Here is a 288,358-nt window from a genome sequence, read left to right as displayed (position 1 = left end):
TTATATACATTTGTTTCATAAAGTTGGTTAAGGAAAAGGTTAATTAAAGTATTAACTTTGCTTATAACATCAATGTGGGATAATGTGTTATTTTTTCTTATATTATTTAATATCTTATACATTTTAATAAATATGTACTATTTCCATTATCATTTGGAAAGAAAATATTATATATAATAGTTGCTAACTATGTGAATAGTCTTCCCTAGGTGCTCATTTTACTGCCTTGGTCAATATAGGATATTTGGAAGTTAAATATTTCATACTTTGGTGACTTTTTTCAATTCTTTTTAATTTTTATGAAAGTAAATATTGCTGATGTAAGAAATCAATTGTCTGTATACAACAATAAGCCCATGAGGAACAAGGTCTATGTCTCATTTATGTGTGTATTCTATGTTCTTAATTCTTTTTTTTGTCAGCTGTGGGGCTTGACTCAGGGCCTGGGCACTGTCCCTGAAATTCTTTGCACTCAAGGCTAGTGCTCTACCACTTGAGCCACAGCACCACTTCTGGTTTGTGAGTGGTTAGTTGGAGATAAGAGTCTCACGGGGACTTTTCTCCCCAGGATGGCTTTGAACCACGATTCTCAGATCTCAGCCACCTGAATAGAGACATGAGTCACTGGTACTGTTTGTTCTGAATTCATTGTGAGCACTCAGTAATTTAGTATCCTTTGTCAAGAAAAGTTAGAAATTCTGCCATTAAGATAATAACGACTCCTAAATTTTAGTGTTACCTCTTCAGCAGTATTTGCAGCTAAATGCATCAATCCCTGCCCCAACCTCCTCACAAGAGTTTCTTCTAGTTGTAGTGCACAAAATGCATTATTATAAGTACTATTGGGGGGGGGGGCTATATAGAAGAGGTTCCTGACTTTAAAATGATGATAAACTAATCTCTTTGTATAGTGGCTCAGAAAGGTGGAAGAAGTGAGAATTAAATCCATTGATTTATATGCATTATATTAGATGATGTTATATATTAGAATGTATGTACACATTATATATTTATTATATACTTTTATACCTTATATGTATACATATTATATATGTCAATATAATATATTATTTATTTTAGATTCTACACTAGGCAATGTGCATACTTGAATTCTAACAACCTTGAGGTAAGAATGTTCAACTATATTTTATAAATGTGGAAATGGAGGCTCAGGTAAGTTGAGTGATTTATCCAAGTTTACATAGCAGCAGGTCTGGGATTCAAAGTCTGAACCTTCTGGCATTGACAACACTTTCTCTGCTCTCTGCTCTCTGTCTCTGTCTCTGTCTTTCTCTCCCTCTCTTTCTGTTAGATAGTACTAAGCAATAACTAGTATATGATAAGGCCAAAATATTATGAGAGGCAGGAAGCAGAGCAATAATTACAAGCCTGGGCACTAGAAATAACTGCCTGGGTCTAGAAGCATTGCTCAAGTGATAAGAGCCCTTGCCTAGCAAGTACAAGATCCTATGTTCAAACCCCAGTATTGCCAAGGAAAAAAATAAAGAAATCTATTTTAGTCTACGTAGCTGTTAGATTAAATGAATTAAAGGGTACCTACTGAACAGTCAAAATATTGCTTTTATGTTATAGAAAATTTGAGGAAGAGAACATCAGATCTATCTGGGAATCAATCAGGATAGTACTTATGGGAGAGATCAAATTATCAAAAGCAAGGATAGTAGGTTTTTGTTTGTTTTTTCATCAATCTACCACTTGAGCCACAGCACCACTTCCGGCTTTTTCTGCTTATGTGGTGCTGAGGAATCGAACCCAGGGCTTCATGCATGCAAGGCAAGCGCTCTACCACTGTGCCACCTTCCCAGCCCCAATGTGAAGGTTTTTGAATGCCAAATTCAAAATGTTTTAGTTAACCACTAAGCTAAAGCAAGCATTAAAGGTTTTTTAGGCGAGGAAATTAAATCTTCCTTGGCTGTAATGGGGCCTGACAAATTTGAGCTTTTATTTTTTATTGTTATTATACTATATGAATTTTATTTATTTTTTATAGTTAAAGTGATATACAGAGGAGTTACAATTACATAGGTCAAGTAACCAGTACATTTCTTTTTGAACAGTGTCACCTCTTCCCTAGTTTTGTTCCTGACCCCTCCTCCCCCACAAGTTATATAGTTCATTTTCAACGTGTCTAGTGAGTGTTGCCAGTGGCAGGAGTTAAGGACTGATTGAGAACTGATGGTTTGACTGAGGGGAAAGAAGAGAGACGGGGAAAATAAGATAGGTGGGAAGGGGGAGATGAAACCTGCCTAATAAAGTGGTTAAAAAAAAAAAGGAGGGGGTGGCGTTTTCCTTAATTCCTCTTTCCAGAGGTCATTCAGTGACTGAACTCTAGGAATAAGTTGCCTTCTCTCCGTTTAAGACTTGAAGTTCCCGCTTCGGTTTAGAGCTACATTTAACTTCCAGATGGTCCCCTTGGCCTGGGAGGCACAAGCGTAGGGCATTAGGACCCAGCGATTATTGTAGTGAGAGTGGTTGAATCTCGTTCTCTCAATTTTTCTCTTCTGCTCCCTCCTCTCCCTTTGTCATTCTAGCTGCCTGCTGCCTCCGCAGCGTCCCTCCAGCTCCGCCTGTGCGAACTGCTTGCGCCCTAGACAGCTGGGTGCGCGAAGCAGAAGGATTAGTTGGGACCTGCCTTGGTGACTCCATGGCATCCCCCAGAACCATAACTATCGTGGCCCTCTCTGTGGCCCTGGGACTCTTCTTTGTTTTTATGGGGACTATCAAATTGACCCCCAGGCTCAGCAAGGATGCTTACAGTGAGATGGTAAGTGATGTAAACGGGTGATGAGGGTCGCACCCCCATGGGATTACTGAATACCTCTCTCCTTCTTCCTTCTCGTCTATGGTCCCATTCCCTTAACCTCTACCCTGACGCCCAGGCCCTCCCTTCTCCCTACAACTTTGCGGCTCAGAAGGGGCAGCTGGACAAACGTGATTTCATTTGTGGGCTATGCCGGGAGCAACTGTTTTGGAGCTACTGAATGCCAGTTGGGGGAGGGGCTGCCAAGCGAGAGCCCCTCCAACAAAACCTGCAGGCTGAGACCTGCAGAGCACCTGTCATTGGCCTGAGCCCTTTCCTCTTTCTAGCATACATCCAAAGTCCTAGCCACCAGTCTGCGAGTGTGAGTCCTTCCCCTAGAGCTAAGAGTTTAGCAAGCTAGAGAGTTTATTTCTTTCAGGGAGGAACAAAGGAAGAAGATGAGAAGAGCTGGGGAGAATGGGCTATTAAAACAAGCAATTTGTAGGGCTGATTAGATAGTCCTCATTCCAGGTGCAGAGCTGACTGTATTCTTATAGCCAAATGAGTATGATCTGGACCTAAAACACAAAGAAGTCTTCGCCCAAATCAAGGTCACCGAGTTCCTACTTTTGTCCCTTCCCTCTTGGGAAAGTGGGATGCTGTGTTTTATTTTGTTTTATATGTAGGCTAGCCTAGAAAAATCTGTAAAGTCTGCCCTTCTTTCCTACAAAACATTCCATAATCCTTTCCTTGTCTCCCTCCGGAGAATGTCCAGGGCGCTGCCCTCTGCAGGTTTCCCCCTCTGCAGAGTTGGAATCACCGAAGGTGACTGGCCAAAACAGCTCTGCAACCTGGGGGCTGGGCTGCTCTCTTCAGTTGGGCGTGATGAGCACTTGCTCTTCGCTTGTGGAGTACTAGGAGATGATGGCAAGGGATGTTTCCAGCACTTTCTGTGTCTCACCAATCCCCCTGTCACATTGCCTCTTCTCTTTCTCCGCCCCAGCAGAAGGGGACCTGCTTCTGGAAGCCTTTGCCTGATTGCTAGTAAAGGAAAGGGAGCACATTACTGGGCTCTCAAGGTCAAGAAATAAGCTTATGGGGAAAATGGAAGGGAAAGAGAAAGGGAGGGGGGCTTCCTGTAGGGCAGAGACCAGGAAGAATAGCCTCAGTCATTGAGAGGAATTAATTGCTCTCCTGGAACCCACTGCAGACCTTTCCAGAGCCCCTCAACGTGAGCTGCAAATGGATGGGGACTCACAAATTGAAGATGTTGAGAAAATATTTGCAGGCAGTTCAGGCTTGAGCTTTCCAATTCTTTCCTTTTCTTTTTCTTTCTTTCTTTCTTTCTTTAAATTACAGCATCACCTTGGGGTGTGTTGCAGGGTGGCTGGGACACTAGGGCTTTGGTCTAGCTCCAGTAACAAATCCTAATATGCTTTTTCTCCTCTCTTCCCCCTCCTCCCAGCATGTTTGACCAGATGGAATTGAAATCAGGTCAGAATAAGTATCAAAGGCAGCCTGCACTGAGGAAGGGGGGTAGGGAGAGATGGCAGAAGCCACCAAAGGGCTTGAAGACATTGGTTTAGAGGGACTTGATGGACAGAGAAATGCCGCTATATTTTTGTCTTTGGCTGTGGTAGTTTAGTGTTGGATTACAAACAAATAAATGTGTTCTTGCTTTATTTTTCATATGTATATAGATTTATATATTATTAGTATTTTTAAGCTTTTCCTTTCATTAGGGTCATAGTACCCTTCTTCAGTAAACTCTCTGCTCTCCAGCTGCATTAGAGCCCCCCCAAGCTGCACCTCAAGAGCAGTGTTAGGCTCTGTGGGCAATCCAGCTAAGATGGAGTCACTGAGAAGCTTCCCACCAGCTTTGGCAGCAGCACACGAAGAGTACCAGCCACAAATGGGTTTTAGAGCAGGTTTATCCTAGGGAATGGAGCTTATTACAGCCTAATGAAAGAAAGCAGAAACAAATGTGAAGATTTCATAGAAGACAGAGGAATATATTCAAATAGTATAATCCAATAGGCAAGAGTGGAAGCATTGTATGTGTGTGTGTACTAAGGGGAATCTGGAAGAAATGGAAAAACTGTACCTGGTAGGTAGGTATATGTGACCATGATGTAAAGCATGAAGAGGATTTTCTAACTGCCTTTTTGCATTGAACCATCAGCCCATAGGCTGGAGATGATTTTCTGGCATAGTCAGCCTAAGCTGTGTCCAGGTTTATTCTTGACTCCATAGGGAAGGAAGGGATGTAATTCTAATACAAAGTGCTCAATTAGATATTTGTGGAATGGATGGGTGAATGTATGAGTCATTGTAGCATGGCTTTGGCAAGTCATAACCCTCAGATATCTCTGATTTGCTCTGACTATGCACTCAAGAGCTATTTTCTTGTTTCATAGAAGAGTCCAACAGAACTCCCAAACCCTAAGGATTTGTAAGATGGGATAATTATCTTGGATTTTGTGTTTTCCATTTAGGATGCATGGATGGAGTTAGCCACATATTTACTGCAGTGGCATTCTTTCGAGATCTCAAAGTGTTATTGCTGTCGTTAAGAGTATTTGTTCTTTAAAATATCTCTGTGACATAGATTCACTTTATTACCTCTTATTTTAATGATGGTTATGCTGAAGCACAACAAGTTTGATGACTTGGGCAAGCTGTTGTTGGAGCAAAGAGTAAAAACCAAGCCCATGATTCATCAGTTCTGTTAGAGAGGTCAATAATAGTTAAAATTGTCGAGTTTTCTTGGATGCCAGAACCACAACTGATTCTTAAAAATACTTGGCACAGTCTTTTCTACCAATCCAACTCTCCAATCTATATTTAGGGATTTTGTTTTACTTCAAAATCAAATTTTCAAATTTGGATTTTTTTTGCTTTTCTAGCTATTTTTTTCATTGGTATTAATGCCAGGCACCAGTGGTTTATGCCTGTAATTCTAGATATTCTGGAGTCTGAGATCTGAGGATAAGAGTTCGAAGCCAGGCTGTATAGGAAAGACCAGGAGACTCTAAACTCCAGTTAAAGCTAGTTAGTTAGAAGTGCTGGTATATCTTAAGTGGGAGTGTTCCACTCTTGGGGAAGGGGTGCACATTAAAAAAAACACATTATTGTTATGCTTAGGTGTTATCCCCTTCAGTCTAAAAGCTAAATAATTACTATGAACTTTTCTCCTGACTCAATTGAGGAAGCCAGGAAATGTTAGTGAAAAGAGTACAGGCTTTGAACTCATACAAGCTGGGATTTGAGTACTTCCATTCTTGGTGTCTCGGTTTTTTTCTTTATAATATGGGGCTCATAATTCCTACCTCAAATAATTACTGAGATTGCATGTGAAAGTGTCAGGCACAGTGCTCCTCATACTAGTTTCTAGGGGTTTCTAGACACTCTTTGGGTGAGGTGATGACGCTAATTGATTCTATTTCATAGTGATTTTTCTACCTAATTTGAATGGTTAGTTTAAGTGATTGGAATCCAGCATTTAGAAAAACTAGAGGTTATTTTTGTTTGAGCTCATGAACAAATCTTTATACAATCAGACCCCATGCACAATTTGCAGATAGATCTTTCAAAGTGCATTTCATATGGCTGTCTCTTCTCAGGATCATGAAATAATTATTTTCAAATATTTGCTATCTGAGTGATCTCAACATAACTGGCCACTACCTTGACTAAATGCCTGAATTCAGCCACTTGCATTGGGAGACAGCACTTACATGTGCTGCTGCATAGTTTCCTATGCGATGACTATGAGCCTATGAATGCCTAACTTGCATCAAATTTGTATTCAGGTTACAGTAGCCCAGGTTCCATCTGTAAGAACTGGAGGTTGCAGATCGAATGTTAAGACAGCACCAAAATCATGGCGCTGAGGAGCCACAGGATTTTGGCCCTGAGGATGATATTAGTCTCTGATTCTTTTTCTAACCACCCTCCCAATAGTAAAAGTTTGTTGATTTAACTAATTTGATTATTTGAAACTAAATATCCTCCTGTTTGTGTAACCCTGGGCTTATAAGACCAAGTAGTTTTGTTTTGGTGGGTCCTGGGGCTTGAACTTAGGGCTTGGGCACTGTCCTTGAGCTCTTTGCTCAAGGCTAGCACTCTAAAACTTTGAGCCACAGCATCACTTCTGGTTTTTGAGTGGTTAAATGGAGTTAAGGGTCTCAGATACTTTTTCTGCCCAGGCTGGCTTCAAACCAGGATATTCACACCTCAGCCTCCTAAGTAGCTAAGATTATAGGCGTGAGCCACCAGTGCCCAGCCACAGGCAATCTTTTATGCTTCCAATTGCTACCATTAATTGTTTCCCAACTATGTAATATGATAGTAATTCACTGATGCTTAGACTTCTTGGAGGGGGTACAGTACACTTATTCCCTTCGCAAGGAAACAGACTTTGTTTCATTTCCACAGCTAGCCATCAAAAGCTAAACTTCCATGCTAGGTCAGAAAGCTGGTATACTCTGTATGGCCAAGGTCCGAATTTGTGTGGAAGCAGGTTTGCCTAGTCAGACTCATTTATCATAAGATGCAAAGTGGAAAGGATGTATCTGGGTTTGTATCTACCACTTCTTTACATGAACATTAAATGATAATGCTTGCTTTCATGCATCCAGCTCCACTTTTTGCTGGCTGTTTTGGAAAGGGAATCTAATGGACTTTTCTGTTTAGACTGCCCTTGAGCCTTGATCCTCTGGATCTTAGTAGTACCTAAGGTTATAGGCCATGTCTGTCTTTGTTTTTTTTTTAACTGTAGCCCAGGCTGATGTCAAACTCATGATCCTCCTGCCTCATCCACTTCTTCATGTAAGTTACCAGCATCTACCATCAAACCTGAGAGTTTTCTTCTTTTGAATTACATTTAGACCATGGTATATGCTTCACAGGTGGCTTTTTCCATACAGAGATTCAGTAAATCCACACATGAGTCAGCAAATTCTGCAGCACTTATGTGGTCTTTATCGTTTAAGATAGCAACAAGGCTGAGGTTTTTAGCCAAAAAAAATATTTTATCAGTTCCCTTCTTCTGGAGAGTGGTGCAGGGATTGACACAGGCCTCAAGCTTGGACTCTAACACTTGAGCCACACTCCCAGTCCTTGTCAGTGCTCTGTTCAGCTTTTATGTAATTCTATTCTTTCTCTGTGAAATGAACTGCAGTATAACACACATAGTGAAACTCTCTCTCTGTTTCTCTCTCTCTCTCTCTCTCTCTCTCTCTCTCTCTCTCTCTCTCTCTCTCTCTCTCTCTCTCTCTCTCTCTCTCTCTCTCTCTCTCTCACACACACACACACACACACACAAATTTTATAGACCAAAGAATTTCAGGGTACTCCTGGGCACCTAGGACATCTACATGACCAGCACCCCAAGAGCCCCCTCACGCCTGTTTTAGTTGCTACCATCCTAGTAGTAATTACCACCATGACTTGTAACAACAAAAGCTAGTTTTAACTTTAAATAAGTATATATAATATATATATTATATTAGCCCAATTATTCTTTTCTTTCATCTAATAGGCACAAGAGAATTAAGGGGAATCAAACCATTTACCTTTCCCATTTTTTCTTGTTAGTTGATTTAGTTTGGTTATTAATTTAAATCAAAGATGAATATTATTTGACAGTTTAAGGGGATCAAGTTTAATGTCATTAATATGAGACCATGATCCCTGGGGTGTTATGAAGAATAAGTAACAGAAAGGAGAAAGGTATGACTAAAGAAGAGCTCTATATGCATTTGACTCATGTCTGAATAATGTGTCCTCATACCACAAAAGAGACCATCTTGATTCATCAATATTGTTAAAGTAATTATTGTGCCTTACAAAAGTATGGATTTCTAAGTGTTTTGGTTGTTTCACTGATGAAAAATGCACATGTGACAACCAGTTGTTGCTATGGCATTATACTTCTTTAACTAAATCTCCAAAATCCTCATTTGATTTACAAAAGATGAAACTGAGGCAATAAAATATCTAGTAATTTTCTTTAAGTCATTTAGGGGTAAAACTAAAAGTACCAGGCCAGATGTGGTAATTCACACCTGTAATCATACCCTGGGGATGTTGGAGCTGAAGGATCAAAGTTGAAGCCAGTCTAGGCTACAAAGGAAGACTCTGTCTCAAAACAAAGCAAAACAAAATATACCAGTCTAGTATTACTGGACAATTGCCTTTGATTGAAGGGATTTGAAATACATAAAAAAACACCCTTCTCTTTCCTGCTTCATTCCCCTATAAAGAAACAATAGTTTTAGGGTCTTTTCATTTCAGTGGAAAGAACACAAAACCAATGAAGTGAATACTAAGAGCTATCACCTCTATTCGTACTATCAATGCAACTAAAACCTTAAGAGATTTAGACTCAAGATACATGCCGCTCCTATTGTTACAACTGAGGTAGCCTGGACCAAGCTTTAATAATGGAATTGACAGTAATAGAATACTTTTCATGTCCTTCTCCAGTTCCACAAAGAGAAAGAAAAAGGGGCTCCCTATAATGTCAAGACCCATCTAAGGTTAGTTCTATCTCTAACAAAGTACATAATCTCTCTTTGGAGTCCCGGAGAACAGATGTTTTCTCAGCTTTGAACTAAAGATGTGATGAAATGGCTTATCCACATTCAATATCCTCTTGGGAAAAGAGGAAGGAAAGAGGCAACAGCTGCATCCATCACAGCTGCAGTTTAAGAGATTACCCAAACAACTGAAAAAATGGAACATGGAGTGAAACCAAATTGAGAGAGAGAGAAAAAAAACATCATGGAAGTCATAGAAACTTGATCTAACCCCTGGAATTTGATCCCAGGCTATATATTCCACTGTAGTATAGACAAGAATCTATTCATGAATGACATATGATTAGTGCTTGGCAAAAAACAGAAACCCACACAACAAACATCTGGAAGTCTTGGCTCCAATGAAGTGACTGTAAGAAACGCATCCTGCCCCCTGTATGCAACCCTGAGACACACTTAGGATTTCGGAATTGTCTCTTGAGAAACTTTGTGTTGCTAATTAGAAATGATCCTTGTTTACAAATGCTAAGGAAGCCTCTTGGGATTAGATTTTTTCCCTAATGGTCCCCTGCTCCCATCAGCAGAGTGCAGAGGTGAATATAGGTAAGAGTTACATATCGAAGTTAGTAGGGAAAGGAAAGAAACAGACCTCTTACCACCACCTGTAACTGTCAGTTTAGCTCTGCTGTATATGGGTTTAGCTCAGTTCATCCTAGGCTTTACTCTTAATTTCCGCCTGAAAAATTCCTGACTTGATCTAAGATAAGAAAACAAAGGAAGAATAAATAATGCTTTATACTTTTTTTATATGTTCAGTAATAGGGTAAGAACCAGGATGGAGTAAACTTTCAAATAAAGACTGTCTCTGGGCCAGCCTGGTGGCAAGTGCCTGTAATTTTCCCATTGAGGAGACTAAAGGAGGAAGATTATGGCTAACTTGGACTATAGTGAAACTATCTCAAACACAAAATAAAACAGCCAAGTACTATAGTTCACATGTATAATCTTAGCAATTTTGAAATTGAGGATGGTTCAAGACCAGCTGTGGCAAAAAGTTTGCAAGATCACATCTAACAAAATGGGTGTGGCAGTGCACACCCATCATCCTAGCTACATGGGAAGCATAAATAGTGGATTGAAATCTAGGCCATAAATGTCAGAGTCTATTTGAAAAATAAAGCAAAAGTGTTTGAGGTGTGGCTCAAGTGGTAGAGTGCCTTCCTGGTAAGCACAAGACTATGAGATAAAAACCCAGTACACAACACACACACACACACACACACACACACACACACACACACACACACACACACACACACACACACACACACACACACACACAAATACAGTCCCTGAGAAGGATGGGATTAGGAAGAGTAAACCGAGGCAAGATCATGCAGATGAAGTCAAAGCCTGCTTTTATTTGAAATTCTTATGTTTTATTCATCACAGATATTATATATATATTTTTTTTTCAATAATGGCTTTGGTGCCCTCTTAAAGTTTCCATCCAAGGAAAAGTAGCCTCATTTACTTTAACTTAGCCATCACCCTGTTCAGGAAACTGAGATTTAGAGAGGTCAAATTTGTTCATGAATATCCAACTAGAGTAAATGGCAGAGCTGGCATTTAAAGCCAAGTCTGTCTGTTTCTAAACCCATGGCTTTTGTCATTAAACCTTCAATTGTTCAATAGTCCACTTAGAGGATTATCTTGGGCTACTGGTGATAATTAATACATGAAAATAAAAATGTATTCACTTGTTCAGAATTCAGAGAAATCTCAATTCGTTCCAAACCTAGAATGTGTGAAAAATGTTGTAAGAACCAGACATTTCTGAGAGGTCAAGTTGGCCTTTTGCCTGATTCTTCTAATATAGGCCCTCAGTGCCCATGAGGGGGATTGAATTCAGGACAATCTTGTTGCCAAGGATACACAAATCCTTGGCTACTAAGGTCTGTTATATAAAATCACATAGTATTTACATATCATTTATGTGTGTACCCTCCAGGATACTTGAAATCATCTCTCCTGATGATCTATAATACTTAAAACAATGTAAATAGTATGAAAATAGTTGTTAGGTGCATTGTTTAGGGAGTAACAAGACAAAAATCTGCATGTATTTGGTGCAGATGGAATTTTAAAAAATATTTTTGAGCAAGGAGTGGGTGGCTCACACCTGTAACCCTAGTTACTCAAGAGATTGAGATCTGAGGATTATGATTCAAGGCTAGCTCAAGAAGAAAAGTTTATGAGATGTTTTAATTAATCAGCAAAAGTCAAGAAGTGGAGGTGTGTTTCAAGTGGTAGCTACCAGCCTTAAGCAAAAAGCCAAGCAAAACTAGGCACTGGTGGCTCACGTCTGTAATCCTAGTTACTCAGGAGGCTGAGATTTGAAGATTGTGGTATGAAGCCTACCTGTCAGGAAATTCCATGAAACACTTTATCTCCAATAAACTACTCAGAAAAAGCCAGAAGTGGCACTGTGGCTCAAGTGGTAGAGTGCCAGCCTTGAGCAAAAGAAGCTCAAGGACAGAACCCAGGCTTAGAGTTCAAGTCCCAGGACTGGAAAAAAAAACACAAAAAGCAATGGGCCAATACAGTAAAACATTTTAAATATCATCAATTAATTCCCAAATAAGGATCAGGACAATCTCAATAGTGGATCTGATAAATAATCTATTACTCTAAGGACAATATAATTAATTTGATTAGTTTGTAATATAATTTGTCACTCCCTTATTGGTCATATGATGTTTCCCTTGGGGCTACTGTTACATCACATATAATCAAATACTATTAACCACGTTGAGTTATGGTATTTACCCCAGTAGACTCAGAGTTTCTTGACTTAGTCACCTCTATCTCCAATGTATAACATATAGGTGCTCAATAAATATTATTGAATTAAAATTAATGAGCCTGAAGTAGGCTAACCAAAGTATTGTTTCATAAGGTCTGAAGTTTATCTCAATGAACATCAGAATGGATTCACCCTGCTGTACTTTAGGGATATATAATGGACTAACGTTTGCATGCAGTTCTATTTTTCTATTTGTTCAGCATTTCTTTGGTGCCAGTCCTTGGTCTCCAAATCAGGACCTGGGTCCCGTTCCTGAGCTTTTTTTCCCCCACAGAGCTAGTTAGTGCTTTACCATTTGAGCCATAGCTCCACTTCTGGCTTTTTGGTGGTTAATTGGAGATAAGTGTCTCATGGAGATTCCTGCTTGGGCTGGTTTTGAATCTAGATCCTCTCAGTAGCAAAGATTACAGGCATGAGCCACTGGCACCCAACTGGTTTTAAATTTTTTATGTTTATGATTTATAGCCAGCAGCTAAAAACAAAAAAAATGAAACCAAATTAAGGAGCTTCTCACTTTATCCTCATAGGGTAGATGGAACAAGACTTCCCTGGGACTTCTTTTATAAAGTGCATGAGCACTCATCCTATGGCCTAATCAGTTCCCAAAGATGTACCTACTAATTGCATCTCTTTTGGGGTTAGGATTTCAATATATAATTGGGGGGGGGGCTGGGAAGGTGGCTCAGTGGTAGAGCATTTGCCTTGCATGCTCGAGGCCCTGGGTTTGATTCCTCAGCACCACATAAGAAAAAAAGCCGGATGTGTAGGGGCTGGGAAGGTGGCTCAGTGGTAGAGCGCTTGCCTTGCATGCATGAGGCCCTGGGTTCGATTCCTCAGCACCACATAAGCAAAAAAAAAAAAAAAAAAAAAAAGCCGGATGTGGTGCTGTGGCTCAAGTGGCAGAGTGCTAGCCTTGAGGGATAGTGCCCAGGCCCAGAGTTCAGGCCCCACGACCGGACCCCCCCCCCCCAAAAAAATGGGAGGGGCCCACAAACATTCAACTGATAGTAGCCATAACTCTAGTCCCTGCTACTAAGTTTTAAATCAACAGATTATTTTCTTTATTTTTTGTCTTAATTACAACACTTTTATTTAGGGGTCAAAGGGGAAAATGAGATACTTTTGGCTAGTGTGGAAAGACAAGTATATGGAAGGAGGACCATCTGTGTGTGTGTGTGTGTGTGTGTGTGTGTGTGTGTGTGTGTGTGTGTGTGTGTGTGTGTGTGTGTGTGTTCTCATTCTAAAGTTGCGTCATGGTTAATGCAATGATTTCCCTATGATATTCCCACTTTAGAAACGTGCTTACAAGAGCTATGTCCGAGCCCTCCCTCTGCTGAAGAAAATGGGCATCAATTCCATCCTTCTCCGAAAAAGCATTGGTGCCCTTGAAGTAGCCTGCGGCATAGTCATGACCCTTGTGCCTGGGCGTCCCAAAGATGTGGCCAACTTCTTCCTCCTCTTGCTGGTGCTGGCTGTGCTCTTCTTCCACCAGCTGGTTGGTGATCCTCTCAAACGCTATGCCCATGCCCTGGTGTTTGGAATCCTGCTCACTTGCCGCCTGCTGATTTCTCGCAAGCCTGAAGACCGATCTTCTGAGAAGAAGCCCTTGCCAGGAAATACCGAAGAGCAACCATCCTTATATGAGAAGGCCCCACAGGGCAAAGTGAAGGTGTCTTAGGAACAGAAGTGCACAGTGGGGACATTCCAGGCAGTTGCCTCCGTGAAATCCAGGAAGATGTCAGTGTGTATTTTTTATTTGATTTATTTCTTTTGGAGGAAAGGGAAATTTATCATCTGCAAGTTAATTGGCTGTGTACAACTATACCGTAAAATGAACCCCTATTGACATTTGTGCTCCACCTTTAATCACTCTGAGGCAATGCTCACATCTTGCTGCATGTACATGTATACGGCTACTATTGAAGTGTATTTGTGAGATGGACTCCAGCAAGCATGTGACTGTGAGATTCTGTGTGGGAAAATGTATTTAATTACTGTGTGTGTGCACTCATGTACATACGTGTATGGAGAAGGCTTTGATCTTGAACTAATCCTGCACAGGTATCCTTCCTTCCCTTATAAAATGATTCCAGCAAAGGTAGAATAAACCTCCTATAGAGTCCTACATTTCCTATAAAGCAAGTGATCTAGTCCCTTATGAGAAGATCCTTCTCTAAATTAAGCTGAAAACTTAATCTCGCCACTATAGAAAAAAATGTTATTTTAATGAAAAAACAGTTATATATAAAACTACTCTTTACACTGAAGTTAAGTTTTAAACACTCCATATTTAGTTTAATTACCAAAGGATACGTGCTGTCAATAGTCTCATTCTTCAAGTGAAAAAATAGAAAGTTTCACCTTGCCCTAAGCTCTTTGGCTAACAATTTGAAACTACAGTAGTACATTTATTACCAGATATCATCTTCAGATTTTCTTAAGCCCAAAGCTGCCTCTCTTCTCAGTGGCAGCTGAGGGATTGGCCCTGTTCCAACCTCCAACAGTGTTCTCTGGAACCTGAAATTTAACAGAGGAGCTATATCCAGTGTTACCCTGCCAAACAGACTTGTGCTCCAACTGATTCTTTTACTGAAATTTGCTAGTGTATTTGGAGTCTAAACGACCCTGGAGTTGTCTCCTCTATACCTCTTTATCATTCTGTGGGAGAGTTTAGCTGGAGGAAGGACAGTTAACATGGGTTAGTTGGATTGAGCAGTATGGAAATTTGCTTTCTTCATTACATACTGCTGTTTCTCCTTGTTAAATGTGCTTTGATGATTTTAATATTATTGTGCCAGGGATTGGGGTGGGGGGAGTTGTGTGTGGGAGAGTAGGTATTGTATTTTCTTCAGTGTCATTGTTCTTGGTAATTGATACTTCTTTGTCTTATTTCTCTCATTCTTTCAAAATAAAGATTTTTGAAATTTGGAGGAAACTGGATAATATTGAAAATCTGGAAGCAAAGGGTCATAATAAAAGGACTATGATGTGTGTGTGTGTGTGTGTGTGTGTGTGTGTGTGTGTGTGTGTGTTGGTACTGGGGATTTAACTCAGGGCCTCATGCTCTCACTTGGCTTTTTCACTCTACCCCTTGAGCCATGTGTCTTTACTTCTCAATCATTTTGCTGGTTAATTGGAGATAAGGATCTCATGAACTTTTCTGCCCAGGCTGGCTTCAAACTTCATCTCAGCTTCCTGTGTAGCTAGGATAACAAGTGTGAGCTGAGCCCTCATCCTTGTTTCATTGTTTTTTGAAGACAGGAATTTGCTATGTAGCCAAAGCTGGCATGGAACTCATTATCCTCCTGAGTGTTGAGATGATAGGCATAAACTATCAAATTCAGATCAGGCTTTTAAAAATCTAGTAGAGAAGCAAAGGAGGACTATACTACAATTCCTTAATATACTAAGTTCCCACCTTGCGAATTGTTTAAGTTAGCTCTCTCACACCTTTATCAGTGGTGAGGTTTGAACTCAGCACCTTGTGCTTGCTAAGCAGACTGTCTACTGCTGAACCACACCTCCAGTCCCCTTTTATACACTGGTTATTTGGGGATAAGGTCTCTCTTTTTTGCCCAATCCTGTCCCTGGATTGTGATCCTTCTAGTTTAGGCTTTTTGTAGTAGGTGGGATGACAGGTGAGTGACACCATACCCAACTATTAGTAAAGAAGGGGGTCTCAAAGTTTTTGTCTAATTTTCATTCTCTGGATTTCAGCACCCTGAGTAGATGGGCTGACAGGCATGAGCCACAGTGCTCACCTCCATCATACTTGATGTTAGTATGTAAGACAGAGACAGAGAGCTATGCTATTATGAATCCAACATCATCTCCAGGTTTAGGAAGTTCTTTTTTTTTTGTCTGTTGTGGGGCTCGAACTCAGGGCCTGGGCACTGTCCTGAGCCTCTTTGTGCTTTAGCACTTGAGCCACAGAACCACTTCCAGTTTTCTGGGTGTTAATTGGAGGTAAGAGTCTCATGGACTTTCCTGCCTGGGCTGACTTGGAACCCGATCCTCAGATCTCAGCCTCCTGAGCTCACTAGTGTGAGCCTCCAGTGCCTGGCAGGAAGTTCTTTGTTAGGTGATACCAAGGGAAAGTAGAAAGCTGCAGGTTTATTAAATAAATGTGAAGCACTGTCTCTCATTACGATGTGTCCACAAAGTGGTACGAGTTGAACTGCTACAACCTTGTTACTCTTGGTACATAATTTAATCATTCAGTGTGTTATTTCATCAACAAAAAGTAGTGTCTTGAAACCTTGAAATCTTTTCCAATTTAATTTCTTTGAGACTATGAAACAAGTAAATGCAAGAGAAAATTTCAATTTTACTAAAGGGCAGCTATTAGAAAAAATGGAATAGTGTCAATTTTCATGCCTGATTAAATAAGAGTTTGTCAAACAACTCTGAAAACTACAAAAATATGATGTAATAGTAATTTCTGCTGTAGTCTTTCTGAAATATATTAGCTTAATGTCATGTCTCTGTAAGATTGCAAATTTTATCTGTACAGTTTTCCTTTTTTATAAATATGTTTTGCCTTAAGTCAGTGAGAGTTCTCTTAGTCCTAGTTGAATGCAAGATTAGAGACCAAGATAACATTTCAGGCTAAATAAACCCTTGTTGTTGTCTTAAACAGTTTAAGGTTGTTTCTTGAAGATTAGGAATACTTCCAGGTTGACAGCAGGTCAATATCAGAACATCTAACTGGCTCAATATAAATTTGTAGACAACCTTACAGGTTATCCACACCCATCCTCTGTAAAGGAAGGGCAGATCCAGTTTTTCTTTACTTCCACTCTCTAGCTTCCCTCGGGGTGGGGAGCTGACTAATTTATTCTGCAATGAAAGAGGCCACCTTTATTGCGAAGTTTGTGGTTTCTATTTTTTCCTATAATGTCCCCACATTTGAAGATCAATCTGGGAAAAATGATCATTATAATTGAACATGTTATATTCAAGAATGAAACGCTAGTTACCTGGTTTTATGCAAAACGACGGATTAGAATAGTGACAACGCCAATCACCTGATTCCAGCAGCAGCGGCTCTTTGGCAGCTTGCCCCAGACCTAAAAGGGTGGGGTAAACTGCCCTTGTGAGTCATCACCAGCGCGCGAACCACCACCCGCCACTGAGCTGTACTCCAACCAATCAGCTTTTAGTGGAGGGCGTTGCTCTGGTCCACCGCCTCCGCGGAGGCGCATGCGCGAGGCGGGGGCTGCGACTTTGAATTCGGGAGGCGCCTTCTAGAGCCCAGGCCGCGGAAATTGTGTGGCGGAAGAGGTTGCCAGGTGAGGCACTTTTAAACACTGGGAGGTTTTGAGATCTTTTAGGGCGTTGGGAATATCTCGAACTCTTGGGATAGGACTACACTTAATGGCTGTTGGGTTTTTCATTAGGCCTAGAATATGCCGAAAGGGTGAGTAGATTTTTACTAATTTTGCTTTTGGCTGGGGCCAGCTATGAAAGTGATCCTTGGAAAGTTCTGTTCACCTCATAGGATCAAAAGTTCCGCCCTCGTTCTTTCTTTGACTCTAGGAAGCCGCTCAGGACTGGAACCTTATGCTGGGTTTGACGGAGCTATTACCAGCTTTGGCCTATCCTAAGGCGAGGGGATGGAATGTCATTACGAGCATTCTGTAACTTTTTCCCATGTGAAGCTAAAAACCTGTAGTCATTCTTGGCTCCCCTCTTTCTTTGTCCTTAACCAGCTTGCCCATTCTGCCTCCAATACATAGCGCGAATCCAGTCATTTCCCACCTCTATCCTGTTGTGCCTTGGGCCTAGTACAGACTTGCCTTATGTACTTGAGCTTTCAGCCCTAGTTTGGCATTTTAGCTATGCATTTTCAAAGTGCACTGACAAAGTAAAGGGCATAAAGATAAAAAGCAAAATCAAGGAAGGGTGGAAAAAACAGGAGTAGACAAAGATTAAGTTTGTGAAATGGATTGGTTTTAGACTTACTTATGTGATGTAGCCATTCTAAGAAGAAAGTTCCATTTTAAGGATTCAGCAGTTAAATGGTACTGTAGTGGTTGTTATTTTGTGTCTATTAAGATGAAGGACTTTCTGAAATATTTGATTTATAGGTTTGTTTCCTGTATCGTTGTCAACTTATTTATTGCATACTTGTTGTATGCTATGTATTATGCACCAAGCGTGGAAATATAGGCAAATATGTTTTTTTTTTGTCTTGGTGTGAAGTAAAATGGAATATTGGGATGATAAATGATAACTTGACACTTCTTTCTATATAGAATACCACAGAGTTTGGTGTTACCTCAAAAAAGAGCAGAATATACAGCACTCCAAGTTAGTAATAGTTGTCAGACCAGTTTCACAGTCTGGAAAGTAAAAGAGATACCAAGAAACTCAAGGTTCATTATGAAAACGAGTAATCCAGTAGATGATGCTAATGATCAAGCTGAAGATGCTCTGCAAAGAGCAATGGGATACTTTGAGAAAGGTAAAATAAAATTTTCTTCTTCTTATGAATGTCCTGTCCTATAAAAACACCCTAGTCTTGAAAGCTGAGTATGGTGGCACAGACCTGTAATCCAGTACTTGAGAGGCTGACATAAGGACATCATGAATTCAAGGTCAGCCAGGCATAGTAAGACCGTCTCAAAAAAAAAAAAAAAAAAAGGAATTAAAATTTTTTTTTTTGTCAGTCATGGACCTTGAACTCAGGGCCTGGGAACTGTCCCTGAGCTATTTTGCTCAAGTCTAGCACTCTAGCACTTTGAGCCACAGTGCCATTTCTGGTTTCCTGGTGGTTAATTGGAGGTAAGAGTCTCCACTGATGGTCCTACCTGAATCATGATCCACAGATCTCAGCCTCATTGGTAGTTAGGATTACAGGCATGAGGCACAAGAGCCCCAGTCATCAGTTTTTTTTCTTGAGTTTGTTTTGTTTTGTTTTTGGTGCTGGTTCTGGTGCTTGACTTGAGGGGCTAGACACTGTCCCTAACCTTCTTTTGCTCAAATCTAGCAATCTACCACTTGAGCCACAGCTCTACTTCCAGCTTTTTGGTAGTCCATTGGAGCCAAGAGTATCTTGGACTTTGCTTTGTGGGCTGTCTTTGATCCATGATCCTCAGATCTCAGCCTCCTGAGTGTCTAGGATTAAGGGCATGAGCCACTGGTGTCCAGCTTTTCTTTTTGGGGGTGGGGGTCTGGTCGTGGGGCCTGAACTCTGGGCCTGGGCCCTGTCCCTCAGCTCTTCAGCTCAAGACTAGCGCTCTACAGCTTGAGCCACAGTGCCACTTCCACCTTTTTTCTTTTTGCTTATGTGGTGCTGAGGAATTAAACCCAGGGCCTCAGGCATGCAAGGTAAGCACTCTACCACTGAGCCCCATCCAGCTTTTCTTAAGACATTGTTTTGGGGTCGGTCATGGGGCTTGAACTCTGAGCCTGGGTACTGTCCCTCAGCTCTTCAGCTCAAGGCTAGTGCTCAACCACTTGAGCCACAGCACCACTTCCGGTTTTCTGCTGGTTTATTGGAGATGAGTCCGAGGAGGGTATGTGTGGCTGGGAATGTGGCTTAATGGTAGAGTGCTTGGCTAGCATGTATGAAGCCCTGGTTTCGATTCCTCAGAAAAAGCCAGAAGTAGCACAGTGGCTCAAGTGGTAGAGTGCTAGTCTTAGCAAAAGAAGCTTAGGGACAGTGCGCAGGCCCTGAGTTCAAGCCCCAAGACTGGCAAAAAAAAGAGTCCCATGGACTTTCCTGCCCTGGTTGGCTTTAAACCATTATCTTCAGACCTCAGCTTCCTGGGTAGGTAGGATTACAGACATGAGCCACTGGCACCCGGCTTCCTAAGACTTTTCAAGGAAAAACATATTTTTGTTATTCTTGTTTTTATTTAATAGACATTTATTGAGACCTTAACTACTACATAACAATATATGGTACTAAGGACACAACAAAAAAACATTTTTCCAGGGGAGTGGTTCCCAGAATACCATACATTGTGATCACTCAAGCATCTTTTCTTTGGTCAGTTGTAGGGCTTGAACTCAGGGCCTGGGCACTGTCCTTGAGCTCTTTTGCTCAAGGCTAGCATTCTACCACTATGAGCCACAGCACCACTTCTGGTTTTCTGGTGGTTATTTGGAGATAAGAGTCTTATGGACTTTCCTGCCCTGGCTGGCTTGGAACTATGATCCTCAGATTTCAGACTCCTGAGTAGCTAGGATTATATGCATTAGCCACTGGCACTTGGCCCAAGAATCATTTAAAACATATTGATATTCTCTTATTTAGATATTCTGATTTTATCTGTATGGGATGCAACCTGGCATTAGACATTTTTAAACACTTCCAGATGGACAGCAGAGTTTGGAACTTTTGCTCCAGTATGGAGAGAGATTATAAAGTTGAATGTTTATAGTATACAGCAAGGATGCTTTAAGATATTATTGTTAAATATTTTAAAGCTTTCAAAGTTGTTTTTTTGGTGGTACTGGAACTTGAATCTTGCACTTGCTAGGCTGGTGTTTTACTACTTGAGCCATGTCTACAGCACTGATTTTTGCTGGTTATTTTTTGTATAGTTTCTAGCTTCCTGCCCAGGTATTTTCCTGAGTTATACTCTGCCAACTTTTTTCAGGTGCAAGCCACTGTGTTCAGCTTCTTTTCCTGCAGATAGCATTTCATGGGCATTTCTCCCTGGGCTGGGCTTGAACTATGGACCTCTTATTCTCAGCCTCCAAAGTAGCTAGAAACAGAGGCATGAGCCACTACCATCTGGCTTCTTTCAAGAGTGTTTTAGGAAGATATTTTTACTAGAATTTATTCTTTATAGAGTTTCAAGTTGTAATCATCAAGATTGAGAACTGAGAAAAATTTAAAGGCCTCAGTATTAATAATCTTCCTTTCTCTAGGTCCCAAGAAATCTTCACAGAGTAAAGATGAGAACTTGGAAACACACTTGAAAGCTGTGGAAAATGTGGCATGGAAGAATGGGCTACCTCCAGAAGCAATTGACGTTCTATTAAATATAGCACTTAGTGGCACATTTGGTATGTTGAGGGGGTACATGTTTTTATTAGGTTGGCATTAGATTTGGGTCTCAGACTTTGAATTCAAGTAGTCATTGGGATCAGTTGCTACTTATTTTTGCTCTTTTCTTCATAAAACCAATCTGGTAAGATTATAAAATGGGCCTTTGCTGGGATTAGAGTACTTTATGAATCAAAAGTTTCTGTCTGAGCTGGGTGCTTGTGGCTCACGCCTGTAATCCTGGCTACTCAGGAGGCTGAGATCTGAGGATCATGGTTCAAAGCCAGCCCAGGCAGGAAAGTCCTTGAAACTCTTATCTCTAGTAAACCACCAGAAAACCAGAAGTGGCTTTGTGGCTCAAGTGGTAGAGCACTTGCCTTGAGCTGAAGAGCTGAAGGACAACATCCAGGCCTAGAGTTCAAGCCCCTTAACTGATCCCCCCCAAAAAAGTTTCTGTCTGAAGATTGCTGAAAATAATCAGTTGCCATATACCATATACCTTTACAAATAAAATGTACAATTTTATTTTGGTCAGTCATGGGCCCTGAGTTCAAGCCACAGGACCAGCAAAAAAAAGCTGAATGACATCATGAAGTCCCGAGTTCAAACCAAAATAAAGCAACTACAAAAAGAATTAACACCTGATCAATAGTCATTTTTTTTTTTTGTCTGTCGTGGGGCCTGAACTGGGCCTGGGCGCTGTCCCTCAGCGCTTCAGCTCAAGGCTAGCACTCTAGCACTTGAGCCACAGCACCACTTCAGCTTATTTCTGCTTATGTGGTGCTTAGGAATTGAACCCAGGGCCTCATGCATGCAAGGCAAGCACTCTTACTACCCAGCCACCTTCCCAGCCCCATCAATAGTCATTTTACTTTTGGAAGGTATTATAGACTCACATATCCTCGTTTGCTTTTTTTTTCAAATTTATTTGATCAATTAATGGTATTAGAGTTTAAATTTAAGTCCTTGTTCTTGCAAAGTGAGCACTCATCAATTGAGCCAAGCTCACCAGCTCAAATATCTCATCTTAAAAATGAGGAAACATCTAGAAGCCACCAGCTCACACCTGTAATTCTAGGTACTCAGGATGCTAAGATCTGGAGGATCTTGGTTTGAAACCAAGCTGGGCAGAAAAGTCTATGAGAATCCATCTCCAAAATAACCAACAAAAGGTCAGACTGGAGAACTGGCTCAAGTGTTTACACCCTCCCATCCTATTTACAGATGTATATTTGTGTGTGTGTGTGTGTGTGTGTGTGTGTGTGTGTGTGTGTGTGTGTGTGTATCTATTTTAAAGTAAAACATATACTAAGTGAATTAATTGTGACTCTATTATCTAATTTTCTGTTGTAAGTTCTATATATTTTTCAAAGAGTTATAGTTGAGCAAGCAAGCCAGTGAGTAGAAAGCCATGGATTCAAACCTTAGTACCATTGGGCGGGGGTGAGGAAAGTAAGTAAAGAATATTCTTACTTTTGCTCTTTTTTGAGAGTCTCACTTTGTAGTCCAGGTTGACCTTAAACTCTAGATTCTCTTACTTCCTCTTTGCCCAGCTTTTAAGAGATTTTTTTTTAAAACTTCGGAATTAGAGCTGGAGAACCAGATCCATTCTAGTATTCATGTAAAAGACTGATAGTATTTTCTCTAATTAAAAATACTAATAATTGGAAGTGGCGCTGTAGCTCAAGTGGTAGAGCGCTCACCTTGAGCTGAGGGACAGCGTCCAGGCCCAGAGTTCAAGCCCCACGACCGACAAAAAAAAAAAAAATACTAATAATTGGGTGCTGGTGGATCACACCTGTAATGTTAACTATTCAGAAGACTTCGTATCTTAGTTTGAAGCTAGCCCAGGCAGGACAGTCTGTGAGACTATCATCTCCAATAATCTACTCAGAAAAAGCTGGAAGTGGCACTGTGGCTCAATTGGTAAAGCATTAGCCTTGAGCACAGAGAGGCTCAGGGACAGAGCCTAGGCCCTGAGTTCAAGCCTAAGACCAGCAAAATACTAATACACCATCAAGATGGATTCTTGTTTTGTTTTGTTTTGTTTTTTTGTCGGTCGTGGGGCTTGAACTCTGGGCCTGGGCGCTGTCCCTCAGCTCTTCAGCGCTCTACCACTTGAGCTACAGCGCTACTTCCCAAAATGGATTCTTTAAAAAAAAATTTTATTGTCAAGGTGATGTACAGTGGGGCCACAGTTACATATGTAAGGTAGTGAGTACATTTCTTGTCGAACTTGTTACCTCCCTCCATAATTTTTCTCCCACTTTCCGTCCTTCCTAGCCCCCCGCCCAAGTTATACAGTTTATTTCCAACATATTGTCTTGTGAGTATCTCTGTTGCATGGTTCACCCTTTGTCCTTTGTCTCACCATTTTGTTGTTCCCCTTCCCTTCCCTAATTCAGATAAACATATATACAATAAGCAGGGTACCAAAATCAAATACAGTAAAACAAGGGATAAACCATAGGATTAAAAAACACAAAAAGGAAATCACATAGTACATTAAAAACAACAAGGAAAAACCTCTTGTGTCCATGTCTTAGTGTTCATTTCACTTAACATCAACTTACATGGTCATATGTACATAGCTTTTGAGCTATTCTGCTTATCTGCTAGGATTATCCTAGATATATACTAATTATTACTAGTGAGGGAAACCATGGGATCTATGTTTCTTTAGGTCTGGCTTCATTAATATGATTTTTTTTCTAAGACTTTCCATTTCTTCACAAATAGGGCAGTGTCATTTTTTTCTGATGGAAGCATAGAATTCCATTGTGCATAAATAGATTTTCTTGACCCATTCATCTGCTGAGCATCTGGGTTGGTTCAATATCTTAGCTATGGTAAGTAATGCTGCTGGTTGTAGTTGTGCTGGTAGCTCTAGTATTGCCTTGTTTGTAGTCATTTGGGTCATAGAGGACCTCTATGTGTAGTCTTTTGAGGAACCTTCATAATGCTTTCCAGAGTGGTTGAACAAGTTTACACTCCCACTAACTGTGCGGGGTTCCCTTTTTGCCACATCCCCTCCAGCATCTGTTAGTTGATTTCTTGATTATAGCCATCCTAACTGGGGTGATGTGGAATTTCAATGTTGTTTTGATTTCCTTTTTTTTTTTTTTTTTTTTGTCGGTCATGGAGCTTGAATTCTGGGCCTGAGAGCTTTCCCTCAGCTCTTCAGCTCAAGGCTAGCGCTTTACCACTTGACCCACAGCACCCACTTCCAGCTTTTTCTGTTTATGTGGTGCTGAGGAATCTTTCTTTTATGGACAGAGATGTTGACCATTTTTTCATGTGTCTATTTCCTCTTCAGAGAAATCTCTCAAGTCTTTAGCTCACTTACTGGGACTGTTGTTTCTTTGAGGATTTGTTGTCTTTTGTTTGGGGGGGGCCTGATCCTGGGGCCTGAACTCTGGGCCTGGGCGCTGTCCCTCAGCTCTTCAGCTCAAGGCTAGTGCTCTACCACTTGAGCCACAGCGCCACTTCCGGCTTTTTTTCTTTTTGCTTATGTGGTGCTGAGGAATCGAACCCAGGACCTCATGCATGCAAGGCAAGTGCTCTACCACTGATCCACCTTCCCAGCTCCGAGGATTTGTTTTTGGGGAATTTAATTTTTTGAGTTCTAAGCATATTTTAGATATGAGGCCCTTCTCTGTTGTATGGCTAGTGAACATCTCCAAATCTGTGGGCTTTCTATTTATATTGCTAGCTATGCCCTTTGCCATGCAGAAACACTGCAATTTAATGCAATCCCATTTGTCCAACCTTTCTTTGATTTGTTGTGTTTCTGGATCTTATTAAGAAAATTTCAACCTGTGCCAAGGAGTTCTAGAGTTCTCCTAATCCTTCCTGTAATGTTTTCAGGGTATCTGCTTTTACCTCAAGGTCTTTGGTCCATTTGGAATTGATTCTGAGGCAGGGTGATATATAAGGATCTAACTTTAGTTTTCTATAGTGTTGAACCAGTTCTGCAGCATTTACTGAAGAGGCTGTCTTTCTTCCATCCTATTGTTTTGGCCCCCTTACTGAAGGCTATAGGTCTGCAGGTTTCATTTCTGGGTCTTCAGTTCTATTCCATTGGTCCTTAGGTCTGTTCTTGTGTGAGTACCAAGCTGTTTTGATTACTATGGCTTTGTAATAGAGTTTGAAGTTTGGTATTGATATTTCTCCAGCACTATGCTTTCTGCTAAGGATTGTTTTTACTATTCATGGTCTTATTATTCCATATGAATTTTTGGATTGCTTCCTCTCATTAAAGAATGATGTAGAGATAGTTATGGGCATTGTATTGAATTTGTAGATAGGCTTTGGCAGTATTGTCATTTTCATGCTGCTAATCCTTCCAATCTAGGAGCATAGGAGGTTTTTCCACTTCCTTAGTTCTGCTTTAATTTACTTTTTCAGGTTTTTTGAAAGCTTTCATCATAGAGATCCTGCAGTTCTTTGGTTAAGTTAATTCCTGGGTATTTTATTTTTTGGGGGGGGGGGCTATTTTCTGATTTCAGCCTTGTTCTTCTCATTATTGGCATACAAAAAAGCCAAAATGAATTTTCAAAATCAAAATGATTTTTCAGAATGAATTCTTTAGATACTAAAGATTTCCTAGTCCTTGCATATTCGTTTTTTTGTTTACACCCTACCATCCTATTTACAGATATGTGTTTTTATGTATGTGTATATGTTTTAAAGTAATAAACATTACTAAGTGAATTCAATATGACTCTTATTTTTCTATTTTTGTTCCTGTAAGTGGTGATTCCAGATTTGTTAGGTTCTAATACCTTTTCACAATTCAGTGTTTAGTCTGTGTCTATCAAGGTGAATTTTTCAGTTTCATTTTCCATTAAAAACAGGTAGAATGGACAGGTGTTTTCTGTTTTGAAATTTCTCTTTTTCTTTTTGACATCTTGGAAATGAATGCTCAGGTATCTGTGAGATCTTGACATGTTTCATATACATATTGCTGGCTTTGGAAACTCATATATAACACTTTAAAAACAATGTCTGATTTCTCATGTTACTTTTGATTTTTAGTGATACTAGAATGTGTTGAGATCAAATGTACTTACTTACTTTTCTTTCTCAGTTGTTTCTGAGATGTTCCCCCCACTAGATCATTACATTTAGCTTTTTGGGGGAAGTTGAAATGCACATTTAGGGAAAATGTTATTAAAATTAGGTGCACGCCAGTGGCTAGTGCTTCATGCTCATAATCCTAGCTAGTTGGAAGGCTAAAATCTTAGGATCGTGGTTTGAATCTAACTCAGACAGGACAAACCAGAGAGAGTCTTATCTCCAACAACACATCAAAAAACCAGATTTGGAGATGTGGCTCAAGTAGTAGAGCACCCAGGCCCTAAATTCAAGCTCCAATACTGGTACACACACACAAAAAAAGTGCAATGAGGCATTAGATTCATTAGAAATTAATTTAAAAGTTACTGTAATGGCGCTGGGAAGGTAGCTCAATGGTAGAATGCTTACCTTGCATGCATGAGGCCCTGGGTTCAATTCCTCAGTATCACATAAGCAGAAAAAGCCTGAAGAGGTGCTGTGGCTCAAGTGGTAGAGCGCTAGCCTTGAGCTGAAGGGCTGGGACAGCACCCAGGCCCAGAGTTCAAGCCCCATGACCAACAAAAAAAAAGTTACTGTAATGTAAAAATATAGTAAAAATTAAAAGTATAAGGAAGGCATGGTAGTATACATCTAAAATCCCAATAGTTGGGATATAAGTAAGAAGAATGAGAGTTGGAGACCAGCCTGTGCTACCAAGTGAGACCTTGTCTTCAAAAACAAAAACAAAAACAAACAAAAAAAAAAACAAGGAATCACAGAAATGGTGAGACAGAGGACAAAGGGTGAACCAATATAACAGTGATACTTACAAGACACTATGTTGGAAATGCACTTTATAACTTGACGGGGAAGGGAGTCAGGGGAAGGCAAAGCGGGGAAAAAATGAGGGAGGGGTAACACTGTTCAAAAAGAAAAGTACTCATTACCTTACTTATGTAACTAACCCCTCTGTACATCACCTTTGCAGTAAAAAAAATGGAGCAGAAAAAAGCACAGGTAAAACAAAACAAGGACTGGGAATGTTCCTCAGTAATATAGCACTTGCCTAACATATACAAGCTCTGGGTTTGATCCACAACACCAAGCAAACAAATGGTTAGTAGATAGGAGTGGGAGAGAATAAAATATTAAAAACAAGAAACTTAAGAGGGAAACAGGGACTTTTTAAAATTTTTGATTTTTTTTTAAAGCTCTTATTGCTTACTTATCCAAAAATGGAGTAGAAATCGATGAGTTTATTTATTCTTTATTTTTTAATTAATTAATTTTTGTTGGTTGTGGGGCTTGAACTCTGGTCCTGGGCACTGTCTCTGAGCTCTTCAGCTCAAGGCAAGTACTCTGCCACTTGAGCCACAGTGCCACTTCAGTTTTCTGGTGGATAATTGGAAATAAGAGTCTCACAGACTTTCCTGCCCAGGCTGGCTTTGAACCACAATTCTCAGATCTCAGTAGCTAGGATCTGAGTAGTTAGGATTACAAGTGTGAGCCACTGACACCTGACTTTTTTATTTTGATGAAAATATTTTAATTTTCGGAGTCTTAGCAAACAGAACTTGATAAAAGGTATATACAAAGCCAGCATTTATTACCAGATGGAAGAATGCTACAAAGGATATCTCTGCATTCCTCTGAAAGTTAGAAAGACCATTACTGTCATCCAGTCCCATTCTGCTCCCAGTGCTCCATTTTAGTGGACCAGAGGATACAATATATAATTTTTGTGGTAGTACTGGGGCTTGAACTCAGGGACTTATACTCTCACTTAACTGGTTTTGTTTAAGGCTGCCATTCTATTGAGCTACTGTTCCACTTTTGGCTTTCTGCTGGTTAGTTGGAGATGAGTCTTACAGACATTTCTGCCTGGTCTGATTTCAACCTCAATCTTTATTCCTCAGGTCTCAGCCTCTTGAGTAGCTAGGATTACATTATTACATTATTAAATTATGTTTGCCTTTTCAGCAAACATATATTTATATTTTAAGTTCCTAAATGTAGCAATTCATGGTAAATGGGTGTTAGTATCCTCTAATAAATCAGTCTCAAGTTGAAAAAACAATAAAGAAACATTAAAAATTTCTGTATGATTGAAATGCTTTTTTGGAGATATAATTCACTGACAAAATGCATCATGTTTGAAAATTCAGTATTTCTAGCATATTTGCAGAGCTGAGCACTTATCACCATATTTAATTCTCAAATATTTTTTATTCTCAAAATTAACTGTTCTTATGCTCTCTCCTTTTTTTTTTTGTCAGTCGTGGGGCTTGAACTCTGGGCTGGGCGCTGTCCCTCAGCTCTTCAGCTCAAGGCAAGCACTCTACTGCTTGAGCCACAGCGCCACTTCTGGTTTTCTAGTGGTTTTATTGGAGATAAGTGTGTAACGGACTTTCCTGCCTAGGCTGGCTTTGAACCGCGATCCTCAGATCTCAGCCTCCTGAGTAGCTAGGATTACAGGCATGAGCTGCTGTGCCCGGCTTTCTCTCCTTTTTTCCCCTAAAGAATCTGAAAATGAATAGCTTTGCTTGTTTTGTTCTCTTTCTGAGACAAGGTCTCTCTGTGTGACCCAGGTTGGCTTTGAACTTGCTGTCCTCTTGCCTTAGCCTCCCAAGTACTGGAATCGCAAACATGAAATCTGTACCTGCGACTGTACTCTCCCTTTATAAAAAATATTTGAGCCAAATATTGCTTTATATAAGTTAAAGATGTATTTTTTGGAGTATTGGAGATTGAACCCAGGGCCTTGTATATGCTAGGCAACATTTCTACTGCTGAGCCACATATCCAGCCCTACAATTTGGTTTTGGATAATTGTTTTTGTGTAGGTTGTGGGTTATGAACTCAGGGTGTAGGTGCTGTCCCATAGCTTTTTCCCCAATGCTAGCACTTCATTACTTGAGCCACTGCTCTACTTCTAGCTATTTAGTGTGTAATTGGAATAAGAGTCTCATGGACTTTCCTGCCTGGGCTATGCTGGCTTACAGTCATGGTCCTCAGATATTAGTCTCCTGAGTAGCTGGGATTACAGAGGTTTGCCATAGGCTCCTCACTGAATAATGTTTTATAAGGATGATAAGAGATACTAAATAGTATGTACTGTTGGGTTTTCTATTCAATATAAAGTGAGATTTTTATGACTGGATACTGAGTAATAGTGAAGGAACAATTGTGACTGTAAAATATAGTTTAATTTAGAGTTGATCTGCTTTCCAGGAAATGCTGTAAACACACGGCTATTGAAGTGCATGATTCCAGCAACTCTAATAGCAGAGGATTCTGTGGTTAAGGCAGTCTCCTGGCTCTGTGTTGGCAAGTGTTCTGGTAGTATCAAGGTAATCTTTTTTAAACACTTCGATAAGTCCTTCAGACCCCACTTAAGGGTTGGCAAGGAAGAGCCACTTAGGGAGTAATGGCAGTGGCCTTTTGTGCAAAATCTGTGGTTTTGGAACAATGTGGTTTGATACAAGGACTCTGTTCAAACAGAAATTTTTACTTAGAAATAAAATCTATTCTTATACTTTGTGCTAGAAGCTTTAACACAGCTCTTCTGTGGCAGTTATATTTCTCTAAAGATAAACATTTTGTCTCTTGATAGGTACTTTTTTATCGTTGGCTGGTTGCAATGCTTGACTTCATTGATCATAAGGAACAAATTAATTTGCTCTATGGCTTCTTTTTTGCTTCATTGCAAGATGATGTCCTGGTAAGTAAACATTGGACAGTGTTGAGCATCAATCAGATGGTACATTTGCGTATTTTGACACATCATAAATGTTTCATACTGTCATATAATATTTTCCTTATTTATTTAAAAGTATATAAAATATACATAAAATGCAAAGAATAACATATCAACCCTCTTTTCACCATCTGTAAGATTAACAGATGTAAAATTTTACTATTTTTGCCATGTCTTTTTTTTGCCAGGGCATGAACTCAGAGGTTGGTGGGGTCCTTTAGTTTTACCCCTCAAGGCTGGCACTCTACATCTTGAGCCACACCTCTACCAGCTTTTTTGGTGGCTATTTGAAGATAAGAGTATCATGGCCTTTCCTACTTAGTTTGGCTTTAAATCTAGATCCTTATATTGCAGCTTCATGAATAACTAAGATTACAGGCAGGAGCCACTAGCACCCAGCTTATATGTCATCTTTGAAAGAAATGCAGATGTTATAGATAGGGTTAATTCCACATTGGAATCTCTCTGTTAATCTAGAATAGTGATTATAATTTTTCCCCTTTGATCCACATTGGAATCTCTCTGTTAATCTAGAGTAGTGATTATAATTTTTTCCCTTTGAATGACTTCAGCAGAGTCCTTTGGGTCACTTACTCTACATTTTCTTGATTAACAGATCATCAGAATTAATGAGAAGGAGAGCATTGCTTTTCATGAATTATAAATGGACTGGTTTTGATCAAGTAACATTATTATTCCTATTAAAAACATTAGTAACTCTAAGAAATCAATCTGCTGTCTACCTGGAAGACTTTCAAAGACCATCAATAGTTCATAGACCATGTGAGCCACTCAGCTAATTGAATTCCTTTTGCCTTTGGGAAAGAAATTCATTTCTTGATATCATTAAAAAAATCATGCTCCTATTGTGTTCCTTGCATTCTATCAGGCATTGTAGAAGACTTAAATTTATCATGTTTCAGCAGACCACAAATTTAGAATCTAGTTATGGAATTAATGAAAGCACATAAGGTTAAATAACCCTTCAAGTGTTAAATTATCAGACACAGTAAATGATAATATGAGGGTATAATTGCTGTAGTATTTTTAATAAAGAAGAGAATGCTGTAAATCAAAGTGATTACATAAAAGACCATAAGGGTAAGTATAGTGGCATACATGCCTGTAATCCCAGGTAATTGGGTCATGGATACAGGAAGATCTTATTTCAAGGTCAACAGAATTTGTATTGCAAAAGTTAGCAAGACCCAGTCTCAAAAATAAGTTGGGTGTGGTGGTTTACACTTTTGGTCCTAGCTACTCTAGAGGCTGAGGTAGGATCTGGGTTTGAGGAGTTAGCATGGAAACCCTATCTAGAAAACAAAAATAAAAAGGACTAGGGGGCATGGCTCAAGTGATTGAGTGCTTGTCTGGTAAGTTGGAGCATCTGAGTTCAATACCCAGCACAAAAAGAAAAAAGAAAACAAATCATAAAATATAGGAACATTGTAGTGAGACTTGAAGGTTGAATACATTTGGAATTTGATGAGAAGAAATAATATTTGATAACATTAAGATTTCAGGCAAAGTTGTGAGATGGTAAAGTGTGTTTTAGGAGACCTTCAGTACGCCAGCCTGACGTAACTGGGAGTTGGTTTTGAGTAGTAATGGTTGGTAAGATTAAAAATCTTGGGTGGAGACAGATTGAAGAGGTTTTTCATTGTGAAATTCTCTATTCAGTGGAACAGTCACTGAAAAATTCTGAGTAGAGCTGGGTGCCGGTCACTGAAAAATTCTGAGTAGAGCTGGGTGCCGTTGGCTCACGTCTGTAATCCTAGCTACTCAGGAGGCTAAGATCTGAGGGTCGAGGTTCAAATCCAGAGTTGGGAGAGTCATGAGACTCTCTAGTTAATCACCAGAAAACCAGAAGTGGCACTGTGGCTTAAGTGGTAGAGAGCTCGCCTTGAGCTGAAGACCTCAGAGACAGAGCCCAGGCCCATAGTTCAAACCCCACAACCAACCGAAAAAAAAGAAAGAAAAGAAAAATTCTGAGTAGAATATGTTGAAAGCAGCTTTACAGGAAGCTGTAACTAGTCCTACCGAGTTGGAGTTAGGAGTTAGGAGGCTTGACATGGTAATCCAAATGGTATGATATGGAAGTCCTAGACTAGAAATTTTAAAGCCTGATCTGTGGACTCTGGGCCTTCTTGAGATGCTTTCAGGAGTTGTGAGAAGTCAAATTGTTTTCATAATAATACCAAAATATTATTTTGCTATTTTTACTCTGTTGACATTGGCACTGATAATGTTAAAGAAAATGGTGGAAAAACTGGCACTTTAGCACAAATAAGGAAGCAGCACTAAGCTGTATTAAAGGTCATTGTAGTTTTCACTGCAGTAAAAAATTTTAAAATGTGAGCATCACGAGAAAGTCATGGATGAAGCAATTAATGGTAATCCTTTCCTTTAACTTTTCCCCTTTCCCTTTCTTATTGCTGGTATCATGGCTTGAACTCAATGTCTACCACTTTTGCTTGGCTTTTTTGCTGGTACTAGGGCTTGAACTTGGGGCCTTACCACTGTCCTTGAGCTTCTTTTACTCAAGGCTAGGGCTCTACCACTTGAGCCACAACACTACTTCTGTTTTTGTCATTTTTTTTTTGGAGATAAGAGTCTCTTGGACAATCCTGCCAGGGCTGGTTTTGAATAGTAATCCTCAAATGTCAGTTTCCTGTGTAGCTAGGATTATAGATGTGAGTCACAGGTGTCCAACTTATTTTTCTTATCTTGTTTGTTTGTTTGTTTGTTTTTGCTAGTCCTGAGGTTTGAACTCAAGGCCTGGGCACTGTCCCTGAGCTTCTTTTGCTCAAGATTAGAGCTCTACCACTTTGATCCACAGTTCCACTTCTGGCTTTTTCTGTTTATGTGGCACTGAGCAATTGAACCCAGGGCTTCATGCATGCTAGACAATCACTCTACCACTAAGCCACATTTCCTATCTTTTCTTATCCTATTTTGGCTGGGAAGTTGGCTTAGTGGTAGAGTACTTGCCTAGCATGCATGAAGCCCTGGGTTCAATTCCTCAATGCCACATAAACAGAAAAAGCCAGAAGTGGAGCTGTGGCTTAAAGTGGTAGAGCTCTAACCTTGAGCAAAAGAAACTCAGGGACAGTGCCCAGAACATGAGTTCAAGCCCCAGGACTGGCAAAAAAATAATGTGTATGTATTTAATTGTTATTATAAAGATGATGTACAGAGGGGCTACAATTTCATAAATTAGATAATGATTACATTTTTTGGACAATGTCACCATATTTTTAACCTTTTTAAGAATAATATTTACCAGAATATAATATACAAGTGGAAAACTGTCCATTTTGATTTGGGTGCTGGTGGCTCACATCTGACCCCTGTTAGAATAAGACCTGAACAGATGGATACTCAAAGTAAAATATTATAGAAGTGGTCATTCAGTGGTTTAATTAGCAACTATGTTGAATGGGTGGTATTTCCCAATCTAAGGACTAAGTTGTTAGTAAATCATGGTACAAGACAGGCATGGGTGTTTCATGTCTATCATCTTAGCTTCCCAGGCAGCTGAGATCAGAGGATTGAGAGGTTTGAAGCCAGCCTAGGCAGAAAAGTTTGTGAGACTCCATCTATAATTATAACAAGCAAAATGGGAGACTGAAGGTATATGACTCACATGGTAGAGCACCATCTGTAAACAAGCAAATCAAGTAAGAGGACAATTCCCTGAGTTCAAGCCCTGGTTAATAGTACAAGAAAGTTAGTAATCTATATGGGCTAGGGTTATAGCTCAGTGGTAGAGTGTTTGCCCAGCTTTTACAAGAACCTGGGTTTGATCCCCAGCAACAAGAAGAAATTGTGATATATTTGCTTAGTGGAATATGAGCTATAATTGAAAATAATAAATTCAAGACTAAATAACAAAATTATTTGAATGGAAAAATTAAGATAAAAGGCTTAGGTTTGTGTCTTAATAAATGTAGACTAGTATTGAAAGGAATGCATACAATGCAGAAGGACGATAGGCATTTCTTTACCACTATTCAAATTGGCTGCACTGTTTTTACATTCCAAAAATAGCGAAAAATGGCCTGATAGGTTTTAGTTAAAACTACTGTTTTTTAATCATTGTTAAGCACATTCAATCTGAAACTCTGAAGTCTGAAATGTTTAAAAATCTGAATGTTCTTGTGTACCAACATGATACAAAAAATGCAAAATTCCATGCCTTATGTATGTTATAGGTCACAGCCATAATACAGGACAACTAAAAATACTACATAAATTTCCCTTCAATTTGTGTATGTAAAATGTATATAAAACCAGGTACTGGTGGCTAATGCATGTAATCCTAGCTACTCAGGAGATGGAGATTTGAAGCCAGTGCAGGCAGGAAAGTCTGTGAGACTCTTATCTCCAAGTAAATCACAGAATAAGCTGGAAGTTGTGCTGTGACTCAAGTGGTAGAGTGCTAGTCTTGAGCAAAAGGGACTCAGGGACAGTGCCCAGGACAACAGTTGAAATCTTGGAACTGGATTACAAAAAGTATATAAAACATAAATAGAAAGTCAGGTGCCGGTGGCTCACACCTAGCTACTAAGGAGGCTGAGATCTGAGAATCGTTCAAAGCTAGCCTGGGCAGGAAAGTCCATGAGACTTTTATCACCAATTAACCATCAGAAAACTGGAAGTGGCACTATGACTCAAGTGGTAAGAGCATGTACCTTGAGCTGAAGAACACAGGTACAATGTCCAGGCCCAGAGTTCAAGCCCCTTAACTGACATAAAAAACAAAAACAACAACAAAAAAACAATATGTGGATTTTGTGTTTAAGCTTGGGTCCCATTCTTCATATATATTATCATATATATTCACTTCTGTTCTTAAGTATTTCAGATAAGGGATGAAAAAAAACTTTGTATAATTATTGTCCAATGAAGTCCTAAAGCCTTTTTTAAATCAGCATAAAATTGACATTTGGGGAAATATGTTGCTGTTTTGTTGAAGATAGATTGTCATTTCTCTTTTGAATTTTTTGTTTTAACAGTGTCCTTATGTCTGCCATTTGTTATATTTACTTACCAAGAAAGATAATGGTGAGTATTTTCATTCCAGTTATATTACATTCACTCTATAATTAGCATTTGTTTTGGCCTTTATAAAGAAACAGTGAATATTAGCATTAGTTATATGACAGGACTCACGTTGTAGAAATGAATTTTCACTACTTTTGTCTAAGAACAGCATCTGCTTAATAGCTTGAGAGTGTTTATATTGTTATGTGTTGTAAGAAGATACGATATGAACTAAATGAGAGTTAAATATAACCTCTCTTCTTTTTCTGAATCAAATCCATAGAACTTCTTTCCTTTCCTTTTTCTAGTCAAACCATTTCGTGTGAGAAAATTGCTTGATCTTCAAGCCAAAATGGTGAGTACTGAAAAGACCTTAGACTTGCCAGTTGTATCATGTGCCAAGTCATAGGCTAAGCTTTGAAGACAGAAAGTCAGATGAGTTATTGTCTTTAAGAAACTTCCTTTCTGAGTTACTCAGTCAATAAAAAAAGAGAGTATGAGGTGTAGCTCAGTGATAGAGTGCTTGCCAAGCATGCTCCTGATGCTGAGCTCTATCCTCAGTATCAAAGAAAAATTAGAATTAGACTCAGGGTCAAGGAGAAGTAATGATGATTGAGAGAAATTTGAACGGATGAATAAAATTTAATAGACAAAGAAGGAAAACTAGAGGACTCCCATCTAAGAGGACCACAATGAGTGAACAGATGTATATGTCAAACTGCCAGTTGTTTAAGGAACTAGGTCATAGGGCTAGAATGGTAAATTAGAGAGTGGCTAGTGTTAACAGTTTTTGACAGGTTTTTTTGTTTGTTGGTTGGTTGGTTGTGGGGCTTGAACTCTGGGCTTGGGCGCTGTCCCTGCACTCTTCAGTTCAAGGCTAGCTCTCTACCGCTTGAGCCACAGTGCTACTTCCAGTTTTCTGGTGGTTAATTGGAGATAAAAGTCTCACGGACTTTTCTACCCAGGCTGGCTTTGAACCATGATCCTCAGATCTCAGCCTCTGAGTAACTAGGATTACAGGCATGAGCCACTAGCACCTTGCAGTTTTTGACAGTTTTATGGATGTATCTAGGAAAGCATTTCAAGATGATTTCTTTTAGAAACTAGAACTTTAATATACTTGGTTGGTAATTATCTCTTGTCCTTACAGCTCTCTTGAGTTATTTTTGTTATACTTACCAGGTAATAGATGTCCGTGAAGCTTTGGATATTAAACACTTAGTAGTAGTATCCATGCATAACTTAAGCCATCGTGGCCTCTCTTAAGGCATTTGCATAGTTCAATGATTAATATTGTTTCATAACTTCCTATTTGAATCCATGGTTACAATATTTTCTCCTAGTTCTCTGAAGATATTAATGGTGATATTTTTGTCCAACTTGATTTATATTTTACATTAGTAAAATTTGTTAAAAAGATGTACATTTTCTTACCTTAGAGTAAAACATTACAGTGGATTTAGAAAATTCTTACTGTAATATAAGATGTTGGTGCTATCAGAATTCCCCAATTCACTAAAATTCAGCCTATTAATCATTACTATAAATATATTTTTATAAATGGCTCAAGTGGTAGAATGCCAGCTTAGTAAGCATTTGGCCCTGCCAAAAAAATTAAAAGAATGTAAGCTAGGTGCTGGTGGCTCATGGCTTTAATCCTAGCCACTTAAACAGCTGAGATCTGAGGATTATGGTTAAAGTCAGCCTGGACAGAAAAGTACATGAGACTCTTATTTCCAATTAGCTAGCAAAAAACCAGAAGTGGAGCTGTGGCTCAAGTGGTAGGGCACCAGCCTTGAACAAAAAAGCTAAGAGAGAGTGCCCTGGTCCCAAGTTCAAGCCCAATAATATCACACACAAAAATCAATGTTATTTTAGAAGACTATTTAAGGAATATAATCATACTCCATATAATGTTTTTGGTCAACAGTGGCCTATAGATACGTGCTGTATGCCATAGAGCTTAAGTGTGTAACACACTTCATTCTACCATGTTTTCACAATGATGAAATTGTCTATGAATGCATTTTTTTTCTCTTTTGGTCAGTCATGGGGCTTGAATTCTGGGTCTGGTCACTGTCCCTGAGCTCTTCAGTTCAAGGTGAGCGCTCTGCCACTTGAGCCACAGTACCACTTCTGGTTTTCTGATAGTTTATTGGAGATGAGAGTCTCACAGACTTTCCTGCCCAGGCTGGCTTTGAACCACGATCCTTAGATCTCAGCCTCCTTAGTGGCTAGGATTACAGGCGTGAGCCACTAGCACCCAGCTTAATGCATTTTTCTTAACGTTTCCCTGTTGTTTTTTAGTATTTTAGTTTGTTAGTATACAGCTATAATAGATTTCATTATGATAAATCTATACATCATGTAGTATACTTTGAACAAGGTAACCTCCTCCATTATATTCCCATACTTCCCCTGCCACATCCTACCTTTCTCAGACAGTGGTGGTTGTCATTATGTTGTCTTATGTATGTATGTATATGTATGTAATATCCTTTGATCTTCACCAGTCAATTTCCTTTCACCCTCTCCCTTCGAATGATCCTCCACAATTTTAGGTGTACATTCCACAAATGAGTAAAAACATATTTGACTTTGTGAGCTTGGCTTATCTCACTCAAAATAATGATCTCAAGTTCCATCTACTTTCCTGCAAATGATGTAATTTCTTTTTTCTTTATGGCTCTGTAATAGTTTATGTTTTTTATTTGCCTTATTTTCTTTATTATTCACCAATTGTCGAGCCCATTGGCTGATTCTGCAGGCTAGCTATTGTGAACAGAACTATATTAAACATGGATAAGCAAGTGTCTCTCTTGTCTATTGGTTATACTCCTTCGATACATGCCCAAGAATGGTTCCTCATTGTTGTTTAGCTGGATATGATTACTGTATTTCTAAGCCCTATTTGCTGTAGTGTTCCTTTCAATAATATTTTAATATAATGAAATCATTTGCTTACTAATTTTTTTTTGTCAGTTGTGGGGTTTGAACTCTGCTTGATGCTGTCCCTGAGCTCTTCTGCTCAAGGCTATTGCTCTCCAACTTGAGCCAGAGTGCCACTTCTGGGGTTTTTTGGTGGTTTATTGAAGAAAAGTGAGTGTCTCACGGTCTTTCCTGCCTGAGCTGGCTTTGAACCTGGATCCTCAGATATCAGCCTCCTGAGTAGCTAGGATTATAGGCGCGAGCCACCAGCTTTCGGCTTGCTAACTAATTTATAATTCATTTAGTGGAATATTTTATTTGAATATCCAGCTTTATATTGTGAAGTTAATATTTTTGTTAATACTCAAGTGATGACAAGTTCTTTGACTATTGTATACCAATGATGAAATTTCCTGGTTAATTTTCAGGATTTATGATGATCAGGTATGAAGTTAAAATTTTATCTACTCTGTTTTGTTGGCTTCCTTTTTGACCCTCCTCCTTGATGTTTAAGTATGTTAACTATGATGTTAAATATGTTCACAGTAAAAAGAAGCTAAACTGTGTTAGAAAGTTTGACTATTAAGACTAATGTATGGGCAGAGAAGATGAAATAGGAAGGAGGGAGAAAATACAAGGAAGAAGTCAAACAAGGCAAAGATCATAAAACATCACAACTTGGAGAGGTTTATTTAAATGTGTTAACTCATTACTTTGTGTTCTATAGTTATATGGTTATATAGTTCTATAGTTATATGGCTGTGTATATATATATATATCCATATATATATGTGTGTGTGTGTGTATATATATATATATATATTTATATATATTTATATATATTTATATATATATATATATTTATATATATACACATTTCCCTTAGGGGATGGGATATGAATGCTTATTTAGTACCAGCAAATTGCTGCTTGTTGTCTTCTTGGTATTTGTTTTCTTGGTTTCTAATTGGCTACAGAATTGAAAATGGAAAACTCTTATTGCAGGGAATGCAGCCACATCTGCAGGCTTTGTTGTCGCTGTATAAATTCTTCACCCCTACTTTGATTTCTGTATCTTTGCCTGTAAGGAAGAAGGTAAGGGATTTCATAGAAATCAGTCCTATTGAGATTAAAATTATTTTTGTTAATTTTCAGATTTTTGGCTAAAATAGTTACAGCCTAGTATTTAGTATAATGTTATAACACTATTTGGGGGGAAATTTTATTAGGATCAGCACTTTGAGTTGATCATATTCAATAAAAATAATAGATTACTGATTAGAAAAATTAAATGGATTTATAAGGGTACAAAATATTTCATAATATGTTTTCACTTAATAAGATATTTTAGTCTTTATGTTGCTCTGCCTTAGAGGTATCAACTCTCTTGTATTTTACATCTATATTTATAGATCTATTTTAAGACCTCAGAGAACCCATGGACTTCAGCTTTGATAGCTGTGAGGCAGAGAAACCAGAGACCTTCTGTAGGACCTTTAAAACTGACATTAGGTCCAGATAATGGCCCTAATGTAAAAAGAGTAAGTATCTAAAGCCCGAAATGATGTGTGGCTTTCTTTTGTTAAATCTAACTAATAACAATTCAGTTACTAGAGATTATAAATATTTAAATGCCTTTTCTGCTGGGCATGATGGTATATACCTGTAATCCTAGCTACTATGAAGGCAGAAATCAGGATTGCACATTGAAGCCAACCCAGGTAAAAAAATTTACACCCCAATCTCAGCAAAAAAGCTTACATTAGGCACTGGTGGTTCATACCTACTTACTAAGGAGGCTGCAATCTGAAAATCATAGTTCAGAGCCAGCTTGAGACTCATATCTCAAATAGTAAACTATAAAAAGACAGAAGTGAAAATATGGTTCAGGTGATAATGAGCCAGTTATGGATGAAAACATCAAACAAGTACAAAGCTTTGAGGTCAGTCTCCAGGAGTGGTACAAAAATGAAAATTAAAAAGTTGAATGTGATGGCAGTGGTACAATCTATAATCTTGTTATATGGGAGAGATAGGTAGGATGATTGAAGTTCAAGGCTGACCCCAGAAAAAACAAAAGGATCTATCTAAAAAGCAAAAAAGGCAGCAAGTGTGACGAAGCGGGTAAAATTGATTAGAATCCAGTATAAACTTGTGGCAATCAATATAACAGTGAATCCCTGTATAACTAATATAGTCTAATAATAAAGAATATAAAAAGCAAAAATGGGTTGGGCCTGCTGAAGTGCACTTGAGTCCCTGAATTCAGTCTCTAGTACTCTATTCACTGAAACATTTTAACAGTTGCTTTTAATATTTTTAATTTTAATTTTTTTGTGCTGGTACTGAGGTTTGAACTTAGGACTTCATACTGTTTTTTGCTTAGCTTTTTTTCTGGTACTGTACAACTTCAGCCATACCTCCACTTTGGGCCTTTTACTGGTAAACTGGAAATAAGATTTGTCTGCCTGGGCTGGCTTCAAATTGGGATTCTTAGATCTCAGCCTCCTGAATAGCTAGGATTTCATGTGTGAGCCACTGGTACGTGGTTCACAACTGTTCTTATATTTATAATTTGTAGCCTGTGAAGTCCACTGCTATATTGTTCTGTTATCTTTTTCCATTAGAAATGGAATTCTCACTCACTTATACCAGTGCTAAATTCTGGTACCTACGCTAGAGAATGTGGGAAAAGAGAGATGAGTCTTTCTGATTATCTCAATCGCAATAGATCCCTCCCAGTTGAACAACTTCAAAGTTTTCCTCAACTTTTACAGAATATCCATTGCTTAGAGGTATGTGACTAGACTATGTGCTTATTTGCATTTTCTATTTGATTTTTTGTTGCCTTTTTTTCTATTTCCTATGATTTTTTTTTGTTGTTGCTGTGACCCATTTTCATGTACTTACTTTTGGCTGATCCATCTTTTCAGCTGCCTGCTCAGATGGGCTCAGTGCTAAACCACCCACTCCTTCTTCACTATATTAACTGTGTCAGAGATGAGTCAATCTTACTGAGGCTGTATCACTGGTTGAGTCAAACATTACAAGAAGGTAAGAACTCATATTTAACAACATGAAGATGAATGAAGATAGACTGAGATACTTTATAAATGGGTTTCTTTTTTTGTGGTTGTGAGGCTTGAACTCTGGGCCTGGGCACTGTCCCTCAGCTTTTCAGCTCAAGGCGAGAGCTCTACCACTTGAGCTACAGCACCACTTCCGGTTTTCTGAGTCATTTATTGGAGATAAGAGTCTCACGGACAGGCAGGCTTTGGATGGCTGGCTTTGAACCGTGATCCTCAGATCTCAGCCTTCTGAGTAGCTAGGATTACAGGTTTGAGCCACCAGCTTTATAAATGGCTTTTTTTTTTTATATGGGTGCAAAATTCTAGATAAGAGGAGCCTCTTATTTAGAATTGTTCCATATAATTATTTGCCTGGATATAGCAGGGATAACAGGTATACAACACCATACCCAGCTTCTTCTGTTGAGATGAAGTCTAAGTCTCAGGTTTTTCTACTCAGGCTGTGTGTGGGGAGGTAGGTCTACTCGGTGTGTGTGTGTGTGTGTGTGTGTGTGTGTGTGTGTGTGTGTGTGTGTGTGTGTGTGTGTGTGTGTGTGTGTGTGTGTGTGTGTGTGTGTGTGTGTGTGTGTGTGTGTGTGTGTGTGTGTGTGTGTGTGTGTTAGGGGCTTGAACTCACAGCCCCATGTGGGGAGGTAGGTCTACTCAGGGTGTGTGTGTGTGTGTGTGTGTGTGTGTTAGGGGCTTGAACTCACAGCCCCATGTGGGGAGGTAGGTCTACTCAGGGTGTGTGTGTGTGTGTGTGTGTGTGTGTGTTAGGGCTTGAACTCACAGCCCCATGTTCTGGCTCTGCGTGTGTGCATGTGTGTGTGTGTGTGTGTGTGTGTGTGTGTGTGTGTGTGTGTGTGTGTGTGTGTGTGTTAGGGCTTGAACTCACAGCCCCATGTCCTGGCTCTGCGTGTGTGTGTGTGTGTGTGTGTGTGTGTGTGTGTGTGTGTGTGTGTGTTAGGGGCTTGAACTCACAGCCCCATGTTCTGGCTCTGCGTGTGTGTGTGTGTGTGTGTGTGTGTGTGTGTGTGTGTGTGTGTGTGTGTGTGTGTGTGTGTGTTAGGGCTTGAACTCACAGCCCCATGTTCTGGCTCTGCTTCCTTGCTTACAGGCTGACATTCACTTGATCTATGTCTCCAGTCTATTTTTTTGGTTAATTGACAATAGAATCTTGTACTTTTGTTTTTTAACACTGGTTGGCTTTGAACTGTGATCTGCTAAGTCCCAGCTCCCTGAATAGCTAGGGTTACAGGCATGGAATTTGTTAACCACTTTTATATTATACTGAAATTAAAGTTTTGAGTTTTCTCAAGTTTTTCTATTTTTTTCTTGGTCATAGGGCTTGAACTCGGCCTGGATGCTGTCCCTAAGCTCTTTTGCTCAAGGCTATAGCTTTACCACTTTGAACCATAGCACCACTTTCGGTTTTCTGGTGGTTCATTGGAGATGAGAGGTTCATTGGGAACTTTCTGCCAGGGCAGACTTCAAACCACAATCTCAGATCTCAGTCTCCTGAGTAGCTAGGATTACAGGCATAAGCCACTAGCACTTGGCCACTTGTGTTCTTAATAGCAACATTTTTTTTGTTGTTGGTTATGGGGCTTGAACTCTGGGCCTGGGCTTGTCCCTTAGCTCTTCAGCTTAAAGTGAATGCTATACTACTTGAACCATAACACCACTTCCAGTTTTCCAGTGGTTAATAGGAGATAAGAGTCAGGGAAAAAAAAGTCTTAGGAACTTTCCTCCCTGGGATGACTTTGAACTGTGATCCTCATATCTCAGCCTCCTGAGTATCTAGGATTACAGGTGTCAGCCACCAGTGCCTGGCTAGCAACATTTTTTTGAGGTAAGAACTCACTGTATAACTCAGGCTGGCCTAGAACTCAGGATCCTCTTGCTTCATTTTCCTAAGTATTGGGATTACAGAAAGTGCCACCAGCAATCACAAAGATTTTCTGAATGTCAGATATGGTCTAGCAAATGACTATTTATTACAGGTATGAGTCATTGGTGCCCAGTTCAAGTTTTTAATTCATGAATTTTAGTCTTATGGGTTACTGTGTAACACTAACACTTTCATTCTAAGTGAGTTTTGTGTTATCTTTTACAGTAAGCTCTTTCCTATGTTACCATGTTTTTGAGAGCATCTTCCTATCACCTTCACATCTCTGTTACAAACTTTGGTACAAGCTAGCTAAGACATGTGAGACTTAGAATTTCTTAAATTTGGTCATTTACTTGTCACTTGAGCATAGTTTTAATTATACTTCACGTACACTATTATTTTGCAACTAGATGCTTATTTTTACTCTTTTGGCTCTAGAGTGTCTTTGGTATAAGAAGAACAATTATGAACAGGGAGAAGAATTTATGAACCTCCTGGACACTGTCATCAGGGCACAGTGCTTCTTACAAGTAAGATTTCATATGTTTCCTACACACTTCATCACCCTTTACTAAAGTTTATTTAGATGTCCATCCAAAGCCTTTTATACAGTACCTAATATTTTTTGTAAACACGCTTGCTTACTTTGAAACTCATTGCAAATAGAACCTACAACCTAATTGGAACGGTGCTTATCTTTATGCTATTAGATTTTTGAACATAGCACATTAATTTGCAAATCAATAATTTAAGAGAACAAACCCTTCAATTAATTGAATTAACCAGTAAAGTAAATCATGTAGGATTGCCATTTGTGTTCTTTATTTTTATTTTTTTATTTTATTTTTTGTCAGTCATGGGACTTGAACTCAGGGCATGGGCACTGTCCCCGAGCTTTTGTGCTTAAGTCTAGCACTCTACTACTTTGAGCCACAGCGCCACTTCTGGTTTACTGGTAGTTAATTGTAGATAGGAGTCTCATGGACTTTGCTGCTTGGGCTGACTTCAAACCATGATCCTCAGATCTCAGCCTCCTTAGTAGCTAGGATTAGAGGCATGAGCCACTGACACTTATCTACTTGTGTTCTTAATAGCAACGTTTTTTGAAGTAAGAACTCACTATATAGTTCAGTCTAGCCTAGAACTCATGATCCTTTTGCTTCATTGTCCTAAGTTTTGGGATTATAGGAATGTGTTACCACATCCAGCAACCACAAAGATTTTTGAATGTCAAATATGGTCTAGCAAATGGACTATTAAACGTGAGTAACCAACCCTCAGTGATTTTAAATAGCATTTCATGTATCAGTACTGTCCAGGAGCTTTATGAAAAACTTACTCCTTGTTTTATATGCCTCTATTGCTGCCTATTCTTCTCTTTATTGGGATGCTTCCAGCACCCAATTTCTCACATGTTTTGAACTCCCAGAAGGCAGAAGCCATATCTAACTTTTCTTCATGTACAAGTACTAAGCTTGGTACCTAGTACAAAAAAGATGCTCAGTCAGTGTTTATTCATTGCATCTGAGTGATTATAGTAGGATAGAGGAAGCAGTGTTAGGTGATATATTGGTTTCTTGCTTAGGAAGATGAATAGTGTTCACTGAGAAAAAGAATATAGGAGGAACAGGCATGGAAGGAAAAATAAATTTGATTTAAACAATACTTGTGAGGTATCATAGCCAGTAGGTAGTAAGATGAGTCTAGAGCTCAGAAGTAAGATTTGTGCTAGAGATAGAGATTTAGGACTCATCATTTTTTTTGGGGGGGGGGTCTAGTCGTGGGGCCTGAACTCTGGGTCTGGGTGCTGTCCCTCAGCTCTTCAGCTCAAGGCTAGTGCTCTACCACTTGAACCACAGCACCACTTCTGGCTTTTCTCTTTTTGCTTATGTTGTGCTGAGGAATTGAACCCAGGGTCTCATGCATGCAAGGCAAGCGCTCTACCACTAAGCCACCTTCCCAGCCCCAGGACTCATCATTTAAAGGTGTAGATTTTAGCCTTGATATGGATAACATTGTCCAAAGAATTTGTCACAAAATGAAGTTGTGGGACAGAGTTTTTATATATGCCATACTTAAGGCTGAAAGGAAATAAAGGGAAGCTCTGGGTCCTTAATCTAGTGGAAATATAAGTAACCTAGACACTAGGAACTCTGTCAGACTTTGCATTTGGTTTATGGCTGCTAATGAAATTCTAGCCCCCTTAAATAACTTTCTACACATTGTATTGACTGTTCAATTTATTGTATATATTCTACAATAATGTTTAGTATGTATGTATGTATGTATGCATGTATGTATATATATATTTATTTATGTCAGTCATGGGGCTTGAACTCTGGGCTAGTCATCTCTTAAGCTCAAGGCTAGTTCTCTACCACTTGAGCCACAGCACCACTTCTGTTTTTTCTGGTGGTTGATTGGAGATTAGAGTCTCTGCCCCAGCTGGCTTTGAACTGTGATCCTCAGATCTCAACCTCCTGAGTAGCTAGAATTACAGGTATGAGCCACCAGTGCCTGGCTGTTTCATTTATTTTTAAAATGTTGGTTATTTTTTATCTCCTTCCCACTTGTTAAGCTTTATAATGTTTGGACTCTGTTAACAAAGATGGTAATATATTGAAATACTAATCTTCTCATCTTTTGTTGTTGGTTTTGGGGCTTGAACTCTGGGCCTGGGTGCTGTCTCTCAGCTTTTCAGCTCAAGGCTAATGCTCTACCACTTGAGCCACAGTGCTACTTCTGGTTTTCTGGTGGTTTATTAGAGATTAGAGTTTCACAGATTTTCCTGCCTGGGCTGGCTTTGAACTGCAGTCCTTAGATCTCAGTCTCCTGAATAGCTAGGATTACAGGAATGGGCCACTGGTGTCCTGCTCTTCTCATCTTTTTACTGAGAAAAGTTTGGTACTTATCTTAAGGTTTTGATTATATCATTGACAAAATTTGGTCTTAGAATGGATTAACTATAATACAAAAGAAACTGGCCCTGTAGGAAGTAATGATTGAAGAGTCCCATGTAAAGCTGTATTAATTAATGTTTCAGGAGGGGTTTTATTCCTGTGAAGCATTCCTGTATAAAAGCTTTCCTCTCTGGGATGGTATCTGTTGCCGATCACAGTTTCTGCAGCTCATGAGCTGGATTCCTTTTAGCAGCTTCTCTGGTATGTATCATAAAAACTGGAGTCATTTAATTCAGTGTAAATAACTGAGATGATTCTGAGTAATCTTGTATTTTTTAATTCCTAGAAATAAAGCCACTTCTATTTGACCATCTGGCACCTCTCTTTTTTACTTCAACTGTTTATTTCAAGGTAAAGCAAACAACCCCCATCTTCATCACTTTTAGTAAGAAGTATTATTCCATTACCAGTGATACATGATTTCAAATGTATATTTTAGCAGTGCTTTTCTTTTTAAATTTTTTCTTTTATTTTTATTATGATGGTGATATACAGAGGGGGTTATAGTTACATAAGTAAAGAGTACATTTTTTTGACAATGTCAACCCTTCCCTTGCTTTCTCCCTATTTCAGCAGTATTTTTTTTAATTGTAAAGGTGATGTCCAGAGGGGTTATAGTTACATAAGTAATGTAATGAGTACATTTCTTTTTGAACAATGTTACCCCCTCCTTCATTTTCTCCAGCAGGGCTTTTTTAACTGATTCTTTCAGACCTGGGCTTTGAAATACTGCATTACTCAATTCAAAATCATAGTATTTTCTACATATTTTTGGTGGGTGTTTTTGGTGGTTACTGCAGTTTAAACTTAGGGTCTTTTCACTTGCTAGGAGGGCTCTGTACTGCTGAACTACACTTCTAGCTTTTTTGTGCTGGTTATTTTTGTAAAAGGATCTCAATTTCTGTCTAGGCATGTACTGGGACACTGATGCTATCTTTTTGCTTTCTGCTGTAATTGGGATGATAGACCTTGTCACCACTCCCAGTAACTTCCACTAAAGTAGAATCTTGAATACTTTGGTGCTTTGACTCCTAGAGTAACAATCTTCCTGAACTCAGTTTTCTAGCGTACCTAGGATGACAAGTGTCCAGCTATTGGTTACTGTTCTATGCCCGAGCTGGCCTTGAGCCTCAATCCTCCAAATTTCAGTCTCCCAAAGTAGGTATGTTTACATGTGTGATTCTGTACATGCCTGTGGGAATATAGTAGTGCCAAAGCAAAAAAGCTTCCTGTGACATTTATATTGAATATTTATGTTGAGCAGTAAGTGTAGCTTACTTAGAGCCATGTGCTGATAGCTCATGCCTTTAATACTAGTTACTCAGGAGGCTGAGATGTGGAGGATTGTAGTTTGAAGCCAGTCAAGGCAGAAAAGTTTTCTTTTTTTTTTTTCGTTTTTGGGTCCGGTCATGGGGCCTGAACTCTGGGCCTGGGCGCTGTCCCTCAGCTCTTCAGCTCAAGGCTAGCGCTCTACCACTTGAACCACAGTGCCACTTCTGGCTTTTTTCTTTTTGCTTATGTGGTGCTGAGGAACCGAACCCAGGGCCTCATCCATGCAAGGCAAGCGCTCTACTACGAGCCACCTTCCCAGCCCCGGGAGAAAAGTTTTCTATACTTCAAAATAAACAGAAAAAAGTAGAGCTGGAAGCAAGCAGTCTCAAGTAGTAGAGTGTCAGCCTAGCAAGCTCGAGGCCCTGTGTTTGACCTCCAGTCCTGCCAAAACTAATAATAATATCAGGGTACTTGGAACCGAGAGTATGAAAAAGCAAGAGGTATCACACACACACATACACACACACACACACACACACACACACACACACACACACACACACACACACACACACACACACACACACACACACACACACACACACACACACACACACACACACACACACACACACACACACACACACACACACACGTCCTGGGACTTGAACTCTCTCTCACACACACACACACACACACACACACACACACACACACACACACACACACGTCCTGGGACTTGAACTCATGGGACTTGAACTCAGAGCCTGGGTGCTAGCCCTAAGCTTTTTTGTTCAATTTAGTGTTCTACCACTTGAGCCACAGCTCCACTTCTGGCTTTCCGGTGGATAGTTATAGATAAGAGTCTCACAGATTTACCTGTCTTGACAGATTTGAACTGTGTTCCACAGATCTCAGTATCCTGAAGAAGTTAAGATTATAGGCATGAGCCACTGGCACCTGGCTTGAACATATTTTTAACCCTAATATATGGTGTCAATTTTTTTTCCAGAGTATAATTGCTTGCTTGCTTGCTCTGCTCTGCCACTTGACCCATGCCTATAGCCTAGTTTTTACTGATTATTTTGGAGATTGAATCTCATAGGCTTTTCTGCCTAGTCTAGTTCAAACTGCACTCCTCCAGGTATCAGACTCCTGACTAGCTAGAATTTGGCATGAGCTACTGGTGCCTATCATAACTGTATTTGTTTATATGTGAATAAGGCCCTGGGAAATTAAGAAAAGGGCTGAGAAAGGAAAGATTAGAATTGTCACATTATTATTCTCAAAAAATAGAGTAACTTGTAGTTGTGGACCCTAGGGTAAAAAGAGCGGGAAACTCTTAGCACATTTTTTAGCACCTTTTTAAATAATGGAAGGGACAAGAAATTTAATGTTTTTATTTGATGATGTAATATTTGATTTAAAGAAATGTAATTCAGAGAAATGGCTGCTTCTAGGTTAAGTTGGGGAAGTCCTCTTGGAGAGTTTCTTGTAGGAAATATAGGAAAATAAACTTGCATTGGTATCCACCTGTCTCCTGAGAACTGATGGGTTGGAGCAGCACCTTTTGTAAGTTGGATGTAGTCATCTCCACAGTCCCTTCCACATCTCATCTTCTCCTAGTTCTGAACACAAATTTGAATGATTTTATGAGTGACTTTTTTTTGTTTTGTCTTGCCCTCAGTGTAGTGTTCTTCAGAGTCTGAAAGAACTGCTTCAGAATTGGCTGTTGTGGCTTTCTATGGACGTCCCCCAGAGTCCGATGACATGCAGTCCTCTGTAAGTTGTCTCACTGTCCTCCTAGGAGATGATCAATACAAAACGTTTACATACGGTGTTTAATAGTGTGGCATGAGGCCTAATCCTTTTACATAAATTAGGAATTAACTAGGAATTTTCTGAAAGTTTTTTTTTGTTATATTTTACTCTTCCCCACAAGTCTGAGAGAAAGGTTAATTCAAGCTGTTACTATATAAAACAAGAAATTATCCTTTCTCCTGTAAGCAACTTGACAGAATTTAATATAGTAAAATATTGGAGAGCTGAGATTTGAATTTTCCACTTTCATTCAGTGTGACTCACTTTATAAAATGCATTTTTATATCTAAAACCAACTTGGAGGATGGTTAGAAGAATCTCCAAGGTAATTTTGCTGCACAACTTTATGTTTTTATGTTCTTCTTGTATATTTTGCCTATATGCATTAATTAGAGTTAAAAAAGAACCTGATTTCTATTATGTAGATGCTGAATTTTTTTAATAATTTTTATTGACGTTACATAATTACATAAATTTCACAAATTTCATAGTATTGTGGGATAGTAATATTTAGTTAAAGTCACAAACATATTTTAACCTTCATGAGGCACGTTGATATTATCATGGCCTATAAAATTTATGGACTCTACAAACTTTGACACTACAGCTATTTCTTCCAAATTGGTTGATAAGTACATTTCTTTCCTTTTGCGTAGTGTAATTGTTCCCTCTTTCTCTCATTTCCTCTCTCCCATGGCTGCCCATGTCCAGTGTAGCTGATGGGCCCCTCTGTTGTATTTTTTCCTGTTTCCCTCTGATTCTGTGCCCTCCTCTTAGCTTCCCTCAGATGTGCACATGTATATACCATATATGAGGTCAAGTAGATGACTGAATTTCTGCATAATCTGATTGTTTTGATTTTTTCTGCCAAAGAACCTTTGGCTATTCCTATATTCTTTTATCAGCTATATCATCTCTTAGCACTTAAAAAACTTTATATTATAGAAAATTGCAAACCTAATGAAAAGTAGAATAAATGGTACCATGTTACCCTTGGGTGCCTGCATCTAGTTTCCATAGTTGTCAATTCACAGCTAAACTTCGTTCACCTTCCACTTGAATTATTTTTAAGCAAAACTCAGATACCATTTCAGTTATTAAAAATGTACCATTATGATACCTAAAAATCAATATTTATTAGTATCTTTATATATCTAACAATGTTCAAATACCCCTAAGTTTTGGTTGCAATGTGGAAACATTGTTCAGATTCCCTTTATAGTTAAAAAAATGAGCTCAGGCTTGCATGTAGGCACGCATATTTGTGTGCATGTGTGTGTGTGTATGTATACATTTTTGTGCTAGTTCTGGGCTTGAACTCAGGGCCTGGGCACTGTCCCTGATCTTTTTTGCTCAAGTCTAGCGGTCTACCACTTGAACCACAGCTCCTCCTCTGGCTTTTTTTTGGTGGTTAATTAGAGATAAGAGTCTCATGGACTTTCCTGCCCAGGGTGATTTCAAACCATGATCGTAGATCTCAGCCTCCTAAGTAGCTAATATTAAAGTCATGAGCCACTGGCACGCAACTAGGCCTATGGTTTTATTCCTCTAGCGATCTGTAATGTCGGTAGAGTGGAGAATAGAGGCTCCTTGAGGGTATGTAAATTGTTTTTAATTTGTCATATTCATTGCTGTAATGTTTCCAAATATGTCTGGTCACTTTTAGAAGGAAATACAGCATTGGTGGGTAGTGAGGACATTTTGTACAGATTCTCAGGCTCTTTCTTAGCTCTATTGAGTTAAACTCTAGAGCTATCCCAGCAATCTGAGTTAACATCTCTCCAATTCTGGTGGAAGCTAAAGTTTAAGAACCACTATTGCTAAGAAATTCTATTAAATATGGTATGCTTGGATCTATAACATTAGGTCAATTAGGCAATGGAAGTCTCTGGTATGGTACAATTTCTATATATCATTCCAAAAATTATGGGTTCCTTCTTTATTAGTGTCATAAATTTGAGGGGAATATCTAAAAAGGAGTAATGTTTTCTAAAATCCATAAAATTATTACACAGATAGTTAACTTTACTTGTCACAATAGTATTTGCAATTACACAGTATAGCTTTTAAGTTGTTATTTCCTTTTGGAGATATGGATGTGATGTTGTATTTCTGTTGTATGACTGGCCAAAAGGTTGAAGTTATAGATCACCAGAAGAAAGGGGTAGAAAACTGTCCTCAGCAGTGGTTCCCCAGGGACATTTCTGGTTGTCACAATGACAGGAAGGAGAGTGCTATCATCATTTAATAGGTAGCTTCTAGGGAAGCTTAATGTTCTGCAGTAAGTGGGGAATTAGGGATAGTCCTGAACAATGAATTGATTTATCTAAGGTACCAGTAGTTTCCTGTGGAGAAATACTTTAAAATTAGAAGTTGTAAGTCTGGTTGTTGTTCTGTCATACAATACTTGTCTAGCATGAATGAAGGATCTGGGATGGATCCCCAACATGACAAAAAGAAATGTTGTGAGCAGTAATCATTATTTTTAAGCTATTTGAGACTTCTTTGTCAAATCTTGCCAAAATTCATAGTTAAATATCAGTTTGGGAGTGCCACGTATCAGTAGTTCATGCCCATCATCCTAGCTACTCAGGAGGCTGAGATCATGGTTTGAAGTGAAATTAGGCTGAGCAGGAAAGTCTGTGAGACTTGTTTCCAGTTAACCACCAAAAAGCCAGAAGTGGAGCTATGGTTCAAGTTGTAGAGCACTCACTTAGAGCAAAAAAGCTTAGGGACAGTGGCCATGCCCTGAGTTCAAGCGTAGGCTTGAACACAAACACATCCGTTTTGAAAGTAGCCAGCTAATGTATGGATGCTGCCCAGTTCAACAGTCTCCGAATCCTTCCCTACTTGTTTTCATACTGACTTATTATGACAATGGGTCCTGGTAAATTAATCAATCTCTCAAGCTCTGCAACTGTATATTATTCCATATGTTTTTTGTGTACAACCATTGTTGACCATCTAAATCAATGAGTAAAAGATTTCACATATATAGGTCTTTCCTAAATCTATTTAAGAATGGATTGGAAGGCAGGAGTGAGACAGACGGATTGAACTACTTCTTTTAGGCCCTGTGTGATTTAGAAAAACTCTGTTCAGTGATTTACAGAGAATATAAAATATCTTGATTTAGTTATTACTAAAAGAATGAAAAATGTCCTCACAATTGCTTAGTCAGTTTCAGCACTGAATTGAATTCTGATCAAAGTATTTGTAGCACTATTTTTTTTGTAGTGGGGTTTGAACTCTGTTCCTGGGCACTGTCCCTGAGCAATTCCGTTCAAGGCTTAGTGCTCTACCACTTTGAGCCACAGCGGCACTTCCAGTTTTCTGGTGGTTAATTGGAGATAAGAGTCTCATGGGCTTCCTGCCCAGTCTGGCTTTGAACAGCGAACCTCAGATCTCAGCTTCCTGAGTAGCTAGTATTGCAAGTGTGAGCCACCGGCACCAGGCAATAGCAGTATTTTTAGAGGAGGAATTGAGAAACAACTGCATTTTGATTTGTGTTCTGAGTTTTCATTCAGTAGGCAGCAGTGCTGCTTGGTACCACAAGTTTATCCTTTTGAACCACTTTTTTTGTACGCCTGCTAGGGCTTGAAATCAGAGCCTGGGCCTTGTCCTTCATTAGCTTTTTCACTCAAGGCTAAGTGCTCTACTACTTAAGCCACACCCTTACTTCCAGCTATTCCGTAGTTAAATTGGAGATAAAAATCTCATGGACTTTCCTGATCTCAGCCAGGTGTGAGCCATCAGTGCCTGGAATATTTTGTTTTGGCTTGGAATTGATTAGTTCTCTTGTTTCTGGTTTATCATTTTTTAAAGTTTTATTCTGATTTTTTTGGCCAATCCTGGAGCTTGAGCCCAGGGCCTGGGCACTGTCCCTAAGCCTCTCTGTGCTCAAGGCTAGCACTCTACCACTTGAGCCATAGTGCCAATTCTGGCTTTTTCTGTTTATGTGGTACTGAGGAACTGAACCCAGGGCTTCATGCATGCTAGACAAGCCCTTTACCACTAAGCCACATTCACAGCCCAGCCTTTTCATTCATATCTACCACTCTACCATTTGAGCCACACCTCCTTCTAACTTTTTGCTGGTTGATTGGAGATAAGAATCTCTTGAATGGGCTGACTTTGAGCTATGGTCCTCAGATCTCAGCCTCTTGAGTAGGTAGGATTACAGATATGAGCCATCAGCACCTGGCTTTAAGTAACTCTCACTCAATGATTCCTATAATTGAGGAGTGCTAGGGCTCAGTGCTTATGAGTTGTTAGAAAAGCAAAAGGTTCCTGCTGTGATCCTTATCAGTTATTGGAAATAAATATGCTATTGCTAGGATCCTTAGACAATGGTAGCATTATCTTAAGTTTGTCTAGAGCTTCTTTTCTTTCCCATGTTTACTTGTAGTGTATTGTTGCTAATGGTATTCTATGACGATTTGACTCATTCTCCAAAAGCTAAGTGTAGTTTTGTAATTAATCACTGATTTTGTTTAAGTGAATTACTTCATTGAAATTGGAGCATTGATAGTTTCAAATCTCTATCATCTTTTTTTTTTGGGGGGGGGTCCGGTCATGGGGCCTGAACTCTGGGCCTGGGCGCTGTCCCTCAGCTCTTCAGCTCAAGGCTAGTGCTCTACCACTTGAGCCACAGCACCACTTCTGGCTTTTTTCTTTTTGCTTATGTGGTGCTGAGGAATCAAACCCAGGGCCTTATGCATGCAAGGCAAGCACTCTACCACTGAGCCATCTTCCCAGCCCTCTATCATCTTCTTTTTGTATCTATTATCTACTTGTAGATTGGAGACTATAAGCACTTATTTTTCTTTCATTACTCATTTTTATTAGCATATTTTGGTTGTACAAAGTGTATGTAGGTTCTTTGTGATATTTCCACCCATGTAACTGCAAGCCTTTTGCTGCTCAGATTGTGAATGTTATGTTTCTTATTGTAGGGACACGACTTTGGGTGCATCCATCATCTCTGTGTCTAAACTGATTGAATACGTAGGATGGCTGTCCACAATAGCATTGCGCCTGGAGAATAATAGTGCTTTCTTACTGCATTTCATTTTGGACTTTTATGAGAAGGTAGGACATAGTTCACTTTCCTTAGTTAGATTTATGTGATAGCTGTTTACTAGACTATTATTTAAATTTTATGTACATCATCAGGCAGGGAGGCTGTGATTGTGTTGGCATAGTTAAAATAGCCTAATGTTCTGAAATTAATCATTCCATTTTTATTTGAATAGTTGATTAGTATAACACAAAGTGTAACATTTGGTCAGATACCACATCAGTATACCTATTATAATCTCCAACCCCTGGTAAAACCTGAAAATGTCATTTTTCTTGTCAAATATTTATATCTACCTTTTTTCTTTCTTTTTTTTGTGGTAGTAGAGTTTGAACTCATGGACTTGAGCTTGTTAGGCAAGCTTTCTTCCACTTGAGCCACACTCTCCCAGCCTATCATTATGTTCACCTTTCAACTCCTGTTTTCTTCTAGTACACGAGGCCTTTATAATTCTAGTCATCTTTTTTTTATTATTCACCCTGGGCAGAACTATTACCATGAAATATCCATTATACTCACATTTTTCCTGCTTCCTTTCTTCACTAATACCTAGTTGTCTTATATTACACATTTTCTCAGAAGCATGCAGTCCTTCATTTTCCAGGCTGACAAACTTACAAGGTAATATTGAAAGGACTTAAGGAGAAAGAAATGATCCCATTATTAATCAAATCTTTTTTTCTTAATATATGTTTTTTATTGTAAAGATACTGTACAGAGTGGTTACAGTTACCTGAACAAGGTAATGAGTCCATTTCCTATCGAGCATTGTTACACCTCCTTTTAATTTTTCCCCTACCATCCCTTTCCTCCCCACCTCCCCAATTCCTCCCTCTCCTCTCCCGAGCTGCCCCCCACCAAAAAAAGTTGTAAAGTTCATTTTCAACATTCTGTCTTGTACATCTCATTGTTACAGTGGGTCATCCTGTATCCTTATTTCAGCATTTTGTTATCAAATCTTAAGATTTCTTCCCCACCCAGAAATGAAAGATTTAAAGATAATGGTATTCGAAATAATTTTCTATAGTTAGGTTAGGTTGATGAGGTACATTTTACAGACTTGTAACTACCTGCTTTATTTGGAATTGAGCAGGTCCAAATCTAATGTTATATTATTGCTTATATTATTGTTCTTTAGATAAACTTGATTGATTTCTAGGGAATAATCTATAGACTGATGTTATTACTTTTCCCAAAAGGTGTGTGACATATATATAAATTATAACCTTCCATTAGTGATGTTGCTTCCTCCTGGGATCTTTTATTCTGCACTTCTCAGCCTGGATACCAGTATCTTGAACCAGCTCTGTTATATTATGCACAGGTACAAGCCTTTTTTGATCAATGTATGGGTACTACATCATAATTTTGTCCTCATCTTCTAACCTTAATACAATAAAAATTCCTTTTTATTTTCTACCAAGACCTATGTAAGTAAAGAAATGTCCTACTTTCGGAGAGGTCCTTTCCACTGTGAGGCTAGGATACCTGAATTATTTTCAAATACCTCACTATAGGAAATAGATATTAAAAATCATAGTTAAGGACCAGTGTGCCATGGTACTGATGTATTCAGCTTCAATTATGAATTTCTATGTCTTAAAGAGAAATTAATATTTGTGGCTAACTGGCTTAAATATATGTAGTATTCATGTAAGAACATTTTTCAGAATATAAGAGGAGCTATTGCCTGTTAGGTGAACTCATGTATTATTTCTGATCTTCTCTTTCACTTATGGATTGTACTTACTATTTTCAATCCATATAGATCATTTTGGTATAGCTTGTAGAACTATGTCAAGGTTAACATATTTCAAAACTAGTAAGTAATAGTTGTCAGGCAAGAAAAATTGCATTTGTGCATTTTTTTTACTTTTTCTTTTGTATTTTTTTCACATACTGAAAACATGTTCTATATCAGTCACTTTTAGTGACTTTTAAGTCTCTGTTAGAATTTTTTGGCATTTGTATTAACTTATATTAGTTATACAGAGGGGGATTTCATTGTTACTTTTGTACACATTTCCAATATATTCCAATATATTTCCAATATATTCCACCCCCTCTACCACCAAAACAATTTCAACAGATTTCCTTGTTCTATTTTTATAGCTGCAAAACAGTCTATTTTGACCACATTTATCCTCTTTTAAAATATAGTTCAGGGGCTGGAAGGTGACTCAGTGGTAGAGTGCTTGCCTTGCATGCATGAGGCCCTGGGTTCTATTCCTCAGCACCACATAAGCAAAAGAAAAAAAAAGCCGGAAGTGGTGCTGTGGCTCAAGTGGTAGAGCACTAGCCTTGAGCTGAAGAGCTGAGGGACAGCGCCCAAGCCCAGAGTTCAGGCCCCACGACCGGACCCCCCCCCCAAAAAAATATAGTTCAAAATTATTCAATTTCTATTTTTCTTTTCCCCTTCAATTTGGTGTGTATGTGTATATGTATATGTGCATGTGTGCACATGTGTGCATGTGCTAGTCCTGGGGCTTGAACTCAGGGTCTGGGTATTGTCCCTAAGCTTTTCACTAAGAGCTGGCACTCTACCACTTGAGTCACAGTTTAACTTCCAGCTTTTTTGGTAATTAATCGGAAATAAGTATCGTAGACTTTCCTGCTTAGGATGGTTTTGAACCAGAATCCTCATATCTAAGCTTCCTGAGTACCTGGGATTACAGGTTTAAGACACCTGCACCCAACTAGCTTGCTTGCTTGCTTTTTCTTTCTTCTTTCTTTCTTTCTTTTCTTTTCTTTCTTTCTCTTCCTTCCGTTCTTTCTTTCTTTCCTTCCTTCCTTCCTTCTTTCTTTTCTTTCTTTCTTTCTTTCTCTTTTTCTTTCTTTCCCCTCTCTCTTTCCTTCCGTTCTTCCTTCCTTCCTTCCTTCTTTCTTTCTTTCTCTTCCTTCCTTCCTTCTTTTCTATTTATCTTTCTGTTTTGTCATGGGGCTTGAACTCTGGGCCTGGGTGCTGTCCCTGAGGTCTTCAGCTCAAGATGAGCACTTTACTATTTGAGCCACAGTGCCACTTCCAATTTTCTGGAGGTTAATTGGAGATAAGAGTCTCATGGACTTTCCTGCCTGGGCTGGTTTTGAACTGTGATATGCAGATCTCAGCTTCCTGAGTAGCTAGGATTACAGGCATGAGCCACCAGTGCCCAGCTATCTATTTGTGTTTTTTCTTATAGTAAAATATTAGAAGTATATTGTTTGTTGTTTTTTTCCTTATTGAGGTATAATTTACAGAGATCAAGTGCACATCTTAAATTTCCAACTCAGTTGTTTTTGCAGTATTGAGAATTAAACACAAGTCCTCTTAGCAAGTGTTGTACCACTGAGCTTTACCCCTAACCATATAATTCAGTTTTCAGCCTCTATTTTTGTTGTAGTGCTGAGGATGGAATCATAGGGCCTCATGCATGCTAGGCATGCTTTCATTGAGCCACACCAACTAACCCACCTCTTTTTTGTTTGTTTTAGATGGTACTGAGGTTTGAACTCAGGGCCTCATGTTTGCTAAATGAACACTCCACCACTTGAGCCACACTCCCAGCTACTGGGCCTCTTGTGTTTTTAAATTCGTTGAGGATAATATACTAAAAAAAGGATAAAATCCTCAACTAGACAACTGGGTATTTATTATGTTCTCATTTGTTTATGTTTACATTTACAGAGTATTTTTTGTTTCTTTTACAAAAGAGTTACATCTAAATGAATATTGAGGGCTAGGAAGGTGGCTCAGTGGTAGAGCACTTGCCTTGCATGCTTGAGGCCCTGGGTTCGATTCCTCAGCACCACATAAGCAGAAAAAGCCGGAAGTGGTGCTATGGCTCAAGTGGTAGAGCACTAGCCTTGAGCTGAAGAGCTGAGGGACAGTGCCCACACCCAGAGTTCAGGCCCACGACCGGAACCAAAAACAAAAATGAATATTGAATGCTTCATTGTATTTGTTCTCACTATTAGATATCGTGATAACATGACTGCTGCAAAGAAAAAGGATATGTCGGAAAAGGTATGAATTGTGGGGCTGGGAAGGTGGCTCAGTGGCAGAGTGCTTGCCTTGCATGCATGAGGCCCTGGGTTCGATTGCTCAGCACCACATAAGCAGAAAAAGCCAGAAGTGGTGCTGTGGCTCAGGTGGTAGAGCGCTAGCCTTGAGCTGAAGAGCTGAGGGACAGTGCCCAGGCCCAGAGTTCAGGCCCCACAACTGACAAAAAAAAAGGTATGAATGGTAAACCTCTGTGTTTAAATCACTGTTTGGAAATTGAATAGACATATATGGCCTATTGACAGTGAGATGTAAAGGGAGAAGAGATAATAACAATTTTTATTTTTTCCATTAGACAAAATCAGAGTTCAATTTCAGCAGCAAGACCTGTGAAGAATTTAATAACTATTTGACAGTCATGATTGGTTGCTTGTGGACATCCAAACCTTTCAAGAAAGAAATGTATATTGAACCCCACATCCTAGGAAAAGCTAAAGTAACAGAGTATAAGAGCAATTTAAATTTAGTTCTTCATCCTTCTCTACTAAATTATGCTGCTTCCTTTTTGCTACAGGTAAGAGTAAATGAGTTGGATATTTGGTAGTTTTTTATGTACTGTGCCTGAAAAAATAGGAATTGCTACAAATTAGGAGTGGCTGTATTAGAAGATATATGTTCCATATATTTTAGTACTAATTAAATTTTGGTCATTGGGTTAGGCTTTGGAGACTAATGAGCTTAAGTAAGTCTCCATTCTGTAAGAGTCTTTGGTCTCATGGCAGAGACAGGCTTGTAGATAAACTACTGTGATACAGTGTGGTAAAATTAGAATAGATAACAGTTAAAATATGATAGAAGATTACAATGTCGGTGTGGAGGGGGAGGGGGGTATAATTGGGTGGGGGGAGGGGGGAGGCTGGGAAGGGAGGTGAAGGGTAAACAAAGGAGGAGGCTGCAATGCTTGGTAAGAAATGTATGCATTATCCTGCCCCTCTGTACAGTATGTTCTCAAATAAAATAAAATAAAATTAAAAAAAATACGATAGAAGAATGATTGCATAGTTCTGCTGAATGGCATGATGTGGCATTTGAAGAAAAGGAAGCCCTAAAAATTAGACTTTCTAGGCAAGATTGGAAATGTAGACTTGAAGCCAAAGAAGATTTTGGATTTAATGGACTGATAATATGTGGGCAAGGGAGGGAGTGTGTCTCTTCTTTCAGGACTTAAGCTTGTCATTTTAAATCTGATCAGTGCCTTGGTGAAAACAGTGGGATTTTAACTATTTTAACTATTTTAAAAAACCTGAATTCAAAAGTCCCTTAACAGGTTGTTGGAGGTATGGCTCACATGGTAGAGCACCTGAAGCAGAATTGTAAAGTTCCAGATCATGCTGGGACATACAGCAAGTATTTTCTGTGCTTATTGACCATTTATCTACTTTCTTTGAGAAATACTTATTCAGATCCTTGGCTTTCTTTGCCAGTGCTGGAGCTTTAACTCTGGGCCTGGGGGCTGTCTCTTAGCTTTTGTGCTCAAGGGTAGCTCTCTGTAACTTGAGCCAGAGCTCCACTTCCAGCTTTTTTGTGGTTAATTGGAGATAAGAGTCTCATAGACTTGTCTCCCCAGACTGGCTTCAAGTGGCTGGTTAGTACAATTCTCAGATCTCAGCCTCCCACCAAGCTAAGATTACAGGCAAGAGTCATCAGTGCCTGGCCCTTGGGTCATTTTTAATTGGGTTATTTGCCTTTTATTAATTAAGTTGTAAATATTCTTTTCATATTCAAGACAAATTTTTTAAATATGTAATTGGCAAAGTTGTTTCCTATTTTTATATTGGTATCTTTTTAAGCATAAAACATTTCACTTTGAAGTCAGTTTATATTTTTCTTGTCCTGTTTGTACTTTTGTGATCAAACGTAAAATATAGTTGCCTAACCCAAGTCATCAGGATTCACTCTTAAGTTTCAGTACCTTGAAATGCTATGAATTTTAAAACCAACTTGTCCTAGTGTTGTTTTTTATTTTGTTTTTTGTTGTTTTGGGGGTTTTGCCAGTACTGGGGCTTTTAACTTTGGGCCTATACTCCTGCTCGCCCCTTTCCCTAAGAACTGAACATTCTCCCACTTGAGTTAAGCCTCTACTTCTGACCTTTTGCTGGTTAATTGGAGATGAGTCTGTCCAATTTGTTTGCTTAGGCTGGCTTAAAATTTCGGTCCTTAGAACTCAGCCTCTTCAGTAGCTAGGATTATAGATGAAAGCCACCAGCATTCAACCAATTTGTCAGTTTTTCCAAAGAATACCACTAGGATTCTGATAGGTAATGCTTTGAACCTATAGCTCAATTTGGGTAGTACTTCTATCTTAATGATATTAATTCGTTTCAAGGAGGGAGCATCAGATGCCTTCCCATTTAGGTCCTCCTTAGTGTTCTGTGTGTCTGTGTGTGCATGCATGCATGTATGTGTGTGTACACGTGCCACACACACACACTGGTTCTGGGGCTTGAAATCAGGGAAACACACACACACACACACACACACACACACACACACACACACACACACACACTGGTTCTGGGGCTTGAAATCAGGGACACACACACACGTGCCACACACACACACTGGTTCTGGGGCTTGAAATCAGGGACACACACACACACACACACACACACACTGGTTCTGGGGCTTGAAATGAGGTACACACACACACACACACACACGTTCTGGGGCTTGAAATCAGGGACACACACACACACACGTTCTGGGGCTTGAAATCAGGGACACACACAGGTTCTGGGGCTTGAAATCAAGGACACATACACACTGGTTCTGGGGCTTGAAATCAGGGCCTGGGCGCATGCGCACAGACACACACACACACACACACACACACACACACACACACACACACACAGACACACACACACACACACACACACAGGTTCTGGGGCTTGAAATCAGGGCCTGGGTACTGTCTGGTGCTATACACACACACACACACACACACACACACACACACACACAGGTTCTGGGGCTTGAAATGGTACTGTCTGGTCACACACACACATACACACAGACACACAGACACATACACACACGTTCTGGGGCTTGAAATCAGGGCCTTTTTTGTTCAAAGCTAGTGTTCTACCAATTGAGTCACAGCTCCACTTCTAGTTTTTTTTTTTTTTGGCGAAAGAGGGGCAGTGTTTAATTGGAGAAAAGAGTCTCACAGACTTTTCTGCCCTGACTGGCTTTGAACCACGATCCTCAAATCTCAGCCTCCTGAGTAGTTAGGGTTACAGGTGTGATCCTACAGTTAGGATTACTGGCACCATAATTTTTATGGTGTTATTATAATATATGGATTTGCTTTTAATATTAATTTTTTGGGGTCCAGTTGTGGGGCCTGAACTCTGGGCCTGGGCGCTGCCCCTCAGCTCTTCAGCTCAATGCTAGCACTCTACCACTTGAGCCACAGTGCAACTTCCGGCTTTTTTTTTTTTTTGCTTATGTCCTGCTGAGGAATCGAACCCAGGGCCTCAAGCATGCAAGGCAAGCACTCTACCACTGAGCCGCCTTCCCAGCCCTTAAAATTAATTTTCATATTGCTGATTGCTCTTGTGTAAAAATGCAGTTAATATGCGTATAATGATTTTTTTTTTGGTCGGTCGTGGGGCTTGAACTCTGGGCGTGGGTGCTGTCCCTGTGCTCTTCAGCTCAAGGCAAGTGCTCTATTGTTTGAGCCACAGTGCCACTTCCAGTTTTCTAGTAGTTTATTGGAGATAAGAATCTCATGGACTTTCCTGCCCAGGCTGGCTTTGAACCACAATCCCCAGATCTCAGCCTCCTGAGTAGCTAGGATTACAGGCATGAGCCACCGGCGCCCGGCTTGTATAATGATTTTTAGATAGAGCTTTTTAGTCGATTTCTTATGATATTCTTTATAAAAATTGTGTCATTTGTAGACAAGGATAATTTTATTCTTGTTTTCAAATCTGAGTACCTATTTTTTATCTTGCCTAATTGCACTGCCTGGATTAGATATAATGTTGAAGACAAATTGCAGAGTGGGTCCTTGATCATTTCAGTTTGACACCCATATAGTAAAAGATTCTTTGGATGCCTTTGTCATTGAAGAACTTTCCTTGAATTTTTCATTTCCTTTTTATCCTTCATGAATATTAAATTTTGTACAATGCCTTTTCTACATCTACAAACATGGTCACATGGCTTTTGTTTTCTAGTCTATTCCTAGGATGTCTTACATGAATCGATGTTAGTACTTAACCAGGTTTGCATTCCTAGAATAAATCTCACTTTGTCTAAAAAATAAATCCTTTTATATGTTGCTAGATTTTGTTAGTAGTCTGGGAAGTTTCAGTGTTTATATTCATAAGGCATGTTGGCTTTCCTTATGTTTTTGGTTTGAGAATGAATTTGGTTATTTCTCTTTTCTGAGCTTAGAATATGCTTTCTTCTCCTGTTTTATACAAAACTTGATGAAGTATTGGCATTCTTCTTTAAAGTGTTTGGCATTGAAACCATCTGGTTTTGCTATTTTTTAGTGGAAAGTTTTAAAATTTCTAATTACCTTTGTTATTATAGGTTCATTCCTATTTCTTCTCCAGTTATTCTCAATTGTTAGTGTTTTTCAAAATTACCCACTTCATATAAGTGATCTAATCTATTGAGATTACTAAACCACCTTTTTTGATTTTTGTGAGGTTGTTAGTTTCCCAGCTTTTCATTTCTGACTTTAGTAATTCAAATATTCTTAGTTTTTTTTTTTGGGGGGGGGGTCTGGTCATGGGGCCTGAACTCTGGGCCTGGGCACTGTCCCTCAGCTCTTCAGCTCAAGATTAGCGCTCTACCACTTGAGCCACAGCGCCACTTCTGGCTTTTTTCTTTTCGCTTATGTGGTGCTTAGGAATCGAACCCAGTGTCTCATGCATGCAAGGCAAGCACTCTACCACTGAGCCACCTTCCCAGCCCCAAATATTCTTAGGTTTTTTTTTTTTTTTTTGCTTATTCAGTCTGGCTAAACATTTGTATTAATATTTTTAAAGAATTGAGTTTTGATTTCACTTTTTTCTACTGTTCTTGATACATAAGTAAAAAGTATATGTATAGTTCAATGCCATACTACCATCACTTAGCCATTTATTTCTGCTCTGATCTTTACTATTTACTTCCTTCTTGCTTTTGGTTTAACTCTCTCTCCTTCTCCCTCTCTCTTCCCCTCTCTCATTTCTCCAGATGGCTTTGAATTTGCCAACTTTCTGTTTCCAGCTCCACTGCCACCTGAATGCTGAGATTACAGATGTGTACCATTAGACCTAGATTTATTTTTTAGGTTCTCAAAGTGGTAGATAAGATTACTGAATTGAGATTTTCCTTTAAAAAATGATGCAGTCCTGTTACTTTTCTCAGGCTAGTCCCAAACTGATTTTGAGTGAGTCTCCTGCCTCTGGAGCTGGGACGACAGGCATATAGCACTGCCCTTAGTTTTGATAGTCCTCCTTTTTATAATATAGGCATTTATAGATAGAAATTGATATCAAAATGTTTTCTCATTTTCATTTTGATTTTTTTTACCATTTGTTTTTTTAGGAATGTGGTGTTTAATTTTCACACATTTGTGAATTTCCCCAATTTCTATGATTGACTTCTTACTTCTTTCTTTCTTATGGTTCTGGGAATCAAATCCAGTTCTCTGCACCTGGGTTAAGCAAGTGATCTATGCTTGGGCTACATCCCCAGACACAAAAGAAAGAGCTGTATTTGCTCTGTTTTGCAGTGCTGGGGTTCAAACCCAGACCTTTCACATGCTAAGTGAGTACTCTACTATTGAGCTACATCCCTAGTCCCTTTGTTATTGATTTCTATTTCATCTTGTTTTGGTCATTATTGGGCATGCAAATAATCACCCTGGAATATTAGTTGTTTTAAAAGCTCTGACTCTTCCCCTATTCAGTCTAAGGTGTGTGCTTGTTTTTGGTATTACAACCTGTTCATTAGGCTGCACTAATTACTTGCCACTTGCTTTATTGTTTTCATCAATGCTCTGAGACACAAATTGCTCAGCTGTCTTACTGAATTAAATTCAGGCAAGAATAGTTTTTGAGGCCAGTCTATAAGGTTTGTCTGTCCCTAGGAGGGATCTTAATTGTTCTTTATCTGGTTCTTCCTGATGAGCTAGCTCAGTTATAGTTTACTTTCTTTCTCTAAGATAAGGGACTTGTTTTCTAGGACATACCTAGGTTTGGACTTTCCTGTACCCTGTTTGAAATAAAATTTCCTTTGAAGAGAGCTTTTCAGCTCACTTTTTATGGATTAGTTCTCTGGAAATAATATCTCTGAGCCATTAGGCCCTGGGAAATACGGAAGCTTCTAGTGTTTGGGTGTACTTTTCAGCATGGAATCTCTGCCCAGTGAGATTGCTAGGGAAGATAGTCATGGCCACAGTGTTCTCAGCCAGTTGCAGCTGAGTCACAGCCCTTTACTATGAATGAGGCCTGCTACATGGAAGAAGGAAGTCTGAACCTTTAGCCATACTCACCAGGAAGGAGCAGGTTCATGGCTCAAGTGCATAGACACTGTTTTAGTAGATTGAGGGGGCAGTATTAGGGTTTAAACTCAGAAACTAGTGCTGAGTAGGTAGGCACTCTACCACTTGTGTCATGCTCTTAGCCCTTAGATGTTTTAAATGGGTGTTTTTACACTGATTATATACACTTAGGACAATTTCCAGAAACTATTAAGTGCTCGACAATACAGTTTGTGCCAGTTTTGCCCATGTTGCTGAGGAGTAGGTCTATAGGTTGTCTGTATAGTGTTCATGTTCCTCTGACCCTACTATTTATTGTAAATTGCTAGTTAGATAAGGGTTTGGTGAGAATTGATTAAAAATTTAATATTTTTGTTTGACAAGAATGTACCATAGATAGCGTGTATACATTTCCATTAAAAAGAATTTAATACTTGGTCTCTTTTGTGAAATAAATGGGCTTTGATAATTAATATCTCAATCTAGTTCATAAATGTGTAAACATGATATTTTATTCCTTTTTTATTTATTTTTTTTGCTGGTACTGAGGCTTGAATTCATTCAGCTGTTTGGCTTATGGCTGGCACTCTACTACTTGAGCTACACCTCTAGTTCAGCACCCAGAAATAATTTTAATTTCTTTTAAAAATAAGGTCTTTCTTTCTAAATTGGCCAGGCATGCCTGGAATTTAGTAATATACCCTAGGTTGGCCTTGAACTTGTGATCCTCCTACCTCAGTTCCCAAATACTGGGATTACAGGAGTATGTTAGGCCTGGCAATTATTTTTAATTTTGATGAATGCTATAAAGGAATAAACTAGGTTGATTATAACTAGCTCTGGAGTTGGCAGTGGAATTTAATCAAGGATGGCTTTATAGAGGAAGATGATATTTAATCTGAGGCTTCTTGTAAAAGATGAGAATGAGCCAATTTGGAAGTAGGCAGAGCAAGAGCATTCCCGGCCATGGAACAGTATAATGACTCAAAAGTTTCAAGGAAGATGATACAGTGTAGTTTAGAGCTTAACAAGCAAGAGAGAGAATAGAATGGAACTGAATTTGGAGAGACACAGGAGCCATCTGTCTTAACAGGTTTGTTCAAGAGTGCAGTTGAAAGGTTTTTAAGCAGGGTTGTAATGTGCTCTGAGATGATGGTTAACAGACACCACTAGCTTCTTTCTGGAGGATGGGTTCTGAAAGGAGGCCTGTGTGGAAGCAGGGACACCAACCAGGAGACTATTGCTGGAGTCTAGACAAGAGACATTGGTAGTCATTTTTATAAAAGTGGTGTGGCACTGGAGATAGATGTGGACTACTCTAAGGTCCATTCAGTGGTAGAACACAGAGGACTTTGATGATAGCTTGAATGAAAGTGAGAAATAAGAAAAGGACATTAGGTTTTTTTTCTTTTTAAATTACTTTACTGTTATTATAAAGGTACTTTGATTGTTATTATAAAGGTAATGTACAGAGGGATTACAATGACATGAATCAGGAAATGAGTGCATTTCTTTTCATACAGCATCTTCTCTTCCTTCACCTTCTCCCAGTCCCTCCCTCCCATCTCCACCCATGAATTGTATAGCTCATTTTCATCCATGCCCAATGGGCTCCACTGCTATAGTTTTTCACCCCTTTCCCCTTGAGTTCTGTGACTTTGGTTTTGTTATTGTTGTTGTTGTTGTTGTTTATCACTTGTGGGGCTTGAACTCTGGGCCTGGGTGCTGTCCTTGAGCTCTTCAGCTCAAGGTGAGCATTCTAACTACTTAAGCCACAGAGCCACTTCCGGTTTTCTGGTGGTTAATTGGAGATAAGCATCTTATTGACTTTGCTGCCTGGGCTGGCTTTGAACTGTGATCCTCAAATCTCAACCTCCTGAGTAGGTAGGATTACAGGTGTGAGCCACTAGTGCCTGGCAAGATTTATTAACACCTACTATACTAGGTGATAGGCAAAGCCAGAGAATAGACAAGTAAAGATTTCAAGTTTCAGGCTAGAAAGGTGGCTCAGTGGTAGAGCGCTTGCCTTGCATGCCTGAGGCCCTGGGTTCTATTCCTCAGTACCACATAAGCAAAAAGAAAAAAGCCGGAAGTGACGCTGTGGCTCAAGTGGTAGAGTGCTAGCCTTGAGCTGAAGAGCTGAGGGACAGTGCCCAGGCCCAGAGTTCAGTCCCCACGACCGGACCCCCCCCCCCAAAAAAAAAAAGCTTTCAAGTTTCATGAAATCTTGTATACATAGCCTGCTTTAGAAAAGTTCTTCATCCTTCATGTGAAGGATCACATTCCTCAGAAAAAGCCTTCTTCTAAGACCCTTCATCTCTACCCTAGTAACTAAGGACAGAATAAGAATACAGTAAGGCCATATATTAGCTAAAGGATGCTGCATTTATTCACTGTCAATTATTTTCCCTTTATTTGTACTATAGGGGTTCAGTCAACAGGAATCCAAGAGTAATGGTAGGAGTAGCACTTGGTAAAATGAGTGAAGAACTATCAGAACTTTCTGGTGATTTTTGCTAATCACATATTTTCTTCTCCATTTCTTCTCATTTTTCTTTTCCTTTTTTTTTTAAAGGAAAACCCTGAAGAAAAGGCAGTAAATGTAGACACTATTCGGGTAAATAAATTTATCTTTATCCTGATCAGAGATTTTATGTAGATAAATTCATCCAAAGATTTAATATCTTTCCTTTTATCCAAATATTAACTCTGCTGCCTCTACAAAGTCAAAGTGAAATGTTTGCCTTCTGGAGTCATTCCAGTGACTTTTTTTTCTGATCCTGGGGCTTGAACTCAGGGCCTGGGCCCTGTCCCTGAGTCTCTTTGTGCTCAAGGCTAGCACTCTACCACTTGAGCCACAGTGCCACTTCCAGCTTTTTCTGAGTAGTTTTAGGTAAGATTCTCATGGGCTTTCCTGCCCAGGCTGGCTTTGAATCATGATCCTCTGGTCTCAGCCTCCTGAGTAGCTAGGACTACCAGTGTAAGCCACTCACACCCATCTCCAGTGACTTTTATTCTTCACTCTCTCTGGGAGGTAACTCCATTATTTGATGTTTGGTGTTGTGAGCATGAACTGCTCATGTATATGAAGCATGATGGTAGTCATGAGGCTGATTTAACAAAATACTATGCAGTTGGCCCATTATTATAGAAATGCCTGCTGTGTACGTACTGCAGGCAATAATAAAATAATGCCTGCCACTGCATTATCTATTGGGATGTTAAATGTCTAGGGCATAAGATAATGGCATATTTCCATTTCACAATATTTTGTTCAGTTGACCAGATAATTTTTTACCAATATAATTAAAGAGATACTTAGTCCTTGAACTATAAGTACTTTCTGGTTTGAATGAATGTTACTTAGCCCTTCTGGGCATGCTTTAACTGGATGTATCCAGATGCTGTGAACTTTTCCCAGGGAAATAGAGAGTAAGTATACATATTCAGTAAATAATTTTCCTTTCTCTTTACTACAGGGACAGAAATGGAATAAGTATTTGGACTATTTATTTTCAGAAGGGTTACAAGGCTTGAAACTCTTCATACAAAGTAGTGTTCAACGTTTTTATGCCCCCCCAGTAAGAGAGTATAACCAAAGTGATCGACATTAAGTGAAAGTTGATGCTTTCACTGTTTTATAAACTGACTATTGTCTTCAAGTATTACGCAGCCCTGTCTACTAATGAAAAATGCCCTCTTCCTCGCCAGAGGCTCTTTCCATCAAGAAGAGTCACATTTGCTCTGGGGTGAGCTTTGTCACATTCCCATATACTATATAAGTTGCATTGCTAAAAGATAACAGGTAATGCATAGTAGCAGTAAACCCATATGCACTTATGCCAACCATTTGGCCAGCTGCTTCTTTGAAATCTCCAGGATATTACTAATTTGTTCAATGAACAGCAGCACCAGTACCAAATGAATGGCGTATAACACATGGGATTTGCAAAGCCCTTAGTAGCTGATGGCTTCCTGGTAGCAATCTGATGAGGGAAGGAAGTGGAGAAGATTGTCAGGAGAGTGAAGAAGACATTTCTGTTTATATTGTTTTGATTTCATGAAACTGTTCTGTTTTATTTTATTTGGGTATATATCTATATGCCAAGTTTTTAAATGTTGAGGCTTAAACAAACTAATTACTGCTTTGCTATTAGAAGTAATTCTGAACTTTAAAAAAATTGATAGCAGCAGCTAGAATACCCTGCTGAAAATTTATACTGAAATTTTGTTTTAGTATTACGGAATAGCTCTTTTCTTTTTAAATAAAATTGACGTAATTTTAGTAGAATGAACCTGAATTTGTCTTTTAAGACCAGATCCTTTTTCCTTTTCCCTCCTTTCCATTAAAACAAAAACTGTATTATTAAATGTTCAGACTAGAAATCCTATATATCTACTCATTTATTGAATTAACATTTGTTGAGTTTCTTACCATGTGCCAGGTTCTTTTTTTTTTTCCTGTCAGCTGTGGGGTTTGAACTCTGGGCCTGGGCACTGTTCCTCAGCTCTTCAGCTCAAGGCTAGCACTCTACCACTTGAGCCACAGCACCACTTTCAGCTTTTTCTGTTTATGTAGTACTGAGGAATTGAACGTAGGGCCTCATGTATGTGAGGCAAGCACTCTACCACTGAGACACTTTCCCAGCCCCTGTATCAGGTTCTTCTTGTGCTAGTTTTATACCTGCTTTTATATTGCTTAGCATCCAATGAAGACAAACAATAACAAGCTAAGCAAACATTTCATACTAGGTGCAATTCATAAAATGCCTAGAATAGGGATAGACTTTGGAGAGGCCTGGTACTGCAAATAAGAAGGCTTAGAGAAGACCTGTTTGAGGAGATGATGTCAGCACAGACACTAGTGAAGAAAGCATATGATCCAAGTGTCTATTTGGGGAAAGGGCATTCTGAGCAGAGGTAAAGTCAAAAGAAAAAGCTCTAAAATGTTGATTTACAAGGTAGATTTAAGGAGTAGCAGGGGGTCAGAAAGATTATAATACAATGATAAAGTGAGAAGAAGGGTGAGAAATCAAATAGGGAAGAAAGCCAGAGACCATGTCATGAAAGATTATTACAGCCTGGTACAGATGTGGGAATGTAAGCCATTAGAGCCACTGAGAAGAAAGACATATATGAACATACAGATGTAGAATGAAAGCTACAGGATTTCAGGGGCAGGCATAGAGACAAGTTATTACCACACTTTAGCCAAAGGTTTTAGATCGGTATCAGAGGTGATCAGGGAGGTGGTTAGGTATTAGTTGCAGACTCTTGTTTTGAATTTACCAAAATTTGAATCTGCTGGTAGCTTGGTTATGAGGAGGAGGATATCCTACATGTTTCCTAGATGACTCTAAATCTCTCTTAGATATCTCTAGATTTTTGACCTGATTAGCTAGGTACATTCTGAAATTCAGAGATGAGGCATACTAAAGGAATAACCAAAGCATTTGTTGAAATCACCTAGTGCAACTAGAGGAAAGTGGTAGAGATGCTAACATTAAGAAATATGCTAACATTAAGAAATAGAGAGGAGTCAGCAAAAAATTGAGAAGGATTTATCAATGAGCTAGGAAAAAAACCTCAGAAGACTGCTCTCCTTGATGCCAGTGAAGAAAATGTTTCAAAAAATTGTATGTTTATATGTTCTCACAGCAGAAGCTTAAAAAGTTGATCTCTTAAAAGACTGAATAGTGATTAACAAGAAGCTGGGAAGAGTAGGAATGAGCAGAGAGAGGGTTAGCTAATAGGTATAGAGGTATCCTTGCATAGGAGGAATAACTTCTAAGATTCTATAGCACCATGAGGTAACTGATTGCCAACAATTAATTGTATACTTCAAAATAGCTACTAGAGAAGATTTTGAATGTTTCACCAACACAAAATTACATGTGTTTGAGATGATTACCTGATCATTTATATTGAAACATCATATTGTGTCTTTAAATATGTATAATTTGTCGACTATTTTGTGAGTGAATAATAAAATCATAAACTTGAAACCTCAAAAAGGGAGTATTTAATGGCATGGAGTGTTACTTGTGTTACTGGAAGAAAAGAAGCTTTGGCTGCTTTGAAGTAAATGTGACAACTTTCCCAATGGCAACTTACAAATTAGAGACCTGTTTTCAAATTAGTGCTCCAAATCACTCCATTTTTTGAGTGGTTAATTGAGTCTCACAGGGACTTTTCTTCCCCGTATGGCTTTGAACCACAATCTTCAGATCTCATCCTCCTGGAGTAGCTAGGATTACAGGCATGAGCCACTAGCACCCAACTCACCAAAGAATTATTACCAGATCAATGAAGTGGTGCTGTGGCTCAAGTGGTAGAGTGCTAGCCTTGAGCTGAAGAGCTGAGGGACAGCTCTCAGGCCCAGAGTTCAGGCCCCAGGACCAGAAAAAAAAATTAGATAGCTAAGGGCCAAGCAGAGGCCTCTTTCCTTTTGGAGACTTCTCTGAAATATCACTGGTCATTGATCTGGCTCATACCTGTAATCCTAGCTACTCCAGGAGGATAAGAGCCGAAGATTATGGTTCAAAGCTATCTGGTCAGAAAAGTCCCTGTGAGACTCTTATCTCCAATTAACCACTCAAAAAATGGAAGTGGCATTGTGACTCAAAGTGGTTGAGCATTAGCCTTGAGCAAAAGAGCTCAAGAACAGCACCCAGGCCCTGAATTCAAGTCCCACAACTGCCAAAAAAGAATTCACTAAATACTCATTCACCAGCATAAATATTTTTTTTCTAAAATAATGTTTCATGAGGAAAATATATTTTCCCATAAGTATGTTTATTGTTCAATTATGATCCCCGGGTTCTTTTTTTCCCCCCTTATTTGTTAAACTTTTAAAAAATTGACTTAAGGTTAGATATGTGACTGCACAGAAAAAGAGAGTTTTAGTTATTTGAAAAATCTGCTTTGAGGACTATTCACACAACAGAACTAAATAAGAATTGCTATTTTGTTTCCCTACAAAAGATCTGAAAAGATAGGAATTTTGGTTTATTATTGCAGTTTTACAAAGAATGCTTTCTTTACCTAGTGTTTTTGTAAAATTGTCGTTGGTCCATCCCCTTCCTTCCTTCCTTCCTTCCTTCCTTCCTTCCTTCCTTCCTTCCTTCCTTCCTTCCTTCCTTCCTTCCTTCTTTCCCCAAGAACAGGATTCAAACTTGGTATTTGATGCTTTCTCTCATTGGCTGATGCTCTACCACCTGAGCCAAGCCTCCAACCCCAAATTGTTGGCGTTCTAAATATTAAGTTCATGTTTGATATTGAAATTTGTATTAAATTTCTGATATTTTATTTTCTTTTATAGCATACATTTTCCTTTCTCTTGGTTTTGGAATTGGCCTGGAAAGAATCCAATAAGCTTATTATACTCCTATGATTTTTATTAACATAGTAATATGGTTTTCTGAACAAAAAAAATCTCTAAAATGGGAATTATGTGCTAAAGATATCTTTTTAATTCATATTACCTTTCCATTATAGGATGGTTTACATAAGGAGCCTAAATTTTTTAATTAGCTTTACATTTAACAAAGCAGTTTATGAATGCATCTTAATCAGTGTCACCACCTTCAACATTCTCAATCCTCCTTCAACCCACTCCTTCCCTTTTCTTAATTTTGTGGTATATGCAATGAATTCTTGAGATGGATTGTGTTTTATAGAAGATATTGGATTGACATTAATGCTTTGTTTTCATATATATATAGGGTGTCTTTCCAAGGAACATAATAGTACACATGAATTGAAGCTCACATTTAACTATATAACAGGATAACACACTTATTCAGCTTGCCAGAAGAGTATTAGCTTATCTAATTAGATTTCATGCCTAGAGCTGAAGTATTTTAGGTTTGTTTTTGTTTTTTTTTCTGGTCCTGAGGCTTGAACTCTGGGCCCTGGGCAGTGTCCCTGAGTTTCTTTTTACTAAAGGTTAGCTCTGTATCACTTGAGCCACAGCACTACTTCTGGCTTTTTTGAGTAGTTTATTAGAGATTATAGTCTCATGGAATTTCCTGCCCAGGCTGGCTTTGAGCCGTGATCCTTAGATCTCAGCCTCTTGAGCAGAGCTGAAATTTTAAATCAAAGTCCTTCATTTCTTCTGCTTTATTTTACAAATGAGCTTTATGGCTTTGGAAAATCACTGAACCACTTTGCTTCCTTATTTCCTCTATGGTAATATTTAGATTCCAGTTTCTGTCTTTTCAAGGTTGTGGCATTTAAATGATAGAAAAGTCTCTAAAACTTCATTGAAAAGACAAAAAGGGGAAAAAAGATGTAGAAGTTTTCCTTAACTTTGGAGTATATCTAGCCAAAGTATAACTTAGAAAGATGAAATTGAAGATTGTTCTAGACAGTAGTAGAATCACTGAGGTGATTTGTATTTTCTGTAATTTAATATTCATGGATGAACAGGGTTCCTGAGTCTTTTTAAACAAAGTGCAAAAATATGACTGAACACCTGTTTAATCGAATCATATCCTAAGTATTTATGAGGGTCTCAGCCATGAATACAATGGCACAGTTGTGTGTTGTACCTTTTTCCTCCCTTACGTGTTTGTAAGTAACTGTCTGATACCTGGGGTAATGAAGGCAAAGATAGTTGTAATTTTCATTTCTAGCTTTTTAAAGTTAGAAATGAATCATTTTTCTGTTTATAATTCACTTTGTGGACTAAGTTAAATTTGAAACTTTATTAATTCCTCCTGCATACTCAATTGAAAATCTCTCTCTTTCTCTCTTTTTCTCTCTTTCTTTCTGCTGGGTGTGTGGGGGGGGTATATGTTGGTACTGAGGCCTGAACTTGGGACTCAGGGTCTCACACACTCACTTGGCTTTTTCTGCTCAAGGTTGACACTTTACTACCAGAGCCACACTTCAACTTCCCAGTATAGAACTTTGGAATGACATGCAAAGAATTTACTGGAATTTCTCTGGAGAACTATTTGTTTTGTTGGTCATAGTTAGCAAAGGCAATCATTCCAGATCTCTAGAAGATGACCAAATGATTTACAACAGAATGAGAATCACAACTTTGAAATTTGAAGAACTTTATTAACAATAGTAGTAATCCATAACATCAAAGTTAGAGCCTACATTTATTCCCCAACCAATTTCATATTGCAGAGGAGCTATTGTGGAAGATGTATCACTGTGTTCTTGGCTGCAGTGTGGTAGTTTCCCTCTCTCCCATATAATGCTCAGTAATAGAGATTCTGCCAAGGAAAGGTTCAGAGTAGTAATCACACTGGCAAGAGCCTGCCCTGTCTTGAGAGGCCTGACTTCCTATTATGGAGGGACGTATGCCTCCAGGAAATTGCTCAGAACAATAGAACAACTAGCCAGCTGTGAAGACTAGCAGCATGGTATGGCACCAATAGAAAAAGACTAAAAGTTCAACAGAGAGATGAAGAAAACCAGCAAAGAATCACCAGCCCTGGTGATATGGAAGAGCATACATTTACCTAAGGCTATACTCTTAGAAGCAATTGAACAGGGAACTGCTTTGGTATTAGTTCCTGACTAAGACAAATTTGTGAACTTCCTAAATTGTGAAAGCAGTCTCTTAGCTAGACAGAACAAACAGTAATGGATGAAAAGTTTCTTGGCTTTGGGAGCTTAAGCATAACTTAACCAGTGGCTGACTTCTAAACTACTGATCTAGGGATGAACCTTAGGAAGCCAGACTTAAAGGTACAGACTATGAACAGGGATATCAGAAGCTGCACACTAGGGGAACAGACTTCACAGTAGTAGTGCAATCCAGTCACCAAATAAATGAACAAACAGCAGCAAACCCTACTGCAGAGAGTCAGTATCCAGACTTGCTACAATAGAGCACCTAGTGTTTACTTGAGCAAATGTTAAAGAAACAGGAGCCTATATGAAGCAAATACAAGGGGAAAAAGGACAAAAGAATTACCTTTTAGAACCAGGTGCAGGTAGCTCACACCTATAATCCTGGCTACTCAGGAGGCTGATATCTGAGGACCATGGTTGGAAGCAAGCCTGGGCAGAAAATCTGTGAGAACTCATCTCCAATTATCCAGCAAAGGCAGAACTGGAGGTATGATTCAAGTGGTAGAGCAACAACCTTGACCAAAAAAAGCCAACCACCAGTACACACACACACACACACACACACACACACACACACACACACACACACACACACACACACACACACACACACACACACACACACACACACACACACACACACACACACACACACACACACACACACACACACACACACACACACACACACACACACACACACACACACACACACACACACCCTATGTTGGGTCCATTATAAATGGCACATCTTGTATAACCGAAGTCATGAAAATGTTCTAAGTAGACAAGACAGTAGTTAAGTGGTTGCCCAGGGGTCTGGGGTTAATGGGAATAAGGTAGGAAGTACTGTATAGTGAATGCTGTGATTAATATACTGTATTTATTTAATGTGTATATATAATATAATTTTATTAGCTCATAGCACTCATGTGGAAGGGATTTCATTGTTTAATTTCCACATGTGTACAATGTATTCCAATCAATCTCACCCTCTATCAGTCTTTCTTCCCCTCTTTCCCCTTCCCAAACCAATTTCAGCAAGATTCATTGTTCTACTTTTATAGTTGCAGATAATCTACTTGGACTATATTCATACTCCACAAAAATATTTAAATCATGTAAATAGAATAAAAATGAACTGTAAACTGTAAGTGAATAAATTTCATGTATAAGATATATTAATAAGACAATTTAAAATTAGTAAAGACTGTCAAGTTTGGAAAAGAATAATCTTAAGGATCTTGTGTTTTTGTACTAATACTCTTAAGCTGTATAAGATACATTTAGAGGAATTTGTCATAAACTCATTATGTGCTTTTCTTATGTCTCACACTTTTCCCTCTTCCAGTCTGGGAAGTTAGAGATATGTAAAGAGAATTGTGTATGGCAACTGCTTAACTGTCAAGTAGTTAAAGGAAATTCTTTCCTTTTTTATCTTTACATCTTCACTGCTAGAATTGAATCCAGGGCTTTGTGCTAGAAGCAAGCATTCTACCAGGAAGCAACATTACCAACCGACATTTATTTATTTATTTATTTATTTATTTATTTATTTATTTATTTATTTATTTATTTATTTATATCCTTTATTTATTTTTTGTCAGTAATGGTGCTTAAACTCGGCCTGGGCACTGTCCCTCAGGTTTTCAGCTCAAGGCCAGCGCTCTCTACCATGTAAGCCACAGCACCGCTTCCAGTTTTCTGGTGGTTTATTGGAGATAAGAGTCTCATGGACTTTCCTGCCTAGGTTGTCTTTGAACCATGATCCTCAGATCTTAGCCTCCTGAGTACCTAGGATTACAGGCATTAGCCGACAGCACCCTATTTATTTTTAAAATTGTTTACTGAGTAGATAGATTTTTGTGCTGGCACTGGGGTTTAAACTCAGGGCTTGAGCACCATTCCTGGTTATTGTTTTTCTTCTGCTGAAGGTTGATACTCTACCACTTCAGCCACAGCTCTACTTCTATATTTTATTTATTTTTTGACTGGGTTTTCTGCCATCTCATGCTTTTTTTTTTTTTGTCAGTGGGGCTTGAACTCTGGGACTCTGGACCTGGGTGCTGTCCCTGATCTCTTTTGCTAAAGGATAATGCCCACAGCGCCACCTCCAGTTTTCTTGTGGTTAATTGGATGGAGGTAAGAGCCTCACAGACTTTCTTGCCCAGGCTGGCTTTGAACCACAATTCTTAGATCTCAGCCTCCTGAGTAGCTAGGATTACAGGCGTGAGCCACTGGCTCCCTGCTTCTTATTATTTTCTTAACAGCTCCTGGGGACAGTCTATCTCATAAGGTCAAGGATCATTACTCAGAATGGAAGCCAGTAGGAGGAATATAGCATCTCCAGGAATGGGATCACCCATACCTCAATGCCAGGATATTTGCTCAGAGAAAAAATCCAGCTTTTAAATCCAGGCCTAGAAGTAATAGAATAACCTCTCTGAAGCTGGCCCATTCCCACAGGTGCTAGGGCTGCAATGATGTCAGCTTTCTGTCTCTCCATTTGTGCTGTTTGCTACATCCCATATCCTCAACCTAAGCTCCTTCCTTTCTCCAGTTAAATTTGTTCTTACTCTACCAGCAAAATTTCATTTCCTCTGTCACTGCATCAAAAATCCCATGTGTCCAGTGGCAAAATTGCAGGGGTGGGGGAAATCACTGTAATATCCACTCTCTTAAAATTTTTGACTTATTTGATCATACAAAATAATAGTTATCAAAATGAACTCCAGGAAATTAAAACTAGAGGGTTTTTTTCTTTGTTGCTATTTTTTGTTTTCTTTTCTTTTTGTCATGTTTATTCATTTATCTGTCTTTGGGAGGGTAAGAGGGCCACAGAAATGGAAGGACAAAAAATGAACAAATGTAGCAGTGGTACTCACTGGACACTTGAAAATGAACTAAACAACTTGTGGGTGGAGATGATAGGAAAGTGAGAGACTGGAGGAAGGGGTAGAATTAGCAAAAAAGAAACATACTCTTTACCTTACTAATGTAACTGTAACTCCTCTGTACATGACCTAATAGTAACAATAAAAAAATTTTAAACAGTTTTTGACTAAAAGTACAGACTATCTCTATAATATATATATATGCATTGTCTCAAATTACCAAAGGGTGGGGGAGAAATTCTCTAATTCTGAATGAGAATGCAACCAAAGAATAGTGGCTAAAATAGACTTGGGAAACTTTTCCACTTTTTTTCCTTGGTCCCAGTCCTGGGCTTAAACTCAGAGCCTGGCCACTGTCCTTGAGCTTCTTTTGCTCAAGGTTAGCACCCTACCACTTAAGCCATAGTTCTACTTTTTTTCACATATTTTGGACAGGGTCTGAAGGATTAACTCCTGCCTTACTTCCCCAGGTCAAGTAAAACACCTGGTGCATGCTTATGTGCTTGACCACACGTGGGTCATTTGACCTAGGCCTGGCCAAAAATTCCCCCACCCTAGGCATAGCATTCCATTCTCAGCTCAACCAAAAGTATGGGTACTTGGCCTCCAAGAGATCACAGCCTGTTTTGTTGTTGTTGTTTTCCTCATTAAGACCAATATAAGCCTGACCCCAACTCCCTCTCCTAGCTCAACCTCAAATCCCACAGGAAGGTTGCTGCTCCTTGCTGTGCCTCATTAAACAGTCTACTCCTGTTGAAATTGAGTCTGGCCTGTTCTTTCTCCTCCATTTTCCTAACAAGGTGTAGCTATGCAGCCCAGTTTGACCACCAATTTCCAATCCTCCTACCTCAAACTTGCCAGTGCTGGGACTTACGTGTACCCTCATGCTTGATTATTTTTCATATTTTTAAATGGATAATTTTTTGTAGAAAATTTATGTCTATTTAATATCAGATGAGAATTTTAAACCTTTAAAAAAAAACCAGTGGCATTTTAAAGATGCTTCATATACAAAATCTTAACAATGTTTGGAATTCCATGTTACTGCTGAATCTAACATATCCTACCACCTCCCCCTGCTGGATATTCACTGCACTGTAAGAAAGCAAGAATTTCACTTTGCAACTTAGCCTGTGTAGCTGTAGGAAAGCTAGAGGAGGGAAAATGAACTGAATGGGGAGCTACAATACAATTTTATTTTCCTTCCCTTCCTACCTGCAAAGAGCCATTTTCCTTGTATCTGGAAATGAACTAAAAGAATGAACTAAAAGAGTTTAAGGATTTCTGGCTCGTGATATTGGTTACAGTTTGAAAATGGCCCCCACAGGCTCCCATATTGAACTCATGGTCTCCAGCTGGTATTTTGAGAGGTAATAGAAATGGAGCCTCGGTGGAGAGACAGTGGATCACGGGTGGTGTGCCTCTCTTTGCTTCCTTTCTGCCATGAGATCTGGGGCCTCTGACACACTCTCCTACCTCTGTGTTTTGTTTTACCATGAGCACTGGACCAATGGAACTAATGACTATGGACTTAAGCCATGATCTAATAAATCTTTTTCCCCTTGAGTTGCTTTTTTTTCTCAGATCTCTTGTCAAAGCAACAAAAACACTACCACAGCAAGTATTTGAAAATTTCTAAGTCCTGTTTTTTTTTTGGGGGGGGGGGGCGGCCATGGGAATTGTGCTCAAAGCCTCTTGCTCAAGCACTTTAACACTTGAGCCATGTCCCAGTGTTTTTGTTTGTAATTTTTTAGGTAGAGGTTCACTAACTTTTCTAAGACTCACCTCAAATTCATGATCCTCCTTCCTCTGCTTCCCACATAGCTGGGATTACAAGTGTAAACCACCATAACTGTCATCTACATTTACTTAAATAATCTGACCCTAGGTTGAAAGAGGAGAATATGTTGAAGTGGTGACACAGATCAAGATGCATTGTATACATAAACTGCTATTATTCTAAATGGCAAAAATTAATACATAACCTAAAAAGAAGAGTGAAAGAAGAGGTTGGGTGGGAGGGGTGGATGAGAATGTTGAAAGGGGTGACACTGATCAGGAGGCACTGTATTCATAAACTGCTTTGTTGAGTGGCAATTCCTTTGTACAACTACTTAAAGATAATATTTTTTTTAATTTGACCCAGCAAAAGTACAGTGTATCTTTTAGCCTAGATCTTGGAATTTTGCTTGCCATCAGAGAGCAATAAGTTTGTTTCAGCAGATAAATATTTTTTAAATTCGCTCTCTCTTCTTTTGTCTTCCTCATCCACTTTTTCTCCCGGTAACTTCAGTGGGTACCCTATGTACCATTAAACTTTCAACTCAGCAGTATCTTTCTCATACTTCTTCAGCTTTGCCAACTCAGTGATATATAGATATCTTTCATTGTCATTTATTGTCATTTGTTATGCCACTTCTCACTCAACTTTTCTCTTTGAAATTCTGGCTAGTACTAGAGGTCTCATGCTTGCTTTCAGCTTGATTGCTTGGCTGCCATTCTGCCACATGAGCCACATTCCTAGGCCAGGTTTTTTTTCCTGGATATTTTGGAGATAAAGTCTCACAGAATTCTGCCTTACTGGCTTTGAACCTTGGTCCTCAGATCTCAGCCTCCTGGGTAACTATGTTTATAGGCATAAGCCACTGGTACCCAGGTTTGTGGATCTGACCTTAGGGCAAGATTCTGAATAGAATGGGAAGAATCTGCCGGGTGACCATCTGGGGGCATTAGGGTCATTTTTATTCTTACCTTCTGTAACTGGTCCATAGTTCTTCAGTTCCTGATCACAGTGTACCTAATCTGCCCTTCCCATTTCATTTCATGAAAATCAGCCTTCTCTCTCAAACATTCACTTTTACCTCTCATAGTACTTCTTGGAAAATTCTGCAAAATTGACAAGCATTTCTGCATTTTTTTGGGGGGGGGGGTCCGGTCATGGGGCCTGAACTCTGGGCCTGGGCGCTGTCCCTCAGCTCAAGGCTAGCGCTCTACCACTTGAGCCACAGCGTCACTTCCGGCTTTTTTCTTTTTGCTTATGTGGTGCTGAGGAATTGAACCCAGGGCCTCTGGCATGCAAGGCATGAGCTCTACCACTGAGCCACCTTCCCAGCCCCTATTTCTGCATTTTTAAATTTAGTGAATACTTTATTTGTTTTTTGAATAAATCTCATGCAGGTAAGACATATTTAATATAATGTGTTACCCCTGTCAAGTGAACAAATTAAATTTGTTTCCAGTCCCAAATAGCTATTAATGTCTGTACAATTTCAACTCAAAACAGTCAATTGGGATACTATTTTACCAAGTTGAAGCACAGCTGATGTTCCCCCAAATTCCAATTATATATATATATGTATATATATATATACATTCATGCACATATATACATCTATAAAAAGACCAATAACAGCAACATTTGATGCATGAATAGCAGAAACATTTCTAGATTCTGCTGTCATCTGAACAAAAATATGCAGATATATAGCATACACCTTTTTTCAGAAAGGGGAAAAACAAAATGCCATGGAAAAAAGTGAAATTGTGTTACTGTTGTTGTACCTGACACCATGCTTTGTTAGCTTCTCAATTATCATCTGGAAAGAAAACATTCTGGAGTTATCCCATTAAAACAGCTCTGAGAGAATACATTCAATACTTCATACCATAAATCTGGCCCTGGATATTCTACACTCATAGAAGTACAATGCAGTACTGTCCAGCATCTATAACACCAGCGGATGTAATTTAAAAGATATTCTTAAGCTAGGTGCCCGTAGTTCCCGCCTCTAGTCCTAGCTACACAGGAGGCTGAGATCTGAGGGTCACCACTTGAAGCCAGTCTAGGCAGGAAAGTCTATGAGACTCTTATCTCCAAAAAACTACTCAGAAAAAGCTGCAAGTGGCACAAGTGGTATAGTGCTAGTTTTGAGCACAAAGAAGCTCAGGGACAGCACCCACACCCTGAGTACAAGCTCCAGGACCGGCATCCCTAGGGAGACTGGAAGGGACTACGCTGGAGACAAGGAGCCTAAGAGGCTTTTGTTGTAGCCAAGGCAGGATGAGGGTCTACATCAAGGAAGAACAATAAGTGCAGAATAATTAGAAGGATTTAAGAAGTTCAATAAATTATGAACTTTCTTCCTGTTTATTTAAGATCATGTTAGATTATTTTGCTAACCTAAGCTACTGTGTAAACAAAATGGTACTGTTAACTGAGTTTGGTACATTAGAGTCCATGCAGAGCTTGTTTCCTGCATAGAGGAAAAAGGCTCTAGCTGACTAAAAGAATGACAATTATTGGAAGGATATGAGATAGATGACACCTGAAGGAAGAGCTAAACTACGTGACCTAAGGGGTGATAAGAATAGGACAGCTGATAGGTTGTTGTTTTACAACAGGATTTGGAATGTCTTTAGTGTGGTATCATTAGATAAGCCCTAGCCAACTTCCCTTTGACATTTGCCCTTCAGATTCACATTCTTTAAGAGAATGAGTCTGTGGGCTGGGAAGTTGGCTCAGTGGTAGAGTGCTTGCCTCTCATGCATAAGGCCCTGGGTTTGATTCCTCAGCACCACATAAGCAGAAAAAAGCTGTAAGTGGTGCTGTGGTTCAAGAGCTAGGGTGCTAGCCTTGAGCTGAAGAGTGCCCAGGCCGAGTCCAGCCCCCATGCCAGACAAATAAGAATTAAAAAAAGAGAGTGAATCTGTGATATTTGTCATTTTCAGTCTAGCTTACTTCACTTAACATGATTATCCCAATTCTCTCCATTTTCCTGAAAATAGCATAATTTCATTCTTCTTATGGCTGAAAACTACACCAGTGTGTGTGTGTGTGTGTGTGTGTGAGAGAGAGAGAGAGAGAGAGAGAGAGAGAGAGAGAGACTTTTTTATCCATTCATTAGTCATCATAGCCACCTAGATTCATTTCAGTTTTGCACTTTTGACAGAAAAAAAAGAAATGAATGACATAGTGTAAAATAGGAGACTGTTTTAGTGTGGGAACCAGTGGACACGAGGAAGAGGAAGTGAAAAGGATAGGGTGAAGGAGGTGAACATAATCAAAAGTATGTATTTAAATGTATGAAAATGGAACAATGAAACCTGTTAAATTGTTTTGAAAGAGGGGAGGGAGACAAGGAAGAGGAATAGAGGAAGTGATGAAGTTGATCAAAAATATTGTATGCTATTAGATTTCTTGATTATAGCCATTCTAACTGGGGTGATTATAGCCATTCTAACAACATTCTCAATGTTGTTTTGATTTGCATTTCTTTTATGGCTATGGAAGCTGAACATTTCTTCATTTGTCTATTGGCCATTCTTATTTCCTCTTCAGAGAAGTCTCTAAGTCTTTTTTTTTTAATTTTTAATTTTAATTTTTATTTTTTGTGAACATACTGTACAGAGGGGTTACAATTACATGGGCAAGATAATGAGTACATTTCTTATCAAGCATTGCAGCCTCCTCCTTTGTTTACCCTTCACATCCCTTCCCAGCCTCCCCCCCCAACCCCCCTCCCCCCGCACCAAAGTTGTAAAGTTCGTTTTTGTTAGACCACTTATTAATCAGGTGGTTGTTTCTTTGAGGATTTGTTGTTGGGGGATTTAATTTTTTTTTTTTTGGTTCCAGTCGTGGGGCCTGAGCCCTGAGCCTGGGCGCTTTCCCTCAGCTCTTCAGCTCAAGGCTAGCGCTCTACCACTTGAGCCACAGCGCCACTTCTGGCTTTTTTTCTTTTGGCTTATGTGGTGCTGAGGAATCGAACCCAGGGCCTCAGGAATGCAAAGCAAGTGCTCTACCACTGAGCCACCTTCCCAGCCCCTGGGGGATTTAATTTTTTGAGTTCTATGTATATTTTAGATATGAGGCCCTTGTCTGTTGTATGGCTAGTGAAGATCTTCTCCCAATCCATGGGCTTTCTATTGATCTTGCTAGCTATGTCTTTTGCCATGCAGAAGCTCTGCAGTTTCACGCAATCCCATTTGTCCAAACTTTCTTTGATTTGTTGTGTTTGCCTCCATCAGAAAGAATGACACTATCCCATTTGTTAGGAAATGGAAAGACTTGGAAAAAATTATATTAAGTGAAGTAAGCCAGACCCAAAGAAACATAGGTCCCATTTCCCTTATTTGCAATAACTAGAAGCTCTGCAGTTTCACGCAATCCCATTTGTCCAAACTTTCTTTGATTTGTTGTGTTTGCCTCCATCAGAAAGAATGACACTATCCCATTTGTTAGGAAATGGAAAGACTTGGAAAAAATTATATTAAGTGAAGTAAGCCAGACCCAAAGAAACATAGGTCCCATTTCCCTTATTTGCAATAACTAGTATACATCTAGGATAATCTTACCAGACAAGCAAAACAGGTTAAAAGCTATGTACATATGACCATATAAGATGATGCTAAGCGAAATGAACCCCAAGATATGGACACAAGAGGTTTTTTTCTTTGTCACTGTTGTTTTTAATGTACTATGTGATTTTTTTTGTTTTTGTTTTTTGTATGTTCTTCTCCCATGGTATAATCCCTGTTATCACTGTATTTGATTCCGGTGCCCTGCATCTTGTATATACATTTTTCTAATTTGGGGAGGGAAGGGGAAATACAAAATGCTGAAACAAGGATACAGGTTGACCCATTGTAACAATGAGACGTACAAGACACTATGTTGAAAATGAACTTTACAACTTTGGGGGGGAGGGAGGAGTTGGGGGAGGTGGAGAGGGAAGAGATAGTAGGGGAAGAACAAAGGAGGGGTAACAATGCTCAATAGGAAATGTACTCATTACCTTATTCATATAAGTATAACCCCTTTGTACAGTATCTTTACAATAAAATATTAAAAATATTGTATGCAAGTATGGAAATATAATGGAATTCCTTTGTAATCTACATAGTTATAAAAAAGAAAACTTAATAGTCACATGATTTAGATGCGAGAGAGAAAATAGAGAATGAGTCTGCATTTGCATGGTCACCAGTACTGTGTTGGTCAGGTGGAAGTACTGATACCGAAAACCTGCAACCTGGATTAGGTCCCTTGTCTCTATCGTCTTGAAGAATGAATCAATAGCAAAGATCTATTGAAGAAAATGATAAGCAGAACTACTGCTGGAGTTGGGAGGGGTCCCGGGGGAGGCATAGCCTGAGGTGCATTGTGTAGGGCTTAATAAGGTGTCTCTGGAAGAAAGCTATATAACTCTCAAGATCATGGGTCAGCCTGAGGTTTGTATCAGTCCCCAGGCCTGATCAGAGACTTCACACAGCCTTCACCAGCTCTCTATATGTCTTTTCACTGTTCTGACTGGGCGCAAGTCTTGGTACATACCTCTAGGGTCCAATCAGTCTGCTGTTCATTGCCAGTCTTCAGGGGCAAGGAGCCATGATCTAATGTTCAGAGGTCCACATATGCAACTGCTTAAGGCTAAGGTGAGAGATGCAGAACCTCTATGAGATGGGTGGCTTTTGCCCTTATTACCTAGTTAGACTCTTTTTCTGTGTTTAGTGCTGTGGCTGATAATTTCATGAGAACCAACAACATAGTAGAGGGTCACTTCCCTTAAAGAATGACATATGATTGGTTACTCCTCCCTGACATCAGGCCAATAGGATGTTAGGAAGACAGATAGGATTATTTAGAGGAGCACAGCATGGGAGAAGAAATGGTGAAGTGAAAATAAAATTAGAACTAATTAAGCATGTTAAGTTTGAGATGCCTGTGTAATAACCCAAAACTTAAAATCAGTAAGCATATTGAAAATATGGATTATCATAATCATTACCTCATTGTGTATGGAAATTAAATGAGTCAATGCATGTAAAAATTTAGAATGGATGTTGACCCATGGAAGTCTAATCATTAGTTACTATAATTATTTTGTAGTCAATATTTCAAAATGATTACTGAATACATTGTGCTAGGATGTGCTACATTGTGAATACATACAGTGCTAGACACTGCCGTAGATTTGACATGAGAATCTAAAATGAGAATGCATAGTTGAGTGAAGTGGTTCACGCCTATTCTCTCAGATACTCAGGAGGCAGTGTTCAGGATTTCAGTTCACATCTAGGCCAGGCACAAAGTTAGTAAGACCCTATATTAACCAGTAAACTGGTGGTATGTGCCTGTTATCTGTAGGAGGCATAAAAATAGGAGGAACATGGTCCAAGCTGGTAGGCAATGGGAGAATGTAATACATTTCTGGAAAATAACTATAGCAAAAACGCTGGAGCTTAATTGGTAGAATGCTTGTTTAGGAAACATGAGGCCCTGAATTCAATCCATAGTACTGGGGAGTAAATGTATAGAAAATACTCACCCTAATACTCTATATGGAACTAAGCAGACACTAAGAGGTAGAGAAAAGATCTACTGATCAGAGGACACACCCTGCTGGTTGGTAAGGGTAAAACAAGGGGGAATAATTTTTTTCACATTTGTATTAGCATTAATTAGTTGTAAAAGAGTTTGATGTGTCTGTATACACATAATTTATACCTTGATCAAACTCACCACTCCCCTATGCTACTTCTGTACAATCTCAAAATATTTGTCATTCCATTTCCATACATACACAGTACAGACATTTTTTTTGCCAGTCCTGGAACTTGAACTCAAGGCCTGGGCACTGTCCCTGAGCTTCTTTTGTTCAATGCTAGCACTCTACCATTTGAGCCACAGGTCCACTTCCAGCATTTTTTGTTTAGGTGGAACTGATGAATTGAACCCAGAGCTTTATGCATGCTAGGCAAGCACTCTACCACTAAGCTGCATTCCCAGCCCACATAATTTTTTTTTTCCAGGGCTGAGGACTGAACCCAGGGCCTTGTGTGCGCTGGGCAGGCACCCTTCCGCTGGGCTAAACCCCCAGCCCCCCACATAAAATATTTTAACCATATTCATCCTCCTTCATTTTTCAGTCTACCTACTACCCCTAGTACCCATGAGCCAGATAAGACCCATTTTATACCCATGTAATTCATTATTTTTAGTGTATTCTAATTGTTAAAGGAGATTCACTGTGGTGTTTCACACACACACACACACACCAAAACACACACACATGGTACTCTAGCTTTCCTCACCTCCATACCCTATATTATTCAACATCTTTCGATATATTTGTTTTGCTATCTATATTTGCAAGTACAAGTTAGGCATTATGTCGCTCAAGCAGTCCCTCTCTTCCTCTCCTTCTCTCTCCCCTCCTGACCTACCCACAATACACATACACACACACACACACACACACACACACACACATACATACACACACACACAATCCTATGTTGTATATGTATATGTTTATCTTTTAGGTCTAGCATCCACATATGAAAGAAAATGTGATTTTTGTCTTTCTGAACCTAGCTTAATTTTTTTTAACATGATGATCTCCAATTCCATCCTGAGAATGATATAATCTCATTCTTCTTTATGTCTGAATGATACTCCATTGTGTGTATATACACCATATTTTCTTGATCAATCAATCAGTTGTAGGGCATCTGAGCTATTATCATTTCTTGGCTGTGGTGAATAGTGCTGCAATCACATGGGTGTACAAGTGCCTCTATTGTATCCTGACTAACATCCCCTAAAATATATGTTAGGAATGGTATTGCTGGATTATATAGTAGTTCCATTTTTAGTTTTCATGTAGTGGGTACATTAGTTTGCATTCCCACTTTCAGTGTATAAGGATTACTATTTCCCACATCCTTATCCGCATGTGCTTTGTTTGCGGCTTTGTTGATGATAGCTGTTTTGACGTACATGAAGTGGAATCTATATGACATTTTGATTTGCATTCCTTTATGGCCAGGGAGTATTTCGTCATGTATTTATTAGCCATTTGTTGTTGTTGTTGTTGTTGTTGTTGTTTGTCTCTTGAGGCTTGAACTCTGGGCCTGAGCTCTGTCCCTCAGCTCTTCAGCTCAAGCTACAGCACCACTTCCGGTTTTCTGGTAGTTTACTGGAGATAAGAGTTTCATGGACTTTCCTGCCCAGTCTGACTTTGAACCACGATCCTCAGATCTCAGCCTCCTGAGTAGGATTACAGGTTTCAGCCACCGGTGCCTGGTTCCATTTGTAGTTCTTTTGAGAAATGTTAGCTCACTTCATTTGCCCATTTATTAATTGAGTTATTGATTTTTTTAGTTTAGTTTTTTGAGCTCCCTGTGAATTCTTTGTAAGTTGAATAGGTGACAAGATTTTCTCCCATTCTGTAAGCTGAATCTTCAGTCTAGAGGCTATTTCCTTCACTGTGCACAAGCTTCTTAGTTTGATACAGTCTCATTGGTCAATCATTACTTTTATTTGTTGTGCTACTTGAATTCTATTAAGGAAGTTATTGACCATGCAAATATATTCTAGTAATGATTTCCTGTAATGATTTCAAAATTTCAGGTCCTACCCATTAAGGGCATCAATCCACTTGGGATTGATGTTAGTACAGGATGTTTCAGTCTTCTGCATGCGAACACCCAGTTTTGCTAGCACTATCTGTTGAAGAGGCTGTATTTTTCCCCAATCTTTAAAATGTTTAAAATGTATACTTCTGAGTAATTTGTATTATGGATTGACAGGTATTTCAATATGTGATACTGCTTATAAGATGACTGGTCTTACCTTCTTCATTTGAGAGTTTTTTGGACGTTCTAGCAGGGGAATGCAGCTACTCGTATACCCTTGAGTGAAGATCGTTCCTCCTCAGTCGAGGATGGTCATCCTCTTCAACCGAGTGTGCAGCTTCAGGAGGGACACAAATGGAGTGGTGAGGGAGGAAGGGGACACCTGCCTAGCCAGCCAGATCAGCCGAATCAACCCTGGTGATCAGTGGGGTAACAGATGTCATAGCCAGATCGCCCTCACATCCACCTTCTTCATTTGAAAATAAAGGAAATAATATGAACACCCTCCTAGTACTGTTGTAGAAAAAAGATACTATATATACTCTCCTATATAGTATATTATATAGCACAGTAGGTATTCAATACATATTTGTTGGGTTAGTAAGTACTTTTCTACCTTCCCCATCACATTCATGATTTCATAGGTAAATAAATCAAGAATAGAATATGTGACTCTCATGATCATAATACCTTGGCTAGTAATAATTGCCACAAGCCCTAGACAAAACCCATACAAACCCACAGCGAAAAGCTATCCTATCAAAGAAAAATCTATCACAAAAGATCTTTTTTAAAAAATCCTACTTTCCTTTACCTTATAGTAGGTCTTATCTCTGAAAACCTTGCAATCCCAGTACAAATGTTAGGACCGGTCTTGATTCATTTAGCAAATATTTAATGACCTTGTACTTTATGTATGAGTGCATTTAAGTTACCATAGCAAAATGCCACAGGCTAGGTAGCTTATACACTTAAAAATATTTCTACACAATTGTGGAACCTGGGAAGTTCAAGATCAAGATGTTGGCCAGTTTAGTTCCGTGAGGCCTCGTTTCCTGGTTTGCAGACCAATTCCTTCTCACTGTGTCCTCACACGGTAGGAAGAAAGAGCACTTATTTCTCTTCCTTTCTTTCTTAGGAGTACAGAGATCCCATTAGGTTAGGGTATTACCATTGGAATGTAGTTCTAACCACCTCCACAAAGGGCTTATTTCCAAATGCAGTCACACTTGGGGTTAGGGCTCCAACAAATGTACTTTAGGAGGGTGCAAATAGTTCATAATACTAGATGTAGTCACTTTGATAGACACAGGTTAGAAAATAAAGAGGAATTTTCCCAGACATTTTTGTCTCCATAGTACACATTTGTAGCAAAACTCAGTGGACTGTGGATCAGATGCTTTGGTTTGAGTCACAACTGTGTTACCCTGTATAATTTGTGCCTTATTTCCCTTATTTGTAAAACAAGGCAAACAACAGTACCTAACACATTCACTCATCTGCTAGTTATGGAGTACCTATTAGATGCCAGTTACCTGCTCAAGCCATGGGCTTGGTGTGAAGCAGAAGGAACTAAACCTACACAATGCATTTAGGATAGTGGAAGTGCTCCATTGAGGCTCCTTATTGTCACAGCACAAAGCTGGACTGAAATAGAATTCAAGGACCATCATGACCAACTCTACATGTCCAGAATCAAGGTAATTATTCCCCCCTGCTTTGCCTCTTATCCCTTAACCTTTCCTAATTTCAAGGAAAGAAATAAACCTTGTGTTTAACTTGAGTTCTCTCAGTCCATTAACATAAGGCATCATCCACATTAGATATGCCTGTCATTGTCCATCCTTGATTATTTCATAGTACTGTGCTGCAGCTGCCTCATACTGTCTTGAGAGAATTGACAAAGCATGGTCTTTCTAGCTCTTATTTTTCTTTTCTTTTCTGGGGAGCAGTTGTTTATCAGCATGCCACTGATTTTTTTGTGTTGTTCACATCTGCCATTGCGCAGTTCCTGTTCTCACTATCATAAATGAAGCTTGCATTCCCTGTCCAAATATATGCTAGAGTCACTGAAATGATCTCTTTGTCTCTGTCAATCAAAGCTCCAAAGGCCTGCCAAAGTTTTCTTTGTAAATTTGGACTGGATTGTGTTTCATATGCTTAGAATGTTTCCATGGCCTAAGAGAAGCCGAGTTCAACCCCTACAACGGGGTATTTCATATCTTTCACAATCTGTTCTTGGCTATGATAGCCTCCACTGTAGACCACGTCAGCTATTGACTTTTGAACAGGAATATGGGAACACTGCATTTGAACACCTTTGTGCCCTTGCTTGCCAATTGTTCAATATGTAATACTCTTCTCTGACTACTAACCAATTTTAACAACAGCTTCTTTTGGAGGTCCTGATGTTTGAAATCAGGGCCTTGTGCTTGCTTGGCAAGCACTGTACTGCTGAGCCATACTCAAGCCCATTCCTTTTGAAAATCTCCTAGATGGCTCCTTCCTTGAGGTAAGAATAAATTTCTCTGTCCCCTTGTGCTGTCAGGCTGAGCTTCTATACCCCAAACTGGACACAGTGATTTAAAAAAGACAACAACCTAGGAATAGCAATAACCTCAAGCTTTGTTTTGTGCTGATCCTGGAGCTTGAACACGGTGTCTGAGTGTTGTCTTTGAGCTTTTCTCTCAAGGCTAGCACTTCACCACTTGAGCCACAGCTCCACTTCTGGCTTTTTGGAGATTCATTGGAGATAAGAATCTCACAAACTTTCCTACTCAGGCTGGCTTCCAACCAATATCCTCAGATCTCAGCCTCCTGAGTTGCTGGGATTACAGGTGTGAGCTACCAATGCCCAGCTTGTCTCAAGATTTTGCTTAGCAGAAATCTTTTGGGCTAAGCTTAGGCACTTATAGATTTGAACACATTCAAAGACTGGACAGGGTGTTAAACCTAGCTCATGTCTGTGCGGAGTTAGGCACTGTATATAATCAGAGAGGCACATGGCTGGAAGAATCCCTCTCTGTATTTGTGGACAGAGCTACACCTAACCCACTCCCGACTATCAAAGGAAAAGTTTTTGAACTTATCTTTAAAGAAGATAAAAATAATAGGAATCACTTGCCTCTGCAATTACATTCCCTCACAGTGAACCATTTTACCCCCAAGTGGGAGGAACTCTAATAGAGGAATGTGGAAAGTGTGCTGCTGTGTGGGTTGCTAGCTCCTCGATGCTGTAGTTTATTCTGTTCACTCTGCTTTTTCCCTGGTTCATTTACAAGTAGATTGTTCACAAATGGTTGCTCACCAGCTCACTATTTCTGAGGATCAGTCCCTTGGGAATGGAAAACAAAAATAGTGTCTCCAAATGTCAAAGGGACTGGAGAGTATACAACAAAGCTGGCCCAGGATTGCCCTGCCATATTGACCCACATGATGTGTACCCATGGGACTCTCCAGCCTTTCTCTAGGAGGCCCAGGGATATTTGGCTGGGTTAGTTCTTGTTTAAAAACTATAGAATGCCACCTCAATAAGGGACTAGTGCAGTAGAGAACATAAACATAGAATTTTATGTAGTTCTGGCTACAATCCTATAGCAAACAAGTGCCCATGCACAGTTTTATGTCAGTTTGTGAATTGAGTTAAAGAGGCCCTAACTCTAAGCGCTGTATGTAAAATAAAAGCAATTTGTGCAGCTGTTACCATTGTAGTCTCCAATCTGGAATTAAATTAGAGGCAGAAAATACGGAATATTTTTCCCACTTCAATTTAATCATAGTTTGGAAGCAGGAAGCTCATTTGTTGCTTCTTTTGTGTCCCTTGAAATGCTTGCCAGTACTGTGCTCAGAGGAGACTCACAATGAAAAGGAAAGCCAGGAACTGGGTTAAAGATTCCTACTTGACCTGCATTAGTGGAATGAAAACAAAATTGTGTCACCACCATCTTTCTTTCTTTCTTTCTTTCTTTCTTTCTTTCTTTCTTTCTTTCTTTCTTTCTTTCTTTCTTTCTTTCTTTCGTTCTTTCGTTCTTTCGTTCTTTCGTTCTTTCATTTTGGTCGGTTGTGGGGCTTGAACTCTGGGTCTAGGCACTGTCCCTGAGCTCCTCAGCTCAAGGCAAGCACTCTCCCACTTAAGCCACAGCACCACTTCCAGTTTTCTGGTGGTTTATTGGAGATAAGAGTCTCATGGACTTTCCTGCCTAGGTTGGCTTTGAACCGTGATACTCAGATCTCAGCTTCCTGAGTAGCTAGGATTACAGGTGTTAGCCACCGGTGCCCGGCTCTATGTTTCTTTTGAACTTCATTCCAGGGAAGCCTCCCAACTGCCTTAGTTAGTATAGTTCTAAATCAATCTTCTACTCAGATGCTTATCAATTGGCTTTTATCTCTGCCGCTATTTTTTGCCTTTTCTTAGTGTCATTTGGGGTACCTTCAATTCTTAGAACTATGAGTAAAGTGTTGCTGGAGGAAATTTGAGCTAAGTTGTTAGGTTTTCAGCTTTATACTTGCCTATGCTCAGCATGGTGGCTCAAGACTGCAATCTTAACTATGTGGGAGGAAGTCAGAGCTGTTGAAAGGATCACAGCTTAAGACCAGCTCAAGCCAAAATTAAAGAAAAAAATGTTTCCTAGATTTTATCTAGTTAACTTTTGATTTAAAATTGTCAGGGGTTGGAATCCCCCGCCCCCCACCCCAATGACTGAATGTGGTGGTATGTGCCTGTCAATTCTAGCAATGTGGGGAAAGCATATATAGGAAGATCATGGTTCAGGTCTTCCTTGTCATAAAGAAAGATCTTATCTCAAAAGTAACTAACTCACTAGTGCTGGTGGCTCATGCCTGTATTCCTAGCTACTCAGGAGGCTGAGATCTGAGGATCATGGTTGGAAGCCAGCCCCAGGAAGAAAGCCTGTGACAATCTTATCTCCAATTGACTGTTAAAAAAACTTGATCTACCAAAAAAGTTTTAACTTTTTTGATTGGGCATGGGAAGATTTGTATATGCACTACAAATATATTTGTCTTTGCAGTCGCTTAAATGTTTTCAGCTTTGCTCTCTAAAAAAAAAAATGTAAGTGGAACTGTGACTTAAGTGGTAGAGTGCTAACCTTGAGTACAAAAGCTTAGGGACAGCACATAAGCCCCGAATTTATGCATCAGGACTGGCACACACACACACACACACACACACACACACACACACACACACACACACACACACACACACACACACACACACACACGACACAAGACAGCATGTCCCTCTGTACAGTATTTTCACAATAAAAAAACTTAATTAAAAGAAAGAAACTATAAGAAAATAAATTGAGGGGCTGGGAAGGTGGCTCAGTGGCAGAGCGCTTGCCTTGCATGCATGAGGCCCTGGGTTCGATTCCTCAGCACCACATAAGCAAAAAGAAAAAAGCCGGAAGTGGCGCTGTGGCTCAAGTGGTAGAGCGCTAGCCTTGAGCTGAATCGCTGAGGGAGAGCGCCCAGGCCCAGAGTTCAGGCCCCACAACCGGACCCCCCCAAAAAAAAGAAAATAAATTGAACATGCATGCCAAATGAAAATAAATTGCAACTGTCAGAGTCCCTGAAGGCTTCCTAGGGGAATGAAACATGTCTTCTGTCTTTCTCATATGTGCACTCAACTCAACTTTCAGTCCTCTCTGATCTACTTCATACATACCAACTGCATGTGTTCTTGGGGGGGGGGGCAAGTCAAAGAGAGTAGAAGGGATAGACAAATGGAGAAAAGAAGCAGAAGTAATTACAGTCATCATATTTAATTACATATGTGAAAATTGACCCAGGTAAATTGAGGGAATGGATGCAACTGAGAAAGATGGGAAGAATGTAAAAAGGATAACATCAATCAAGGGGTATTGTACTCAAACTGATATGTTGAATTTAAAGCTATTGGTACTATTTTAAAATGATTTAAAATAACGAAATGAACCCCGGTTGGTTTTGCCCCATTTGAAAAAAAAAGACTACAGTATGGTTCAAGTGGTAGAGTACTTGCCTGGCAAAGCCCTCAGAAGTTCAAACCCTAGTAAAAAAAAAATAACTGCTCTGAAGTGTGTATTATGTTCTTTGTTGTGTAATGGAAAGCATAGGGCTGCTAGAGGAATCATTTTATCCAAGAGGAAAAGGTACTGATGTATAACTATGTCTTTGGTGATGTTGAAATGCTTCTGACACTTTCATAGTACAAGCCATTCTGTGCCTTAATCACAACACCTTCTCTCTGATTCTTCGGGTACCTTTATCTTCCCTAGGTGCTTGCAGCAATGGGTCCGTGAGGCTAGTTGAAGAGCTATGAACTTCTCCATTATCCATTGGCCTTTGGCCATGGATCCATAAGAAGTTTATTCTGATTCAGCATGAATAACAACAGTAACTGACCTTTATTATAGCTATTTACCATGTGCCAATCAATAAGCCAGACACTTCAGAGATGGCTCTCATTTTCTTCTTTCTCATATAGATAATTTTTTTTTTTTTTTTTTTTTTTTTTTTTTTTTTTTGGGTCCAGTCGTGGGGCCTGAACTCTGGGCCTGGGCACTGTCCTTCAGCTCTTCAGCTCAAGGTTAGCGCTCTACCACTTGAGCTACAGCGCCACTTCCGGCTTTTTTCTTTTTGCTTATGTGGTGCTGAGGAATGGAACCCAGGGCCTCATGCATGCAAGGCAAGCGCTCTACCACTGAGCCACCTTCCCAGCCCTCATATAGATAATTTTATTTTTCCATTTTATCAAACAGAACTAAAAACAGCAAGTAGGCAGTAGGCCATTAGGTCCCATGTAGTAACCACTATGAAATGACTACTCTGAATTATTAAAATTCTCAGATCATCAACAAACATTGGAATACATACATTCTGAAAGACCTCTAATTTCTAAAGATATCAGGTAAAACCACATTTGTTTGTGTGTTTGTTTGTGTTTTTGCCAGTCCTGGGGCCTGAACTCAGGGCCTGGACACTGTCCCCGAGCTTCTTTTTGCTCAAGGCTAGCACTCTACCACTTGAGCCACAGCGCCACTTCTGGCCTTTTCTGTTTAAATAGCACTGAGGAATCAAACCTAGGGCTTCATGCATGCTAGGCAAGCACTCTACCACTAAGTCACATTCCCAGTCCAAACCACATGTTTTTGACCCATCGCTTTGAGGAGAGTTTAGAAACATGGTTAAGGGCAACCAGGTTGTGCTTGACATTTTCGAGCACAATTGAATCCTTCTTTAGGAGAATTAGAGAGCAGTTCAAAAGTGAAATTACCTTCTCTGGTCTGTTGAATATGAGTTAACTATGCTCTGACAAGCTGCTTACATTTATGACAAAGGCTTAGGACCTGGGGAATAAATAGCCCAAATCTATATCTTTAATAGCTGTAGATTTCTCATGAGAGGGGGCAAGGATAAGGTAGGGAGGTAATAAAAGAGTTTGGTCTGGTAACGTGAATTCCTTTTTAATTATTGGATTATTTAACCCCCACATGCCTGGGATTTGCTATAGTTTGGACATTGAATGTCCTCTACAGGTCCATGTACTAAAGGTTCAGTTCCTGCAGTGGTAATTTGGGGAAGCAGTGGAACCTTGGGAGGTGAAACCTAGTGGGAGACCCATAGTTCATTGGAAGTGTGTCTATAAAGGTATTAAGAGACCATAGTTTCCTCTTCTTTGTTTTGCTTCATCTCCACAAAGAGAGTAATTTGACTCTACCATGTGCTCCTATCATGATGGGCTCCTATACAGAGACCCAAAGTAGTGGGACAAACTGATTGTGGACTGGAACCTCCAAACTATGAGTCCAAATAAATCTTTTGTCCTTATTGTTAGGCTTTTAAAGAGGCTGCCAAATAAGAACAATGCCTCGCATGTGGTATTAAGGTATGGGGTAGGTTTATTCATCCGACTGGCTGGCACCAGGCCAGGTTGGCACTCTTTGGGGCTGGCAAAGAACACATCTGACCCTGGGCCATGCCTTATCTAGGGTAGGGGTGGGGGAAGGTGTGGCCAGGTAAAGGGAGGTGGGACCAGGTGGGAGGAAGGTATGGCCCCATTAATGCAGGTCTGACCTCAGCGGATACAGATGTTACCTCTTCCAGTTGTGCCAGTTGCCTACGTAGAGACGTGGCTGCGAGGAGGGTGGAGTCTGCTCGCCATCCAGGAGTGGACCTTACACTTATAACTTAACTCATGTGTTAGATTATAGTATCATGAAGCTAGTGAAAGCAGAACTCTCCTTAGATTCCTTTTTATTTCTAAGTTAAACTACTGAATCAAGGTGGTTATAAGAGTGCAATGCCTTCAAGGTTTTGCTGACTGTAAGTATCATGTCCACGTTATGGTATACTGATGCAAAGAGGTACAAGAGGAATGATTCAGGCCAAATAGTAAATTGGATAGGGGCACTGAAGGATTACTAAAGTAAGGTTTTCTTGTCTTTAATAATAAAGTTGCATTGGGGATTATTTATAATGGACTTAAGAATTACAAAGTATTTTGTAACAATTCAGTACAGTCCTTCAAATTGATATAGCACCAAAAGTAATGAAGCCAGGCTTAAAAGAGTCACCCAGTCAGTAAGAAGTATAAATAGTCATTGAAATGAGAAAATGACAATTATACCTCCTTTGACCAGTTCAGCATGTTCTCTAAGAGCCTACTTCCTGCTATTAGAATTACTTCCAAGAAGACTAGCTTCTATAATGCTATAGCAGGGTGAGGTCTCAAGGAGCTGGACTGCTTTATGACTTTCAGGCTGCTTATCAATGTACTGTAGAAGAATTTATCCCTGTTCACCTTTGCACATTGGTTGTCTTGAACGCCTCACCATTATTCTTTATTTTCTGGTTGTTTGAATAGGTTTCTTTCTCCCCTGTTACAGAAGGACTATGACTTAGCCATTCTTGAATTTTGGTTTGATGCCAGAAATGTTTTACAGAGACTAGACCCCTTCTCTGTGCTCTTCAACACCAGCAACTCAATCAACTCAACTGGTCCCACACCTTAATGACCCTACAGTAGGCGGATCAATCACATACTTCAGTAATCCAGCTAAATACAGCCTTTAAAGACTTATTTTCTTAAAAAGTAGGTATTTGATATTTCTAAAAAGGACTGATGCAATAACATGTCACTTTACCCCCTCTAGGATGCCCATTATTGTCTATTAAAATATAGACAATAACACTTATTAGATGTAGAGAAATGAGGATGTAGAGAAAGAGGAACTATTGTACTTGCTGGTAGTAAAATAGTGCAAACACTGATAGTATGGCGGTTATATAGCTCTACATATAGTAGAAATTCTCAGAAATTCTACTCCTAAGAATACACTTAAAAGAACTTAAAACAGGGGCTGGGAAGGTGGCTCAGTGGTAGAATGCTTGCCTTGCATGCATGAGGCCCTGGGTTCAATTCCTCAGCACCACATAAGCAGAAAAAGCCAGAAGTGGCGCTGTGGCTCAAGTGGTAGAGTGCTAGCTTTGAGCTGAAGAGCTGAGGGACAGTGCCCAGATCCAGAGTTCAGGCCCTCATGACCAACAACAACAAAAAAAAGAAAGAACTGAAAACAAGCTAAGTTGGATAAAATGTGTTTGTGATTTTAACTAAGTATCACTATCCACAATACTGTGAAAATTTTGAAATTTATATAATCACTTCATCTCAATAAAGATTATTTTAAAAAACAAGCTGGGTAATTGGTGGCACACACCTGTAATTTCTGTACTCAGGAGGCTGAGGTGAGAGAACCACAAGGTCAAGTTCATGTGAGGCTGCCTAGCAAGATCCTGACTCAAGAGAAACAAACAAAATTTAAGAACAAATAACCACACAAAAAGTTGTCCACAAATATTCATAGCAGCAATGATTCATAATAATAAAATGGTGGAAGCCACCTAAATATCCATCAGCTGATGAGTAGATAGATATGGTATACTTATACACAGGAATATTATTCAGCTATTAAAGGGTATAAAATACTTATATCTACAACAACATGGAAGAACTTTGATAACATTATAATAAGTTAAAGATGCCAGAAAGAAAAGATCATATACTATCTGGAATAGGAAACTACATGGAGACAGAAGGTGGAGCACTGGCTGCCTAGAGCTGGAGGGGAATGGAGAGTATGAAGCTTTTGTAGATAGTGCAAACACTTTCCTTCTTGGTGGGCTATGCAAAAGTTGGGACATATGGATATGTTATATATATATATATATATATATATATATATATATATATATATATATATATATAACTAATTTAAAAATTCCCCCAACATTTACTTTTTTAATCTATGCTACAGTGTTTTTACAAAGAGACTCTTCTCCTACTCAGACTTGTTACTATCACTCATTTGTATTAGCACACTTCATTACAGCATGAGTCCTAATCCTGTCACTCAGAGGCATCAGACATCTGGATACAAGGATACAAGGACTGGCCAGTCCCCTCCTCTTTGTATTCTGCCCCTCTCCTCAACTTCCTTAATTCCTACATTTCTTATTTATTTATTTATTTTTTGTCGGTCGTGGGGCTTGAACTCTGGGCCTGGGCGCTGTCCCTCAGCTCTTTAGCTCAAGGCGAGCGCTCTACCACTTGAGCTACAGCACCACTTCCGGTTTTCTAGTGGTTTATTGGAGATAGGAGTCTCACGGTCTCTCCTGCCCGGGCTGGCTTTGAACCACGATCCTCAGATCTCAGCCTCCTGAGTAGCTAGGATTACAGGCGTGAGCCACCGGCGCCTGGCTATCTACATTTCTTAATTTATAAAACTGTTTTGTTGGCAAAGTTGTTTTGAGTGTCCATTGGATAACAAACTTTAAAAACAACAACAACAGAGAGCAGGGCATGGGTGGCTCATGCCTGAAATCCTAGCTACTCAGGAGGCTGAGATCTGAGGATCATCATCTGGTTCAAAGCCAGCCCGGTCAGGAAAGACATGATACCCTTATCTTCAATTAACCACCGGAAAACCGGAAGTGGTGCTGTGGCTCAAGAGGTACAACACTAGCCTTGAGCTGAAGAGCTCAGGGACAGCGCCAGAGTTCAAGCCCCACAACCTACCACAAAACAATAACAAAAACAGAAAACACAGGCCAGGCACTGGTGGCTCACACCTGTAATCCTAGCTACTCAAGAGGCAGAGATCTGATAATCATGATTTAAAGCCAACGCAGTCAGGAAAGTTCATGACACTCTTATTTCCAATTAGCCACCAGAAAACTGGAAGTGGTGTTGTAGCTCAAGGTGTGGTAGAGCCCTAGCTTTGAGCAAAAGAACTCAGGAACAGCACCTAGGTTAAAACCTTAGGACCAGCACCAAAAAAAAAAAAATTAAAGTAAAAATACAAAACAAAAATTACTATGGTGAGGCAGAAACGTTTTGAAAACAGTCCCAGAGGCACAACTGATAGGAGAGAGACTTAAGTAAGACTATATCAAAATAAAAGATTTCTGCACAGCAAAGGAAATAGTTACTAAACTAAGAAGACAGCAAACAGAGTGGGAGGTAATCTTTACCAGGCTTAATATCCAAAATATACAAGGAGCTAAAAAAATTAACCCCTCTCAAACCCAATAAACCAAAGCTAAGGAGAGACTTCTTATTAAGAGGTAAAAATGGAAAAGAAACATATAAGGAAATGCTCATGAACCCTGGCCACAAAGGAAATGCAAATCAAAACACCTCTGAGATTCCATCTCACTCCAGTTAGATTGGTCAACATCGTGAACTCGAACAACAATTGTTGGTGGGGATGTGGGGAAAAGGAACCTGTTTGCACTGTTGGTGGGAATATAAATTAGTACAACCACTCTGGACAGCAGTCTGGAGGTTCCTCAAAAAACTGAACATGGATCTTCTATACAACTCAGCCATACCACTCCTGACCATCTACCAAGCCAGGATGCTGTAAAGACACTTGCACAACCATGTTCATTGATGCACTATCCACAAGAGTCTAATGGAAACAGCTCAGATAACCTACAATAGATGAGTAGGTATAAAAAATTTGGTACTGGGGCTGGAAAAGTGGCTCAGTGGTAGAGTGCTTGCCTTGCATGCCTGAGGCCCTGGGTTCGATTCCTCAGCACCACATAAGCCAAAAGAAAAAAGCCGGAAGTGGTGCTGTGGCTCAAGTGGTAGAGCGCTAGCCTTGAGCTGAAGAGCTGAGGGACAGCGCCCAGGCCCTGAGTTCAGGCCCCACGACCGGACCCAAAAAAGAAAAAAAAAAAAGAAAAAATTTAGTACTGACACATAATGGAAATTTACATGTCTATTAGAATAATATTATGTCATTTTCAGGGAAATTAATGGACCTAGGACAAATCATGTTAAGTGAAGTAAGCTAAGCTCAGAGACACAAACAACACATGTTTACTCTCATGTGCAGAAGCTAGATCTAAAATACACCAGGACATGATAAACTATATGGGACTCTAGGCTTTCACACACAGTGAGACCAAAGATGGCACTCTTGGGAGAGGAACACAAAGGTAAATTATGCCTCTGTGCCTCTGATCATATAATGTTTATAGAAATGGACCCAAAAGGGTTTTTTTTCTTTTTCTTGTCTTTTTTTTGTCTTGTTTGTGTATTTCTGTCTTTGTGGGGGTAAGGGAGCACAAAAATGGAGGGACTAAAGGTGAACAAATGCAGCAGTGGTACTCAGTAGAAACTATGTTGAAAATGAACTATACAACTCGTGGGTGAGGATGGGAGGGAAAAACTGGGAAAGAGTGAAGGAAGGGGTGACATTGTCCAAAAAGAAATGTACTCATTACCTGAATTATGAAATGGTAACCCCTTTGTACATAATCTTTATAATAACAATGTGATAGATGCATAATCCAAAATATACACAAAGTCATGGAATTCTATACTTTTATAATCCTAGGGTTTAAACTCAAGACCTTGTACTTATTAGACAGATGGTCTACCACTAAAGCCACACTTCAGCCCTTTTTGCTTTAGTTATTTTACAAATAGGGTCTTGTATTGATGCCTGGGTCAGTTCAGACCACAATATTCCTATTTAAAATTCCCTAGGATGACAGATGTGTACCACCAAGGACAACTATTAATATATATAATCTCTTGTACAGGCTTCAAAATGTGATGCCCTTGATCTCTACTTTCCCACGTAGCTAGGATTACAGGCATGAGCTACCACCTCTGGCTTTAAACTTTATACTTTTAAAGTTTAATTGCAATGAAAATGATTGCAGTAGTTATTGTGGGAATTATTGTGTGTTGTTGAATTCTTTTTTTTTTTTTGTCTGTCATGAGACCTGTACTCTGGGCCTGGGCGCTGTCCCTCAGCTCTTCAGCTCAAGGCTAGCGCTCTACCATTTGAGCTACAGCACCACTTCTGGCTTTTTTCTGCTTATGTGGTGCTGAGGAATCGAACCCAGGGTCTCATGCATGCAAGGCAAGCACTCTACTACTGAGCCACCTTCCCAGCCCTATTGTTGAATTCTTGTGTTTATTTTACAGGTTAGTATTAATTTTGTTTAGAATTATATATGGATGTGTAGGGTTTGCACTATTCTCCCTTTGGTGTTTCTGGTTTCTAAATGTATTAACCTGGACCTGCTGAACTCAAGCTGTGTATCATAAAGCACATTGAATCTTTCCCTTTCTGCCTTCTCCTTCAAAAGCACTTGCCCCCTGTCTCCTATCTAGTGATTAGAATGAAAGTGACAACATAATGAGTATAATGGATAATGATTAAAGGTGATACTTATATTTCATCAGTTGCCTTAACCTGAAGGATGTGACTAATGTGGAATTGCAGGCACTATGGTAGGGTCAGTGGGGGAGGGAATTTGATTAGTGATGGCATTCCAGTCTTCCTAAAATCATACCAAGTAGATGCCTCCTGTCATTACTCACTCCTGTAAGACTGCATTTAAGGGTGAATCTTGGGAGGGGCCTATGTGGCAGCTCTGACTTTGATTGGTTACTGGCCAGATAGCAATGTATTCAAAATCCTTTCATTACTGACATGTTCTCATGTTGAAATTGTCATTTGCCTCCCTCCAGCAGATACCTTTAAAATATCTAACATTAAGTCAACACTAGATTGTATTTTATTTTATTTTGTCAGTCATGGGGCCTGAACTCTGGGCTTGGGCACTGTCCCTCAGCTCTTCAGCTCAGGGCTAACACCCTAACACTTGAGCCACAATTCCACTTCCTGCTTTTTCTGCTTATATGGTGCTCAGGAATCGAACCCAGGGCCTCATGCATGCAAGGCAAGCACTCTACTACTGAGCCACCTTCCCAGCCCCCAATACTAGATTTAAAAAAACAAGATAGATCTTGGCTCAGTGCCAGTGGCTCACACCTGTAATGCTACTTACTTGGGAGCTTAAAATTGGCAGGATTGTGGTTTGAGGATATTCTGGGGAAAAGCTTTATGGGATATCATTTCAACTAATAGTTGGGTATGGTGGTACATGCCTTGTCATCCAGCTACATAGGAGGCTGAGATCTACAGGATGGTGATTCCAAGCCAGCCTAGGGAAAAATAAAATATTGACAAAACCTATTACAGGAAGAAATAAGCTGAGCATGAGGGTGTATGCCTGTCATCTCAGTTACCACAAGCAATGTAAATAGGACGATTATCATTCCAGATTGTCCCTGGCAAAAAGCAAAAACTTATCTCAAAAATAACGACAAGTGGAGCTGTGTCTCAAAGTGGTAGAGCACTAGCCTTGAGCAAAGGAACTCAGGGACAGTACCTGAGTTCAAGCCCCACAACTGACAAAAAAAAAAAAAAAAAAAAAAAGACAAAATTCATTGGGGCTGGGAAGTTGGCTCAGTGGTAGAGCACTTGCCTTGCATGCTCGAGGCCCTGGGTTCGATTCCTCAGCACCACATAAGAAAAAAAAAAGCCGGAAGTGGCGCTGTGGCTCAAGTGGTAGAGTGCTAGCCTTGAGCTGAAGAGCTGAGGGACAGCGCCCAGGCCCAGAGTTCAGGCCCCACGACCGGACCCAAAAAAAAAAAAAACAAAAAAAAACGACAGCTGCCAGGGCACAAGTGGCTCACGTCTATAATCCTAGCTACTCCAGTGGCTGAGATCTGAGGATTGTGCTTCAAAGCCAGTCTAGGCAGAAAAGTCTGTGAGACTCCTATCTCTAATAAACTACCCCCTAAAAGCTGGAAGTGTTGCTCTGGCTCAAATGGTAGAGTAAAAGAAGCTCAGGGAAATCCCCAAGTCATGAGTTAAAGCCCCAGGACTGGCACACAAAAACATAATGAGAGCAAAAATGATAGAACATACTTCAACTGGTAAAGTGCTTGCTTAACAACCACAGAGCCCTGAATTCAAACCCCAGTACTAAAGAGAGAGGGAGTGGGAAGGAAGGAAGGAGGAAGGAAGGATTGATAGGTATTGTCCTATAGGCCTAGGCTGGCTTAAGATTCCCAGTCAATCTCAGGATTTCAAGATGTCTTGAAAGAGGTCTATACTAGTTGATAGCCAAGGTTCATGCCAGGTGTTATGCTAATACGTTCCAAGAATATGAAGTGGTAAAGCATAGGATATATTCTATTTTTAATCTTAATAGTTAGCCTGGAAGTGGGTGAGAAGAGCTTCAGCTTTGGAATCAGATGGATTTGGAAGTGAATGCAAGTTTCTATTTCTATTAGCTTTATGAACTTCAGCAAGTTGCTTAACATCTCTGAGCTGAAGTTTCCTTGTCTGTGGAGTTGGGAATAAAAATCTAGTGTGTATGCATCCATAAGGACCTGGGGCTTGAACTCAGGGCTTTGTGCCCTTGCTTGACATTTTTGCTCAAGGCTAGTGTACTACCACTTGAGCCATACTTCCACTTCTGGCTTTTTGCTCGTTTATTGGATATAAGAATCTCTGATTTCTCTGCTTGGGCCAGTGTCCAACCTTGATCCTGAGCCTCTGGAGTAGTCAGTGGTATGACTCTCCAGTCCCTGACTGACTTGATAAACATAATCTATCTCACTAAACATTGTGAGCATTCCAGGAGGTCATAGATGTCAAAGACCTCACACTGTGTTTGGTAAGGATACAATCCCTGCGGGGAGCCGGGGCGAACGCCATTACAAGGCGCCGCCCACTTCCTTGCAGTTTTGAGGTAAACAACTCCATATTAGGCAGTGCTTGGCGTGACAGTGGGTCCTGGGCTTTGCACATGCGCGAGCCACGTAGAGTCCCCAGCCAATCCCGTGGCACCTGGTGACGGTGAAAGGCAGACGACCAATGATAGAACAACACGTGTCCCTATTCCCTATATAAGCGGCCATGTTTTTTGTGCACGCTCTCTCGCGCTCAAGCTCTCCTACAAGCAAGAAGGCTCTCCAATAAAGCGTGATCTGAGAAGACTCCTGGTGTGGTGGTCGTTCTTCCTCGCTGACCGAGAAGGCGTTCGCCGCAAATCCCCTAAAAAGTTAATGTCCTCCCCCACCTCCCCCACTTTTTTGTGCTGGTACTAGGACTGGGGCTTGAACTTGAGAGGCTTTATTCAAAGTACAGCCATTCTAGACTTAGACTCCATTTGGAAGGCCTTTACCGAAAGTATCCATTTTGAAGGCCTTTACCAAAAGTATCCACTGTGAAGGCCTTTTCTGAAAGTACCTATTGTAAAGACTTACCAAAAGTTAGAACTCAGGTTCCTGGAAAAACTGCAAAATGTCCCAATAACGTTCTGCCCATAACTCCCCTAGCAACAGCCATCAGCTGATGACAGGAAAGTACCTAACCTCCAGATGTTCATAAAATAGCATAGTTAACATTCTTGCGGTTCAGCCTGCATACCCTAGCCAATGAGAATGTGACAAGACTTGCTTGCTATATGTTAACCAATCATGTAACTGCCAAGTTAGGAACCCCTTATGCCCTATAAAAACTCTGCTAAAAGAAAGGTCGGGGTTTTCAACTCTGACCCACTGCGTAGGTGACGGTTGTGAGTCCAGGCTCGAGCTTGCAATAAACAACTTACGTGTGCTTGCATCGGAATCGGCTCCTTGGTGGTCTTTGGGCATCCTTATCTGGGTGTAATAAACTCAGGGCCTTGTGTTTTTGCTTGGCTTTTTCACTCAAGGCTGGCACTCTACCACTTGAACCACACCTCCAGTTCAGGATTTTTGTTGGTTAATTGGAGAGATACTTTCATGCTTGGGTTAGTTTTGAACTAGGACTCTCAGATTGCAGCCTCTTGAGTAGATAGGATTCCAGTTGGGAGCTATGAGCACCCAGCTCTACTCCCTCTCCTTAACTTTAAAAGGACTCTTAATGACCCTCCCAGGGGATCACGCAGAAGCAGGGAGGCACAGGAGAAACATTATTGTAAGGATATTAGAGGGGTCACACCTCCCCGGGAGAGGGAGTACATGGTATCTGCTCCCATCCAAGTCGCGGCTCTGTGTCCGGGGGAAGTGAGGGCAGAAGTGACGTAAGGTGCATGCGCAGGTGGGTCTGGCAGAGAGAGAGAGTGGCCAGCTGTAGGGCAGAAACTCCAGGTCAGGGAGGAGCTCAGGTCTGAGTGGAACTGAGGACCAAAGGTGGGGATAACGCTAACAAACGAGGTTAAGTGCTCACCTTGCCTCAGCAACTGAAACAGTAGAAAAGTGAATCAGAAGTTCTGTTTAGCCCAGAAATTCAGTACCACTTATTGAGTTGTATGTCTTATCCCAACAGCTCCTATGTGGCAGGTTGTTGTGCAGCACGCATATGTCTAGCAGTCTGGGCTGGAAGGAGGGGAGTGGGATGTGTGGTCTGACATGGCATTGCAGGTGCTGTGTAGCAGAAGAACGATAGTAGTTGATCCAGCCTGGAAGCAGCAAGCTAATTACATTCCTGGCACAGTTTCTGAAACTGCTATAATCTACTCTAGGTCTTTATGTTCTCTGCAGAAAGGGAAACCACCATGACCTTCCAGCAATGGAAATAATAATCTGTTAAATTTGAAGAGCATTTTATAATTTCAATACATTCAATATACTCATGCCCATTATCCCACTTGATTCTCAATCTAATTAAGTGAGGTAAACAGAGCAGATACTCTCCCCTTTCTGGTAAAGAGAAAATGCAAAGCTTGAAAAGGTTAACAATGCTTTTATCATAAAATTGGGATAAACACCTTTGTCTTCTGACCCCCAATTCAGTGTTCTCACCACTGCCCCACATGTGCTGTAGCCTGGATAGGTTGGGTCTAAATGGAATACATTTGGGGGGAAAAAACTAAATAGAACATTATATTTTGTTATATAACTCCCCAGCTGCTGGGTCTGTTTTAGCAGAAGCTCGAAGAACTACAGAACAGGGTAGGAGGTATCCAAGTGTGTGGTTGAATTCTCCATTTTGAGATTTGCACATAAGCAATGAAGAATGTGCAGGTCATTGTCCAGGACAATGTGAGTTTTCAACTCTGAGTATATTGTAGCTTTGCATTATTCCTTATTCACTCCTACATTTTCAACCCACTCCTCCAACTTACCTCCCAACTTCTTGCTTCCTTCATCTATGACAGGCACACTTGGTGAGACTTCCCTCCCCAACCCTCCCCCGTCTGACTCATCCTTCTACCTCAATGCCTATTCGGTATTTTCCTTGTTTGTGCCTCTCTCTCTGTTGCATGTTATCCCCATTCACTGGAAGCAATCTGTGCTTCAGAAACAAAATAATATTGTAGAATGTTCGGAAAACAATAACAAAATTTATTATCATTATTACCCTGTACATTTTTATTTCACTTTTTACTTCCCAAACATACCTGAAGTCTGGGAATTCTTTGCTTGCTTCAAACCCTCTCCAGCTTATCAGTGAGAATGCCTTTCCTTTTTCCTTCCTTGTGATACTGTGAATTGAACTCAGGGCCTTGTGTTTCCCAGGCAAGAATTCTATATTTGAGCCACATGCCCAGTCCTCTAAATTTTAGTGTTTGTTTTTTAGGTAAGTGTTAGAATGTTTGCTTGTTTTGTTTGTAGTGCTAGGGTTTGAACTCAGGGCCTTGTGTTTGCTAGGCAGGTATTATACTGCTGGGCCAGACTTCCAGCACTGATTTTAGTTTGTTTTTGAGCTAGGGTCTCATGTTTTTGCCTGAGCTAACCTCTGATTACAATTCTCCTACCTTTACATCCAGGTAGCTAGGATTGCAGGTTTGAGTCACTAGGCCTGGTCAGTGACACAGCCTTGACAAGGGTGTGTATGAGGTGAAAGAGTGTTGGTATTGGAGTCTTTCTCCAGTAGGGAAACATAGTTACCATTGTACAATCACAGAACTCAGTTTTTAAGCAACAAGGAAAATACCAGAGGCAACAGAAAATTGAACATATGAATGAATAATAGAATAATAAAAGAGATAAGGGAGAGATGGCTGTTGGGTCAAGGTGCCAACCTTAGGATGCCTAAAAACAATGATTTTACCTGGAAGTGATGGGAATGGAAGACTGTAAGAAATTCTGAGTTGGCTGCAACCAGTGGCTCATGTCTACTCCTAGCTACTCAGGAGATTGAGATCTGAGTATCATTGTGGGGCTGGGATATAACTCAGTAACAAAGCACTTGCTTAGCAAGTGCAATATCCTGGATTTGATCCCTAGTACCAAAAAAGAAAAGACAAAATTTACAATTTGACAAAAGTCCAAATAAGCCAGGCACTGGTGGTGCACGCCTGTAATCCTAGCTACTCAGGAGGCTGAGATCTGAGGATTGTGGTTCAAAGCCAGCCCGGGCAGGAAAGCCCATGAGACTCATTTCCAATAAACCACAAGAAAGCTGGAAGTGGCGCTGGCTCAAGTGGTAGAGTGCTTGCCTTGAGCTGAAGAGCTGAGGGACAGCACCTGGGCCCAGACTTCAAGCCCCATGATTGACCAAAAAAAGAAAAAAACAAAAGAAAAGAAAAGAAAGGAAAAAAGAATAAAAGCCCAAATGAAGGCAGCCTGGGCAGGAAAGTCCATGTAACTTTTATCTTCAACTAACGACCAGATTAAAAAAAAGCCAGTAGTAGAGCTGTGGCTCAAGTGATATAGTGCTAGCCTTGATTTAAAAAAGAAAAAGAAAAGGCTCAGGGACAATGCTCAAGCCCTGAGTTTAAGCCTCAGGACTCATACAAAAAATTACATATAAAAATTCTGAGGTAGAGAAGTTTTCAGGAATAATATCCACCTTTTCAGTAAAGCAAGGATGGAGGTTATTTGCTGACGTACTGAGCTGTGTTTTGGTGTTAAGGAAGAGTAGAGATTGCTTGAAGTAACACTTTTGGAAAATGTGGTCAGGGAGACAAGGAATAAGGCTGTAGACTGGTCATAAGGGGTCAAGGCCTATTCTTCCAAACAGAACTGAGTGTCTATTTCCCAGCCTCACTAACAACTACCCTCTTCAGATGAGTATGCATCTTCCTCTTAACACACATCCACACCCAGCCTTTCTCTCTTGCCATCCACTCTTCACTGCACTTACCACTATTTTATTTATGTTGAACTGTTGAACCTGCTAGGATGAGAGCAACATTTAAGGAGTTTCAGAGCCTCTGTATGGGCCTTGGCTTTGTCTCTGACCTTTTTGCTCTAGGCTAGCACTCTACCACTTGAGCTACAGCTCCACATCTGGCTTTTTTGGTATTTTAGTGGAGATAAGTATCTCACAGACTTCCTGCCTGGACTGGCTTTGAACTATGATCCTCAGATCTCAGCTTCAGTTGTGAGTCACCAGTGCAGGGTATCATCTTCCCTTTTTATTTCATTCCCATAACCCTGTCTTAATTTAGCCGTGCTTAGCTGGTGCTTGAAGTTCCTTAACCATGTTTTCTGACTTTTGTGTTTTTATACATTCTATCTGAAATGTCTTACCTATCCTGTCTACCCAGCAAAATCTCACTCTGAGCCCATATATTGGGTCTTAAATCTCCTCTTGCCAGTTGTCAAGGTAAGTTCACGTCAAAGTATGTGGTCTAATCTATTTTTATTTTTCCTTGCTCTGCTCAGAGAAATAGTTGAGGCAAGCCTATTCATTTATTTTGTTTTGCTGTTTCTTGGGTGAAAATGAGTTGCCCTGGGTTTTAAATGTTATGGTGGACTTTTCTGTCCAGTTTTGATGGTAAAGCAAAAGACAGTCATCATTCTTCAAATACAGATGGATATTCTATTCATTCCAACACCCCCCAAAGCCAAAAACAAACAAATCTCACCCAAAAAAAAACAAACCACCCTAAAATAACAAAATAGTAAGGATTGTTCCTTCACTGGGCTGTAAGATGACACAGTGTCCCTAGCTCCTGGGAGCTAAGCAAGTAGAATGAGGGAGCGAATGATGGCAGTGGGCTGTGTGGGGACCATCGCAACCTGGAGGGCTCTACCCCATCTGATGAACTGAGCTACTTAACATGTGCCAGGTGATTCAAATGTAACTAGCTTGTAGTAAATGCTCAATAATACTGGAATTATTATTTTAATCATAATATAATTAAATCTTGCCTTGACAGCTGGTAATGATTTAATGTTTTTCTGGCTCAAAGGTAATACTCTCATTTTTACCAAAGCCCTTAGAAACCTTAATGGAAGAAACAAAGGGAAAATAGCTCTTCTACTCTGATGGTTTATAAGGAAAATATTTTGAGGATTTTTTTTTAATTGTACTCCTCAAGATAAACTCAGTATGGTTATTTTCATGGAAATTAATGTACTATTTTTGTATCTGCAGTCTGAATGCTTTCTCTAAAGATAAAAAAGGAAATGGAAAAAGATTATTTCAAGTGCTTTTTAGTTTTTCATTTTTGGCAGTACTGGGATTTGAACTCTGGGCCTTGGGCTTGCTATCTACTCTATGAGCCACACCTCCAGGCCTCTGTTTCTTGTGATCTGGACAAGTCTTACTGCCACTGAAGTGAGGAACATGTACCTCATCAGGCTCTCTCTCCTTTCTCCCGGTAGATCTTCACAATGTTTTTGTGGGATGTGCTAGTTACTGGTGTCAAGGATGGGCAATGAATCAGGCTCCCCTGTGTTTGGGGTGTATCTGTCATAGTCATTCTATGTCTGTGCCAGCCTGAACAATTTCTCAGAATGTTCCCTCTGGTCTTTCTTCTTAGCCAACTTCCCCCTCATGTCATTCCAAGTCAATTGTAAAAGACTCCTGGGGCCCTGGGTCTGGATAGTGCCAGGGCTCTTAACTGTAGCCAAATACAGGGTCAGCTCAGTGCTAGGCTAGTTGCTAATAAATACTCTGTTGATGGAATAGAGATTGAGAAGCTGAATGTGCTGTAAAAAGATCCCATCAGAAACCAAACACCCTTTCTATACATGGGAGCCTGGTTGCTGCTTTGGCCAGATAGGAAGTGCCATTCATGTAGCTCTGAAAACTTGAGAGAAGGGAAGTTGGTTCCGATTTTGCCTTTCTTTTTAAAGACAGTCTGATTTCTCTTCTATTTCTCAAGTTTTGGAATTACAGGAGTATACCACCATGCCCAGTTCCATTTTGCTTGTTTTGAAGAGGAGATCAAGATTTATTTCTACCCATTATTGAAACCAGCAGCTTAAGGTTTTAAGATTTCATATCAAAGAAAACACACTCACATATGTACTAGTTATTTCCTGTGGAAGTTTCACAATAATAGTTATAACGAAAACTTCAGTAATGATAATATTGAACCATGTGACCCCAGTTAACAGTAATGTATTATATATTTCAAAAACACAACAAGAATAGATTTTGAATATTCTGACCATGTAAAAATAACAAATTGGTGAGATAATGATATGTTAATTATCTGGACTGACACTTTCTAAAATATATGCAGATATCAAAATGTCATGTTGTACTCTATAAATATATTATGTGCAATTGTATTTTCCAATTAAAAATAAACATTTCATTTAGAGCTGCCTGAATTCCACTATGAATGTAAAATCATTTTCTATGTATGTAAGATATGAAATGTAAGATCATTTGTTACTGTTTTATGTTAATGTTATTTTCTAATTTTTAACAAAGAGAATGATATTGTACGGTAGCAATAGAGTCTCCTTTTCAATAAATCATTTAAAAAATTAAGAATACCTTTTTCAATTAAAAATCATAAAAGAAAAAAACTTGAACCCAAAATAAGCCTTAGTAATTTTGGAACTTTATAAACACTAGTCCTAGATTCTCAGGACCAGGAAGCTTTTTCTGTCCTAAGCTGCAGTACTGGCAGAGCATAGAGTTTTCAGTGGATCATCAGATATTTTCTCTCATACATACTCTGTTCTCTGAAATGGAGGGAGTAGAGAAGAATGCTTATCCTTGTTTCAAGTTTTAGTTGATCTGTATATCAACATATATCAACACATATGGATCAAGTAATCTGCTGTATATTGGGCACTCAGTAAAGGAATATAAGATTTTCATCTTGATCATGGCTTCTCCCAGGTCTCTCAGGGTATTTGGAGGTCAAAGCTCTTTTTAAAATCCTTTATTAGCACAAATTAATTTTAAAAAAAGGTTTCATCAGGATATTTACATACATACAGATAATATATTTGATCAAGTTCACCTCATCTATATTATTATTTTGTTACCCTCTTCCTCCCAATTTTTAACAGTTTTAGAAGGTTTTAGTATACTATTTTTAATGCCTTACCCTCTTCTTTTCTTCTCCACTCAAAAGAGTTTCTCTTTTACAATCATATCCTGTTATTATTGTTTCTGTTAGCTGAAAAGTCCTCACATAGATGAAAATTATATTTGTCTTTCTGAGCTTGGCTTATCTCATGGGGTTCAAATGTGTATGCAAAGGTGACAATAAGGATAGTAAGGACTGGTCTGGATAAAAGCAGGGTAAATCAGTGAGGGACACACACACACACACACACACACACACACACACACACACACACACACACACACACACACACATATACCCTCAAGTCATTCAAGGCCCTTTTCTTTCCTCTACTTATTATGAATTTTTTCCCTCTGTGTAAAGATTAAAAGTTACAGGACTCAGAAGTCACTGGCAGCCTGCTCTAGGTCCGTGATTGTACCTTGAGTACCCTTGACAATGGCAGCTGAAGAGTACAATGTTTCATTTTTCAGCACAGAAACTGAATCCTGGACTGTACTGAATCCTGGACTGTCTACTGAGGGACCCCTGACAGCTCTGGCTTTCAAGTTGCCTTGAACTCTGTGCTAGATTTGTGGAAGTTGGGGCTCAGGCCCCACACTCAGCTCAGCAGCCTATATTGATCCTTGGGACTCTTTTGTCTTCCTCTCCAGTAACAAATTCTCTCTCCCTCTCCCTCTCTCGGTCTCTCTGTCTCTGTCTCTCTCTGTCTCTCTGTCTCTGTCTCTGTCTCTGTCTGTCTGTCTCTCTCTCTCTCTCCCTCCTTCCCAGGCTTCAGATTCCCTTCTATGCTTCTAATGAATTGAAATCTCTGAGAGCAGCATCGGCTCTGGTAGTTTTATAAAACTGTCTTTGCTCTTTCTGCATTTGCTCAGTCAAGGGTATCTTTGCCCGAGGTCGGAATGATGCTGTTAGTCCCGGTGATGATTGCATAGCAACACAGAGCAGCTTCAGGAGGGGAGGAGGAAGAGGAGGAGGAGGAGGAGGAGGAGAAGGAGGGCAGGGAGGTGGGAGAGACGGAGGGAGAGTGTGCACACAGCAGCTGTCGGCATCCCTGTCTCAGTGACTTCTTTGCTGATTCACAGAAGCAGCCCCTGCCTCCCAGCTTCCAGCTACCGCCTGCTTCTCAGACCTGCCGGAATCAGAAGGTAGGCCACAGAGAAATTATTTTCTAGCCTCGCCCTTGTTCAGCTGGCAGAAGGGAGATGACTGAAGGAGGAGAAGCTCCTGAGGTACCGTGTGAGGGTGCGTGTCCGCGTGCCTGTCTGCCTGTCTGCTTGCATATGAGCCTTTGGGGGAAAACTTGCATTAAAAAATGCTCATAATGAAGTACTCACTGCTTGGATTCATGAAGAAAAAAGGGGAAAAAGGATGCCCAGGAATAAGAATTCAAGCGAATTTGAGTAATGGATTGAAAAATAAATAAGACCATGATTTGTTGCTTCAAGATAAGAGGAATTTTATTGATTTTAGGTGCTTAATGCCAGACTTTTTTATCCAAGGGCAAATAGATTTCCTGGTTAGTGGGAAGGGAAGGTGTGTGAAAAGCATTGGCTAGGAAGGAAGGAGAGAAACACAGGACCTCCCAACAGATATGCTAGATAAATACCTATCCAGCTACCAGACAGGACACATTCTCTTCTGGAGTATACTGGGCTCTGCCCTAAGATCCTGGGGCTGAAAGGCTCATCTCATCTCTGCTTCATTTGCTGGCTCCCTTCATGATCCCTGATGCATTTTCCCACTTGTATTCTCCGCTACACCCTGTAACCAGGAATCATCTTTTCACTCTTGATAATCTAGCTTGGAATGGTTTGAAAGAGGGCTCACTTCCCTTGGAGTCCAACACCTCATTACTCTCTGCTTTCTCTACCTTTCCCATCCTCAAGTTGTATGCCCCAGTCTGGTGAGTGGGCCTGGGACAGTGGGGGTAGTTGAGGTTCTTCCTTCAGCATGTGGATAGAAAGGCCTGATGGATCTAAGCAGGTGGGAGGGCTAAGGTGGGTTTAGGAGGGGCAGAGGAGGAGAGATATTAACATTTGCTGAGGGTATGGTGCACTCTATCATGTAGAGAACATATTTCTCCACCATTTTCTTTTTGATGGTTTAAAAGAACAAAGACATTTAAAAAGTCTACTTCACCTTAGTAAATGATTCTTTCAAAAGAATTCTTGTTTCCAGATTAAAGGCCTTCAAGTAAATTGTCTTTACAAAAGGCCCTGTGGAAACTACACACTTTAGATTAGGAGATTTTTTACCCTGTAAAGGTGGGGGAGGGGGAGAGGTCGTTCCAAAGACTCTTAGAGTCTTCTAAGAAACCTATCCAGCCCCAGTCCTGCAAAAGGAAATGCTTGAAGTTGAAGTAAATGTCCTGTCCCTGAAAGAAGATGGAGCTCTTCCTCCCCTGAGTAGACAGGCCTCTGTGTTAGAGTCCTGCTTCCTGCTTAACTACTGCTGTGGGAAGAAGGGACATGGGACGATTTGTTTCTCCAGACACCTGCCCTAATGATGTAGCTCTGAGCTCCTGCCTGGAAAGCCCTTCACTTTGCTATGGTCTATAGAAAGAGAGTGTGGTTTGAAGCAGCAAACTTAGCAAAAGCTCAATAGCCAGCTGCAGAGAGCACATATGGGAAGCAGCCCTCATAACACAGATGCTCAGTGGTTTCTGGTGTTGGATCTGCTACAAGGCCAGCTAGAATAGATTTTTTAATGAAGCCTAAGGACATAGCCTTATAAACTTACTGGGAATACTCAGAGAAACCTCAGCCAGTGGAAATTATGCCATGAAACTATATTCCTCCCTTGGAAAGGATTTGAAACACACTGGCATCTAAAATAGCAAGTAAATCCTTCTAGAACAGCATTTACCAAAGCACTGTTCTACAGAACACTATTCTGGGAGAATGTTAATAGGTTCTGTTTTAAGTGTTGCTGTGGGGGGGGGGGGGAGGAAGAAGGGAGGGGGAGAGGAAGGGGAAGGAAGACGTCTGTGGTCCAATAATTTTGTGGAAATAAATAATGTTCCTCTTGGACAGTGACAATGTAAACAAACCATATAAAAAGCCCCATAAAAAACTAATGTGAATTAATCCAAGTAATTTTGTTCAACCTAGTATATAGAAAACTCATTTGACCAGAGAACATTTTTCTGTATGGAAAACATTTTAGCATCTTGTAGACATAGTTTGGGGAATTTCTACTAAAGAATCAGTCAGATAACAATAAATCTGGGGAAAATAGTCACATGAAAAAAATTTAAATAAATCTACCCTGATGATGCTTTTCTTGTGTGTGTGTGCAAGTTCTGGGGCTCGAACTCAGGGCCTGATACAATTTCTTGCTCAAGGCTAGTGCTCACTAAATTAAGCCTCAGCTCCACTTCCAGCTTTTTTGGGTATGTAGTTTTAGTTAAGAGTCTCATTGTCTCTCCTGCCCTGGCTGGTTTTGAATCATAATTCTCAGATCTCAGCCCCCTGAGTAGCTAGGATTATAGGCATGAGCCAGCCACATAGCTATCAATGATACATTTTTCAACATGAAAACCCAATTGGTAAATTAGATTGTTCTTCCCATCATGGGCAAGTTTCGGAAATTGTCTCTGAATTCCCAGCTGAGTTCATCCAAGCCCTGGTTCTCCAGCAAGTTACCTCCTATGAAAATAGACCAAGGACAATGAGGCAGATTGAATGAATAATCCTTTAATCTTCAGTACAATATTTGTATTCAAGGCCTTTCTTTTAGTACCTTGTTATATTTTAAAATGATGAGCTTTCATTTTATCATGGGATTTGTTACATTTTGAGAACATCATGAAATATTTTTTACATTTAAAAGGGCATAAAGAATAACAGAGAAAAATCAGAGTTCCTAATCTCCAGTGAAGAAAGAAAGATCAGTAATAGAGTTGCCAGCCTCTGTCTACCCTCGATAATCAACACTCCCTCCCTATGAAGTAACCACCCTCCTGATTGTGGTATTCATTATTGCCATGCATTTATTCATACTTTACAACATATCCTTATGCCTTTCCACAACATATGCTGCTGCTTCATATCCTTTAAAAGTTTACATCAGTGGTGTATTATATATTTTTCTACAACTAGTTTTTTTCTATATAACATTATATTTATAAAAATGTAACCATATGGTAACATGGGACTCTAATTCACTCAGTTTTCACTGATTTACTTTTGAACATACCACAATTCATTTACCCACTCTGGTACTGATGGACATTTAGAAGTAAAATAGAGAATACCAAACTTGGCACCGGTGACTCACATCTGTAATCCTAGTTACTTAGGAGGTTGAGATCTGAGGATCGTGATTTGAAGACAACCCAGGCAGAAAAGCCCATGAGACTCTTATCTCCAATTAACTACTAGGAAGCCAAAAGTGGTGCTGTGGCTCAAGTGGCAAAACACTAGCCCTGAGTAAAAAAGTTCATGGATAACATCCAGACCCTGAGTTCAAGCCCCAAGTCCAATACCAAAACTTAAAAATTAAATTGAGAGAGAGAGAGAGAGAGAGAGAGAGTGAGAGAGAGAGAGAGAGAGAGAGAGAGAGAGAGAGAATATCCCCTCAGTCTGTAAAATTAATGTTTGCTTGGTATCTATCCAGGCTTTCTTTTTCTGCATGTATACACACAGATTTTTAAAAATATTCTTTCAATATAGGATTTCTACTAGAAATTGTATTCTAACATTTGTTCTGGGTTACCTAATATGTATATATGTATGTATGTATGTATGTATGTATGTATGTATGTATGTATGTATGTATGTATGTATATACATGTATTTTTGACATTTGCTAAATCAGTGCATATAGGCCGGCCACTTTCTTTTTAGCAGCTATATAACGTTCCACTGTATGAGTGCCTACAGTCCTAGATGATATTTGAATACTCATTAAATGCTAGAAACTAGGAATGCTTGCCACAAGACCATGGAGCATATCTTTTGATGTTGTTGTTGTTTTGGTTGGTTGTGGGGCTTGAACTCTTGGCCTGGCACTGTCACTGAACTGTTCAGCTTGAGGTGAGCACTGTAACACTTGAGCCACAGCATCACTTCTGGTTTTCTGGTTGTTAATTGGAGATAAGAGTATCATAGACTTTCTTTCCCGGGGCTGGCTTTGAACTGTGATCTTCAGATCTCAGCCTTCTGAGTAGCTAGGATGACAGGTGTGAGCCACCAGTGCCCTGCTAAGCATGTCTTTTTGTTATCCTGTTTTATAGACATCAGAGCTGGTGCACAGCAAGGCTAAAGAGCTTTCCAGATCTGTGCTATAAGTGGAAGAAGCAGATGTAAGCATGAGCATCCTGGCTCTGCATCTGTGCCCTTAATGACCATGCGACACTGCTTCTCAGATATGGTCCATTGACCAGTCCCCTCTTGGTGGACACTGGAGCTGCTCGAAGATTTGTGCTTTTGTAAACAATACTGCAGTGAGTATTCTTGTCACTTCTGGAAGTCTTTTTCTGTAGTGAAGGTTTCTAATATCCAGTTTTTAGGAGGAAAATGTTCATTCAAAATTAGTTATTGCATGGGCTGGGAATGTGACTTAGTGGTAGAGTGCTTGCCTTGCATGCATGAAGCCCTGGGTACCTCAGTACCACATACGCAGAAAAACCTGGAATTGGTGCTGTGGCTCAGGTGGAAGAGTGCTAGCCTTGAGTAAAAGAAGCTCAGGGACAGTGCCCAGGCTGAGTTCAAGCCCCAGGACTGGCACCAGAATTTTGTTTTTTGTTATTTCTGGGTGCTGGGTGGCTTATGCCTCTAGTCCTAACAAATCAGGAGGCTGAGATCTGAAGATCACGGTTCAAAGTCTAAGCAGAAAAATCCATGAGTCTCTTATTTCTAATTAAGCACCAACAAGCTGAAAGTGGAGCTATGGCTCAAATAGTAGAATGACAACCTTGAGTGAATAAAGCTAAGCAAGAACATGAGGCCCTGAGTTAAAGCCTCAGTACTAGCACACAAAGTAAAAATATTTATTGATCTCTAGGCACTGGTCAAGATCAGGGCTCGAATTAAGTGAGTTGGCCAGAATTTTACTTCTCTGATGCACTGGAAAGGTCATCTAAGTGCTTTGCTCCTAACTACTGTGTGTTTGCCTGGTAGTGCAATGACTGAGTTTGTGTGCACAGCCAAAGTTCTCCATTTGCTAGAAGGTCAGTGGCTGCAGTGCCTCGGAGGCTGGGTTAGAGTTAACAGGGGCAAAACACGGTCTCTTCAGCATATTCACAGTATAATGGTACAAAGAAGTTAGCCATGGTTTCTGTGCCTCCCATTTTCATTGAACCTTGTAGCTAGCAAAAGGACTTTTTAGGCCTCTTGGGATAATGAAACAAGTTAATGCATGTAGACTGCCTAATATACATAGAGCTGAAACATGGTAGGTCTGAACTACCATACTGAAGACCTCCTTTGCATTTTAAAGGAAATGGGGAAGAAGTAGCTTTTTCACAGGGTTTAAACTTTTAGCAGTAGGGGCTGGGAAGGTGGCTCAGTGGTAGAGTGCTTGCCTTGCATGCATGAGGCCCTGGGTTTGATTCCTCAGCACCACATAAGCAGAAAAAAAGCCAGAAGTGGTGCTATGGCTCAAGTAGTAGAGCACTACCCTTGAGCTGAAGAGCTGAGGGACAGCACCCAGGCCCAGAGTTCAGGCCCCACAACCTACAAAAAAATTAACAGTATAAAAAGATATTCACTTTAAAAAACAAACTAACCTCATATTCTGCCATTTATCGGTGTCTCAAGCCTGTAATCCTAGCTATTTAGAAGGCTAAGATATGAAGATATCAGTTCAAAGCTAGCCCTGGAAGGAAAGTCTAAAAGACTCTTATCTCCAATTAACCATCAAAAAAGCCAGAGGTGGAGCTGTGGCTCAAGTGGTAGAGCAAAAGCCTCTAGTAAAAAACTAGGGAATAGTGCTCAAGCCCTGAGTTCAAGCCCTAGTACTTCCCTCCCAAAAGTGCTTTGTTTTTCCTATTGGAGACACAGGGCTTTTATGAGGTGGATAATTCTATTTGTCAACCTTGTCTGTGAGTGTACAGAGACTTGCTTTATTTTAATCCAATATACTTCACATATATGCTTTATGCAGTTTTGGGTTTGTTTGTTTGTTTGTTTTGGCCAGTCAGGGAGCCTGAACTCTGGGCCTGGGCACTGTCCCTCAGCTCAAGGCTAGTGCTCTACCACTTGAACACAGCACTACTTCTGTCTTTTTCTGCTTATGTGGTGCTGAGGAATCGAACCCAGGACCTCATGCATACAAGGCAAGCACTCTACCACTGAGCCACCTTCCCCACCCTATAAATGCATTGCTTATCTTTTGGGGGGAGACCCCAAACGGAAAAGAGACCTTACATTTTTTTTAAAAAACTTATTCTTATTTTCATGTAGTTATATTAAAAAGTTGCTTCCCAACAAAGTAGTAAAGTCAATGAATTTTGATCAATGTCACCCCTTTCATCATTCTCCCCCCAATCCTCCCAACCCCATTCCTATCCTCAATTTTCTTAATTTTGTAGAAAATACATTGAATTTTATGACTGCATTCCCTCTTTCCTCTCTTCATTAATGTACTATTCAGTTCCTTTTTTATAGTTGTAACAGGTTATTTTATATACTTCTAAAAGGTATTTTATTGCAAATACAAGCATACATCTTCATTTGTATACAAATATTAAAAAACAAATATAGACTAGATTTTTTTCATGTTGCCTTTTAATTTAAAACTATATTTTAGCTAGGCATAGTGTCATGCAGATCCCAAATTCAAGGCCAACCTAGGGAACTTAGCAAGACACTATTCCAAAATAAAAAAGGCTGAGGATATAGCTCAGTGGCACAGCCTAGCACACATGAAGCCCTGGATTCAATAACCAATACAATGTATATGTGCCCAAACATATTTATCGATAAATATAACAAATGTATGTATGTATATATATATATATATATATATATATGTATATATATATATATATATATATATATATATATGATGTGCCACACAGACACATAAAAAGTTAGTTCTATTTTTCAATTTTTGGAGGTACTGGGCTTTGAAATAAGGACTTTCTGATTGCTAAGTAATTACTCTACCACTTGAGCCTGCCCCAAACCCTTTAGTAATTTTCTGTATAGGGCCTCATGCATGCAAGGCAAGCGCTCTACCACTAAGCCAGCTCCTCTAGTACTTTGTATTTCTAAAAGCCACAGATGTGTATCTAGCAGCATTCCTAAGGGTTATTTCCCTTATTTCTAAAAAGCATTTTCCCTGTAACAAGTGTCAAATCTCTCTTATGTTAGCTCAAACATATCTCTACCATAAATCCAACCTAGTTCCTCCAACTAGGAGTAAACATTTACTCCTCTTTGACTTCTTATAGCATGAATTCTGGGTCCCACATAGAGTATGAATCATTTCTCCCTTAAATTAAATTTCTATATGTTATCATTTGAAAGTAAAGTCTGAATCATCTCTTTTTCCTTAGGGTCTCTGCAAATATAAAAGAAGCCTAGAGAGTTCAGTATGTACACGTAAGGAACAGGGAGGAAGCAGAGGAAGCAGGAAGCCCAGTTTCACTTACAGCTCTGCATCTTTATCTAAAATTGGGATGATAATTGTGGCTTTAAGAACCTTGTCACAATGTTCTAAGGATCATGAACAATAGCCCAGCAGATTACAAACACATGAGAGGGAGTAATAGTGTTTTGACATCTGGCACCCACACCCCTTAATCATTAATATTTGACAGATTAGCAAATGAAGGCCTATGGAGGTGAAATTGCTTGAGGTAATGATAGGACCAAAGTGTGAAAACTGACAATAGTGACCCTGGAACCAAAAGTGTTTATCCTTTTCTGCCTGCCTGTGTTAGGATCTGAAGTTAGGATTTCTCTGACTCCTGTTTTTATCTCATTTTTAACCTGGCATCTTGGTAGTTGAGAAATAAAAAGGAAGGAGGATTATCTATAGAGAAATTGTCTTTCAGAATAGGACAAAAAGAGGTAGTTCATAAAAGAGGAACTCCAACTGGTTAGTAAAATGTGGTGGGGTGAGTTAAATCTTTCTAGTAATTAAAGAAATTCAAAATAATCCTCAAGATGTCATTTTCAGTCACAAAGTTGGCAAATAAAATAGGAATACATACCATTGGCAAGTGTACTGAGATATTGGCACTCATACACTGCTGGTGGTAGTAGAAAGTGATACAATACATTTTTTTCTGGTCCATTTAGAAGTAGATATCATAATACTGAAATTGGTTCTGTAACTTTAATTTAGGAATTCCCTTTTCTAGGAAATCATTCTAAGCAAAGAATCACAAATATGCAGCAGATTATACTTTGACTTTTAAGTCACAAGAACTATTAAAATATCTAATTCTTAAAATATAGTATATCCATTAAGTGGAATACTATACAACAGTGATTATAACTAGCATTTAAAGTTGTAGCAGGTACACTAACATATACTACTGACTGACACTGTGCTATTGTTTAAATACAAGATTAATTTTAATCAGTAGAACAATTCTGTGAACATATTATCATTATTACCTCTATTTTGCAGATGAGGACACTGAGTCTCAGAGAGGTTAAATCATTTCAAACCTTATGCTTAATACATTGAATAATGTAGATTTAACTTTAGGCCTGTTTAATGCCAGAGCCCATTGCTCCATCTACAGTGCCATATGCAGCTGTGATTATGTTTTAGAGGAGTACTCAATGACACTCTAAAATGGCCATCATATCATGGCAAATGAAAGTAGCAAGTTACAAAATAATGGCCGCTGATGACAATTCTATTTAAAGATTACATTTTTTTCACTGTTCTTCCCTATTATATTTTTTTACATAAAACGGCTATACCTTCACAGCAGTTAGTAATGGTTTTCTGAGTGGTGACATCATGGGTTAATTTTCTCTCTTTCTCTCTCTCTCTCTCTCTCTCTCTCTCTCTCTCTCTCTCTCTCTCTCTGTGTGTGTGTGTGTGTGTGTGTGTGTGTCTGTCTGTCTGTCTGTCTGTCTGTCTCTCTGTCTCTGTCTCTGTCTTTCTCTGTCTTGTTTTGGTGATACTGAGGATTGAAATCATGGCCTTGCATTGGCTAGGAAGGCACTCTACCACTTCAGTCATGCCTCCAGGGTTTTTTTGCTTTAGTCATTTTTCAGATAGTGTCTTGTGCTTTTGCCCAGGTTCACATCAGACACTGTTCTTGCTATGGCTACCTCTCAAGTATCTAGGGCCACAGATGTGCATCACCATTTCTAGCTTGTTTTTAAAAGAGTCTTGTTAACTTTTGCCCAGGGGTGCTACAAACTGCAGTCCTTCTATCACTACCTCCCAAGTAGCTGGGACTACAGGCATGTACCACCACATCCTGTCCTATGAAAAACATACTTTAAGGACTTGAAATATAACTAGGTGGTACAGCACTACAAATAAAAATTTTTGTGCTAATCTTGCAGTTCAAATTCAGGGCTTGAGTGCTGTCCTTGAATTTTCTTTTTTGCCTCTCTCAAGGCTAGAACTCTACCACTTGATCCATAGTTTCATTTCTGGCTTTTTGGTGGTTAAATGGAGATAAAAGTCTCACAGACTTTTCTGCCCAGGATGGCTTCAAACTGAAATCCTCAGATCTCAGCCTCCTGAGTAGCTAAAATTATAGGCGTGAGCCACCAGTGCCTTGCTAATTTTTGTAAAAAGATATGTCTTATTTGAGATCTAGCATGCATGAGGCCCTGGGTTCCCATCTCCAGCAACACAAAATTTTTTCTTAAAAAAATAAGAACACACATTACATGAACAATCAACAAAAATGAAAATATTTGTGCCAAACAAAACCTGATAGGAATCTACCCAGAATAATGTAAATCCAGATACAGTAAAAACAAACAAACAGAAAAAACCCACTTGCACATCCATGTTCTTTGCCATAGTAGTTGTGATAGCTAAGTAATGGAAACAGCCCAGATACTCTACTACAGATGAGTGGCTCAATATTCAGTGAAATTTTACTCATCTATTACAATAAAGAATATTATTACATTTTCAGGGAAAGGTATGGGCCTAGAAAACAACTATGTTAAGTGAAATAAGCCAGACTCAAAAGGACAAATGGTGCATATTTTCTCTCATATGTGGAAGCTAGATCTAAACTACAAGCATATACATGATAATGTATACAGGGTTTTATGCATATACACACAAACTGACTAAAGGTTAGTATGTATACTTAGGGAGGAGTCCAAAGGTGTAATTCCTCTGAACAACTAAGGGACTGCTTAAAAAATGAGTAACAGTGGCAACATGTTTGGAGGAGAAGACAATGGAGGGACACACAAAAGGAGGGAGTATGGATGAGCAAATGCAGTCATTATGTCATTCAATATACATAAAAATAGAACAACATAACGAGGGTAGGGATAGGAGAGGAGAAATGGGGTAGAACAATGGAAAGAGTAACACTGATCAAGATGCATTGTACTCATGGACTTGTAACCCTTTTGCACAACTACTTAAAAATAAATGAATAAAAAATAAAATCTGAAAGCAAGCCCTGTGTATACTTTGTGTCCATAACACATTCATAAGAAAACTTAAAAAACTGAGTGCTCATCCAGGTGCTGGTGGCTCAGGCCTATAATCCTAGTTACTCAAGAAGCTGAGATATGAGGATCAAAGTTTGAACATGCTCAAGCAGGAAAGTCTGTGAGATCATCATCTCCAATTAAGTACCAAAAAAGCCAGAAGTAGAGCTACGGCTCAAGTGGTAGAGCACTAGCCTTGAGGAAAAAAAGACCCCAGGAACAGTGGCCCTGAGGATGGGCACACACACACACACACACACACACACACACACACACACACACACACACACACACACACACACAATCTGTGTTACCAACATTTTTTACACTTGTGTCTAATTACAGAGCTGCTACCATTTCAGCCATTCTTTGGAGAACTCTGTGGGCATGTGGAGCTATGTAACTCTGTAATCTCTAGGGATTTTGACTTTATCGAAGTATCTTTCAGAACTCAAACTCTTGGACCCTCATAACCTGTAATAGTCCCCAATTTTTAGCTTGTAGACCCTTGAGGCAAAGGGAAAAGTAGTTGACAAGAGGAGACCTCAGTTCTAAATGTGTGAGTGATGTTCTCACTCTGGCTGTACTCTAAAAGTACAGCTTACTATTGTAGGAGTGAGTGGGTGAAGTGAGATTTTTCTTTTTAATTTTAAGAAAAGGCCTTTATAGCCCAGTACCAATGGCTCACATCTGTAATTTTAGCTACTCAGGAGGCAGAAATCTGAGGATCAAGGTTTAAAGCCAGTCTGAGCAGGTAAATCCATGAGACTTATCACCAATTAATCACCAAAAAGCATGAACTGAAGGTGTGGCTCAAGTGATAATAGACCAGCTGTGAGAAGAAAAATATAAGGGGCAGTGCCCAGACCCTGGGCTCAAGACACACACACACACACACACACACACACACACACACACACACACACACACACAGAGAGAGAGAGAGAGAGAGAGAGAGAGAGAGAGAGAGAGAGAGAGAGAGAGAGAGAGAGAGGAGAGAGGGGGGGACACTTATACCTGAAATGTTTGGAACTACTGGAACAGAGTCTAAACATGGCTATTAGATCATTAGCATCAAGTGTCAAAGAGTACTAGTTTCTGTCCTTAGGATAAGGCTATATTTTTGCTAGGCATTAAAAGAGATCGCTTTATCATTTGTAAGCATCATCTTCATGATGTTTGTATATATTCATTAAACCATCAATTTATTTTATTTTATTTTTAAAAAATTATTTTTGTGGGCTGGGAAAGTGGCTCAGTGGTAGAGCACTTGCCTTGCATGCATGAGGCCCTGGGTTCGATTCCTCAGCACCACATAAGCAAAAAGAAATAAAGCAGGAAGTGGCACTGTGGCTCAAACGGTAGAGCACTTGCCTTAAAAAAAATTATTTTTGCTGGACGCTGGTGGCTCCCGCATGTAATCCTAGCTACTGAGGAGGCTGAGATCTGAGGATCACAGTTCAAAGCCAGCCCAGGCAGAAAAGTCCGTGAGACTCTTATCTCTAATAAACCACTAGAAAACGGGAAGTGGTGCTGTGGCTCAAGTGGTAGAGCGCTCGCCTTGAGCTGAAGAGTGCAGGGATAGCTCCCAAGCCCAGAGTTCAAGCCCCACGACCCACAAAAAAAAATATATTTTGCAAGTGCTAGGGCTTGAACTCGGGGCTTGGCCAGTATCCATGAGCCTTTCTGTGCTCAAGGCTAGTGATCTACAACTTGAGCCACAGTGCCACTTCCAGCTTTTTCTGAGTAATTTATTAGAGATAAGAGTGTCATGGACTTTCTTGCCTAGGCTGGCTTCAAACCATGATCCTCAGATCTCAGCTTCCTAAGTTGCTAGAACTATAGGTATGAGCCACTGGTACTCCTGGCTCATCAATTGTTTTTATACCTTTACGACTTTTGTTGGTATCTTTCTTTCCTTCTCTAAGAACTCCTGATATCTAAAACTGACTATGTCTCCAGCATAGCTTATTATGTAACCCTATTCTCCACCCATTACCATACCAAATTTGTTCCTTCTCCTATTCCTGCTCTTGCTGTTGGCAACATTTTCCAAACAGTTCCCAAATTAGAAACTTGAACTCTTTCTTGTCCCTCACCTTCACATCCAATTGATCACTGAGCCTCCTTGATTTTTACCTGTCCAGCATGTTTCAGCACTGAGCTGCCTGCTCCATCCTTGCAACTGCCTATTTCATCAGCTTCTTCGTGGCAGGCAGAGGTCTCTTGCTTTAAATTATTTTTAATTTTTTTAAATTTTATTCTCCTTAAGTATTTGTACAAAGGGGATTCAATTCAATGTGTCATTTTTTTAGTGCGATGCATCTTTCTAAAACATAAAGGCTAGAACTCTTGGGTTGTCAGTCAAGGAATGGACCAATCTGACCACAGCCTATTTTGCCAGCCTTATCTTCTGCTATGCCTCAAAAGACACCCACTTTGTTCTCTGATCACCCTGAGCACACCATGCATTTTCTGTTTGTGCTGTTTGGAATGCTTTGGTTCTGCTTTATGTCTTCTGTCTCATGGCAACCCCACTTCCCTTTTGCGACTTATCTCAAGTACATTTCCTCTAGGGAAACTTCTTTTTTTTAAATATTTTTTATTGTAAAAATAGTGTACAGAGAGGTTACAGTTACACGAGTAAGGTAATGAGAACATTTCCTATCGAGCATTGTTACTTCCTCCTTTGTTTTTCCCCTACCATCCCCTCCCACCCCACCACCCCAACTCTACCCTCCCTACCCCCCACAAGTTGTAAAGTTTGTTTTCAACATAGTGTCTTGTACATCTCATTGTTACAATGGCTCAACCTGTATCCCTATTTAAGCATTTTGGTTTTTAGGGAAACTTCTTAATAGAACTAAATAGAATTTACCTTTACCTCATCTGTCTCTTTAATCCATCTCTTCTATTTTTTTATTTTGTGCGAGTACAGGGGCTTGAACTCAGGGCCTGGCTTCTGTCCTATAGCTTTTTTTCTCGGCACTGGAACTCTACCATTTGAGCCACAGCTCCACTTCTGGCTTTTTTCTTGTTAATTGGAGTCTCAGAGACTTTCATGCTCAGGTTGACTTCAAACCACAATCCTCAGATCACAGCTTCTGAATAACTAGGATTACAGGTATGAGTTATTACCCAGCTAATACTTCTATTTTAATGAAATAACTCTTTATGCTCATTAGTTTCTGTTTTCTCATATATGAACTCCTAAGGGGCAGACCCTATGTTTTCTTTCCTCTATATGCCACCTAAACTCTGGCCATATAAATATGACTTTTCATGACATGAGCCTTTGCTCAGGTGGGTCAGTCTCTGAGTATGCCAAGCTCCCTTCCTCCCTTTCTCTACATGGTGAGAAAATCTACTTATCTGTCAAGACTCATGTCATATGCAATGTCTCTAAATCTGTGTGCAGTCTCAGAGTTAGCTGTTTCTCATCCCCTCCCCTTGTGGTCCAACCTCAGTGATGGCATTTGCCACATGAGCATTCAATTATAATTATTAGCTTAACTGACACAAATCTCAGATAGTTGATTCATCTTTGTAGATTTAACACAAAACGTAACAAACAATAAATACATCCTTGACCAATAATTAAAGTCTAATTGATGTATGGTGACCTGGAAAGAGCTACTGGGTAGATTAGTAAGCTTTGAGGACTTATTTACATAACTAGTCCATGCACTTGTAGGATGATGCTGGATTCACTTTTTTTTTTTTTTTTTAGTACTGAGGGCTTGAACTCAAGGCTTCATGCTTGTTAGGCTGGTATAATACTGCTGAGGTACGTCTCTTTGGTCATGGGTTATCTTTGTGATATACTCTCCCTTCCTGCCTGGGCATGTGACTGAGCCATGAGCTTTGCCTACTTTGGGCTTTGCATCATTGCTAGAATCATAGGCAGCATGCCACTATGTTTAGTTTTCCACCATGCAGACAGATCATCAAAGATTTTTCTGCCTAGGCTAGCCTGACATCATGATCCTTTCAAGGTCAATCTCCTACATAACTTGGGATAATATGTACACACCACTGCATCCAGCTATAGGTTGAGAAAGAGTCTTACAAATTTTCTCCCCAGACTAGCCTCAAACTTTGAATCTCCCAGTTTCAGCCTCCTAATAATTATCTAAAATTAAAGGCATATACCATTGGCACATAGGTTTTTCACAGTTTTGACTCTAAACCTGTCCTTGTTACTTTTCTAGGTGCTTAATGCTCAATAGTCAATCCACTGCCTATCCTCACCCCCTGCCCATGAGTCCTGGTTCTGATGCAACCTATGGTCATGCAGGGATGCCCTTTTACCTTCCCACGATGTCATGAGTGGCGGGCTGCTGACCGCTTCCATCACAGCAGCAGCCTCCGAAGCACCGTCCTCCAGCCTCAGGTAAGAGTAAAAGAAAGACTGGTGGAGAAAGAGAGAACATAGGATGTGTGTGTGCACTTGGGATAGGAAAGTTTCCTAAATTAGCTTGGGAACACTCTGTATTGACATAATTCTTCCCAGATAGCATGGAGCCTAACTCAAATCCATCTCTATTACTCATTGTGTGTATGTGGGATGGGTCATAGATCAAGGAAAGGCATTGATCCGGGGAATCCAAAGTGCTCACTGATGTGTGTGTGGGGGGGGAAGTTCTGGCTGTCCTAGCAAACATGATTAGGAAAAAGCACGACCTTCAGTTGCCTTGGATTCCTGTGGCATATCTCATAATCTCTAGGTAGCTCTCTCATGCCATTGGCTCTTCCTCTCAAGTACATAGTCCTCTCTGCTGGTACTTTCCCCAAGACACAGCCAGGACAGCTTGGTCATGGCTAGGTCACAAGGAAGCCTTTTCTAACTCTGAGACATTTCTAGTCCAGAAAACTGTGAGCCTGGCATAAGCTCAGTTACCTCAACACAAGGGATGCTGAAGCCTGGAGCTAGCACCACTTCCCACTCCTGGCCAGTCATACCCTGCCACCCTAGTTGGCTCCACTCAGACCCCTAGAAAGGGTTAGGCAGCTGCACAAACTATTCCTGTAGGTGGGCCTCAGCATGGAAACAATGTGGAACTGTGGAAAGCCCAGAAGACTCTGTGGGAGATAAATAAGGATGGGAACAGAACTCTTCTTTGGTAAAAACAAAGTGTTTTCCCAAAGTACTGAGGGGTGAGGTTCCAGCTCTGGAATGTTAACCTTTCCCCAGGCAAGAGAAGGAGAAGAGTGGCCATTTCCAGGAGGGGCAATGCCTCTAGTCTTCTGACTTAGGGAAAAGGGCTTCCCTTAGTCCAGCCTAGTGTAGCACAGGCCAGCACCTCTGGCACTGGATCTCTGCATAAGACTACTAGGTTTTATTGTCCCATCTTCCTCCCCTGCAGAAGCCCATACGGGGATAGGGACATGGCTCAAGGGGTAGAGAGTTTGCCTAATAAATGTGAGACCCTGAGCTCAAATCTTAGTACCACCACCAAAAAAAGAAAGGGAAAGAAGAAAGGAAGGAAGGAAGGAAGGAAGGAAGGAAGGAAGGAAGGAAGGAAGGAAGGAAGGAAGGAAGGAAGGAAGGAAAGAAGGGAGGGAGGGAGGGAGGGAGGGAGGGAGGGAGGGAGGGAGGGAGGGAGGGAGGGAGGGAGGGAGGGAGGGAGGGAGGTCAAAAAGGGATCCTAGAGATCACCCATTTACCTCTGTGCTTGGTGTCTGAGTGTTATATTTCTTTCTCCAATCTCTCTGTCTCTCAAAGGCAGGGTATAGCACTCCTTTGTTTTCACAATGGTCATTGATGAACCTTCGGGACCCTGGACTCATGGAGGGTCATCCAATTCAGAAGGATTCTGCTGCACCAGCTTCCTGATGTTGCCATACTATGGCACTGTCCCAGGTGTCCCAGGAGACCTATTGAGTGATTTACTTGAGGATCCTGCTCGTTCCCAAGCTCATCCTCTTGTCAGGCCTTTGGAGAATTTGCTTATTAAAGATTTGTCAAAGTGTCCAAATCCTTTCACTCATCTCAGAGGAGCAGTGGGCCTGGAGGCAGAATGAGTTTTGGGGGGTCTTTCATGGAAAGGAAAAATTAATCATCAGAAGCTACCTTCTGCAGGCTCTGCTCAGAATCATGGAATGTCCAATCTCACTCCTGTCACCCTTGGCAGCCTAGGAGGGCCATTTTGGCCCTGGTGTGGCAGGCCCAGTTGAGAGAGAGCCGGAATTCCCCAGGAACAAAGCTTTGATTCACTGGCCAGGCCCTGACATAGCCGCCCCCTCCAGATTCCTGGGGGGTCAATAAACAAACAGGGTGACAGCCCCCGCCTCCTGGCCTGGCTCCACTCTGCCTGCCTCCCTTAGTTGCCTTGCTCAGAGCAGCTCAGGACTGAGCCTGACTGCAGCTCACAAGACCCTGGGTCCGAATTCCTGCTGAGGGTTAATCATGGAGCTGCCGGATCCTGCCATGGACTCCCCAGGCAGCACAGGTAGGGTCAGCTCACAGGGCACAGGGCCTGAATTCTGAGCTTGGTGCCTGGAGCTTGGAGGCTGCCTCCCTTTCCTTTCATGACGTGCCTGTGAGCAGTGGTTTCAATGGGTTGATTGGTTTCCTAAATAGCCTTGGAGAGTCTTTGTAGGGAGGAAGTTACAGTTTAGGAGGAGGAGAGACTGGAGAAATCTCAGTTGCTATAGCCCCACCAGCTTATTTCCATAGGAAGGCCAGTGGGTAAACAGGCTGGCATGTAGGTCTCCCTAGGCTGATGTAGAGCAGCCAGACTGAGATTTCCAGAATGAATTCCCCTTCCCTTCATCCACTCCTGCCCTGTATGCTAGGCACTATGCCATTGTGCTATCATGTTCCTAGTCCTAGAAATATTCTGACAGGGTCTTATCAAGTTCCCAAGTTATATACTATGAAACTGAAAGCCCAAGACAACACATTGTCAGGCTTCATGGCTTGTCCTCTTGGCTATCAGGATCTGGGATGCGCCTTTAGTTCTTTCTCAGACCATGTTCCCCTTCAAAACCAGTGCCCCTTTACTAAGATGGAAGGTATAGGGAATTGGAGGGAGGTGGCCTTAAGACTCAGGTCCATTTGGGACATAGGATACCTACCATTAAGGTACTCTGAGCTGGTTTGTTATCTGTCTGAGGTGTTTTTGTTTGTTTGTTTTTGGAAAGCATGGGGTTTGAACTCAGGGTCTGGGCACTGTTCTTGAGCTTCTTTTGCTCAGGGCTAGCACTCTACAACTTGAGCCACAGTACCACTTCTGGCTTTTTCTGTTTATGTGATACTGAGAAATCGAACCCAGGGCCTCATGCATGCTAGGCAAGCACTCTACCACTAAGCCACATTCTCAGCCCCTCTTTGTGAGTTTTTATGGGGCACCTCCTCAGTGTTAGTTTATAGAAGGTTCAGTAAACTCTGAGAGCCTGAAGTATAACTCTATACCACTATAACTCAGTTTGAAGGCTATAGTTGTTCATGTTTGGGCAGTTCTGATCACCTCCTCTTCCTCCTCCTCCTCTTCCTTTCTTCCCCTCCTCACCTTCTGCTGTTTCTGCTGCTGCTTCTGATTCTCCACCTTTTCTTTCTTTCTTCCTCTTCTTCTTCCTCCTCTTCTTCTCCTTCTTTATGAGATAGGGTCTTACTTTGTAGTTCTGGATAGCCTAGAGCTCCCAATCCTTCTGCCTCAACATCCTGAGCATAAGGATTGCAGGCATGTGCTATCACCCTTGATCTAACCAGCTTCTTACCTAATGTAATAGCTTCCAGGATTCCCTCTAGGTAGTGGTCCTGGTAGAATTAACAGTTGGAGTAATCATTACAGTAGGCAGTATGTCTATGTGACTGACTTTGGCTTGGCAGAGAATAGTGCCATGGAGACTTTCTATATTGCTCCCCATGAAAACACACACACACACACACACACACACACACACACACACACACACACACACAGACCACATACACACACACCAAGGAGGATTTCTGAACCCTGGTGCTCATCCTCCTTTATTCACTCTTGTCCCACCCATGGCTTGGCACACAACAGGTCATGGCATACAGTGGAAATCACAGAATGTCTATATTTCTGTCTAGGTTAGAGCTGCTCTTGCTGCCCCTGCACCTCCTTGGGATGGTGCTGGGGATCCCTGCATAAGTCCAAAGCTGCTGAACGGGTCTATTGGTGCCGTTGCCCCTCTGGAACCATCAGCCATGAATCTGTGTTGGAATGAAATAAAAAAGAAGTCTCACAATCTCCGGTAAGGCTTGGCCCATAGAAACTGATACCTTAGGGAATGAGACAGTATCGGGCTGTTTTACCTGTTGTGGTTTGTCAGTCTATGGATCCTCCTTTCCTTGGCCTCATCACCTACTTCTCCCCATCCTTTTCCTGGCACTAGGGAAAGAGCTCTGAGTTAGAAATCATGAAATTTGCTGGACACTGGTGGCTCATGCCTGTAATCCTAGCTACTCAGGAGGCTGAGATCTGAGGATCATGGTTCAAAGCTAGCCCAGGCAGGAATATCCATGAGACTCTTGTCTCCAATTAACCTCCAGAAAACCAGAAGTGGTGCTGTGGCTCAAGTGGTAGAGCCCTCATCTTGAGCTGAAGAGCTCAGGGACCACGCCCAGGCCAAGAATTCAAGACTCACAATCAACAACAAAAAAAAAAAATCATGAAATTTATATTTGAGCCTCCATTTTAAATCTTGGGCAAGTTGTTTGACTTCTTAGAATTTTAGCTTCTACTTATTCTATATTTTATGGGGGGAAATGAGTGGAGGAATGATGCCTGCCCTCACTGGCTCATAGAGTAGCCACAAGGTTTGAAGCAATATTTAAAAACATTTTCTAAATATAAATATGTTGATGAGGAAGTGAGGGTGATGGTGACTCCCCCTCTTTGTCTTCCTGTCTTTTACCTTGATGGGTCTTAGTGTTTGCTTTTCCATGTCTTTATGTCTTCTACTCCCACTCATGGGCGATTAGCTCAGGTAAGTGCAACTCCATAAGATCCTGAAATCAATCTCTATATGTTATTCGCTTTCCCCTATCCCTATGTGTATGCCTGTCATCTTCCCTCTCCACCCTGTACCATCAAAGCCCCTGGCCTATTGTAGGTTTTGGTGGGATGAGGAGTCAGATAAACCTGGGTTCAGATCATAATTCTGCCAGTGACTTAGCTGTATGATTGTAGACAAACCATTTAACCTCTCTGGGTGATAGTAATGCCCACTCCAGATCATTGTGACACAAAAGAGTGGCCCAGGCAGAAGAAAGCAAAGGTAGATAGTTGTTATTGCCAGATAAGGACTACACACAGCCTTGATCACATTCCAACTACCTACTGCTTGGATTTCATATCAAGTTTCATTTAGGGGTCAGGGAAGGAGGACAAAGATGAGTACATGGCATACATTTTCCTTATTGCATAACTCTAGCCAATACTTTAGTCATCCTTTGGATCCCTCAAGCTGCTTACAGTTGTACACATCCTTGCTCATGTGGAGTACCCAGGATCAACCATCAACCCTGCCCATCCCAAGTACTGCAATCTCTCCTGCTCACACAAGGCTGGGAGCAGACCTCCAGAAAAGCAATTTGATGTAACTTAGATTTTTTCCAGGGCAAGTGGGGAACCAGACAGTTGTCACCCCTAATGCCTTTCCTCACTTTCCTACCCTTCCTGTCTTACTGCTGAGTGTGCAATGAAAGTAACTGACATCCAGCATATCATTTTAAACCATTTGACTGTGGGATAACTACTTACCTACAGGCCAAAAAGTTGACTTTAATATGGTACTTCACCCAGAGAGACCTCAGGAGCTTCTGTCGGTGGGTAAGAGATGAGTTCAGGCCTCCTTCCATTTCAGCTAGGGCAGCAACTGTTGAAATCATTTTATATGTTAAGGTTCCACATACGTGTTTATTTGGAAAAATATATTTTGCCACTTAAAAAGAAGATTGAACATCATTAGTCTTACCTGTTGTATGCAGCGCTCGCCTAGAGGCCTTCTCAGACCACAGTGGAAAACTCCAGCTCCCGCTCCAAGAGATTATTGACTGGCTCAGCCAAAAGGATGAGGAGTTGTCGGCTCAGCTTCCCCTACAAGGGGATGTATCCTTGGTGCAGCAGGAGAAGGAAACACACGCGGTAGGTTAGAATCATGGAAGCATGTCATGTAGCCTCTCAGTGACAAAGGGATCCTTTCCACCATACCCTGACAGTCAGGCCTTCAGTTCTGCTTTGACACCTAAAGCAGCACAAGGTGGCCCACAGCCTTGCTAGTTTGTAGGGAGCACTCTACAGGTCTTTCCATCCTATTTAAAATCTTCCCTTAGCTAGGTGCTGTGGCTTACACCTGTAATCCTAGCTATGCAGGAGGCTGAGATCTGAGGATTGGGGTTTGATGCTAGCCTAGGAAAATTTTTGTCTGTAAGACTCTTATCTCCAATTAACCAGCAAAAAGCCAGAAGTGGAAGTGGGATGAAGTGGTAGAGCACTAGCCCCAAGCAAAAAAGCCAAGAGAAAATACTCAGCCCCAGTACTGGCACACATGTGCACTCACATATACTCTCTCTCTCTCTCTTTCTCTCTCTCTCTCTCTCTCTCTCTCTCTCTCTCTCTCTCTCTCTCTCTCACACACACACACACACACACAAACACACACACACACACACTTGATTTTTGGTGGAAGAATATGGAAATGAATGCAGTGTAATGTTAAGTAAAATCATGCATATGAATCTCAGTTGGATAAAATGTGTATAGATGTGTGCAGAAGAGAGGCAGCTAGAGCAAAATGGAATGGTAAACATGGTTAATTAACTTTGATGACAAAATTGGAATTATTTTTAATTTATTTTTTCATACTTTTGTTCATTTTTAATGTTTCTATGGTATATATTGCCTCTATAAAACAAATGCAGGATGCAACACCAAATAATATAAAAGATCACATATAACTGCATGGTATGGCATCATTTGCAGTGGTGGGGAACTTTTATACTGCCAAAAGCCTCTTGCATATTTGTTTGCTTGTTTGTTTTATTTCATTTTTTTTGCCAGTCCTGGGGCTTGAACTTAGGGCCTGGGCGTTGTCCCTTTGCCTCTTTGTGCTCAAGGGTAGCTCTCTACCACTTGAGTTACAGTGCCACTTGCAGCTTTTTCTGCATAGTTTATTGTAGATAAGAGCCTCACAAACCTTCCTACCTGGGCTGGCTTTGAACTGAGAAACTCAGATCTCAGCCTCCTGAGTAGCTAGGATTACAGGCATGAGCAACTGGGTGCCTGACTTATTTGCATATTTATAATATCATTAATGGGCTTAGATTTATTGAATTTTGCTTTGGAGAAAAAAACTCTGAAATTTACTGACTGTTTCATACCATTTATAGTTTCTTTGATTTCCTATACAGGGCCAGACCAAATGATTTCACAAGCCTTATATGGTCCTCACAACAAACATTCCCTACCCAACCTTGGTGGGAGCAGGCAGTGTATTGAGTGGGTAAAAGGCAGATGTGAATGGGTACACTGTGTGATGGTATAAGGTTCAAAAGTAGGCAAAACGAATGGGTGGTTTTACAAGTTACTGTTGAAGATATTGAGGCAGGATAGGAAGAGATCTAGGTGTTTGTCTCAGTAGTGCTCCACAGGTGAAATTTGCTCTATGGAATTCAACAAACTAAACACTTGTTATTTGTTTGTTCTATTTATATTTTCAAAAACTACAATCAAAATCTTACTAGAAATTCTCTTATCTGGCTTTTAATTTCTCTAAATACCTTACAGGGAACTGTATGCCTTTTCTAGAAAACAAAGATCACCTCTACATTTCTCTATCATGGCCAGACTCATTCCCAGTATGATCTATTCTTGGGCCTGTAGGGAGGGCTATATCACTTCTTTTCCAGGTAACCCCATGCTATCTAGTAATTTATTGAGAAGTAAGATTAATTGCAGGATGGAATTAAAAGCAATTGAGACACTTTTTTTTTTTTTTCTTGTTAACCATCCTGCTAAACTTCACAGGCCTTTATGGAAGAAGTTAAGTCACGGGGCCCTTACATCTACTCTGTGCTGGAGTCAGCTCAGGCCTTTCTGTCCCAGCACCCATTTGAGGAACTAGAGGAGCCTAATTCTGAGAGCAAAGGTAAGTGGTATTCCACTCTTCACCCCTTCCTTTTTGAACTGCTTTTCCCCATACTCATTTTCTCACCTAATGTCTGGTAAGATAGTTTCATTTTATGAATCCAGTTAGGAGGAGCAAGATTCATAATCATAAGAAAAGGCAAACAGAGCAGAATCTGAAGCAGGGGTCATGAGCATGTCACCCAATGCTATATGTGGCTCTTTGGAGGATCACATGTGAGATACTGGTTTTTGTTTGTTTGGATTTTGTTACTTTTTTGATAGTACTGGTATTTGAACTTGGGGCCTCACATTTGTTCAGCTTCCTTGCTTGACTAACACTCTATCACTTGAGACACATCTCTACCTGGATTTTTGCTGGTAAATTGGAGATGGAGTATCATAGCCTTTTTTTTTTTTTTTTGCCCTGGCTGGCCTTGAACTGCAATCTTCTAGATCTCAGTTTCTTGAATAGATAGGGTTACAGGCATTACCCAGGATCACCCAGCCATTTTTAAATAAAGTATGAGAATTTTTAAATCAAATGAAATAAACAGATTCAGCAAGTAAAAATAGCAGTATGGTTCTTTTTTTTGGGGGGGGGGGTCCTGTCATGGGGCCTGAACTCTGGGCCTGGGCGCTGTCCCTCAGCTCTTCAGCTCAAGGCTAGTGCTCTACCACTTGAGCCACAGCGCCACTTCCGGCTTTTTTCTTTTTGCTTATGTGGAGCTGAGGAATCGAACCCAGGGCCTCGAGCATGCAAGGCAAGCGCTCTACCACTGAGCCACCTTTCCAACCCCTGCGGTATGGTTCTTAAAAAAAACATTTTGCTATATTCAAAATAAAGAGATGTGATGATGCAGTTATCAACCAGCAACAAAAAGAATAGCCTTAAAATCTAAAAAGTTAGGTAATTGTGGTCCTTTGATACAGCCCTGGCTTTCTCTTTCACTTAATAAAGGTACAGTGACTAGAATCAAATAAGGTGATAAGGTGGAATCCCTGAAGATTAGTTCTGAGTGGTGGTCTAGCAAGTCCCCTTTTCCAGAGAGAATTCTGAACTCTCTAAAATAGGTGTGAACAAGATGGAAAAGATCCTTCATTGAGCCCTTTGTCAATTCTGTTTACTTCCTCAATTTATTTCTAGGCTCTCAATGGGAGAGCTAGTACTTAATTTGCTGCCCAATAGGCCTCAGGACAAGTTCAAGACAGAACAAGATAATTCCAATTAGCTTAGAGCTTTGGGGCTCTGAAACTTCTTGGAAGTGGAAGTCTGAGGGAAAAAGAAGAAACCCAAGCCGAGTAGAGTAGAAGAGCTGGGGGTACTAATACCAATCTCTCCTAGACTAAGACTTAATAAAATGTCTCCCTGCTTTGAATATTAAATCAACAGTAGACACTAATGGGCAAATCACGTTCCAGGATCATATGAATAGGACTTAGATGATTTGTCTCTCGACTCCTCTTCTAATATGTTGTCATTTAAAAATAAATTGTAATTGACAGGCTGGGAATGTGGCTTAGTGGTAAGGTGCTTGTCTTGTAAGCATGAAGCCCTGGGTTCAATTCCTCAGTACCACATACACAAAAAAAGCCAGAAGTGGTGCTGTGGCTCAAGTTATAGAGTGCTAGCCTTGGAAGCTCAGGGACAGTGCCTAGACCCGAAGTCCTAGCCCCAGGACTGGCAAAAAAAAATCATTATTGAAAAGTTGATGAGCAGGTTGTTACAGTTACATAACTAAGGTAATGAGTACGTTTGTTTGTTTGTTTGTTTCAGGTAAGGGGTAGGTTTATTCATCATTCTGGCTGGCACCAGGCCATCTTGGCCTTCCACGTGGCTGGGAAAGAGCTGGGAAAAGAGGGCGTTTGGGCCTGGGCTAGGCCTTATCTAGGGTATGAGTGGAGAAAGGTGTGGCCACATCAAATTCAGATGTGACCTCAGCGGATGCAGATGTGACCTCTTCCAGGTGTGCCACTTGCCTACGTAATGCAGGTACTGGGTGGAGACTTTGCTGTGAGGAGGGTGGAGTCTGCCCATCATCCAGGAGTGGACCTTACATTCCAGCCTTTTAATAATCATGAAATTGGGCACAGATTCTCTCTGGCTACTTCCTGCTGACAAGGGGTATTGACATTAGGGATAAAAGGCTGGAATTTGGTCCCAGAGAAGGGAGTGAGCAGCAGCTGTCCCTTGATGGCATGAGTCCTTAGATGAAGTCTGGAGAAATCTCATGAGGCATTGAGGGGCTGGAAAAAATACTAGAGAGCAAATAAATGGCAAAAGGAAGGACTTGGGGCTGAAAATGTTGGTAGAAATGTCCCTAGCTACTTGTGACATCTGGTACTAGGTAGAGGAGAAGTCAAGTGACAAAGGCAAGAATATAAATTCCTGTCCGGTTAATAGGTAGACAGGTATAGACATTGGATGGGCAGGCTTCTTGCTTCTATTGACCTCCCAGCTCTGGTTAATTTTGAAAGGGCAGGCACAAAGTAGCTGATATGACATCATCTCCTCTTACTCCTCTCCATGGTCCCTTGTTCCCCAGACTGGCTGAGTCTAGGTGCTCGTTGCTGGGATGGCTTGTCCCAGTTGGTATTCAAGGAGGTTTGAACTCAAGGCCTGGGCACTATTCCTGAGCACTTCTGCTTAAGGCTAGTGCTCTACCACATTGAGTTACAGTACCACTTCCAGTGTTTGCCTGGTTAGAGATAAGAGTCTTGAGCCACGCTTCCAGCCTGGCTCTTTGCAGGTTAGTTGGCAGATGGAGTCTAAAGGATTTTTCAGCCCAGGCTGGCTTTGAACTGCAATTCTTTGCCACAAAAGCCCTTTATTATTTCCAATTAAAGCAACAAGGAGATCAAATAAAATAGAGCTTACCTGGTCCTTATCAAGAATTGACCAACAAATATTCTGCAAGGACAAAACTTGTTAGATGTGATGAGAATTTTACCACAGATAGGCCCAGAATTTTAGAACCACGTAGTCAGTAGTAGAATACACAACACAAAACAAAAAAGGCAAAACAAAATCTAAAATTTTTGACAACAATGTGTAGACATCTTTGCTAACAAAGCACATCAGATGGTTGGGCCTTACTTACCAGGGCCTGTGAAAAGAGCAAATTGTTAGCAAGGCACCTTAGAATAGATGGATGGAGTGGTAAGCTTGGTGGAAGGTTAAGGGTCAGATGGGGCCAAACCATTAACTCACCATGTGGCCAAGATGGCAAATTCAAGACAGCAAATTGCTGAAAAAAATGCAAAGAAACCCTGAACAAATAGATCAAGCCTACATTGGCTAGCCTTTGAGAGGGAACCTAGAGGGGGGTCCCCGGGGCCCAGCCTGCATCTCACTCTTCAGGGCACAAGCCAAAATGTAGAAAAGAGAAAGGGAGAGATAGGGAAAGTTGGACATGACTGGCAGAGAGAGAGAGCAAAGAGAGCCTGAAAATAAACAGACTTCTGACCATTTACCATTGCAGTGGCAAAAACTGTGTACATCTGAGTATGGCATAAAAATTAGGCGCTTTGGCTTTCCAGGGAGCGCTCAGGAGGCATTTCAAAGGGGTTTCACGGCTTGGGTGTGGCTTGCAGCACCCCATTAATTATGTAGGAGAGTCAGTCTGGTGAGTGAAGGAAAGCTGATCAGGCAGAAGCAGCATCCCGACTTCCCCCAGAGCAGTCTAGAGAGAAATGGCCAAGCCCCCAAAACCAAGCGTCCTCGGCTTCAGAGGTGACCGGCCTTTCAGCTAAAGGCCATAGGAGCTCTCTGGCATGGCACCACGTCTGGACAGAGACTGAGCAACAGAGAGCCATAGAGTATAGTTTCACTCACCAGAGTAGAGAAGTGGTGTGGACGTGTCCGCTGTGTCCACAGCAGACAGAACGGTTCGCAAAAGGCCGTCAGAACTGTGGGTATTCCTCAGAACAAAAAGGGAAGAACAAACAAAAAAAGAAAAAAGAGGGGAATAAAACAGAGAGGAATCTCACCTATCCTGACTTTAAGCCCTTTATCCGAGTCACAGCACCATTTATGTTAGGTTTTTAAAAAGAGGTAGTAGAGTAAGAACTGCACCACGCACGTGGTATTCAGGTAAGGGGTAGGTTTATTCAGTAGACCTGGCAGGCTATCTTGGCCCTCCATGTGGCTGGGAAAGACCTGGGAAAAGAGCAATACATTTGTTTTTAAACTTGCCATGTTGTTTTTTTTTTTAATGTAAGGAAATCCACCATAATATAGGATGGAGCAAAACTGTCTCTTGAATGTGGTGGTGGATACATGAACCAACATGTGATAATACTGCACAGAACTACATATGCATATGAATATACATAAACACCCCCAGAATGAATACAAATAAAACTAGGGGACACTTAATAAAACTAATGGGTTATGTCAATGTCAAACCCTGGGTGGGACATTGTACTACCATTTTACCAATTGTGGGTAAAGGACATATGAGATTTCTGTGCTATCCTTTACGATTGCACGTGAACCTAAAACCATGTCAAAATAGTTTGTCTTTGAAAAACTAAATGAGCAATAGGCATTTGCCCATGGAAAATATGTATTTGTATAAGTATGAATATATACACAAGGGGGGGTTCTTTGTCTCTGCCTTTTCCTGGGTCTCCCCTCCCTGGTTAGCCTGACCTGGCTTCCTGACTGCACTTGCAGATACCTCCCCCAGACAGCGGATCCAGAATCTTAGCCGCTTTGTATGGAAGCAGGCAACTGTAGCCAGTGAACTATGGGAGAAGCTGACAGCCCGTTGTGTGGACCAGCACCGCCATATTGAGCACACTCTAGAACAGTTGTTGGAGATCCAAGCAGCAATGGAAGAGTTGAGCACTACTTTGACCCAAGCTGAGGGAGTCAGAGCCACATGGGAGCCCATTGGGGATCTGTTCATTGATTCACTCCCAGAACACATCCAAGCTATTAAGGTATGCAGACCCCTCTCCTGGCTACAATCCCCAGTGAGACTTGACAATATTACCCCTGCTGAGACTCCTTTGTTGGCCTGGACTACAACTCAGACTCTCTTGATTTATTTTCTAGATTTGGGACTGGTTTGTTTATAGTCCTCATTCTTCTCTTTTTCTGGTTTTTGGCGATGAGGAGAAGAAGCCGTAAACTGTGGCCACCAACATCTTAGTCTAGTTGCCTAGCCAAACACTGCTATTGTGTTGTTGAAACAAAACTTCTGGATGGAAAGGGAGGAGTTGAGGTGAATGACTAACAGGTCCTCTTTCCCACTCTCTGTCTGTTGTGACACTTGTGTCCTGGTTCTCCAGCTGTTCAAAGAAGAATTCTCCCCTGTGAAGGATGGGGTGAAGTTGGTGAATGATCTGGCCCACCAACTTGCCATTTCTGATGTACACTTGTCAATGGAGAATTCTCGGGCTCTGGAGCAGATTAACATCCGGTGGAAACAACTCCAGGTAGAAGAGTGATTTGGAGTGAGCCATGAGAAAGCTTGGGGGAAACTGCTGGAATGAAACCTACATGGAAAAGCATTAGTACCAAATGTGCAGGCCAGAAACAGCTTCTTAATTCCTAAGCCTCAAGGAGTAATGGAACCTAAGAAGTAGAAGGGCTTATCTAGATGTGGACACTCAGGGAAGACAGAAACCAGGGAAGAGTGACTGAAATTAGGGAGGCATTTCCTGGAACTGCTCAAGGAGGGCTAGGAGTAGGATGATGGTGGGAGGAGCTAGAACAGGGGAAATAAAACAGCTTATGAGAGCACAGAAAGATCCCAGAGGTACCCACACAGCCCATGTTAAATAGCTGACATGAATTCACAACTTTCCTATCTGTTCTTTTATAGGCATCGGTTGGTGAGAGGCTTAAACAGCTCCAGGATGCTCACCGAGACTTTGGGCCTGGGTCCCAGCACTTCCTATCCTGTATGTGAGCCAAACTGAATTTCACTTAGCAGAACCTTAGCTGCTATTGTTCCCTTGGGGGCAGTAAGGATACAGCAATGTAGTATAGTGATGAAAAGAACAAACTCCTCAGAAATATCCAGGTCTTAGTCACTGTATCTTAATAGCTGTGAAAACTTGAAAAAATAGCATAACTCTATCTCAATTTTCTCATCTGCAAACGGGAATGTTACCTAGTTCAGTAGGCTATAGAAATTAAGTGACATTTTTGTTCAACAATATTTATTGTGGGCCAAGTACTTTTCTGAGCTTTGGGGCCATATTAGTAAACAAAACAGACAGAACTGCTTAGACATGGACAGCTTACATTCTAATAGAGGACACCAGATCAGAAACAAATGAATAAAATATGTATAAGGTCAATTATGGGAGTACTATGGGGAAAATAAAGACATGGAGGCATGTATAGAGAGTTCTGGATTTAAAAGGAAGAGGTATTGCAGCGGTCTTCATAGGAGGACAGTTGGGCAGAGAAATATAGGAGGTGAGTGTGAACTATGTGGGTCTCCAAGGGCAGAACATTCTAGGCAATGATTCTAGTTCCTTAAAGCAGGAACATACTGAAGGACAAAGGAAGGCCGTGAGAAAGAGAACAAAGAGATAAGAGCAGGGAGGCCATAACACAGATAATTTTGAGGGTGAAAGTAAGAACATTAAGGTTTGTTCCAAGTGGAATAAAGAACATTTGAGAAGATTTGAGGTGAAAGATAACATCATCTATTGTATGCTTCAAGAATAAATTGTTAAGCATAAATTGCTGAGGGGAAAGAATGAAAGCAGAGAGACCAGTTAGGAGGCAAATTGCAATAATCTAGATGAGGGATGATGGTGGCCCAGATCAAGGGATTAGCAGTGGAAATGATGAGAATTCACAGAAAAGAAAAATTAGATATGCTTCCCCAAAGCATGAGCATGGTATCTAGCACATTGCTGGAGCTCAATAAATGTTAACAATGGGTAGAATTATTACAATTTAAATAGTAATATGTAGCTATACCCATATACAATACTCAGAGCCTCTTCTGGAAGATCATGAAAGATAAAGACATGGGGCTGAAGGGGTATGGGTGTCTAGAGTTCCTCATGAGAGAGAAAAGGGCACTACCATTTCCCTCTGTCCCACAGGGCTGAGAACATTGGTCTAAGGGGGAGGGTTTGGAGCCCCATGAAGAAAGTAAACTTTGTATCCACAGAAGCAGCCTGCAGTTTGAGTGGATAAAATGGCAGTCTGCTTAGGGAGAAGAATGTTAGGGTGGTCATGGTGGTCAAGTATTTTTGCCCATGCCATAGCCATGTCACTCATATGTCAGGGCATCAGTGGCAACTTCTTCCTTCTCTTCTCTCTAACATCAGGGAGACAAGTATGTTTATTAGAAGTGATAACCCTATCCTCCAGGGCTATTAACAATTGGCAGCAAGGGGCAGATATATCTTTGGGGGACTTATCACCTTTTGGGGAAGATAGAATAGGGCAATGGCCAGGAGGCTTGAAGAATATCATTGGCCAGCTCTCTTTCTCTTCTTTACTAGCCTCTGTCCAGGTTCCCTGGGAAAGAGCAATTTCACCTAATAAAGTTCCCTACTACATCAAGTAAGTGATTATCAGAATCAGACACGGGTCAATCACCTCCTCACTTGTTTGTCTTTTTGCCAATCATCTCTGTTAGTTCTTGTCCTGGAATTTCTCCATCCAGTCTCATTTTCCTCCTACTCAGAGCACAAGATTTTACTTGGGTAAGGTGTACTCTTATGCTCTGGAATCTTGAGAGTTCACCTACAGCCTGTTGAATCCAATCTTATTGATGTGTGCATATAGGTGTTGGGTATGAGGATGTTGGTGCTATTGATGATTTTGTTTGTAGTCACCAGGCTCAGACCACATGCTGGGACCATCCCAAGATGACTGAGTTATACCAAACCCTAGGTAAGAATGTGGGGTTCCTGTGTAGGATGGGGATGTGTACAGCTGTCCTATAATGTCCATCAGTAAAGAGGTGTGGAAAAAGAAAATACATTATACATACAAAATGGAATACTTCTTAACCTTAAGAAAACATTTGTGACAATTGGAATGGGCCTGAACTTAAGAGAAATAAGCTAGACTCAGAAAGAAAAATACCACATAATTCCACTTATATAAGAAACCTAAAATAGTCAACTTCACTGGGTGCTGGTGGCTCATATCTTTAATCCTAGCCACTCAGAAGGCTGAGATCTGAAGATCGTGGTTCAAAGCCAATCTGGGCAGGAAAGTCCATGAGACTCTTATCTCCAATTAACTACCAGAAAACTGGAAGTGTATCAAATGGTAGAGCACTAGTTTTTAGTAAAAAAAAAAAATGCTCAGTGATAGTGCCCACAACCTGAGTTTAAGTCCCAGAACTGGCACAAAAATAAATAAATGAATAAATAAATGCATAAATACATTTGGTCAAATTCATGGACTCTCAGAGTAGAATGGTGGTTGTCAGGCTAAAGAGAGGAAGAAATGGAGAAATATTCATCAAAGTCTTCAAAGATGGATAAGTCCTATAGTCCTATTGAATAGCATATTGCCTATAGTTAACAATTATTTTTATATTTACAAATTTAAGAGGGTAGATCTTACACTAAGTGCTCTAATGACCTATACACAAATTATAGAAGAGAGGAGGAAACTTGCAGATGATGATAGTTTCATGGTGTTTCAAGACTCACTAAGCTGTATACATTACATTTGTACAGCTTTTTCTGTGGCAGTCATACTGAAATAAAGTGATTTAAAGAAAAGGACATTTCAGTCAATAAACAAGTGGGGTGGAAGTGAATGCTTAGTCCTTTCTTCCACAATCTTCATTCCTTTCCCCTCTGCATTTTCCTCATGTGCAGGCTGTACATTTTCCCCAGGAACATTTTTTCATCACACTAAGATGCTTGTAAGAGTAAGGACTAATCTCCTTTGAAAGATGCTGTCTAGATGGCAATGAGTATGAATTTTGGGAGCTTCATCTTTGCCTCCCAAGAGAAACTCATGGCCTGATATAGTGGCTCAAGCCTGTAATCTGAGCTACTTGACAGATGGAAATAGAAAGGCTCAGAGTTCAGGGAAAAAGTTAGCAAGACTCCCATCTCAACCAAAATTCAAGTACAGAGGTATGTACCTGTCTTCATAGATAACCAGAGAGCATAAATAGGAGAATCAGTCTAAGGCTGGCCATAACAAAAATATGAGACCCTACAAAAATACAGCTTCAAGCCAGGCATTGGTGGTTAATGCCTAAAATTCTAGCTACTCAGAAGATGGAGATCTGAGAATCATGGTTCAAAGTCAGTCCAGGCAGAAAAATCTGCAATATTTTTATCTCCTATTAACCAGCAAAAAGCCAGAAGTAGAGGTGTGGCTTAAGTGGTCTACTGTCAGCCTTGAGCAAAAAAAGCTAAGTGTGAGTATGAGACCCCAACTTTAAGCCCCAGTATTACAAAAAAAATTACAAGGCAATTTTTGTCCTGGATGCGTATGATTAGTTCACTTTTTGATGTCATAGATTGTACCATCATATACAGCAGTGTCTTCATCCATCTTCTGTTGGTAAACACACAGCTTTCTGGTTTGTAGCTCAAAGAATAATATTGTGGAGGAGTTCTTGTACATGTCTTCTGCTTAATGTATTCAAGGGACTCTCCAAGACATGCTTTTGGTCTATAGGTCATAATAACATTTCAGTGGGTTGTCACAAGCTTTTGATAAACTGAAATATATTGGGAAATATCAATGTGTAACAGATCTTTAGCAAGAGTCAGATTTTGTATTTATTTTACACTTTTATCTTATTAAATCAAGTAATGAACTGCTTTCTGAAATATGTATGTATATATTGGATTATGATAGAAAATGAACTTCCTACAATGAGTCTTGATCAGAAAAATGTAAATTATTGATGTGGGGTATGTATAGCTTGCTAGGTGGTAGGATATGTGAGAGTTCCATTATACTAGATAATACCAGGTTATTTCCCAAGGTGAGTATATTAGTTCACACTTCTACTGGCAGCTGTCATTCATGCATATCCTGTTCACACTTGCTATTGTCAGACTTCTATTTTAGGCCAATCTGGTGGGTGAAATATGGTATCTTGTTGTAGTTCTAATTTGCATTTCCATCATCTGAGTGGAACTCTTTCCATTTTTTGCAGCTGATCTGAACAACATTAAGTTCTCAGCTTACCGCACTGCCATGAAGCTCCGCAGAGTCCAGAAGGCCCTGCGCTGTAGGTGTCCCTTGCACTTTCTGGTGGCTTTTTCTTTTCCTTTAAATTTTATTGTAAAGGTGATGCACAAGAGTGTTACAGTTACATAAGTAAGGTAATAAGTGCATTTCTTTTTGAACAATGTACCACCTCCCTCATTTTCTCCCAACTTTTCCACTCCTGTGACTTTTACTCCCATCCTCCTGATCTTTATCTGGATGCTTCTTTTCCCCATTTTCATCCATCTTAGTCAGGAGTGTTGATTGTCTTCATGGGAACTCTCCAAAAATTGAGAATATGCTGGCTGTAGACATATGCTCTTTCCAGGATTCTTCCATTTCCCTCAAACCACATATTAACCCCATAGGTATCTAACTACTTGTCTCCTTTCCCTTGATCAACATGGAAAATCAATCAACAACTAGGTGCCAGTGGCTCAGGTCTATAATCCTAGCTACTCAGGAAGCTGAGATCTGAGGATTGCAGTTTTAAGCCAGTCAGGCAGGAGAGTCCAGAAGAGGCTTATCTCCAATTAATCACCAAAACTCGGGAAATGGAGCTGTGGATCAGGTATTAGAGCACCAGCCTTGAGCAACAGAGCCAAACAAGAGTGCAAGGCCTCGAGTTCCAGTCCCAGTACTGATGCACAAAAGGAAAAAAAATGAAAAAGAAAATCAAGGAACTGCTTTGTGACAGGAAATATTCCAGCTTATGGTGTGCCTTAATGAGGTTATTGGATTTAACAGCAAATACCAGTGTTTTGGGGATCAATGTGGCCATTTCTCAGAGGTACTTTTCATTCAAACTTCCTGGCTAGGCTGTTAGCATTGGGGATAATGAAAATGGCCTCTTATACATAACATTTACCCAGCCATATCTGATTCACAAACAATATCTACAAAACCTATTTACAGTTGAAATCTATGTAAACACAGAGTAACTTAAAATGAAGTATGATTCCTTAGGAATCTGTGCAATGTGAGAAAATGAGTATTCACTTATCATCATCATCTTGAAACTTGTATCAAAGAACATATGGTTATAGAAATATGTTGGGTCAATTTAGAGGACTTTTTTACTGCCTTCCAATTCCTTGGTAAAGGAAAAACTTTTTTATTATCCTTATGTAGTTGTTCAAAGGAATTTCAAGTAAACATGTCAGTTTGTGAGTACAATGCATCTCAAACAAGGTGACTACTTTCATCATTCTCCCCCATCTTTCTAGCCCCCATGCATTTCCTCAATTTACCTAGTTCAATTTTCACATATTAACAATTATGCATTTGGCCATATTTCCTCTCTATTCATCTGCCTACCCCCTTTGACCTTACCCCCACCCTGACAATTGGTGTTCAAGCTTCCTAGTTTTCATTTTGTTAGACTGTGACTTAGATGTTCAAAGGAGTTACACCATGAGTTAGTTGTTCAAAGGAGTTACACCATTGGAATACTCCCCTATATATACATTGTACTTTAGTTAACATGTTTGTATATATATGGATCTGACCTTGTATATATGTGCACATATATTTATAATTTAGATCTAACTTCCATATTTGAGAGAAAATGTGTCCTGTCCCTCACAGCCTTAGTTCACATAATTTTTTGAGGTTTATCCATTTCTCTGCAAAAGACATAATCTCATTTTTCCATATTTGTAAATGGCCTGAAGATTGATTCAAATTTGGGACTGCTGGTATCTTTATCTCTTGGTCTATTCTCCCAAGAGTCTATTTTTGGCTCCATTCTTCCCCTCTCTCATCTCCTTTCCAGTGGATCTGGTAACATTAACTACGGCCCTGGAGATCTTCAATGAGCATGATCTGCAAGCCAGTGAACACGTGATGGATGTGGTGGAGGTCATTCACTGCCTGACTGCCTTATATGAGCGGCTGGAGGAGGAGAGAGGCATCCTAGTCAATGTGCCACTATGTGTAGACATGAGTCTCAACTGGCTCCTCAATGTGTTTGATAGGTAGTGACTTTTGGTCCTGGTAATCTCCAAGATAAATTCAATGAGATATTTCCAGTGGTCCTGGTGGGAAGGGTTTGCTGTCATGGTGGACTTAGACCCAACTCAGCATGGGCCACAGATGGCCTGAGTCCTACTGAGGTCAACCTAGTCAAGAAAATTACTGTCAATATGTTAACCCTTTACATATCCTCATGTTCCCATTCTCTTCTTTTTAACCTAGTGGTCGCAGTGGAAAGATGCGGGCATTGTCCTTTAAGACTGGCATTGCATGCCTGTGTGGCACAGAAGTGAAGGAAAAACTTCAGTGTGAGTACAACCAGAGTCTTATGTAGTGTTGTTGGGAGAGGTACTGCAAGGAGGAGAAAGGGTATAAGATAAGCAGAAGGAAGGTCATATGCATTTACAGAGGGGGTACTTGTATACCTTAGACTGCTTCCTGACGCTGGCTATTACAAAAAAAATACATGATACACAAAGGCCAAGATGGGCCTAAGGCTGGTTTTTATTGCTGGTGTCACTCTGGGGGTTTTGGTTTCTTCTGATCCAATGCATGTGTTTAGACTCTGCACTGACTTCCTGGAGAACCTGACTTTCTTCTTCTAGTCCTCATGGCCTATCAGGCATAGCTGTCTTGTATCTGGAGCTCTAGCCATGTCTCACATTCTCTTAGAGATTTCTCCTGTCATTACACAGACACGGTTCAATAATGACCATTTTCCCAGGAGGTAGAAAATGTAGGGGTTTTTGGGGGGCGGGAGAGGGTGGTCACAGGGCTTGAACTCAGGGCCTGGTCACTATCCTTGAGCCCTTTTGCTCAAGGCTAATGCTCTACCTCTTTGAGCTACAGCGCCACTTCTGACTTGGGGGTGGTTAATTGGAGATGAGTCTCAAGGATTTTCCTGCTTGGGCTGGCTTTGAACCATGATCCTCAAATCTCAGCCCCTGAGTAGCTAGGATAACAGGCATGAGCCACCAATACCTAGCCACTTGTGTAGTTTTTAACCTCTGTGGTTTATGGTCTGTTTGTTTTCCACTCCTTCCTCCATTGTGCTCAGCACTTTGGACTTTGCTGAAGCAGTATCATTAAGTGTTGAATCCTAAGAGGTATTGACTTCTCTAGTAAATGGAATGAATGATAAGTTAAATTAGATGAGGTCAAGCTGGGATTGGTGGCTCATTCCTACAATCCTTGCTACTCAGCAGGCTGAGATCTGAGGATCATTGTTCAAAGCTAGCCCAGGCAGGTAAGTCTGTGAGACTCTTATCTCCAATTAACAACCAGAAAACCAGAAGTGGCACTGTAGCTTAGAGTAGTAGAGCACTAGCCTTGAGAGAAAGAGTCACATACAGTGCTCAGGCCCAGGGTTCAAGCCTTATGACTGAAAAAATAAAATTAATCCAGACACCAGTAGCTCATGCCTATAATCCTAGCTACTCAGGAAGCTAAGATCTGAAGATTGAGTTCAAAGCCAGCCTGGGCAGGAAAGTCTGTGAGACTCTTATCTCCAATTGACCACCAGAAAACCAGAAGTGGTGCTGTGGCTCAAGTGGTAGAGCATAGTCTTGAGCTGAAGATCAGGGGCAGTGCCTAGGCCCAGAGTTCAAGCCCCATGACCGACCCCCCCCCCAAAAAAAAATTAGATATGTTCACTTCTGCAAGTACTTCACAGCTTAGAGGAAGAGACAGAAATAAACAAAAATCATTTTTAAGCACTAATGAAACTAATCTAAGTGGCAGATGATAAGTACTACAGTGGTTCACAAAAGAGAGATGACATTGGTCTGGTCTGGTGAAACTTTACATGGAGAGGAACATATTAAGCATGTTTGTAGCTAGGATGTTATTTACTTTGCCTAACATTCCTTTAAGATGGAGTAGGCAGTGATTATTTATATCCAGTTTCAGGGAAACTCCCCTTAGATAGCTTGATGGCCAACTCAAGATTCTACATGTAGTTAGCAATGGATCCAGAGCTTGAATGTAGGTTTTTGCCTTTTGCTTCTGTGTATTTTCTAGTCCTTAGGTAAGGTATGAGACAATAGGCTCTGAAAGAAATTCGCTAAAGTTGGCCTGGGATTGAGGATGCCTTGAAGAACCAATAGTCTCTATTCAAATACCAACACCATAGTACATTCTGAACACACATGGAGGTCATTTTTAAGATGATCAGATGCTGTGAATTAGCTCCTCTTTTCAGTTATCCTTGTCAGTTCATCTTTATGTATGGACAACTTAGAGATTACATCAGGATCATTCTATATGAGCCACATGAATATACCCTGTCCTGAATAGACGGAAGTCTGATGATAGTGCATGTTCAGGGACCCTGGAGCCCGTGGCTCTCATCTTGTTTTTTCAGGAATCTGTTTTCCCAAAGGTGACATATTTGTGTCTGGAATTGCTGTTATAGCCAGTGCGCGCTCTCTCTCTCTCTCTCTCTCTCTCTCTCTCTCTCTCTCTCTCTCTCTCTCTCTCTCTCTCTCTCTCTCTCTCTCTCTCTCTCTCCATCACATTCTCTCTTTCATGCTCCTTTTTTTTGTCGGTCATTGGGCTTGAACTCAGGGTCTGAGTGCTTTCCCTGAATCTCTTTGTGCTCAAGGATAGCACTTTACCACTTGAGCAACAGTGCCACTTACAGCTTTTTCTGAATAGTTTATTGGAAGTAAGAGTCTTATGGACTTTTCACCTGGGCTGGCTTCTAACCGTAATCCTCAGATCTCAGTTTCGTGAGTAGCTAGGATTACAGGTGTGAGCCACTGGCACCTGGCTCATGTTCCTTCTTTATGTTTGCTTTTTTCTCCTGAAACTCAGAGTGTGTCCTTTTTAAAACTTCTTGGCATCTAGGATGAACCTCTAGATATTTTATGCTTGAAAGCACATACTTGTAATTCCAGATACTCCTCAGCCTGAAGCAGAAAGATTTTAAGTTCAAAACCAGGCTGGGAAACTTAGTAAACCTATTTCAAACTAAAAATTTAAAAAGTGAATATGTCTATGTAAATCATTTAGTAGTCTTGGGTTAAATCCCCAGTTGCTTTCACCCTCACAAAAAAAGTCCTTACTTCAGTGGTTGTTTTCTTTCCTGTCTTCCTTTTTTATTCATCCCCTCATCTCATTCTCCTGGCATTCTTACATTGGACTGGCCATTTCTTAATTGTGGGCTAGCAGACCTCTTCAGCCAAGTGGCCAACTCTGGCAGCCAGTGTGACCAACGCCACCTTGGTGTCCTACTTCATGAGGCCATTCAGGTGCCCCGTCAGCTGGGTGAAGTAGCAGCCTTTGGGGGAAGCAATGTGGAGCCCAGTGTCCGAAGTTGCTTTCGTTTTGTGAGTATGAAACTCCAGGGATGGAGGAAGGGAAGAGAAGGGAGGAAGGGTGGGAAGAAGGGAAGGAAGAGCCAAATCTATGTTTTGAAGTGCTCAGGGCTAGGAGAATGTGTGGGGATGAAAAGATGGGACTGAGGGCTCTTTGATCTCTAGAGTTGGAGTCCTGCCCTAAAGGATACCAGTTTATCTAAGACAGAGCCAAAAGTGGACATCTCTGGAGAACATGCTGACCTAGGCTCTTCTGCTTTCCCTGATTCTTTAAGAAACAAGATAATTCAAGCATCAGTGATTTTTATGGGATTTCTTGTTTCCCTAGAGCACTGGGAAGCCAGTCATTGAAGCCTCCCAGTTCCTGGAGTGGGTCAACTTGGAGCCCCAGTCCATGGTGTGGCTGGCTGTTCTGCATCGTGTCACCATTGCTGAGCAAGTGAAGCATCAAACCAAGTGCTCTATCTGTAGGCAGTGTCCAATTAAAGGGTTCAGGTAGGGAGAACAATACTAGCTGCTGTGATAATCATCATAAATAATTCAGGAGACCTATAATTCAGTATAACACAACACATCACTTAATCATTATAATTGAAAAGACATATCTTTTATGTATTAGTATATATTGTAGTACAGAATGTTTAACATTTTACAAAATTGGAAATGCTGTCCATTATGTTTTGGTTATAATCTGAAATACTATAGATTTACAAAAGTACATAGTGGACATCATAAAAATACCAATGTACCAAATGGTGTGTCAGCAAGTGTTCTACAATCGACTCCCTGGAAGGAAAAAAAAAGAAAAGCAAGTTGTAGCATTTCTGTAATGGAAACCCTCCCACAAACACACCTGCCCATGTCACATTATCTACAAATGTTCCTAAGCAGAGATCAGGAAAACATGCACAGATTTATAATATTTATAGTGTCTGCACCATAGAGATGCTAGTTGAATATCCCAAAGCCAATAATCAGAAATTAGGGATGTTTAATCAGTAGTCTGTACAAGTTAAAAAATGAAAACTCTAAAATCTGAAGCTCTTCTGTTCTCAAGCATTTCAAATAAAAGGATCCTCAACCTGTAATAAATAACTTCAACAAGATAGATAATGATAAAGTAATTAAGAAGAAATGAGTATGGAATATGAACTACCTCTTTCAGATCATTTATTAATTGTGAACATTAATAATTTCAAGTTTTAATAATGACTGTGTTTTACAGCAAATTTAGAAAAATTTTGAAATTTTAACAGCTAGCTCTTGTAAAGTTGCAAGAACTGAATCCAGCACCCTGAAATGTAAACCCACAACCAAAGTTAAGGGCTATAACAATATTATAGTATATTTGAAGTATCCCTGATTTCATTGCCCAAAAGCAATCATATCCTCAATTTGACTTTCATCCTAAAAAACTCAAAATTTTAGCTTTTTAAAGCACCAGCACTCAACTACATACACTCTGCTTTTATGTGTTTATGGGGGGGGGGAGATCTTGGGACTTGAACTCAGGACCTGGGCATTGTCCCTGAGCAGTTTTACTCAATGGTAGAGGTCTACCATTTTAGCTACAGCTCTACTTCGGGCTTTTTGGTAGTTCATTGGAAAAGACTCTCATGGATTTTCCTACCTGGGCTGGCTTCAAACCATGATCCTTAGATCTCTGCCTCCTGAATAGCTTGGATTATAGTATGAGCCACCACCAGCACTGGCCAATATTCTGCTTTAAATAAGATGAGCAAACAAGGCACTGAGGTGGGATGTGACTTGCCCAAGTTCACACAGCCACTAGTGGTAGCTCCAGGACTAGATATTGGATCATCCAACTCCTTTAAGGCAAGGCATTTTACTCTTCTGTGCTGCTAAGTCTGGGCAATTAGGTAGGCTTTGGAAGTAAATATAAAGGACTCTTCTATACTCTGAAATAATAGAGTTATTATTATTTTTTAAAACCTATGGAAATAACTTTCATCCAACTTACTCACAGGTAATAGAATAAACTGTCTTTGTATTATGTTCTCTGAAGTAGGTAGTGGTACCTTGGGTCATGGAGCCTTGGAGTCATGCTTGTTTAAAAATATATCAAAAAGGGATCTTTGCCTTTGCTCCTCTTTCCACCCTTTAAATGATAGGTTGTTCAACACTACTTCCTCACATTTCCCGGGAAAATGAGCTTGTGATTTCATGGAGACCATGGTCTCTAGAATAAGGCTCAGTCACTGCTGTGTGTGTGGGAGGTTGAGAATGTTATGACTCCGTGTTCCACCTCCTTCTTACATGTGTATGTATTTGGATATAGAGGGGATGGGTAAGGTTACTATGGCACACTGGGTTACCTTTCCTTCTATGTCTTCTCTCCCCAAGGTACCGGAGTCTGAAGCAATTTAATGTGGATATCTGCCAGACCTGCTTCTTGACAGGCCGGGCCAGCAAAGGCAACAAGCTGCACTACCCCATCATGGAATATTATACACCGGTATGAAGTCTCTGGGCTAGGAGGGAGAGCAAGCAGATGTCAGGCACTAGGGCTTCACCCAATTTGCTCAGCCTTGATTCTCTGTGTTCTGCTCTCATATAAGAAACATTCTCAAACAGTTCTGGTGATTTACAAGCCTAGGGAATCAAGGTGTCTCTATTCTTCTACCAGAATTCCAAATTAAGGGCACAGTTGGCCCAAAGAACTCTTAAGGTTAATGGAGAATTGAAGGGTTCCCTCATATTCCCAGTTTCTACACAAAATTATAGGTCCTTGAGATCCTCCTGTGAAAAGCACTTCAGGGTATCTTACAAAAAGGAGAAGCTTGCAAGGTGAAAGTTTTATCACAAAAATAAGATTAAGGTAGAGAGAAAGAGAAGGAAATATTTCCTGTTCCTCCTGCAAGAAATATGAGTTAAAGATTCAAAATGGCAGCTGTTAGCTGCTGCCTTTGTCCTTTCTGAGCTGAAGGAATAGATGGTGGTTATACCTTCTAGAAATCCTCAGCCCTTAAGCAATCGTTAGGGTGCTACTTATTATTCTAAAATATGGAGATGCCTCTAGGCCTGATAATGAATGAGCTTTAGGGCTTTATTTTCTCAGATGAGCTTACTGTCTTTACCCATTTACAGAGAGGGCAGTTTTAGCTAGCTAGGCCCCTTTTAGGTCTCTTAGACCTTGTAACTTAACATTTAAATAGAGGGAAGCTTAACTGCTTTGTTAGTTGCTTCCTGGTTCCAACTTCTGAGTCTGCCTTTTTCATGCTTATTAAAAATAATGTAATTTCCGGGGCTGGGAAGGTGGCTCAGTGGTAGAGTGCTTGCCTTGCATGCATAAAGCCCTGGGTTCAATTCCTCAGAACCACATAAGCAGAAAAGGCCGGAAGTGGTGCTGTAGCTCAAGTGGTCGAGCGCTAGCCTTGAGCTGAAGAGCTGAGGGATAGCGCCCCCCCAGGCCCAGAGTTCAGGCCCATGACTGACAAAAAAAAAAAAAGTAATTTCCCTATCTTGGTGGCTCATGCCTATAATGCTAGCTACTCAGGAAACTCTGATCTGAGGATTGAGGTTCAAAGCTAACCCGAGCAGAAAAGTCCACAAGTCACTAGTGCACCAGCCTTGAATGAAAAGCTAAGGGACAGCATTCAAGCTCTAAGTTCAAACACTACTACTGGCACAGAATTTTTTATTTGTTTATTTGTTTGTTTATTGTTGGTAGTGGGGCTAAACTCTGGGCCTGGGCGCTGTCCCTCAGCTCTTCAGCTCAAGGCTAGCGCTCTACCACCTGAGCCACAGAGCCAACTCCAGAAATTTTTAAAAGTACAAATGAAAGTTCTGGGGGGGTGAACTCAAGTGGTGGAGCATATGAGGCTCTGGGTTTAATCTCCAGCACAGAAAGAACAAATGGAAGGAAGGAAGGAAGGGAGGGAGGGAGGGAGGGACAGAGGGAGGGAGAGAGGGAGGGAGAGAGGGAGGGAGGGACAGAGGGAGGGAGAGAGGGAGGAAGGGAGGGAGAGAAAGAGAAAAAGAGAAAGAAAGGAAAGAAGAAAGGAAGGAAGGAAGGAAGGAAGGAAGGAAGGAAGGAAGGAAGGAAGGAAGGAAAAGAAAGAAAGAGAGAAAGGAGGGAGGGAAGGAGGAAGGGAGGAAAGAGAAAGAAAAAATAGAAAGAGGAGGGGAAGAAGGGAAAAAGAAAAAATAGAAAAGAATTAGGCGTTTAGTGCTCTGATGGATCTGACACAACTTCTCAGAACATCTGGAAGGCAACAAGATGAGTCTCTCTATCCTATCTCACCCCCTAGACCACCTCCAGTGAGAACATGAGGGACTTTGCTACAACCTTAAAGAACAAATTCCGCTCAAAGCATTATTTCAGCAAACATCCTCAGCGAGGTTATCTGCCTGTACAATCGGTGCTGGAAGCTGACTGCAGTGAGACGTGAGTACCAGGTGGCTGAGTAGGGGCTACAAGCAGGCTTGATGATATGGTGTATGTGAAGGGGCTGTGTCCTAGGTGAGCTAACAGAGTGTTCCAGGGTAAATCCTATCAGTGTCAGGGCAATTCAACTTGGGTGTAGCCTAGACTAGGGCCTGAGAAATAGACCAGAATCCAGTCATGATCTTGTTCCATTAAAACTTGTCCATCTCCACTATGTGGAAAACAGAAGTGGTGGGGGTCATGAGGAAACAAGCTGTGTAGCTGCCCAATTGTTTGATTATCTGTCTTTGCTGCTTTCTTCCAGGCCAGCTTCATCCCCGATGTTGCCACATGCTGACACACACTCTCGCATTGAGCATTTTGCTAGCAGGTACCAGCAGGTTTGGATGTAGGTTGGGGTGGGGGTGGGATTGTAGGAAGACCACAGGGAGGGTTTTTTTTTAATCTGGACAAGGAGATTTGAATAAGGACCAAGGGATGTACACAGTAAAATGAGAATTAGACAGCAAAGCCCAACACTTAGGAGTGATTTCGGTAGCTCCCAAATCTAGTGATTCTATTGTGGGGTTAAGATGCTTGAGATGAAAGCAGTCCTCACATCTAGTTTTCCTTCCTGTTTCTGGTCTTTCCTTCCAGGCTTGCTGAGATGGAAAGTCAAAATTGTTCCTTCTTTAACGACAGCCTGTCCCCAGATGACAGCATGTGAGTTTCCACAGCTGCTATGTTTCCAGAAATAGCTCTTCTTGAGAACCTTCTGCCACTGGTTGAGAAGGGTATATCCCTAGGGGAATGGGAGCCAGGGTGGTGGTTAGGGTCATTGTCTCCTCCCAGGAGGGTGGGCTTCTTCCTAGGCAAAGCATTTAGTAAGACAAGCAGTCTTTCCCTCTATCAACAACCTCCCTGCAATCAGCCCAGGCGTTCTCTGCCAACTTCAAGAAAAGATTGTACCTTCATCTAAGTTTCAAAAGCAGCTATGTTTTTTCTGCTCAAGATACCAAAACCACATCTAGTACCATACCAATTTGACTCAAGTATGGCCAAAAGAAGGCCCGAGGAGGAGCCCTGCATCTCTAGCTCCCTAGAGCTGGCTTGCACAGATGATCTAGAGGCAGGTGCTTGCAGGGAACAATCTGATCCTGACTGGGATCAGATCCTTCTTAGAGGTGGGTAAGGAAAGGAGGGCAGACTAGGAACTTATTTGTTCAGTATATCTCAGGGAGCTGTAGAACTCAGAAGCTGCAGCATTCTGGAAATACTCTCTCATTGCCCAAATTACAGCTGTTGCCACCTTTGAACATTTCCACCCTTCCCCAGTGTGATCTTGTGGCATTTTCCTCTTTATGAGACTTAAAATCCAATTATCTGGCATGAGTCCTCAGTTGAGAGCTGAACCCCTGAGTGGTTTCTCTATTCGATACTTGCCTACTTCCTTTCTTCTCCCAACACCCATGCAGAGATGAGGACCAGTACCTGTTACGACATTCCAGCCCTATCACAGATCGGGAGCCAGCCTTTGGACAGCAGGTTCCATGCAGCATGGCCACAGAAAGCAAGGGGGAACTAGAGAAAATCCTGGCCCACTTAGAAGATGAGAACCGGTGGGTATAGTCATGGCTGGAATGTGTATGAGTTCCTGATGCAGACAGTTTCATTTTAAATCCTAGCACTTCCACATCTTATTAGTATAACTAGTTACTTATACTCCATGATCCTCCATTTCCTGATCTGTAAAATGGGGATAATGATAATTATTGTGAACTCAAAGTCAACTGTGAAGACCAAACAAGATCAGCCTATAATGTGTTAGCTCAGTGCTTGGCTTTAAGGACTCAATAAATAGTAATGACTCTTATTATAAGAGCCCTTGTAACTCCAGTTTTTCCAAGTACCTACTACATACAAGAATAGAGAATACAGAGCTGGGAAGGTGGCTCAGTGGTAGAGCGCTTGCCTTGCATGCCTGAGACCCTGGGTTGGATTCCTCAGCACCACATAAGCAAAAAGCCGGAAGTGGCGCTGTGGCTCAAGTGGTAGAGCGCTTGCCTTGAGCTGAAGAGCTGAGGGACAGCGCCCAGGCCCAGAGTTCAGGCCCCACGACCAGACCCCCCCCCCCCAAAAAAAAAGCTCAGGGAAAATGTCTAGGCCCTAAATTCAAGCTCCATGACTGCAAAAAAAAAAAAAAAGAAGAAGAAGAATAGAGAATACAAACAAATACAAGCAAGGTGCCAGTGGCTGATTGTAGTAATCCTAGCCACTCAAGAGCTGAGGTCTGAGGATCACAGTTCAAAGTCATCCTGGACAAGAAAGTCTGTGAGACTCTTATCTCCAATTAACCAACAAAAAGCCAGACGTGAAAGTATGGCTCAAGTGGTAGAGCTCTAGTCTTGAGTGAAAAAGCTAAGGAACAGCACCCTGGCCCTGAATCCTAGCCTCTGTACTAGCATAAAAATAGCCTTCTCCTCCTGGTTTCTAAGAACTTTCTGTGCTGGAAGTAGAGAGATACTTATCACACAAAGTATCCCAGAGCACTGTGACATTACATACAACATTTGAGGACTGGAAGAGGGAAAGCAAAGATTACAAGGATGGCATTTATCTCCATATAATAGGGGTGGCAGCAGTCACCTGAGGAAGATTTGAGCCACTTTGAGGGAGGAAGTAGAATCTGCAGCACCTATTAGAACAGCACTCCACAAACATTAGCTGTACACTCAGGGCAATCGGAAAATACAGATTCTGATTGACAGGTAGGGGGCTGAGTTTCTTCATGTCTCACAGGCGGCCAGGAGATGTCCATGTCACCAGTACACAGCCCACACATTTTAAGTCTTTCAAACTGTGTTCTTCGGAGGAGGCATGCCCAGGAGGAAGTCTGCAAAGATAAATATAGAAATAGAAAAGTTACCTTTTCAGAACTTCTATAACAATCTGACTTTTCTATGAACATCCAAACCCATAATTACAGGACCTATCGTAGTGAATAGGCTACAGGTGATGTTTGCTAGTGGACCTAGTCATACATATTAAAACCACACATATCATTCCACAACTGAGTGGGGGGAAATTTTTGGTTTCTTGCTAAGAACAGTTTGAGAAACTTTGCATTAAAGAGTAGCAGGGAGCTGGGTGCTGGTGGCTCATGGCTGTAATCCTAGCTACTCTGGAGGCTGAGATGTGAGGATCACAATTCAAAGCCAGACTGGGCAGAAAAATCCGTGAGACTCTTATCTCCAGTTAACCACTAGAAAACCAGAAGTGGTTCAAGTGTTAAAGCCCTGGCCTTGAGCTGAAGAGTGCAGGGACAGTGCCCAAGCTAGAGTTTAAGCCCCACAACTGACAAAAAAAAAAAGAGTAGCAGGGAGAAGACCCTTAGAAATGTTGGGCAGGCAGTGATTCTATTACAGTGACCCCCACAAAAGAGTCATGTTCCCCAAAGCAGTCTATTCCTTTGGAATCTGTTTCCTTGATGATCCAGCGTGTGCCTGCAATGTGGGTCACACAGGAGGTAAGTTATAGAGAGAAGAAGCAAAATGAATGGTCTCTTATTTATGTTATGATATCCCCTGGAATTTAAATGTCTAGAAAGTGAGTAGGTGAGTCATTGGGCCTAGTGCTTCTTTTATTTGCAGACCATGTTTCTGCCTGATTTGAAGGTCAGAATTAATCCCTGAAGCAGCACATCAAAGCCCTGAGCCATTTCTTATGTGAATGTCAGCTCTATTTGCACAGAGGTCTCAGAAGAGCAGAGTACATGATACACATGCTGGAGAAGAAGCGGATGTGGCCGTTTAACAACAGCAGGGCTCTGAGTGGGGAATGGGCTGAGGAAGCACAGGGATTGCTTACCCTTGGGAATCATATGTCTTGACTTCTTTGTCCTTCCTTGGCAGGATTCTCCAGGGAGAGCTGAGGCGTCTGAAATGGCAGCATGAGGAGGCGGCTGAGGCCCCTACCCTGGCTGAGGGTTCCACTGAGGCAGCACAGGACCACAACAATGAGGAGCTTCTGGCTGAAGCCAGGATCCTCCGGCAGCACAAGAGCCGCCTGGAGACTCGCATGCAGATCCTCGAGGACCACAACAAGCAGCTAGAATCTCAGCTGCAGCGTTTGAGGGAACTGCTTTTGCAGGTGAGGCTGGAGACTGAAGGAATCTGAGCAGTTCTGAACATTGGTATGGAAAGTAGGGTTTGGGAGTGCAGCAAAAAGGAAGAAAAATCAGCTTCTTAGCTATGGCTGTCAAGTGACTTTCTGAAGAGAACGGGGCTGGCAGTTGGGGAGGAAAGTGGAAGGAAGGGCTAATAGGGACATATCCTCAGTTGTTTGTTATCTAATTTCTACATCACTTATGTGTCACTCTCAAGCTACTAAAGGGTTTGGGTCAGAGGGAGGACATCTTTGTTGTGTGTTTGCTGGTGCTGGGGCTTGAACTCAGGACCTGGGCATTGCCCCTTGGCTTTTTTTGCTCAAGGCTGGTACTCAATCACTTGAGCCACAGCTCCACTTAATCTTTTTGCTGGTTAATTGGAGATAAGAGTATCATAAACTTTTCTGTATAGTCTGGCCTAGAACCACAATCCTTAGATCTTAGCATCCTGAGTATGTAGGATTATAGGCATGAACCACCAGTATCTGGCTAGGATGAGAGGAAGGACTTTGAAAGACTCATCTCTTCACAACCCCATTGGAAATTGGTACTGATAGAACAAACTTCAAATGTCATCCAGAACATTAATTTTGCTAGTACAGCAGCTACTAGAAAGAAGCAAGTTGTACATGTTTGGCAAGAGAAAGATTATTGCAATAAAGTTACTTTCTGCCTCTTTTTTCTCTGAGAACTAGTATAGCTCTAGAATCAGACAGCCATGGATTTGAATATGGCTCTTCCAGTTAGTTACTATAGGGTGTTAGGAAAATTAACCTCACTCAGATCCAGTTTCTCATCTGTAAAGCAGGAATAATTATAATACCAACTTCACAGAATTGTGGTCAATATAGTTAACCTCAATTGTTCATTATGAGATAATGAATTCATTATGCCAGAAATACAGTATACTCTTCATAAATGTTACCCTTTATTGTCATTATGTGTAGCAGGCAATAGTACTTCTTGCCCTCTACCTTCTCCCCAGATCTTCCAAAAGATATTTTCTAAATGAATTCCTGGAGAGAGTTCTAGCACATGCTGTTATGTCATGAACCGAAGACCAGGTGTGCAATTCTATATTTCCAGAGAAAATTGGCTTCTAAATAGTTTATATATAGCTGAAAAGATAGCAAGAGACCTTTAGGTGCCCTGCCATCTCTCAAGAACTAGGAACCTTTGACATGTGTTGCTAAAGGAAGAAGTTAATGGTAATGGAATATTTTAAGAAGTTTCCTAAAGGGGGAAGCCACTGCTGGGTGCCAAAGCTTCTTAAAGTCTAAAGGTAGAGATGAACATGAGGTCTCTAAGTTCCCTTCTAAGCTGAAGAGTCTGTCAAAGTAACGTCAGGAAGGCAAATCCACTTAATCATACCTTACTTCTTGCTAGCCACCCACCGAGTCAGATGGCAATGGCTCTGCAGGCTCGTCCCTAGCTTCCTCTCCACAGCAGTCAGAAAGCAGTCACCGCCAGGAGAAGGGACAGACTACTCCAGACACTGAGGCTGCAGGTATGTTCCCCAGCTCCTCCTAGTCCTTTCCTTTCATGGGGTTTTCCTGCCTAGATTTCCTGCCCTAGGTTCTGCTAGGACTGGGACTAGTTCCCCCTCTTGATTTTAAGCTTAGGTTCAGAGATGATTGGTTGATTGACTGATTTGCTCCTATAAATATAGGAGATATTGTGAGTGCCTCCTACATATGCATCATTGCAATGGGAAAATGCACCTGCTTTAGGTTGGCACTTCAGCTGGTAATATCCTACTATGGTGTCCTGCTTTTACTCAAAGGAGTATCATGTTATTATTTTCCTCAATCTCTCTTTCCTAACTCAGATGATGTGGGATCAAAGAGCCAGGATGTCAGCCTGTGCCTGGAAGACATCATGGAGAAGCTCCGCCATGCCTTCCCCAGTGTACGAAGCTCTGATGTGACTGCCAACACCTTGATGGCCTCTTGATGGAACAAGATCCCCATCCTTATAGTCCATAGCCCTTTCCTGGTTCTGGTCAAATCCTTCCCTCAGCCTTCACCCAACCTTTCCAGTCCCCACTGGTCCTGCAATAACCAGAGTTATTTGGGCTCCAGACAGCAACAGGGATCTGGTTGTATGTGAGGTGGGTGTGGTGGAGGAGGGGTGGAAGAGAAGGGACAGAGAGACATGATTCCTCTAACTCTACAAACGTGTCCTTTCTCAAGTTTGAGACCTGTCCCTTACATTACCTTGCTGTTGCAGCCCAGGTAAATTGCACTTTTCTCATTCAGATGGGGAACAGAGAAATTGCCTTGCAGAACTAAGCAGTGTACAGTGGCTACTACCTTTTTTCTCCATGGGATTATGGACAGAGAGAGTCCTAATGGCTTCAGGGCACCAGTATTATAAATCCATAGAGATTGGCCCTACTAATTCAGGAAAGTGAAAAGGTATCTCGGAGACTCCCCTCCATAGTGCCCTGAATAAGTCTGGGAAGTGTGTGCTTTGTTACTTCAGCTCCAAGGCATAACCTTAACCCTTAGAATTCTGCCTCCATGTTGTTTCCTCCTCCAGTATTTTCAGTTCCTTCTGCCTTAGTCCCTGGCAGACCTTCTATGAGGCGGAAACAGTTCATTCTGGTTTCTATTTCCACCTTTCATTTGGAAGCATTAAAGAAATATTTGTGGGCTGAGAATTTTTCCCTGATCTTCCTCTTTCTTCAAGGCTTCAGCATTTCAAGAGACCCACCCTGAGATTCTCTAGAAACTCAGTCTAACCTATTTAAGTATGTCTTCTATACTTGGGGGATGGATCAGTGACAGCTTGCTCAGCAAGGGGATCTTCACCCTGGGGTGCCTGACCCTTTAGGCTGTGACCTTTTTCTGTCTTAGTCTAAATCAGGTGAGGTGGCTGGCGTTACCCCCCAGCTAATCATAAGGCAGTTGCAAATGGCCCTTCTGACTAGAGATTTCTTCCTAGGAGCCACTGGTCATGAATCAGAACACTGGGTGCTTTCTACTCAGATGACAAGGCCTTCTTGTGAATAACTCTGGAAAGTGAACCAATCCTCAAACCGAACTAACTCTTCCTAAGCCACATATACCATGACTTCTTTATCCAGCAACTGTTCAAAGTAGATAGTAGTGTAGGGGTGAAAGGATTAGGCTTGGAAACTTGGAACTGAGTCAGAACCCACTTAGGCTGCTTTCTACCAAGAATTATTTCCCCAGAGCCCTGCAGTAGACTTATTTGCCTGAGTTTATATACATATATATCTATTCTACATATCTACTGTACATCAGTGCTCTCTCAGCCTCACTCACATATTAAATTCTAATACTGCTTGAAGTATTAATGTTCTGCCTTGCTCTTTGTTAGACTCAGCCTCTAGTTGGAAAGAGAGATTAATCATCTTGGCTGTTCCCCTAAAAGGCCTCTGCATTGTTATTTGGGCTAAGCTGCCCTCAAGATCAAAATAACAAGAGCCTTTGGCCACAGGGGAGTTGTAACAGAACAGTCATTCTGTTCTCTTCACTTATTCCAAACTTGTCCCCTTTGACACCTGGACTTGGATGAAATTTTCTGGATATCCATTAACAATGATTCAGGTGCCAAAATAGAGAAGATCTATGTTCATCCATCCTATTCAAAGCAAAAAATCTTTGCCATGCTAAGACAAGAATACATCTTCTGGCTCCTTTCAGCTCCTAAAATCTAGCTCAGGGACTTAAGGAAAGCAGTGATTGCCAACATTATCAAAGAGTGACACATTTGGAGTATTGTACTATAATCAGGTAGTATCCAGTAGGGAAAACTTCTAGGAACCTAGATCAATCTGATCTGGGGAAAGTTGGATAGCCACTTGGGTTCTGAAGCCAAGGAGTCCCTTCACTAAGCCACAGGTTCATAGTGTCAGATCTCATGTCCCAATATCTGCCCCTGTTTTAAGGTCTCTAGCCATGCATGGTGAGCAGGAGATAGGTAGGCTTATAATACAGAGCCTGAACATCAGAGTGGGACATCTTTGTAGGAGTGTAGATTCTGAGCAGGAGTAAACCATTAGAAACTTGTAAATGACAGATATTATGGAACAATCTTTTATCAAGAAAGTTATTTCTTTAACCCCTACCCCACCCAAAAGCTTTGGGGCTGCTGAGAGCGTGAGGTAACTTTAATGGGCCAGGCATGGTAGAAAAGACATAGATTTTGTTATGTAGGATTTGGGCTGTAGGTGGATTGAAGCAGCAGGTGAAGAGATGAATTCTCACTAAGGGAGTCAGTGACATTTTGCTATCTTGTGTTTACATGTAATGCCTGAGGTGAGTATACTGTTCAAGGGTCCAGTGACAGTTGCTGCTTCATGTTTGGGCAGTCTGCCCACAGTGAGGCAAATGGATCTGTGGGCATTGTGTATCTACACTGGCGGTGGATTTACCAAAATGCATTGTATGTTGTTAGATATCCATTACGTATCATGTCTCTTAAAGGTGTACTATGTAATGTATGATCCTGTACTGGAAGGTGGTGAATGGAGTTGTTGGGTTGGTAGCCTACTGACTTGTGAAATTAGCCTCAGTGATCAGGAATGTGAATGTTTGCTGGAGTTGTTGTCAAATAGTAGAGAACAGTTCAGACTGACAATTTATTCTGGACAGAATTTGAATCGGCCAAAAAGCCATTGTAAGCCTACCTGTGATTCACATTAAGTGGCAATTGTTTGGGAATGTGGACTGGCTGGAGGATATTAGGCTGTGATAGGATTTCCTAGAAAGTATCCTACTCCAGAACACATACGTCCTTCCTCCAAAATGGAAAAGTTGGATTCAAGATTCTCAAGTGCTCATTTCCTTCTAAACCCTTCTCTATTGAGTTTCTGGTATCCCAGGAACTGGGCTAGTTGACTGTGGAAATAAGGAACCAAGAGGTTAAGCAAAGTCCAGTTCTGAGATATGATTTCTCACTAGATTTATTTTAAAGAATACCCCTACTGCCTGAGGTGTATGTTTAAAAAGGATTTGAGCTACATGTGTAGCCAGCTTCAGGCTAGATCATTCTTTGAGCTTATATTCTCAATGGAAGCATTGTAGTCTCTGGGAGCCTTTCTGGATAAGCATTCCATCCAATTCCCCTTGACATATTTGACAGATAACAAAGAATATATCTGCCTTAACACAAACAGGGAGATAAACTGAGGGTACTGCTCTAGGGATGTGGAGACATGGCTCCTCAGCTGGGCAGTTCTATCTTTGGGCCTTCCTGCCAGAACATAGCCCTTGAAAACAAAGAAATACTTCAGTGACTTCTACTGTTTTAATACCAGTGGCTGTGTGAGAGCAAAAGGCTCAAAGCTCCACTTCCAGTGTCTATCTTCTGCCACAGCTGCTGTCCTTGGGAGGGGATCTGATAGAATTCCTTGTTGTTCCCAGGGCAGGACTGAGGGCAGACTGAAGCTGCAAAAACTGGTCATAAGGATGAGAATTGCGTAAGGAACTTGGCAAGGATGGGCCAGTGTAGAAAAGATTGGGATGAAGAGGCAGGGCTGGAGCATATTGGTTAACTTCGATTGCCACTCACAGTGGTGCTTTTTTCCTTTATCCTTGAATTCTGCTTTGAAGAATAAATTTGTATTTAGTTACTTTGGTTCTTTTGGTTATTCTGATCTGATATTTTATACAATTTTCTTCTTTGGGGGTGGGAAGAAAGGTTGAATCAAGAAGCGACAAGAACACTGAAAAAAACATAAGGCACCAGATTAAGAGCAACACCTATGGTATTAAAAAGACATCCTCTTTGGCCCCATGTACCACTGTTGCTTGGATAGGTAGATCTTCCCCCAAATTAGCTAGTTTTCACCTCACAGAATGAATTCTAGAGAGTAATGGTTCCTACATTGCATCCTTACCAATCTGAATTTTCCCATCAGCTGAATCAATATAAGAAAAATTAGGACATTCCAGTGAGTTTTCATAAAGTTATATTTATTGAATAAAGATCTATTCTTTTTAATTTTTATTTTATTGTAAAGATACTGTACAGAGGGGTTACAGTTACATGAGTAAGGTAATGAGTACATTTCTTGTTGAGTATTGTTTACCCCCTCCTTTGTTGTTCTCCCACTAAAGTTCTATTCTTTATTCTGAGATTTTGGCTATATATGTATTTGTTGTTAAAATGTCCCTATGAATTGATTATATGTGATATCTCTTTAATTTTTTTTCTAATCCTGAGCTTGAGCTCAGTGCCTGGGCAGTCTACCAATAGAGCCATACATAGCTCTACTTCTGACTTTTTGGTGGTTAATGGGAAATAAGAGGTCTCACAGACTTTCCTGCCTGGGATGGCTTCAAACTGTGATCCTCAGATCTCAGCCTCTTGAATAACTAGGATTACCAGCACAGCCACTGGTTCTGGTGCCCAGCTTTAAAAAAATTATTAGACTATACTAATTATACAAGAGATTCACTGTGATTGTTCCATAGTACATGATGTCCATAGTATATGATAGTCGATAATACATGACGTACCTTGATAAATTCACACTCTTCTTCCTTATTTTCATCCACAACAATCTTTTATTATAGATTTTAGTGGATTCATTATGCTATTTCCATATTCATATAACTTCAATTCCCCCATCGCCCTCTACTTTTCCAAGTCCCCATCCCACTAGTTCTTCCCAACAGTCCTCCTATTATATTTAATTATTATTATTAAGGTCTATATTCTAGGTGAAAAACATGATCCCAACACTCTATATGCATTTATGAAAATTGATTTGCATTTTCTTTATGGCTGAGAAAGTTGAATATTTCTTTATATCTGTTTTGGCCATTTGCTCTTCTCTTAAGAACCAGCTGCTTAATTCATTTGCCTACTTATTAATTGGATTATTTATTATTTTGTCTTTAATTTTTTTAGCTCTTTCTATATTCTGGATATTAATCCTTTATGAGATAAATGGTTTGTAAAGATTTTCATTCCATTCTGTAGGTTGTCTCGATTCTGGTAAGTATTTTTTTGCTGTACTGAAGCTTCTTTTTTGTCAGTTATGGAGCTTGAACAAGGCACTGTCCTTGACCTCTTTTGCTCAAGGCTAGTGTTCTATCACTGTAAGCCACAGATCCACTTCCAGTATTCTGGTGGTTAATTGGAGATAAGAGTCTCCTGGACTTTCCTGCATGGGTGGCTTAGAACCATGATCTCATCCTCCTGAGTAGCTAGGATTACAGGCATGCGCTACCAACGCCAGGCACAGAAGCTTTAAAAAAAAACAAACAGATTTTTTGGGGGCTGGGAAGGTGGCTCAGTGGTAGAGCACTTGCCTTGCATGCTCGAGGCCCTGGGTTCAATTCCTCAGCACCACATAAGCAAAAAGAAAAAAGCTGGAAGTGGCACTGTGGCTCAAGTGGTAGAGCGCTAGCCTTGAGCTGAAGAGCTGAGGGACAGCACCCAGACCCAGAGTTCAGGCCCCACGACCAGGCCCCCCCCGCAAAAAAAAACAAATGGATTTTTTATTAGCGTACATTAGTTGTATGGAGGAGGGTTTCATTGTGAACTTCCATACATGAATATAATGTATCCCATCATATTCTACCACTATCACCCATTCTATCACTCTTCCTTTCTCTCCCCCATTCTGAAACAAATTTAACAGATTTTATTGTTACATTTTCATATATACAGATAGAGTTTGCCATTTCATGGCAAAATAAAACCTTTTCTGTCCCTCTTCCCTATCACCAATCTCTCATTTCTCACCAATCCATAGTGGTACTGTCCAGTAGAAATGGCATATCATGTACATGATTTAAAATTTTCTAAATAGTTTAAAAGTAAAAACAGGCAAAAATTTAATAACCAAATGTATCCTTTCAACATGTAATCCATTAATATTAATTAAAACAATTGCTGAGATATTTTAAAGTCTTTTAAAACTACATCTTCAGAATTGTCAGGAAATCTTCTGGTGATAAAACCAGACACTCAAGCCAGATGCCAGTGGCTAATGTCTATAATTTAGCTTCTCAAAAGGTTGAAATCTGAGGATCATGGTTTAAATCCAGCACAGGCAAAAAAAGGCCCTGAAACTTTTATCTCCAATAAAAACTACCAAAAAGCCAAAGTGGAGGTAGAGCACTAGACTTAAGCACAAGAAACCCAGAGGTAGAGCCCAGGCCCTAGGTTCAAGCCCCAGTACTAACACATACACACATACACACAGAGTGAATGCAAAATTAGTGATCATTTCAGCTCCCTAGGTCCATTGTCTCATTTGCAGCATAACTGATGGAATGACCTGGAGTTGAGTAATTGAGAAGACACCAGTGCAGCAGTTTTATGGCTTATACCTAACCCACCTAGCAGAAAGGCCTATACCCTTTGAAATGTGGGAAACAGATGAGAAATTATTTCATGGTAGCCAGCCTTTATAGGAAGGCAAATGAAGAACCATGTTGTAGTCACCTCTCACAAGATTGCCTTTCTTCTGATTCTGACAAAAGTCAGAATCATTGAGCTATTATAAAAGAAAACGTCATGAGGAATGTGTGCACATCTGTATGCATACCCATGTGTTCAAGTAGGGTGGAGAGGAAGAAGCAAAGCTGATGACAAGGGCAGTAGTGAATGTATCCCATGGAATACATTGAGAAGTGGCAACAGAGGGGGCAGAAGGGCACTGAAGACACTCTAACTCCCCCCTCAAGTTGTCAGACTCATCACCCTGCATCTCAGCAGAGCTCTGGCTGCTTTCAGGCTACAATATTGGACAGAGCTCTATGAGAGCTCTTCTACCTTGCTTACTCCTGAATGCCACCTTAGTAAGTTTGGGTTGAATTACCATGTAATAGAATGAGTAGGTGGTTGCCCTTATATACAGATTGGGGCAGTGAGGGAAGCATACTAAGAATACATTTCCTAGAGCAGTACTTTTTTGTCAGTTAGGACCACATCTGCGGCTAGCTGGGCTATGTCTAGAAAACCCTTAGATGCTTCATGATGATGTGTATTACCACCCTTACTGTGGAAATAAGAGTATCTAAGAGGTATAGGGCTTGCCCAGGGGAAGTGGCAGAACTGTTCATTCCATCATAAATCAATCCAAATACCAGAGCTGCCATTTGTATCACTCCTCTGTATCCTTTGGTTTTCCCCATTCTTTAGAACTTATGCTTCTTCTTTGGAAGGAGATGCACCTTGTCATTTCCTAATCATAAAATGCTGTGGTTTAAATGTGACCCTTAAATTCACATAAAATATCACCTGCAATGTGCTGATCCTAATGGGTGAAACTTAGGAGGATGTCTAGGGTCACTCAATGAACTTAGTACCCTTATAAGACGCTGGAGGGAGCCTTGTTTGCCTCTCATCATGGTAAGGTTGCTCAAGATAGCAGTGTCTTTGAAGCAGACATACGCAAATAAGCTGTCTGGCATTCTAGGCTACATTGCATTGGCTGATGCCTTAATTTTGGACTTCCCAAACTCTAGAACTATGAACAATGAACATATTGCTTATAAATTACCCTGCTATATTTTTGTTACATCACCCTGAAAGAAACAAGACAGAGCTTTCTCTTGTCTACTTGTGGTATGAGTATGTTTCTTGTTTAAATATGTTTAAGAAGATAACAGCAGCCAGGCACTGGTGGCTCATGTCTGTAATCCTAGCTACTCAGGAGGCTGAGATCTGAGGATTGTGGTTTGAAGTCAGCCCAGGTAGAAAAGTCTCTGTGAGACTCATATCTCCAATAAACTACTCAAAAAAGCTGGCACTGGTGCTGTGGTAGAATACTAGCCTTGAGCGCAAAGAGGCTCAGGGACAGCACCCAAGCCCTGGGTTCAAGTCCCAGGATCAGTAAAAGGGAAAAGAAAAGAAAAGAGCAGATCAGAGCAGGATAGCAATTAGGGCCTGGGGATTTAGCTAGTGGCAGAGAACTTGCCTAGCAAAACCTTTCCAACATCCCTCCCAAAAGTTGACAGAATTTTAAAGGATTTTTAATTTTTTTATTTTGCTTAAAAACACATCATACAATCATAATAGTGTAACTTTAGAAACACCCCCAAAACATCCCAGGGCTTTATAACAAGTTTTCATAGGCATGACAGGCATTTGGATTTTCTTTATATTTTTTTTTTTATTTTTTTATTCTTTATCTTATGCAGGTTAGCTCAAAATAAGAACAGTTCAGAATTTCTTCACTTTGCCCTATTTCTTTAGCTAATGAATAACAACCAGTCACAGTTGGAATTACACAACAGAATACAGATAAACAGCAAGAAGTTATCCCGAATTGGAGAGCAGCTTTTATCTGAACAGAGGCAGGGCACAACCTAGTATAAACTGCAGCGAGACAGGCACTCAAATTGTGGCAGGTCCTAGCCCTTGATAGGAATGGACTGACTTTTTTCCTTTGTTCAGAAACAAAGTGTAGGAAATACTTAAAACAAATAAAAGATCTTTAAAAATGTTTTAAAAGATACAAACCAGCTGTATGACTTTCTAGGATATACTGTCTGCCACTGATAAACACAGGCAAGAATGATCTGAAAAGCAGTATAGCACAGAGGCAATATATGTAAAGTCTCATGGTGGAATGGGATCTTTAAAGTTATTATATTTGTGTACTGTCCTCATCTCCATTACTACGATCTTTGAACATATTATAACTAGCAAAAAATATAAAAGAAACAAATGGAACTGATTGATCATAAGGCAACTGAAGAAACATGCACTGTTTCATCTTGTCTTCAGATTAGATGATGAACTCTTCTCACTTCTTCTGAAAGTACCTCAATTGTTCCTGAAGGAAAAAAAGCTGCAAGCAAGGAAAGCCAGAAAAACATGAACAATTCGTCTAAAAACTTGTTTTATTACTTCATTACCTCACAAGAACTAAAAAGAATGATTGTCACTTGACATTCATAAGGTTACCTTTGTTTTACAATATTCCAAAGAACAGTACCACATCATCCATTTTTTTTGGGGGGGTCCGGTCGTGGGGCCTGAACATCTGGGCGTGGGCGCTGTCCCTCAGCTCTTCAGCTCAAGGCTAGCACTCTACCACTTGAGCCATAGCACCACTTCCGGCTTTTTTTCTTTTTGCTTATGTGGTGCTGGGGAATCGAACCCAGGGCCTCATGCATGCAAGGCAAGCACTCTACCACTGGGCCACCTTCCCAGCCCCACATCATCCATTTTTTGCACTTAAAAAATAGGGTCTTGTTTTTTTGCCAGAACATATTGGGCCAATATCCATAAGACCACAATCCTCTCATTTTATGATACCTATTATAGCAAGGATGAGAAGTGGACCTTACCACACACAAATATTGGTTAAGACTGGGCTTTATAAACTTGCTCTTTGGGTGGCCTCAAAGCATAATGCCACTAACCTTACCCTCCTAAGATCACAGGCAGGAGCCACCATGCCCAGCAAACTGTTTTTTGTTTTTCATGGTATTTGAACTCCGGGCCATGCACAGGCATTTTCCCAGGTAAGCTACACCCCCAGCCCTAAGGTAATTTTTTTTAAGTTTAAATAGATGTGATTCTCCTACTCAAGAACTCTTCAAGGCCCCCTTTAGCCCATTTAAGACTAAAAGTCAATTTCCTTATATCCTGCTAAGAACTACTATGCTATGACTTGTGCCTACTTTTTCCAACCTTTTAAGATAATCTCTTCTGTGCTTTAAATATTTGAGTTCTTCAGTGAGACCAAGTTTATTCCCAGTGTGTTACACTAAATATGCTCTACCCACAAGGCTGTTCATCTCACTCTCTGCCTGGCTGTATATTTGAGGTGTAGACTTTAAATATCACTCTCTCTCTCTCAAGAGGTTTATCATGATCTATTGGTTTAATTCATGAGTCTATTCTAAAAACAATGATGACTTCCTTTTTCTTCACAGTACTTTCTTACAGTTTGTATATTCACGTTTGTATGATAACTTGTTTGCTGTCAATCTTTGCAGATAGACTGTTAGCTCTTTACTGAGGACAAGTATTGTATATCACTCCTCACTGTACATTCAGTGCTTTTCTGCTATTCTATTCAGAAGGTTTGTCTACCCTTATTCTTGTGAGATGAAAAGCTACAAATGAGACTGGAAGAAGGTTCTTTGCAGCAAATACATTCTTATTTGAAAACATACTTCTCACCTGATTCTGCCTTTCCTTTTCCTGTAACCTAAGCTGCTCCAGCACAGAATGCAAATGAGCCTGGAAAATAAATTGTATAAACAATGAATGCTGTGTGTCAAAGGAAAGGGAACAACTGGATATAGAATTTGTTGAATAATTTGATAAGAAATTTGTCAATCATCTGGGAGCCTGTGACTCATACCTATAATCTTAGCTACTCAGGAGGCTGAGATCTGAGGATCGTGGTTTGAAGCTAACCCAAGCAGAAAAGTCCCTGTGAGACTCTTATCTCCAAGTGGTAGAGCGTTAGCCTTGAGCACAAAGAGGCTCAGGGACAGCGTCTAGGCCCTGAGTGAAAGTACTACCACCAACAAAAATGAATAAAAGTGTCAATCATATAAGAGTGACTTTTTTAGATTATTTAGGTCATAAAAACTACCCTATTTTATTTTATATACTCTGCACTAATTCTTTTTTGTTGGTGGTGGTGGTCATGGGGCTTGAACTCTGGGTCTGGAAGCTGATGCTGAGCAATTCAGCTCAAGGTGAGTGCTCTTCCACTTGAGCCACAGCACCACTTCTGGTTTCCTGAGGGTTAATTAGAGATAAAAGTCTCAAAGATTTTTGTGCGGGGCTGGCTTTGAACTGCGATCCTCAGATCTCAGCCTCCTGAGTAGCTATGATTACAAGCATGAGACACCTGAGCCTGGGGCTCTACAATAATTCTTTATTGGAGCCTTCTAAGAGGTTGTTTAGTTTCTTGAAAATGTACAAGAGCACTCCATAAAGATGACAAGAGTGGAAACACAAAAATGAGATATGAGGATGTTGTCAATGCTAGTCAATAAGAGGACTTACCTTTAGGGGTAGGTTATCCACTTTCCTGATGATCGTCTTCTGTCTTTCTGCTTTGTTCTGAATCCTTTGCAGTTTTTTCTCCTTAAAATAAATCTGCTTCTGAAGTTCCAAAACTAACAAAGATAGAGACTTTTATGTAACTTCATACAGCCTAAACTACTGAACAAAGATCCAAATCAAGTTCTGATTAAGAACTCTTCAAACTTAGTCTTGTACCTTGTATATCAGGAGTTAGTGTTTAGCTCTACTACCCATCTCATGAAATACCTTTGTCTTTTCTGCTGACTTACCTAGCTCACAGGTATCTTCTATTCTTTCACACTTCCTGACTTCGAGAATTCTGGCTCGTAGTATCCTTTCTTGATCCTCTTCAAAACCATCATCCTCCTCTTCTTCCACCTCTATGAGTTCATCATCATCATCTCCTTCATCTTTGTTACATTTATCATCATCTTCACTGCTACTGCTAGAATCACTGAACATCTTCCGCAGTCTCTCATATTCTATTGATTTTGAGCAAGAAGTTGAAATTACCAGAAGCTTTGCAAATGACTCCCACCCCAGATAAAATTAATCCTTACCCTCAAATTCACTAGGCAACCAGTAAATTTTATGAATCAATTTTCTAACAGGAAAGTTATTCCCTTTGTGAAACAATGTCATGAAATACAGAGCAAATATCTCAAGGTATTTAGAGAATCTAAGGGTCCATAGGAAATTTAATACCTAGGATGGAAGGGAAATTAGAATTCCAACTGGAGGACCAATAACAGGCGAGAAAGGTAAAATCATCCTTTTTCTTGATTTATCCTGTGAATCTACAGAGAATCACCTCATACATAGGTTAGCATTTGGCCTACCTGAAGTACCAGTTCTGCTTTTACTAAAATACCTGATAAGCTATAATCCTCCTTATAGTCACCAGTTCCTGGAGATACTGGAGAGTCTGAAAGGCATCTCTGAAATTCTGTTTCCTTGTTTTCCTCATCAGCAACAACTTCCCATCCTAAAAGGAGGAGCAGTCAAGGAACAAGCAGAAGGAAAAGAGAGGGCACAGCTGAAAGGTAAAGGTTCTTCCACTAAAAATGGTATATAATGTAGTTCAAATTTAGGCCACTTTTTTTTGTTAGTGGTAAGGCTTGAACTCTGGGCCTGGGCACTGTTTCTGAGCTCTTCAGCTCAAGGCTAGCACCCTACCACTTGAGCCACAGCACCTCTCTAGGCCACTTTTATCCATATTCCTACAGTGGCAAAATGCCTTATAATGAATTAAACAAGTAAATACATTTCCATAACAGGTATTTATGTGTTTAGCCTCTTGGGAAGCTGAAATCTGGAGGATCAAGTTTTGAAGCCAGCCCAGGCAGAAAAGTCTGCCAGACTCCATCCCAATTAATGAGTAAAGTCTAGACTGGAAGCTATGTTAGCTATGAACAAGCAAGTGGAAAAAGCATGAGACCATGATTTCAAGCCCTGGTACTGGTATAAAAAAGTAATATTTCTAAAACTCCTAAGTTCTCTACACATCAAAACTGGCACACAAATAACAGAAGTGAAGGCTGAGAATGTCACTCAGTAGTAGAAAGCTTGCTTTAGCAAGGTCCTGAGTTTGATCTTCAGCCTGCAAAAAAAAAATCCATAAATTTATCATCATATTCATATTGGGTGGAACAGACATAGGGAAAATATTTGATATAAAGGATACGTATGTTGATGGCTTCAGCATCTGAAAAGAGCAGTCTCTTCACTTCCTTTTCCACTTCTGGAGAGTCAATGAACTGAAGCAGGGTTTGGGAGGAACTACTACTACTGTCATTTAACACCTTGTTTTTTGGAGAAGTACCCAGTTCCTATAAACCAATGAATTCAATTTAAAATGTAGCCTTTTTAGATACCTGTCCAACCACCAGTTTTACTCTGTGTGTGTGTGTGTGTGTGTGTGTGTGTGTGTGTGTGTGTGTGTGTGTGTGTGTGTGTGTGTGTGTGTGTGTGTGTGTGTGTGTGTGTGTGTGTGTGTGTGTGTGTGTGTATTCTCTTGCTCACCAGTACTGGGGCTTGAACTCAGAACTGTACCTTCCTGCTTTACTTTTTTTTTTTGCCAGTCCTGGGACTTGAACTCGGGGCCTGGGCATGGTCCCTGAGCCTCCTTTGTGCTAGCATTCTACTACTTAAGCCACAGTGCCACTTCTGTCTTTTTCTGAGTAGTTTATTGGAAATAAGAGTCTCCTGGAGCCGGGCACTGGTGGCTCACACCTGTAATCCTAGCTACTCAGGAGGCTGAGATCTGAGGATAGCGGTTCAAAGCCAGCCCAGGCAAGAAAGTCTGTGAGACTCTTATCTCCAATAAACCACTAGAAAACCAGAAGTGGCACTGTGGCTCAAGCGGTAGAGCACTAACCCTGAGCTGAAGAGCACAAGGACAGCACCCAAGCCCAGAGTTCAAGCCCCATGACTGACCAAAAAATAGTCTCGTGGATTTTCCTGCCCAGGCTGGCTTTGACCCAATGATCCTCAGATCTCAGTCTCCCCAGTAGCTAGGATTACAGGCGTGAGCCACTAGCACCCAGCCTTAAAATTTCTACTTAACAGGTGCTACTTATGAAAGAATCCTTAAACATGGCTTGTATTTTTGTTTAATAAGCTTATTTTCTCCAATTAAATCACGAGACATTTGATCTTTTTAGTCTGAGTCTCAGAGCTACTTCCCTAAATCTTTAATTGGAGAGATATTCCTACAAAAACTGGTAGGTATTTTCTCTTGAATCTACTTTTTTTTGGTCAGTTGTGGGGCTTGAACTCTGGGCCTGGGCTCTGTCCCTCAGCTCTTCAGCTCAAAGCTAGCGCTCTACCACTTGAGCCATAGCACCACTTTTGGCTTTTTCTGCTTATGTGGTGCTGAGGAATTGAACCCAGGGCCACCTTCCCAGCCCCTTGAATTTATTTTTAAACAATTGTCTCTACAGCAATCAGTTCATCATTCTACAGATAAAAATTGAGATTATGTAGCTATAAGCCATTGCAAACAACTACTAGTAAAAGTGGAGCTTAGCCTCCAAGGAAAGGCTTTGAAAATAAATTAGAGAAAAAAATCAAGACTGGCTAAATGGTATCTTTTTCTCTGGGAGATTTTGGATACTAAATAACAAATGTACTTCTCAGTGAAAATCCAGGCTATGTATTTTTGACATACACACACCCTGAGCAAGGGCTAGAGGTAAGAAAGAAGGTTCTAAAAAGTTTGTAATTCATTTGATTTGTTTAAAACTAGTGAGCTAATAAATAAAACACTAAATTTAAGCAACACAGTTACATTGTGATTGCTTTACCTCAAAAAAGCTCATTTCTTCAGCTGACTTGGCATCAGGGACCTATGAAATAAACACAGCAAATACTGAAGTTATATTACAATTGGTATAGTTTAGTAATGTTTAAAGAGCTCTACAACTATACTTATTTTTATATTTAGTAGGCACCTAATAACAGTATGAAACCAAAGCAACATATTGGCTGGAAAAAAAAACATAATAAAGATGTCAATTTTGTCTATAACTTGAATTACATCAAAATGTATAGCCATAGACAAGTTAATTCTAAAATTTGTATGGAAAGTATAAGCTCTAAAATTGCTACAACAATCTTGAAAAAGAAAAATGAAGTAGAAGCAAACAATTTCTGCTTTTAAGACCTATCACATCAGTGGAGAGAGTCATACATTGATCAGTGGGACAGAATAAAAAGACCAGAAGCAGACATTCACAGATATACCAAACTGATTTTGGCAACATTATAAAACAATATATCAGAAGAAGGATAACAAATGATACTAGAGCACTTGGACATGCTCAAGCAGAAAATGAACCTTTAAAACTAATACCTTTTATTTTTGGTGTTGGTACTGGGGCTTGAACTCAGGGCCTGGGCACTACCACTTAGCTTTTTTTTTATTTTTTATTTTTTACTTTTTTGTCAGTCATAGGGCCTGAACTCTGGACCTAGGTGCTGTCCCTCAGCTCTTCAGCTCAAGGCTAGCACTCTACCAGTTGAGCCACAGCGCCACTCTGGCTTTTTCTGCTTATGTAGTGCTGAAGAATTGAACCCAGGGCCTCATGCATGCAAGGCAAGCACTCTAACACTGAGCCACCTTTCCAGCCCTCACTTAGCTTTTTTGTTCAAGGCTGGCACTCTGCCACTTGAGCCATAGAGACACTCTGACTTTTTAGTGGTTAATTGAAAATAAGAATCTCATGGACTTTCCTGACCAGGCTGGCTTCAAACTGTGATTCTCAAATATCAGCCTCTTGAGTAGCTAGAATTACAGGTGTGAGCCACTGGTTCCCAGAAAAACTCGTACTTCATAAAATTTAAGAAGCCAGCTGCAGTCTTAAATATGAAATTAAAACAAAAAATACGTCAAAGAAAATCTTCAGGATCTCCCCAAAGTAAAGTGCTGTTAAACATAACACAAAAGAGAAAGACCCTTAAAAGAAAAAAGTAACAAATTGGACCTCATCAAAACTAAAAACAATGTTCCTTCTAAAATATCCTATGAAGAGGATAAAAAGGCACTCTACAAACTAGGAAAAGGCATTTGAAAACTATACATTTGACAAAAGACAGTGATACAGAATATGAAAAGAATTCTTAAAACCCAACAATAAAATATCAATTTAGAAAATGGTCAAAAGGCATGAACAGATACTTCACTGAAGTGTATATAAAGATGGACAATAAGCACATTTGATCTTCAATGTCATTTTCAGAGAAATGCACATTAATACAACAATGAGATCACCATAACCATCAGAATGGCTAAGATTAAAAAATAGTGATAACACCTAATGCTGGTGGAGAACACGGGCCACTCACATACAACTGTCAGGAATATAAAATAGTAGATAAAGAATTCCTACAAACACAGCATGGCAGGGGCTGGGAAGGTGGCTCAGTGGTAGAGTGCTTGTCTCGCAAGCATGAGGCCCTGGGTTTGATTCCTCAGCACCACATAAGCAGAAAAAGCTGGAAGTGGCGCTGTGACTCAAGTGGTACAGTGCTAGCCTTGAGCTGAAGAGCTTAGGGACAACATTCAGGCCCAGAGTTCAGGCCCCATGACCAACCAAAAAAAAAAAAAAAACAGCATGGCAGTTTTAAAACTAAACATGCAACTATCATATAACTCAGTAATACCTGGGCATTTATCCCAGAGAAATGAAGGCTTTTGTTCATACAAATACCTGTTTGTATTTTTATTTATACTAGTCAAAAACTGAAAACAGCTCACATGTCCTTTAATGAGTAGACAGCTAAACAAACTAATAATTTCATACCATGGAATGCTACTTATTAATAAAAAAGCAATATTGACAAATAGAAAAAAAGTACTGATTAAATACAAAAACTTGCATGGATATAGAGAGAATTTTTCTGAGTGGAGAAAAAGCTACTATCAGATGTTATATACTATATTATTTAATTTATGTGACATTCTAAAAATGGAAAAACTATAGAGATGAAGAATGATTAGGGCTGGGAAGGTGGCTCAGTGGTAGAGTGCTTGCCTTTGATACATGAGGCCCTGGGTTTGATTCCTCAGCACCACATAAGCAGAAAAAGCTGGAAGTGTCACTGTGGCTCAAGTGGTAGAGTGCTAGCCTTGAACTGAAGAGCTAAGAGACAGCTTCCAGGCCCAGAGTTCAGGCCCCACAGCCACCCCCCAAAAAAAATCATAAAAAAAATGATTAGTCACTATATTTGATGTCAGTATAACATGTGGAGGAGATGGGGGCAAACAAGTCGTTTAAGGATTCAGGTGGACCTGTTGCAACAATGAGAAGTACAAAATGTCATGTCAAAACCAGCTTTACAATGTCGGGGGGGGGGGGAGGGGAGTATAATTGGGTGGGGGGAGGGGGGAGGCTGGGAAGGGAGGTGAAGGGTAAACAAAGGAGGAGGCTGCAATGCTTGGTAAGAAATATTTGCATTATCCTGCCCATGTAATTGTAGCCCCTCTGTACAGTATGTTCTCAAATAAAATAAAATAATAATTAAAAAAAAATGATTAGTATGCCAAGTACTAAGAACCAGAGGTGTAAGGTAGGAAGGAGGTAAGTATAATTATTTAAGGACAAGACAAGAGATACTGTGGTAATGGAATTGTTTATTGCCTTAACTGAGTATGCGCATATGAATCTACACATGGGATAAAGCTGCCCAGAACTGCCATGTGCCAGTGGCTCACACCTTTATTCTAGTTATTCAGAAGTCCGAGATCGGAGGAGGAGGATTTGAAGCCAGCCTAGGCAGAAAGTCCCTAAGACTCTTATCTCCAATTAACCACCAAAAAGCTGAAATGGAGCTGTGGCTCAAGTGGTAGAGTGCCAGCCTTGAGTAGAAAAGCTAGGAGACAGCACCCAGAGCCTGAGTTTAAGTCTTAGTACTGGCACATGCATGCGTGTGCGCAAACACACACACACACACACACATAATCTGCACAGAACTATACACATACTTGTGTACACATAAATGAGAAATTTGAATAAGATTGATGACTTTCAACAATGTCAAATACCTGTTTATAATATTGTATTATAGTCTTACAAAATGTTACAATGGGAAACCAAAGAAAAAAGTACATGACATCTCTCTGTCATTTCTTATAATTGCTACAAAATAAAAAATTCAGTAAAGAAAGAAGACTCATAATACTCCCATCGCCTGCCCAAGTTCTTACCAGCCTGAAGTAAGGTTCGGAATATAAACACAGGTCCCAGTTCTCACATTCTAGACATGTTAATTTTAAAGCTAAATCTTATAACCAAAAACTAAAAGCATGAGCTCCAGATCCCTAATTATCCTATAATATCAGACATCAGATATTCACAACTGCTAACATACAGCATTGGAGTTGTTTACTGAATATATAAACAAATGAACAAATTAACTCCCAACTGACTTCCTGCCTTTACTCCTCAATCAGAATCATCTTCTAATTTACCCGCAGATATACAAATAGCATAAGACTAACCTTTCTTTTGACTTTTCGGAACCTTCTCTTTCTGACATTCTTAAGTGGTGCCGCAACTAAAAGAAACACAACAGTGTGAAAGATATACATGAACAATAGTGGCCAAATATCTCTGAATTTGATAAACAGGTTATGACATAACTCCTTTCATAGCAAGTGTCTGAGAGCCTAATGAAGCAGGCAAGAGGTATTTGATTCACAGGGAATTAGGACTCACTAAATACATGTAGTCACCTAGAATGAACAAGATTTAGTAACTTACTACCATGTTTCCAGGCATATTTTTTCTTTTTTTCTTCATTATTAGTCCCAGTCATGCTATGGTTGGTGGAAGTAACTGCTTCCTCTGGAGACGGCTGGACACCACCATCATTGCACACAAGCATCTACATTTCACAAAGAGAAAGAAGTTAACTGTGGTCCTAAATCTTGGATTAATAATAATTAATACCAAAAATCCTGAACCACAAAAAAGAGTGATGCTTGATATTTCCAGGAAGACCAAGTATTATGTGATATGTATTCCTTCTTCTCACCTCTCTCCCTGTTTATCTCTCTCTCTTCATTTTCTTCTCTCATCCTCTCCCCTTTCTCTTCTCTTATAGCAGCATTGTGATAAAAAGCTGATTTTTTTTTTGGGGGGGGGTCCGGTCATGGGGCCTGAACTCTGGGCCTGGGCACTGTCCCTCAGCTCTTCAGCTCAAGGCTAGTGCTCTACCACTTGAACCACAGCACCACTTCCAGCTTTTTTTCTTTTTGCTTATGTGGGGCTGAGGAATCAAACCCAGGGCCTCGTGCATGCCAGGCAAGTGCTCTACCACTGAGCCACCTTCCCAGCCCCAAAAAAGCTGACTTTTTTTTTTTGTCGGCCGTGGGGCTTGAACTCTGGGCCTGGGCACTGTCTCTCAGCTCTTCAGCTCAAGGCGAGCGCTCTACCACTTGAGCTACAGCGCCACTTCCGGTTTTCTGGTGGTTTATTGGAGATAGGAGTCTCACAGTCTCTCCTGACCGGGCTGGCTTTGAACCGCGATCCTCAGATCTCAGCCTCCTGAGTAGCTAGGATTACAGGCGTGAGCCACCAGCGCCCGGCAAGCTGATTTTTTTTATTTACAGTATTTATTAGTGCAGAAGGAATATGTTGAAAACACATATATTTTAGCATTTTGATTTAGGGAGAAAATCGGAAAAACTAGCAGAGATGATGAATATGGGCCAACTTAAACCTCCAAAGTTAACATACTATATTAGCAGAAAGTTCAGAATAACTAGATGTTGCTCGTTTTTTAATTAATTGAATTCACTATAGATGGCAAAAGAGGGTTCTGCAAGTTATTTGGATTAAATAAGGTAGTGAAAACTTAAACATCAAACATTGAACCAGAATTATATTGTATTCCTGCACAAACTAACTAGAAATTAGAAATGGCAGCAGCCATTCATCAAGTGAAAAGGAATACTGAAAGGAAGGAAAATAAAAGGAATTGCTTGAAGGATGTGAGAGCAAGAATGTGGGAACACTAGAGTCCAATGGAAACTATGCCTCATTGCAGTATATTTGACAGTGTGCTTGAAGTATAAAAAATACCAGTGGAAAACCACTGTCCCTGGCTGAATGGATTTTTATGAATGTTTGACCTTTTGCATTAATTACTGTCAAAAGACAGCAGTCCTTGTATGTACTTATCTTAGTGAGGAAATTCCTGTATCCTTTTCCAAAACTGCTTAAGTGCTTCCTGATTTTCTGTCATCTACCCTTGGAATGTAACTGTAACCTCCTTAAGTTTTCCCTGGGAGAATTTGAACCTACAGTAGCTGGTAATAACACCAGCTTAGTCGTCTCTGTCAGTTAAAATCATTCCTCTCTCTATGGTGGTAATTGGAATATTATTTAATAAGCAATATTCTGAGATATCACTGCATAGGCATCTCATCATCTGTCGCCTTGGAATCTGTTGTGGAAAGAAGATTTTTAAAAAACCAAAACTGTCCATACCTGGGAAATATCCCCTGTTTGATAAAAGCTTTTCTTATCAAGAGTTTTCAAGCTTCCAATAACACAAGGCAAATCAACCATCTTAGCAGACAGTCGGACATTTTCTATCTGAACGATCCCATGACGTCCATCAGCTAAAACAAAGTAGAAAAGGAAAAACAACATTTTCTCAATGACTTATTAAGCTCCATAATAATGAAGAGTTAGGATGGGCAGAATAGTTTTTTGGTGAAACCTGCTATTTCTTAGGATGACAGAAGTTAGTAACTTCCAGACAAAAGAAGGAAGAGCATTTGGAGCTCTCCCCACCCCACCCCACCCCCAGTTTATGTCACTTGCTCAAAAGTAGTTACAATTTTGTTTTTAGTTAAATGTGGACAAAACAAGAAACTGTTTCATTTTTATGCTGAAAAGAAAACTCCCAACTGGGAGCCAGTAGCCCATGCTTATAATCCTACCTACTTAAGAAGCTGAGATGTGAAGAACACAGAAAACAGCCTGGGCAAAAAATTCTACAAGGCTCTTGTCTCCAATTAAGCACTGAAAAGCTGGAAGTGGATCTGTGTGATTCAAATGGTAGACCACTAGATTTGAACAAAAAGTCTCAGAGATTGTGCCCTGGCCCTGGATTCAAGCCCCAGGCTCATCATAAAACAAAAACAAAAAAGAAAGAAAGAAAGAAAAAAGAAAGAAATAGGGGCTGGGAAGGTGGCTCAGGGGTAGAGCGCTTGCCTTGCATGCATGAGGCCCTGGGTTCGATTCCTCAGCACCACATAAGCAAAAAGAAAAAAGCCGGAAGTGGTGCTGAGGCTCAAGTAGTAGAGCGCTAGCCTTGAGCTGAAGAGCTGAGGGACAGTGCCCAGGCCCAAAGTTCAAGCCCCATGACTGGACCCCCCCCCAAAAAAAAAAAGAAAAAAAGATTTTTTAAAAAAGATTTAAAAAAAGAAAATTCCATTCACTTAAATATGTTCATTTTAACAAACATTCAATTTTGTCATTGTAGATGTACGTTTTCAAAAGGTTGGATGAGAGAAGGAATGGTCCGGAAATAGTGCTAAATAAGTTTCAAGTTAAAAAAAAAAACCCTAGTTAGCTATATAATGATTAAACTCTATCCAACAGCCAGATACACGATGAACTCTGAAGTCTGTCCACATATCACAAACAGGTATATTTTTCAGCACAAGATTATTGGAGAGAATATTATACAAGATAGAATGTTTTGGCAGACATTGTATTTTCCACTTATACTACAGTGCTTATAAGTACAATGTTATTTCTTTTCCCTGTGTATACATTTCATATGCAAATATTAAGAATGCCCAGGGCTGGGAAGGTGGCTTAGTGGTAGAGTGCTTGCCTAGCATGCATGACACCCTGGGTTCGACTCCCCAGTACCCATACACATAAAAGGCTGGAACTGGTACTGTGGCTCAAGTGGTAGAGTGCTAGCCTTGAGCAAAAACAGACAGTGCCCAGGCCTTGTGTTCAAGCCCCAGGATTGGCACAAAAAGAATGCTCAGTATTTAACTACAGCAGCTCAATTTTAAAATTGAGACTCCTAAGAAGGCAGAAATTGGGAGGATTTCAAGAGCAGCTTAGAGGAAAAAAAATTAGTGAGACCTCCATTTCAAGAAGCAAGACAGGTATGTGGTTAACATTATATTCATGGCTATGTAGGGAATATAGGTAGAAAGATTATGCTCCAAGGCTAGTCCTAGGCAAAATGCATGAGCTTCTATGACAAGAAACAACTCTTTCCTTGAGAAATATGTTCAGGTCCTCTATTTTCATTGTTATTTGTTTTCTTGCTATTGAGCTGTTACTTATATATTTTAGGTATTAGCTATTTATCATATATATGATTTACAAATATAAAAATATTTTAAAAGAAATTTCTATTCTTTTACAAAGACCAGCATATTTGTCATTCACTTCGACATTCAGAAATCATAAAGAATATAGCTTGAATATAGATTACCAGCTGTATGAGATAACCACAAATGATCCCCAAGATCATCCTTATAAACACTATGATTACAAGTTGCATAGGTCTTTCTTTCTCCTTTAAAAAAGTGAGTCATTCAGTGAATAAAGTTTCTTTAAACAGTGAATCCTTCAAAACAGAGATGATGTTCTTTTTCATATTTTTAGTATCTAGTACAGTGTCTGGCATGTAACAATTTTTAATAAATTGTTTTTTAATATATTATCTACTTACAATGTAAGTCAATTTTCAGTTTATTCCTCATAGGGACACTTCTGGAATGTATTAGGTTCCTAACAGTACAAGCATGTTCCTAAAAGTGAGGTAAATTGAAAAATCATAATCAATTGCCTAGTTGGGAGCTAGAACAAACATATTAAAGAAACACATTCATGTCTTAAACAAAACCTTACGCCTCCCAAATGTTAACAACAGTGCTATATACAAGAAATCATACACCATACAAGTAAGGATAAGACCAACTCTAATTTCATGGTTGTCCCAACTACTTCTCACAGCTATGTTACTGAATACATTAAATGGAGAAATAGCTTTCTGAAACCATCCTTAACATATGTCCCTCAACTAAATAATGCTTGAATATTGGTCTTAGTAGGGGAAGAGATTTAAACACAATGTTTAGATGAGCTCTGACAGCCTTGCATGGTAATGAATTTGCAGAAGACAGTGCTGGTCTAACTATCCCTTCTGAGGTGGAAGGTAAAAATTGACAATAATTTTATCTTGGCTGCTCAGGGAATAGGCGGTGTCTGTGATAAGTGAATGGTTTCATCATTATCACAGATGTGCTGCCAGGAAATCAACCTATGGTATAGGTGGTACATACAGAAAGGAAGAAATGCTCCTAGAAGTGTACACACTAGAATTATGGCTATCAACAGAAAATGTTCCCTGTGAAACAAGGTATTTTGTTTTGGATTTTTGTATTTGTCAGTTGTAGGGATTGAACTCGGAGCCCGGAGCACTGTCCCTGAGCTCTTTTGCTCAAGGCTAGCACTGTACCACTTTGAGCCAAATTTCCACTTCCATTTTTCTAATGGTTAACTGGAGATGAGTCTCAAAGGCTTTCCTACCTGTGGCTTTGAGCCACAATTCTCAGATCTCAGCCTCCTGAGTAGCTAGGATATTAGATGTGAGCCATCACATCTGAGTTTCTATGGCTTGAAATACATGTTACTGAATCCAAGCAGAACTACACTTTTGTAAAGGGGATATTGGCTTTGAGATGGAAAGGTTTCTTACCATAGGCAGACGCATTATAAAATGGTTCTCAAGTTCATAGGGAGGTTCGGTCACGCTTTTACCGGTCTCTTGTTTTTGAGGTCATGGAAAATAAATTGACAGAAAGTCACTTAAAACTTCTTTTTCTCATTCTGCTGATCACTTCTAGTAGTCACTAGTTAAATTATACAAGACCTTGGCCAAGGTCCAATATCTTATGTGGTTTTAATTGTTCCTAAAGTCATTTATGTTTGCAAAGCAAGTACTTTACCACTTGAAGCACACCTCCAAACCTCTAAAGTCACTTATCTACCTTCTAATAGGCAGTTTTTTCGCAAAGTCAATGCAAAATGTTATGATGTAATAATCTAAAGAATAAGGTAAGCTGTTAGAAACATGAGTTAGCCATCTTAAAAATATTCTTTGACTCTTAAAAAGTAAAAATCAACCATACAGTGATAGCTACTTAAGCAAATTAAATGAACTCTAAGAAAAAGGAAAGAATGAAAACCAAAGGCTGAAAACAACCCTCAAACCACTTGCCAGAACATTATGTATGTTTTGACATAAACAGAGGCTTGTTTTTCTGTACTCCAGTGACCTTGTAGGACAATAGGAACTAATCAGTCCAAGTGATAGCAGACAGTTTTTCATCATACTAGAACTAGCATCAATGGCTCAGAGTTACCTTGGAAAAACAGTCCAGTTCTCTTTCTTTGGTACAGATGGAGGCTTGGACTCAGGCCCTCAAACTCTCCCTTAGCTCTTTCATTCAAGGCTGGTTCTCTACTGCTTGAGCCACAGCTCCACTTCCAGCTTTTTGGTGATTAATTGGAGATGAGTCTCATAGACCTTCCTGCTTGGACTGGCTTTGAACCAAAATCTTCAAATCTTAGCTTCCTGAGTAGCTAGGACTACAGGCATGAGCTGGTGGCACTGGCTATTTATAATCTTTTTTTTTCCATCTATTTAATATTTATCTGTAGTAACTTGTATTTTGAGTAGTATAGCCCACACTTCTAAGGAAAACTTTTTACCAAAGTAGAAGAAAACAATCTACATGTATGGAACCTAAGAAAGTTTGTTATGCTCTAAGAACACTATGTACAAAGTTATAAAGTCTAATATCTTAATTTAAGGGATAAGTTCCAGTTAATTCACAGCTCTAATATTCTATATTAGAAATATACCTTAATTCATATTAACTGGGATGTGAGTTCTGAATCTTAATCTTAATCTTAAAAGCATAGGAATCTTCTCTTAACACATACAAGTGAGTCTGGATCCCAATTGGTGTTAAAACATTGGTTATTGTTTAAATCCTTCAGTGGAATTTTAGAAACCTCAGAAACACATAGGATGTTGCTGGGTGCCAATGGCTCATGCCTGGATTCCTAGCTATTCAAGAGGCTGATATCTGAGGAGTGCAGTTCAAAGCCAGCCTGGCAAGCAAAGTCCATGGGATTCTTATCTCCAATAAACCACCAGAAAACCAGAAGTGGCACTGTGGCTCCAGTGGTAGAGCACTTGCCTTGAGCTGAAGAGCTGAGGGACAGTGCCCAGGCCCAGAGTTCAAGCCCCACAACCGACAAAAAAAAAAAAAAAGAACAAAAGTGTCAGCAGTGTAAAAGTAGACAACCTTGATGGGGAAAGGTGATATGCATTATTTGTGGTAGTAGTATTTTGGGCTTATAAAATATATGTTCACACACTAGTATAGTTATAACAATGAAAAGTATATGTAAGAAAGAGGTTCATTAAAATAATGTAAACAAAATACAGAATCTTAGGGCTGTGCACATTGCCTGAAGAGGAGAGAGTAGGGACTACTTAAGATTAGGAGTAGAGACTCAAATTTAAAGGAGTACATCAGTTGTAACTTTTAGATTTCTCAGCAGAGCTAAGACTAGGCATTTCATTCATTTCACTAATCTGGGGGGAAAGTCTTCTTTGTGGAAGAAATAATTTAAGAACTGAAAGGGTTTCAAACTAGTCCTTTGTAAATCACTTTTATAAGGTCCAGTGGGAGAAAGATTGGAAAGTGAAGTTGAAATGAGTTTTATTTTTAAAATTAGTAACCTACATTTACCTAAGGACTGCATGGTATTTAACAAAATGAATGCATCCACTTTTCCCCAGAAAGCACTCTGATACCTAATTAACAGGACTTCTCATACACCTTCACTGTTCTCTCAGTAGCTGCATTTCATGTGAGCAGAATCACAAGTGACATAAAGTGGCTGAGTATGCACAGCCACACATTCCTTTGCAAGTGCAAGTATCTTGGCTTGTCTCTCTGGCCTCAGCTTGGAAGAGAAGTTTAGTTGTTAGGTTTATTCCATTTCCTTGCAAACCTTTCACAGAACCAATTGCCCTCAATTTTGGCCCCTCTCCCGTCCAGTCATCCATTCCGGCTGCAGCCAGCGGGGTGTAGTGTGCATGATATTGAGCTCCCTCCTCCTGAAAAAAAACACCCAGCCAGGTGCCACCAGTGGTTCACACCTGTAATCCTTGCTACCCAGAAGGCTGAGATCTGAGGATCGCCATTCAAAGCTATTCAAGCAGGAAAGTCCACCAGACTACTATCTGGTGGACTACTATCTGGAGTTGGGCTGTGGCTCAAGTCGTAGAGCATAAGCCTTGAGCAAAAAATGCTTAGGGACGGTGTCCAGGCACTAAATTCAAGCCGAAGGACTGGCAAAAGGAAAAACAACCGAAAAAACAACCACCACCACCAACAAACCTTCTGCTGAGTAAACAGTCACTGGCATGTGTGCCCTTATCTTAAGGGCTGTGGGGCCTCACGTCCTTCTCAGCGGGGATGGTTGTGGCCTATGAGCTATGCTTGCACAGGGCAGCAACGGATTAGAGCAGCAATATCCTTTGGCCCCTCTGCACACTCCCTACTCAGAGCCAACTGAAAGAAGCCTTCCATGACTCCTGGCCAATCAAAGATGGCGGCAAATCGTTTGCCTCAGAGGAGGCGGGAAAGCTCGAAACAGGCCAAAGGTGTGTAGCATGCGGCGGTCCGAGGGGAGAGGGATGCTTGGAGAGCAAAGCCACAATTTTCTATCCCATCACTTTCTACAACGTGCCAACCATTGGGTCTCCAGAGGGTTTTTCCCAACCAAGAACGGCCTATTTCCTTATTCCTCCAAATCAGTTAGCTCAGATGATTCATTTCTTTGCTACAATGCCACTATCACACAAACCTACTATGTAAAATCCTACAATGCAAAACCCACTACATAAATATGGCGCCCAGAGTCTTAGTAATCCACTCCAGTCCTCCCAGCCAAGTGGCTGAGGAATGAGTATCCCTCACAGGACATGGATCGAAAATCACTTTAAGCCTTGCATTTTGCCCAGAGGCCACCTCCGCCTGGTAGAATAAAAAAAATAACCACTGACTTTTCCCTGCGGGTCGGCTTGTTGGTTGGCTGGGTGGTTTGTTCGGTGTTTCGCTTGGAGTAGTGTTTTTCTCAGCCTCCACGCTGCTGCTAACCGCATCAGTTGGATCTCCATGTTCCACAGCAACTTCGGGCACTCTGTCCCCTGTTACGTCGGTGCTGCTATCACAAACAGCCTCAGTAGGATGGTTGTCAGGAACTTGGGTTTCTCTGTCCTCAATTCCCATCGAGGTGGAAGGTGTTAAATCACTTTCAGCTACACTGGTTGGCTCTCCCTCCCCACTCGCCATGGTCCACGCAAGAATGAAGACTCGTGGTAACGTAAAGTGTTTTCCGGTATATACGTATGAGAGCCTTCTAGAACTTTCAGAAAGTGTTCTAAAAAGTCATTTAATTAAAGGTACAGACATAATAGTACATTCTGTTACTCAGGTGCTTCTAGGCACCTTTAGACAGTGGATTTAAACATAATTATAAGTAATATTTATCTTTTTTTCGGCCATGAGGCTTGAACTACTGGGCCTGAATGCTGTCCCTCAGCTCATCACCTCAAGGCAAGTGCTCTACCACTGGAGCCACAGTGCAACTTCCGGTTTTCTGGTGGTTTATTGGAGATAAGAACCCCATGGACTTTGCTTCCCAGGCTGGCTTTGAACTGCACTCCTCAGATCTCAGCCTCCTGAATAGCTAGGATTACAGATGTGAGCAACCGGGCACCGGTCATAAGGAATATTTTTGAAAGACTAGTGATTATGCGATCATTTCTTCTAGACAAATGAATTTTTTTCCATTTAATTAAGCTAGATAAGGATCTTTATTTTCTCATTCTGCCATGGATCCACAAATAAAAAAATACAGGGCTGGGAAGGTGGCTCAGTGGTAGAGCGCTTGTCTTGCATGCCTGATGCCCTGGGTTCGGTTCCTCAGCACCACATAAGCAAAAAGAAAAAAGCCGAAAGTGGAGCTATGGCTCAAGTGGTAGAGCGCTAGCCTTGAGCTGAAGAGCTGAGGGACAGCGCCCAGGCCCAGAGTTCAGGCCCCACGACCCCCCCCAAAAAAAACAAAAAAAACAAATAAAAAATACACCAAAACATCAGTATTACATATATTGAATATTACAATATTCTTTTTAAGACAGTTTAAAGGTAATAATTGGAAGAACTTTATAGAACATTTCTATTTTAAGGGCATGAGTAATTGTTTTCAACCATATGGACAAATTGAAATATGTAATCAGCCTTCCTTACTGTGACTGTTAGGGACTTTAAAACTAAAGTAGAAAGCCATTTCTAAAAACTAGGCATTTCATGAGCATGTGTCAACCTTTGTCTTAACTTTCTTAATTATCTACATTTATCTTATATGTAGTTCTTCTATATGATATATCATTAAGTATATAATTATGTACAATATGCAAAATATTTTGTCATACAATAGTTTATCATGTATATTTTTTATATCTTATAGAAACAACACTAAATTATCATGGCGTGCCTGTACCATGTCATAAATCTCCTTTCTCTGCCCTTCAAAAAAGTTAAATAAGCAAGTACTGATGACTCATGCCTGTAATCCTACCTACTCAGGAGGCTGAGATCTGAGGATGACAGTTTGAAGTTCTTATTTCCAATGAAGCATCAAAAAGCCAGAAATGGAGCTGTGGTTCCAGTAGTAGCCAACCTTGAGCTTAAAAACTGAGTAACAGTGCCTAAACCATGATTTGAAGATGCATTATGACAAGACATTTTGTTTCTTTTCTTTGGGGGGGGGGGGAGAGGTGTCCTGTCGTGGGGCCTGAACTGTGGGCCTGGGCACTGTATCTCAGCTCTTCAGCTCAAGGCTAGCACTGTACCACTTGAGCCACAACGCCACTTCTGGCTTTTTTTTTCTGCTTATGTGATGCTGAGGAATCGAACCCAGGGCCTCATGCATACTAGGCAAGCACTCAACCATTGAGCCACCTTCCCAGTCCCTGACAAGACATTTTTAAAAGGTAAAATAAGACAACACTAGAAACTACTCAAAAATTTAAACATCAGTTATAAGTGTTGGATAATTTTATTAAATAACAAAAATGGCTTCAGGAAGCATCCCTTTAAGAATATTGGAGTACAGTAACTTTCCCCTTACAAATCCAATCATCTGGCTGAGAATGTGGTTTAGTAGTAGAGTACTTGCCTAGCATGCATGAGGCCCTAGGTTCAATTCCTCAGTACCACATACACAGAAAAAGCTGGAAGTGTGCTGTGGCTCAATGTGCTAGCCTTGAGCAAAAAGAAGCTCAGGGACAGTGCCCACATCCTTAGTTCAAACCCCAGAACTGGCAAAAAAAATTCAATCATCAAACAGAAATTATTTATATTATTTAGTGTATTAGTATTCATGCATATTTAATTGTGTTTTTCTGTATTAATTGTAAAAGAAAGAGGCTACACAATGCCATTTCTATCATGTACATTAGATGTTTTGATCCTATTCACTCCTTCTATTGCCCTTCCTTGTTTATTATTGGCTGAGATGGAGTTTCAATAATTTTTTTCTACCTGGCTGCTGCCTTTGAACTGCAATCCTCCCACTCTCAGCCACCAAGGTAGCTAGGATTATAGGTGTGAACCACCATATAGAGCCTTATTGGTTCTTTTGGTGTTTAGTATTATGAGATTTTTCTTAATGTACTCTGGATAGGAATATCCTGTCAAAGGATATTAGTCCTTGCCAGGATTTTCTTTTATTTTGTGGGCTTTCTTCATTCTGTTCACTGTTTCTTTTTGCTGTGCAGAAGCCTTTTAGTTTAATACCATTCTATTAGATTTTTTTTGCTATTGTTTCATGAGCTATTGCAGTCCTATATAGAGTCATTGTCTCTGCCTATGTCTTTGAAGGTTTTCCCCTAGAAGTTTCAAATTTTCACATCTTAGGTTAGTGTCTATTTTGTTTAAAAGTTTGTACAGGATTGGAGATAGGAATTTATTTAGGCTGAAGTCCTATTTATGCTTCCCATGGAGTTGGGATGATGGGTGCACATTATCATGCCCACTTATTGGTTGAGATAGGGTCTTGCTAATTTTTGCCGATGTTTTGAACTTTTAATTTTTGGATCCCCACCTCTTTAGTAGATGAGATTATACATATGTGCAGCCACATCTGGCCTTCTATCCCTTTTACTTCTTTCCTCTTATCTTATTAATCTGGACAATTAAGACTATATTCAGTAAGGGGGGGTAAGACATATTGGCTCCCTCTTTCCTCAAATTTTAGAGGAAGTGCTTTCAATTTTCCCACATTTAGTGTAATGATGTCTATAGGTTTATCATTGATAGCCTTTAGTATGTTGATGTAAGATCTAGCAATTCCTAATTTCTTTGGGGCTATTATTATGGAGCGATATTGAATTTTGTCAAAAGCTTTTTTTCTGTATCTATTGAGGTGATCATATGATTCTTGCCCTTTGATTCTATTTTTGACATCTATTGATTTGCACAGGTTGAGCGAGCTATGCATTGCTAGAATTCACTACTAGCTTAGTATAGATATGTGAAATAATGGGACATGGAGAGATCATTTTTAATCATTTCTATTTGGGACTCTAAATGCCTCTTATACTTGGATGTACATATCTTTCCCTAGCTTTGGAGGATTTTCGGCTATAATTTCAATGAGTAAGTTTCCTAATTGTGATATTTGTTTTCACTATTCAGGGCTCTTTGCTCCATATGAACATTAGGGTGTACTTTTCCTATTTCTGAAAAATGATATTTTGATTTTTTTAAAAATAAAGATTGCTGGGCTGGGAAGGTGGCTCAGTGGTAGAGCACTTGCCTTGCATACCTGAGGCCCTGGGTTCGATGCCTCAGCACCACATAAGCAAAAAAAAAAGCTGGAAGTGGCGCTGTGGCTCAAGTGGTAAAGCGCTAGCCTTGAGCTGAAGAGCTGAGGGACAGTGCCCAGGCCCAAAGTTCAGGCCCCACGACTGGACCCAAAAATAAATAAATAAATAAATAGGGATGGGAAGGGGAAAGAAAGGAGGAGGCAATAATATTTGATAAGAAATATACTCATTATCTTTCCCATGTAATTGTAACCCCGATGTACAGTATTTTCACAATAATAAAAAAATAAAAATAAATAAATAAAAATAAAGATTGCTCTGAATGCCAGTCACTATGAGTAACATATCTATCTAACAACATTTAGTCTTCCAGGTCACAAACAAATGTCTTTGCATTATTCTTTCTAATTTCTTTCATAAATGTTTTATTATTTTATATATATATTATTTTATATATTATTATTTTTGAGAGGGGGGGTTCTGGTCGTGAGGCCTGAACTCCGGGCCTGGGCGCTGTCCCTCAGCTCTTCAGCTCAAGGCTAGCGCTCTAACACTTGAGCCTCAGCGCCACTTCCAGCTTTTTTTTTTTTTTTTTGCTTATGTGGTGCTGAGGAATCGAACCCAGGGCCTCATGCATGCAAGGCAAGCGCTCTACCACTGAGCCACCTTCCCAGCCCCTGTATATTATTTTATTGAGTTGTAGTCTTAATTTTATTTTTTGTTCATTATGATTATACAGAAATGCAATTGATTCTTTTTTCTAAGTAGTACCTATTTTACTTTAACTTAATGTTCTCAAATTCAGGAGATGCAGTTAGCAAAAAGACACAAGCAGCAAGTATCTATCTCATCATCAGCATTGACTGCTGATAAATGATAAATGAAGTTGAAAAGTCCAGTAAGGGGCTGGGATGTAGCTCAGTGGCAAAGCACTTGCCTAGCAAGTGCAACATCCTGGGATCGATCCCCAGTACCAAAAAAGAAAAGACAATTGTTTCTAACATATTTATAGGATGATTTCTATGTTGCTTTGTATGTCCCTCATTCACGGTATAACCGATGTTTTCACTGTATAATTTGTGGAGGTGAAGGGAAAAAACCAAAGCATTTAACTAGGGATACAGGTGGACCCATTGCAACAATGAGATGTACAAGTTGTTATGTCGAAAAATGAACTTTACAACTTTGATGGGGGGTGGGGGAGGATCAGGTGGGGGGAGGGGGGAGTATGGGAAGGGATAGGAAGGGGAAACAAAGAGGAGGCAACAATGCTTGATAAGAAATGTATTCATTATCTTGCCCATGTAATTGAAACCCCTCTGTACGGTATTTTCACAATAAAATAAATAAATAAATAACATTTAAATTTTGAAAGTTTTTCTTAGAACTATTATTTAGGACTGGAGACATGGTTCAATGATAGAGCCTTGCCTATCAAGCATGAGGCCCTGAGTTTAGACCTAGTATTGCCAAAAATGAATTGATGTTTAGATAATTTTTTAGCAAAAGTATTTTCTCAGTTACGAAGTTATATCTTCATCTTTAAAAACTGAAAGCAAGGGGCTGGGAAGATAGCTCAGTGGTAGAGTGCTTGCCTTGCATGCATGAGGCCCAGGGTTCGATTCCTCAGCACCACATAAGCAAAAAGAAAAAAGCCGGAAGTGGCGCTGTGGCTCAAGTGGTAGAGCGCTAGCTTTGAGCTGAAGAGTTGAGGGACAGCACCCAGGCCCAGAGTTCAGGCCACACGACCGGACCCCCCTCCCCCCAAAAAAAAAAACCTGAAAGCAAAACTAACTTCATTACAGTGTACAATGATAAACTCTAATAACAGAAAATATTTTAAAATAAGTATTCCTGTTCAAACATAAAGTTCATATAATACAGAGACAGTGTGATTTAATTTCTAGTGAAGAAGTAGCAGCCATGCATATGACAGGTACTCAATAGTTGTTCAACTGGTACTAAAACTTACAACATGTTTATTAACACATAAAGCAGAGCTCATCATCTTTATAAAACAGGTTTGCAAAATACTCTGTATTCTGTAACTGATCGTTATCACCTAAGAACACAAAAACAAACCCATACATCCATCCCCTTCCTTCTTCAAGAACTCATTGAATATTTTTATTTTATACATCAGAGGTCATGCATGTCCAAGTCAAACAAGTTCACCTACTTAATTATATGTGGCCACAAGCAAAGATTGTTGAGGTAAGTTTTCACAAAACTTAATTTACCAATGTCTCTATTTTATTAACAATGCGTAATATCTACAATCCATATATTTTTGTGTTTTGGAAGCATTGGTGATTAAATCCAGGTTTCACAAGTAATTGCAAGAATTCTACCACTGAGCTATATAATCCAGCACTTATCTATAATTTTATAAAGAATTCCATTTAGATTTTAAACTTATGCACAAATTGTAAATGAGTAAATTTGTAATTTTATTTTTAACAATTCAAACTGTTACTCAAGTCTACTTTAAAATTAAATCAGTACTGTGCATAACAAAATTTTAAACGACCTGTATTAATATTTTAAAATTTAATGATATAAATGTCCTAAAAAGATGTTTTCATATTTCATTATGCAATAAATAGGCCATATTTTTGAGGATTATAATTTTTTCTGAAATCAACTGTTCCCCCAAATAAAGCACATTTAAAGTAAATATATCAATTTACTTGAGTCATATTTCCAGTTCAAGTGAATATGGGACATATACACAGCATACACACACCTCACAAATGACCAGGTAATTCATGCAAGGTTTCCAGTTACCACTTACAGACAATAACACAGAGTGTTCAAGGAGATGACATTGAGCCGGATGGTGGTGACTCACACCTGTCATCCTACCTACTCAGAAGACTTGAGATCTTACTATAGAGTTTTGAAGCCAGTCAGTAGAAACAAAATCCATGAGACATTTATCTCCAATTAATCAGCAAAATCTTGAACTGGAGATGTGGCTCAAGTAGTAGAGTTCTGGCCTTGAGCAAAAATAAAAGCACATTGAAAGTGAGGAAGCCTCAAGTTCAAGCTCTAATAGTGGCACACATCAAATCAAATAAACCCATGTAGCCTATTGTTTTAGAGTTTCCCTTATAGGTAAGCAGATTTTTCTGTATAATATTGAACTTAAACTAGAGACATTCTGATCATCTCCAGTTCAAATGCTTTTCAAAAAATTTTTATAGTTATTATAAAGGTTATGTATACAAGGGTTACAACAAATGCTTTGAAAGAGAATCTAGTTTTAAACTTTCTGATAACATAGGACAAATCTTATACAATGAATTTTGTTTTCAAAATAATGGAAGATCCTTTTGCAAGTTTGTATCCTGAATGCTGATTTTTTTATGTATGGATTTTTCCATCATGATTTTGCTAAATTTATTAGCTCTGTGTGTGTGTGTTCTAGAATTTTCTGTATATAATACCATGTCATCTGTGAACAGAGATAATTTTACTTCTTCCTGTCCAATCTGGATATCTCTCCTTTCTTTTTTTTTCCTCACTACTCTAGCCATAGCATCACATGTTGAGTAGAAGCAGCATATTTATTGGTCGTTTCTGATCTTAGGCTATTATTAAGTATGGCCATTGTCATGTTGAAGTTTCCTTCTATTTCTTAATATGTTGAATGATTTTTAAAATCATGATAGTGTTAAATTTTGTCCAGTTTTTTTCAGTATCACTTAATATGCTCCTGTGTTTCCCCTTTCATTCTGTTAACTGCTGTATTATGTTGATTTCCTTATATTAAAACATTCTTGTACTTCCAGAAAAGGTCCCACTTGCCAATGATGTACACTTCAATAACTGCTGAATTACATTTGCTAGTGTTTTGTTAAAGGCATTTGTGCAAAAACTCATGTGGAATAATGGTCTGTAGTTTCCTTATAATGTCTTTGGTGTTGGGGCATTGCTAGCCTCATAGAATAAGTAAAGAAGTGCTCTCTCAAGGAAAGAGGTGATATTGCCCAAAAAGAAATGTACTCTATCTTACTTATGTAACTATAACTCCTCTGTACATCACCTTTATTATAACAATACATTTTAAGTGCTCAATCCTTACATATTTAGGAAGAGTTGGAGGACTGGTATTATTTCCTTAAGTGTTTGGGAGAATTAATCAGTGAGCCCTCTAGTTCATTATTTTGGGGAGGTTTTATTTGGGGAGGTTTTGTGTATGGTATTGGGGTTTGAACTCGGGGCCTCACACTTGTTAGGCAGAAGCTCTACCACTTGAGTTATTGTGCCTCAGCCCTTTTTGCTATTGTCATTTTCAAATAGGGTTTCAACTTTTGCCTGGGTCAGTCTGGACTGATTCTATTCATGCCTCCCCTGTAGCTGTGATGACAGCCCAACGTTTTACTGGTCTTATAATCTTTTTTCCTGGGCTGGTCACCAACCTCAATTCTCTAAATTAGCTGGGTTACAGGCATGAGACATTAGGCCTGACTAAATTTCCCTCTGAGTTTTCATGCATTCCATGTTTTGTTATGCTGTTTTCACTTTCATTTGTCTTGGGGTATGTTCTTATTTCCTGTATTATTTCTGACCCAATGGTTGAATATGTTGTTTAATTTCCACATATTTGTGAATTTTCTAGTTTCCCTTCTACTTCATGTCTATTTCATGTGGTCAGAAAATGTAGTCTATATGATTCAGTGTTTAACATATCTTTATAGCACTAGAGATTAGACTCCAAGCATTGCACATTCTAGATAAGCACTCTACCATTAATCTACATCCCAAACCCAATCTTCTTAATTTATTAAGACTTGTTTTGTCATGTAACACGACTTATCCTGGAGAATGCATGCTGAGGGCAGGGCAGGAAGGGTCAGTTACCAGCATCAGCTTTAGACGTTTTCCTCGCTTATTTATGTGTTTGAAGCTGCTGCTGCTCTCAAATAACTTTGGAACCTACAGATTGGGCAGATCCCCAGTTGCTCCAGAAGCCTCCTAATTTGTGCTCCCAAGAGTAGCAAACAACCAAGCTAAAGAAGGGTGATCCTTAAGCTCATTGGAGATTATAGAAAACAAATAGAGCACTCAGTCCCGGTCTGGAAAGGGAGATCAGAAACAGGCAATCTACCTGCCTGTCATTGCCTCCAGATCCTGTCCAGGAGTAAACTACCCTGTGAGAGAGGAGATTGGGGAAATAGAGTAATCTGCTGTACCTGAGCTCAAAGTAAGCTCTCAGTCCACTCAGCAGCAAGCCACTCAGTCTTCAGTAATCCACACGCTATTGGACTTGCTCTTCACCACAAAAGCTGGAGCCAACATCTGTACCTCCTGGAGCCCAAGTTCCTTCCTACTTATATTTCTCAGATGGTCCACATCTGTACATTCTCCCTCTGTTACTATTTCTTGTGGCTCTCACCCAGTGTGGGAGCGTCCCTGACTTCCTGACTTGTGCATGTTCCCTGCTTTCAAGCCTCCCAAGCAGCTCAATCTCAAACATTAGGTTCCCTCTCACGATTGCACTTGGTGATAACACTCCAAGTTATAAGGAACAACGTAGTTGAGTTCTTCTACAATGCAGCTTCCAAAGGTCTCTATTAGATAAGATCCTGACTCCTGTATCTAGGACGGAAGTGTGTAAGCTGCCTGGCTTACTCTGTGGTTGTGACTTTGGCTCCCTACAACCACCTAGAGGTGTGGCTCAAGTGATAAAGTATCAACAGTGAGTGAAGAATATGGGTAAGAGCATGAATCCCTGAGTTCAAACCTCAATACCAACAAAGACACACACAAAGTTTGAGCATTAGGGGCTGGAATGCCAGCACAACTAAAAAAAGAAAAAAAGCCCAAGGCTGAATACTCTTCGATTTGTGTAAACATTCAAATGAACTGTTTGAAGATAGCTTTGGATATTTTCAGTACTGCTTTACTTATCCCCATGTTGTACCTTTCCCTTCAGCTGGTATGGCCTGCTTGTTATTCTATTCAAGAAATACTAACATGATCTCAGCAACTTCAGTGATACTATCTGTGGATACTATCTGTGGTTACCTTATATAGCTCTTGGTCTTTATTTCTGTGTCTTTTAAGATATCCATACCTAGAGCCACTTCAGGAAAAGGGTTTGCTAACCTAGCCCAGTCTTTTTGTCCTAACATCTTTAATTCAATTTTTTTTGTTGTTGGTCGTGGGGCTTGATCTCTGGGCCTGGGTGCTGTCCCTCAGCTCTTCAGCTCAAGGCAAGCGCTCTACCACTTGAGCCACAGCGCCACTTCCCCTAACATTTTCGAGTCAAATTTTCTAGCTCTGAGTATCAGGGCTAAGAGTGCCCATTTTCTTTTCTTTCTTTTTTTGTTGGTCATGGGGCTTGAACTCTGGACCTGGGCGCTGTCCCTCAGCTCTTCAGCTCAAGGCTAGTGCTCTACCACTTGAGCTACGGCGCCACTTCCGGTTTTCTGGTGGTTTATTGGAGACAAGAGTGTCATGGTCTTTCTTGCCTGGGCTGGCTTTGAACCATGATCCTCAGATCTCAGCCTCCTGAGTAGCTAGGATTACAGGTGTGAGCCACCAGTGCCTGGCTAAGGGAGTGCGTTTTTAAATTAAGGTAAGACTGACAAAAACAAAAATCTAGGTCATTGTTCTCTCTCTCTCTCTCTCTCTCTCTCTCTCTCTCTCTCTCTCTCTCCTCTCTCTCTCTCTCCCCCCCCTCTCATGCTTACCAGATAGGGACAAATGTTAGACCTTTCCTTCCTGATTGTCTTATGCCTAGTAGTGTGACAGAGCTCAAGCACATTGGGTAGAACTGATAGACCTTCCTTCTCATTGGGTTAGCTGAACAGTACTATTACTATAGAGCAGACATTTACTTTTTTTTTTTTTTTTTTTTTTGTCGGTCGTGGGGCTTGAACTCTGGGCCTGGGCGCTGTCCCTCAGCTCTTCAGCTCAAGGCGAGCGCTCTACCACTTGAGCTACAGCGCCACTTCCGGTTTTCTGGTGGTTTATTGGAGATAGGAGTCTCACGGTCTTTCCTGCCCGGGCTGGCTTTGAACCGCGATCCTCAGATCTCAGCCTCCTGAGTAGCTAGGATTACAGGCGTGAGCCACCAGCGCCCGGCTCAGACATTTACTTTTATAGGTACATGTAATGAGATATTGTTAAACTAGATGATGCTATATTTTTACTACTACTTCACCAATCATCAAAATTATACTTCTATAATTTAAATTCTATTACATCACACATCTGCTAAAACCCTTCAAAAGGCACTCCATTTGAAACTCAAAAGTCCTTAAATGGCCTGAGGTACTATACCATTCTTGCACACTACCTCGCCAATACACATGCTATTATCATACATTTTCCTCAACCTTATTTCTTTCTTTTCTTCTTAGGTCATTTTTTCAGGGGCACTTCTGATCTTGGGTTGTTCTTCTAATGACCTCATGGCATGCAATTCCCCCTTTGGAGTTACTGTTACTGCTGCCTGAAATGCTCTTCTCCCAGATACTCATAAGAATTTGACATCTTATTCTGCTCTTTCCCAACAGTATTTATTATGACTACTTGTGCATGTATTACTTGCCTCCCTTACCTACACTATCTGAAGATCAGGCACTAGTTTTATGCACTGCTTAATTCCTAAAACTGAAAATTGTGTCTATCACAAAGTAGGTACATTTGTTGAATTGCTTTTGTTATGATTTGCAAAATTTTCATTGTGGTGCATAAATATATATATATGTATATATATATATGTATATATATATATATATATATATATATACATATATATATATATATATATATGAGGAAATGTAAAAATAGGAACTTGAAGCTTCTAGAAATGTGTATTTGCCTACTTTTCATTCAACTGCTCTGACAAGCAGTTCCATGTTAGGTCTATACTTCAGGCTAGTAGTATTTGAAATAAGAGAATCCAGTGAATACAGCTTCTCTTGCAGTGAGGGAGCTGTCAAGACAAGATTCTTTCTCTCCTGTCTCACCACAATAATCTCTCTTGTCAAAAACTGTCAGGGTTCTCCAGAAAGCAGACTGACTACATTTAAGCTTTTGCAATGAGCTCACACTACATCTATGTAAGTTTCAGATTAAAAAAAAACCTACCAGGCATTGGTGGCTCACACACACCTGTAATCATAGCTACTCAGGAGGCTGAGATATAGGATCGCAGTTCAAAGTCAGCCTTATCACCAATAAACCAACAGAAAACTGGAAGTGAATCTGTGGCTCAAGTGGTAGGTAGGGTGCTAGAGGGACAGTGCCCAGGCCCAGAGTTCAAGCCCCATGACTGACAACAACAACAACAAAAAAAAAACAAAAAACAAAATAGAAAGCCTCTCAATTACAAAGTTGAGTCTTGTAGAAGCTTTTATTTCACTGATCAAAGAAAACTAAATTGAATCACTAATGATTAACATCAGGCATGCACCCCTACCTGAAATTGCTGTTAGTTTCTGACCAGCCTAAAGTTTCATAATTTCTTTAGGCACATTTAAAAGTTTTTCATATCCTGATATATGGGGTCAGATACTTTCTTCCTGTGACAGACTAGTAATGAGAATTAAGTTCACTGACTCGATTCCTTTATAACTAAAGGTCTCTAGATTCTCAAGCTGCCAATTCTTCTTTGAAACCATATTTCAATATAGGTATTTATTTCAATATAGATATTTAAGTAAATCATAGGGTAGGGAAGAAAGTTAACCTAGAAAGACGAAGTGTACTACATAAACACTCCATCATTTTTCTGGCACTGATGGTCAAACAGTAGATAAAGAGGCCCACAGTTAAGTGCCAAGTTATTCTTCTCCCACGGCTGCCTTTTCTTGCACAGAGATCTCCCTCAAATCTGAAATTATTTCACACAAAAGAGATGTGGTCCTACTATCAAATTACAGAAAGCATTTCCACTATCAAAATTATAGAAAGCTGTTAAGGAGACCTTAAGAAAAGCACAGCCCTACATACGGTAATCTGCATCTAATAGTTTTCCATTTGTCAATTTCACATGATTAGCATTAAAAACACAACCAAATACACGTGACCCTCAAGCTCCACCCCCACAAAACACTGGTCTTTGTTCATTGTCAAATGACAAGATGTCCCAAGAGTGAGAAAAGGTGGGTGTCAATCCTCCATAGCCATTTCTTCAATCATTCCCTCAACAGCTCTTCATTTCTTGGACTATCTTCCTTTTCCAAAGAGGTAATGCTGAGATCAGTCAGAAAGGCTTTCTGAGAAGACTGGCTTGGATTTCTGGGTCTGTTCCAGTCGATTCAAGATGAATTGGCTCGTATCAATGAAGCGCTCAACGCAGTTCACAAAACAGGCCTCAGCCCGACTGTCCAACTTTGGCCCAGGCTTGTCCATGCACTTCTCCTGCTCAGGACAAAATATAAAATCACAAAAGGAACTCGCAAAGAAAGAAAACACGTAAGAACAATATCTGATAAGTTACTCTTGCACATTTGGAAGTGAAGTGTACTAGTTGCCAAACAATTTTTTACTGGCTTGTCTTAAATTCTTATAACAACCTTGTGGGAAAGACATTATTTTAAATCCTTGTTTTGGAGAAAATGAGGAAAACTGTGGCGGAGATATCCTTTGCCCAAGATTATAGGGCTAGGGAATTGTGTAGGTCAAGAAAAATGGTAAAAATACAAGATAATTCTCTTTTGCTGAATTTGGCCCTAACTGCACAACATGCCTTTATATTAACTGAAAGAATGAAAGGATTAGAGGATAACTCTTTAGAGTAAGGCACCCTAAGTTCTATCAAGGAAATCATTATTTTTTAAACTAGTACATGGATGCATACATGAACAAATTGACTCCCTCTATTATGTTCCTATGCCCTCTTCTCCCCTTCCATGTATGTGTATTTATGTATATATGTAACTTCATATATTTATATGTATGTATGTATATATATATACATACTTTATCTAAGTACTTCTGTCATTTTGACCCCCCCTTTTTTTTTGCCAGTCCTGGGGACTGATTCCAGGGCCTGGGCACTGTCCCTGAGCTGCTTTTGCTCAAGGCTAGCACTCTACCACTTGAGCCACAGAACCACTTCCAGCATTTTCTGTATATGCGGTACTGAGGAATTGAACCCAGGGTTTCATGCATGCTAGGAAAACACTCTACCACTAGGCGAAATTCCCAGCCCTCTTTACCCCTTTATCATTTTGTTTCACTATGTAGTCCAGGCTGACCTTAAAGTTGCAATGTTCCTTTCTCAGACTGGGATCACAAGCATGCTCCACCACAGCTCCAAAAGCCAGAGGGTTTTTTTTTTTTTTGGGGGGGGGGGGGGGTTCTGGTCGTGGGGCCTGAACTCTGGGCCTGGGCGCTGTCCCTCAGCTCTTCAGCTCAAGGCTAGCGCTCTACCACTTGAGCCACAGTGCCACTTCCGGCTTTTTTCTTTTTTGCTTATGTGGTGCTGAGGAATCGAACCCAGGGTCTCATGCATGCAAGGCAAGCGCTCTACCACTCAGCCACCTTCCCAGCCCAAGCCAGAGGTTTTTGAGTCTTCAAGATGAGTGAAAATTTATGAGTTTTCCTAAAAAGTCCATAGTTCATAGATCCTTAAAGTGGCCCTTGCTGGGCACTGGTGGCAGAGCCTGTAATCCTAGCTACTCAGGAGGCTGAGATCTGAGGGTGGCAGTTCAAAGCCAGCCGGGGCAGTAAAGTCCATGAGACTCTTATAGCCCATAAATAAAACACCAGAAAACCGGAAGTGGTGCTGAAGAGCTCAGGGACAACACCCAGGCCCAGAGTTCAAGCCCCACAACCAACCAAAAAAATGTAGTCCTTATCCCCACCCTCTCCATATGTAACAAGTAAGAAATTAAAAAACAAAGAATCAAAACACCTTAGTCAAAGACAGACCTGAATTAATAAGTAAGCATTCTGAAGGATCATAGTCCAGTTTATGAGGAAAGTGACTGTAAAAACCGATGCCTGATTCTAGTTCAAAAGTGGTTTCAATGAATTTCATTCTTGATTCTTTGCTGTAATCGCAAGCCCCCTACTCCAAATACAACAAATTATCTGTCCTGGAAGTTCAATAACTTTGTATGTGAATCGAGTGCAATATGCCCGCCTTGACAACCAGAATACTTTGATCTCCTGCTACAAATGCCTTCTAACATTTTGCCAAAGTCTCCTAGTAGGGCAGACTCAATTTTTCAACCTTCAGATTCGAAATGGCTTGGGACTGCACAACTCAACAAGACAAGTAAATGTGTATGTTGGGAGAAATGCGCCCAACTTTTTTTGTCAGTAGGCTCAAGCCACTCATTTTTTTCACTAGAGGGGTTAGAAATGGGTAATCAAGGTAACTCCTGAGAGAAATCCAGGAACAGAAGATTCCCAGACTCTCGGGATCTGGGCTCCCTAAAATAAAACTCCAGTTCTGGGGGTCGGATCGTTCTTGGTAACCAGCATTAAGCAGCTTCAATCTCAAGTGTCTGGAAGTGCTTGGTAGGATGGCGGCCTAAGGCTCTGAGCTCCAGTTTCTTGCACCAACAAAGCGAGGTCCGGAGTGGAGAGAGTCCTCAGAAAAGTGGAGTCATCACCCTTCTCCCTTCCTGCGCGGCCTGAGCCATGCCTCCCAGAGAATACTGGTGACTCTACCCTCTTTTTAAATTCCCTGGGGCAAAGGCAGAGGGAACGTGAGGGCACTGCCTAGATCCCAGCCCCAGGATTCTTACCCAACAAAGTTCAGTCATCTGGTGCACCAGCTGCTGGAAGCGCTGCTTCTGCGTCTCCACCTCAATGAAATGCTGTAACTGTGGGTCCACTGCGCCCAGACCTCCCGCGGAAGACGAGGACGAATCCATCCCGGCGCGAACACGCGTGCCGAGAAGAACTCCGCACCAAGTCACCGACCTTCACGTGTCTCAAAGACGGAACCGGAACCACAACCCACGGCCTCAGGGACCGCCCCGTGAGCGCACTGCGTCGGCGCAAGGCTGCCGCCCTAGACCGCTCCGCCATTCCCCAGGTCTGGCGCCATCACTCTGCTTTTCAGACGTGCGGCATCCGTAACCCGCCGCACATTCGTGGCAGAGCCTGGCGTGCGCCTATTGCGCACGCGTGGTCAAGACGTTAAGCCCAAAACAAAAGAATAAAGAGAAGGCTATTACATAAGACCACGTGTCCCGTTGCGGGAGGGCGGGGCCTGGCTGCTCCGCCCTGGAGCACTTCCAATCCGCCCCCGCCTTTTTACCACTCCGGGGAGATTGCCTAGGCTGGGACTGGCCAAAGGCATAGGTGGCCGTTGGCGGGGAAGGGGTTGAGGGTGGGGGTGGGATGAGGATGAAGGGGCGCTGGTTGTAGTTCTTTGATAAATTCTTCCATGCAGGGTAGTGAGGCTCTTGATAGTTTACCATTTTCTTTTAATGATACTGCATTTCTATTGTGTGCCAAGCTCACTATACAGATGCTCACTGTATCTGAGAATTCGAGACAGAACTTAAAAAGAGCAAGACGGCTGAAATGTCGAGGATCTTTTGGAATATGGATACAGTTTTATGGCTTTACAGTTTTCTGCAATACTGAGATAGGATGCTCCAAGGAGGCTACATGATTGAGATGAGACACCTTCACTCATTACAGTAATTTTATTTTTTCAAAATATCTCTCCCATTTTATGACACTTTCATTTCTGCCAAATTCCAACCCACCCCTAAGCTCTCATGCTTCCCCAAAGGGCAGTGGGACACCCTACAAGATTATTTACATCCCTCTCTCCCCACCCCACCCCACCCCACCCCTCAAATGTTCCCATCCTAAGTTCAGTCTCAAATGTGCTTCTCTTGGATCTGGGGCCAAAACCAAGCACAGAAATCTTCTGATGTTTGTTCAGAAGGAATGAAACAAAACTATTCCTAGATGTACAGGGGCCTTTATGGATTCAGTTGAGAGAACAAAGACCCCTGATCCTGAAAACCTGTGATTTCCTCAAAGAAAGTGAAATTGTGGTTTGGAGAACAAAGGAGTAGAACGAAGAAGCTTATAGGCTAGTTCAGGATTCTTCATCCATGACATCTAGGATGTTGCTCAGGAGAATTTTGAAAGTGGGACGTTCATCTGCTTTCTAAAACCAAACAAAAAATAGAGTGTTACAGTGATTAGACTCCAGAATCCAAAGAAAATGTAATTGAAAGTAGCAAATGTTTATTAAAAATATACTATATGCTTAGCAGACTGTTGATTTAAAAAAAAATACCAGCTTTCCATAAAGTCTTTGTGCCCTTTTCATCTTTAGTAATTCAATTTATTAGTGATTAGAGCAAAACTCAGGTTATTAGTACAATAAGAATCTGAAAACTAAAGTGATAAACATTGATTAAAACTAGAGTCAAATTCATTACATAATTGAATATGGTTCTTATTTTGGAGCCTCAAGTGAAAATGGATACCAAACAAGTGGCTGGAAGAATAAATGTCCTACTAGCTGTGATAAAGTTTAGTTTGGTTTCAAGCAGTTTCAACAATGCCAAAGAATATGAGTGAGGACTTAACATTTCCAAGCCACAAGCCATATAGCTGTCAGGGACCCTAAACACTTGGGACATTTTGTCTGCTTTTCAGACTTAGGCTCTTTCTTATATGTCTGTAATCCCTGAGGTATTTCATGATTGATGGAACATTCATGCCAGAGTGGGTTCAATCTGTTAGAACCAAAAGGACTTCAGTTCTTTAGTCCAGTGAATTGGTGGTTCTTAAGCTAGCTGAGTTCACTGGGTGTTAGTGCTTTACACCTAGAATCCTAGCTACTCAGGAGGCTGAGATGTAAGGATCATGGTTCAAAGTTAACCTGTGCAGCAAAGTCCATGAGACTTTTTTTGTCGGTTTGTGGGGCTTGAACTCTGGGCCTGGGCACTGTCCCTCAGCTCTTCAGTTCAAGGCTAGCACTCTACCACTTGAGCCACAGTGGCACTTCCAGCTTTTTCTGCTTATGTGATGCTGAGGAATCAAACCCAGGGTCTTATGCATGCAAGGCAAGCACTGAGCCACCACTGAGACATCTTCCCAGCCCCCCCATGAGACTTTTATCTCCAGTTAACCACCTAAAAAAAACTGGAAGTGGAGCTGTGGCTCAAAGTGGTAGAGTGCTACCCTTGAGCAAACTCAGGGACAGTGCCCAGGCCCTGAGTTCATGACCAAAAAAACAAACAAAAAAACTAGTTGAGTTTCAGAACTTCCTAGCAGCTTTGAAAAGATCTCCAGGATCCATGTTAAATGTACCTAATTAGAAACTGTAGGAAAAATTCCCAGAAATCTATATTTTTAAGAATTCCTCAGGGATTCTCACAGGCACCCAGTTTGGTTACCCACTACTTTAGCTTGTCTACCATGTACAAGGCCTTAGGTTACATCCCAGGCACTGCCAAAAACTGAGAGAGAGAGACAGAGACAGAGACAGAGACAGAGACAGAGAGAAAGACAGAGAGAAAGACAGAAAGAGACAGAGACAGAGACAGAGAGACAGAGAACGAGAGACAAGGAGACAGGGAGACAGAGAGACAGAGAAAGAGAGAGAGGGATTGAGATTCAGAGATTGCCATTGGAAATCTGTTTTAGCCAGCCAAGTAAGGATGCCATGAACCAGATACTTTTCACCTCAGTAAGAGGGCTTCAGATTCACACAGATGCTGGTTGCTTATTGTTTCTTTTGTTCTATATCTATTGGGGCAGGACTGATAAATATTTACTTCCTGTTAGAGTTCTAGGTTGTCAATTCAAGGTTGTCAAGGCTCTACTGAAAAGTGGAGAAAGCACTTCAGGCAGACCCCAAGGTAAGAGCAGCAAAGTATTTGGCATTGGGAGTCTTTTATTTCCAAAATACCACACCTGTCTCCAAGCCCTACAATGTACCATATTTAAAAAGACATGAAAGGGCTGGGAAGGTGGCTCAGTGGTAGAGCCTTTGCCTTGCATGCTCAAGGCCCTGGGTTCGATTCCTCAGCACCACATAAGCAAAAAGAAAAAAGCCGGAAGTGGTGCTGTGGCTCAAGTGGTAGAGAGCTAGCCTTGAGCTGAAGAGCTGAAAGACAGTGCCCAGGCCCAGAGTTCAGGCCCCACGACCGGACCCCCTCCCCCAAAAAAAGACATGAAAGAAGTAAAGGTGTAGGTCAAGTGGTAGAGCATCAACTTTGAGCAAAAAAAGGTAAGCATGGTGTGAGTTCAGAAAGAGAGAGAGAGGAAGGGGAAAGAAGAGAAAGGAGAAAAGAGTGGATGAAGAGAGGAGGGGAGAGGAAAAGGGAAGATGGCTGGTTCCTGCATTCCTCATTGAGAATGTAAGACAGGAAAAGTTGGCAGCTGGTGAAATGGAAGAAAAAGCTAATAGATCCCAAAGCAACTCCAAAGCACAACCTTTAGTGACTGGCTGCTTATAGTAGGCCACATGGCCGCACAAGACACCCTCTCCTTAAGGCTGAGTTGGTATAAGGTTCTCCCAATACCATAGTGAAAACTGAGGTAGGCTCAGCAAAGCCCCTGCAATTCAAGAATTGGTGTGCAAGCCAAGTCACAGAATCTGTATTTTATCAGTCTGTAGCTAGCTTGCATGTAGCTATGAAAAGTGGACACTGACCAGCTAAATGAGAAACGCAGTGGAGATAATTTACTAATAAATTAAGGATAATAAATGGAAATAATTTAAGAGGGTACAATAAAACACTTACTTCATGCCAGCAGCTGTACATGATGGTATATACACTCTCTGAAGCCAGATGAGGCCTGTAAAGACGTAGGCCTTTGGCAATGTGTTCAGCTGTCTCACTGTTAGTAAATCTCTCATATGGCATCTTCCCCAGGGAGTAAATTTCCCACATCAAAACCCCTAGAAGATGAAATAAAAATGGGTAAGTTTGCCATCTTTTGGAGTACTAGAGGTCCTAATCCTTCTAGATGAACTTCAAATATTAGAATCAGCTTTCTGCACATGTCCAGACTTCTTCAATAGTACTGATTACACTGGAGGGCTACAGAGTTGCACTAGACAATTAGCTACTCTAGAAGAGAGGCAGCATTTGATTTGTCTTTGTAGTTCACAGAGTCTGGCAGACTGCCTAGTACATGATCAGTATTCAGAAGCTGTTGGATCCTGAATAAATTGTTTCCCTCAATATATTTTAAGTTCTAAGAAGGCAAGGTTAATATCCAGTTTACTGATTTTTGTCCTCAGAAACCCCCTCAAACACTCCCCAAGGAATAGATGGTCTCCCTGTACAGGTTGCACAGTTGGGATTCTCTCATAGCACTAATCTTTCTTTCTATATAATCTGTATAATCTCCTCCACTTACCAAAAGCCCAAATGTCAGATTTACTGCTGAACTTGCTGTACATAAGGACTTCTGGTGGAGCCCACCGGACTGGAAATTTGGAGCCCACTGAACTGGTATATTCATCATCCAGGACATACCTGTAAAGGATCCAAGATTTGTTGCCATTAGGATTTGGAGAACTTTATATTTGCTTAAATCTCAAAAGAGTTCCACAGGCTTTCTCAAAAGTCTTAGCCGATTAGCCAGTGTTTTTTTGTTTTGTTTTGTTTTCCCAAATGTTACCTTTAACAAAATTCCTGTTTTCATTTCTGATTTAAGCTTTCCTTATTGACAATACGGTTACAGGAAAGATAAAGTGAAATGAGATCTAATCAATATTCTTTTCCTTTTTTCTAACACCCTTTGCTTCCTCTGTTTTCCTCTTCCTTCCAATTCTGCAGTTGCCAGTGGGAATTAGATGTAAAGGGAGAAAGGAGAGATTAGGTATATAATAATTAAACAAAAGGATGAAAGATGTGACCTAAGTAATTCAGAACAAGAAAAAGAACAAAAAGATGGCAAGAAATACTAGAATAAGAGCAGAAAAAGGAAATGAAGGGATTAAAATGGTCACACTTCCCCATGTTTATGCTGTTCCAGTTGTAAGGGAAAAAAACTTAAAAAGCACACTCACCTAGACAGGCCAAAGTCAGATACCTTCACAACTCCTCGATCGTTTACCAAACAGTTTCGAGCTGCCTGCAGTACAACAGAAACCAGTGAGACCTTATCCTTGGCACACAGGTTAAAGGAACAGAGCTTCTGCCTACCAGTGGAATGAAACCATCCCCTTCAATTAGAGACACGCCCATATGATAGGAGTTAGTGGATGCCATTGCCAAACACTGATGCATTGCTACCACACAGAAAGCAACCTGCTATGGAAGTCCTAAGTTAAGCACAGAGGAGGTACAGCACAAGTAAATTTACATGAGCAATTCCACTGCAATGAAATACTGAGAGAATTAAGGGAAAAACAGAAAGGAAGTTTGTTTTGTTTTATGCATGTCTGCCACTGAGAAAAGAGCACTTTGAGCTTTGGCCTGGCTGAAAGAAATGGAAGCACAAAGTCTGATGATTCTGAGAGCAAGGAAGGCAAGGAGTGAATTAGGGATGGTGGAGATTGCAGGAAATAGAAGCACTAAACTGTTCTACAGTAGGTGGCTGCTCCTTAGCACCAGGTGACTCAGCATGGTGTATAAGAGTGTGCTCTCAGGGTTGGGAAGGTGGCTCAGTGGTAGAGCGCTTGCCTTGCATGCCTGACGCCCTGGGTTCGATTCCTCAGCACCACATAAGCAAAAAGAAAAAAGCCAGAAGTGGTGCCGTGGCTCAAGTGGTAGAGCACTAGCCTTGAGCTGAAGAGCTGAGGGACAGCACCCAGGCCCAGAGTTCAGGCCCCACGACCGGACCCAAAAAAAAAAAAAGAGTGTGTTCTCAGTTGCTCTAGTTTCAGAGGAATAGAATTTACAGTCACTTTTCCACCACAAATATTTCTCTTTGTTAACTATCATAAAACTTTTTTTCAAAATTTAATGTATCTATAGGCCCTCGGTTTGAATCATATGTAACGAAATGGTGACTCCATGCCAAGAGTACTCTCAATGGGGCATATAGGACTACCCTGATGCTCCTAGTCCAGAATTGCCACTGAAGAACCCAACTGCTTCCTTGTGAGTGGCAGAGTAGGGATGAATAGCTGCTTTAGCTCTCACCATGTAAGACCTCAGGGAGTTGAGGACTGAGATATCTCATAGACTGGGACAGAGGTAAACTTTTAGTGTTTTTAAGAGAAAGCTGGAATGTTGACACCCGCAACTCTCCCCAACAGTGTGAAATATCTCTTTCAACATGAATTCCACCCTGCTTCCCAGCCCTGGATTCCAGGCCAATTCTTCTGAGGTCCCACCAGGTCTCGATGAAGGAACTGCTTTGACTCCAGGTATTCCATGGCTTCACAAACATCCTTGCACATCTCCAGCAGCTGCTGGGTCTGGAATGGGTGGCGCATCTCCCTTAGGTAGTTCAGAAGGCAGCCATTGGCCATGTACTCAGTGATGATAAAGATGGGGCGCTGTTTGGTGCAGACACCGTATAACTGCACCAACTTCTCATGAGAAAGATTCCTACAAGAAAGACAAAAAACTTATCTTCCCCTTTTGGCTCTGCATACCTATTAGTCATAAAGGATAGGGGAGGAAAGGGATTGTCTAAGATACAATGCTAACATCTTAGAAGCAAGTTTACTTTTCTCATCACTACAAACTTCCAAAGTGCCTAATATGTAAGTGTGAGCAGGAATTTCCTTCAATGTATGTCACCTTATACCACAATGTTTTCCCAGTATTTCTTAGACTTCAGCAACTGAATCCAGAATTGAGTTTGGAGTGTAACTCACATCATGACCTTGGCCTCTTCAATGAATTCATCTTCAGACATGGAGCCTTCTCTGATCATCTTGATGGCCACATCATATTGGCCTCTCCACTTCCCATACTTTACTACCCCAAACTGTCCAGTCCCAAGCTCCTTTAAGAAGGTCAGGTCCTTTGGATCGATTTCCCATGATCCTAACAACAAAGTTTTGGTGTGATTCTTTGGAGGATATGCTTGTATAATTCATACAATAGATAAGAATCTCTACTAGGGTAGAAATATTAAAAGCAGTAAAGGGAAATTTTTCAAGAATACTAATCCCTGCTTACTCAGGTAAATCTTAGGGGCAGGGGTTACTTGGAGGATTCTGAAAATTTTAGATACAAGTTTGTCATAATGTAAGAAGATAGTCTCTTCATGATTAAGTTAACTGTAGTTAATAAACTCAGGGATATTAAATTTTTTATGGAGAATTAAACACCCAACAAATTATGAATTTATGCTTTTGCAGTCCCAGTAGGTGCCACTAGAGGGAGAAAAACCATAAAATAACTTTTGTTTGGCTCTGCCTTGACCTTCCTTGAGGTATAGAACAGTATATCCCAAGGACGTTTCCTAAAGCAAAGTCTACGAAGATGGTCTTTGCAACTGGCCAGCCCACTCTGCCCAAAGAAATAAGCAGTTACCATAGCCAAGGCCTGCAGTGGAAGGAGCATTCTTGTTTTGTTGAGACACTGGATATTTCAGCCTTGATATGAGTCCTAAAACAGAGATGTTACAATGTGGGTACAGTACAGGGAGTGGGATTCTTCACATATTCTCACGTAAAGCCTTAAACTTCAAGTGTGCACCATTTTCATTTACTTTGAATCCCAGAAGATCCTCTATGAATCCACGTTTTTTTTTTCTGGGAGTTTCTCCCCTCACACGAGTTTTTGGAGACAAAGAGAAAATATTAATTGAAATATACTCAATATTGTATATATTTTCACCTCCCAGCAAAAGGTCAGCTCAATTCCTATCTACTTAATGGAGCTTTTGCCCATATATTCATGCCTTCAACAATTTCCCAGTTTTTCAATTGTTCTTAGTCAGTGAATACTTAAAACTGTCTCTGAAGTGTCTGAACTGAGTTAAGAATGTGCTCTTCCAGATATATTATTTGACTATACACTAGAACACAAATCACTAATGAATATTTAATGGCTGATTAGTCCCTAGTTTCTTCCATACCTTTCCTTAACACTAAGCATCAATAACCAAATAAAAAGTCTGCTGACCTACAATCACAGCTGTTTACTTTCACAGCTAATTCACAGTGCTTTATGAGTTCACAAAACTTTCTTACATCTCTTTGTCCTGAATTGCTTCTCTTGATGTCTGCAACACTTTTCTCAGTTGCCTTGGGTACTCACCTGCAGAGTTATGTTGATGGTAGTTAATGAGCTCAGGGATGGTGCTGAAAAGGTGCTTCTCAGCCAGATAATACTGGCTCTGAGGTGTGGAACATACAACATAATGGCGTATTACTCCTTTAGGGTCCCTATAGACATGAATGCTTAGTAAATAACTTGGGAACAGGGTTAGCAGGACCCCAAAAGTGGAGCAACATGAGTTTAGAGTTTAAAACACAGAAGGAGTGGGAAGGACATGACATTAAGCAGGTATTGGGAGGGCTCCTCTGAACTTTCTCCCCAAGGCCTTGGAATAGTGAACTCACCCTGTAGATCTAGCAAACACAGATACAGTGTATTTTCCAGCTTTGCTGGAATCTCTGACAATGAAACCTCCTTCTTTCCCCTGAAACAATAAATAAAGAAGCTGACTATAGAAAAACAGTGCTCATACCTGCATCCCACTTGCATGAATCTGAGAGAAAACAATCATGATTTTACTGCTAAATCTCATGCTCTAGCTGAGGCCCTTTGCTTTTAATATTGAAAAGTGTAACTAAAACCCTAGACAAAGGTGGTCATCAGTGGAGAAGCATTACTTGTTGTGCATACAAAATGCTGTTGGTTTGTGGCTTTCCAACTCACCTCTTGCTTTAATAGTTGCTCAGCTTGACTCCGCGTCATGTGTTTGGAATACCACCTGTGGAGGGAGAGTGCTTGAGTGGTTCCTAGCCCATATGTAAATGGTTCAGATAATCTCTGAGCATCCTGTAGGACTCATCCATGCTTGTGGCTTCATCAAATTCACTCAGATCCTACCTACCAAAAGCCTATCATGCAAATAACATGCTCTATTATTTTCCTAAGCCTATAGTGGGAAAGGCAGGGAGCAAGGTTTTCAGGGAAGAGATTAGAGGCTGGATCCCTCAAGGACAATCCAATTTCATAATGGGGGAGAAAAAGACATCAGTATAAGTCTGGCATTTCTATCCTTCCAAATGTTTCCCATGGGGGTATCAACTCTCTCAAAGAAAGACCCCAAACAACAAATCCATTTATGGCATCAAAGAAAGAATTGATACTTCCATGCCCTTTCTGGATATGAGACTGTAGAAACCTTTCCAGCACTCAGAAACAGGCTTTTACAATCATAATAATATATAGACTCTAACTTGGGATGGCGACATCATTTGACCCAGTTGACACTAATTTTAATGTGTATCTTGAAATAAAATACATTTATTGAAAATAAAAGCCATATACTGTATTTTGTTCCTCTTGGAAGATGGTGCATCAGGAACATAAGCATACTCACTCATACATTTCTATGGAGTCTTCTGCTTCGGTGACATAATTACTAGGGATGTAGCCTTCTTGCCTGTAAAAGAGACAGTATTCTTATGTTGATCATGCAGTACTTCTGTCATCCTCAGAGAGATAGATTCATATACCTGAATTTGGAACCAATTCAAATTTTATATCTATATATGTAAAATAACATACAGGTGTATGCCTCTGACACATAGTTAGGCCACTAAAGGTTGGAGCTTCTGAATATGTGGCATCAGTTGAGGCACTTGAAGGTGACAGAGACCACATATAGATCTGTACCCTAGGAAGCACCTGACAGGAGAGTATATGCATTTCGGTGTGGGAAGAGCAATCAGGGCAGGGAGATTATGCTGCTGCAGTATTTTTTTTTTTTGCATGTCTGGAGTGAGTAGGGACAGGTTCAGGAAGGACTACATGTGCTTACCCATTTTTGGGGGGAGGGGTCCGGTAGTGGGGCCTGAACTCTGGGCCTGGGTGCTGTCCCTCAGCTCTTCAGCTCCAGCTGAAGAGCGCCACTTATGGCTTTTTTCTTTTTGCTTATGTGGTGCTGAGGAATCGAACCCAGGGCCTCAGGCATGCAAGGCAAGCGCTCTACCACTGAGCCACCTTCCCAGCCCCTTACCCATTTTTATCTCGTGCTCGCCACCAGGGTAGGTTGCTCTCTTCCAGGATAAAATACTCATCACCCTTCCGAAGCTGTAGGTCATTTGCATTCATGGGCATGTAATCATAAAGGGCTACAACCTTTTTCAGCTCATTTGTGGAAATTGGTGCTGCTGTTGGCTCAGGAGGCAATGGCTTTTTCAAGATCTGTGTAGTTAAGAGGGAAAGTAGAGGGGTTGGCTAGTCATCAAGCATTCTCCTCTTTTCTCCCAGCTCTCTGGTTTACTAGAGATATTGTTCTCACTCAAAATCATGCATAGAAAGAGCTTCATTTTGTATTCATTCAACAACCATATTAAGGAATCTGGGACAGATATGAAAATCACCCAAGGAATGTTTTAACTATGTCAAAATTTCTGGAAATGGGACCCAGACATTAGTACTTTGAAAGCTTCCTAGATAAAAAAAACAAACAAACAAACAAACAAAAAAACATGTATAGCCAAGGCCAAGAAACCTATCTGGGATTGAACTAGTATACGGATCTAACAAGTGATTGTGAACTTCAGCTCCTTTTTTGCAATGAGGACTAAGAGTTAGAAACCAGCCTTCATAGTGAGACCTTGCCTCAAAAAAACAAAACAAAAACAAAAAACAGAAAATGTTAGTGGTTCCATGGATATTCCATGCTAAATTCTTCATTTTACTGCATGTTTGGAAACTGTATTAATTTTTTGCTAAAAAGTTTAATAGATGATTAGATTCAATGGGTTCCAAGAGGTATCTGATAGCCCTCTATCTTTTCACTGAAGAGGAAGTCATAAGCAGATGGATAACTCCCCCCTCCTCTCTCTAGCAAAGTTCCAGAGAATATTAAGACTGGTGTGTTTCAGGGTTTGTCTGTAAATTTCCATTGAAGCAGTAGTAGTATGTAATTTTCCTCTGTACCTGGTCCTCTTCTGGTGTAGGGGGAAGAGGTTTTTTTGTTTTTCGATGAGAACTCCCAGGTTTTAAGCCTGCAAAAAAAAAGAGAAACGGGTCATGATATAGAATGCATTTTAGGAAAGAGTCCAGAGATAAGTTTGGTTAGGGCAATTGCTGCTGCACATAAAGTCTTTAGGTAATTTAGAAGCGTCTTGGTGCAGGTCACATGGCTCAAAGAGCAGATTACCATTTGTATTTCAGCCTTCACTAGTACCTCTCTTCCAGGCCCATTTCTGCAGCAGCCAGAATGTGTAAATGTTCTGTGTTCCTGAGTTGACAGACACTTGCGAGTGTAATAGAGTCAAATTAGGAATAAAGTAGAGCTGAGTGGTAGGGTGCTTGCCTAATATGCATAACCTCTGATTTACATCCCTAGCATCCCACCAAAAGAAGAAGAAAGAAGAAGAAGAAGAAGAAGAAGAAGAAGAAGAAGAAGAAGAAGAAGAAGAAGAAGAAGAAGAAGAAGAAGAAGAAGAAGAAGAAGAAGAAGAAGAAGAAGAAGAAGAAGAAGGAAGAAGAAGAAGAAGAAGAAGAAGAAGAAGAAGAAGAAGAAGAAGAAGAAGAAGAAGAAGAAGGAAGAAGAAGAAGAAGAAGAAGAAGAAGAAGAAGAAGAAGAAGAAGAAGAAGAAGAAGAAGAAGAAAGAAAAGAAAGAAAGAAAGAAGAAGAAAGAAAGAAGAAGAAGAAGAAGAAGAAGAAGAAGAAGGAAGAAGAAGAAGAAGAAGAAGAAGAAGAAGAAGAAGAAGAAGAAGAAGAAGAAGAAGAAGAAGAAGAAAGAAAAGAAAGAAAGAAAGAAGAAGAAAGAAAGAAGAAGAAGAAGAAGAAGAAGAAGAAGAAGAAGAAGAAGAAGAAGAAGAAGAAGAAGAAGAAGAAGAAGAAGAAGAAGAAGAAGAAGAAGAAGAAGAAGGAAGGAAGGAAGGAAGGAAAGAAAGAAAGAAAGAAAGAAAGAAAGAAAGAAAGAAATGATATTGAGCAGATTTCTTACTTCCATTCCTGTTCTCCAAAATTTGGCAGCCCATAGCATTTTTAGCTGTCTGAGAGCAGCAGAGATATTGCCCATCGATCCAGAAGCAAGGGTGGAATTTCTGTACCAGGTCACTATTGTACCGGATTACTGTAGCAGGAGAAAAAAAAAAGACAAATCACATCTGACATGCAGAAGAATTCATCGTTTGCATGTTTTCCTTTTTGAGGAAGCATGGTGGTGAGCCTCCCCAGCTACCCTGAAGGAATGTAAACCACATAGCAGTTGGCTCACATGACTGGCCATTCTGCCTGTGTGTCCTCACACTTCCTGTGCTGTTGTCATCAGTGGTTTGTCATGATGAGCACCTTCAACTAACATGATAATAATATCTGATTATTCAGAAGCCCAGCAACAGAAATATTATCTATGTTTTCTCAGAAGCCATTATAATCTTTCTGTAAGGGAAAGGCCAAGAGTGCTAGTTTGTTCCAATGGGGGAAATAAAATGTACTCCAAAATCTCATTCTTTTCCTTTTTGGCTGACTGGAGGTTGAACTCAGGGCCTTGTGCTTGCTTGGCTTGCTAGCATCCTGCCACCTGAGACATACCTCTAGACCAGCTTTTTACTGGTTATATTAGAGAGGGAGTTTTGTGGACTTTTCTGCCTAGATTGGCTTTGAACTACAACCCTTAAGACCTCAGCCTCCTGAGTAGCTAGGATTGAAGGCATAAACACTAACACCGTGCATCATTCTATTTGTGTGGTATGTATGTGTGTGCGTGTGCGTGCGCATGCACTGGGTTCTTTTTGCTCAAGGTTGGCACATTATCACCTGAGCCACAGCTCCACTTCTGGCTTTTTTTTCCTTTGGAATTAAATAGAATTAAGTGTCTCATGAACTTTCCTGTCCAGTCTGGCTTCAAACTACAATCTTTAGATCTCAGCCTCTGAGTTGCTAGGACTAAAGGCGGAAACCACCAGCACCTGGCTTTCATTTCATTTTTAATATGCCAACTTCCTAGTTCCCAAGAGATCTTTCAAGAATATTTGCCCTGCACTGTTCACAATAGCCAGGATATGGAAACAACCCAGATGTCCCACCACAGATGAATGGATCCAAAAATTGTGGCATCTATACACAATGGAATATTATGCAGCCATTAGAAAGGAAAAAAATAATGGCATTTGCAGGGAAATGGATGGAGCTAGAAGAAATCATGTTGAGTGAGGTAAGCCAAGAGCAAAGAGACAAATGGCACATGGTCTCCCTGATAAGTGGATGTTAAATCCAAAACGTAAGGTGATATGACAAAATTAACAAGGCTTAAGAAACAAAGACTTCTATTCATCTGGTCAAATCACTACTAAATAACCCCATGCTGCTGATCACATATATGGTATATATATGTGCACACCGGAGGGAAACCAGGAAGAGGACACAGAACTAGAGGGAATCAGGGAAAAACATACATCAGTGGGACCCATCAGCTGCACTGGACATTGATCAAAATGAACTAAGCAACTCAATGGCAGCGATGAGAGGGAGGGAACGAGTGGGAAAGAGGGAACAGCTGATGCTATGCAAAACAAAAGTAATGTACATACCACCCAATGTAGAAGAAATAGCTGTATTGCAAAGCTCATAGAACTCATAAATGTTATAGACCACAATAGACAATTTGCCCCATGAAAGTTAGAATGTGTTTGTGACTTTAACTAAGCATCACTATCCCACAATACTGTGAAATTTGGGAAATTATGTAATCACTTAATCACAATAAAGAATTTGAAAAAAAAAGAATATTTTCCCTAATGTAAACTTACAGAAATAGATTCCCCATGTTTACAGAATAGTTAAGAGAGTTGAGTTAAAGAGCATATGAAGATGAGCCTGCCTTTAAGATCAACATGGTTCCAATCTTCCTTGGACCACTGAGGTAGGCTGAGCTCATTGCCAGAGGTAAACATAGCAGTTCCACTTCCCTCACAGTCCTGTGAAGCTCAAAAGATCTCTCAGAAGCCAAAATACTTTGCAAAGAGTGGGATGGAGAAAGGTGGGATCATTATTTATAATCCCAAAATATTACCACAAAGTCAATTAGTAAAGGCATCCAGGGGATCAAGGTGACAGATAACTAAGAGTTAGCAAAGGAAACTGAAATACATGACAGTGGCAGGCACCAGGGCAAAGATCCAGGCTGTCCTAAAAGCATATATACATACACACACACACACACACACACACACACACACACACACACACACACACACACACACACACACACACACACACATATGGTATATATGTCTCAAATGCATGTAGATAGATGAGATAGATAGATAGATGATAGATAGATAGATAGATAGATAGATAGATAGATAGATAGATAGATAGATAGTTAGATAGCTTGTGCTGGTGGCTCATACCTATAATAATAACCTAATTATGAGGTGAAGATTGGTAAGATTCTACATCATAGTCACCACAGGGGAAAGCATGAAACTCCTCATCTCAACTAACATTTGGGTGCTGTGATACACATCTATAATTCCAGCCATGCAAAGGCCGAGATCAGAAGGATTGTCTGGTTTCAAGCCAGCCTGAGCAAAAAAAGAAAAATCAAGTTCCTATCTCAACAGAAAAAAAAAAAAATGGGTGTGATGGGGTGTACGTGTCATTCCATCTATGATGGAAACCATAAGTAGGAGGATTACGGTCCAGGCTTGCCAGAGCAAAAAGTGAAACCATATCTCAAAAATAACCAGAGCAAAATGGGCTGTAGTCATGGCTTAAGAAGTAGAGTGTCTGCCTAGCAAGTACAAAGCCTAGAGTTCAAACCAAGTACCAATTAAAAAAAGAATTAAATCAAAATAAAACAAAACATTCCACAATAGAAAACAACTTGATATTGGTCGAGAAATGTTAAACTTAATTTTTTTCCATTTGTACAGGGGTAAACGCACTGTATTAAATATGTAAGGTCTTATCTACGTGGGTGTGATTACAGAAACTAATAAAATATTCTCTAAATAATGAAAAAAAAAAAAAAAAAAAGAAAACAACTTGAACCATTCGCCGGCTCTGAGGTCTTCACAAGACAGGGACACAAGTGGTTTTTTCTTGCTTGCTATTGTTTCTAATGTACTATGTGATTCTTTTGTTTCTTTTGTATGTTCTTCCCCCATGGTGTAACCCTTGTTTTCACTGGATTTGATGCCAGTGATCTGCATATTGTATATACATTTTTGTAATTTGGGGAGGGGAAGGGATATAGTGGAATGCTTAAATGAGGATGCAGGCTGACCCATTGACGAGATGTACATACAGGACACTATGTTGAAAACGAACTTTACGATGTCGGGGTGGGCCAGGTGCTGGTGGATCACTGTAATCCTAGCTAATCAGGAGGCTGAGATCTGAGGATCATGGTTCAAAGCCAGCCCAGGCAGAAAAGTCCGTGCGACTCTTATCTCCAATAAAAAGCACTAGAGGGGCTGGGAAGGTGGCTCAGTGGTAGAGCGTTTGCCATGCATGCATGAAGCCCTGGGCTCGATTCCTCAGTACCACATAAGCAAAAAGAAAAAAAGCCGAAAGTGGCTCTGTGGCTCAAGTGGTAGAGCGCTAGCCTTGAGCTGAAGAGCTGAGGGACAGCGCCCAGGCCCAGAGTTCAGGCCCCACAACCGGACCCCAAAAAAATATAAATAAATAAATAAATACCACTAGAAAACTGGAAGTGGCGCTGTGGCTCAAGTGGTAGAGCACTCGACTTGAGCTAAAAAGCGTAGGGACAGTGCCCAGGCCCAGAGTTCAAGCCCCACGACTGACAAAAAATGTTGGGGGGGGGGAGCAGGAGGAGTTGGGGAGGGAAGTCATAGTAAAGGGAAAACAAAGGAGGGGCTAACAATGCTCCTACAAAATGTACTCATTACCCTACTCATGTAACCCCCTCTATACAACATTTTATATATATATGGAAACAAGTTGAAGCCAGGCAGGGAAGTGCACATCTGTAATCTCAAATCTCAAGAGATGGAGGAGAGAAGTGAGGAGAGGAGGAGAGGGAAGAGGAGGTAAGGAGAAGCAGACAGAAAAGAAGAAAAGAGAACTCAAGTCCTTAAGAGCTGGCTAGTCACATTCTACTCACTCAAGCCCTTGGAGTAGGCTCAGAAGTTCTGATGGTCAGGTGCATTTTATAGGTCAATGAACAAAAGTACTATCTTTTTTAAGTGCTATCTCAATATCTTTAATTTTTTTTTGTTTTGGGCTGGGAAGGTGGCTCAGTGGTAGAGCGCTTGCCTTGCATGCCTGAGGCCCTGGGTTCGATGCCTCAGCACCACATAAGAAAAAAGAAAAAAGCTGGAAGTGGTGCTGTGGCTCAAGTGGTAGAGCGCTAGCCTTGAGCTGAAGAGCTGAGGGACAGTGCTCAAGCCCAGAGTTCAGGCCCCACGACCGGACCCAAAAAAATTTTTTTTTTAAATTTTAAGTAGTTACAAAGGAGTTGCCATTTAACAAAGTAGAATATGAATATAATGACTCTTCATCAATGTCACCCCTTTCATCATTCTCCCTCATTCCTTCCAATTCTACTACTTCCTTCAATTTTCTTAATTTTGTAGAATATGTATTGATTTTTTTTGCCAGTCCTGGGGCTTGAACTCAGGGTCTGGGCACTGTTCCTGAGCCTCTTTTGCTCAAAGCTAGCACTCTACCACTTGAACCACAGTGCCACTTCCAGTTTTTTCTGTTTATGTGGAACTAAGCAATCAATCCCAGGGCTTATACATTGAATTTTATGTCTGCAATTCTTCCACTTCCTCTTTTCATTCCTCAACCTCCCCCCCCCCCCACTTGATTCCACTCCCCAATTCCTTTCTAAGGAATTACATTGCGGTCTCTTTTTCATCATGGATTTGAAGACTTCTAACCACTCTCCCTTGCCTATCCTCAGCCCGCATATCTTGACCACTAAGAGCAGGGTGATGGGCTCTGTTCAGGCTAGAGGGAGCTCTATTGCCTATAGAAAAATTTATGACAATAATAAAACCAACAAAAGTCTGTCTGCCCTTTATCATTACCAGGCAATGAAAATTTTGAATAATGTTGGCGATAATCTTCCTTGTCAGGACTGATTGATCTTACCACCTTCATCTGCTGCCTACCCCATGTCAGTCTCCTCACCAATGGATCTGAGACCCTCAAGTCCTCTGTGCCTATGCAGGCTGGCACCATCAAATGTGCCAACAATACTTCATCACAACTAGCCACTCATACATTAAGTTATGTTAATACACTAATGAAGGGGAAAAAAACTTCCTGTCCTCCCTACCCTCAGAACTCTCATTAAGAACCTTCCCAACATTCCAAAATAATATCTGCCACTTAAGAAATCCCTTGAAGATAACATCTCTTCTTTCATTGGCTAATCCAGAGCTTGTATTTCCAGCTGCTTATAAGAAAATTACAAAAGTAGTTCACGTAAGAGAACTTAGGGGAGGCTGATTACCAGTGCAACAGTGCATTGTCTGGGAAAAACTAATTGTTGACACATATTCTCCAAACACCCAATGGGCTGATCAGTGCTATCCATGTTTATCAGGATAACAGCTAAAATTCTGTTCTGGTATGCAGGAATATTCTTCCCTGGATTGCAATTTTGCTAATGCCATTTTTCCATTCATTTGGGTGAGGTCAGGCTATTAGCATATCTTTGACATTGCAATTAATATAGGCTCTATTAAGCTTCACCAGAAAACAATTCAAGAATGAGTATAAGGCTGTGGTATAACTCAATGGTACAGTGTATGAGAGAGGTGCTAGTATCAATCCCCAGCCTAAGGAAAGAGCCAATGTAGGCAATATTTGTGGTGATGTAATATAAAAATGCCTGCTACCATGTTCAAGAAAATGGAAGGAGAGTCTGTGGCTAAGTCCTCATGGATATAACCTTTGCATAGTATGTGACATGAGAAAAATATGGCAACTGTATATGCAGTACCTGATGCCCACTTTGAAAACTAGGGCATAATTCACATATGATAAAATACACAATCTAAATTATATAGTGAGCCTCATTCGTCACTCTAGTTTAATCCAGTAAAACAGGAGGCTACTCATGCCCCTCATGATCAAAGAAAGAAATCAGTATTCTAGAGCAGTGATCCATGTTCCAGTGAGGTCTCCTTACCACGATAGTGATTTGCACTTGGTATGTTTTACCCGAGAGGTATAGCATCACTGGAGTGTGATTTGATGGTTCTTTGAGTAGCTCACTATTAGCACTGCTAATACCTGGGGCCATCCGAGGTTATTAAGATCTCATCTGTATTTTCCAACATCACGATATTTGTTGGAAGGTTATCTGGCTCCTGTGGTCAATATGGGCAAGTCTGACAAGGTATACATCCATGTGGGACAACTGGGAAAAATATCTTCAGTGAAACAGAATGGGAGAGATTGCTAAGCTGACGTGGGAGGATCAAGAGTCTGAGGCCAGCCAGGGCTACATAATGATACCCTGTGTCAGAGGAGGAGAGGAAAAAGGGGAGGGGAGGAGAAATAGTGGTAGAGTGTCTAACTAGCAAGGCACTCTAGCCTCTGAATTCAATCTGAGTGCCACCAAAAGCAAAACAACAAAAATTCAATGAATGAACATTTTCTTCCTTTCTTCTTTCAGTTGGAAAGACTTTATAACTACATTTTCTTTTTTTGCTTTCAAGGCAGTGAATAGGAATGATGGTATAACCAACCACCCAGGATGAGAATGTAAATGTTTAAGACAAAGGGCTGTCATGCAATAACCGAGCCATGCAGTTATCAGGCTGCCCTCCTTCCTGTTTCTCTAAGCAGCCTTTCCTGATGTCAACCCAACCAGTTCATTTCTCAGTCACTTGACATGTGGCTATATTTACACACAAATATAAGGCCTGCATCCTGTGCTGTAAGCATTCAGTCAAGTTTATCTTTAAGCACTGTATGGTTTCTGCAGTGCAGAAACAATATTCAAGTTTAAGTTAGCAGAACGTGAGGGACACAAAATGGTTCCTTGGAAAATATTTATCCATAATAAGGAGATGTACAATGCTTCCTTATATAGTGCTTTACAGTTTTGCACATATTTTCACAATTATTATTCTTCCCTTGATTATTAGAACAACTCTGGAAGTAGTTAGATCAGGCATTATCATTATTCCCATTCAGGAAAAAAAAATGAGCCTCAAACAATCTCATTGGAATACTTACCAGAAGCTACCTACCTTGGAAGTGATATACCAGGCAGCTTGAAATCAAGATATTTTTATTATAATTTGAAGCACTCTTATACATTACCTGTTTAATTTTTGGAACTAAGTATTCCATACATAGGACTCTAACCATTGCATAGTCGTTGAAAAAGGCACTATCTTAACTGGTATATAGGGAAATAGAGGTTCCCCCATAATTACAATATTGCACTGAGTGGTGGTTGCACCTGTTGGCCTAATTTGTATATTTTATTCATATGATGAAATACTAAACTTTATAACTAATATTAAAGCAAAATATGATCTTTCTTTGCTTTCTCATTCCCTCTATCCCCCTTCCCCCTTCCTTCTGTCCTTACTTCTCTTTCTTCTTTTTTTGCCAGTCCTAGGGCTTGAACTCTGGGCCTGGGCACTGTCCCTGAGCTTCTTTTGCTAATGACTAGCACTCTACCACTTGAACCACAGTGTCACTTCTGGCCTTTTCTGTTTATGTGGTACTGAGGAATCAAACCTAGGACTTCATGCATGATAAGCAAGCACTCTACCACTAAGCCACATTCCCAGACTCTTTCTCTTCTTTTACATTCCTTCCATTTATTCATTAGTTCATTCTGCCCCTTTACCTTTCTTCTCTCCCCTCGCCCCTCTCTTCTTTCCTTTTTTTTGCCTTCTTTACTTCTCTCTCTCTCTCTCTCTCTCTCTCTCTCTCTCTCACTCTCTCTCTCTCTCTCTCTCTCTCTCTCTCTCTCCCCTCTCTCTCCCTCTCTCTCTCTGTTTCTTTCCCCTATAAAACTATTTTACTTTCCAAATAATTCTCACCATTTTTGAGTTGATGAATCCAACGTTTTCTCAGTTCTTCAGTTGGGGAGAAGACATAGAGAGGCCCCTCATCATATACAACCTGGAGCAGTGGACACAGAATTCTTCAGTTAGGATTTTGGGTGAGTGGGGAGAAAGACATGGACACAATAAATTTAAATATAACTTTATATAACTTTATATATGCATTGTAGAAAGCAAAGAAAGGCAGGGTCTTGGGGCTGGGAAGGTGGCTCAGTGGTAGAGTGCTTGCCTTGCATGCCTGAGGCCCTGGGTTCGATTCCTCAGCACCACATAAGCAGAAAAAAAAGCCGGAAGTGGCGCTGTGGCTCAAGTGGTAGAGCGCTAGCCTTGAGCTGAAGAGCTGAGGGACAGCGCCCAGGCCCAGAGTTCAGGCCCACAACTGGACCTCGCACTCCCCCCCAAAAAAGAAAGGCAGAGTCTTCCACCAGCAGTTGTTCAGGGGTTCTGGAACAACCCTAAACTATTCAGGAATGGAAGATGTTGAGTCTCTTAGCTTTTTTAATACTCTTAGTTCCTCTTTACTGGTGTATATGCTTTGTGTATATGCTTAGTCTATAATGTTTCCCTTATAACTCAGCAGAGATGTTTATTTTTTCTCTAGCAAAGGGCATTTTGCTATTTTATTATCAAACTTTGAGCTTATATAGAAGGGTATTGAAGTGATGATCTATGTATAACCTATGTCTTGGTTAGTATATATGTTATTCATTTGGATAATATCGAGGCCACACTTTATAGCCTCCCCACACCAAAATTAGTTAGAACAAACCAAATTTGTAACTACAAATTTACTTTGAGAAATCAAAGTATATATTTGCACTATCACTAAATCAGTCCACTTTTATTTGGAAAATAAAATCAGTCTCACCAGACTTTCCTGCCCGGGCTGGCTTCAAACCACAATCCTCAGATCTCAGCCTCCTGAGTAGCTAGGATTACAGGTGTGAGCCACTTGTGCCCACCTCAGTCCACATTTTTTGAAAATCTGCCCTATGCAAGACATGCTACATGTTGTGGAGATGCATGAAATACAAATACCTGATTTTATCATTCACAAAGTTAAGACACACCGCACAACAAATTCCAAAGTCAAATATAAATTGATTTAAATTAGGTACTGGTCAGCATCATACACTGGCACAAGCAACATCATCTTGTTGAAAGATGGTGGTAGTAAAAATTAGGCTTAAAACATCCTTTACAGCCTTTATAATAGTCAGGAAAGTGAATAAAGCCATTTTAGATTTTTCTTCTGTGCTTGTTAGTCTTACTGTGCTTATAAATTCATTGCAGAAAGCCCCCTCCCCTGAGATTTTCCACTTCCTTTTCTGGCTTTCACTGTTGCAGAGGCTGCAATATTCACAACATGTGACCTCCAGAGTTGTCAGGACATAAGCCACACTGAACACTGAATTTTCCTCTTTCCGGCTTTCATTGCATCCACTAAACAGATGCCTATGGGGCTGGTTTTTCAGCTATTTCACATTAGAATTTAGGTTTATGCACGAGACTAAGAGGCTTTCTCCATATGGAACTTCCTAATATCACTCATTCTCCCCTACTCCATCTTTCAACCCACATGATCACCATAGATAAGAGAAGCAGAACCAGAAGGAAGTGAAATGTTCACTCAACAAGCAAAGTATCTTTCCCAATGTTGTTATCATAAACCAAACATGCCATAATGGAATAACAATTGTAAAATTTTTCTCTTCCATGTACAGCAATAGAAAAAACTATGTTAAATTGGGAGAATTGGAAAGCAAACAATCTTGGCTCTTGTCAGTCTTATTTTTTGGTCCAGCTAAAACCAAGCTCTTGCTCCACAGACCACAATCATCTGCTGGGTAATTACTAGAAGAAGGCTTAAAACTGTAAACCAGTGTGTTTTATTCTGCAACTCAGAACCATCTCTCAAGGATCTCTCAGCCATTCTCAAGAATGTAACTACCAAAAAGAATATTTGTCTCCAAGAGGCTATGGGAGGAAAGACTCCTAACTTTGATAATCACCAGTCAATAAACACAACAGGCCTAGTCTCATTTACACTAACCATCCCTTTGTATATTTCACTTCTATGACTCTACTGAGCCACTGTGCTGTCCTTTGTTTTTAAAAAAAATTACTAATCCTAGATGCCATGGCATTGAACTATATATTAGTCTCCAACTAGCTTTGCTGTAGAAAATGTTTCTTAAATATTGGTTTTGATGTTCCTATTTGCCTGGGCAATTTTCAAGGTCTTCATTATCTCTTTTGCTGAAACCACTAATTTTTTTTTGACAGTTGTGGGGCCTGAACTCTGGGCTTGGATGTTGTGCCTCAGCTCTTCAGCTCAAGGCTAGTGCTCTACCACTGAGCCACATTCTCAGTCCTTGAAACCACTAATTCTTGCTTGATATGGTGGTATACACTTTTGATCAATGTACTTGGGAGTCTGAAGCTGTAAGATTTGAGGCTCAAGGTTAGCCTGGGCTACATAGTGAAACCATCTCAGAAAAGCAACAAGAAAAAGCCAGGCATGACAGCCCCTGTCTATAAATCTAGCTACTCCAAGGGTAAGTAGAGATCAGGAAGACATTGGTTCAAGGCCCTCTAGGTAAAATGTTAATGAGACCTTATCTCAACAAATAAATCTAGGTATAGTGATGAATATCTGTAATGCCAGCTACTGGAAGGCATGGGAAGAAGGATCATAGTCTGTGTCCAGTTCCAGACAAAAATTAGAAATCTTATGATGTAAAAGTTAACCAAAAGGGATGTGGCTCAAGTGGTAGAGTACCTGTCTAGCAAGTGTTGGCCCAGAGTTCAATCTCTATCAACAACAAAAAAGGGAGGAAAGAAGGGGAAGGGAGAAAGGAGAGAGAGAAAGATTGAGAGAGGTGGGGGGGAGAGAGAGGCTCTTCACTTGGGCCTACAGGTGTCTACTAGGTGACCTTTTGATATCAGGAAGTTGAAATCTCCAACCTGTTATAATGCTTGCACTGTCATTTCTTGGACATGTATATCAGCCATAAGGATTGACTATGAATGCACAGACTACCAATTACTTCACTTCAATTACCTTTACCCATGCCTTAAATCCCCTGTGCTTCTTTATTCCATAAATATCCTCAAGCAATGTCAAGGAGGCAGATCTGAGACTTGGGTATCCCACCACTATATTTCAAATTCTGTGCATTGAGACCTAGTAGCCTTCCCTCTGCCTTGAACTCCAACCTGGATAACTTCATTGTAGGGTCCTTTTCAGAACTGATGAGAGAAAATAGCTCACCTGGAAGGGGTAAGGGAACCTTTCAATGATTGAAATTTGCTCCATTTCACTGGACTCTTCACCTCTTCTCTGTAATGAAAGAAGAAAGGGTTATCCTACTGATGCCTTGTTGTTTTCTGAACTTCTTTATTTATTGAAGGCTTTCTACAGCAGATTCAGAAGACTGCTGAACACACAATGTTAATTCCTAGTGGTGACTAACTTCCCACAGCCTGGTAAGAACCATGTACATAGGATCCAGCACTTAAGAATGGCTGCAGACCTTTCAAATTACTAAGAAAAGCAAATTTTCTCAATAATTCATGTTGGGACAAACATTGAACTACTAATATTCGAAGGAGAAGAATGCAATAGATATTTTATACCATATATCAAAGTAAAATCCAATCAAACCCCTAATTTTTATAAAAATGAAAATATGAGCTGGGCACTGATGGCTCATGCCTGTAATCCTAGCTACTCAGGAGGCTGAGATCTGAGGATCATGGTTCAAACCCAGCCCAGGCAGAAAAGTCTGTGAGACTCTCATCTCCAATTAACCACCAGAAAACCAGAAGTGGCACTGTGGCTTAATGGTAGAGTGCTCAGCTTACCATGGGATGAAAAGCTGAGGGACAGCTCCTAGGTCCAGAGTTCAAGCCCCATGACTGACCAAAAAAAAATGTGGCTATGAATGATCAAGAGCAAATATAAATGTCCTTATGTGATGTTGTGGGAAACAAGGGCTTTCTAGTATAATTTTAAAGGTCAGAACTATTAAGAACAAGATGAACTAACTAAATTTTAAAACCCTATATGGCAAAGTAAAAATAACAACAACTATGTTTTATTTAATTTTTTACATTTTAGTTTTTATTTTTTCAAAGAAAAGCAATAAACTGGACAAATATTTTAATATATTACCTTAAGAGCTCTTTGAAACTACTAGACATATAATAAGTATCTTGATAGAAAATTGGGCCACAGGTTGGGAATGTGGCTTAGTGGTAGAGTGCTTGCCTAGCATACATGAATCCCTGTGTTAGATTCCTTATTACAGAAAATGGGCCAAAAAGATTAACTGAAAGTCCACAATTGAAAATACAGGGGCTTGCCTAACAAGCATGAGTTTCTGAGTTCAATCTCCAGTACTGCAAAGAAAGGAAAGGAGGAAAGGAAGTAGGAGAGGGAGAGGGAGAGGGAGAGGGAAAGGAAAAAGGAAGAGAGGAGGAGTGGGGAGGGGAGGGGAGGAGGGGAGAAAAGAAGAAAATACATGTGAGCAATGGACACATAATCATCTACCCTTGAGTTAAAGGACACTAAAATAAATCAGAATGAAATAGTATTTTACTTCACTGTCAAATTAAGTAAAACCTAAACTATCCAGAATACTGGATAAAGAATATAGAGAAACAAATATTCTCCTACATAGTTTGCAGAAGTATATGAAAATCCAATCTCACTACTAAAAAGCTAAAATAGAATAAAAAAATAAAATTCAAAGCACCGACATTTCATAAATAGAAAAACAAAATTCTACTTCCATCTTCTAAGAAAAGAGTATAAAAAGTATACAAATAAGGTGTGATGGCATATGCATGTAATCTCAGCACTCTGGAGGCAAGGACAGGAGGATCTCATGTTTGCGCTGATACAAGGAAAAATCTTGTCTCAAGAAAAAGTAAAGGAAGGTTACAAAGTAAGATGAATAGTATGATATGATTGTGGGTTCTAATTATGTACCACATATATGAATGCAAGTGTATGGATTGCTGTAGATAAAAGCATCTGAAAGTGTGTATATACCATCATGCCAATAGTTGTTTTGACTGCATAATTATACTATGCATAATTTTCTTATTTTTTAGTTTTTATATATTCTCCAGAATTTCTATAGTGCATTAGTCTTTCGTTTCCCATAGGGTCATCTTGCATTACTATTATGATCAGGAAAAATGAAAAGTTCTGTATTTGAAAACACCAAATCAGCCAGGTACTGTTGGTTCATGCCTATAATCTTAGCTACTCAGGAAGCTGAGATCTGAGGATTGTGGCTCAAAGCCAGCCTAGGCAGGAAAGTCTATAAGACTGGAAAACTAGAAGTGGGACTGTGGCTGAAGGTGGTAGAGTGCTAGCCTTTAGCAAAAGAGTTCAGGGACAGTGCACAGGCCCTGAGGTCAAGCCCAATGACTGACAAAAAATAAATTAATCATAAAGTATAAAATCAAAAGCCAGTAGGTGCCACACTGGAAAAGCTCCAAGATGTGAAAGAACACACAATGAGATATTAAAGAACCTTATGTGCCATAGCCAGTAGCTCACGCCAGAAATCCTAGTTACTCGGGAAGCTGAGATCTAGAGGATCACAGTTCAAAGCCAGTCTAAGCAGAAACGTCTGTAAGACTATTTCAATTAACAAGCAAAAAGCTGGAAGTCGAGGTGTAGCTCAAGTGGTAGAGCACTAGCTATGGGGAAGCCTAGGGAGAGTGTAAGGTCTAGTGTTCAAGCCCCAGTACCAGCACAACAATAAAACAACAACAATAAAAAACAAAAACAAAAACAAAATCTCATGTGACTCTAGGATCTTGACATAGAGACTTAAGTGTGAAATTCTGATCTTGGTAACTGAAGGATGAAAACCCACCTACTCTGCTCAGTTTGAAAACCTGATGTGGCAATGATTTGTGATTGGTTTTTAAGCATTTCATGTTAAGTGAGTTGTCTGTTCTGCAGCTGGAAGAAAGAAACTGAGACTCAGTATAAATAAGCCATAGTATAATGAAGACATTTATATATTTATATGTGACTGTATTCCTCATTGCACAGCATTACCAGTTTACTTATAGAAAATTGAAAAGTTTCAAGTTTCTCAGAATCTGTAGCCCTCCTTTTCTGACATTAGTCTCTTCTTACCGGAATCTGTCTTTCTGGTGGAGGATTTTTTTCAGGAACCACTGTTTCAACACAAGTGATCTTCTCAACATCTATTGAACCCTTCTTACTGCCTCTTCTCTGAGAAAAAGAATGAGGGGAAAATGGAGACAGATTAAGAACAATTAAACTTTTTATTTAATCATTCATAATGATGAGGATGTCACCATAGTCTATAACTTATCTTTTTTTTGGGGGGGGGGTCTGGTCGTGGGGCCTGAACTCTGGGCTGGGTGCTGTTCCTCAGCTCTTCAGCTCAAGGCTAGCGCTCTAACACTTGAACCACAGCACCGCTTCCGGCTTTTTTCTTTTTGCTTATGTGGTGCTGAGGAATCGAACCCAGGGCCTCATGCATGCAAGGCAAGCACTCTACCACTGAGCCACCTTCCCAGCCCCACCATAGTCTATATCAAGACCTATATTGAGAAGGAACAATCTTCAAGATCCATTAATCTAACCATCTTTAACTACCAAATGGAGGGCAATCTCTGTGGGAAAGTAATGTCAAAATAAATTTTAAAAGGATTTTTTCCTTGTCAGATGGCATAGATCTTCTTTTATTCTGTAGGCTGTCTTTTTAGCTTAGTGACTATGCCCTTTACTGGGCAGAAAGGTTTTAGCTTGTCCATTCTCTCTCCAATTTCCTGAGCCCCTAGAAATCTTCTCAGAAAGTTCTGCCTACCCATATAGTGTAATGTTTCTCCTACTCCTTCCTCTGGTAGTTGCAAGGTTTCAGTTTGAAGTCATTGGTCAATTTTAGATTGATATTAGTACAAGGTGACAGACAGGGATTGGGGTGGGAAAGATGGGGAAGAACAATGGAAGGGGTGACAGGAATCAAAATACATTGTGCTGTGGCTCATGCCTGTAATCTCTACTCTGGAGGCTGAAATCTGAGGATTGTGATGTGAAGCCAGCCTTGTTAAGGAAATCTGTGAGATTCTTATCTCCAATTAACCACCAAAAAGCCAAAAGTGAAGTGTGGCTCAAGAAGTTATTCTACTACTGCCAACCTTGAGTGAAAAAGCAAGGGACAGTACCCAGGCCTTGAGTTCAAGCCCAAGTATTGGCAGGCACACACACATACACACACACACACCACAAAGATGCATTGTAGCACTGTAACTCATAAACTGATACAGGTACAACTACTTAAAGGTAATAATCAAAATAATAATAAACCTCATAGGTTAGTGGAGAAGACAGACAGGTATAAACAAATAAACATACATTTACAATTCTGCAATAAAAACGGTGCTTTCCAACTCTAGGATTTCATTTGCAACAAACATTTAATAAGTACTCACCAATTGCAAGATTCCATGACAAGAATTCCCCCATGGCTTCTTAGCGCCTTTGAATTTTTGCCCCAGCACAGCTGTAACAAGTTCTAAACTAGGAAATATTTTGTTGACTGTAATGTACTTGGGTCTATTCTACTTCTGTCCCTTCCCCTACGATGAACACCTATCTCTTTCTGAAAGGCCTAAAAGCCAAGTCCTTGAAATATTCAGATTCAATCTTCATAGCTGAAAAACTTACCCCACGTTCAAAGTCATACTCATAGTAGGAAAGTTTGTGCACAGTCAGGAGAAAGAGGCGTTTCTTGAAATTCAAAGGTGATGTTTTCTTTTTTTGCTGGGAGCGTTTCAGAAAGATGCTCTCCAGTATTACTGTGGCCATTGTTTCTTTGTTCTGGAGTTCACACGTGTGCTGTAGATAAGGAAAGTTCTTAAGGCTCCAGCACATTGATCCCCATCCTTCCTGGCTCCCCATCAGCCTTGGTATCTATTTCAGTTGAAATAAAAATTCTTTTTTTTGGGGGGGGGTCCGGTTGTGGGGCCTGAACTCTGGGTCTGAGCGCTGTCCCTCAGCTCTTCAGCTCAAGGCTAGTGCTCTACCACTTGAGCTATAACACCACTTCCGGCTTTTTTCTTTTTGCTTATGTGGTGCTGAGGAATCGAACCCAGGGCCTCAGGCATGCAAGGCAAGCGCTCTACCACTGAGCCACCTTCCCAGCCCCGAAAGTCCACAAAATTCTTATTGCCAATTAAACCTCAAAAAGCCAGAAGTACAGCTGTGGCTCAGGCTATAAAGTGTCAGACTTGAGTGAAAAAGCTAAGGGGCAACTCTCAGGCTCTGAGTTCAAGCCGTAGTACTTCCACACAAAAAAGAAAGGAAAATGTAAAGTGTTGTTATAATAATGGGACACTTCTGTTCCCATCACTAAAAGAACCCCAAAAACAAAAAACAAAAACAAAAAAACACAGTTCATTTAGCATTTCAAGCTGGACTCTGGAACACCAATTAGCCTGTAATCCTAGCTACTCAGGAGGCAGAGATCTAAGGATCTCAGATTTTCTCCCCAGGCAGAAAAGTCCAAGAGACTTTTATCACCAATAAACTACTCAGAAAACGCCAGAAGTGGTGCTGTGGCTCAAGAGGTAGAGTTCTAATCTTGAACATAAACAGGCTCAAAGACAGCACCCAGGCCCTGAGCACCCAGGCCCTGAGTACCAGGACCAGCAAAAAATAAATAGAGTTTTAGTGTTATAACATTGTATCTCTTTGTTACACTACAAATGCAAGGGTTTTTACATAGCTAACCTTTTGAGCCTCTTAGCTCTGTATGGGGAGAATTCAGAAAGAGGAAGCTTATTAAGAAGAGTTTAGCATACAAACTGCACTATACCAACCAATTAATATTAATAGCACTTGTGGCTTTTATCGCTGGCTCTTATCTTTGTTATTATCAGGTAAAACACTGTTAAGGACACTAGCAGAGTAAAACTCAGTAAGAGATATGGGGGAGGGGGTGTGTGAGTGTGTGTGTGTGTGTGTGTGTGTGTGTGCGCGCGTGCGCACACACACACACACACACACACACACACACATGCGTGCACACATGCCTGCCAGAACTGGGGTTTGAACTCAGCACCTTGAGTTTGCTTAGCTTTTTCACTCAAGGCTGACACTCTACCACATAAGCCACACATCCATATACTCATTAATTTGAGATAAGAATCTCGAATTTTTATGCCCAGATTTGATTTCGAACCAGATATCCTCACCTTGTGAGTAGCTAGGATTACAGGCATGAGCCACTGGTGCCTGGCTTTGGGAAGAGTCTATGAGATCTTAAAACTAATCAAACAACTACTTAGCCAGAATGTCCAAGAAGTAGTATTTTCATTTAATTCTTCTTTAAAATACTACTGAATAGGCCAGCAAGATTCTGGTCATAACCTTTCTCTTTATAGGATGATTGAAACAAAATCCTGTTTCAGTGCCTTCTACTTATCAGGCATTTTATGTACTCTGTGTGTGCGTGCACTGATAATCAAGTCCAAAGCTTTGCACATGCTAGACAAGCAGTTTCCCACTAGAAAATATCCCCAGCCTGTCAGGCATTTTATATTCATTATTTATTTTTGACAATGGATGAGAAAAACAAGACTCTTAGAAGCTTCATCCATCTATATAATCTTTGCTATTTCATCATCTATGACCCCTTGCTCTTTCAGGTACAGTTCCTCACCTCCCAGATGGTTTTGTTTTGGTTCGATTTGGCTTTCACCTTCGACAGGGTATAATGCCAGCCACTTTAATACCCTGTCATCCCCCGGATGGCTATCATCAAAGAGAAGTTGACACAGACTTCTATGAATGTTCTGTGAAAGGAAATGGTGAGTACAAAGGATAAGGCAGAATTCAGAACCCAGGGACACTTCTGCCTATTCCTCTAGGCCTCAGGGTGATCTGCCTAAACTGTCACTGTTCTTTTTCTTTTAAGGAAAACACTTTTCTCAATCTTGCCATCTTTGCTTATATTTTCCTTCTTTAAATCCTCTACAGGAGACTGTCTCACTGATTGATTCCTAGAACACTTTTGCACTTTTTTTTTGGGGGGGGGGGTCCGGTCGTGGGGCCTGAACTCTGGGCCTGGACACTGCCCCTCAGCTCTTCAGCTCAAAGCTAGCGCTCTACCACTTGAGCCATAGCGCCACTTCCAGCTTTTTTCTTTTTGCTTATGTGGTGCTGAGGAATCGAACCCAGGGCCTCATGCATGCAAGGCAAGCGCTCTACCACTGAGCCACCTTCCCAGTCCCCAGTTTTGCATTTTTTTCAGGATATTTACAGTTAATAAAATAAAATCACAGTATTTGGGTAGAACCTGTATTCCTTTCTTTCTTTCTTTCTCTCTCTCTCTCTCTCTCTCTCTCTCTCTCTCTGTCTCCCGCTGTCTCTCCCTGTCTATCTGTCTCTGTCTCTCTCTCTGTCTCTGTCTGTCTCCCTCTGTCTCTCTCTCTCTGTCTGTCTCTCTTTCTCTCTGTCTCCCTCTGTCTCTGTCTCTGTCTCTGTCTCTCTCTGTCTCTGTCTCCATCTGTCTCTGTCTCTCTCTGTCTCTCTGTCTGTCTCTCTTTCTCTCTTTCTGTCTGTCTGTCTCTGTCTCTCTGTCTCTCTGCCTCTCTGTCTCTCTCTCTCTCTCTGTCTCCCACTATCTCTCCCTGTCTATCTGTCTCCATCTCTGTCTCTCTCTCTGTCTCCATCTGTCTCCCTCTGTCTCTCTCTGTCTCTCTTTCTCTCTCTGTCTGTCTCTCTTTCTCTCTCTCTCTGATTCCCTCTGTCTCTGTCTCTCTCTGTCTGTCTCTCTCTGTGTCCGTCTCTCTCTGTCTCCATCTGTCTCTGTCTCTCTCTGTCTCTCTTTCTCTCTCTGTCTCTCTTTCTCTCTCTGTCTGTCTCTTTCTCTGTCTCTCTGTCTCTGTCTGTCTGTCTCTGTCTCTCTGCCTCTCTGTCTCTCTGTCTCTGTCTCTCTCTGTCTCTCTGTCTCTCTGTCTCTCTCTCTCTCTCGGGTTGTTCTTGCTTTCTGAGACTATAAAATTATAAAATTTTGCATCTTTTTTTAAGTACTTGAGCCTCAAACCAAGTCCTTTTTTTTTGCTTTTGTTATTTTTTAATTGATTCATTTTTGCCAAAGCAAGTCTGAATTGTGATCCTCCTATTTATGTCTCCTGTGTAGCTGGGATCACAAATGTGTGCCACCATGCTGAGCTTATTAGGTGACCAGGAAGCCTCACTAAATTTTTCCTGAGCTGTCCTTGAACCATGATCCTTCCCATCAATACTTACCAACCATCTGGGATTATAGGAAAGAGCCACTACACCAGGCCACACTATTCTTTTCTTTTTTGAGACAGTCTCATTTTTTAGCCCAGGCTGGCTTGGAACTCAATATGTAGGCCAGGAAGGCATTAAACACAAGATCCTCATGCCTCAGCCACCTGAGTTCTGGGATTGCAAGTGTGAAGCACTTCATTGGCATATTTTATTGTATACAATAGAATATTTCAATAGCATGAAGATAATATTTCACCTTTGGAATTGCTACTGAGTTCAGAATCCAACATTGTGCCATTATTGCATCAGGGGTCTTTTAGAAATAAAATGCTATCCATTGAGGCAAATGTCCCTGTGTACTATATAATCTTAGTTCCCTAACTCCTTAGGGTTTATCAATATCATGAATTTAGTTGTCATACATAGGCAAGTCTTATGTTATTACTATATATGTAAATATCCATCAAAGATATGCAGTGTAGTTTACTTGTTTAATTTTTTTTCCACTAGTGGCCCTTTTGTTTGTTAGGCAGACATGTTACTGTTGAGCCACCCATCTAGCCCTTTTTTGCATTAGTTGTTTGCAAGATAGGGTCTTGCTTCCTGTCCAGGGACACACATGACCATGATCCACCTATTTTTCACTTCCCATTGTAGCTGAAGTAACATGCCCAGATTCTGTTGATACAGAATCTCCCAGACTTTTTTTTTTGTCAAGGGCTGGCCTGAAACTGCAACCTTTCTCAGCCTCCCATAGATATAGGATGACAAGCACATGATAACCATTCCATACTATCAATTGAAAGGGGGTTTTGCATGTATGTCTGTGGTGGTCTCAAACTGCTTTCTCATCCTCTTGAGCAACTACAGTTACAAACATGAGCAACAGACACCAAGGCTCATACTAAAAATTTTAAAGTGGTATATATTCCTAGCCTTTTATTCCTTTTATTCTTTTTTGCCAGTCCTGGGCTTGAACTCACGGTCTGGGCACTGTCCCTGAGCTTCTTTTGCTCAAGACTAGTACTCTACCACTTGAGCCAAGCACCACTTCCAGCTTTTTCTGTTTATGTGGGACTGAGGAACTGAATCCAGGGCTTCATGCATGCTAGGCAGGCACTCTACCACTAAGCAACAATACCAGTTCCACCTTTTATTCTTTTTTTTTTTTTTTGTCGGTTTTGGGGCCTGAACTCTGGGCCTGGGCACTGTCCCTGAGCTCTTCAGGTCAAGGCTAGTGCTCTACCACTTGAACCACAGCACCACTTCCAGCTTTTTCTACTTACATTGTGCTGAGGAATCGAACCCAGGGCACTCTACCACTGAGCCACCTTCCCAGCCCCCACCTTTCATTCTTAATGTAATGTTTTATGATTTTTTTAACTTTGGTAGCTCTAGTTTGTATGTCTTAATTCATTTTAGATGCATAAAATATTCTATCTGAGGAATATAGTCCAATTTGTGCATTCTATTTTTGTGCTTATATATGCTAGCCCTAGAGTTTGAACTCAGGGCCTGGGCATTATGCCTGAGCTTTTTTGCTCAAGGCTAGCCCTGGCTAGCCATGGCTCCACTTCCAGCTTTTTGGTGGTTTATTTGAGACAAGAATCTCACAGACTTTACTGCCTGGGCTAGCGTCAAACTATGACCCTCAGATGTCAGCCTTCTGAGTAGTTAGGATTATAGGTGTGAGCCACTGGTGCTTGGCTCCACTCTATTATTGAGGGAATATGTTGTTTTTTTTAAGAAGTTATATACCATGTTTCTATGAATATTCTTTTTTTTTGTCAGTCATGTGTCTTGAACTCTGGGCCTGGGTGCTATCCCTACGTTCTTCTTCTTCTTCTTCTTCTTCTTTTTTTTTTTTTTTTTGAGGTCCGGTCATGGGGCCTGAACTCTGGGCCTCAGCTCTTCAGCTCAAGGCTAGTGCTCTACCACTTGAGCCACAGAGCCACATCTGGCTTTTTTCTTTTTGCTTATGTGGTGCTGAGGAATCGAACCCAGGGCCTCAGACATGCAAGGCAAGTACTCTACCACTGAGCCACCTTCCCAGCCCCCCATGTTCTTCTTGCTCAAGACTAGTACTCTATCTTTTGGAGCCACAGTGTCACTTCTGGTTTTCTGGTGCTTAATTGGAGGTAAAGGTCTTACAGACTTTCTTGCCTGGACTGACTTTGAACCCTGATCCTCAGATCTCAGCCTCCTGAGTAGCTAGCATGAGCCATCAGTGCTTGGATTTCCATGAATATTCTTGTACATGGGATCATAGTTTTTACTTTCAGAATGAATTTTCAGTTACTTAGGCAAAGTTGCAGCTTATTTCTTTTATGCACTTTGTATAACACGAAGTTCCTTGTTCTTCTTTCTAGTCCTATCTTTTGATGGTACAGTATGAAATGTGGTAGAATTATCAAACTGCCTTTAGACATAGACTGTAACTTATGTGTTAAATTTGGTCTACCCAAAATCTTTTTAGCCCCCCAAATCACCCCACTGTTCTGAGATTTTTATTGAGAACTCTTTAGAAGCAAAAGTTTTTACAATATCATAACAAAACAGGCTCATACTTTTAAACACAGATACTTGGGAGATAAACAGGAGATTGTGGTTTAAGGCCAACTCAAGCAAAAAATTAGCAAGATCATATCTCAAACAGCAATCTAGAAGTGGTGGTGCAGGCTGTAATCATCAGTTACTCAGGAGACATAGATAAGGGGATCCTAGTTTGAGGCTGGCTCTTGGCAAAATCACAAAACACTGCCTGAAAACTAAAGTAAAACTAAAGTAAAAAAGAAAAGATTAGAGGTGTGGTTCAAGTGGTCGAGAATTTGCTTAGTAAGGGAGAAGCCCTGTGTGCTCCAGTACTACCACCAAAACAAAAACAATATAATCACTGGGTGTTGGTGGCTCATGCCTGTAATCCTAGCTACTCAGGAAGCTGAGATCTGAGGATTGAGGTGGAAAGCCAATCCAGGCAGGAAAAGCCATGAGACTCTTATCTCCAATTAACCACTAGAAAACCAGAAGTGGCACTATGGCTCAAGTGGTAGAGCACTTGCCTTAAGCTGAAGAGCTCTGGGATAACGCCCAGGCCCAGAGTTCAAGTACCATGACTAACACACACACACAAAAATCCATTAACAATCACAGCCATAAAGCAGTCCAATTAATTAAGTTCCCCAAAAGCTCTATTTGGGCTCCACTGAAACCTAATTACTTATAAGCTTCACTGTCAGAGCTATAGGTAACCAAATTGTGAAGAAGACATCCAGCCATAAACAGTTTTCTGGCTGCACGCTATTAGGAAAATTCTTACCTTCCATTGTCCTTTCCAAAAGATTTAAGGATTCTGGTTCTTTCTGTAGTATTTTATGTGATGTGTATTTTACATTTCTAGTCTGTAATTTTGGAAATGTCTAAGTCTGTATGGCTCATTCTACAATATATTCTACAATATTACAATTTACAATATTGCAAGACCTAGATTCTTAATCTATCCTCAAGTCTATTGTTGGTAGAAAGACTTTCAGTATTGTGCTTCTGCCCTAAAGGTAACTGCTATGGTTTCCATCCTGTGAACCTCTTCGGGTTTTTTCAATTTAATTCTTGCTTTCCTTGGTTTAGACATTTATTTTTCCTCTATTATCAAATGACACATATTCAGACTCCCAAGTACAAATGGATCACAAATGTGCACCGCCATACCCAGCAAGAATTAGTGGTCTTAACAAAATAGTCAAGACCCTGAAAATAGCCTAGGCAACCAGGAAGATCAAAACTCATATGTCAGAGGTGTTATCTATAGCAAAGCTAGTAGCAGACTAATATGTAGCTTAGTACCATGGTGTCTAGTATGAATAATTACTTGTTTGAACTTTAACTTCTCTTGATTTCAAATTAGGTGAGTTGATAGACTCTAGTTTAATTTCATTTTATGGAGGCAGGCCAGTGAGACAAGCTTTTCCTCTAGGTACAAATAGCCAATATGGCCCTATAGGCATCTGGTTAGGACTTTCAAAGGGTGAGGAGGAAAGCATGGGAGTAAAGGTTTATAAAGTTCTCAAACTGTCCTCAGTCACTGCACATAAATCTCCACAGAAACTGAAAGTCACACGTGGCCCAATTGTTTCAGGGTCCTCAGAGAAGTTCTCCCTTCCCCTCCCCCACTGATAGCTCATGCATAACAAAGTAGCTTTGGAGAAAAACAGGTCAAGATCTTTTCTCTAACTTCTTATTGAGCCCTGCCACACAAAATTCTCACTCTCCCTTGTTCTCAAATCGCAACACTGAGGAGGGAAAGGTAGCAGGAATAGGACCACTCTTTGGAAAACATCCAAACTCTGGTTTTCAAAAACAGTATCTTCCCCATATACCTGAGTGACTTCCTGGTGTGGTATAATCCACTGAAAAGAAACTTGAAATTTGTGCAAATGGAAATAACAAATCATAATGATAATTTAAAACTGTACCAACGCTCTAGAAGTAGCTGAAAAGTTATACTAGTTCTTCCTATAGGAGGTTACAAAGGATTCCAAACAAAAAGATCAACAGACACAGGCAACAGGAATTTCGACTTTGACACAAGAAAATAGTTTTTGTTAGTCTGAGAATAAAAGAAGTCAAAATAAAGCAGATAGGACAAGCTCTAAGGGATATTTTTTCAGGATAACCTTTAAGTTTCCATGAGTATTTGTATTTTGTGGCTTATTTAGTAAGTATTGTTTTGTTTTGTTCAAATAAACAGTGTAGAGGCTGTAGCTCTCTTACTTCAGGAACTTGGAGTGTAAAATTAGGGAATGAACAGAACTAATACACAACTAACAGCAAAGAGTGCAATCCCTGAGCATGTGGACCTTTCCCTAGGCTCTTGGCTTTAAGGTTACCCTGTCTCTGAAATGCAAGACATGGATAGGCTTTCAGCTTTGAAAAGCAGCAGGGAAATTAGGATGTCAGGTAGAGATCTGGCAACTCATACAAGAATGAATGTCTTGAGGGGCCAGCAAACCCTTTCATTTTAGTTTAAATGTCATAGCAGTTGCTCTAGGTAGGCCTATGGGGACACTGGCAGATCTTAGGTTCAATGAAAATAATAAATGCTGTGGAATAGCTCTTACTATTCCCAAGCCCAGTTTTAACTGCTTTACATTTATTTATACATTCATTGTTTGCAATCCCTATGGAAAAGGTACTGGGTAAGTTGGAAGGGGAAAGAGAAATGGGAAAAGAACCAGAGGAGAAAGTGGCAAGAAAAATTAAATGCAAGTCAAAAACTATTTGTTAAATGCTGATTCTGTCAGGGGATATGGTAATTCAAAAAAGGAAGGTATAAAGAAGAGAGGATGCTAGTAGCAAAAGGAAGAGGAAGAACAGAAGGAATAGGGAGAACAGAAAACAAGGGAGGAGAAATAATAAAAATGTGAAAAGCTAGCCATATATATGATAGGCAGCGGCAAGACAAAAAACCTTCACCCTGACCTCAGGAGTTGGACACACTGTGTGGGCTGAGGCAGAGACTGCTTTCTTTTGGCCTAGCCTCTTACCCACTGTTACCACGAGGTTGGCACAGACTCTACACAATCTATTCAATAAGCCAGCTGTGATCCCAGCAATATTTGGCCTGATACCAGGGCAGTGAGCTTACACTGTGGTCTAGCCAGGGTGTTTCCCTACTTCAAATTGCCCTTTGTGACATGTGAGCTTTTACTGTTTTCTCAAATAAGTGACCTTCTAGAATTCCTTCTTCATTGATACAAGTACACATTTTGAGTCTTGAGGCAATATTGGACCAAAGGATATGTCCTCTTGCCACCTGCAGTATTTTTTTCCACAAAGTTATGCAGAGGTCCCTTTCTAACATTTGCCATATGTTCCGATGATCACCTCAAGCATTTTTTCTCTTCTTGTTCCCCTCAACCCCCTTCACAGAACAGACCCTTGCGGCCCCTCTGATCACCTATACTGATGACATTCCCATTCCCAGTCATCCTCCTCTGCCAGAAGATAGGCAGCAACAAACATGCTTTCTCCATGCCCTTTGGGGGTGGGGGAGTCCCCCCCCCCAAAGTACTTGCTGCTGCTGCCCAGCACCTGTCTTCCCCATACCCACCTCAGTCCTGAATTAATTCAGGTAGCTTTCCAGATGCATTGAATTGACAGAACTTGGAAATTCAGACTGGATCTCCGAAGACACTGGCCGTGGAGACATAGTCTTACAATCCAGAGAGGAAGGACAGTCTGAGCAAACCCCACCCTTTCATAGCCACTCAGTTCCCCTTTTTTGTTTCCTGACTTAAACCAATGTCTTTTTTCTTCTTAGCAATATGGTATCTGGTTCCTTGCTGCTGTCCCTATCCACCCCCCACCCCAACTGTCTCCGCCCTTCATTTGCTTGGGACCTCTCACACAACTATCTTGGGTCTAGTTCTGAAAGAACCTTTCTTTGCATTACTGGAGCCAATGAGCCTCTGAACAAAGCTAGGTTGAGCAGACAGTTTGTCAGGCTACCTCCTCTGAGATAAAGAGAGAACAATACCTAAGTGGCGGTCAGCATGGTCAGCATAGATAAAAAAAATGTAAGGGAAAGAGGAAAGATGCCCAATCTGCTGGAGTTTGACTAAAGGATTGCCAAAGGAAAGTTTATTTAGAGTCTCCTATCCACTGAATTGGAGAAGTCTCAGGACTGCACATTTAAACTTGAAGGACAGACAGTACTGATACAGGGACACTGAAGTATATAGCCTGATGGAGGTGGAGGCAAGACTTCCCTTGCTGAGTCATTTTCTAAGAAAGAAATTTTCTACAGATAAAAATGCCAAAATGCAAGCCCACACAGTCATATGCTTTTCCCTGTTTTCTGTGAATGCTGATTTTCTCCATTTAAGAATCAATCTCAGGAGCCAAACATGGTGACATACACCTGTAATTTCACTCAAGAGGCTGAGACAGAAAGATCGAGAGAGTTCAAGGCCAGTTTTGCACTCATAGTGAGACCTTGTTTTAAAATAAAAGCTGTGGTAGCTCAAACCTATCATGCCAGCTGTTTGATATTAGAAGATTCTCATGTAAAGGCTAGTCTGGGCGAAAAGTTATCTGAGATCCCTATTTCAAACCACATGCCTGGTGACCTTCCAGCAATGAGGAGGTATAGATAAGAGAATTTGAGAAGATTGAGGCCTGAGACTGACCATGGGCAAAAATGCAAGACTGTATATTTAAAATAACTAAAGCAAAAAAATAAATGAGGAGGGGACCAGCTGGAATGGAGAATGGGAGATGGTAACAGGGATGAATCTGATAGAAGTACACAATACACACATGTACACACATATGTGTGTATATGCATACACGTAGACATATAAACATACATATATTTGAAAAAAGCATGACAAAATCCACTAAAAACTTAAAAAGTAGAGTTAAAAAACAATATAGATAGTAAATTTAATAAAAGTACAGTATATATGTGTGTGTGTGTAAATACCACAGTGAAGTCTCTTTCGATGATTAATTTATGATAATTCTTTATTGGTTGTGGGGCTTGAACTCTGGGCCTGGACACTGTCTCTGAGCTCTTCAGCTCAAGGCAAGGGCTCTACCACTTGAGCCATGGCACCACTTCTGGTTTTCTGGTGGTTAATGGAGATAAGAGTCTCATGGAGTTTCCTGCCTGGGCTGGCTTTGAACTGAACTCCTCAGATCTCAGCCTCCTGAGTAGCTAGGATTACAGGCGTGAGCCATCAAAGCCCAGCCTAATTTACGATAATTTTTAAAATTGTTTTACTTGAAGTAAAAATAAAAAGGCTTGGAGGCATGGCTCAAGTGCCTAGGAAGTGAAAGGCCAAGTTCAAACCTCAGTACCAAAATGATTTGATCTCAGAGATGAATTTATACTTTTCTCTTAATCATGTAAAGCAATAAACCAGACGAGGTATGTTACTTGAAGCCTCAAAGTGTTCTCCACAGCTTCCTAGCCTATGTTCGAGCAGCAATGATCTCCTAAGGATTTTCCAAGAAAATACAACTAGTATCAGCTGCAAATGTAGACAGTGGCAGAGCCCCTTCTGACTGATTTCCTTTTCCACTTGACTTTTGCCTGAAGGTGCTATATCCTAATATAGAAACAAACACTACTCCCAGGGTCCCAGGAGTCTGTCAGATTATTTTTTTTGGTTGGTCACAGGGCTTGAATGCAGGGCCTAGGCTCAGGACCTGGGCTCTTTTGCTCAGGGCTATTGCTCTACCACTTTGAGCCACAGCATCACTTCTGGCTTTCTGGTAGTTAATGACATCGCCCCATTTGTGAGGAAATGGAAAGACTTGGAAAAAAATTATATTAAGTGAAGTAAGCTAGGCCCAAAGAAATATAGGTCCCATGGTTTCCCTTATGAGCAATAACTAGTATATGTCTAGGACAAGCAGGAAATTTCAAAAGCTATGTACATATGACCATATAATATGATGTTAAGCGGCCAGGCGCTGGTGGCTCACACCTGTAATCCTAGCTACTCAGGAAGCTGAGATCTGAGGCTCGTGGTTCAAAGCCAGCCCGGGCAGGAGAGACTGTGAGACTCCTATCTCCAATAAACCACCAGAAAACCGGAAGTGGCGCTGTAGCTCAAGTGGTAGAGCGCTCACCTTGCTCTGAAGAGCTGAGGGACAGAGCCCAGGCCCAGAGTTCAAGCCCCATGACCGACCCCCCCCCAAAAAAAATACGATGTTAAGTGAAATGAATCCCAAGATATGGACACAAATGGTTTTTTCTTTCTTGCTATTGTTTTTCACATATTTATAATGTATTATGTAATTTTTTGTTTCTTTTGTATGTTCTTCCCCCACATTATAACCCCTGTTTTCACTGTATTTGATGCTGGTGTCCTGCATCTTGTACATACATTTTTATAATTTGGGGAGGGGAAGGGAAATAACAAAATGCTTAAATAAGGACACTGGTTGACCCATTGTAACAATGAGATGTACAAGACACTATGTTGAAAACTAACTTTACAACTTTGGGGGTGGGGAAGGAGGGAGGAGTTGGGGGGGTGGGGAGGGAAGGGATGGTAAGGAAAAAACAAAGGAGGAGGTAACAATGCTCGATAGGAAATGTACTCATTACCTTATTCATGTAACTGTAATCACCCTCTGTACAGTATTTTTACAATAAAAAGCATATATATATATGTATATATATATATATATATATATATATATATATAGAGAGAGAGAGAGAGAGAGAGAGAGAGAGAGAGAGAGAGTGTGTCATGGATTTTCCTGCCCAGGCTAGCTTTGAACTGCAATCCTTGGATCTCAGCCTCCTAAGTAGCTAGGATTACAGGCGTGAGCTTGGCTATCAGAATTTTTAAGGCAATAGTATGTTCATTTAAGAACATTTACATGATAATGGAGTGATTAACTTTCACACTGGCACAGGGCAAATGGGCACCACATATTGTACACATCTCAATCCACTTTGGTGACAAGTTATCTTCTTTCACAAGTTACCTGAAATAGCAGCTCCCATAATTGCATTATCATTGGCCACTGGCATCCACCTTCCTTCCCCTTCTTCAACCAGATTTTCCTTGTTGCCACATGTCCTACCACCTTCTGAAAGTCCATCTTGAGATGGAGACTGGGAGTTGATAGGGGCACAATTGGAAAACTAGACAATGAGGAGGACAAGGGAAGAAACAAAGTGAACCGAGGCCCTTCTTCACCCTTTGCCCATGACAACTCCTCTAGCACACTCATCCACATCTATAGGACCTTACCTAATGGTGCAAACAAACGACATCATATTATCTCAAAAGATTCCTAACATAATGTGAGTTCCTGTTTTGGTGCTACCTGTTCAGCATTTCTATTAATGATCCCTGAGGAAGATTGAAAAAGTAACCTAGTTAATCTGTGAATAGTGCAAGGTGTTGCTACACTGGATGACAAAAGCAGGCAATAATGCCCCAAAGATCCTGATCATCTGATGTGAAAAGGCAAATTCGGCAGAATAAGGATGATGTACCATGATTAGGCCCTAACTTTGAACTTCAAATGGCTCTAGATAAAAGTAGGGTAGCAATAACATTTTTTAGGAATGGTTCTGAGAGTTTTGCTTTTACAAATCAAAAGAAATGTCATATCATAACATAGCTGATGGAAAATCCAAAGTGATTGTTAGGATTTCTTGTAGAAGTAATACATTTTGACAGAAGATTGTGAATATGCCATATACTCTGTAAGGCCAGGCCACACCTAGAGACCTATTGTTAAGTTCTGAGTGCCTCACTTTAGAATAAACTAATGAGCAAAGGCCCATGCAAAATACAGACCAGCATTGATATACAGATTTTTTTTTGATCAGTCGTGGGGCTTTAACTCTAGGCCTGGGTATTGTCCCTCAGCTCTTCAGCTCAAGGTGAGCACTCTACCACAGTGCCACTTCCAGCCTTTTCTGCTTATGTGGTGCTGAGGAATTGAACCCAGGGCCTCATGCATTCAAGACAAGCACTCTACCACTGAGCCATCTTCCCAGCCCCCGATATACAGATTTTTAGTTATAAAGATAAATAAGTTTTGGAAATCTAAGGTACAGCACAGTGGCTATAGTTAATAATACTGTACTGTTTAGATGAAATTTGTTAGAACAGATACATGTCCTCATTACAGATACATACAAAACAATAACTTTGAGTGCTGATTGATGTGCTTATAAATTTGACAATGGGAATCACAGAATATTATGAGCACATTATATATGTTGAAGATATTCAATGTTCTCCATTAAATATTTTGTATTTTAAACAAAATTTCCACATCATATCATATGGGAACTCTAGGAATAAAGCTGATTAGATGAAGAGGGACTATATTTATTGTCTTCATATTTCCATGTTACCAACATTAAAAACAGTCTGCCAGGCACCAGTGGCTTATGCCTGTAATCCAGGCTAATCATGAGGTTGAGATTTGAGGATTGTGGTTCAAAGCCAGCTCCGGGAAGAAATATCTGTGAGACTCTTTTCTTTCTTTCTTTCTTTCTTTTTTTTTGGGGGGGGTCCAGTCATGGGCCTGAACTCTGGGTCTGGGCGCTGTCCCTCAGCTCTTCAGCTCAAGGCTAGCACTCTACCATTTGAGCCACAGCGCCACTTGCGGCTTTTTTCTTTTTGCTTATGTGGTGCTGAGGAATCGAACCCAGGGCGTCAGGCATGCAAGGCAAGCGCTCTACCACTGAGCCACCTTCCCAGCCCCTGTGAGAATCTTATATCCAATAAATTATTCAGAAAAAGCCAGAAGTGGTGCTGTGACTCAAAGTGGTAAGTGCAAGCCTTGAGCACAAAGAGGCTCATGGACAGTGCCCAGGCCCCGAGTTCAAGCCCTAGGGCCAGCTAAATAGATATGAGATAAATAAATAAATGAAACACTGAGAAGCTAATGACATGTCTATAATCTACCTACTTGGAAGGATAAGATTATAGAGGATCTCAGTTTCAGGCCAGGCCACGCAGAAAAGTCTGCTAGACTTCACAATAATCAGCAAGAACAGAGGGCTGAAGACATGACTCAAATGGTAGAACACCAGCCTAGCAAGCAAGCTAAGCAATGTGAGGTTCTTACTCAAATCCCTGTACCTCTAATGATAACAATAATAATAAGACTTTAGAAACTTTCTAAAGATCAGTCAGATTGCTTTAAATGTCTGCAGAGAGAAAAATACAAGGAGACTTCAGGCAGTATTGGGCGAAATTTTATGAAAAGTAAAAGTGCTTTTACAAGCAACATGTATGGATGTAATTATCTTATTGAAAAGACCATCCAACAACAAAGAGGGTGACCAGAGATTTGGCTCTGGACTTATGGTTCAGGACTTCAAGTTCCTTATTCTTTAATCCATCTGCTTCTCCTCTTGCCTCTCAGTCCAGTTCTCTGTCCTGCAGATGCACCTGCTTCTTCAGTGTAATACAGTGGTTAGATGACAAGATCACATTCCAGCTTCAGAAATAACCCTCTAAGTGGTTACTCAAATTCAGAGTTCCTGATGCCTCAGTTTCCTCCCTTAGTAAGCAGGAATGAAATGCTATATACCTCCTGGGTGTTGTCAGGGTTAAAAGAGGTTACATGAAGGATAGTTACAAAAATACCTAACATAAGTGTTCCATAATTGTTAACTATTATAATTAGCAGGCCACAATAGCAGTGTTGTATATAATAGCAAAGGAACCCAGGCTCTGGAGTCAGATTACTTGGGTCTGCATCTTCAATCCACTAAATACTGGTGACAATAGAACAAGTTTTTTTAAAAAAATCCCACAGACTCATTATCTTTGCAGGTGTAATGGGAACAATAGTACCCCCTGATTCCTAGAATTACTGTGTGGATTGTATGGGACAATTCATTTTTAAGTTCAACATTCTTCAAACTTTCTCAGCTGGATTTTTACTTTACTTATTCCTACTTGCTAGTTAGGTGTTCTATTATCAGAGCTATGTCCCATAGAAGCTGTAATTGGTCCCTAGCACAAGAGGCTCTTTAATATCTCACTGTTTCACTTCCTGAAACTTCTCGGGGCATAGCAGGTACTGAGATTTGAGCTGATACTTTAAAATACAAAACTTTTGTCAGGTATCAGTGGGTCACACCTGTAATACTCAGGAGACTGAGATCTATTTGAAGCCATCCAAGGCAGACAAATCTAAGAGCCATGACCCAGGCCTTTTTGCTTTTGTTGTTTGTGGGCTTGAACTCTGGGCTTGGGCGCTGTCCTGTGCTCTTCAGCTCAAGGCAAGCGCTCTACCGCTTGAGTTTTCTAGTGGTTTATTGGAGATAAGAGTCTCACGACTTTTCTGCTGGGGCTGGCTTTGAACCATGATCCTCAGATCTAAGCCTCCTGAGTAGCTAGGATTACAGGTGTAAGCCACCAATGCCCAGCTTTGTTGTTGTTGTTTAGACTGCCCCAGACAGTCTCAGACCATGATCCTCCTCATCTCAGCTTCCAGAGTAGCTAGGTTTACAGGCATATTCCACCACCTGGTCTCTGTTAGACTGTCTCTTTTTTTGGGGGGGGGGGTCCAGTCGTGGGGCCTGAACTCTGGGCCTGAGCACTGTCCCTCAGCTCTTCGGCTCAAGGCTAGCGCTCTATCATTTGAGCCACAGCGCCACTTCTGGCTTTTTTCTTTTTGCTTATGTGGTGCTGAGGAATCAAACCCAGGGCCTCATGCATGCAAGGCAAGCGCTCTACCACTGAGCCACCTTCCCAGCCCTGTTAGACTGTCTTGAGATCTAATACATGTCTGCTGTCAGGTACACAGGGAATCTCACTCTTGGTCCACATAGCATAAGTGGACAATTTTCTTTTTTCTTCTTTTTGGCCAGTCCTGGAGCTTGGCTGCTGTCCCTGAGCTTCTCTGTGTTCAAGGCTAGTACTCTTACCATTTGAGCCACAGGACCACTGGTGGCTTTTTCTGTATATGTAGTACTGAGGAATCGAACCCAGGGCTTTGTGCATGCTAGGCAAGCACTCTACCACTAAACCATATTCCCAGCCCAAGTGGACAATTTTCTATCATCACATTTCAGAACTAGGAGCAGCCAACTTATTTCTTCAACTAAACAATTTGTTGGTTTGAGCTGGACACTGGTGGCTCATGCCTGTATCCTAATTACTGAGAAGGCTGAGGCTAAGATCAGAGGATCAAGGTTTGAAGTCATCCCTGGCAGGAAAGTTCATGAGACTCATCTCCAATTAAGCACCAAAAAGCCAGAAGTGGATTTGTGGCTCAAGTAGCCTTGAGTGTCTAGCTACTCAGGAAGCTGAGATCTGAGGATCGCAGTTCAAAGCCAGCCAGGGCAGGAAAGTCTTTGAGACTCTTATCCAATAAACCACTCAGAAAACCGGAAGTCGAGCAGTGGCTCAAGTTCTAGAGCACTAGCCTTGAGCTGAAGAGCTGAGGGTCAGCGTTCAAGCCCAGTATTCAAACCTCATGACCAACAACAACAACAAGCCCAGGCCCTTAGTTCAAGCTCCAGTACCCATCCAACCCACCCCAACACGTGCATGCATGGTATGCTTAGTGTTGCTTTAGTGCAGATCATTGTTCCTTTTGTTCAAAGGACTCTGTCCATAATTGAACATCCTGATCACACTAGCTTACTGGACCCCTCCTTCTAGCAGAGTGCTTGACATAAAATAGGCATTCAATAAACGCCTGTTTGTTAAGCGTACCAATTAGCGAAGTAAGTGATAGATGAACTGGAGAAAGTTGCTCCCACCAAGCCTTCACTAAACCAGCAGCTCTTGGAGAAACATAGAAAGATGTTCCCAGGAACCTTGAAGTGGCTCAGGAAAGAAACACACATAGGGAGCCTCTTCCCATGACACAAATATAATCTCTCAGGTATAGGGTGGCCAGAGATCCTGGGAAGAGCATTGCTTCCTGCACTTATCGTTACCGTGTAGCAGCAGCCGCCAAAGTTATGAAATAAGGAAAAGCTGTAAGGCTGGGGGAGGGAGGAAGTAGAGTGAGACGTAACGACTTGGTGGTGGAACACCACCGCCCCCCCCCCCCAACCCTGCCCTGCTCTCCGTTGGATCCTCTGAACCGTCAGATGGCGCTATGCAAGGAACCTTAGACTCTATGGTTGCTCCTTCCGACTCCGGAGGAAGTCCGGTCCGGAAGCTCCTATATACTTCCGTTTCCAGCCCTACCTCTTTCTTTTGGCGCTGCTGCAGGCTTCCTGCCATCATGGTAGGCTCTTGGTTGGGGCTCTGGTAACAATCCGTCTTAATCCTCATTCCATATACCACGGCACTATTGGTCGGTATTGTCCCATTAAGCTGGCCCACTGCATGGCCCCTTTGTACCAAAGAAATCCGAAAATGGTGGGAGGGACCCTGAAAAAAACCAGTCTCCGGGGCGCGGAACTGAAGTGGGGTCTGTGAGTCGTGGGTGGGGCTTATAAGGTTTCTTGTTTCCTGAGTTTAAACGGTGGGCGCAATGTTTGAAGCGAGTGTGGGGAATCTCGGCTACTCTGAAATCGTTGTGCGCTAACAACCCAGTCTTTGTAGTTTTCGTCAACTTCAGCTACGTCCGGAGGGGCACTGTATTCCAATAACCGCACGTTTTGAATGTTTACTAGGTTAACGTTCCTAAAACCCGCCGTACTTTTTGTAAGAAGTGTGGCAAGCACCAACCTCACAAAGTAACACAGTACAAGAAGGGCAAGGATTCTCTGTATGCCCAGGGTAAGATGATTCTATGTGATTTGTTTTACTTGCCAGAGGGTGATTGGGAGGGGAGCCGGGGAGATGACAGGATCTCAACTAGTCTAGGCTGTTCTCAGTTTCCCAGGTGCTGGTATTACTCCGAGCTCAGTGAGTTGATTTTGATGTATGTTCTATACCCGCCCCCTGCTGCCCCCATATTAATGCAAGAGAGCCCAAGATAAAAAAAAACCCACAAGATTTATCCAAGTGTTGTGATAGGTAGGGGAAAGGATGTCATTGTTAAATTCCCACGTGTTTACAATGTATTCCAGTCACCCCCTTCTAATTGCTCTCCCTCCCCTAGATAGAGTGTCTCAGGCTTCATTTCTGTGTTTACTTCATTGTTTGTGATCTTTGCCACACCATAACAAATAACTTCTGCCCTCTCTCCCCCAGGAAAGCGTCGTTATGACAGGAAGCAGAGTGGCTATGGCGGTCAGACTAAGCCAATTTTCCGGAAAAAAGTTAGTGGTTATTACTAATTGCCATGCTAATTAATCATCTGTTGTACTACATGATAGACTTGATCTCGGCAAAGTTAGTCCAGTTGCCTGTACTGATGTACCTAGTAAGTGGACTTAGAAGTGTTATTTAGCTCTTACTTTGCTCAACAGTACGGAACTGCCTCAGTATTTTAATTTTCTGTTAAGCTTCCAAAGAGGCAAAAAGTGATGGTGCCCTGAGGTGGAAGTAAATCTTGGTCAGTGTTGTCATCATGTCTGAATCCTCCAACCTTGGTTGCAGTAAAAATTTGTTTTGAGCAGCTGAAGGTATAGCTCACTGACTAAGCTCTTGCTGGCTATCTCCTGGAAGATGCCTGAGGTTCTATCCCTGAACTCCTACAACAACAACAAAAAAAAAAAAACGTTTAAAAAAATTCTTGCTGGGCACTGGTGGCTCACCCCTGTAATCCTAGCTACTCAGGAGGCTGAGATCTGAAGATCACGGTTCAAAGCCAGCCTCGGCAGGAAAGTCCATGAGACTCTTTTCTCCAATAAACCATTCAGAAAACCGGAAGTGGTGCTGAGGATCAAGTGGTAGAGTACTAGCCTTGAACTTAGAGCTCAGGGACAGTGCCCAGACCCAGAGTTCAAGCCTCACGACTCTCAAAAAAAAAAAAAATTCTTCCCTTAGAGTAGCCATTTAGTCCTTCCACTGGTTTCCTAAATTCTATATAATGCCTCTGGCTAGGTTTTGGTTTTGTTTGATAGAAGGTCTCACTATGTAGTTCAGGTTTAAGTTTTTTTAGATAGGTTCTGATAACTACAAACTAGCACCAGAACTCTATAAAGAGGTGGGCTTTAAAAGTTGAGGATTAGTGGAGAATGTGTCTTTGAGTAGTCTCATTATACAATAAATTCAAGGTACAATTGTAGGTAATTTGTGAAAAAAATGTTTTGCAGGCTAAGACTACAAAGAAGATTGTGCTGAGACTTGAATGTGTTGAGCCCAACTGTAGATCTAAGAGAATGCTAGCTATTAAGAGATGCAAACATTTTGAATTGGGTGGAGATAAAAAGAGAAAGGTATGTTCTTTACAACAACAGCTTTATGCTTTAATTTGGAGCAGTGATGATTTGTACTTGGACATTCTAAAACATGAGTTTTCCTAAGTGCTTGGAACCCAATTTTGTAGTTTTTAAATTTATGGGACTATGTGCATAGTCCTTAAGTTGAAGACATAAAATTGCACACAAATGGTGATACCTAAAATGATTCAGATTTTTGGTGTGAGCTTTCAAAAGGAAAGAGGACAATAAGCAGACTTGTATGCTGATCCCCTTAAAATTAATGTTCTTGATAGAATGGTGGTACTTTGTAAAACAACTCTTTTCTTATTCTGTTACAGGGGCAAGTGATCCAGTTTTAAGCTCCAACTTTTGTTATGAAGACAATAAAATTGTGAGGTTAAATTCACTTCATTTGGTTGCTTTGGTCTTTTGGGAGGGAATAATCATCAAAATTCTCCTTGGATATGTTTTTTATGTTTCTTAGTACTTCCATTTGATTAGATGTGAATGGCTAAGTTTACATCTGGTGTTTTGATGGGATTCCCTTTGGTGTTAAGCAAAAATGTTAGCCAGATGGCTCACCTGAAATTAGAGTGACTTGGGAATCCAGAGATAGAGGTTGGGCTCAAGTGGCCACGAGTTAAATTCCCAGAACCACAAAATAAAAATAAAAAGCAAATGATGCTGGTTATATGGTTATAGAGACTTAGGTTCCAGGATAATAGCAGAGCAGTAACATCCAAAGAGACTAATAAAAGTTTACTAAAAGGTAAATAATTTCATACTTTTGATACTTAAGGCATCTTATTAACACAGGCCCTGTTCTCTATGTATAATATACTCTATTAGGTATCACGTCTTTAGAACACTCCCTTAAGCATTTATCCTATACACCTTACTAGAATTGCAAAGAACATAATTTACTGTGTTAAGCGTCCTAAGAAATTTTAACTACGAATTTTGTGTCCTTTTTAAAAATGTCTCAATGTAGTTTAAAATTACACATCCTTTTCCTCTTACCCTACCCTTCTGTTTACTGATGTTTAGATCTTTATTCAGCAACAAAACTTAGTTAAGTCTGTAGTTAGCAATTCTGTTTCTGTCAACTGGATATTGCTTTTATGAAAATTGGTAATTGAAGGTAAAATGGTTTCCACATACTCTTGTGGGTATTTCCATTCTTGGGGCTTAAGCTCTGACGAGGCACTGTCCTTGAGCTTTTGTGCACAAACTAATGCACTGCCATGTGACCCACAGCTTTACTTCTGGCCTTTTGGTAGTTAATTAGGGATAATAAGTCTCATGGACTATTCCTGCCTGGGCTAGCTTTGAATAGCAATCCTCACATCTCAGCTTCCTGAGTAGCTAGGATTACAGGAATGAGCCACTGGCTTCACTTTTGTGTTTTGACTGGGACAGTGGTAGCTCAACACTTAATTCTAACTACTCAGGAGACTGAGATCTGAGAATCAAGTTTGTAGCCAGTAAAGGCAGACAATACTATGAAACTAATCTCTAGTTAACTAGCAAAAAGTAGAAATTAAGGTGGGGCTCAAGTTGTAGAGCTCCACTTGTGAGCAAAATAGCATGAGGCTGGAAGTTAAACATAATTTTGGCTCAGGCACAAGGGTGTGTTTTCATATATGAAGGGAGGACCTTGAAGCTTTGTGTTGAGATTTGTTCAAACTAAGAAAAGCAGGGATCTGGCTAGGAATGAGGCTTAGGTTTAGAATGCTTGCCTAGCATGCATAAAGCCCTGGGTTCAATTCCTCCTTACATAAACAGAAAAGGCCAGAAGTGGTATTGTGGATCAAGTGGTAGAGTGCTGCCCAGGCCCTGAGTTCAAGTCCCAGGACTGGCAAAAAAAAAGCAGGGATCTAGAATGCCAGGAATTTTCCCTGAAAATTATCTGTGCCTGAGTACCCCAGTTTGGATATTATTACCTCATAGTAGCAATGTGTGAGAAAGAACAATTATCTAAAGTGGAGAGGGTATCTTGCATCCTCATGTATCACTATCCTTGGATAAAGTAAAATGACCTACATTTGTTAGGTCTACATTACAAACCTGAAGATGAGTTTCAAGGTTATTCCCACCTAGTAAATGTTTAGGTGATTCTATTGTTTTTTTAAAACTGGTACTGGGCCTCATCCTTGCTTGGCTGGCTTGCTTGCTGATTTCCTGTGCTACCATTTGAGCCATGCCTCCAGCCCTGCTTTTTGCTGGCTAGTTGGAAATTGAGACCAGACTTTTCTGCCCAGGCTGGCTTCATACCTTGATCCTCTAGGTCTCAGCCTCCTAAATAGGATTACAAGCTTGAGCCAATGGTGCCTGACATTTTTCTTTTACACTAATTCTGAGTCTTCCAAGTGCCAATTAGGCAGAAGTGTAGTAGCAACAGCTTGGGTTTAAGTCTTGACTTGGTGGATAACCACTTTTAGGGTTGGGATAGTTAAAATACATCTTAAGCATTTATTATACAGTCTAGCACAAAAGCAATTAAAAGTAGAGCTTTTTCAAAAATTTATTTATTTTGGTCCAGTCGTGGGGCCTGAACTCTGGGCCTGGGCACTGTCCCTCAGCTCTTCAGCTCAAGGCTAGCACTCTACCACTTGAGCCACAGTGTCACTTTGGCTTTTTTCTGCGTATGTGGTGCTGAGGAATCGAACCAGGACTTTGTGCATGCAAGGCAAGGGCTCTACCCCTGAGCCACCTTTCCAGCCCCAAGAGCTTTTTTTTTAGTAGTTACATTCATTTTAAAAGCCTTTATATATTTTTTTTTCGGGGGGGGGGTCCGGTCATGAGGCCTGAACTATGGGCCTGGGTGCTGTCCCTCAGCTCTTCAGCTCAAGGCTAGTGCTCTACCACTTGAGCCACAGCGCCACTTCGGCTTTTTTTCTTTTTGCTTATGTGGTGCTGAGGAATCGAACCCAGGGCCTCATGCATGCAAGGCAAGCCACTGAGCCACCTTCCCAGCCCTCATATTTTTTTAATGAAAGAAAATGTCCTTTTATTCATGATTCCATATCCAGTCAGTCTAAACAATAGTATATTAACTAAGCAAATGAAATAAACGCTTAATATCAACAAAGATTAAGACATATATCACAGTGATTTAACAATTATGATCACTGCCTAGAAACTCTACAAACAAAAAATTCAAAAATCCCCAATTACGCTTGTTAGTAATCTCATTCTAAGTAATTGATACAACAATCTAATAAAAATATAAATAACTCTTGACATGATTCTTAAAACTTTGTATAATATACACTGAGACAATATATGCTGACTACAGAAAATCCAAAGACAAATCTAAGAATATATATCAAGGGAAGATATAAAAAAAAGCCCAAGATACTTAAAAAGGTAAATACCACAGACTTACCTAGTCTATTTAGCTTTACTCCCAAACTGTTCTTTGGATTTTAGAAAGTTTTTTTAAGTTCTAATTTAGGGAAATTTTATTCAAGGAAGTAGAGCTTTTATAGTGGAAATGCAAAGAAGCAGGCAGGAAATAGACACTGGAAAAAATAGATTTCAAAGTACTAAGCTTTTCAATTTACACTAATAGCTTCTAGCTTTAGCAAAACAGTGCCTGTGGGATTTATTTGTGTTTTGAAACTGGAAGTCCATCCATAGAAGCCGTAATCCTTCTTCATGGGGAGGAGCTGTGTAATTAAGCAACCAGGATTGCAGGCCACGCCTTTACCCAGAGAAACAAGTGATGTTGTGTAAGAAAGAGGTCCACCAATTTCCTTCAGGTTTCTCAGAGCTACAGCCCAGGCTAAGTTTGAGAGAGGTCGTTCCCACACTTCAATGTCTTTTTCCTGAAAACACACACACAAAAAAAACCAAGGAAAAAAAAAAGGATGTGTGATTGCTTTGTAACTTGCAGCAAGCTTCCTTGACAAGATACCATTCAATCTTGTCAGATCAAACTCTTGTAGGAAAAATAAATTGTAAGGTAGTTTATTTTGGAAATAAAGTAATTCTCTTAGTAGCCATGTTATTACTAATTTTAGTATCAAAATCAAGGGAAAAATAATCTCGAAAATTACTCATGTCTTCATATATAACAAGTTTAGGTCCAAGACACACACATTTTACTAGTAATATAAAAAGCTATACCACAAAATAAGCTACCACACTTAAGTCATGGTGGTACATGCCTGCAATCCTAGCACACAGGAGGCAGACAGAATTGGCCACCCAAAATAAACAAGGACACTCACTGATCGAATTGTAAAGAACACAGGTGTTTTTTAGCTGTTTTCTCCCTAGAGCATTGTTTACCATACCTTTCTAAGGCGATACCCCTGCTTTCCCAAGGGGTCTTGGTTGACAGCAATCACATCCTTATTTTGAAGTAGAGCTTTCGCTTGAGGGCTGATTTGCCTGAGGTCATTAGACATGAATAAAGGAGCTGCCATGATAGCCCAGAGAGCCATCTGAGTTACTTGTTGATCCCAGCTAAGGCCAAAGTTGCCAATCACTAACTGGGGAAAAGAATGAAACCAAATAAGACAAGGTAAAACACTTTAAAGTTGTACACAAGCCATTTTCCAATATTGTCCTGATCCAAGTACTTTCACAAAAAGCTTCCCAGGGACACCAGAAATGTAGCTCAATAGTAGAACATTTGCCTAGCATATGTGAGGTCTAAGGTTCAATCCTCAGTACCACCACCATCACAACAAAAAACTGTCAAATAGGTATACCGCAGGGCCTTGAACAGGATGATGCAGGTCCTTACCATGTCTGGATCATTCCAACCCCCTGGTCCAGCAATATCAACAATTCTGTCCTGATTAGAAGCTGTCCAGTCCAAGATGAGCTTTATACTTTCCCAGGAATCATAAATATCAGCAAAATTTCTCCAGTGATTGCAGTACTGTCGGATTTTTTTGTAATTGGGCTGTGAAGAAAAACAAGACTCTTGTTTGCTTTCTAACTTGTGAAATTAAAAGTCAAATTTAAAGGACATCCCAATTAAAGCCTCTAGTTTAAAGGTCTCCATGGAGAAATCTGATTTTTAAAAAAAATATTGTAAAGGTGATGAACAAGGTTACAGTTAAAAAAGTAAACACCATTACCCCTCTCTCATTTTTTCCTGCTTAACCCTCCTCACTTCCCTCCCTCCCAAGTTGTAAAGTTCATTTCCAATATAGTGTCTAGTGAGTATCATTGTTGCATTAGTTCATCCTTTGTCCTGCTGTTTCTGTTATTCCCTTTCCATATATACAAGACAATGGGTACAGAAATATAATTTTTTTTTGGGTCAGGTCGTGGGGCCTGAACTCTGGGCCTGAGCGCTGTCCCTCAGCTCTTCAGCTGAAGGCTAGCGCTCTACCACTTGAGCCACAGCGCCACTTCCGCCTTTTTTCTTTTTGCTTATGTGGTACTGAGGAATCGAACCCAGGACCTCAGGCATGCAAGGCAAGCGCTCTACCACTGAGCCAACTTCCCAGCCCACAGAAATATAAACTTTTTTTAAAGGGTCACATTTTATTTTATTCTTATTTATTTATTTTTTGGGTCCGGTCGTGGGGCCTGAACTCTGGGCCTGGGCACTGTCCCTCAGCTCTTCAGCTCAAGGCTAGCACTCTACCACTTGAGCCACAGCGCCACTTCCGGCTTTTTTCTTTCTGCTTATGTGGTGCTGAGGAATTGAACCCAGAGCCTCATGCATGCAAGGCAAGCGCTCTACCACTGAGCCACCTTCCCAGCCCCAGAATTATAAATTTTATAAAGGAATTTCATTGTAAAAAGTTTGCTTCAGTAGTAGACAACATATAAAATCTTAAGATTTTAATACTGTTTATGCTGGAAATTTCCCAATTGTTTTCTAAATATTAGCATTATGGATTTGTAATATTTTCTTGGAACTTCACTGCATTTTCATACTTTCTTAAAATAAGCATGTATCCCTTTTTAACAAAAATAACTAAAATGACATAAAGCAAAAAATAAGCTGCAAAATGCAACAGTATTTCATCAAACATACAACCTGAATGTTAGGCATATAATTTGTTAACAGAACAAATAAAAGCTTGTGAATAGGTGCAATGTATGAGGTTTAAGATGCTGGGGAATACATGAGACCAACTGCAGATATTTCAAAGAAATAATAGGGTTTTACCCCACAAGTAATTATTTTATACCTGCAATTTACTTGGGATAAAATGATAAAATCAAGGTCTCTCACTTATAAATTGACAGTGTAGTGGGAAGACAATGTTAAGTGAAAGAATAAAGCTGAGTTCAGAGAAGGCAATTAACTTTTTTTTGGTGGGTCATGGGGCTTGAACTCTGGGCATGGGCGTTGTCCCTCAGCTCTTCAGCTCAAGGCTAGCACTCTTACCACTTGAGCCACAGTACTACTTCTGGCTTTTTCTGCTTGTATGGTGCTGAGGAATTGAACTCAGGGCCTCATGCATGCAAAGCAAGCATTCTACCACTGAGCCACCTTCCCAGCCCCAGAGAATGCAATTAAACATATGAATGTGGTAAAGAATGGACAGAAAGCTAGTAAAATAGTAAGTGAAGATATCTGGTATGATATTGCAATATTAAAGAGCCAACCAATGCTTTAAAAATCTTGGGGGGAAAAGGTTGCTGGAAGGAAACAAAAAGCAAGTGTAAAAGGATTGATTGATGGTGTTTTTGGATAGAAAAACAGTTTGGTGAGGGAAAGTCATCATTTTTTTGTGGGTTCATGGGGGCTGAATTCTGGGCCTGGGCGCTGTCCCTGAGCTCTTCAGCTCAAGGCTAGCAATCTACCACTTGAGCCACAGCAGCACTTCCGGCTTTTTTCTGCTTATGTGGTGCTGAGGAATCGAACCTAGGGCCTCATGCATGCGAGGCAAGCACTCTACCACTGAACTAACTTCCCAGCCCCAGAAAGTCATCATTGTAGGACAGACGCTGGAAAATCTATGGGGTTACAGAGAGTAGAAGTAGAGAGACCATGCTATCAGAGTAGTCTGGCTGAGACACTGAGACATGAGTGGCTTGGAAGGTGGAATGCAGCACATGTAAAGAAGTGAGTTGATTCAAGATTATATATATAAATGAGATGGTAGTTCTAGTAGGATGCTGATAAGATATGGGTGATGAATGAAGTAAAGAGAATAAAATTATTTCTAAAGGTTGCGAACTTACACTCTAATTACAACACTGGGGATGGTGAAGATGTGATTGGGTTTTGAAGGGGATTCATCTCCTTTCTTTTCAAGTTCAGAAAATTTGGATAGGGCTCACTAGCTCACCTGATGAAGGGGCCACATATAAAGAGGCCACTCACAGGAATATACAATGCTTCTGCCAGTCTTGTTCAGGGCCAATGACATGTGCTTATAACCTGCATGAGAAAACAATGGGTAAAATAAGGGAAAGAAAGGAAAATTCCAGCTAGTACTACAGATTTTAAGATGCTGCCTGAAAGAACATCTGTTTGTATTTTAAACCAGTGGCAGGGGCAAGTGTTTGCTCTGTGCTCCAATGTTGTAGTCTATGTGTGAAACTGTTGGGACTATTCTGTGTAGACAATGCAGAGGTGATGTATATATTGAGGAAAAGCAGGAAGAAGGTACTTCTTTCACTGTGTGATAATCCTAGACTTTTTTCCTAAATATAATTACTATTCACAATGAATTTGCTGTCCTGTTGAACTAAAAGTTCACAATGTTAGTCATGATTAGGTGTGCATGGATTCCATATAAAGGAATAAACAGAAAGAGAAGAGGTGAGTGATCTGATACATTGACAATAATTAGTTCTTTGACTAGTTCTTGGTCTCAAAGTTTCCCTCTTTGCTTATGGCTAAATCTCTTCAGTGAAACTTACCTTTTGCCAAAAGGTTTATACTGTCACAGTGACAGCCATCAAATTTTAGCAGATCTACTCCCCAGTCAGCAAAGGTCTTGGCATCAATGTCATAGTATCCAAAACTCCCAGGGAAGCCTGCACAGGTTTTATTTCCAACATCTGCATAAATGCCTAGCTTTAGTCCTTTGCTGTGGACCTGAAATGAGATGAAAAAGTCTCCACAATAAAAGGGCAATCAAGAAGTAGCAAAATTCCATTCTGAGAGCAGAGACAAGTGTGCTTAACTAAGTATTAGGGGCATTTTTCCACAAACACCTTTTGCAGATTAGTTTGTTGGTAGTAAAGAACAAATTCTAAGCTGAGTGCAGATGGCTCATGCTTATAATCCTACCTACTCAGAAGACAGATCTGAACATCATGATTTGATGCCAGCCTGGGCAGGGAAGTCCATGAGACTTACCTCCAATGAACTACCAAAAAGCCGGAAATGGAGCTGTTTTTCAAGTGGTAGCATGCTATCCCTGAGCAAAAAGAGCTCAAAACTAGCCGCCGGGCCCTGAGTTCAAGCCCTGGGGCTGACACACATAAAGAGGAACAAATCACTCAATTCTGTTGAGATAGATCAAACTATATATGTAAGCTACAAGGCAGAACTGAGGAGAAAGCTATCAGCTGTTCTAATGTTCCTTATAAGATGCTAAACAATATTTTTCCAGGACAGTAATAAATTTATCAAGATTCTTCAACTAAGCTTTCTTTAGGCTTCTCTGAGTCCTCTCAAGTAGGCCTTGACTATGTCCCAGTGAGGTCAACCTCATTTTGAACAAAAATCCTGCCAAGTCTTGGTCACTCTTGATGTCTTCATTAGATCTGTTCTTTTTGTTGTTGTTGGTTGTGGGGGTTGAACTCAGGGCCTAGGTATGGTCATTGAGCTTTTCACTCGTTAGTGTTCTACCACTTTGAGCCACAGTGCCACTTCTGGTTTTCTGGTGGTTAACTGGAGGTAAAAGTCTCCTGGACTTTCCTGCCTAGCTGCCTTTGAACCATTGGTCCTCAGGTCTCAGCCTCCTGAGTAGCCAGGATTACAGGCATGAGCCATCGGCGCCCTGCAAAGCCTCATTGCTTTTTGTTGCATTTGGATTTGAGCTTGGCTATTCTGCCTATTACAATAGTACTGTGTAAAACCTGTCTTCATTACATTTAGCTAGTGTTGGGCTCTGATACTCATGAACAATATCCAGAACATTTTACTTCTGTGTTCTAAAATAGCTATCCAATGCTTGTATGAAAATATATGTACATACATAACAAGAACCAAGTTTCCTTTTCCTCCTAGAAAAAAAATCAACTGTTTCATCAAAAAACCCTCTCCAAGCTCTTGCTGCTCTTTTCTAGCTCTCTCTGCTTTCTCTCTGCTCTAGCTCTTTCCTCTCTCTTTCCTCTCTTTCCCAGCTCTCTCTCATTCCCAGGCTTTTCCCAGCCACATGGAGTGCCAACCTTGCCTGGTCCCAGCAGGTCTACTGAATAAACCTACCCCTTACCTGAATACCACGTGCGTGCTGCTGTTCTTACTCGCCTACCTCTTTTTATCGTTTAAAAAAAAAACAAAAACCCTCTCCAAGATGGACCTTGAGATACTGCAAAACATATATGCTTATGGATGAAAGTTCCACCTGATAAGCTTAAAAATTCAATGTTTAACAACCATTCAGTTTTCTAAGTGTCATGAGGACTATTTCTCAACATGCTCTATATGGAAGTGCTTACAAACTCCTGAATGAAAAAAAAAATCATCTGTAAACTCACATAATTAGCTAGGCGTCGAATCCCTCCAGGAAATCGCTGAGGGTCTGCTTGAAGTCGGCCTTTTGAATCTCTTTGGGGAGCCATCCAGCAGTCATCTATACATACGTACTCATAACCTGCATCCTTCCAGCCATCAGAGACCATGAGCTCTGCCATCTGCATAAAAAGCTGTTCACTGAAATAGTAATTCCAATAATTATTACAATTCATTAAATGAATACTTAGGTACTCCTTGAGATTTCTTTTTTTTCCCCCTCCTACCAATACTGGGTCTTGAACTCAGGCCCTGGGCATAAGTTTCAAGGCTTGTGCTGTACCTCTTGAGCCACAGCTTCAGTTCTGTTTTTCTGGTGCTTAATTGGAGATTAAGAGTCTCACAGACTTTCCTGCCTTGGCTGGCTTCAAACCCTGCTTCTTAGATGGCAATCTGAGTAGCTAGGATTACAGGTGTGAGCCACAAATGCCTGGTGAGATTGCATAATTTTTAAAATTCTAGTAATAATGTGGTACTCGCCATCAAGACAAGGTAAAAATTAATTGTTCTTCCAATTATTTTCTCACTCCTACTTCCTTAGTACCTCTGCCACCAAAACTAAACCAATAGAACAAGAATGTGGCTTGGGGTGGGGGGGGGGGAGGCTGGGAAGGGATGGGAAGGGGAGACAAAGGAGGAGGCTACAATGCTTGATAAGAAATGTACTCATTATCTTGCCCATGTAATTGTAACCCATCTGTACAGTATTTTCACAATAAAAAATAAATAAAAATTTCAAAAAGAATGTGGCTTGGGGGAAGAAAAGCAAATGCCTCTAATCTTAGCTACTGAGATCAGAGAATGGCAGTTGAATGCCATAAAAGTCTGTGGGATTCTGCTAAATTAGAGTCCAAAGATATTATTTTGATACATGTCAAATGATCCTTCCCAAAGATTTTACTGTTGCCAACAACAGTTTGTAAGAATACCTATTTCCCTTACAAAATGACCCAACACTGGCTTTGTCATATTGGTTTGCCAATCAAGTAAATATCACTTGCATTTTTTCTGAGGTGCTCAGAATTGAACTTAGGCCATCCCCGCATAGCTAGGCAGTTGTTCTACCACTGGGCTATATATTTCAGCCCCAGTTTTTTACATTTAATTGACTAATTTTCTTTGTGCTAATACCAGGGCTTGAACTCAGCCTTATACACTCATTTTTGTCTGGGGCTCTACTACTTGAGTCACCTCTCCATTCCAGCGTTTTTGTTGTCGGTTGATTTGAAATTATAGCTCTTTCTGCGTCAGATCTCCGAGTTAAAAAAGATATCACCACAATTTCTAGACAAGGATAGTGAGGATTAGGTATGCTAAGTAGAGCCTCAATTATTTGGTGTTTAAAATCTCCCCAGGTCTACCATCCAGCCTGATTGCCACATTCAAGGACAAAGAGGTGAGGGAGATTTCACAGACTCCAATGTTTTTCTAACTCCCTGAACCTAAGGAACTAATGACCCTCAAAAACAAATGACACAAGTCTTAGTCACTTGTCTTTATCCTCTACAGTTGTGTTTGTGCTAGGTTAAATGGAACCAATAGAACAAATGATATATGAAGAAAATCTAGCACTATTAGACACCCTCCCCAGGAATCATACCACACACGCACAGTTCCAAGACTGCACCTCAGTTTGTTTGTTTTTGGTTTTCTGTCAGTCCCAGAGCCTCTTGATGCTCAAGGCTAGCGCTCTATCACTTGAGCCACAGCGCCACTTACGGCGGCTTTTTCCCGGTAGTTAATTAGAAGAGTCTCTCGGACTTTTCTGCCCTCGACCAACTTCGAAAATAGATCCGCAGACCTCAGCCTACTGAATAGTTAGGTGTTGCAGGCGTAAGCCACAGGCGCCTGGTAAGGATTTTTTTTCAAAGCAACTTAGTAAGGGAGCTCTCCTTCAGACTCAGATGTTCCCGTTGAGACTCTCCAAACACACTCAGACAAACACATGGAAAAGCGAGAGGAAGTAGCCACCCAATATTTGATACCTGATGCAGGAATCAGGCTCTTCCTGGCAGTCCAGGTTGCACATGAACCGTTCCCAGTGCAGCCAGCCCATGGTAGGAGTCCTCGCCAAGCCATTGTCCAGTGCCCTGACCCCAAGGACATCCCAGAAAACTAGGGCGAAAAAGAAAAGGGCAAGAACAGAACCCAGTCGCTGATTGCTGCTGAACTTCATAGCCACCAAGAGTATACAGGACTGACTTCAGCGGGCAACCTGAGTTTTAAGTTTTCCCTAATGGGCAGACCAATCACTGACGAGTAATTAAACAAATACGTCATTGTTTCTCAGGCAACTGGGAGGTTAACTCCAGAAGCGGACCAATGATCAGTCACGTAAGACGTATTTCACCAACCAATCACGATCTTTTTTTTATCATATTGGCCCGCCCCATTTCAATACCGGAAGAAGTGCGGCAACTTCGCGATCCCGAGTTTAAGCGGAAAGCTGCTCACGTGACCGAGATCTCACATGACGTAGGTGCTCACGTGAACTATCGCTTACGTGAGCAGAAGTAGTTCTGGTCGTCGTCAACCGTCTCGCTGTAACCGTTTGAGGGAAGAAAGAGGAAAATTACCCGTTTCGTGAGAGGTTGGTGTGTGTGTGTGAACTGAGGATCCGGGGATGGGGATGCTAAAGACCAAAGCGAGGTTCGGGGGACGCCTCCGCCTTTTTCGTTCTCCGCTTTCCCCTCCCCCCGTCCCCCCTCCCCCCGCTCCACAGTGCTGGGAAACCGCCTTAGTTGCGTCTGGTGGGGAAATGGTGGGCCGTCGAGACTGAGTGTGTGTTTGTTTATTTTTGTGTCTGGGCTCCTCTCAGAGGGCCCCAATAGGGACCGAAGGTGAAAAACGTTTGAAAACTACTTACCTGAATTAAGGAAAACATCGAGACCATTGGTGGTCCATCCATTCAAGCACTCTTATCTACTGCTTACTTGTCGTGGGAGCCCCCAGGTAAATTATATCAGTAGTCACATCTACTTCAGTGCTGCGTGCCTGACCGAGGTGTCCAGTTAACGTTTTTTGTTTTTGTTTTTTGGCTTGGGTATTTGAATAACGTTTGTTTTTCTGCTTATAACAGCAGCTTACATGTTAAATTTTGGTCATCTGAAAAATACCAAAATAACGATATAAATTTAAAGATGAACGTAATTCATAATTAAAATTTATGTCGTTACAGTTTTTTTTAAGTGTATGTAAAACACACGCAATATGTACACAAATTTTTAACTTACAAATGGGATCCTGGCTCCTATTTTAAGCAACAGAGCCTTGGTGGCCTTCCCAGAAGATGTAGTCTGCTCCTAATAGGGGCTTCTAGCATAAGGGCTGGGCTGTTGAGGTAGAGTGCTGCAGAAGTCACCGTCGTCATCATTCTCGGATGTTCTGCACTGTGATTTAGGATGGTTTGTAGGAAATGTTAACCAGTACAGATGCAGGCACATAATAGGCAATTAATAAATACTGGAATTATGTCCTCAATGTGCTTTTCTGTATGGCCGTTAGTACACGTTTTACCATCTTTCCAAGAAGCCCAGAATTACTAGACAATATCAGAAAAGCATCGACATATAAAATCTGAGGATTTTTATAAAGTTGCAATTCCAAATCCCAGAAACTAAACATTTTTTAAGTAAAAGCATTTTTTTCTTTCAGTAAAAAAAAGGCACAAAAATTTTTTGAAAAAAATTGAAAAAGCAATATACCTACCATTTAATTACTGTTAGCATTTGATGTATTTTTCTAATTGTTATTTTTTGTCGGTTGTGAGGCCTTGAACTCAGGGCCTGGATGCTGTCCCTGAGCTCTTTTGCTCAAGGCTAGCACTCTACCACTTTGAACCAGAGCTCCACCTCCGGTTTTGGGGTGGTTATTTGGAGATAACGACTCTCACAGGGACTTTTCAACCCAGGCTGGCTTTGAACTGTGATCTTCAGATCTCAATATTGAGTAGCTAGGATTACAGGCATGAGCCACTGGTGCCTGGCTTTGTTATTCTTAATTGTAATTTTTTTGTTATTTTTTTCAATGCAATGAACTTAAAGAACTAAAACTAGGATAAGAAGGGAAAATCTCACTTTATTCTCCCTATCTCACTTTCTTCATAAGAAAAAAGTAAATCTGGGCTCTAGGAAGGTGTGGCTCAGTGGTAGAGTGCTTGCCTCGAATGCATAAGGCCCTGCTGAGTTCAATTCCTCAGCACCACATAAACAGAAAAGCCGGAAGTGGCACTGTGGCTCCTGTGGTAGAGCACTAGCCTTGAGCTGAAGAGCTGAGGGATAGTGTCCAGGCCCAGAGTTCAAGTCCCATGACCAACAACAACAAAAAAAAAACAAGAAAGTAAATTTCCAGATCTTCTGTTTACACATTTATGTACATATAGGCATGTTTATATTTTGCCATAAGTAGTATCATACTGTGCATATTTTTTCATTTAATGTATTTCAAAATGTTTCTAGGTCAGAAAATGTGTGTGTGTGTGTGTGTGTGTGTGTGTGTGTGTGTGTGTGTGTGTGTGTGTGTGTGTGTGTGTGTGTGTGTGTGTGTGTGTGTGTGTGTGTGTGTGTGTGTGTGTGTGTGTCCTGGGACTTTAACTTGGGGCCTGGCTGCTGTCATCAAGCATTAATGTGTGTGTGTGTGTGTGTGTGTGTGTGTGTGTGTGTGTGTGTGTGTGTGTGTGTGTGTGTGTGTGTGTGTGTGTGTGTGTGTGTGTGTGTGTGTGTGTGTGTGTGTGTGTGTGTGTGTGTGTGTGTGTCCTGGGACTTTAACTTGGGGCCTGGCTGCTGTCATCAAGCATTTTTTGCTCAGGGCTAGTGGCTAGTTGCTCTACCACTTGAGCCACAGCTCCATTTCTGGCTTTTAGGTAGTTCAAGGACTTTCTGCTTGGGCTGGCTATGAACCGTGATCTTCAAATCTCAGCCTCCTGAGTAGCTAGGATTACAGGCATGAGCCACCAGTGCTGGGCTTTGATTGTTTTTTTTTTAATGACTATATAGCATGCTATTTTAAGGATAAAATACAATTCATTTAGCCATTTCTCTTTTAATGTCTATTTAGATTTCTAAGTTGCATCTGACATTACAATGGCTAAATTGAATATTTGTAAGTTTTTTTTCTGTTCATCTGTTTTCCTAAAACGTATTTTAGCAGGCCAGAGAGTAAACATTTGTTTTTATACATAGTTACAAGAATAAAGTAGTGGTGATCTTAGGACACTTAAGATTTTGTAACTTTATTTATCCTTAATAAAATATCATTCATAGAAGATATAGCTTTGTAAATCTTAGTCTGAATCTCATATCTCGTTAAGGTACATACCCTGAAGTATACTTACTGTTGAAACATGTGGTAGATATTACCAAATTACTTTCTAGAATAGTATGAATAGTGTTGACTTATTGTCACTACTTAATTTCTGCTATCATGGTGGTTGTAAAATAGGGATTGTTTCTTTGACCTGTGTTTCTAACTATTGATAAGGTCTGAACATTTTTCAGACTTCTCTCTTGTATCCTTGTATACCTTTATTCACCACTTTTGTCAAGTCCTGTGATTCTACCTTTTTTTGGTGCTGGTCCTTGGGCTTGAACTCAGGGCCTGGGTGCTGTTCCTGAGTTTCTTTTGCTCAAGGGTAGCATCCTATCACTTCAGTTAGAGCTCTAATTCCAGCCTTTTGGGGGAGGGGGAGGGTAATTTATTGGAGGATAGTCTTTTGGACTTTCCTGCATGGACTGGCTTTGAACCATGATCCTCAGCTCTCAGCCACCTGAGTATCTAGGATTACACTTGTTTTGTCCTGATCCTGAAGCTTGAACTTGGCCTGGGTACTGTCTCTGAGCTTTTGTCAAAGCTAGCACTCTATTTATTTATTTATTTTGGTTGGTCGTGGTCTAGGTCTGGGCGCTGTCTCTGAACTCTTCAGCTCAAGGCTAGTGCTCTACCACTTGAGCCACAGTGCCACTTCTGACCTTTTCTGTTTATGTGGTACTGAAGAACCAAACCCAGGGCCTCATGCTTGTGAGGCAAGCACTCTACCGCTGAACTACCTTCCCAGCCTCAGCACTCTACTTTTTGAGCCATAGCTCCACTACTTGCTTTTTTGGGGGGTGGGGGGTTCGGTCGTGGGGCCTGAACTCTGGGCCTGGGCTCTGTCCCTCAGCTCTTCAGCTCAAGGCTAGCGCTCTACCACTTGAGCCACAGCGCCACTTCTGGCTTTTTTTCTTTTTGCTTATGTGGTGCTGAGGAATTGAACCCAGGGCCTCAGGCATGCAAGGCAAGCACTCTACCACTGAGCCACCTTCCTAGCCCACTACTGGCTTTTTTTGTAATTTATTGGAGATAAGTCTTACTGACTTTCCTGCCTGGGTTGGCTTTGAACTGCTGAGTTTCTTAGATCTCAGCCTCCTGAGTAGCTAGGATTACAAGGTGAGCCAATGGTACCTGGCAGATTCTACTTTTTTAATATATGTAGATCCCATTTTCCTTCCCTTCCTTTTTTTTTAAACTGTTGTAGTGAATCCCTTAATCATCTCTAAGAAATCATTCTAACTAATCTAAATCTAGCTCACTCTACCTAGACCCCCTTCTGTTTGAGTGTCACACAGTTGCCTGGGTGATTTGTCTGGAAGTGTTGCGGTGACATCATTGCTGTTTAAAATCTATACAAGGCCCTTAGCAGTTGTAAATTAAATAGAGTCTTCAAGATCTGTTCTCCCTCTTGCCAGCCTTATCTCTTTTTTTTGCTTTATCCCATTTTATGTTTGTCAGAATTTTAAGTTTTTATGTATTCCTGGACAGGTTTGTTTCACTTTACCATTTTGCCTTCCTCCAACTGATTAAGTTGCCCAATTAGCCCATCTTTTGTTCTATCTTAACACCCTGCTCAGATTTTTTTGCCATCAGTTGTAATGTATGTTTGCCTTCATATATTTGGTGAAGACATAGAGCACCCCCGTACGCTCATAAAACCTTTCGGCATTTATTGATTCTTTTTGCCATGGCTAGGACTTGGCACCTAAAACCTCTCAATATTCAAGTTCCCAATAATGTCTTTTTCCATTTATCTTTTAGGCCTTAATAGTTCTCTTGATTTATTGATTATGCAGAGTGTGTGTGTGTGTGTGTGTGTGTGTGTGTGTGTGTGTGTGTGTGTGTGTGTGTGTGTGTGTGTGTGTGTGTGTGTGTGTGTGTGTGTGTGCGCGCGCGCGCTAGTTCTGGAGCTTGAACTCAGGGCCTGGTCACTGTCCCTGAGCTTCTTTAGCTCAAGGCTAGCAATCTACCACTTGAGTCACAGCACCACTCCTGGCCTTTTCTGTTAATGTGGTACTGAGGAATTGAACCCAGGGCTTCATGCATGCTATGCAGCAAGCACTCTACCACTAAGCCACATTCCCAGCCCATATTTATGCAGGTTATATGAGGTTATATTATGAGGTTATAAACAGATTTTTCATCGGTACTATAGGAGTTGTATATGCTTTCCAATTATTTCATTATACTTTTGATATAAGGAAGTTCTTCATTTTTCTTTTTCTTTTGCCAGTAATGGGGCTTGAACTCAAGGCCTGGGCACTGTCCCTGAGCTTCATTTCACTCCAGGCTAGCACTCTACCACTTAAAGCCACAGTGCCACTTCCGGCATTTTTTTTCTGTTTGTGTGGTACTAAGGAATCATGCATACTAGGCAAGCACTTTACCACTAAGCCCCATTACCAGCCTCCTTCATTTTATGTTAATGGGTAAAGTTATGTTTCATTAGTGGACTGTTCACTGGTCTTTTTTTCTGGTATTGAGGATTGAACTCTGAGCTTAGTAGCCGTCACCTTTTTGCTCAAGGCTGGTACTTTGCCCCTTGACCCACAGCTCCACATCTGAGGGGTTTTTGTGGTTAACTAGAGATAAGAGTGCCATGGACTTTCCTGCCTGTGTTGGCTTTAAACCATGATTCTCAGATCACAGCCTCCTGAGTTACTAGTATTATTTGCATAAGCCACTGGCACTTGGGTGTTCATTGGCTTTTAATGTTACTTTTTGTTTTTCACTTTCTATCTATGATACTAATACATTTTCAATACAGAAAACTGAATAAAAATGTTCAAAATGGAAAAAAGTTCTCTGAAACTAGATGTTCCCATAATCTTACTACTCAGAAATATATACATAATAGGTATGGAGTAAATAATTGTTGAATGAATGGGTTATTCGGTACAAGTTTGTGTGGATTTTTTAATGCTACCAACGTGATTGAATTTCATAGTTTGCTTTTTTCTTTTACTATATTGTGCGTATTTTTCCATAACAAGTCTTTTTATTTTTTAAAGCCACATTGGCATTGTAATTGAGCCGAGCTTGCTGTTAAGAATCCCAGCAGTCACCATGATGCTGAGCACAGAAGGCAGGGAGGGGTTCGTGGTGAAGGTCAGGGGCCTACCCTGGTCCTGCTCAGCGGATGAAGTGATGCGCTTCTTCTCTGATTGCAAAATCCAGAATGGCACATCAGGCATTCGTTTCATCTACACCAGAGAAGGCAGACCAAGTGGCGAAGCATTTGTTGAACTTGAATCGGAAGATGAAGTGAAACTGGCTTTGAAGAAGGACAGAGAAACAATGGGACACAGATATGTTGAAGTATTCAAATCCAACAGTGTTGAAATGGATTGGGTCTTGAAGCATACGGGTCCAAATAGTCCTGATACTGCTAATGATGGCTTTGTCCGGCTTAGAGGACTCCCATTTGGCTGTAGCAAGGAAGAGATTGTTCAGTTCTTTTCAGGGTTGGAAATTGTGCCAAATGGGATGACACTGCCGGTGGACTTTCAGGGGCGGAGCACAGGGGAGGCCTTTGTGCAATTTGCTTCACAGGAGATAGCTGAAAAAGCCTTAAAGAAACACAAGGAACGAATAGGGCACAGGTACATTGAAATCTTCAAGAGTAGCAGAGCTGAAGTCCGAACCCACTATGATCCCCCTCGAAAGCTCATGGCTATGCAACGTCCAGGTCCTTATGATAGGCCAGGCACTGGCAGAGGGTATAATAGCATTGGTAGAGGAGCTGGGTTTGAAAGGATGAGGCGGGGTGCATATGGTGGAGGCTATGGAGGTTATGATGACTATAGTAGCTATAATGACGGGTATGGCTTTGGGTCTGATAGATTCGGAAGAGACCTCAATTACTGTTTCTCAGGAATGTCTGATCATAGATATGGAGATGGTGGATCCAGTTTCCAGAGTACCACAGGGCATTGCGTACACATGAGGGGGTTACCTTACAGAGCCACTGAAAATGATATTTATAATTTTTTCTCACCTCTTAATCCTATGAGAGTACACATCGAAATTGGTCCCGATGGTAGAGTCACCGGTGAGGCTGATGTTGAATTTGCTACCCATGAAGATGCTGTGGCAGCTATGGCAAAAGATAAAGCAAATATGCAACATAGATATGTGGAGCTCTTCCTGAATTCTACTGCAGGAACAAGTGGAGGAGCTTATGATCACAGTTATGTAGAACTCTTCTTGAATTCTACAGCAGGGGCAAGTAGTGGTGCTTATGGTAGCCAAATGATGGGAGGAATGGGCTTGTCCAACCAGTCTAGTTATGGAGGTCCTGCTAGCCAGCAGCTGAGTGGTGGTTATGGAGGTGGCTATGGTGGTCAGAGCAGTATGAGTGGGTATGACCAAGTTTTGCAGGAAAACTCCAGTGACTATCAGTCAAACCTCGCTTAGGTGGAGAAGGAGCACTGAACAGCTACTACAGGGATAAGATAAAAGCTGTGCATTAATATGTCAGATAGAAAGGGAGGGATGTCTAGTATATCCAGTATGATTGGTACATGGGAAATGCAGTTGATTACTTGGTTACCTTTCTTTTTCTTTCTTCCTTCCTTTCTTTCATTTTTTTTCCTTTTTTAAAAAAACAAAGTTTAAGTTCAATAGTTTTGCATTACAAGCTTGTGGTTTATGCTTACTGTAAAGTGGAAGTAAAGATTGTCTAAAACTTTAAGCTCAGTAATTCTGAACACTGAAACATTCACCTAGGACATAATAACAAAGTTCAGTATTGAACATAACTGTTAAAAACAACTTTCAGCTTTCCTCAAGTTAGTTATGTTGTAGGACTGTACCTAAGCAGTAAGCATATTTAGGTTAAAGCAGTTTCACTTCGTTAAATGTTGCTCTTATACCACAGTACATTGAAAACTTCAGATGCATGTTGAGAAACATGCTCTTCTTTAAAACTCAAATATAGGAGCTGTGTCTACGATTCAAAGTGAAAACATTTGGCATGTTTGTTAATTCTAGCTTTTTGGTTTAATATCTTGTAAGGCACGTGAGTGTGCATTTTTCCTTTTGTTTTTTTTAAGACCTGGGATAATTTCGAGATGAAATATCAGTACTTTATAAGTTTGGTCATGTCATTTGTATGAAAATCTGAGGCTTTGATTTAAATCTTACCTTGTATTGTGATTTCCATTTAGGTGTATTGTACTAAGTGAAACTTGTTAAATAAACCTTCCTTTTAAAAACTGGAAAAATAATATTTGTAGTGTTATTTTTTAAAAAAAAATTCTGTGTGTGGGCACACTATAGTTGACTTTTAAATACCTTGCTATTCTTATGTATGTCATTTCTTTTTTTTTTTTTTTTTGGAGGGGGGGGTCGGGTCGTGGGGCCTGAACTCTGGGCCTGAGCGGTATCCCTCAGCTCTTCAGCTCAAGGCTAGCGCTCTACCACTTGAGCCACAACGCCACTTCTGGCTTTTTTTCTTTTTGCTTATGTGGTGCTGAGGAATCAAACCCAGGGCCTCAGGCATGCAAGGCAAGTGCTCTACCACTGAGCCACCTTCTCAGCCCATGTATGTCATTTCTAAGACATATTCCTAGAAGTACAATTACTAAGTTAAAAATACATTTTTTTGGCCAGTCTTGGGGATTGAACTCAGGGCCTGGGTATCCCTGAGCCTCTCAGTGCTCAAAGCTAGTGCTCTACCACTTGAGCCACAGCATCACTTCTGAGTAGTTTATTTGTGATGAGAGTCTCACAGTCTTTCTTGCCTGGTTGACTTTGAACCACCATCCTCAGATCTTACTGAGTAGCTAGGATTACAGGTATGAGCCACCAGCACCTTGTATTATATGCATTTTTAAGCCTTTTGATTTGTTATACCAGAAAGATCTTGGTACTTTTGTTCTTTTACTGGAAATGTGTATTTATTTTTCCCTTATATCTTCGTGTGTGTGTGTGTGTGTGTGTGTGCGCTGGTCCTGGGGCTTTTTGTTGGAAAATTGGAGATGAGTCTTATGGACTTTCCTGCCCTGGCTGACTTCAAACTCAACCCTCAGATCTCAGCCTCCTAAAGTAGCCAGGGTTACAGACATGTATGAGCCACTGGCATCCAGCTTACACATTATTTATTGACTTTTGCCAGTTTATTAGTTAAAAGTGATATTCTAGCTGGGTGCCGGTGGCCTACACCTGTAATCCTAGCTGTTCAGGCTGCTGAGATCTGAGGATTGCGGTTCAAAGCTAGCCCATGCAGGAAATTCCGTGAGTCTATTTCCAATTAACCACTAGAAAACCAGAAGTGGCACTATGGCTGGAAGTGGTAGAGTTCTAGCCTTAAACGAAAAGGCTCAGGGACAGTGAGTGTCCAGGCCCTCAGTTCAAGCCCCATGACCACCACCACCACCACCACAAACCCCCAAACTCCGATATTGTTGTTTCTCATTTTCCTTTCATTAAGATTGAATAATTTTTCTGTTTCAAAATTATTTTCACAGGACTCAAGAAGACACTGTACGTTATAAGACAATATTCTTCCAAAGCCAAAGAACTGTTCTTTTTGTGTATGTGTGTGTTCCAGTACTGGGGCATAAACACAAAATCAGGGTACTCCTTTAGCTTTTTTTTTTTTTTTTTTGCCAGTCCTGGAGCTTGAACTCAGGGCCTGGGCACTATCCCTGAGCTGCTTTTGCTCAACTTGGCTAGCACTCTACCACTTGAGCCGTAGGGCCATTTCTGGCCTTTTCTGTTTATATGGTACTGAGTAATTGAACCCAGGGCTTCATGCATGCTAAGCAAGCACTCTACCACTAAGCCACATTCCCAGCCCTCTCCCTAGCTTTTAAGGTTATGGCTGGTGCTCTACCACTTGAGCCACTCTGCCAAAATCCAAAGAAGTAAAAAGCAAATCTTTTCATGTACCATAAAGAAGATTCTATTTGCCTTGATTTAGAAATAATTCAGTTTCATGAATTCATTAATAGGGCCTTTAACACAGGGTTTTCAAAAGTATCTCTAAAGCTTATGAACCCATGTTTCCCAAACTGCATCAGTATCACAGAGTTTTTTTTTGGGGGGGGCGGTCCAGTTGTGGGGCCTGAATTCTGGGCCTGGACACTGTCCCTCAGCTCTTCAGTTCAAGCTCTACCACTTGAGCCACAGCACCACTTCTGGCTTTTTTCTTTTTGCTTATGTGGTGCTGAGGAATGGAACCCAGGGCCTCAGGCATGCAAGGCAAGCGCTCTACCATTGAGCCACTTTCCCAGCCCCAGCACAGAGCTTATTAAAAGATTGGTTGCTAGACCCTGTGTTTCAAATTTTGATTCATTCAACAATGGTGCTTAATGAAGTGTAAATACTGTTGTCTTAGAGTTCTTCAATAGTAAAGGTATAACCATGAAAGTAATTTAAGATACAACTTCCTTTATATCCCATTGTCTCTCATTTCCTGTCATAAGCAATTTGGAATTGCTTTTCAAGTATAAGCCCTAATGTGAGTATTTACGTGCAAATGAAGACTAAGCACCAATTGAAACCAGAGTTTTGGATCCCGGGCCCAAACTACTGGAATGTGGCCATTTGCTCCTTATATGCAAACATGAGAGAATCATGTCATGGGAAGATAGTACTTCAGTATACCTTTAGCCTTCATGTAGGTCCATTGTTTCAGGTTAAATAGGGAGGATTGGTGGCAGGAGGTGATAAAGTGAAAACATTCCCAGGTCACAGGTGTGTTCAGAGGTGTTCAGGGGTGGCCAGCCATAGGTGACATTAACAGTCTTGCAGTCCATTGCCTCAGGAATGGTCAGGAGGGACCTTGTTACAGTAAGAGTCCTTGATGTCTGGCAAGTGGTCTGGTTTCTTTGTCCACTCCATCTTGACTTCCAATATTATAACTGCATAGTGATCACAGGAAAGAATGGATCAAGACCAGGGGCACAGATACAAAGTGGAAGTGGCTGGTATCCTAGCATTTATACTGCTCATAGTCAATTTGTGGGCCCAGGTAAAGAATCAATGTTTCTCAGCAAGAGCTTGTTTTAAATATCCTTCACACTATGGCACCTCCGTATGAGGTTATCTTGTTTGTGCTCCTGTCACATTGTTAACCAGTTTCAGGTCTAGATGACCTTAAGTCCTGGATGCACTCAAATCAGTATAAGTTACACCTGAACTTCTATAAATCCCTGTAGATCTGATTACCCTGGAATTGGATTGTTAGCTTTATTCCTAAGGATGCAGAGAAATACCCTGAGATAGGGTGCACATGCCATTTGATAGTTCCTGATCCCAATCAGGGATATTTTTTAATTGAACATTCTTTCTAGAAAAACTGAAAGTCCAGTGGAAGAAATTAGAGATTCATTAGACTCTTAAGCCTTTGAGCTAGTCATTACCTTGCCATCCCAGCCTTTCAGGAGGCCTTTCTCAGAGGGTAAACTTCATACTAATAGGAATGAAGATTCTCCAGTTGGCCACAAGATGTCACCAAATACCAAGAAAGAATAGGCTACATCCTGGGATAAAGGGCATTTGCTTATTTGCTAGTAGTTCAGAAAAAGGTCAATGTCCCCCATGAGCCGGCAATCCCACTTTTAGGAATTTACTCAAATGATCACAAACAAGGCCATACTAAAGCTACCAGCACAACTACGTTTATCGCAGCAGCATTCATCATAGCTAAGATACGGAACCAACCCAGATGCCCCTCAGTAGATGAATGGATCAAGAAAATATGGACATATATATATATATATATATATATATATATATATATATATATATGCACAATGGAATTCTATGCCTCCATCAGAAAGAATGACACTGCCCTATTTGTTAGGAAATAGAAAGACTTGAAAAAAATATTAAGTGAAGTAAGCCATACCCAAAGAAACATAGGTCCCATGGTTTCCCTTATTTGCAATAACTAGTATATGTCTAGGATAAGTAGAAGAGGTCAAAAGCTATGTGCATATGACCATATAAGCTGGTGCTAAGCAAAATGAACCCCAAAATAGGGACAGAAGAGATTTTCTCTTTCTTGCTGTTCTTTTTAAGGTACTTATAAAGTACTATGTGATTTTTTTGTTTCTTTTGTATGTTCTTCCCCCATGGTATAACCCCCGATGTCAGTGTATTTAATTCTGGTGTCCTGCATCTTGTATATACATTTTTCTAATTTGGGGAGGGTAAGGGAAATAACAAAATGCTGAAATAAGGATACAAGATGACCCATTGTAACAATGAGATGTATAAAACACTATGTTGAGGGGCTGGGAAGGTGGCTCAGTGGCAGAGTGCTTGCGTTACATGCATGAGGTTCTGGGTTCGATTCCTCAGCACCACATAAGCAGAAAAAGCTGGAAGTGGCACTGTGGCTCAAGTGGTAGAGTGCTAGCCTTGAGCTGAAAAGCTGAGGGACAGCGCCTAGGTCCAGAGTTCAGGTCCCACGTCCAGCAAAAAAAAAAAAAAAAAAGACACTATGTTGAAAACGAATTTTACAACTTTAGAGAGGGGGAGGAGTTGGGGAGGTGAGGAGGAAAGGGAAGGTAGGAAAACAAAGGAGGGAGTAACAATGCTCCATAGGAAATGGACTCATTACCTTGCTCATCTAACTGTAACCCCTCTGTACAGTATCTTTACAAAAAAAAAACACATTAAAAGGCACTAAAACTTTTTTTAAAAAAAGAAAAGGGTAGATGAGGGAAAGTCAGTGGTCAGCACTAGGAGTGTGCTAGAGCACAGCAGTACTGATCAAGGCAACAGTATAGATCCTTGGTTATGCCAATGTGCACATTATGGGCCCACCACTAGTTATCATGACACAAATCTGAAGCTGCCCCAGGAGAATTATAGAAGGTAAAGTGGGCAGCCCACCAACCCCCCCCCCCCCCCCCCGCTAACTATTGAGTCAAGAAACTCATTTTGGATTGTATAAGGTACTAACAGGATCACATAGAAAATTGGCAGCTACAATAATCATGGCCCAAGATGTGTCCCGACCCGCAGGACTTCAACGAGGGCAATGAACCTAAGCGAGAAGGAATGAAGGGACAAGAGACACGAAGAATGACAGCAAGACAAGGGTTCTGATCAAGCTGCCAATTTTTATTTTTCACACAGGGGTATTTATATGCTTAGAATAAGGAAGCTTTTTCATTGGCCGTAGCAGCTGTAGGATGTTAGCTTAGGACAGTGTGAAAAGGTGGTCGTTAGCAGCTACCTGGTGTTCGTTTGGGGCAGGATGAAAAGACCAGATTCTGTAAACAGCCTCAAGATGTTCCAGTGAGATAGTCAAGCCTATCATGTTGAGAGACTCAACTTTTGGCTCCCGACAAAGATGGACTCCACTAATGGCTTGTGCCAATGTCTCTCTGTGGTTCCTGCATCAGAAGGAACCATATAACCTGAGGCCTCATTGGGGAATGCATTATCTCCCAGATGTACTAATTTAGGAACTGGGAGTGGGGTCTAAGCAAGCTACATGTGTGTGGTTTGTGTATGTGTCCAGTACTGGGCTTGAACTTGGGACCTCATGCCCTTTTTCGTCCCAAGGCTGGTGCTCTACCACTTGAGCCACCCCTCTACTTGTGGCTTTGGCTGGAGAATTGAGATAAGAGTCTCTGGGGTTTGTCTGCCCAGGCTAACGCACCAGGATCCTCAGATCTCAGCTTCCTGAGGTACTAGGATTGCAGGCATGAGCCTCAAGCATCTGGCCAAACTGTTTTAAAAAAGGATTTCAGACAGATCTGCTACAGTGAAGCACTGGCTTATGCAATGGACTCTGCTATGCACCCAGTCATTTATTCCTGCATTCATTCATTTACGCCTAAAGGGGGTAACCAACACAGACAATCCTATGTGTAAGTATGCCACATGTTCTTGTGACTCATACCCTAGCAACTGATAAAAATATGTGTTGTAAGTTTCATTTATAAACCAAATGCTTTTTCCATTAGGAAGAATCCCTAGCACTATCAATAAAAAGGAAGATTTTCATGGGGCTAGAAAGGTGGCTCAGTGGCAGAGTGCTTGCATGAGGCCCTGAGTTTGATTCCTCAGCACCAAATAAAGAGAAAAATCTGTAATTGGTGCTATGGCTCAAGTGGTAGAGCACTAGTCTTGAGCTGAAAAGCTGAGGGACAGCGCCCAGGCCCAGAGTTCAAGCCCCATGATCCCATGATCGACCAAAAAAAAAAAAATTCCCCAAGATGAGCTGTTGCAAAACAACTGTTGATAGAATGAAATTCCACTTGCTGTGTCTAATATCAGGTGGCAAATGTCACGAGGACCCTTTCACAACCAATTCAGTTCTGTGAGGGCCAAGAAGGTTTGGCCATGGAGTGACGAGGTTAGTGGGTATTGGACCATACAGAGATGATGGGTCAGATTGTGCCAGTTTCAGAACCTGTATGTGGGTCCCATCTGCCTCAGCAGTGATCAGCACACACTATGCACAGAGCACACGGTAGCTCAGGCCCTGACAGAGGCTTCTACTAGAAGAGATGGGCATTGAGAGGCAACATCTGAGATTTACCCTGACATCCTCGCTAGATTTTTTCTTTCTTGTTTTTAGCCTATAACTAATGCTATCTCAGCAACTTATATGGACATCTACTTGGACATTATGAGGTCCTTTTTCTTCCTCCCTCATTCTCCTTTCTGCTTCCTGTGCCCTTCCTTTTAGAGATCCTGTTTCTTCTCCACATGATGTCAAAGGCAATGAAAACCAGATCCATTTAAAAGATGCAGGATGCTGGGTGGGTATAGGAAATGGTCTCTAGGGAAGGAAAGAGAAAGAGGTTACTGGAGTCTGTGCCTGATGGCTTAAGAGCAGCTGTTTTCTGGGCCCTATGGGGTGATACTGGCAGTGACCAGAGCTGGAATCGGCTCCACTCTTGCTCCCTATTTGGCCGTCACTTTGCTACTGCTAGGCCACGAGGAAGCAAGAAAAGGGAAGACAGGGAAAAGGGGAGAGGGGGGATGGGTTCAGGAGAGTGTAAAGGGCTCAGTAAGAATCCCTCCCTTCACCCTCCCCCTCCCTCTCTTTCGGATTTTGCGAGGCTCTCTAACAAGCCAGGTCGTCAGCACTTTTGTTTCCGGGAGAAGAACTGGAAAAAGTCTGCCGGAAAATGGCGGCTGAGGCCTGGCTAGGGCTAGTGGGGGTTGCAGAAGCAAATGGGAGGGGTCGCTCAGGCGTGGTGAATGGCAGATAGTGGAGCTCAAGAGAAAGAGGCACGGTTGTCCAGATAGTGGAGCTCAAGAGAAAGAGGCACGGTTGTCCGCGCGGCCGCCAGGAAACAGATGGTTGCTTTGGTTATCCGCTGCCAGGCATCTGGAAAGACAGGGTTACTTTGAGTGCCCTCTCAGTCCTCCATCTTTCCTGTGGATCCACTGGGTGGGAAGGGCAAGGGTAAATCGAGTCATGGAATAGGCAAAAGGAAAGAAGGACCCAGGACCCCTCATGCCCTGCCTGTGACTCCTGAAAGGGGTTTTCTAGAGCTGGTGAGGGTGGTTGGAAGTTTTCCTTCATGTAGAGCACAAAATTGCCTGGATCTGCTGGGAGGGGACACCGTACTTTATAGCCTGGGCAGATGTGCAGCTCTGTCCTGAGCTCATCTCTTCACATGGCACATAGTGGGCACTTGATTATATGTTTATTTTCAGTTGAGTGTTGATTCAATCCTTCTGATTAATCTTTTTCCTTCTGTTCTAGAAACTCTCATTTCCTCCTAGATCAAGGACAAATAACTCACCAACTGTCACAACACGATTCTGGAGCTTTTAAAAGTTCAGAAGACATGTTGTTTTATTTTTTTTTAATTTTTTTATTGTAAAGATACTATACAGAGGGTTACAGTTACATGAGTGAGGTAATGAGTACACTTCCTCTTGAGCATTGTTACCCCCTCCATTGTTTTCCCCCTACCATCCCCTCCCTCCCTCCCTTCCCCAAGGTTCTTTTTTTTTTTTTTGATTGTGATTAAGTGATTACTTAATTTCCGGTAATTCACAGTATTGTGGAATAATGATGCTCGTTTAAAGTCACAAGTTCATTCTAACTTTCCTGGAGCTCACATGTTATATACCATATATGTGATCAGCAGCATGGGGATATTTGGTAGTGGTTCAACCAGATGAGTGGGAGTTCTTTGTTTCTTAAGTCCTGTTAGTTTTGTCATATCACCTAACATTTTGGATTTATCATCCACTTATCAGGGAGACCATGTACTGTTTGTCTCTTCGTTCTTGGCTTACCTCGCTCAACATGATTCCTTCTAGCTCCATCCATTTCCCTGCAAATGCCATTATTTTGTCATTTCTAATGGCTGCATAATATTCCATTGTGTATAGATACCACAATTTTTGGATCCATTCATCTGTGGTGGGGCATCTAGGTTGTTTCCATATCCTAGCTATTGCGAACAGTGCTGCAATAAACATGGAGGTGCACGTGTCCTTGTATATTGGTTCCTGTTGTTCAGGGTAGATGCCTAGAAGTGGTATGACTGGGTCGTAAGGGAGGTCAATCTTTAGCTTTCTAAGGACCCTCCAGCCTGCTTTCCAAAGTGGTTGTATGAGTGTACATTCCCACCAGCAGTGTAATAGCGTTCCTCGTTCTCCACATCCCCTCCAGCATTTGTCGTTGGCTGATTTGTGGATGTGGGACATTCTGACTGGGGTAAGGTGGTATCTCAGGGTTGTCTTTATTTGCATTTCCTTCACCACCAGGGATGATGAACATTTCCTCATGTGTTTCTTTGCCATTTTTATTTCTTCATTTGAGAAGTCCCTCTTTAGTTCCCTTGCCCATTTAGTAATTGGTTTGTTAGGTTTGGGAGGGATTAGTTTCTTGAGTTCCCTGTATATACAGGATGTTAACCCCTTGTCTGATATATTGCTGGTAAATATTTTTTCCCAATTAGTTGGTTGTCTTTCTAGCTTGGTTGCGATAGCTTTATCTGTGCAGAAGCTTTTTATTTTAAGGTAGTCCCATTTGTCGAGTCTCTCTCCAATTTTTGTGACCCTGGGACTCTGTTCAGGAAGTTCCTTCCTGTGCCTATTAGTTCAAGTGTCTCTCCTACTCTGTCCTGCAGTAGTTTCAGAGATTCAGGTTTAATGTTAAGGTCTTTAATCCATTTTGAGTTGATGTTGGTGCATGGTGATAGGCTGGGGTCCACTTTTAGTTTTCTGCATGTGGCTGCCCAGTTTTCCCAGCACCAGCGGTTGAAGAGGCTGTGTTTCTTCCATTGTATGTCTTTGGCTCCTTTGTCGAATATCAGCTGGCTGTAGGCCTGTGGATTTATTTCTGGATCTTCTATTCTGTTCCATTGGTCTTCGGGTCTGTTTTTGTGCCAGTACCATGCTGTCTTTGTTATTATAGCTCTGTAGTAGAGTTTGAAGTTCGGCATGGATAGCCCTCCCATATTGTCTTTATCCCCTAGAATTGTTTTGGCTATTCTAGGTCTTTTGTTGTTCCATATGAATTTTTGGACTGTTTTCTGTATTTCAGTGATGTACATCATTGGGATTTTAATAGGAATTGCGTTGAATTTGTATATTAGTTTTGGAAGTATTACCATCTTTACTATATTAAGTCGGCCTATCCAAGAGCATGGGAGGTCTTTCCATTTCCTAGTGTCTTCTGCAATTTCTTTCTTTAACTTTTTATAGTTCTCATTAAATAGTTCTTTTACATCTTTGGTTAGGTTAATTCATAAATATTTTATTTTTCAGGAGGTTATTGTGAATGGGGTTGCTCCCTTTATTTCCCTCTCTTCCTGTACATTATCAGTGTATAGGAAGGCAACTGATTTTTGTATCCTGCTATTTTGCCAAAGTGATTTATGATTTCTAAGAGTTTGGGGATGGAGTTTTTGGGATCGTGGAGGTATAGTATCATGTCGTCTGCAAAAAGGGATAGCTTAACTTCTTCTTTCCCTATGCGGATCCCTTTAATGTCTTTTTCTTGCCTTATTGCCCTGGCTAAGGGTTCTAGGACTATATTGAAGAGGAGTGGAGACAGTGGGCATCCTTGCCTTGTTCCTGATTTTAGGAGAATTGGTTGTAGCTTTTCCCCATTAAGTATAATATTGGCTATTGGTCTGTCATAAATGGCTTTTATTGTTTTTAGAAATGTTCCTTCTATTCCTATTTTCTCCAGAGCTTTTAGCATGAATGAATGTTGAATTTTGTCAAAGGCCTTTTCTGCATCTGTGGCGATAATCATGTGATTCTTGACCTTGGCTCTGTTGATATGTTGGATTACATTTATTGACTTACGTATGTTAAACCATCCCTGAGTCTCTGGGATGAAGCCTACCTGGTCATAGTGAATTATTTTTTTTATGTGTTTCTGGATTCTGTTAGCTAGAATCTTGTTAAGGATCTTTGCATCTGTGTTCATCAAGGAGATTGGCCTGTAATTCTCCTTTTTGGTTGGGTCTTTGCCTGGTTTGGGGATGAGTGTGATATTGGCTTCGTAGAATGAGTTTGGGATAGCTCCCTCCTTCTCTGTTTCTCTGAAGAGCTTGAGGAGTATGGGTATTAGTTCTTGTTTAAAGGTCTTATAGAATTCTGCTGTGAATCCATCTGGTCCTGGGCTTTTTTTTGTTGGAAGACTTTTGATAGCTTCCTGTATCTCATTATAGGATATTGGCTTATTTAATTGGTTAACTTCTTCTTTGCTCAGTTTGGGCAACTTGTATTTCTCTAAAAATGCATCCATTTCTGCCTGATTTTCTTCCTTTAGAGAGTATAGCTTTTGAAAGTAGTCTGTCAGAATTGTTTGGATATCTTGGGTACGTGTTGTGATGTTTCCGGTGGCATCCCTAATCCTATTAATATGGGTTTCCTCTCTTCTTTTTTTAATTAATCTAGCCAATGGGCCATCAATTTTGTTTATTTTTTCAAAGAACCAGCTTTTTGTTTGGTTTATTTTGGTTATGGTTTTCTGATTTTCTAATTGGTTAATCTCTGCTTTCAATTTGGTTATCTGGCTTCGTCTAGTAGCTTTAGGTCCCATTTTTTCTTGTTTTTCTAGCTGTTTTAATTGCAACATGAGATTATTTACTTGGTCTGTCTCCATTCTCTTGATGTGGGCACTGAGGGCAATAAATTTGCCCCTCAGGACTGCTTTTGCTGTGTCCCACAAGTTTCTTTGTGAAGTGTTTTCATTTTCATTGAGTTGTAGGAAATGCTTTATTTCTTCTCTGATCTCTTCTGTTATCCAGGCATTGTTAAGGAGTGTGCTGTTCAATTTCCATGTATTAGAGAAATTTCTGCGGTATGCTTTGTTATTGAGAGCTAGCTTGATTCCACTGTGGTCAGATAAGATACAGGGGATTATGTCGATCCCTTTGTATTTGCTTAAGTTCCTTGCATGAACTATGATATGGTCTATTTTGGAGAAAGTTCCGTGAGCTGCTGAGAAGAATGTGTACTGTGTTGTTTTAGGGTGAAATACTTGGTAGATGTCAGTTAATTCCGCTTGGAGTATGGCCTCTCTTAATTCGGTAGCTTCTTTGCCAATCCTCTGGTTGGTAGACCTGTCCTTTGGTGAGAGTGGTATGTTAAAGTCTCCTAGTATTATCGTATTGGGATCTATTTTATTCTGTAAGTTTGAGAGCATTTGTTTGACATATCTGGGTGCAACAATATTTGGGGCACATAAGTTGATGCTGGTTATATCCTCCTCTTGGATTGTTCCCTTTATTAATATGTAGTGTCCGTCTTTGTCTTTCTGTACTGATTTTAATGAAAAGTTTATTTTGTCAGATATAAGGATAGCTACACCTGCTTTCTTACTGGGGGCGTTTGATTGGTAGATCCTTTTCCACCCCTTCACTCTGAGTTTGTTTGTATGTTTGGCTGAGAGGTGGGTCTCCTGAAGGCAACAGATGGATGGGTCTTGTTTTCTGATCCAGTCCTCAGTTCGTTTTCTTTTAATTGGCGAATTCAGCCCATTTATATTAAGAGAAAGTATAGAGAGATGCATTGTTGTCCCTGCCATTCCGTTTTCCTAAGTTTTTCTTCTTTCCTTTCCTCCTGTGCTTGCTCAGTTAGACTTTGAGTAACGCCTGTTTGGGGCAGGCCCCAGTTCCTGGTTGCTTTCTTCAGGTTGTGTCCCCCCTCTTAGAATTCTTTGTAATGCTGGCTTAATGTTTATGTATTCATTTAGTTTTTCTTTGCTATTAAAAGTTTTCAGTTCTCCATCGAATGTGAATGCTTGCTTTGCCGGGTATATCAGTCTGGGTTGGCAGTTATTGGCTCTCAGGGCTCGTATGGTGCTTTCCCAGGCTTTTCTTGCATTCATTGTTTGTGTGGAGAGATCTGCAGTAATTCTTATTTTTTTCCCGTTGTAGTATAGCTCCTTCTTCATTTTTGCTGCATGCAGGATTGTTTCCTTATTATTCAGATCTATCACTTTTACTATAATGTGTCTAGAAGTGTTTCTCCTGGGGTCTTGCTTGTTGGGTGTTCGATAAGCTTTTGTGATGTAGTTAAGATGGTCGTTTTTGAGGTGGGGAAAATTTTCATTGATTATATTGTTAAATAGGTGTTTCATTCCCTTGCTCTGGAATTCCTCACCTTCGTCCACTCCAATTATGCGAAGGTTAAATTTTTTAGTATTATCTGCTTGCTCTTGAATATCCCTTTGGTTTAATTTGAGTGATTTTTCCATATCTGTCACTTTTTGGTCCAGTTGGTGTATTCTGTCTTCTGTATCTGACACTCTACTTCCATTTCATTCACTGTTGACAGTGGCTTCTATTGTGGTTTGCATGGAGGAAATGGATCCCTTTATGGATTCAATGTTGGTTCTCAGAGTACTGATCTCACCTCTCAATGAGGTATGCATTACCTCTAATTTGGCGTTTATCTCACTTCTTACTGAGGTTTGTGCAGCTTCTATTTTTGCATGCATCTCTTGTTTGATACCCTGTATCTCTTTGGATAGTTCATCCTTGTGCTCTTTCAATTTCTGACCAATTTCTCGCTTTATTTCTTGAGTCATTGCCTCCAGCAACCCTTGGATGTAGCTTTTGTCTTCCATTCCTGCTTTGCTCCCACTGGGGCTCTCCCCTGCGTGGCTGCTGGCTTTTGAGGTGAGCTTGCTGTCCTGGGTGGTGGTAAACCTTGTGATTTTTCTCTGTGATTTTCACATGGAGGTTCAGGAGACTGCTCTTCAATTTTGTTTTGGTGTGTCTGTCTTTGCTTGGTTGCTGATTCTGTATTGGTAGAGAGAGTCTGTGCCTGATCTGGGTTCTGTTGGGAGCCTATTTCCAGCTGCTATTCTGACTTACTTAGGATTCTCAGCTCTCTGCTGTAGATTGCTGGCAGTTCCCGCCTTTGGAAGGGTTGAGCAGCCTAGACTGCTTGTGTTTGCTCCTACGGGTGCTCTTGTGAAGAACAGATGCTCTGGATGCACTCTCCCAAATACTGGAGTCTGCTATGGGCTCCTGATGTGTTTTTGTTTGTTTGTTTTGGGCTGGTTGTGGGCTTGAACTCTAGGTTTGGGTGTTGTCCCTCAGCTTTTCAGCTCAAGGCTGGCACCCTACCATTTGAGCCACAGCACCACTTCTGACCCTTTTTGCTTTTGTGATGCTGAGGAATCAGATCCAGGGCCTCATACATCCAAGACTATCACTCTATTGCTGAGCCGCCTTAACAGTCTGAGCTCCTGCTTACTATCAGGTGCTGGCAGCCTGTGTTGCCCAATTCCCAGTCTAGGGTATATGGGTGGAGTTTTGGTGGGGTTTGGGCTTCTCTTGTCCTGGGCCTCCAGGTCTTTTGTTGTCACAGGCGTGCTTCCCGGGGAGTGTTGTTTCCTGGTTTTCTCCCCTCTGTTGAGGCGTATGCTCAGCTTTTTACTTCAATTGGGAGGAGTTGGTTGTGTTGTTCAGGCGCCGGATCCCGGGCCTGGTTCCGGCCCCAGCCTGGAGCGTGCTTGTTAGGCCTGTGCTGATGTGTGTACCACCTAGGTTATGCAGCCTGGAGCGCACTCGTTAGGCCTGTGCTGATGTGTATACCACCTAGGTTATACAGCCTGGGGGACACAGTTCAAATTTCTTCTACTGTTGGTAGTCTTGACCCAGGGGCGCTGTTCCTGGCTTGGGCATTTAAGCTCCCTTCCAGGGGCGCTCTTGCTCTAGCCTGGCCAGCTGAGTGTGCTCCACGGACTGGTGGAGCTCTCAAACAGTTCCCAGTTTTAGTGGGTCCTGTGGTCCGGGTGTTGGGGTAGGGAGTCTAGGTCAGGGTCTGGGGATTCCCTCCAGCTCTGGTCTCCCTTGAGGGATACACTTCCCCTGTGGGGTACTCACCGTGGAGCTGGTTGTTTCTGTGTGGTGTAGGTCGTCAGTTGTTGTTGCAATCCGGGCTGGGTTGGGCGGTGGTGGCTCTGTGTGATTCTTTTCTGTCTCTGCCTCTGTCGAAGCTGTCGGGTCAAAAGTGTCCACGCTCAGGCAGCTTCTTCGCGGTACCTCTGGGGCCCAAGCGGCCCAGCCAGGTCGCTGCGATCGCGATCGGGCGGGCAGGTGGTCTGCCGACAGGTCCCTTTGTCGCGCTGCTGGTGCCAAGCAGCTTTGGTGGGATGGAGCCTCTCTGCTCGGGTGGAGAGTGAGGGGTGGGGGTGGGATCCTCGTGGAGACTCCCGGCTGGTAGGTTTCTCTGTTCCTGGCGATCCGCTGTTCTGCAAACCAGTACCTGGTGATCTGAAAGCAGCTCCCTGTGTCTCTGCTGTGACTCTGGGGCTCCCGCAGCCCCCGCCGGGCAGGCTGGCCTGCGGCTTGGCGCACTGCCAGTAAAGGTTGGGGGAGGGGTCTTCGCTTTTCTCTGTTCTGAAATTCTTCTTTTCCTCTCTTTCTTTTTTTGTTATTCTCCGCCTCTGGTTTTTCTCTGAGTGTTTGTCTTTTTGTTGTTGTCGGTCTCTTGGGGAGATTAAGCATTGGAACTCGAACTCTCTTTTTGGTTGGAGAGAGCTGTGGCGTTTCCCTACTGCTCCATCGCCATCTTGGTCCCCCCTCCCTCATGTTGTTTTATTTCTTTATCATATTACTTTTTCTTTTATGTTTCTCTGTAGCAATGTCTTTTAATATTTTACCTCTTTGAACCTCTCCTCCTTAGTTCACATTTTGTCTGAAATAGGATCTTGCTGTGTAACCCAGACTAGCTTTCAACTCCCCATCCTCCTGCCTCAGCTTCCCAAGTGCTGAGATTACAGGAGTGTGTCACACAACCTGGTATACCACGAGTAGTACACACTAATTTTCTTCAGTGAAACCTTTTGAGCAAGTAATCATAACTGAAGAGTGAGTATACATCATTCTCAAATGATTGCACATGTGGTATGTTTTTCTTCCCTAGTATTGGGGTTTGATCTCAGGGCCTCATATTGCTAAGCAGGCACAAGCCACACTCCCTGTACTTTTTTTTTAGGTGATGTTTTTCTGTTGGGTTTTTCCCCTGAATAGTCTTGTGTTTTTACCATAGCCACCCTGGACTGAAATCTTCCTGTTTACATTTCTTATATAGCTGAGACATAGCTATATGCCACCACACCTGGGTTGTTTATTGAGATGGCGGGAGGGGGGGGTGAGCCTTGCTCGTTTTTGCCCTGGATAGCCTGAAACCATCTAGCTACATAACTGAAGTAGCTAAGATTATGATATGAGACAGGGTTTCATTATTGTAGCTCATACTACTTTTGAAGTTGCTTTGTAAGTAGCCCAGGCTGGCCTTAAATTAGACATCCTCCTGCCTCAGCCCTTTGAATGCTGAGAGTATAGGCTGTGCCCCTATGCCTGGCTCACAAGTGATAGTTTTGATTTTTTGCTTATCCACTGTTCATGACCTCCCCCCGACTTTTTGATCAGTCTGGATATGACAGCAAGGGATTTAGGCAAATGTGATGACATCCAGAAACATCTATAGGTGATATGGAAGAGTGATTGCAAATGGACATGAAGCTCTTTTAGAGATAATGAAAATGTCCTAGTTAGGCACTGGTGACACACACCTCTAATCCTAGCTACTCAGTAAGCTGAGATTTGAGGATTGCCATTCAAACCCAGCCCAAATAGAAAAGTATGTGAGACGCTTAATCTCCAGTTAATCACAAAAAAGCCAGAAGTGGAGATATGGCTTAAGTGTAAAGCACCATACTTGAGTAAAAAAGCTAATGGACAATGCCCAGGCTCTGAGTTCAGACACTAGTACTGGCCCCAAATAAAACAATAAAATATACTAAGCTTAGGTTGTGGTAATGATTTGTACAATAAACTTAAAAAAGACTAATGAAGTTATACATTAAAGGATTGAACTTCGTGAAATATAAATTATTCCTCAAATAAACTTTTGTAAAATGCCTATGGAGTAATAAGAATAGTGGGAATATGATCTATTTTGTTGGAAGACTAGCAGAACATGTAAGAGAATGATAAACACACTAGCCTAAGGAAGTGATAAGTATCCCTTCCTTCCTTTGGAAGTGTCCCTCCTTTAGAAGGCTCTTTCAAACTCTCTTTTTTGTACTAGGCTTCTTCTTTTTCCTTTTTCTTGGCTTTCTCATCTCAGACATAGCAGGTGAGTGAAAGGGACTGAAAGATTTGTATGGCTCAACTTTAAGAGGCAATTGGAAGAGCAGCATGTTGGGAGTTGAGGCTATTCCAATATGGAGAGTCAGGAAAGACCGAACCTTAGAAGCCAGTGTAAGCTATTTTTTCTGTATCCTAAATCCCTTTAATGCATATGGAGTGGGCTAATAAGTTAGATTTGTCTTTTGAAAATAGTACCCTGTGGGAGAGAGTGAAGGAAAAGGTAAAATTGTACACAAAGAAATGTACTCATATCTGACTTATGTAACTGTAATTCCTCTGTACATCACTTTATAATAATGAAAAATTAAAAAAAATATTACCCTGAGTATAGTATGGGCCAAGCATGGGAAAGAGTAAGACTATATTGGGGAATCTCATTAGAAACTGTTGCAACAATAT

General features: G+C 40.7%; 9 protein-coding genes across 20 annotated transcripts; 5 read left to right on the top strand and 4 right to left on the bottom strand.

The window, feature by feature from the left end:
- The first annotated feature begins 2,574 nt into the window (after positions 1-2,574).
- On the top strand, positions 2,575-16,770 carry Tmem35a (transmembrane protein 35A). The gene is made up of 2 exons (XM_070040075.1): positions 2,575-2,785; positions 13,464-16,770. Exons 1-2 carry the CDS (start codon positions 2,666-2,668, stop codon positions 13,845-13,847), a joined length of 504 nt encoding a protein of 167 aa, XP_069896176.1. The 5' UTR covers positions 2,575-2,665; the 3' UTR covers positions 13,848-16,770.
- A 609-nt stretch (positions 16,771-17,379) lies between these two features.
- Cenpi (centromere protein I) lies at positions 17,380-70,554 on the top strand. 3 transcript variants are annotated; one of them, XM_070040073.1, is made up of 21 exons: positions 17,380-17,460; positions 18,427-18,635; positions 21,053-21,190; positions 29,460-29,578; positions 29,842-29,949; positions 35,004-35,052; positions 35,340-35,386; positions 38,964-39,053; positions 39,371-39,499; positions 40,586-40,753; positions 40,892-41,012; positions 43,356-43,447; positions 45,961-46,078; positions 46,164-46,228; positions 48,837-48,931; positions 53,926-54,061; positions 55,250-55,374; positions 58,005-58,053; positions 58,385-58,603; positions 67,152-67,193; positions 68,056-70,554. In XM_070040073.1, the coding sequence occupies exons 2-21, from the start codon at positions 18,554-18,556 to the stop codon at positions 68,188-68,190; spliced, it is 2,127 nt and encodes a 708-aa protein (XP_069896174.1). In that variant the 5' UTR covers positions 17,380-17,460; positions 18,427-18,553; the 3' UTR covers positions 68,191-70,554. The 3 variants fall into 3 exon arrangements, with proteins under 3 accessions (XP_069896174.1, XP_069896175.1, XP_069896173.1); XM_070040074.1 differs by lacking the exon at positions 17,380-17,460 and adding an exon at positions 17,537-17,588 and having other exon boundaries at positions 40,736-40,753; XM_070040072.1 differs by lacking the exon at positions 17,380-17,460 and adding an exon at positions 17,537-17,588.
- Positions 70,555-112,106: 41,552 nt separating this feature from the next.
- Positions 112,107-162,129, top strand: Drp2 (dystrophin related protein 2). Of its 6 annotated transcripts, none has more exons than XM_070040066.1 (23): positions 112,107-112,226; positions 126,899-127,080; positions 130,756-130,919; positions 132,658-132,814; positions 134,696-134,816; positions 139,473-139,741; positions 140,093-140,239; positions 140,629-140,707; positions 142,277-142,337; positions 142,609-142,670; positions 144,919-144,993; positions 146,746-146,947; positions 147,168-147,253; positions 150,117-150,274; positions 150,591-150,757; positions 152,627-152,738; positions 154,534-154,670; positions 154,975-155,040; positions 155,307-155,372; positions 156,125-156,268; positions 158,561-158,798; positions 160,201-160,321; positions 160,643-162,129. In XM_070040066.1, exons 2-23 carry the CDS (start codon positions 126,964-126,966, stop codon positions 160,765-160,767), a joined length of 2,874 nt encoding a protein of 957 aa, XP_069896167.1. In that variant the 5' UTR covers positions 112,107-112,226; positions 126,899-126,963; the 3' UTR covers positions 160,768-162,129. The 6 variants fall into 6 exon arrangements, with proteins under 6 accessions (XP_069896167.1, XP_069896169.1, XP_069896170.1 ...); XM_070040068.1 differs by lacking the exon at positions 112,107-112,226 and adding an exon at positions 112,258-112,310; XM_070040069.1 differs by lacking the exon at positions 112,107-112,226 and adding an exon at positions 116,494-116,527.
- Positions 162,130-168,992: 6,863 nt separating this feature from the next.
- On the bottom strand, positions 168,993-187,703 carry Taf7l (TATA-box binding protein associated factor 7 like). The gene is made up of 13 exons (XM_070039029.1): positions 187,435-187,703; positions 184,045-184,112; positions 183,016-183,094; positions 180,795-180,928; positions 179,064-179,187; positions 178,802-178,857; positions 175,107-175,148; positions 173,486-173,630; positions 172,673-172,786; positions 172,071-172,283; positions 171,781-171,893; positions 170,941-171,000; positions 168,993-169,597 (listed from the first exon to the last, which is right to left on the bottom strand). Exons 1-13 carry the CDS (start codon positions 187,658-187,660, stop codon positions 169,553-169,555), a joined length of 1,419 nt encoding a protein of 472 aa, XP_069895130.1. The 5' UTR covers positions 187,661-187,703; the 3' UTR covers positions 168,993-169,552.
- An 11,911-nt stretch (positions 187,704-199,614) lies between these two features.
- On the bottom strand, positions 199,615-203,229 carry Timm8a (translocase of inner mitochondrial membrane 8A). Its single transcript, XM_070040065.1, has 2 exons — positions 202,983-203,229; positions 199,615-200,643 (listed from the first exon to the last, which is right to left on the bottom strand). Exons 1-2 carry the CDS (start codon positions 203,109-203,111, stop codon positions 200,482-200,484), a joined length of 291 nt encoding a protein of 96 aa, XP_069896166.1. The 5' UTR covers positions 203,112-203,229; the 3' UTR covers positions 199,615-200,481.
- Positions 203,230-203,879: 650 nt separating this feature from the next.
- Btk (Bruton tyrosine kinase) lies at positions 203,880-240,952 on the bottom strand. Of its 3 annotated transcripts, XM_070040062.1 has the most exons (20): positions 240,752-240,952; positions 233,066-233,198; positions 231,070-231,240; positions 229,510-229,608; positions 226,618-226,686; positions 223,320-223,401; positions 215,276-215,404; positions 214,257-214,324; positions 213,328-213,515; positions 212,689-212,751; positions 212,019-212,073; positions 211,700-211,779; positions 211,395-211,522; positions 210,666-210,740; positions 210,002-210,173; positions 209,513-209,729; positions 208,241-208,305; positions 207,586-207,704; positions 206,964-207,121; positions 203,880-204,370 (listed from the first exon to the last, which is right to left on the bottom strand). In XM_070040062.1, the coding sequence occupies exons 3-20, from the start codon at positions 231,208-231,210 to the stop codon at positions 204,299-204,301; spliced, it is 1,980 nt and encodes a 659-aa protein (XP_069896163.1). In that variant the 5' UTR covers positions 231,211-231,240; positions 233,066-233,198; positions 240,752-240,952; the 3' UTR covers positions 203,880-204,298. The 3 variants fall into 3 exon arrangements, with proteins under 3 accessions (XP_069896163.1, XP_069896162.1, XP_069896164.1); XM_070040061.1 differs by lacking the exon at positions 233,066-233,198; XM_070040063.1 differs by lacking the exons at positions 231,070-231,240; positions 233,066-233,198 and having other exon boundaries at positions 240,752-240,951.
- An 8,390-nt stretch (positions 240,953-249,342) lies between these two features.
- On the top strand, positions 249,343-251,850 carry Rpl36a (ribosomal protein L36a). The gene is made up of 5 exons (XM_070040060.1): positions 249,343-249,384; positions 249,776-249,881; positions 250,299-250,366; positions 251,306-251,428; positions 251,752-251,850. Exons 1-5 carry the CDS (start codon positions 249,382-249,384, stop codon positions 251,770-251,772), a joined length of 321 nt encoding a protein of 106 aa, XP_069896161.1. The 5' UTR covers positions 249,343-249,381; the 3' UTR covers positions 251,773-251,850.
- A 2,073-nt stretch (positions 251,851-253,923) lies between these two features.
- Gla (galactosidase alpha) lies at positions 253,924-263,311 on the bottom strand. The gene is made up of 7 exons (XM_070040059.1): positions 263,069-263,311; positions 261,050-261,224; positions 259,262-259,439; positions 258,685-258,776; positions 256,170-256,331; positions 255,715-255,912; positions 253,924-255,243 (listed from the first exon to the last, which is right to left on the bottom strand). Exons 1-7 carry the CDS (start codon positions 263,257-263,259, stop codon positions 254,971-254,973), a joined length of 1,269 nt encoding a protein of 422 aa, XP_069896160.1. The 5' UTR covers positions 263,260-263,311; the 3' UTR covers positions 253,924-254,970.
- Positions 263,312-263,550: 239 nt separating this feature from the next.
- Positions 263,551-271,618, top strand: Hnrnph2 (heterogeneous nuclear ribonucleoprotein H2). 3 transcript variants are annotated; one of them, XM_070040056.1, is made up of 3 exons: positions 263,551-263,673; positions 263,902-264,035; positions 269,402-271,618. In XM_070040056.1, exon 3 carries the CDS (start codon positions 269,457-269,459, stop codon positions 270,804-270,806), a length of 1,350 nt encoding a protein of 449 aa, XP_069896157.1. In that variant the 5' UTR covers positions 263,551-263,673; positions 263,902-264,035; positions 269,402-269,456; the 3' UTR covers positions 270,807-271,618. The 3 variants fall into 3 exon arrangements, with proteins under 3 accessions (XP_069896157.1, XP_069896158.1, XP_069896159.1); XM_070040058.1 differs by having other exon boundaries at positions 263,552-263,673; positions 269,568-271,618; XM_070040057.1 differs by lacking the exon at positions 263,902-264,035.
- The last annotated feature ends 16,740 nt before the right edge of the window (positions 271,619-288,358 follow it).

Source organism: Dipodomys merriami, unplaced genomic scaffold (assembly GCF_024711535.1).
Source record: "Dipodomys merriami isolate MVZ:Mamm:240054 unplaced genomic scaffold, mDipMer1.0.p SCAF_3, whole genome shotgun sequence".
NCBI lineage: Eukaryota > Metazoa > Chordata > Mammalia > Rodentia > Heteromyidae > Dipodomys > Dipodomys merriami.
This window is presented reverse-complemented; position numbering and strand designations above follow the sequence as displayed.

Bases quoted from the DNA above. Each gene is read 5' to 3' on its own strand.
- Tmem35a (XM_070040075.1), top strand. From the start codon at position 2,666: ATGGCATCCCCCAGAACCATAACTATCGTGGCCCTCTCTGTGGCCCTG. The intron at 2,786-13,463 runs GTAAGTGATGTA...TTCCCACTTTAG, and splicing joins AGGATGCTTACAGTGAGATG to AAACGTGCTTACAAGAGCTA.
- Cenpi (XM_070040072.1), top strand. The intron at 48,932-53,925 runs GTAAGTTGTCTC...TTCTTATTGTAG, and splicing joins CCGATGACATGCAGTCCTCT to GGACACGACTTTGGGTGCAT. The intron at 58,054-58,384 runs GTATGAATTGTG...TTTTTCCATTAG, and splicing joins AAAAGGATATGTCGGAAAAG to ACAAAATCAGAGTTCAATTT.
- Drp2 (XM_070040066.1), top strand. From the start codon at position 126,964: ATGCAACCTATGGTCATGCAGGGATGCCCTTTTACCTTCCCACGATGT. The intron at 139,742-140,092 runs GTATGCAGACCC...CTGGTTCTCCAG, and splicing joins AACACATCCAAGCTATTAAG to CTGTTCAAAGAAGAATTCTC. The intron at 160,322-160,642 runs GTATGTTCCCCA...TTCCTAACTCAG, and splicing joins TCCAGACACTGAGGCTGCAG to ATGATGTGGGATCAAAGAGC.
- Taf7l (XM_070039029.1), bottom strand. From the start codon at position 187,660: ATGGGAATTGAGGACAGAGAAACCCAAGTTCCTGACAACCATCCTACT. The intron at 175,149-178,801 runs GTTAGTCTTATG...TTTATTTCATAG, and splicing joins TCCGAAAAGTCAAAAGAAAG to GTCCCTGATGCCAAGTCAGC. The intron at 172,787-173,485 runs GTATCCTTTATA...TCCTCCTTTTAG, and splicing joins TGCTGAAGCCATCAACATAC to GATGGGAAGTTGTTGCTGAT.
- Timm8a (XM_070040065.1), bottom strand. From the start codon at position 203,111: ATGGATTCGTCCTCGTCTTCCGCGGGAGGTCTGGGCGCAGTGGACCCA. The intron at 200,644-202,982 runs GTAAGAATCCTG...TGTCCTGAGCAG, and splicing joins AGATGACTGAACTTTGTTGG to GAGAAGTGCATGGACAAGCC.
- Btk (XM_070040062.1), bottom strand. From the start codon at position 231,210: ATGGCCACAGTAATACTGGAGAGCATCTTTCTGAAACGCTCCCAGCAA. The intron at 226,687-229,509 runs GTAAGAAGAGAC...CTTTCATTACAG, and splicing joins CACCAGAAAGACAGATTCCG to AGAAGAGGTGAAGAGTCCAG. The intron at 212,752-213,327 runs GTAAGGGGCTGG...TCTCTTTTACAG, and splicing joins CGAGCACGAGATAAAAATGG to GCAAGAAGGCTACATCCCTA.
- Rpl36a (XM_070040060.1), top strand. The intron at 249,882-250,298 runs GTAAGATGATTC...TCTCTCCCCCAG, and splicing joins GGATTCTCTGTATGCCCAGG to GAAAGCGTCGTTATGACAGG. The intron at 250,367-251,305 runs GTTAGTGGTTAT...AATGTTTTGCAG, and splicing joins AGCCAATTTTCCGGAAAAAA to GCTAAGACTACAAAGAAGAT.
- Gla (XM_070040059.1), bottom strand. From the start codon at position 263,259: ATGAAGTTCAGCAGCAATCAGCGACTGGGTTCTGTTCTTGCCCTTTTC. The intron at 258,777-259,261 runs GTAAGTTTCACT...TTTCTCATGCAG, and splicing joins TATAAACCTTTTGGCAAAAG to GTTATAAGCACATGTCATTG. The intron at 256,332-258,684 runs GTGAGCTAGTGA...TTTTCTTCACAG, and splicing joins ATATGTGGCCCCTTCATCAG to CCCAATTACAAAAAAATCCG.
- Hnrnph2 (XM_070040057.1), top strand. From the start codon at position 269,457: ATGATGCTGAGCACAGAAGGCAGGGAGGGGTTCGTGGTGAAGGTCAGG.